At 37.3% G+C, this 285507-nt stretch overlaps 8 protein-coding genes and 2 pseudogenes across 15 annotated transcripts; 8 read left to right on the top strand and 2 right to left on the bottom strand.

Annotated features, from left to right (window-relative positions):
- LOC113040967 (tenascin-R-like) overlaps window positions 1-36373 on the top strand; it is a 47449-nt pseudogene extending 11076 nt beyond the window's left edge.
- Window positions 36374-55607: 19234 nt separating this feature from the next.
- On the bottom strand, window positions 55608-76848 carry LOC113119151 (tenascin-N-like). The gene is made up of 14 exons (XM_026288395.1): window positions 76743-76848; window positions 71837-72226; window positions 70755-71129; window positions 68698-68961; window positions 67667-67849; window positions 67470-67559; window positions 61764-62027; window positions 58852-58982; window positions 58054-58192; window positions 57746-57897; window positions 57466-57562; window positions 57184-57348; window positions 56939-57102; window positions 55608-56149 (listed from the first exon to the last, which is right to left on the bottom strand). Exons 2-14 carry the CDS (start codon window positions 72219-72221, stop codon window positions 56024-56026), a joined length of 2535 nt encoding a protein of 844 aa, XP_026144180.1. The 5' UTR covers window positions 72222-72226; window positions 76743-76848; the 3' UTR covers window positions 55608-56023.
- Window positions 76849-90084: 13236 nt separating this feature from the next.
- On the top strand, window positions 90085-92071 carry LOC113119143 (calcyclin-binding protein-like). Its single transcript, XM_026288381.1, has 6 exons — window positions 90085-90257; window positions 90518-90731; window positions 90822-90918; window positions 91148-91247; window positions 91339-91433; window positions 91583-92071. The coding sequence occupies exons 1-6, from the start codon at window positions 90240-90242 to the stop codon at window positions 91740-91742; spliced, it is 684 nt and encodes a 227-aa protein (XP_026144166.1). The 5' UTR covers window positions 90085-90239; the 3' UTR covers window positions 91743-92071.
- Window positions 92072-93555: 1484 nt separating this feature from the next.
- On the top strand, window positions 93556-100063 carry LOC113119136 (serine/threonine-protein kinase PLK3-like). The gene is made up of 15 exons (XM_026288369.1): window positions 93556-93859; window positions 95123-95230; window positions 95319-95435; window positions 95524-95653; window positions 95753-95840; window positions 95922-96017; window positions 96120-96318; window positions 96463-96589; window positions 96803-96915; window positions 97326-97443; window positions 97831-97914; window positions 98011-98173; window positions 98351-98480; window positions 98704-98817; window positions 98914-100063. The coding sequence occupies exons 1-15, from the start codon at window positions 93659-93661 to the stop codon at window positions 99109-99111; spliced, it is 1986 nt and encodes a 661-aa protein (XP_026144154.1). The 5' UTR covers window positions 93556-93658; the 3' UTR covers window positions 99112-100063.
- A 404-nt stretch (window positions 100064-100467) lies between these two features.
- On the bottom strand, window positions 100468-101970 carry LOC113040959 (tctex1 domain-containing protein 4-like). Its single transcript, XM_026199190.1, has 2 exons — window positions 101898-101970; window positions 100468-101405 (listed from the first exon to the last, which is right to left on the bottom strand). Exons 1-2 carry the CDS (start codon window positions 101968-101970, stop codon window positions 100714-100716), a joined length of 765 nt encoding a protein of 254 aa, XP_026054975.1. The 3' UTR covers window positions 100468-100713.
- A 33917-nt stretch (window positions 101971-135887) lies between these two features.
- On the top strand, window positions 135888-138093 carry ankrd45 (ankyrin repeat domain 45). 2 transcript variants are annotated; one of them, XM_026275257.1, is made up of 5 exons: window positions 135888-136129; window positions 136574-136741; window positions 136828-136922; window positions 137031-137169; window positions 137477-138093. In XM_026275257.1, the coding sequence occupies exons 1-5, from the start codon at window positions 135892-135894 to the stop codon at window positions 137506-137508; spliced, it is 672 nt and encodes a 223-aa protein (XP_026131042.1). In that variant the 5' UTR covers window positions 135888-135891; the 3' UTR covers window positions 137509-138093. The 2 variants fall into 2 exon arrangements, with proteins under 2 accessions (XP_026131042.1, XP_026131048.1); XM_026275263.1 differs by having other exon boundaries at window positions 137031-137181.
- Window positions 138094-138245: 152 nt separating this feature from the next.
- LOC113119104 (ras GTPase-activating protein nGAP-like) lies at window positions 138246-210783 on the top strand. Of its 6 annotated transcripts, XM_026288335.1 has the most exons (19): window positions 156779-157903; window positions 177734-177861; window positions 178703-178829; window positions 191865-191974; window positions 194502-194614; window positions 199952-200105; window positions 200330-200428; window positions 200524-201078; window positions 201158-201302; window positions 201383-201527; window positions 202339-202575; window positions 202836-203037; window positions 204197-204396; window positions 205232-206192; window positions 206278-206409; window positions 206492-206694; window positions 206945-207032; window positions 207249-207279; window positions 209432-210783. In XM_026288335.1, exons 1-19 carry the CDS (start codon window positions 157369-157371, stop codon window positions 209461-209463), a joined length of 4197 nt encoding a protein of 1398 aa, XP_026144120.1. In that variant the 5' UTR covers window positions 156779-157368; the 3' UTR covers window positions 209464-210783. The 6 variants fall into 6 exon arrangements, with proteins under 6 accessions (XP_026144129.1, XP_026144120.1, XP_026144111.1 ...); XM_026288344.1 differs by lacking the exons at window positions 156779-157903; window positions 207249-207279 and adding an exon at window positions 138246-139125; XM_026288326.1 differs by lacking the exon at window positions 207249-207279 and having other exon boundaries at window positions 156782-157903; window positions 204218-204396.
- A 637-nt stretch (window positions 210784-211420) lies between these two features.
- Window positions 211421-220976, top strand: LOC113119096 (ATP-dependent RNA helicase A-like). 2 transcript variants are annotated; one of them, XM_026288294.1, is made up of 28 exons: window positions 211421-211558; window positions 211972-212092; window positions 212236-212376; window positions 212484-212589; window positions 212832-212965; window positions 213072-213220; window positions 214091-214137; window positions 214239-214375; window positions 214462-214551; window positions 214636-214797; window positions 214893-214970; window positions 215565-215756; window positions 215851-215992; window positions 216076-216158; window positions 216262-216418; window positions 216577-216674; window positions 216896-217109; window positions 217225-217319; window positions 217402-217475; window positions 217739-217891; window positions 217970-218130; window positions 218211-218322; window positions 218718-218879; window positions 218993-219120; window positions 219232-219461; window positions 219999-220114; window positions 220251-220451; window positions 220573-220976. In XM_026288294.1, exons 2-28 carry the CDS (start codon window positions 211982-211984, stop codon window positions 220856-220858), a joined length of 3759 nt encoding a protein of 1252 aa, XP_026144079.1. In that variant the 5' UTR covers window positions 211421-211558; window positions 211972-211981; the 3' UTR covers window positions 220859-220976. The 2 variants fall into 2 exon arrangements, with proteins under 2 accessions (XP_026144079.1, XP_026144089.1); XM_026288304.1 differs by lacking the exons at window positions 211421-211558; window positions 211972-212092; window positions 212236-212376; ... (1 more) ...; window positions 212832-212965; window positions 213072-213220 and adding an exon at window positions 213259-213990.
- A 3256-nt stretch (window positions 220977-224232) lies between these two features.
- On the top strand, window positions 224233-274376 carry LOC113119088 (laminin subunit gamma-1-like). The gene is made up of 28 exons (XM_026288282.1): window positions 224233-224602; window positions 256426-256730; window positions 259989-260119; window positions 261547-261713; window positions 263097-263285; window positions 263485-263602; window positions 263785-263883; window positions 265215-265351; window positions 265487-265609; window positions 265705-265894; window positions 266342-266454; window positions 266618-266839; window positions 267251-267439; window positions 267525-267770; window positions 268273-268426; window positions 268524-268666; window positions 268781-268959; window positions 269053-269209; window positions 269460-269665; window positions 269790-269869; window positions 269962-270099; window positions 270233-270377; window positions 270468-270617; window positions 271142-271256; window positions 271380-271579; window positions 271689-271847; window positions 271932-272031; window positions 272325-274376. Exons 1-28 carry the CDS (start codon window positions 224233-224235, stop codon window positions 272579-272581), a joined length of 4782 nt encoding a protein of 1593 aa, XP_026144067.1. The 3' UTR covers window positions 272582-274376.
- Window positions 274377-277669: 3293 nt separating this feature from the next.
- Window positions 277670-284159, top strand: LOC113040952 (laminin subunit gamma-2-like; annotated as a pseudogene).
- Window positions 284160-285507: the final 1348 nt, after the last annotated feature.

The raw sequence follows: 285507 nt of genomic DNA, 5'->3' as shown, positions 1-285507 counted from the left end.
AGAAGGGGTGTGTAAGGATGGTTTCTGCGCTGTCAAGAGGGATATACAGGAGATGACTGCGCTTCAGGTCAGTGTATGGTTGAATAACAATATAAAAACACCCCTTGTGTATTCTTATTTCCAGCCCTTCTTGTTGCCAGAAAATGTGTAGACATAACTTATGGGTTTCAGACATTTATTTCCTGCATTTAGTATTTCTAGGACTGTCAAATGCACTTAATATTGTTAATCTAATTAAATTACATGATGTGCTGATTAATTAATCTAATTAATCACACATCATTTTTGGCTCAGAAGGGGGCATCAAAAGTGTTAAATGTGTTCATTTTAAATGGGTTAAATGTGTAAATTCCCTGCCATATTTTTTTTTTACTATTTATATTTTACCCAAAATTATTCACACAAAATTAATGTTATATTGACAGTTATTTTATTACTTGATATCATTTCAATATATCTACCTGCCTGAACTACTACTTAAACTTGCTTTGTACCTTTAAATATATTGAAAATAGAACTAAAGAAACAATGCAACATAAAGCCCATACATGTACACAACTGATAAGAAAAGATGCAATTAATATAAACAAAATATGATCAAATGTAATGTTTGACACATAGACATTTTAAGGCAACTGTTTTTTCCTATTTTCCATAATTTTAACAATATGTTTTTTTTTTCCTGAAAGGAAACAGTACATCTGTTGTCTTGTTAAATATTGAATAGATTTCAAATAGATGTCATTTAAATGGTCATTTATATTTGCTGCAAAATTATTATCATGTGTTGTTCTGTTAAATCTGTGTGTGTGTGTGTGTGTGTGTTTACAGTATATATAGTACATTGCATTTAATTAAAGACAACATGTACAGTAGAAGTTTGTAATTGTTTTAATTATAATATATATTACACTTTGCTATATAGACTTAGTGGAAGCAGTACAAATATGGTTCCTCAAAAAAAAAATGAGTTTGTGGATAATTCACATATTCTGCCTTATATATAAGTGAATTTTTAATTTCTGACAAGCTTGGTGTTCTTTAAGCATTTATAATCCACCAAAGAGGAAACTGAGCTCTAACAAAAGCTTGTTTATGAACCTCATTTTCAGAGGATACATTCTCTTTCAAAGTGTTTAAGTCAATTGAAGTTAAACAAGCTAGTGATATTCAACTGGTATAGTTTCTTTTTCCAATATCAGTGTTTTCTGGGAAGATAAGTAACTGTTTCCCCAGTTGCAGGCACACACAACAGATGCTCAACCCCACAGTAGGCCCCCAACTCCTCCAGCTGTAAAAAATTGTGAAAACTCACAGTGTAACACACTCATTTGTCAAAAGTCACATTCACAGGGAAAGATGTGTCATCTTAACCAGGCCAAAGCAATTTCTCCATCACGCTTACCCAGGTTCACGGCTAGCTCGTGGAAAAGACTGGCGAAACCCCACATCGTTCGAAGACAGCTGTCATCTCATGAGAGGGAGAGGGAAGGGCAAATCATATTACCAGCCCAGTTCTCTGCCTCTCATTTTCTGCAAGACTGAATGGAGGCAAAAATTGCTTATTTCATTGCAATTAGGAGAAAATAGTGGGGTGTTGTCTGTGAGAGGTGTTGGAATACTGCGAGTGGCTGCTCAGTTATTACTCTCCACACAGCTTCAGAAGATTTTCTGCTCTCTTAGGTCTTCATATTATCAAGGGAATAAATTAGGATATTGCTTTCCTCTCAGTTGCTCTATCCATTTTCTTGTTTCATTAGGCCGATGAAATCATAAGCAAAAAGTATTTTGAAAAACAGGTAGCGATGGTGGGGGAAGAAGTAATGAAGGAAATAAGATGAGATGAAAAGTTTCTGAAATTTCAAATAGTTTAAATGAAGTGATATTTAAAATGTAATTGCAAACCCTAACATAGCACTACACCTACTTTTAACAAGTCTTTCGGCTATGATTTAACAAAAATAGTCATGACATTATTCTCTACACACTTCTCTACACAAAACGTAGTTATAGGTCATTCTGAAAGACTGTTAGCTGACATTTGTTGCTTCAGTACGTGTCAGTACATAATCTAGACAAGCAAGGCTGCCAATACTAATGCATTTATACAAAGCTGAGATAGAATCCAGTTTGAATGGATTGAGAATATCTGTTGAAATCCATGGTGAATGACATTTAAAAAAATCAACTCACAACTCGCAATATATATATTATATATATATATATATATATATATATATTATATATATTTATTATTTTATATTATTTTGGATTGGAAAATCAGTAATGTTGTGCTAATGCTTTTAAATGTATATGTAGAATTATATAAAGTTGTGTGTGTGTGACTTTAAATATATATATAATTTAAATAGAAATCATTTCCTGATTATACTTAATATGCCAGAAATATATATACTGATTATGCATAATACATTTATTGTTATAGAAAGACATTTCAAATAATTTATGTCAGTTTTCACGTTTGTAAGTGATGAGAGTTTCTTGTGAAAAGTGGAAACTGATAAGCATCCAGTTGGAAAGGCCTTTGCTCCCTTTTTTAAGACTGTAATCTAAATCTGTGCTCCACTTCTAGATTCCTCTCCTTGAAAAATAAAAGCTTAGCAACTAGATATGTATGAAAAGCACAGATGCTGGAGTTATAAATTTTGCTAAGTATGCACCCTGGACTTTTTTTCTCTGTTTTGAGGGGTCTGTTGTAGAGGGGGACAGAAGGAATGCCAGTCTGTCCTGTTCGTGTGGAAGTAGCTGAATTGCTTTCTCAAGTCCTTAGTAATTCCCTATGGGCCACTTATAGCTACTCCTATGAGCCCAGTCTCAGGAGGAACTCTAGTGTGTTCTGGAGACCCTGGTTGTTTCTCATAGTCTCTTGGGTAGCTCAAATGGGATTCTCCATCTCTTTTTCAAGCTCACTACATTCAGAAACATCAATGTTGGATGATTCTATCTATTCATCTTTTTTTGAAAAGTATATGAGGAGAAGTAGTAAAACACTTTGCAGTGTGATTTGCCTGAGATCACATCAGATAACTTGTATTTCCCGTCTCCTCAGAATGATTGCTTTTTGATCAGAATGATTCATTTTCATGTGATATCCTCATTCTTTTTATACACAGTGTCACCTCCTATGAATCTGCAAGTTCGGGGAGTGTCCGAGAACAGCATTGATCTGGAGTGGGAGGGGCCTGTGATCCTGACAGACTTTCTCATCACTTACGCACCCACAACCCCTGGTGGAGTCCAACTGGAGATCCGAGTCCCAGGAAATGTTACCAACACCACCATCAAAGGATTGGAGCCGGGTCTGGAGTACACATCAATGTGTACGCGGTGATCGACAACATCATCAGTGCCCCACTGAACACCTTAGTCTCCACCTGTGAGTGCTCTTCTCTCCTGAGAGCTCTTTTATTCCAAGAACATCTGTGTTTTGGTCAGATAAGGCTATTTTTTTCTTTTGAAATGTCTGAGGTGTTTTGCATAGAGCTTGTATCTGACATTTTCATTGTAAGTGCATTGTTGTTACCCAAGCATGACCCAGGTTTAATAGACCTGGGATGAGAGATTACACACTCTTCACAGTCACATTTGCACACACACACACTACCTCATGTTGTTTTCTTCAGAGAAACAACTGGCTGTCTTTGCCAACAGGATATGATTAGACACCCACCACCTGGTAAGTAGCAGTGCCAGATTGGCAAAATGCTAGAGGGCCCTTTCGAATGCAGTCACTGCCTGTCAGCCTTGAGCAAATGCCTCAGCCTAGAATAGAACACATCATAACAAACATTCCATTATTTGTGAAATGCAGTTGGGCATTCTACAGACAGTCATACAGCACCACAGTCTGGCCTTCTGTTTTCTTACATTTTTGCAGTCATTCACCGATAATAAAGATAATTGGGAACTTAATGAATTTGAAAAGAAAATTGCTATTTGCATGTGGCATCTGGCAGGCATCGAGATCTTGCTTAGACTTCTGAGATATTCAACTAGTGAAGCCATAATTTCTGTAATCTAACAAAGATTAGACTTTTTGAAACATTATTGCCCCATTTTCTGCATTTTGAAGCTCATTTGGTTGCAGTAGCCAAAATCCTGTGCAGTTAGTAAACAAGAAAACATATTGCAAGGAAGGAATTAATAGATAGAGAAAGTAAGGAAGGAAAGAAAGAGAACAATAAAATTACAGTAAAAAACAATAGGGCTGGGAGGTATGGCGGTATATATCGTTACCATAGTATAAGTGTCTATCGTCAAAGATTTTGCCATAGCATTGTACTACATTAAAATGTATATACACCTAAGAGATATAAAAAATGCATGTATGAATGAAAAATTTAAGAGTGTGAAGTGCTAGATGTTAGATTTAAAGAACTCAATGCAATGACACAATGCGCAAACACAAAAAGCGCCTCTCTTAGACAGCATGCCAATCGCAAAGTCAGATTTTTTTTCTGTCTTATAGTGCTTGAATTGTCAGATATATGCATAATTATATCAAAATATCTGTCATGTGGAGTACTTATGTAAACACAGTTGGCTTTGTGTTCTATACATACAGTTGGGTAAAAACCAGTTTGAGTATATTGGATATGTGCAGACGGTCTTAAAGGGACAGCAACCTAATTTATATGCTACTGTCTGTGGCATTAATGTTAATCAAACAACAAAAGACAAAGAGAAACTCGTTCACTGCTCTTGACTGAATCACTTTTGGATCTTTCATAAGAATCAATTCGTATTAGATTCAAATACTGAAGACTATGCTGTGTTTTAATTTCTGTAATATTACTACATATAATCTATAGCTGAACATTTTAAAGTTTGTTTAATACATTTTTTTGCTCTACTGTGTTTTTAATTTTTAAAATAGTCTGACTACTGACAGAGATTGTTTAGTAATACTTATTGTATGACAGTACATTATCACTTTCTTACAAACCTTTAAAAGTCATCATATACATGGAAGAAGCAGAACACTCCCAGCAGAAATAGTGTTTTATTTAGTTTCCAGGATATCATTTTCGAACCCTCTTGAGGCTCTTACAATCATTGACACTGAAAGGGCTGGAGGTTCACTTGTGTGTATTTTGAAATAACTGTAATGCTATTTCCCGACTTCTATTCTTTGGGTTTCCCGACTGCCTCCTTTATACAATAAATGTAAACTATTAAAGAAGCATTGCATGTTTAAAATATCTGGGAAAAAATAAAATAATCCTGAATATGTCTGCAAAGTGAACCTCTCTGAATCCACTGCTCTCCTTTTATGGAGCTAAAAGCAGAGAGTAAAGATCCACCTTAGCTGAGAAAAATGTTGATTTATTGAACACACACAAGACGGAGGCCAATAATGCATCAATCTGTACCTTTTAGATCTCACGAATCCAGACGGTTTACTCTTCAAATCCATCATGGAGACGTCCGTGGAGGTTCAGTGGCAACCCTTAGACTACTTGTTTGATGGTTGGGAAATAAGCTTCATTCCCAAGGTAAGGCTTTCCTTAAAAAGGTCACGCTTCATTTGGTTCTGCCCCTGCCCGTAGCTTCTGGCATAACAACACTAAGGTTCTGGAATCTTGTAGCATTTTTACCACCTTGTAGTTCGACAACAGTAAACAAGAAAACTGCAATGTAAGGCTTTGACAGACATCTGTAAACAGCTGATAAATTAATGCTTTTTGAAGCCAAAGATGATTCAGTTTCTGACAGATGCCTCTCAGCATGATAAAATGTCAATCTGTTCTTGTTCGAAAGAGAATTATTTTGTATCATGGCAGAAACACAATACATCCAGGCAAAGATTTTCTCATTAATCCCCTTTCAAATTTTCCACCTGGAGAAAGGACAAGCCATTTTTAGCATGTGAAATCTGCACCCTCACAGACAGAAGAAAAACTTACAGCTCCTGCATGCCAACAAAATGTGGGGCTTGTGCTTGGTGCCTCAATATGAAATAGCTGTGGGAGACATCGCCGTATGCAAAACAGCATGTCTCCTGTGCAACATACCTGTCATTTCACATCGAGGTGAAACATCTCTCCCCATGTACAGTATAACAAATATGCATTAGAGCTCCTTGAGGCATTGTTTACTTCGTTGGGTTGTAGCATTACTATTAAGACCCAGTCACTGAATCTGTAAACACAGATCCCTCCAACAAAAGACATATCAGAGGTATGCTTGTGTGTAATGGAAACCGGTAAAGTGGGGATTATGATTTACTTAAATGGTTCACACAAAGGATTTCCATTAGCCAGGGGATGATTTAGCAAATCTATTTGTAGACAGTTTTGTTAGCTCAGTCGGGTAATAGCCACACGTTTTTAGGACTCTTGAAGAGTGCAGTATTCAGTCCTGTGTTGAGAAGTCTGCATCTCATGCCACTGTCTTAACTTTCAACAAAATCTATAGCTTATGCCCTGGCAAAGTGAGTTCATGAGTTTCATAGATCCCTCATTTTGTTAGACTAAAAGAAGAAAATACCTTGGAAACAAAGTCAAAAGCCTCTTTCAAGGGAATAGGAAGTTGAATACAAAGAAGCTGATGGTTGAGGGCAGGGGGATCATGGTGCACTTCAATCTTCCATCGGTGAGAGGGTCTGCTAAGAGTACTGTGCATGAGAGCCGACTCTGGTAAGCCTCTAGGGAAATCATATTAGAAGTGGAAGTCATATCCTCGGTGGATTAAATCCTACAAAGCATAAGAGCCTGATTTTCCACAGTATCGTAATGGATGTGAGGGCAGGGACAAGTATGGGTGCGAGTCAATGGGACAAAAAACAAAGGGAAATAGGCTTTTTAGAACAGTCACATCTTCTGAAAGCCTCACGCTCTTTGATATTGCTTGATTTCACAAGCGTTCCAGGGGAAGTTAGCTGATGTCTTGTGGGGCGCGATGTATCAAACTCACAAAGTGCTCTGCTAAGCGAGTTGGGAGAGAAAAACATGGCTCGATTCGATACATCAAACATCTGGCGGAATGCATCTACACTGAAATTCCAGCAGCTTCTTTGTTTACACAGCCGACTGCCTCCTGAAAACAATCTCTGTCGTTTCGAGCAGTGTACTGCATGCCTGCCTGCACTCTTCTGCCAGAATTGTGAAATGTGATATATTTTTGTGTGTGTTTTTAATCTTGTGCACGTCAAAGGACAATGATGGAGGGATGACAGCTCAACTACCCAGTACCATCACGTTGTTCCACCAAACAGGGCTGCGGCCTGGGGAAGAATACACTGTCAACCTTGTAGCCTTGAAAGACCAAGGAAGGAGCCAGCCTGTTACTGCAACCATTATCACATGTATGCCTCTCACTCATTCTCATTGCGTTTATGCAATTATACTTTCATTCAGCCTTTTACAGTGAAGTAAAGCAATACCTTTAGTGTATGTGTGTTCCCTGGGAATCAAATCCATGACCTTGGCATTGTTAGCCCCATGCTCTACCAGCCAATCTATAGTTACACCCACGCCTTGCAGTTTCATTCTCCGATAACTCAATGTTGTTTTTTCTTGAACTTGCTGTATATATCTTTGATTTTTAATGACCTACATAAAGTTGTTTGTGCTTCCCACTACGTGCATTTTCTCATTACCCTTACAATGTCAGTATATTGCACCTTTAGTCAATAAGTTCTGTGCAAGATTCTATAGTGCAACTTAAGCTTTTTGTCCAGTAATTGTTTCTGAGGAACTTTCAGACCATTTGCATAGCTCTATGATAATAAAAAACGAATGCATTCTTATAGTAATTCATTATTTTGAAATTAGGTCTGTCATCCTTCAGGAAATGTACCTCCATGTTCCATCATAATGTAAAAAGTAATACTAGACACCTTTTGTCCACTTTACTGATACATTACTTATCATTTTTATTTTGCCTGTTTGCAAATACTTTTATATTATATTATATTATATTATATTATATTATATTATATTATATTATATTATATTATATTATATTATATTATAACAATTAACTAATTAATCACACATTTTTATTACATTAATTGGGATTATTGACGATTAATCCCTTGAACATGAAAATTTTTAAATATGCTTTTATACTGTAATAATTTCACATTCAATCTTCAAATTAATGTAAAAATAACTTAAAGACAGTATATATTATATTATATTATATTATATTATATTATATTATATTATATTATATTATATTATATTATATTATATTATATTATATTATATTATGCCTTATTTAGTATCAGCCATGACTGAATTAACTTTGCTCAAGTTTTGTGATAGTGTGTAGATGCTCTTAGTGTGGAATGGCAGAACAGGATGTTTCATCATTGATGGAGACATAAAAGTTTGCAAAGCAAACAAATGCTCCTTGGGCGGAGTGCAGGGTGATCTAGTTTACCGTTGCTTTCTGTGTGCTATGAAGATGAAAGCACGAACAATGTGAAGTGTTTTTCCCTTCAGGATACTCAGCCAGCTGAGTCACTAGTGTCTCTTTTGTAGATGAAGTGATTTTCTCCACCCATCTGCCATGTCCTGTTGTTTTTTCCCCTGTCCTTGGTGCTGAAATCAGTAGTGCAGCAGTGAGGCTGAACAGAGGGCTCACCTTCAAACTATACTACGAGCACAGTCATTTTGCTGTTAGTCTGCTGACAGTGTGTTGTCAGAATGAAACACAATTGCAAATGTGTCTGACAAGAAATGCAGGAAAAAAAACATACAGCCAGTGATATAGTGCACTCTCTTAGGAAGGTATGTAAACAGATCTTTCAAATGACGTGTGAGAGGGGCCGGGCTGGGCTGGGAAGGCATAAACTTCAAGGAGGTTTCACATTGTTTCAGCTAATGGAAAATGTCACTATGATGAATGGGTGAGTCTGCCAGCAATTATGCACTTAATGTAAACTTCACCCAAGAATTCTTCTTCTGTCACTTACAGACAGGAGGGTTAGATTCAATTGAAATTTTCCTGGACAATTGAAATTGCATGTCTACTGTGAAAATGCCATTAATTTGTATGGGCCTCACTGTCGAGCATAATTAAAGAGGGATTAATTATGCATGCGAGTCCATTAATATTTCACGCGTCCACTGTGGATACCTTATTGGATAAAGAAAGACAAATTTGATGTCACTTAATTATTTATGTGTGCAAAGATTTATCTATCCCCGGAGAAAGCCTGGGAAGACGAGTTTTCGCTAAGCATGCGCTCGGTACCTCATGAGTTTGGTTCATTGTAATAATGCTTAAGCAACTAAAATACAACATTTTTGGGGATATGAAAAAATAAACAGTAGTCTACTGCCTGGTCTCTGGTGTGTTCAGACTTCAAAATGAGACTGTGCTTGTGTGCTTAGAATAAAACCAAGAAATCACCCTTGTGGATTGAATAGGCTGTGTAGAGAATTGCAAGTAAATATTCCCTTGAATCTGAGGTGACATAATTTCCTCATACTTGGGGTTCCTCCTAAACCCTTGCGTTTGAATAAGGGGGTCACATTATGTAGTTGTAATATTCTTTAGGGAGTAAAAATGGCATCATATGCAGTATATTTTGTAGGCTTATCTTTCTGAAAGGTAAAGGTACAACTCAGAGTAGTCTCACTTGGTCCAATTAGTAGCGTTTTGCATATCACAGCAGATTGAGATCGAGGTATGAGATGAGCAGAAATGTTGAGGTCAAAAGTTCCAGAGATGTTCATCTTCCTTCACAATACCTGTTTCTGAGGCAGATGGTCATGTTGCCCTATATAAAGAAGCAGGTTAATTATTCACACAGCCAGTTAGCGTCTTATTAAAAGAGCCTGTTGGAGGCTCAGCATGGCCACTTGATTCAGTCACTTGAGTGTGGGTTTGCAATGGGACTGCCTGCTGTTAATATCTGGTGAATATTACTGACACTTTCTCATTTACTGTACTTGAAAGCAGGGATAACTTATAGGTGAAGTGTGTAGTTTTCATTATTACCATATATTTTACAGTTTCATATGACTTCAGGTAAACACTGTGAGTCTCAGTTTTCAAACATGGTTTGGTTTAAGCGGTACAACTTCTGGCTTAACCACTGGTATTTGTCCCAAGATTCAGTGTTTGGCAGCTTAGTATGATCTAGTTTGCTGTAATACCAACATCTTGCTCACTTGACAGCCATTCCATGTATTCAGAGATTTTTTTTTTTTCCCAAGAAACATATACATTATCAAAATTTCAATAGGTATTTTCTATATTATTAAATCCTATATTAAGGGTTTTAAACCTTTACAGAGCCAATGACCTTCACCCTTTTTCAGTATAATTGTATAATGACTGTACTCATATTAAGATTATATCATAATGATATATATATATATATATATATATATATATATATATATATATATATATATATATATATATATATATATATATATGTATACATTCTTTTTATTTTTTTATTTTTTCATTATTATTATTATTATTATTGTTTTTGTTGTTGTTGTTGTTGTTGTTTTGGATGTCAGAGTTTAAAAGAAAATTCGATACGTTTTTTTATGTACAAAGGATCCTCAGACTTATGGATGAAAACCCTTCTAGCATATTGAGAAGCTGACTTATCTTACATCGGTTATGTTGTCTTACGTTGTTAATTTGTTTGTTTTTTCCATCAGTGATTGATGGGCCAACACAACTTGTTGTACGAGATGTCTTAGACACGGTTGCCTTTGTGGAGTGGAGCCCACCCAAGGCTAAAGTGGACCAGATTTTATTGCGGTATGGGCTGGTAGGGGTGGATGGACCAAAGACCACCTTTCGCCTGCAGCCTACTCTGTGCCAGTACTCCCTCCAAGTCCTGAGGCCTGGATCCACGTATGAAGTATCAGTCAGTGGAGTACGGAATGGCACTGAGAGTGAAGCCATTTCCACAGAGTTTACAACAGGTGAAGGAAAGCAGTTCTGACTGTGTAAATTATTTTTTACCATTCACTTTTGGTTTTAGTTTTCACATTCTTTATTTTAGCTATACTAACATCTTTCATTCAAGTAGAGTAGGTCTGCTTCATTTATATTAACATTTATGTTTGATTATATTGATAATCCATCTTTCTATGATCCATTTAAGTAACTAGTGTATTATCGATTGTGTCTTTTTTCTTCTTCTTTTTCTTTTTCTTTTTCTTCTTCTTATTCTTCTTCTCCTTCTCCTTCTCCTTCTCCTTCTCCTTCTCCTTCTCCTTCTCCGTCTTCTTCTTTTTTAGAAATCGATGCACCAAAGAACCTGAGAGTGCTGTCAAAAACTTCCACTAGCCTGGAGCTGGAATGGGACAATAGTGAGGCAGATGTAGAAGGCTACAGGGTGGTTTACAGCACACTGGCTGGTGATCAGTATGACAAAGTCATTGTCCCACTCAACGATGGCGCCACCACCAAAACTACTCTCACTGGTAAACTCAAAACCAACTTTCTCCTTTATTTCATTGTACTGTAATATTCTATACAATTTCTAAACAATTTATTTTGGTATCTGACATAAATTTCAAAAATTATTATATTATAAGGTTATTATATTATAGGATATAGAACTAATACTTATATATATAAAGGATTGAGGTCTTCATTTATTTTTATTGCTTTGAGTTGAGGTCTGTACGTGTTAAGTACATTATAAAGGCATTTATTTTCTCCCAATCAAGAGTTGTGATCTGTATGTGTGATCTTTTTGGTATTCTTAGGAATTTGTACATAAAGTTTGGATATGCACTGATACAGACAGTTTTGACTTTATGGCCAACTTTAAGACCCTGAATCCTTAGTATAGGTTTACTGTCTATAACGACTCAAATTTGCTGACATACATACATTTTTCTTTCTATAACAGCTTTCATGCAAGTAAGCAACATTTCTTATAATAAATATTGAAAATAAATTCTTTGTTAGACAGTGCAAGTCCCATCAAGATGTTTGACTCAGTCTTTCATTATGTTTCATCTCATTATGAACTAATTGTGAGAACCCAAACCTCTATATTTACCAAAAATGCATACTTGATTACAGCAAAATATATTTCTTATACGTGCCTAATCTGTTGCTCATTGTTTAAATCACAGTCTATATTTTACTATTTTACTTTCTCTGCTTTTTAGATTTACTGCCTGGCACAGAGTATGGCATAGGAATTTCAGCAGTTCTAGGTGCCAACCAAAGCACCCCAGCTACGATGAATGCCAGAACGGGTAAGGGATAAGATTATAAGCCTGCTGTTGCCAGATCACAGTGAAATAAATGTATTTTCAGTTGCATGGAGTTTGTATTCCTGCTGCCGACATGTGCAAATCAGTTTTTTCCAGTAGTACTGATATATGATGTTTGTGATGGAATAAAAATATGCTGAAGGTTTACTGAACCATACACCTTAACATTCCCATTTCAAACCTTGAAACATCCGCAGTATACTCTGATCTTTAGGTCTGGATGTCCCCTTGGATTTGACTGTCACAGCCTCAACAGACAACACCATTACCCTGTTGTGGGGCACAGTGCAGGGGCCTATTGATCACTACAGGGTGACCTACACTTCCTCCACTGGAGTGACAACTGAGCTGACGGTGCCCAAGGATGTCACCACCACCACACTGACAGGTCTAGAGCCTGGCACTGAGTACACCATTACAGTTGCAGCACAGAGAGGCAGGCAGAAGAGCACTGCAGCCACTATTGATGCCTTCACAGGTAATTTGATCTTTTGGGAAATCAAGTACAAGAATCACTGTTGAGTATCCAAAGCATTGCCTCATCTCCGCCTAGTGATATGTCATGTCAAGTTTGGCCAGAAATATCATTAATCTCTCGGATAATTGCATGAGGATACAGAATGAATTGGATGTAAGACTTTTAGTGCATGCGCAAAGAAGATACAATGGTTCCTGTAGCTTCTTTTCTTTTCCACCAGGTTCATTTTTAGCCACTTTTAATCATTTTTCATCAAAATTCAGCCATCCTTTTAATCTGTCCTTTATTTCAGCGGTTCCCAACATTCCCACATCAGTACAGTGAATGCATTTAATCCTTATGAATTTTGCCTAAATCGCTCAGTTGCTTTTGCATGACACATTAGCACATTTAAATCTCTATTATAGCATTACCCACTTTACAGCATTCATTTGTTATGCTTTCTAAATACTAGTGATAAGATCATGTAATTGATTGATATCCCTAGAAAAATATGCAATTAAAATGATCAAATAAAAATGTTTTATAGGGATGTGAATCAGTTGCATATAATGACATAATATGCAATGTTTTCTGTGAACATAAAGACAATTCAGAAGACATTATTGGTTCAAATGAGTAAATTATTGTACAAACAAATAAGAAATGGCCATATCATTGAACTTTAAGTCTTTAACCATAATCCATTGTGTTATTGATTTTGCCAATCTGAGGTTAACTTCTAGTACTGTTCATATAGGATAATTTAATATTACCATTATTTTATATGTAGATTTGCAAAATAACGTCTTCAGCACCACATTTTTATGATGACATGTGAAGTGCAAAAATAAGTTATGCGACCTTTGCTTTCTATTTTATTGTCTTTCTGGTTTTTATTCTGCACTCTGTCCAGCTGTTTTTGAATCTAACTGTACATCTTGTGACAATCGCTCTGTCTGCTCTCAGTAGTGTGGTAAGGCGAGGCATGTTGGTGCTAGTGACGGTTCTGAAAATGGTACTTCTTGCTCCATTAGTAAAAAAAAAATGAAAATTAAAAAAAACATCTTTTGATGATCCTGGATCAATATTATTGTCTATAAATATAGATTTAAACCAATCCCTACCCCTAAACCTAACCCTATCCATAATTTATTCCTAAAATCTGTGGGAAATGATAGCTGATTAACAAGGCTGTAGAAGCATCTAACCTTGATTTTAAGCCAAAAACAGATATTCCTGAAAAGTTATATCTCAGTTCTGATTGGTTGATTGGAATGTTGCTCCAGGATCAACAAGGATGTTGATCCAAGAACATGTTGTACTTTTTGAAATCATGCTCACCATTTTATATATATATATATATATACACACACATGCATACAGTATATATATGATGCATTAAATTAATGTATCAAATGAACAGTTCAAATTTTATTGAATTTAAATGAACACCTCTTCCACAAACTTTCTAGAACCCCCCTGCAGTTACGAGCCTTGAGGATGCCTGACTCTTCAGCTTTATCTTCCTTAAGCATTTCTTGTTTGTTGTTATCACTATCTTGCTTTGGCATGGCACATTAAAACATTTCTATCTACAGTATCAAGATTTTATTATATTTCATCATCATTTTCCACTTTTCTGTATTTATTTTCTATAATTTGCTTGATATTTACTGACTGGCTGCATCTCTTCTGCAATCTTCATCCAATCATCTCATTATATTTCATTTTCATAATCATCTTTCTTCCTTTCTGTGGAGGTGTACCAATCAACAAAGAGATCTTAAATCACAGAGCCAACATTTCATAATATAGTTGTTGTCATTCAATTTCAGGGTTCCGCCCTATCACACAGCTCTTCTTCTCTGATGTCACTTCCGATTCATTGACTGTGGCATGGAGTGCACCGGCTCCGCCTGCTGACGCATTCATCTTGAACTACAATGCTCAGGACTCCAGAGATGATTCTGAGATTGCTCTAGACGGGTCCAAAACCGGTCTCACCCTCACTGGTCTCCTGCCCTCCAGGCGGTATACTGTTACCTTGGTTACCATGCATGGCAATGTGACCTCAAAGCCAGTTATTGGCTCAGTCACAACAGGTATGAATACTAATGAATATGATGTTCAAAGATATTATGTCTGAGGTTGTTAAGTGTGCTTAATTAATGTTTGAAAACCTCATTTTCTTGATTCATTTCATTTTTGCTTTTTAAAAAACATTTCACATGGAGAAACTAAATTACTGCTATATCCATGACATGCTGTCAAATAGCATCATATTAATACCTGCTTGGTTTGTAATGCGCAGGATGTGCATTTTCTGAAATTGCTCACACAACTATCAAGACTTTGATATTTATAAAGAGACATCTGTGATGGTGGCCTATATATTCTCCATTCGCCCATTCTCCATTTCTGAATCCAGTTGTTGAGTTCATCTCTTTCAAAATATTGTTGAACCACAGCCTTATGACAAAGTAACTTTTCTCCAAGCAATAAAAGAGACCTTCAGAGATACTGAACTACATTTGTGCCATTCATGGATTTAGCAATCACACGGTTCTTTCCCTAAGTCCACCATTTGAGAAAACATATATTGTTTGATGTGAATAAAATTTGATGGCTTAAAAGAAATGAGAGGCTTAATGAATATGCACTTTTCCTAGGATACACTTTAAAGGACTAATTTATTTAAAAAATGAAAATCGTTTACTCAACTTCAAGTTGCTCTAAACCTGTATAAAAGTAAGATATTTTGAACAGTTTTGGTAGCCAAACACGGTGGCCATTGACTTCCATGGTATGGATAAAATACTGTGGAGGTCAATGGCTACCATTAACAGAAGTGGAGGGTGATTAAATGATGACAGAATTTTCATTTTTGGGTGAAACATTCCTTAAAGGTTTTTGCATTTGTGACAGTCATTTAACAGTCCCTTGTGAGTGTGCTCAAACCAGGATCTCATCTATACCTGTTGGATTTTCTCATTATGATTCCTGCACACAGCTGCACAGCAGATTTTTCACTCTTTTGTGTCTTAATTAATTCGACAATATGTAATCCTCCCCTAATTACCTCTCTCTGAATGAGGAGGTGTCAAGAATTATTCAGCTGTTCAGTGAGTGAACTGATATTTGCAGTTGCCAAAGCAGATATTGTCTTGGAGCTATTTCTAAACAAAGAAATTAACTCTGCTGCAGGCCACCTGAACAGCAGCTTGATTAGTAAAAATTAAAAAAAATAATAAAAAAAATTACTTTGCTTCTTCTTCTTATTATTATTATCATTACATGATTTGTGCATAAAGTAGTACTTTCACCTGTTGTCATCTAATGTTTTATAAAGCTTTTTAGCTTAGAAATATGTTTAGTACATTTTCGATGTGTTCTTGCTTTAGATAGAAAGCATATTGTCGCACATTAACACTCTTTTACATTACCATAAGTGAAAAAAGGTCACCATATGCTCAGCAATGAGAAACAGAATAAATGCAGATGGAAAGGGCTGAAAAAGAAGTTGTTCTTAGTGCCCTTTATACAAAGTCTGAAAATATATTTATTGGCTGCTCTGCTGAGTGGAAAATAAATTAAGATTTGCATACATGAATAATCACAACTCATTTACTGAGGAATATTTTACCCTGAAAGCATTTAAATGAGGTTGACAACCTGTTTATGAATTGCCACCCATAGTTTATGAATTGAATGCATTAGTCGAATGAATATGGGGAGGTCTGAATGGCTTTTCGCTCGTTTTAAGGACTGGCCACGTCAATAATGGCAAGAGTAAATCAGTTTATTTCCCTCTCAGTTGTCAGAACGCTCCAGAACCACTGTTAGTCTGTTTAACTGTTTTCAAAGGCAGTGTAACCTTAGAGCTATTGAGACAGATAAACAAATCATGAGAGAGTCCCTGCTGGACAGCGACTGACAGTAACAATGCAAATGTCCTTGTCAATAATGTCTTGTGTCCAGCATACTTATACTCCTTCTCTCCGGGGCCTGTTGAGAAAACACAAATATGAAATAACCGTGCAAGGGAGACTATAATAATAATAATAATAATCAATTGTATAGTTTAATATGTCAATATAATATTTGACTAAATATTGCAATATATTTGGGTGGCCTTATGGATGCAGACATTGGGATCTCATGACTAACTGAATACTAAAAACGTTGAGGTCAGCTAGCTCCTTTTATTGGATATTTTTACTTCAGGAATAAGTTAATCATGTCCAACTGTGAAAAGTGCAATTCTACAATCAGTGCAAAATTATTAACTACAGTCCTTCACTACCGTTCTAAAGTTGGTATTAACGTTTATAAAATAAGTCTCTGTGGCTTACCAAAGCTACAATTGTTAGATCAAAAATACAGTAATATTGTGAAATTGAAATAACAGTTTCCAATGTATGGATTGTGAGAATGTATTGCTGTGATGGAAATGCTACATTTTCAGCTGCCATTAGTCTTCCGTGTCACATGATCCTTTTAATTTGGTGCTCAAGAAACAAACTGTGTTGCTTAATATTTGGTGGAAACTGGGATACTTTGTTTTTCATAATACAGGAATGGACCCTCCCCGAGATATGACTGTGCTGTACGTCACAGAGGAATCTGTAACTATTTCATGGATTCAACCATACGCACCCTTTGATTACTACAAAATGTCTTACCAATCACCAAAAGGTACTTTCTCTGCCTTATATTTAAATCATGTCTAATTTGCACAAATAAAAAATTATGAAAAACAAATCAACATTACTATTTGTCTTATGTCATGTAATTGTCTCACAGGTAGGGTGGATAATGTGGTGATTGACAACGATGTCACCAACTACACCTTAAGTAGCCTCCATCCAGCGGCGGAGTATGAAATCAAGCTGAACGCAGTGAGAGGAAGCCAAGAGAGCAAGGTCATCACCACTACTGTCTTCACAGGTATGCCTGTTCTCTGTCATTTTCTAGGAGACATACTAATCATATACTAATGTACATTCTACAGACTGGTATTCTGATTTACCATAGGAAATGTATTTCAGTATTTCATGAAAGATGTGCTCTCATAGCCTCGTTCGTCGCAGAACTTTGGTTTGATAGAAATATGGATGACAGTCTGAGGAATGATGCACATCATTTACCATGTGATGAGTACCATCTCTCACCCTGAACGTTCCGCACGTCCTCTGGGAGGCTGCCAGCCATCTCTCCGAAGTGAAATGATATTTTACTAATGGAATCCGTGATCAGCAGAGATGCTCACCTGACATCTTATTTGAACAGCACCACATGGCGGCTTCAGGAGGCTAGTACAATGGATTGCGTCTCATTCACTAATTGTGGACACTTATATGCACAGACAACGTGCTCACAGAAAATGTCCATCAGATGCACAAAATGTTGTGCATAGAGTCTCTACCCTGTTGATTAATGCTGCTTATTATTCTAACAAGCTTTATTCTAAGTGTCCGTTTTAATGTATTTTAGTGTCAAAAAAAACATATCCATATACATATCCTTGCGTCTTAATAGACCAATTTTACAGAACAGTCTTTGTTCCAGGCTGTGCATTATTATCTGGAGCCTAGGAAGTGAACTAATTAGTCATATCTTTTGATGTAGTACAATAAAACAAACAGATGCTGGCCTTTGCTTAAACACTGCTGACTCACTTAATAACTAGGTAGGAAAAGTTTGCCTATACATCGAAACAGAGCTACACTCCCCATCGAAGCTCCCCAAGAGCCTTTTGTTCAAAGCTAATAAAAATATGACAGGTAAACAGTCTTGCCAATGCTTTAACAATGCAAAGTGACAAGTGGCTCTTTTAAAATGCATCTTTTGGAAACAGCTCATTAATACATTGTGGCTTATTTCAGCTGTAATGTAAAGGGTGACAGTAGGGTTGATGAAACATGATGGATCTGGTTCAACACCGTGTTCTGGTTCACAGCTCTGCCTAATGACCTGCTGAGGATCATCAAGTTCACATTCAGAGATCAGCTTTTCTGGAAGGTTGTGAGAGGGCCTAGAATTTCTTGGAACAAAGTGAATGGTGCCTAATTTCAGGGTCAGCTCTCTACAGCTGTAGAAGAGATATGGCTATTGCCAGAGAGGCTGGGAGAACAAAAATGCGCGTGGAACAGAATGGGAAGATGGTAATGTGCGATTACAGTCCACTGACCTCATCTAAGAGGACATATGCTATAGTGCAGAGGAGAGTGAGATTTGTCCTGTCTGAAATAAGGGAAGCCATCTGTGAAAGTCACAGCATGGATGGAGGATTATGGGGAACAACATTTTTTATTACACACTTGCATAGAAATGCTGTTGAGAATGAGCTCTGCCCACATTTGACTGTCTAATTTCCCCCTCGATGTCGGCTAATTAAGGAAATTGTGATCTTCACCAGCCAGATCATCACAACAAATTAGTTCCAAGCTGCTGAAGTGCTCTATTTTTAAATTGCCGGTGAATATCGTTTGCACAGGGAGAAAAAAAGGTGAAGATGAGACTGTTGCCAATTACCTTGGCTGGGCTTATCTCAGAGTGTCTTTCTGTAACTTGTCTGTAATCCTCTGTTCCACACAGCTATGGACATGCCTATGGACCTCACTGCGTTGAATGTTACACCTCAGGGGGCTCTGTTACGTTGGAACCCCCCTGTTTCCAGTGTTGATAACTATGTGGTCACCCTCACCCGTAACCAAGGTAGGTGGAGACCTGATGAAGGGAAACAACTCTGTCAATCTTTTTATCAGCATAATTTCTCTTTAACAAATGCAGTAGCCAGAAATACCAAATGAAATGTAACTTCTTTTTTATTCTTATTATAAATGGCAATTATAGAATACAGTTAACCATATTATCATGCATAGTTTGGATAGCAAAATGAATTGGCTTATCAGCTTTTAAAAATGGTGAAGAGAATGCTTTTTATTTGTTCTTTGACATGGAAGATACACATCCAGTCAAACTTTTGCAGTGAATGCATCTGTAACTTGGTAGATGCTAGCCAAATTATGTAGATGCCAACATTGACCTCACATATCAGTCACAAATCTGTGCAAGGTAGAAATAAATACATACACAAATAAAAATACAACCCAGAATAGTTTCTACAGTGAGGAAAAACATGCATTTGTGTATTTGTCTGAGAGCATCCAAAAGGTACATCTAAAGGTACACACAAAGAACAGGACCATATGCATAGTTTTGTCGTCTGCCGCTTTAAACAACAATGGATTTGTTTTTCATCCACTGAAAAAAAAAAAAAAAAGTTTTATCATTGTAGTGTGGATATCCCCAATTTCACATAATTAGAATGATTATTTAAACTTTATGGTTACAGTTATAATTGCCACTTCATAACTCGCATTACTTGTAATATGTTACCCCCCAACACGTTGCTACCTACAGTATGTGTAATGTTTGTTATTATTTACATTTCAATTTAGGTAAAATGAAATTTTCATTTTTAATGCATTTTTTTCTCCTAAATGCAGTTCTTCACTTGCTTTTGCACTAATGGATGTTATCTTTCCAGTTATGGCAGACACCTTCTTAGTGGAGGGTAACAAGCAGGAGTACCAGCTGAGTCAGCTCATCCCCAGCACCACCTATTCAGTGGCTCTTTATGCCACTAAAGGTCCTCTCACCAGTGGCACCGTCATCGCCAACTTTGTCACACGTAGGTGCTCCATCTCTGTTCCCTGTGTTCTAATTACAGGTTGGGCTCGAGGAGGTCAAGACCCCCTTGTTCCAGTTACTGTATACTCTCCTTGTTATCTTAAAACAGGCCCAATGGCCTTTACCCTAGTTGCTGAGGAAGGTAAGAGTTCAGGTAAAGTAGTACAGGAGGATCCAAGAATAGACTGAAAAGAAAAACATACATTTTTTAAAAAATCGAACCCCAAATGGTAACAAAGCTGAAAGTGCTATGCATAAACTAGCAGAAATAACTAGTTTACTACTAGTTTAGTAGCCAAACCTGTTAAAGGTACAGATTAACCATAGTACTAATATAGTGGGATATTAATTTACTGTACATCACTGATCCAGAAGCTTAAACATAATTTGAATACTGGGAAGGAGTGATGTTTTTATAACTGTGTTTTTATAACTATCAAATTAGAGTATTTTCCACTTCAGTGCCGTGTTCCCTGCTGCTGATTGGCTTACATTTTAGGTGTTAAACTAACTTGCTTCACCCTCACAATGTCTCCAGGTCATGGAGCTTTGAAATAATGAGCTGATGTGTTGAATCAGACACCCAAAATGTGCTGAAGTGAACAGGATTGAGAAACACTGGTTCAGTGGCAAATTTGCTTATTTCATCTCAGTATTAGCTACAGTACAGTTTACAGTTGTAGTTTTAAAACTGGTGTGGTGAAATTTAACTTATGGTTATGCATTACCTGCAGCCATGAAGACATTCTGTAAAACAGCACTCATGCTTAAATATCCAATAGACAGACAGCAGCAAGATAAAGCACTTGTACTATCTATTCCATTATAATTGTACTATCATCCTCTTCTAGTTTAGCAGAGGTGAGATTCACATGTGAAGCAGAAACAAGGCCATGGCTTTATTTTTGTAGTTTGTGAAACAAAATCCTGAAGTCAGCAAATGCTTCGATTTCCGTGGGAGAACAGAGAAGAGATCAGCATCACTACCCATCTTTCCTCACCGTGAGGCTGTCCGCAGAGAGAGGCGAACTATCTTTCCCACACAGAAGACTGAACTAGAACAGGCTGCGGTTTCATTTCAAGCTGCTTTATTCTGCATTGAAACTTTCAAGTCATCTATTAAAGGGGGGGCAGAGCGGCAGACCGCTTTCAGATGCATTAGACCCCGACTTTAATCAAATGGCCCTCCCAGAATACTTCATTAGTTTGGATTGTTTAGAGGAAATTAATTTGCACATAGAAGTGTCACAGGCCATTGGCTTTGCCACCTCAGTGCCAGCTCAGTGACGTGCAGAATCTTGACACATAATCGCTTGATGAGGTTTGTTGTGTTCATTTGCCTTCAAACTTTTTTTTTTCCAGCTTCTTAATGACAGTTTCATTTGGAAACAGTTCTGCTCTTATAACAGTGGGTTTAGATCCTTTCATGCTCTGATAAAAAAATAAAATATTCATCGCCTGCAATGCCTGAAAAAACTTTCCTGAATTTTTTTACAGAATTGTTAAGATTGTTAAGATTCTGCCAACTCCCACTCTGAGGGAGTTGAAGTGTCATAGATGCATCATTTTGGCATTTATGAGTAGGCTTATGGAAGCTTAAGGGAGTAATTAAGAGTACAACGACTTACAAATTTCATGCCGATTTCAGGATTAGTGCTGTCTGTCATTTTGATTTAGATTACAGTTCTAACTTCATCGTCAAAGAGATTAGGTGAGGACAGGAATATAAATGTGTTTCTCAGATAAGTATGAGCATCTCTCCATTTCTCCACAGTTGTATTTCATTCTCGATAGGTGCATTTGGTTAGTTTGGCTGCTTAGTCAGTTTTAAGTAATGAGAAATCAAGGGCAGAATGTTTATCTGAGTATATAAAACATTTTAAACATTATATATATGTATATATATAGTTCATCAGTTCATCTCTAAGACATTTCATACTTTCAGTTCCAGAGAATGAGAAGTAGGATCTGACAAGGAGATCTGTATTTCTGTAGATCTTTTTAACACACTGAAGAAATAAAACAATAATACATCTTGTTTTTTTTTTTTTGTTTTTTTGCAAATAGACAGCTGATGGAAAAGAAGCATCAGCATTTGTAGAATGAAAGGAAAGTCTTTTGAGTGTTGAGGTTGTGTGCATGCTGACACTCTGCTGGAGGGAGAGTGGCGTGCTGACTGATAAGAGATCACGTTGAGAGACAGGACGCCAGTGAACACACACTAATTGTCTTCTCTCTGAAGTGATTCTGTCACTGTGTTTGAAACATACACTACACGCAACCTTGTGATTTATTCAGTCCTCAGGCTAGCGACCAGTTAACATGGCTCCAGTGGGTGTGCTGACACAGCTCCAAACATACACACTATACACAGGCACTAGCATCAGATAAAGAAAAAAATACAGCTGAAAGTCAGGTGGGGGATGGTCAGTTTAAGTATGCTCTGTTAGTGTAGCTTTTCGGTGTAAACCAAGCTGGTCTCAAATACCTGTAGATTATCAATAGCTATAATCTGTTAGCATTCCCATTTATCTCGGATGCATTTGCTGGTTATACGACAGTGAAAGCTGTCACACACACACACACACACACACACACACAAAACATAAATAAAATATACAAGTAAATAATATTATCTGACAAGAAAACCTTTACTGTAAATCATGTTAATGGGGTTTTGAATCTATGTATCCAGTAGACTTATTTACAGTCATTTAAGAAAGTTAAAGTGTAGTGTAATGTTGCTTGAAAACCTGGTAATGGGACTTTAGTCTCTTTAATCTTTGTTTAAACAGCCATGGATGCGCCCCAGAACCTGACAGCTAGTGAGGTTAACCATCGAAGTGCCCTCATATCCTGGCAGCCGCCCATCGCAGACATCGATAACTACATGCTGACCTACAAAGCAGCGGATGGCAGTCGAAAGGCAAGCATGAAATGGATTTTACCTTGAGCAGTGAATACAGCTGGAAGTGTTTTAAATAAGTCTACATGCTTGCTGTGTAAACATAGTTATTGTTGGTTTTGATATTTTTAAACTTGTTAAAATTGTTGCATTATGCTCAGTGCAATTCAGAATTAAACTGTACTTGACGTACAGCCTGATTTTATAATAACTTCACGATCTAAAAAACCACTACCCACAGAGATCAACCATCTAAGGGAGCTGTTAGAGCTTCCTATCGGAATAGCTCAATTTAATTAAATTCTTTGATTCATTCCAGACACAATATGCCTATTAAAGACTTCCCTGAAATAATTTATCTGAAATGATACAGTAGATACAGTATCTATTTCAAATAATTGCATTACTTGTAATGCATGATCGCTGTCTTATAATCTGTTTTGGACATCGTTTTTTAACCAGCCTGACGGGAAAATGCAATGATGAAAATGTTGGAAATACAAAAGGGTATGGATCATAATCTTTAGATTTATGTTGTCATACACAGAGACACACGATCACTGCAACACAGACCGCTCTGACCTAGTAGCCCACTGTTAGTGTTTGTATCTTTCCAGTGGGTGTCAGTGGTGCACAGATGATATAAACCCCGCTGATGCATCTTAGACATGAAAGCTTTCTCTTTCCAATAGAACCAGGTTGGCATCTAATGCTGAGCGTTTTGCTAATAACATGCAATTTGGGAATTTTTCAGAAACTTAGAATGATGAAAATAATAATACAGTTTCTGCATCCACTATGTGTTGCTTCATCCCCGATTTCAGATTCAGGATTGTAAAAGAATCAAGATGAGGACATAAAAAATGGATCCCACTCTGCTACAGACAGCAGCTTCCTTATTACCATTACCTGCTCAATATCCTCTGCATACAGAGAAACCTTGATGCGACTTCATTAAAACACTACTGTCCTGCATAATTCTCATTAGAAATTGCTTAAAATGGGTGACTTTTCCTGGAAAAGGATGAATATGGAATCAAATGTTTCATATTTCATACACCTCAAGGCTGGGTCATGTGTGCCATTGTCCGTTCAGGTCCCTGGTGAATCCTCAAAAGTAAAAATTCTGAAAAGCACAAAAATGTATGGCAGATTAGTTCGATAAAAGTAAAAAAAAAAAAAAAAAAAAAGGAAAGTGAACTGTCATGAGCTGAAGACCAAAATAGAAATGGCATCTCTCCCCAGCAGCACCAGGGCCTGATAAGTCTCTATCTCCCACATCATTTTTTAACTTTAGAGCTGCCAATCATAGTGTAGGAAAACACAGGGAGGAACGGCAGCATTCTTTAAAAAGCACCCAACAGTAAGCAGCTTGGGATTACAACAATTTGTCAGACACTTCCTAAAGTGATTGTGATCTGTGTTCTGTTTGTTTTTTGAGGAACATCTTTCCTACCCACAATGCAAACAACAGCTGTTCTTTTCTTACTATCTCTTGGTATGTTTTCCACAAACCCGCTCTGCCGCTGGCTGAGCAGTTCTTTGTTTAGTTTTGGTCTACGGTGTTTGAATAGAGGTAATGTACTAATGCCTCTGCGTGCCTGCGGATCAGTAGACTGTGTTTGATTTGTGTTTTAGGAGCTGATCTTAGATGCCGAAGACACATGGATCCGTCTCGAGGGGCTGGCGGAGACCACTGAATATACTGTGAGACTGCAAGCCGCTAGAGGATTAGAGACCAGCGCCATTGTTTCTACATCTTTCACAACAGGTGCAAATCTTCCACATCTCCTGTAGACTTCAGATCGGGTTTACTCACCTCATTAGGTACAAATTCACACTATCGCCCTGTCAACGTTTTCAAGTACGAATCAATAGCGACACCTTCAAGGCATCTGTGTGCATCCCTCATTTATAACCTTGTATTTCTGTGATTTTACAAGCACCCAACTTCCCAAGATAGCGTTTCATAACATCAACAGATTCACACTCCATTGACGTGGCAGCGATGCAAATCACCACTCATTAACCTCCCAGTGGCCCCTCGCTTTCTTTTGCTTTGGTTGTTTTGGATGTTTCTCAACCCTTTTCCTCCTCAGGAAACCGATTGTTTCCCACGCCGCAGAACTGTGCGCAACACCTCCTTAACGGAGAGACACTGAGTGGAATTTACACCATATACATCAACAGAGACTTCAGCCAAGGTGTGCAGGTTTACTGCGACATGATCACCGACGGAGGCGGCTGGATAGTGAGTGAGAGAACTGACTGTCACATCTGAGTCTGTATGTATTGTACTGTACATCTGGCACAATATATGAGTTAAACAAAATCCCACAATGCCACATTATAGAACTGACTGACCCTTGTTGAAAAGACCAGTGTTCAATTTCAGTGCTGGCATGACCAATGCTGTTTACAAGCTAGATGATCAGCATGTTTTTTTTCTGGGGATTCAGTTTAACCAGCTACTTAAGGTAGCTGAGGACTTGGTGTCAACACAGAGGGGCATCTGCATATATCAAAATTCTACTTTTTGCTAGATCTGTCTGGCAGGTGAATTGAGAACATTTACAGGCTATAAAAAAGTTGTACCGTCCAAAAAACTGTAAATAATTGTATTGATCAAATCAATTATTCATTATATATATAATGAATAATTATATATATATAAATAAATGAAACATATATTTATGTATATATATATATATATATATATATATATAGTAACTGATTGTTATTAATTTAATGATTAATTGGCTTGTTTTATTTTTTATTATAATTATTTAGATACATTTATTTATTTATTTATTATTTATCTATTTACTATTTTTTTTATCATTTTTTTTAACATAAACAAGGTAATATTTTTATTGCCACAAACAAGATAAGCCAATCTTAACCACTCATTGAAAGCACATGGAGGTCTAGAAAATAAATAAATAAATGTTTCCACTGAAGAAAACTAAATTGAGTTTCTTTAGTAGGCATAAAAAAGAATCACCCCCTAATAATAAACAAATATTGTTGCTTTTTAGCCTGAATAAACAGGGACACAGTTTTTTTTTTTTATCAAGCTGTATTTACTGAGTGCAACTTATAACATCCAAGTGAAAGAAATAACACCAACATGTCAGAATATATATATGTATATATGTGTGTATATATATATATATATATATATATATATATATATATATATATATATATATATATATATATATACACACACACACACACACACACACACACACATATATACATATGTGTGTATATATATATATATATATATATATATATATATATATATATATATATATATATATATATATATATATATATACAAATAAAAACACAGAATCACTGAGTTTGACAAAGGATCACCCCCGTAGTGTCAGTATTTTGTTGAACCACCTTTTGCTTTAATTACAGTCTTTAGTCTGTTGGGATCTGTCTGTTTCAACAAACTTTGCACATCTAGACATCTAACCATATTTGTCCATTCTTATTTGCAGAAATGCTCAAGTTCAGTTAAATTTGATGGTGAGGGTTTGTGGACTGCAGTCTTCAAATGATTCCACAGGTTTTCAATGTGCTTTAAGTCTTGGCTCTGACTAGGCCATGCAAGGACATTCACCCTTTTCTCCTCTAACCACTGTGTGCTCAAACTTGGATGTTATAAGTTGCACTGAAAAAATACAGCTGGATAAAAACAAAAACTGTTTCCATCTTCATTTCAGGCTGCAAACAAAATTAGATTATTGGGGGGGTTGGGTTATTTTCTATACCCACTGTACATTAATTACATCAGCAAAAGTCAGACTATTGATTTTACAATTCAAATTAAAACATGTAATAATATCTTTTCTAATAAAGTTACCAACCAAATGGCAAAAAGCTATTATTGCCTTTGGCACCTTACAAGTGTACATTTTGGACCCTGCCTGCATCCCACACCAGCGACCAGTATTTGAAACACAATGTATTGTGGCGATTGCCCATTCTGGTCTTTTCAAGAGGCTCTTTACTGGTCATGACTGTCAACACATCCAGTACCATTGCAAGGGCTGTGCCAAGTGTGACCTCGCAATTTATGTAGTTTATGTCTCATTTTTATTACTGTTTTTACACCATTTTGTCCTTCGAAAGACTAAAATAGTCATAGCTGACAGTTTAAGACTCTGGTTATAGAATAAGTAATAAAAATAAGTAAAGCTGTTTTTGGTTAGGTTGACAAAAAGTTTGAAAAGATAAACTTTTAAGCTGTCTGCTTCAGTGGTCCAGCAGAGCATGTCAATGTCAAAATGATTGAAATGGGCAATCAAATCAAAGAAGACTAACTGTCACTGTCAGGTAAGATGTAAGTAGTACTGTATAAAAAAAAAAATAAAAAAAAACATCTTACGATAAAAATGTTCAGCGACCAACAGTAATGAAATATCTAGTAATGCAAACTACTAAACTTTTTATGAAATTTCACCGTTTGGAACTTAGAATACGCAATCATGATTCATGTAAATCATAAATAATTTTGTGACAAGAGATGTGTTGCGTTTTCAACTATAAGACATGCAGTACTAAAAAGAGCGAATGTACACATTTTCAAATAAAATAGTATTTTCAAATAGTGTAAATTTATTACTGCTTCATATATAACTACAAACATAGAATTTATTTTAGCATTCTTATTTACTTATTCCCTTAAATCACTTTTAAACATTTAAATATTTAATTGCTTTTATTATTATTATTATTATTATTATTATTATTATTATTATTATTATTATTATTATTATTATTATTATTATTATTAACTTTATTATGTAGGAGACCTTACAATGTGTTAAAGTTGCATTCATTACTGAAGCACCCCCCCCCCCCCCCCCACACACACACACACACACACACGCACACACAATTGCAGAGGGCCTCACATTCACCTTGCTACAGCCATGGACACAGCTGCCTCTTTTGCAGATGTCATCATCCCAAAGTTAAATTGCACTGTTGGGATATATTGCCATTCATGTGCTCCATATTGCCCTAAATGCATTATATTTAATTGACACAGAGTGCAGCAGCTGTACATCTGCTAATTGTGTTTAAGGTGTTCCAGCGACGTCAGAACGGTTTAACTGATTTCTCCAGGAAGTGGAGTGACTACAAGATCGGCTTTGGCAACCTGGAGGATGAATTCTGGCTCGGTGAGAAGACGTGAAAAATACACTTGAATTATAGACAGAGCAGTTAGAGCTGTCTGGGGAAAAAAGCTGCTACATGTTATAAAATATAGTCATTAAAAGCCCCATTAATCTCTTCAGGCTGATCTAAATTTGGTCAGCACTTTCTCACAAATGTCTGAGTTTTGTTTAAGCTTAAGTCATGAAATTGATGTGTGACCTTGACTAGCAATGATAAGGTTTCTTTATTTAAATATTAGATAGGCATTTTGGGAAGCCGCCTATATTTTTATCATAGTACTTAACCCTTCCTTGCTTCAGGGACACTGTATAACTCACCTATTTACTTTGAATTATATGAATCACACTTTCAAATGAGAGACAGTGTGGTGCTGCTCTGAATAAAGATGAAAATAACACAAGTTCCTCTAGCGCTATGAGAGGCTGCATCAAATCACCATCCTTTGAAATTTTCCATGTGCCCTCCCTCATGTGGTATCTTGTGTTTGCATGGTCTCTGTGCTTCCAGGACCCCTCAGTCTGTCATGGTGCCTGAGCTTTCAGATTCTATTTAAATGATCCGGTAATTATTTTCATCAAAATCCAATTTGATGGAAAACAAAAGAGACCCTTTTCCTTTTTATCCCTGATGCATAAATCTTAATAGAAAGCTATAATTATATTCATTAAAAATCTGGGAAAAAATAGCATTTGTGCTCTTCGTGGATTTCAAAGCATTACCACAATTACAGATAAAAAGTAAACACTACAAATTAAGCCTCTGCAGACATTTATACATGGATAATATATATGAATCAAGCATAGCTTACTGTAGGAAGCATACAATCAGGAATTTTGCGAGAGGAGTTTGTTCCCCAGGCAGTTTCTCACCAGATTTTAGTTTGTGAACTTGAACATGAATTTGCCATGTTGATTGATATGAGAGGTGAGATTGGAAGTGATCTGAGCCAGGCTGCTTCTGGCAGCGATAAATCATTGACATGGACTCTTTGCCTGTAAACCATCACTGAATTTGTGCTAATGTGACTGGATCAACAACAGTTTACACCAGATCTGCTTTCTGCCATTAGGTTTGTTGGCAGAAAATTCAATTGTACTGTATAAGCAAACCATAAAACAGAAATTAAGAAAAATATAGGAAAAATATTATGCATTTAATTAATAACACAAATCATTGGTAATCGCCAAGCCATGCATTTGATTTCTTATCAAATTAAAAGTAAAAGATATGAAAGAACTAAAGCCTGTCAGTAAGACTAAATAAATAAATAAAGTGCTATTCCATTTGACATTTCTGTCCCCTTCACTTCTAGAATATGCCCCTGCAAATAGGTTGAATTTTGACACACTGGTACCCAGTTAAACTTACCACAGCAGAGGCTTTTTTTATAAAGCTGATCTGATTTATGAAACATGCTTGCTCCTTAAGGCTAATCTACTTAAGGAGTTAAAGTTTCTTTAAGCTTACACAACTATTATTGCCAGCACGCTGTGTTTAAGTCGGCAACATTATTATTGTCTAAAGCTATCTAGTGTATTGTAATATTCTTGTTACTTAACACACACTATGTACATTTCACTGCTAAAGGTTTTTATTCAAATGCTTAAACGCCATCCGAGTAAGGGCAACATGCTTGTTGCTTAAACTTCTGGTACTGACCATATGCTTGTTGCTTGATATTTTCAGTTACTGCATTAAAGGGGCATGCTGCTCTTCTCAGACGCTTATTAAAGAAGAGCATCCCCTTCTGTTGTTACTCTCCTCTTATTAGAGGCAAGCTGCTCCAGCCTCTGCTGTTTTGGAAGGACATGCTTCTCCTTTCAGATTTGCCATCACTTTGTAGTTTGGGGGTGTTCTTAGAACAGAACCATACCGCCAATCCGAACTGTATGCAATGTGTCAATCATTTTGACTATAGTGGTCCTGATATAACTATATTTAGTGTAGAAGGAGCTCATTTGAAACATTTCAGCTCATGAACAGAAAGTAAATACTGTCTGCAGCAATTCTGCATGGGTTCACTTGAAGAGCATCTTCATATAACTTCAACAATGAGATCACTTTATGACTAATGTTGGAGGAGAAGTTGTGGTAAATAATCACTAGTATGCCTTCTTACCGTGATAAAAAAATAAAAAATTAGAAGGGCTGTGTGGTCAGTAGCTCCTGTAGCTTCTGCTGTAGCTCTGTAATACCACAGTGTGATTTTAAAAAACCAGAGCTGAAAATACACAGATGAGTGCTTCTGTTATATATTTAGTTTTACCCCAGTGTGACACTCTGCTTGTGTTTGGTAGAAACATGATCTAACTGCAGCTGGTTTATGGTCGTTTATGGTATCACAACTTATGTTTTGTAATGTGAAGCTGTTTTTGTAATCGTGCTAGACATTTCATTCATTTAAAAAAAAAAAATCTTACATGACCTACATCCCCCACAAACACTGTCTGTTCAATCAATCACACAACCTGGCAGACACTAAATTTGTTGCCCTACTCCATTCAAACATTCAAAGTAGAGAGTAAGTCTGCTTTCCCATGGTGCTTCTCACTTCTGCATGGTTCTTAGGCTTTCTTTATCATCCCTCACTTGGTCATGACATTCAGTTTCTCCTGAATGGTGTATTTAGGTAATGGGGCTGGAGTTCAACCATGCAGATAGTATGATACTATGGAGATATAGTGTTATGGAAGAAGACACAAAGTCATTCTGAAAAGTAATAGACTCCACTAGTCTGTTCTAGGAGATTTCAACGCAGCCTTCCTGAACTGATAAAAATAAAAGCTATTTTGTTTTCAACACATTTGAAAATTAGAGTGTTCTTCCTCAGAGGACACAGAACTAATGTTATGTATGTTTTCAGTTTCTGCTTGGAAATAAAGCTATAGTAACAAGCGTACGGCCAGTTCTACACTAACCAGTGTGATAAAATTGTTTAAAATAGTTCATTTTACTCCCCAATGCACTGAAAAAATATAGATAAAAAATTTCCTACTCATTATTTTTATCTGTTTTATAGTAATACTGTATATATATATATATATATATATATATATATATATATATATATATATATATATATATATATATAAACAAACACTGATTTTGTTAGGTTAATGCTTAAAACAGTCCTAGTAGGATAATAAAAATGTGCAGTGTGCTGTTAAAGTGCAGTAAAATGGTAATAAAAGTGATATGATTCTATAATAATTTAGCTACCATGTCGTGTGATGCCTGGCTGATTTTAATCAAGTAAAAACACCGTCTCTTGCTGAGATTGTACTGATTGGGTCACTAAAAAAATAGTGTGCATGCTGCGATTTAATGAGTGTTTTTTTTTTTTTTTTTTTTTTTTTTTTTTTTTTTACTAATCTCATTACAACAATGGCCACATTTAAAGATGCTCTTTTGCCATGTCTGGTAATTCAGATCTCTTCCCCTCACCGTTACAGTTCATCACCTTTCTGATTCCAAGGTTCATTCTGTGGCATTAAGTCCTGAAGTGAGTTTAAGGGCTTAGTTACAGTTCAGAGTTACGGCACATCCTTGTAGATACTCACGAAATGGATGAAGTTCTATTATCAGGAGTCATCTACGCTATTAAAAAGTGATTGTGTCTTTAGCCAGACAGGACATTTCTCCACTGCACAGTCAGAAAATGTGATTATCTTCAATAAACAGATTGTTTATCTACAGTCTTTTGCTCCTTATCTGCACAACATATAAGAGTCCGAAAAAAGTGAGATGGACCACCAAACAGGAGCCAACACTTTTATATGAAATTACGGGCTCTTATCAGTGTGGACCATATTTGAAGACAACATTTTCACATGTTAAGGGGCTAGAACACAGGGGTGAGATGGATGTTTTAATTTATTCCCCCATTTTTTTCCATGCAGGCTTGGACAGCATTATGAAGATTGCAGCTCAAGGTCGTTACGAGCTCCGCATTGACATGAAAGATGGCCAGGAGTCTGTATATGCCAACTATGACAGGTTTTCCATCGGAGATTCCAAGAGCCTCTACAAACTGAGGATAGGAGAGTATAATGGCACTGCAGGTGTGGAAATAACTTGTTTTTGTTTAATTTAACCATTTAAAACACCCCAGAGATGATCTCTTCAGGTTGTTTTTGGATATTTAAGCCTATTAGTTGTAATTATGTTCATGTTTTGCTTCAGGTGACTCTCTAAGCTACCACCAGAGTAGACCTTTCTCTACTAAGGACAAGGACAATGATATCGCCGTCACCAACTGTGCAATGTCCTACAAGGGAGCCTGGTGGTACAAAAACTGTCATCGAGCCAACCTTAACGGCAAATACGGCGAGTCGAGACATAGTCAGGTAAGCCAGGTAGTCTTAAGCACTGGATTGAAATGTTTGGTATATCCACATAATTAGCCTTACAGTTCAGTCACATTTATTGATGTTCTGCCAATTCTGGCAAGCAAAATCCAATAGGAATCTTAGAGACTGTGAATATCAAGTGAGGGTGAAGGATTTCCCATGCAGATCGCGCAACAAGTTCAAGATGGTCGTGCAGATTCACCATGTTGACCCACACAAAGCTGCTTGGTTTGAAAGTGGCTTCTGTGTGAGCTTTGCTTCAAAGATTGCTACACTATTGATGATAGTGTTCCTGTGGCTCAAGTGGTAGAGCATTGCATTAGCAGTGCAAGGTTGTGGGTTTGATTGCCAGGGAACATGTTAGATACAAAATGTTAGCCTGAATGCACCGTAAGTCTCTTTTGATAAAAGTGTCTGCTAAATGCATAAATTTAATTTATTGATAGACAACTGACCTTGTTTGTTCCTGAAATTTTGCTAATGTGACCTTACCACCTTAATACACTGGTTGTTTCCACCGTCTATATAGTATAAAGAATTGCAAGGAGACACAAACTGCCTACACATGAAAAATCATATAGGAACTCATTACCTTGATAACAATTTTAATTAAGTGATTTTAGCTTACAGAACATCTAAAGGGCCTTCTGCTTTGTGACTCAATGTTTGTGGTTTTGTTTGCAAGGGCAGGTGTTGAAAAGACAGGAAATTTGCAAAAGCATTTCGAAGTTTACTGAGAACTAATGCCAATGGTATAAATATTGTACATCCGTCCTTGCTCAATGGCATAGTGTCATGTCCTGTTTTCTCACTGTCTTCTTTCATTTCTGTTGGTGTAGCTTATTATAACCGATAAGCTTTTCTGGCAAAACTGAAATTGACAAAATGGTTTCATTGTACCATTCCATAACAAGACTTTAACTTAATTTAATAAAAAGTCCATAAAATTAACCAATGGATTTAATAAGGTTGCACAATACTGAAAAACTGTTTCTTCAGTTTAGAAATTAAATGTTTTAGATATTGGTTTGCTTGATTTCATCTCACTCAATTTTAAATAAAATCTTTAGTAACACTAATAATTTAATAACATTGTTAAATCTCTAAATAAATATAGCGTTTAAAACAAGTTATTTTAATTTTTTCAGTGTTGTATTTTTATTTTAATATCACCAATTAAGCGCAAATAAAATAAAAAGCAAATAATCGTAAACATTTGTATGCTTCTTAAGTTGTATGAACCTAAAAGGGTTTACATTTAAGATGCTAATACATTTTAATACTGATATGTGGCCCACCTATCTCAAGGACTAGAACCTATGCCAATTTTGGCACTAAATATTAGACTATGCAACCCCAGAAATAGACTGGGGACCCACAAGTACAAAAAGTACCCAAAACACATACATTGTGGCTGAGACAGGTTTTAAACAATAATGGAAGGTTTCACACAATTTATTCAAAACCAGCATACAATAAAATACAGGACTGGTCTCTTTAATATACAAACATTAAACCACATCACTCATATGACATTATACACATGCACACTTTACCAAATCATAACTAGGGGATTCATTTTGCCTATCAAATACAAAGTACCCACATGTGCCACAACAGCGCCAAGTCTCCTTTTATATCCATAGAGCATACCATAATATCTGTCCCTCCAAAAAATGGTAGCTCACATCACCACACATTTAACAATGTAGGCTCTCTGTGGTAGAACCGGAAAATCTTTCTATACCTACAAGTACAAATGCTAATGGGATCATCGTTAAACTGTTAAACATAGTTAGACTGTTTGTGGATTGACATTATGTTTTTGACTTCGGCAGGGTATAAACTGGTACCACTGGAAAGGCCATGAGTTTTCCATCCCTTTTGTGGAGATGAAGATGAGACCTTTCAACTACCGCAGCATCAGTGGCAAGCGGAGGAGGTCCACCCATTAATCTACCGTCCTACTAGCTGTTTCTATTTTTAGACAGGGCAAGGAGGACAGAAGGAGCGATGTAACTTATTTAAATCTTTGAATGACAAAATCTCTTTGACGAATGTCTGATGTAAATTGTTAACCTTGAGGTTCGGTGACTTTCTTATGTGTAATGCTTTTTGTTAAGGTCTGGGAGATTAAAGACTAGGTAGGCTTTGGTATTTTTAGCACATGTGCAGTATGAGGCATGTGGAAAGAACCTCATCATTGTGAAGAAAAGAGATCAGTTCTCCCTTTGAGATTAATGATTTTAGAAGAAAATGAATGCCCGTTAAAATGAGATGCTTATATTTTTATAAATGATGAGAAATACCTTTAAAAAAAAAAAAAAGTAACTGAATGATTTTTGGTCAGTTTTGATTCATGTTCATGTGTCCCATTACAGTGTTATATTTTTCATTTACTGCACCCTGAAGCCAACAATATTTGTTTTAGTGTTTGTATTTTCATCTCCTATTTAAACTTGCATTAACAGTCGGCCATTGTACTGTTGCAGCATTGCATCAAATGCAGGGTTTTCTGGAAAAGATGAGACAAAAACACAAAATGTTGTGTTTATTATTTTTGAAACCTCGGAAACCAAAGATTTTTTCAGTATCTGGGGTCAAAACAGATTGATAAAAAAAAAAAAAGGAATAATCACACGATTTTCAGTCGGACAATGTGCCCCGTATTTGCTGATTAGTAATACTTTTAAATCATCCCACATCAGTATTTTAAGGTATAAAGTGTAATGAGAGCCCTGATATTTAAGTACATACGGAAAAATTTTACATAAATGTCTCATACTCCATGTTTTTTAGTGTTTTTGTTCCTATAGACTTGAAAGAATAATGGTGTCCATCTGTTTCTTGGTAAATCCTCTATATTAATAGCAATTCATAGGTGAGTGCAGGAGAATTGCAGTCTATGTTTTACACTGCAGAGGTGCAAGCAGATTGAAGACCATTTAAAGGGTTCTTTTCATAGACCTTCTGTTCCTTTCATCTATAGTCATTCTAAAATGAAGCTGGACCGACACCTCCCGAAAAACAGTCAGACTTGAGCTTTCAAAACTTGATGTACACACAGTAGGACACATAAGCAGTGCAACTCTGTGCAACTTAGAATTTTCTTCTTTTACCTTTTTTGCACCTGACAAGAATATATTATTTTGTTCTGTAGTTTAACATGGCTTCAGTGTATTTTGTTCAGTGATTGAAAGGTTTGGAAAGGAATACAACCCTGTCATATTTTTCTAAACCTTCCTCATGCAATGTAACTCTTACCTCAGCAAGATAATTCTTTCTCTTATAACATTTTACTTTCTCATTGTCTAATTAACTCCTGGCAACACTGAAGATGTTGTTGAAATATGTTGTTTTCTGTGTATTTGTTAAAAGTACTGAAACAGTAAAATATTACATGTTAGTTTATTTTCAACAATTTAATACATAATACAGATACTCTGAAATTCAATTAAAACACTTTAAAGATCTGCATTTCAGCTTAAGGCAAAACTAAGCAAACCTGTTTGCTGTTTTTAGGAAAACTTTGAAGAACGTCAACGGTTACGTATGTAACCCTGGTTCCCCGAAGGAACGAGATGCTGCATCGAGGATGCTTTGGGGAATTCCTACAGCGTGACATCTCTGAATAACGTCATAGGCAGATGATGTCAGAAACCAGGAAGCATAAAAGCACAAGTGGCAAAGCCAGCATCCAGCCTCAAAGGATGAAGCAAGCGCCAGCCAGAGATGCCTGGAAGTGTGGCACTGCGACGCAGCGTCTCGATCCTTCAAGGAACCAGGGTTACATATGTAAACTTAGGCGTGATGGTGCTGCGTCAAGGACGCTATGGGGAACGAGAATGCCCAAGCCGCCAGCCTTTCAAATCTATCTATCAATCGGGGAAAAATGTAAAGTTTAAAGCCTCGGCCACGTCTGTACCATGGTGTCCAGCCCCAGTGGAGTTGGATGAGTCAGAGGAAGCCAGAGGGGACAGTCCGATGTCTCTGGAGTCCCAAACAGATCCACCCGAGTCTGGCCAACCTCTCCAACTTTGCTTCATCACCTCAGTGTGAAGCCGCCATTCCCCGGGCTTCAGTCCCTGCCCTTAACAGGATGTCTGCTCCCATATTAAGATGCCCAGGAATGTGGACTGCTCTCAGTGAGAGGAGTTCACCCTGGGACCACACAAGGATCTGGTACGCTAGTTTGTAAAAATGGCGTGAGCACAGAACTCCTTGCCGGAGATCGCTGCACCCTGGAACACCGGCAGCGTTGGCAGAACCATCTCCTAAGGCACTGAGGAGAGACAGGCACTGTGTAATGCGGTGTACACCGCTCTTCCCCAGAGGGAGTTGGTCCTTAAAAAGGTCCTAGGCCTTAGGCGTCAAGACGTCATGGCGAAGGCTATCCAGCGAAAATGACGGTCTGCCGAACCGCTTTCCACTAGAAGCCTTTAGCCTGAGAGCGCCACTCTGACTCTAGCATCTGCGGAGTACAAAAGTGACACCCTTGGCCCGAGGGGCTGGAACACAGTTGGGACTGCTCCGCCCAGCAGCCCCTGACTGCCTCAACCTCCTCAGAGGAATAGAGCTGAACACGTGTTCTCACACAAGAAATTACATCTAACTTCACATAGTCAGATAAATGTTATTTTATTCCACAGAATTAAATGTAGTCAACAACGAGACGAGTCAGAATGGTCTGGTGTAGAAAAACTCACATCAAAACTAAATAATGTAATTCACGTGTTCATTCGTGCCTCAGTAGCAGCGCGACTGCAACAGCAAGATCGCATACACGGAAACACCCCTCGGAACGTGTCCGGCTAGAGTGGAGCGCTTTACAGCGAGAAAAGCACAGTCAGCCCCCCGAGAGCCGACTGTGTGAGCTCCACTCCTCACTAATGCTGCTTATTATAATATTAGGCATAATATGCTTGTGTAACTGGTGCTTGTGCAACTGATGCTTGTGCAACTGGTGAGCTCATCGATGCCTTCCACATCAATCTCTTTAGAGAAAGACAGGCAGCATGTCGCACTATCTCACCTGGGAGAAAGTACTGCAAACGCGGGCTTCCAAACCCCCGAGAGCGGGCGCCGGATCTGGTGGTTAAGGAAGAAGATACATTCCTTCCAGCGGATCCGAAAGCGAAACCCGCAAGCACAACCACCACACCACATCGGCGAGAAACTGCGAGAAACGCCAATGAAGGCTCCCTCCTCAAAGAGGAGTCTTGATTGAAGCTTTGACAATGGAGTTTTATCAGTGGACAAATGACACTAAATGAGACTCACAAACAGATATCAACTGATACACACACAGACGATTGCTGAAAACAGAAGGCTGGCTGCCGGCTTCGCCGCTCATGTTTTTATGCTTCCTGGTCTCTGATGTCACCCGTCTATGACGTCTCGACCATCCATTGGACTGATTACACACGTTATTCAGAGACGTCACGCTGGAGGCATTCCCCAAAGCGTCCTCGACGAAGCTCGAGTTGCTGAAGAGGAATCCTTTTGGATGTCAGTAACATTAAATGTTATGTTTACCAAAGAAAATATCAGCAAGTGTTCCCAAATACCAAAATCATGGCAAAGTCTTAAATAGATTAAATCAAATTAAAACTTCATTATATCATACATTATATAAATATTCAAATGTATTATATCTGTATGCTGTGCCCTATTGTGTAAGGCCGTAGATAAATATTCTGCAGTTCTCTGGTGTTCTGCTTCTCTTACAACACTGGTTTCGCAAATCTCCTAATGAGCCTTTTCTGAGAGACGGAACTATGATGTCTTCAAAGAGTTTCTACCCTTTTCCTTTGGTTCTATGTTTTTCTTTTCTTTTTTCTTCTTTTTTTTCTTTTTTTGAGGGGTGAAGATTAGAGAGTTTGGCAACAGCTGGGATGGGAACTAGAAACCAAGTAAAATCTTAATCAGCTCAAGCTAATTGCATTTAACACTGAAAAAATACTTACATTTTGCTTGCACCAGAAGGCACGATTTTCTCCAGTTACTGTTCTGTAGAGAACATGGATGGAAATATGTGTTCCTCCTTGTGTTTTCTAACCGTTTCCGTCAGAAAACTAATTGTTTCTAGGTTCACAAAAAAAGCAGCCCTTCTGTAGTTATTTCTGAAAGAGGAATAGAGACTTCAGTGTTGTGTTGACTGATTGAGACAGCTTCTCAACAGAGAGACAGCAGTTTCCTTCATTATTCATTGACTCAGCATATGGTGGGGCTACTTCAAGTCCCTTTCATTCTTCATGCCTCCCATCCATCAAACCACTTATGGCTCAACATTCACCATAGGAAAACACGTTACACGCAACACTTGGAGCTCTAACTCTGTGGTATGCAGGAAACTAGGTCATTTTACCACTCTCATATACATTTATTTAATTTCATTATGATATTGTAAAAATCCCATACTTTTTGTACCTTAGAGGATCTTGTAGGGCAGTATAAATGCTTTACTGCTCGTCCTTTACCTCTATGGCTCTTGGGAAATGTGTTTAGCATGAACACTAATGAAGCAGGTGTGTGCAAAAAAAAACATCTTTGAGACATTTGTACCGAACTCACTAACCACATTGTCAGATAACCTTGGATATTATTGTAACAGGTCAAATTAGCTCTAGTTTAACTTATAATGTGCTGTATAGTTCCTTTTTTAATACATTTTCTACACATTAATAAAATATTCAAAATAAAAATTTGAATGTGAAGTGATTTATTTATTTAAGCACCATTGCAGGTTTTGTCGCTGAATAAAAGCTTGATGATTGAACAGTTTTGTTAACATACATCCCTGTAATATTGATTATATGACAGTTAGTTATGCCCCTCAAATGTTATCATTCCACTTGTCTGTGTTTGGGCTCCAGACAAACTGTTTTACCCTGTGTTACTTTTTGAAGGGCTCATCCCTGTGCCCTAATCCCTTCAAAGGGTTTACCCACTGGAGTGAGAGTTTCGAATGGATGAAGGGTGTAGGGGTCAAAAACTCTTTCTTTTTCGTTTTTTTTTTTTTTTTTTTGCAACACACTTTTGCATCACTTAGCCTAATATGACGCCTTCATTGCACATTGTGTATGCTGGTTGACCCCCAATCATCTTAAACATTAAATATAATCTATATTTGTGTACGTAATTTAAAAAAACATAACATAACAAGACACTTATCGCAAGAGACATGAGACATCAAGACAAGATTTTTTTTTACATTTTTAAAGAATTCCTCAATGATGAAAAATATAGGGTCTTTTAGTTAACTGAAAAACACAAAATGAAAAAAATGTACGTGCATCTTGAAACCAACTTGTTCTTTATGAAATTAAACTTCTATTTTAATTCAATTGTATGCAGCAATAAACAACGTAAACTAGAGCTGCACGATTCTGGATAAATTAGCAATCATGTTATATATATATATATATATATATATATATATATATATGTGTATATATATATATATATATATATATATATATATATATATATATATATATATATATATATAAATTGGAGATCACGATTTTCTCACGATTCTGAGGAGAAAAAGAGTAGAAAACTAGACAAATTTACTAGTGGTTCTGACAAAATGTTCATTGCTTAATTCTTTTTAAAGAAATATATTAATTTAATATATAGGGAAGCCAGAATGCGTATCCATCAACAGAAACATACATTAGCCAAACTGTTTTATGTGGTGTTGTTTTTAACAAACCATATTACAGATGTCATTTTTAACTTGAACCATGGTGCAAGTGCATGCCGAACCGTGTGTGGAGAAAAAGTCTCATATATCTATATGTGTGAGTGTGTGTGTAGGTTATACGGTCCTCCCAATGATCAAGACATGGTTATGGCCATGGGATTGTATATACTGTTTATTTGTTATTTTTGCATCATACATTTCACAGCCTTAGACACACTCTTGCTAGGTTTTAATTTATAATCTAAAAATACATAAGGAATCTTCTTTGTACGTGATTCTGTTCACCATTACAGCTGTAATAACCCTTTTTATCTATGGCGGGAACATAGCAGTCTTGAACTGACTTGCTAGGGCCTGAATTAAAATTACATTAATGCTTGCCTTTTCAATGCTTTCTAGGCAGTTTGAGGTAGAGAGTAGAGTACACCGCAGGTATTTACACACTTAAAGTAGTCTGATAATGCACTTTATAGCCCCATCACCAACCGAAGGGCTTGAACCCCCTGGCCTCAGAACCTCTTCACTCTATTATCAGAGCTCTAGGTCCATGTATGCACCGTGCCCAGGGTGAGTCTGATGTATGTAGGCAGAATACACCACCCCCTTCACAAGTCACTGAACACTGCAAACTAATCACTCCTGACACCAGAATAAGAGTCTTGAGCGGCTGCCTGTAGGAGGACTCAATAAGGGCAGCAAACACACGGTGGTTAAATCAGAAACCAAATTCAAATCTCTGAAACAGCTTCAACAGAACCAGTGGAGGTACATTCTGTGGCACATGCACATGTTGTGGAGTAACACTGGCAACTGACGTACATCTGAAGGTAAGGTACATCCATGCTGTTGCAGGTGATTCCTGTACAGAAGAATGAACAGTTTGCTAAAAGAAGTGGTGTGTCTTTATTTGTATGCTCTTTTCCTGATCTCGACAGGTCAGTGGAACTGAGAAATGAAACAAATGCATTATATGCTTTTAAAGAATTAACCTGTAAAGATTTTATTTATTTATTTTAATTTTTTTATTACCATGTTGGTTGATTAATATATTATTATTATTATACTAGCTGTCTTTTTCTCAGAATAAGATTATTTATATCCTTGCTGACTTCACGGCACATTTAGGCTGCAATATAAATGGCAAATGGCAAACTAACTGGAATAATAAGCATTCTCCATCTTATTTTGATTGTTTTCTTGTAGAAAAGTGTCATAGCAGAGACACATGTAGTCATTCAAGCAAAAATATAATACGTTTATATAATACGTTTATTGTTGACAAGATATTCCTTGGATTTCTAGGGCACGCTTCAGCTTGATGTATGAAATATAGCTTTCCAGATAAGGAACTTTTAGTACAAAAGCAGGCTTTTCTGACTCCCTCAGCCGTGTTGGAATTTATACTCTCAGGCAAAATCAATTGTATTGAGCATGTTCAAGCTTTTATCAAGATGTCACAAAATATGGTGCAAAAATCACAGAAATGCCCTTTAGGGCTGGAAACCCAATAAGTATAGGCCAGAGACTTTTTATGAGAGGCATTATTTTGCAACTGTTTTGTCTTTTTTGTCACAATATGGTCCAGGCTGAACCCAATTGTGTTAAATCATTCTATTTCAAGCTTTCTGTTGTCAGCTGGAAAACATTCAATACTTTTGATATTGTAATATAAAAGATTGGAAACAGAACTTAAAAAAAATACGGATCATCTTAAAAACCCTTCAAATGTTTCTTCCTAAAAAAAAAATGAAGGTTGGTCAATTTCGTTCTTTTTCTCAAAAGCAGAAGTAAACGTACACATTTAGCCATGATTTCTGCAATCGTCGCTTTCTTTCTCACACTACTTGCTTGTGTATTTTGAAAAATTTAGGCTGATATTCTGAACAATGTCAATAATACTGACATAGAGTCATATGTTTTGACTACCTTACAACGTGATGTACTTGTGTTAACAAGACTCCTGCCATGAACTGAATAAAAATCTGAGATGCATTAGATAATGGTAGAGAGATGAAAACTGAAACTGATGAAACCAAAACTAAAAAAAAACTGTCATCATTTATTCAACCTCAAGTCATCCCAAACTGTTCGCACTTCCTCTTTCTCCTGAACACAAAAGAACATATCTTAAAGAATTCTGAAAACCCGAGTGTTTTGGTTCCCAATGACTTCTTTTGAAGTTTTGGTCCATAAAATGGTAACCGAAACTGTTAAATTCTCTCATGAAGTAGTATAGTTTATTAGCCTAACTATATTAGCTGTTGAAATTATGGTGAGGTGCGGCCTGTATTCTAATTTTAATCTATTTTAGAAATCTATTTGTAAAAGCACACATTTCTACACATTACTTTACACCTGATACTATAGACTGTATACTGAAGTATACTGATCTATATCTAGTGTGACAGTGGGAGGAATGGGTGGGGTGAGTGTGAAAACAGGAAGCTCAGTTTCAAGATTCAACACAAATTCATGTTACTGTAACCTTGCTTGTTTTCTAAAATGGAGAGTTCCCTGTTTTGAGAAATCTGTCCCTCCAAAAGTCTAGTAATGGACAAATCCTACAAAATTTTTTTTACCTCATGTCTGGTTTGAAATGAAACCGTATACAACAAAAAAAAAAAAAAGGAAAAAGTTTAAATTACTCTGTGAATTACCCTTTTTTTTTTCAGTCATAGAGGTACTGGAAATTAGGAGGGAGTAGGTCCATTTATGGCAGAGAACAAAGCATTCAGTGTTCCCTCCTCTTGTTTTCATAGCACTTTGCTGATACATTTTAATATAATGACTCATGAGCTACAGTTGTGACTGCTTACGGACAGCCTGGGCTATATTTGGATTCAGAGGCAGACTGCTTTATTTTTCATTAAAGGGGCTACACATAAACCCAACACCCTTATGTTTCCAAAGCACACTCTGTGACTTTGGGATGTGCAGATTGCTGCTACTGAAGGAACCAATCAGAGGACAGAACGTCAGAGAGAAAGATGATGGAAGAAGCTGGTAGAGAGAGATAATTTTTTAGTCTGCCTTCTTTGGATTAGCAGTCTTGCCGCAGCAAAGATCTTTAAAGTTGGGTGTGAATAACCACAGAAGCAGTGAGTCTTAAACTCAAGCTTGTGAGACATCAAGAATCATGAGTCCAGGTTTACATCATCATGTAGAAAATAACCCCAGTCTAAGTTTTACATTCAAAACATGAATTTTCAAAAAATTCCTCTCTCTCTCTCTCTAACCCTAAATTCAACCAAGCAGCCAGGACAATCAAAATTTTTAAAGTTGTGAAATCTTCCTGTTTCGCTTGGTTGGCTAAAAGTTCAAATAAAGAATGTGCCCAAAATAAATGTTCAGTTCCGTATTTCTTATTTTTTCCATGCTTGATAAGCACACACAGTCTTGTGCACAGTCTTCAGGGGCCTCATGCACTTGTTGTTTTTGAGGGGGCACAAGTGAATAGGGGAGAGGGGGGTCTCATGAAATATCTTGATTCTCAAATAAGTGTAGTAAATGCATTTTGCACCTTTATTGATTAAGTTAGTTGATCCATCCCAGCCGACAGGAATTATTAAATGTAAGCAACACATTTAATAATTCATTTTTAATAATCATAATTTTTAGAAATGCACTCGTCAAGCATTAATGTTGAGCTAGAATGAAGAAAATGTACTGCTATTAAATTCTGTCATCATTTCCTCACTCCCATGTCCTTCCAAACCTGTATGACTTTCTTCTGTGGAACACAAAGATGATATTTTGTAGAATGCTAGCTGACCATTTTGTTACCAAATCTTTATCCTTAATTTCTAGTGTATGGACACTTAAAATTTAAATCACTGAAGCTGCTTACACTGAGAAATGTATATCTTACTTACATCTTAAATATATTTAATTCTATTTCAAATAAATGCTGTACTTTTGGACTTTGTATTTGCAAAAAAAAAAATGTATCGTGGTTTAAACAACAATATCATACAGCACAATGTTTTCAACAATAATAATAATAAATGTTTCCAAATTGCAGTATTAGAATGATTTTTTAAGGATCATGTAACACTGAAGACTGGATTAATGGCTGCTTAAACTCAGCTTTGTGAGACAGTTTTTTTTATGATAATAGTAGACACAATTTAATATGTTGTGAGTCAAATATTGTTATAATAAAATACTTCACATTATAAATTAGTTTTTGACTAAATAAATACAGCTTTGGTGAGCTTAAGTGACTACTTATTGAAACATTACAAGTGTTGAAAGTCATAAATCAAATATACAACAAGATTGCCCTCTTATTTTTGTCCTCATTCATTGTGAAAGATTTATTTAAATTGTATTGCACTTCAATCTAAATGCATACCAGTTTCTTAAAATACAAGAAAGCATTTAAGACAGCCCTCACTCTTGTTTCTTCAGGGAACTTTGAGACTGATTTGATTACATGCTAAAAACTGTTTAGCAGTAAATAAGTGAGCACTATTTAAACACAATGACACATTTTCCCCTCCCTTCATTCTGTGACATCACAGAGAAGTTGAGTTAAAGTAACCACAAGAATGCAGTGTGTCATTCAAAAGAGCTGCGAACAGACAGAGGGCTGTTTCTTATGTTGTACGGCCCAGGAAGATGAGAAACAGTGACTCAACTCCTCCTCTCACACACAGGCTCCAGGTACAGCTGAGGATTTATGTGCCATCCATTCATAGCAGCAGATTGTGTTGCTGAAACGAGGGTTATGTGATGCCCACAGAGATGTCTGGACTGACCCCTCATCAGAGCTGGTAAGATTGAATGCTTCTGGGCTAGAAATGATGGATTGCTGGCCTGATACACATCTGTTTGTCATATGTGGCATAGCTGAGAAAAGCTAACTCAATTCAGGCCATATGCCCCTTTAACTTTTGAGCTCCCTCTGCGTCATGATTGACATTCTGTGTTATAGAGAAGCTTGTGGACAGGCTGAGAAATAGGTTTTTCTAATTTTGATATATAGCATACGTGCATTTTGCGATATGACTTGCTTATCTGCTGTCTGGTTGTTATTCCTTAAATAACTGTTGACCTTTTTCCAGATTATTCTTGGCAAAGGTGTGGTAAAACTGTTTGGTCTGTATTAAGGCCTGGGATTGTGGGATTGTGTGTAAATGAAGGGCAGGTGGAGACTTATACAGACTTTATTCAACTTTATTATACAGACTTAAGTTAAGTCTGGTTTTCTAATATTTCTGTAACAAGTCTAGAAGCCAGCAAGTGCTTATTTTAAGACAGACTCTTTAGCTTTTAATACAGAGCTTCCAAATGATAAAAACTAAGCAAATGTGAGCAAAGCGCTTTCTGTTCGTCCGCTTTCTCTCAGACACTTTTTGAAACCTTAGGGCTTGTGCTGAATTTAGACAGTGTCCTCTCTTATGTGAGGTTAATCATGTCCCTGTATTTGTCTTTTTTAAATGTGCTAAATTTGCTTGTGAGTCACAGAAAAAAATGACTTGTCTATTTAGTTTAATCTAATAATCTCTTCACAAAATTCTGAGGAATTTGGCAAGATTTTCACAACAGCATGTCTTTGCATGTAACTATTGTTGTCAGTGAAATTCGGAGCTCCATCCTGGCTTTGTGTAAAGCTGAGAAAGTCTTCCTGTTTGACATTCCTCAGCCAATCTGAGAATAATTTAAAGTGATTGTTCTTCTTTAGAAGGGTCGTGCTGAAGAGGTGAAGGATAAGAGTGAGAAGGTAGAGCTGAATGCTTTCGAAGTCTTACGCAAGACTACAGCTGAAACATCAAAATGGGAAACATGATATGATGATGCCTTTTAGTGCTCAGCTACGTCGAGAGTCTTCCAGTCGTCTGTTTTTGAGAAGAGAGTTGCCTTTTCTCACATAGCCGTTTCCTGTTGTGAAACTGTCTGCAGGAAGCAGAGCTAACACATTGCCCACATGAACCGCGCATAGCCAAAACAAGATGCTGAAAGGCCTCAGAAAATTTTGCAACAAAATTTTGGGAAACGGGAGTATTTTTTTTCATAAATGATTATCAGATTAGAGCAACAAAAAAAAAAGAAAAAAAGAACATCCAAAATACACATTAAAGTGTTCATTTGATCTCACTTTATTTGTTTGTGTCTGTAGATCTCAGTCATACATCATACAGTACCATGCAGTTTTCTCAAAATTAGTTTTTATTCCTCTCTCTCTCTCTCTCTCTCTCTCTTGCCAGAAATCTCCACAGACACCAAAATTTCCAGTTTTATTCCTGTCCATATTCTGAAGGTTTTTACAGTGGTGTTTGCTCATATATCATTTGACTGATTTACACAACATTTTATTCCTAAAAACATGGCAATTTTCTCTTCTGGTTGTGGACAGTACTTTCTGATTTATAAAGTAATAAAAAGAGATATCCAAAAGCACCTCTATAGAAACATTCTATATCTCAACATAATGAAACAAGAACTTTGAACCTGCATTTATCCAGTGTTCATATTTCTGTAAATGTGTGTAATTATATAATTACTCACTGGATTATTTAAATATAACATTTTGTAAAAACCTGTAACACAGAATATCTAAATGTATTGTGATTAACCTGCTGAGGAAGTATAGTGATATCTAGAAGTTAGTAGTTTTACCCTATTCACCAGAGGTGTCTTGCCTTGCAAATAATTTAATCTGAAAATGGTCATTATATGGATGTGTGTAGTAAATAAACAAAATATAAACAAATCAATTCAGGGTGAAAAGGTGAAAATGTAATGAATCCATACCAGGGTCATTCCTACAGTTTAGTGGATTTAGGGCTGAGTTGGATTGTTTAGGGGGAAGAAATGCAACAACAACAACAACAACAATATATATATATATATATATATATATATATATATATAGCCTGGGGGAGAAAAATACTGGTCAAACTCAGCCTAGTAGAGCATAATCCTGACCAAATATTTCACAGGTTAATTTTTTCACCCTGTTACATGATGTTTAAAGCAAAAGAAGACCATTGCTGGCTATGAAAAACAACATGATTGCAGATGAATGACATTTAGAAAGAATTTCAATAGATTAATACAATGTATTAATACTTTATGCTATACAGTAAGTCTTCTGAAGAAAATCTAAAAAGAGAAAAAGGTCTGACTAATGAAAAAATGTGTGACTAATACTTTAAGTTCCAAAGAAATTATGTCACTTCTAAGAATTCACAAAATTTAGGGCATATGGTTAAGCTTTTAAAGGGCAAGTTTCACTAATGTAACAGGATGTGGGGAAAATATGTATCAAAATAAATTGAATCTTAATGTCAAAGAGTGAAATACTTAAAATTGCTAATTTATGAATATATATTTTATAATCCTTTATTATTTAAAAATGAAGTTGAGAAAACATTACTGGGGACATTTGGCAAGTGTTTCAAAAAGTTTTGTTTTTATTATAGGTATTAATCATTATGGACCCACTTTATATTAAGTGGCCTTAACTACTATGTACTTACATTTTAATTAATAATTTAGTACAATGTACTTATTGTGTACATACATGTTTTTACATTGTACTTATATAAAAAAATGACATGTAATTACATCTGTATTTAATTTCTGTAATTACATTTATAATTACACTGTTGACCCATACTTTACACCTTAACCCACCCTTAAACTTACCCATAACTCCAACCCTCTCCCTAACCTTACCCCTATCCCACCTCAATAGCAGCAAAAGTGTTTTACAATACAATATGAACACAGTAAGTACATTGTACTTATTTTTTTATGTAAGTACATAGTAGTTAAGGCCACCTAATATAAAGTGGAACCATCATTATAAATTTGTGTTGATGTATTGCATCTATGTATGAAAAATAATTTGGCATAGAAGTTCATACACATTTTATGTAAAATATGCAGTATTATTTCATGGTAACATAAAATCCGATGTGTAGGAATGTGTACAGTCCAAACCTTGGGACGAGAAACAACTTAAACTAAGTTCACATGTAATAATTAATATTCATTTTTTTTAATCTTACAGTACAAATTTGCTTCATTATTACATTGATTACAATATGTTGCTGTGGGATTTATTCTAACAGTCAGTTTTCTGTCATAGTGGTTTTGCAGAGCATATCTTTTTGTCACCATAATTGTGGTATGTGGATTTACGTCAGAGTATATTCATTGTTTCCTAATCCTTTGAAATAATGTGTTATCTCTCATGGTTTTGGTCATGTTTTGTCCTTTTAACTGTATTATGTTGAAACAACACAACAAAACAAGTGAACATAACAGCGTCACTGAAAGAATTAACTCACTGTTAGACATTTCAAAGGGTTTTTACAGTAACTTACTGGCAACAAGTTACAGTAATTAATATTTACAGTAGCAAACTGTATTTGATTTACAGTAGCAAACTGTACCATTTACAGTTAATTACTATAAAATCCAATTTATCAGTACACTACTGTAATTAATTTACTTTAATATAGATTTCATTTGATTTAATTTTTATATAGAATTAATTTTACTTTCATCCCACATACTGTATGTACTACTGGGGAAGTCATGGCCTAGTGGTTAGAGAGTTTGACTTCTAATCCTAGGGTTGTGGGTTCGAATTTTGGGCTGGCAATACCACAACTGAGGTGCCCGTGAGCAAGGCACTGAACCCCCAACTGCTCCCTGGGTGTCACAGCATAAATGGTTGGCCACTGCTCTGGGTGTGTGTTCACTGCTGTGTGTGTGTGTGTGCACTTTAAATGCAGAGCATGAATTCTGAGTATGGGTCACCATACGTGACTGAATGTCAGCTTCACTTCAATCAATTAAAACTGACACAGTAATTGCAAAAATTAAAATATTAAATATATAACACTTAAAAATACAGTCTTCCAATTCTAGAACAGTTTATGCTCACCATTTCTCCTGTCTTAGGACCTTTGCAATGTATTTTGTTGTATTATTCTCTGGATTTATCCTCACAATGAATCTTTAGGCAACAGAAACATAATGGGAAAAGAAATACAAAACCATCTGCAAAACCTTGCCGCTCCAAAACGTGGCCACCACCTTTGCTCTCCATTCACTTTGTTAGTGACAGAAAAGTGTTCCCTGAAAAACAAGAAGTAGAAATGCCACACTTTTTAAAGGCAAACCCCGTATGGAATACACAAACCTTTCAAAACCATATTTGATCTCTTACATTAATTAGTCTATAGAGTGGTTGGCATGCTCATGTCTTTCTCCATGATTCACTGCAGTTGCCTATATATATATATATATATATACAAAAATAGATATAAAAATGTATGAATAAATACAAATATTATATATATAAGTTAAACTTAAATTCCATTAAAAACTAAAACTAATTCTAAAGCTAAGGCATACAGCCATACAACTAGTTTAACCTTGATAACATATGGTTATATTTTCTAGGCTACGGGCCAACATTAACTGACACCAGAGCAAAATTTCACATTAGTTAACAATGTTAATATAAAATAAGAGTAAAAAAAAAAAAAAAAGATTATTAATAAATCGTTATGTTAATTCAATATGACAAAGTCATTTGAAAGGACAGCGCAATTTCCCTTGGTAAAGTTACCTCAGTGTTAACTGGTCATTTGTTAACTGGTGTCCAAAAATCTGACAAAACACACACAGAGACATAAATTACATACTTAGAAATTGCTTGTTGGTCTTATTCTCTCATAAAGTGCATGGATACACAGCGCAGATGTTCTCTTCCACTCTTCCACTCTCACGGGTTCATCCCCGGGCACAGCACAACAAAAGACAACATAGAATCCACTATTATCCGCGATACTATCTACAATCGATGCGGACAGTAAAGTGCTGCCCCGGTATAGTTCTGATGTACAGATGTACTCCAAGCACTGTTTCTGACACAAAGGTCAAACCTATTTGCTATTCATTGCAAGCGATGTAACACGTACAGAAGGCTATAATCCATCCCAAGCTGTTGCGGAGTCATAGACAGGACAAATCCTGTCAATCCAAATGTAAGAAGTGAGGAAAATAAAACAACTTCAATGGAATGTAGCCACAGAGGTCTTTACGGCAAATACAGTAGTATACAGCAAAAAATAGAGTAAGTCACTGTATGTCACAGAAAATACCCATGATGCAAAGTGTATTACAGTTACTTACTCTAAATGGAATTTGCAGTATTGTACTGGGGGATATACAGTAAATAACTGTAGAAATTACAGAAATGTCTAACAGTGTCCGAAGTCTGATTTTACCATCTACAATATGGACCTCATATAACAATTTTTTGTTGATGTCTATTTACATAGATCATATTTGACATTAAAAATAATCTGGCTTGCAACATTGAAGGGATTCAGAATACATGAGAGGCATGGAGTCACTTGAGGATCCACAGCTGACTTAACTTCTGCTCTCTCTTTTGCTTTCACTATCTTTTTTTGATATTTCTTTATTTCTCTCTCTCTCCCCCAGAAATGCCCTCATTCCATCACATCTGTGAGAGTCAAGGCAGAAGAGACTAAAATAGAGTCGGAGTCTCCAGAGGGACCGATGCTGAGAGGAATCCACCCAGTATAAACACAACCCACGATCTCTGCAATCCTCACAGCAACGCTTTGTTCTTAGACCCCAAAGGCAAGGGCTTTTATGAGATGAGCGGTGTAAATTTGGGATTAAAGCAATAACTGTGTGCATCAAGGATCTTCAAATTGTCTATCTGTTATCTATTTCAATTGGCTTGTGTGATATTTCTCAGGATGGGACTTGTTATGACACAAGAACATTTAACAGGCCTAAACTGAATTGAAACTCTCAAACGGTGTTGAAATTAGATCAAATGGACAATTTCTTGATCTCCAGATAGAAATCCATGCTAATTACTGGTTTAATCAGATCTACGGCGGCTTTACTTCTCAGATCACATTGGATTTGATCTCTATAGGAACCCCAAAGGGATTTGAAGAACTCACGCTCAACCATGAAGGAGGAAATCCTGCAGTTTTTCAACGATATATGGAACCTCGTTTCAGCCAAGCAAAACGAGAGCATCTACAACACTGTGTGCCTGGTGGTGCTTCTGACTCTACCGCTAGTTATCATCTTCACTTCTCTGCTGATTTGCTGTCATTGTTGCTGCTGTCGTAATGCCGACAGATCCCCGTGTTGTTGTTGTAAAGGTGAAACCTCAGTCCCTGATGTGAAATCCGAAAAGAGGAAAAAGAAAAATGGCAACCAGAATGAAGAAGACTTGTGGATATCTGTCAAAACAGATCCCATTAGTAATGAAAGACTTGCACTGACTATGGTTTAAAAGGGAATGATCGATGAACATAAACAATTGTATATTTATTTATCTTCATGGTACATGTAAAGGTACAAATGTGTTACAGAAGTGTTTACTAAAATGTACCTGAATGTAAAAAAATTCTAAAGAGAATTTCAAAATAATTTTTGTATAGAAGCAAAGTTTAGGAGTGAATGAGTATGCAAGAAGATGCTGTATGATGTGTGTGTGGTCCTGAAAAGCTTTACAATAATAGAAATTCTTATCTTTAAATGTTTTAAATGCCGAAAAGCATTCTGTCCAAATGGCCACTTAGTTTGCATTTACACTCCGATCTTGATACCCAATGTCTAATTGTTGACTAAATCAATTTCTTTATTTTATTTGTTTTTTTTTTTTGTTTTTTTTTGATGACCCATATCTGATATATAGAGAGATTTGGCATGAAACTCTGATGATGCAATCCAATAGGTCTAACTCAGTCTGACATAGTGACATCATCACATGGCAGAGATCTGCTACGAGGTGATTAATGTATGCAATGGGGTTATTTCATGTATGTTATATTTGCAGCAACAATTTTTCTTATATGATCACGGCAGCATGTTGTGGATGTATTGGCAGTATCAAGTCTAGGTACTTGCTCTGCCGCAGCAGCAGCAGTGTAGCAGATCCATTCTCCCAAGACCAAATACATTAAAATGGTTATGTACATTACCATGCCAAATCCCTCTGAGAGTTGTCATGACAGAACTGCATTTACATTATACACTTAGAGCATTAACTTAACATAGACACACTGACCTGCAAAAACTATGGCATGATTTGCAATGGAGGCAGATTAAATGATAAAGCAAGCTTTTGCTTGACATAAAACCTCAGCATGACTCCACTGGCTTGAGCCGTCTTCCACCATTTAATTGATCTGATCTATCCATTTACTTAGCAGACACAAATAAACGTATCCGATTCATATCAGATCAGAATTGTGTCACTTGAACTATGTAGTGTAAATTTGGCCTAGGAACAGCAGAGGAACTTTTCAGTGTTAGCAGTACTCTGCTTATCTTTATCTGTGCGGTCTAGACAGTATTAGTGGTGGGGATTTTTCAGTGACAACAATCTCTATGAGTGAATCTTTGATTTATTAATTTAGCTGATTTGTTCAGCTACAAAGAATAATTCAGGAGTGAAACTAGTTACCATCAATATGAGCGAGTCATTGAATCATTTACGTAACCGATTTATCCAAAATTAATTCTGGAATGAAACATACCACTGCTAAGTGACCCAACCGTTGATTCTGTTTTGACTACATTTGGAATTTGTTAGTTGCCAGAGTGAAAATACAGCAATGGAAACAATGGCAATGGCAATATTCTGTATAAAATGTTACTCAATATGAATTTCTTGTTTATTAAACTACTGTATAAAATAAATATCACACTCGCAACCATGTTGTTGGTTCAGAATATCAGTGCCATTGTGATTTCCTATTCGGAACAACAACGCTTGTGTGATATCGCTTGTTCAACATTTCTAATAGGATCAGATGTCAGAAATATGTCAGATTTTTACACATTTTACCTAAAATTCAAACGCTTCTAAAAGTTGCACTTAAAGCAGATCTTGAGTAAAATCATTTTCCAAAGATGCTGTAATACAAAGAGGTCAAAATCTTCTAGTGACACACTCAGCGGGTCACAATCACTTGTCCTTCACTTGAAGGATGAGAAGCATTTAAAATGAGCTGCTTTAAATGGCTTCAGAAATAGATGGTTTCCTTACAAAACAATTTCTCTATAAATATAACCTGCCTTTCTTTCTGTGATGATTTGCCTGAGAAAACCATTATTTAAATGGGGGGGGCGGGGGGCTGCATGTTGGATCTGTGATACATATGGATGGATATTTAGAGACAAGTCAACAACAGCTCCATGACACTGGTCTCATAATCTTCCTTCACAATGCAGTGAAAAAATGATCATGCCGAGTTCAAAACTCAGACTGAAAGATACACCATTATCATCAGAGTTGTGTGAAATTGAGATTGCTGATAAACAATCTTCTTGCACTTTTCAGATGCAGGGATGTTTGCAGTGCCATAATTAGATGTTTATGTAGTACTTCAGGGAATTCTGATTATGTGTGTCAGAAATGTCATGCATTAACAGTCATCATGCTTATTTTTTTACTTAACTGCTGTGTTTGACTACCATGCATTTCGGGTAAAGCAACCACTGAATTATTATGTAATTATGTAATCAGTGAGGCTGGATCATACTTGTCCTTCATTGATTTGGGTTTCTGGTACAGCTGGACCAAAGGAGAACATTTTTCATTTGTTTGAACAAAGAAGCCGTCAAGTTCTGTTTCCTGCGCTCTCCTTCAACAAACATGACAGCAAAGCTTTGATCAGTCCAGTTCTGCATGAAAATGAGTTTCAGTTTGAATGAATATGCCAAAACTGCATTTTTTTTTACTCAATATGTTACAATGCAGGTTGATGCATGCACAAAATCTTCAGCCTTGTCTTTTTTTTTTTTTTTTTTTTTGTAAAATTAAATAAAAATATATTATATTTTTCGGGCTGTATTTTGTATTTTTAGACCTGTCAAAGTTCAAATGGTCAGAAATAACTTTAATAAAATAATTTAACACAATTTAAGTTTAATCAGCATACAAAATCATTAACATAAAAAACACTACTGGCTAAAAGTATGGTTCATTGGAATATTGTAATGAGTTCCAAAAGATCATGTGACACTGAAGACAGGAGTAAAGTTTCTAGTATGCCTAGCAAGAGCTTGATAAGCTGGTTCAGGTGTGTTTAATTGGGGTTGGAGATAAATTCTTCAGGACACCGGTCCTCCAGGACCAAGTTTGGATGCCCTGCTATAGACCTACAATATGGTACAAGTGAGGTGTGATAGATCGTCTGTATATTTATATGGAAAAAAGCACTTAATGAACATTTTACACCCACGGACTGCTGTTGCTACAGTTTTCCATCACATGGGTCAGGAGGCAGAGCAGAGGGCTGAAAGGGAAATTCTCCCCTGGTTATACACACCCACAGTCCAGATCCCTCCACCCAAACAGACCTTGTTTTGTCTCATGCTCCATCTCACGCTAATGCAGAAGGAGAAGGCGGGGAGAGGAAATATAACAAACCCCATCCAAAACAGTGATTCAGCCATAGAGATGGCGTGCAGGCTGAACACAGCACTTTTGGTACCAGAATCCATGGGGCTTCTGAACAAAACGTGCTTTTAGCAACAAAATAAATAAATAAACATAACATTTCTTTAGCCTACTATTTGCCCAGAAGATGTGCCAGTTTGGCAGATGTCTGGAGACCTAAAGATGAGTCAATACAGTCCTGCTCCTACTGAGGCTGCTGATATGCCTCCTTCTGATGTCACTTCCTCTATAAGAACAGTTATTTTCCCAAACCTGCCCAATACAGTGACAATGACATTAAACTGCTTCAATATAGAGTGTAATTTTCCTAATTTCCCATCATTTTTTATTTTTTTTTTGCAGTAGAGCCAATCAAATCCAATGTGTGAGTAAAATATTTCAAACGCTTTTTTTATTTGAACAGACTTTACTTCTGTGAGAATGTGACACTTGATTTGGTGTCTGAGTCAGGAATTATTATAATACATCTACATTACACATCCAGATGGAAAACATTATATCTTAATATCTGTTATGAAACATCTTTTTATATATAATATTTGAATTAAATCATAGTTGTCAGGGGTAAAATCAAAAATATTAATTCAAAACTTTAGAAAATGATCATACAGTAAAAGTACTTTGGTCCAAAAATCTGTAATAAAATATATATATATAAAAAAACAGGTTCTATGAAGATTATAAAATTTATGAAATACACCCTTTGAGTTCGGAATGGCACTGTGATGTCAGTCATGCTACAAATGTTGTTTTGCTTTTGGATTTCTTTCATATACAATGTGCATATATAGTAAATCAAAAGAAGTATAGCATATTCTATTCGAAATCTGACTTTTGTATAATGTTACAAAAGACAGTTACACAAGCGTACAATCTTCAGAATAGAGTGGCTTTCCTCATATGAAGAACTATTACAACTTGGTCTGATCAGATTCTGAAACATTTAGGATTTTATTATAACATTTTTTGTCAAGTGATTATTAATACACAGCTACTCTCCTTTTCAATGACCTTTTCTGTCTGCCCGCTGCTCCCACTGGCCGGATCTTAATTTCTGCAAAGTCGAGAGACTGGAGGTGACCTTTCCATGGCTCCCAGTTTACTCCCTGAAAGACACAATCAGGAAAGTATTACGTTTATTTTACTAACATTCAGCTACTCGTTATTTTATCATTATATTTTTCATCATAATTTTTCATTATATTATCGGGCAGCATCATTGATGAAAGAGATTTAATCTAATATAGAGTTTTTTTTTTTTTTTTGAAAGAAGTCTTTTGTGCTGACCAAGGCTGCATTTATTTGGTCAGAACTAATAGTAAAACAATAATATTCTGAAATATTATTTCAAATTAAAATAACTGTTCTCATTTTCAATATATTTTAAAATGTTAAAATTCCTGTTTCGGCAATTATTGTGTCACATGATCTTTCAGAAATCATTCTTATATGATCTTTTGGTGCTTACGGAAAATTTCTTATTATAATTGATGTAGAAAAAAAAAACATTGAACGATTTTGTTTATATATATATATATATATATATACTTTGTTGCCTAAAATGTTGTTTTCCCTATTCCAGGAAAAACATATCTGTTAGCCTCAAAGAAATAAAGGCTGTAATAGGAATATAAATCTCCAACCAACTTGAAAGAATCATCTTAATTGTGAACTTAAGAGCTTTGATAGATCCAGAACACTGCTTTTGAATTACTGAAGCTATTTCTTTTAAGAGTTTTCGCTTCAAATCGTCCCTTCAGTGTTGTAATTTGAGAGCTCCCCCTGCTGGTTATAACATCTCATTACTGTATTTCCTTTGGCAATCTGTAGAATAAACCACACTAAAAAAGACACCCTATTTCACTCTGATTAACAACAAAATCCTCATAACTCACCATACTGTGTCTGTTGTCCCCAAATCTGCCGTTCAGATTGGCCAGGTGGCAGTTCTGGTACCACCAGGCCCCTTGGTGAGTCCGAGCACAGTTGCCAAGCGCGATGTCATTGTCTGAATCCTCCGTTGAGAAAGACGCTCCCTGGTGGTAGGTCATGGCATCACCTGTGCACAATGTGTTATTAATACCATCACTTTGCTTCAAATAACTTTGTTGGCATAATCAGATTACATAATTCCACTTACCAGCATTTCCTTTGTAGCTGCCGATGGTAAGATTAAACTTCTGTTTGGATGGTGCTACTCTGAAGTTATCGTAGACAGCATACGTCCGCTCTGATCCCAAGCCCAGATCGAAACGCACTTCATATTGTGTAGGAGTATTAGTCAGCTCATGGATCTTCTCCAAACCTGGCCAACAAAAGCATCAGAGGAGTTCAAATCAATATCTAGTTCAATGTGAAGCAAAGACATGAGTAAGTGAAAGGTTTCAATAAGCATATAATGTGGAAACTTTATTAGATATACCGAGCCAAAATTCATCTGTCAGTTCTCCAAAGCCTTTCGTATACTCTCTCCAGCGCCTCTTGAAATCTAATTTGCCGGTGTTTCGTCTCTGGAACACCTGTGATTGATACATAGGATAAATTGTTAGATACAAGAGCAATGTATACTGTGGCTACAACATGAATTAATTTAATAATATAAAAACCGGAAGAATATTTAACTAATAAAATCCTGCATTTCATGAATTCACCTCAGTATTAAATATTCCACAATAAAAAAATCATCATAACGGCATACTCACAATCCAGCCGCCGCCGTCAGTTGTCATGTCACAATACACCTGCATGGTTCTGCTACGGTTGCTGTTGACGTAGATTGTGTAGACGCCGCTCTCCATGTTTCCATTTCTCATAATCTGAGTGCAGTCCATTGGGAACGGGTAGGCCAGACGCACTAGAAATAACAGCAATACAATACATGTATGAGGTTTCTTATTTCAATGAACTTTTATATATTTAATATTTGGTGAAAATAAACTTTGGTGATCTGTTGATAAACGAGTAGTCTCATAAGGATGTGAATGAAGCAATATGCTACTGCATAAATTACCTGTGCTAAAGCGTGTCTCCACTACCCTACTCTTCTTCGTGCCCTTGTAGGCAATAAGGGTGACAATGTACTTTTTCCCCATTGTGAGGTCAGAGAGAGCAAATCTGTTCTCCCGCGCAGTCAAAGTTTTTTCCACAGTCTAAAACAATAAAGCAGAATTCAGTGAAACAAACAACAACTCAGTTTAGACATTTGACAAACGTCAGTCAGATATTAACAAACATAAGACATTTATGAATTATACAATAAATTAATTACAATAAAGTTCTTAGTATATTGGATATTATATCTAACAATTAAAAATAATTAAAAATAAATTATTCAGCAAGGATACATTAAATTGAGACTAAAGGCATTTATAATGTTACAAAACAAAAACGCTATTCTTTCAAATTTTCCTTTTATCAAAGAATCCTGAAAAATGTATCATGATTTGTTTCATAAGAATAAGGAACAATTTTTGTTGAGCACCAGATCAGCATATTAGAAAGATTTCTGAAGGATCACGTGACTCTGAAGACTGGAGTAATGGCTGCTGAAAATATTTTACAATTTAGTTTGTGTCGGTTCATAATACATTAATGTTAATTTACTGTATACAAAACGGAAATGTTTAAATGTTTTAGTAAACAAACAATAAAAATTAACCAACATTAATAAATGCCATAAAAGTTTATTGTTAGTTCATGCTAGCTATTGCATGATCTGATAATAACATATAATACCTTGTAAATTGTTGTAAGCGGATACAGAATTGAATTGAAGAGGTTTCAAAATCTGTTAGCATGTAGAGCAAACCTGCATGCTGCCATCTTCAGCCCTGTAGGTCAGGATGTAGCCATCAATATTAGCCTGAGGAGCTTTCCATGTTAAAGTGGAGGTTTGAGTCTGGACATCAATGGCTTTGAGATTCTTTGGTGCATCAATCGCTGTGGATCAAAAAAAAAAAAAGTTCAGTGGAATAAGGTTGACATCATTCAATATGTTGCTGAACTGTGTCTGGAAATTATCAGGAGATTACAACTTAATCTTAATGAGCTCTTAACAGATGAAAATTGTCTTTGAGTGTTAGCTGTTAAAAGTGTATAATTGGAATTTTCTGTGCAGAGTTAATTCAGTTATCAATACTGCTGAGACGAGACCTTAGCTAAGACCTTCGTCATGCTTCATCTGACATATTTAGGCAGTAGAAGAAAGCACGGCACAGAGCCATGATGCCTGCTTGAATCAGATAACCTGTTTCAGCCTCAATTGTGGCTGTCCTGCTTGAGCGAGAGCCTTTCACAGTCCAGATGTAGACTGTGTAGAGAACTCTAGGCTTCAGAGTAGTGAACTTGTAGGACATATTTTAAACTGCTAATAACTATAGGACTTAAGTTAGTGAACCTGTAGAGGGCGATGTTGATTTCTTCTCATATGCCCAGAACCATCAACAAAACAATAACCACTTAGGTTAGTAGGAGAATGTATTTCTAAATGAGCAGTTGACACATTCAATTAAAGGTGAAGCATGTCATTTCTTTACAAACTAATCTAAATATGCAATTGACATTGTTGTGTTTACCTTTAGTAGCTCATTTGAAGGCATCTTGAGTAAAACAGCTCTATATTTCACAAAGCAAAAGTCCTGAGATATGAAGCGATGCAACATGTTTTACAGATTACGTAATCTTTACACAATTAATAAATCAATGGTAGACAACCATGGTATATGAGAAAGCATTTTAACTTTTTTTTAAATGACACGCTTCACTTTTAATGCGCATCTCTGCATTAAAGCCATGCACAGTTGGACCTAAGGATTCATGATTTAAATCTTATTTCTGCAAACAGATAAACTGTTCAAAACAGAGAACTCTGTGTTAGTTTGCATGAGCCGACAGGGAAGACACAATTCAAAAACCTCTTTCTGCTTCTGTCGAGCTCTTTTTGCTAGCACGAGACACACATAGACAACGTAGAGAACTCCAGGCTTCAGAGCAGTGAATTTGTAGGAGGTGCTGTTAGCTCCTACTCGAACCTAATGACCGGAGCCATCTATAGAGCTGTAGCTCAGCATGTAGCCATCAATTTCAGCCTGCACCTTGTCCAACGTCACCAACGCGGAGTCCTCGGTCACCTCCTTGGTCATGAGGTTAGTAGGAGCGTCTATATCTAGAAAGCCATTTGTACAACAGGTTATAGCACAACATTGCTGCATTACAGCCATGCAGGTATAGAAAGTGCAGCAGAGATATAAGAATATGCATGTCTATGTAAAGGAATGTATCACTGAACCATGAAGGTAGACAGTTTATCCTTTTAATACTGATACAACTAGCTATAAATCCATAATACAGATATTATGTCCTATTAATTTCCATCACAGTTTGACCTACTGTAATATAGGATCAATAAAGTTTTATCTTCTGATGATGTTTGCTTCTTTACAAAGTTGAGCGAAAATTAATGACTTTAATTAATTCAAATTTGGAAATGCTCTGTGCTTATGAAAAGTGCAATTTTCTCAAATTAGAGTTCAGCTTGATTAATGCAGCCAGCAGGTTCTGTTATAATGTTGCAATTCATCACTCCACCAAGGGGACAAAACAGCACAACATGCTGCGTAAGAGTATTCTTTAAAAAATATATATTTTATGAATCCTTCTTGGAATTTATTACCTAAATGTGTTACCTGGGATGACATTTATTTGAAGTTTATTCGATTGACAATTTCCATTTAAATTGAAGATTTACACATTAAATGATGCAGTAACAAAATGCTAACACAAAAAAAAAAAAAACATTAACATGTCTGAGGCTAAGCAGCTACAGTGCCAAACATTATGAAACACTGTCATAAGTTTAGGCACCAGCTACTGTAATCAACATGATTTGATTTTCTACAAAATAAAAAGGCTTATCTAAACTTTTGGCTCCCTGATTCCAGTAAACAAAGCTTTAAATATTCCTAGGTAGATATTCCAGCCATTCATGCAGTTTGTTAAAGGCTGTATCAGTAATAAAATGCAAACAGAAATACCCAATCCTGCTCACACTATAGTGCACAGATTTCTTCTGATGCTCTTTAGACGCTATGATAAATGATATGGTAACCCAACAGAAGATGCGCATGGGTACATCTGTTATATATCCAAGTGCTTCTGTTAGGGTTGCGTTTCCTGGCTCTGACTGTCTGTTGGTAATGCACTTAGACCATCTGCTTTCGTGTCTACAGCAGCACCCACTGGAGAAATACCTGTCTTGTTCTCTTAAACTTGAAATGTTATGCAGGAGTCTTCTTATTACAGGTTTGGCGGTTTAAAAGAGCTGAAAAATTATCAGTTCTACATTTGTTAATCTTATGGAGAATGGAAAATACTAGAACATTATGGCTCCATAATACACTGTTGACAACTGGTAGGTTGCATGTGCTTGCAACGCCAAGGTCTTGGTCTGATTCTCAGATAACACAAAACACGTACAATGTGTCTGCCAAATGCAAAAATGTAGACAAAATCTCTGTCAAAAGAAATAGAATCAGGCACGGAAATGACTGCTTAGATGCACAAGGAAACAATGAACACATGAGAATGCCAGTCTTCCATTCACTGAGAAGCTCAAGAGATCAAAGAATAGTGGCAAGATCCCTTGAGGGAACGCTTGAGATGAGAAAATAAAAACAGTGAGGGTAAAGCCCCACAACCTCACCCAGAAGGTGAACAGCTTACCCGTCTCGGCTTTGGTCATGCTCTTCTGGCTGGAACGAGAACCCTTATACGCCCAGAGGAAAACTGTGTACAGGACTCCTGGTTTCAGAGAGGTCAGCTGGTAAGAAGTAGCATCTGCACCCACTTTAATTTCTCGACCGGTGCCCTCTGCAGAGCTGTATATCAGTATGTAACCATCGATCTCAGCATGAACACCATCCCACATCACAGTTGCAGAGTTCTCCGTCACCCCCCTGGTTGCCAGATTGGTTGGGGCATCAATGTCTGTTGGATAAGATAATGCAAGACATTCAGATAAAAAATAAAAACATGCAACACTGGCAGAAATAAAATTCAAAATGTTCTAAATCAACGTTTTTGCCCTTTTTTAAAACAATTTAAATGAGATATTTTTAATAACATCCATAAACAGTAAATAAATGTACTATTAATTTACAAATGTATATGATAAAAAGATTTCAGAGATTTCAAATATCTTACATTTATATTAGTATCTTTTTGTTGCATAAACATAATTGTTTTATAAAATATTTTAAATACAATTTAATATTTTCAACTATTGAACAAATATTGTTTGAATAAATAAAATATTAGATATTTAATTGATTCAAAAATATATATTTACTTTTTATTTACAAAAAAAAAAAACTTAATAAGAAAAAATGATCTAAGTCTAATGACATTTGGTGAGATGAATGCTTAAAACGTTTACACAATCCACAATATTTAACTATTTATTAGAAAAAAATATTATTTACACACAATTGCATATGATACAAAGACATCAGAGATTTCAGAGAATTTATATTTTTGTCTTTTAATGCTATATGCATTTGTGAGCAGTTCCACTGGAACTAAGAAAGTGCCCATGCAATGCAATAGAGGAAGTCAGTAGAAAAGGAAAAGCAATCATCATTTAAGCCACTGTTGTGTGACTGCAGCAAGGTTAGCTGAATGTCACCATGCTATCGGCATCATGGAAACTGATTCACGATGTCTTCCAAGATTGCTTGAATACACAGCTCTCACTTTATGCTCTCTGATTGCTTATCATTTCTGACTCGTCTAAATTTGAAACACGTACTGTAATACAAAGCAACAGTTCAAACTGGAAAGCAGACAACGCCAATTCGAAATGCATTTATGAGACACTCAAAACTTAATGATTCTGCAATTACCTAGTCAATATCTCAGCACACAAACAACCAAGTTATAATAATATGATATGTGCCAAGCAGCTCTTATCTGTGTTATTGCTTATACAAATAAAATGTCCTTTTTCAAACAGCGCGGGGCCAGAGAGATCGAGAAAAACTGCCAAATGTATCTCTATCCCTGCCTCTGACCATTAAAGTATGGTCAGATTAGAAAATATTTCTCCCAACTTTCTCAGGACTCATTTCAAGCTTTCAAGCCAAAGTACAGCAGGGGAGATATGAGCTGGAAGCACTTTTCTATCATGGAAAACTGTTTATCCATCATGAGAATCAGGGCAGAATTATTGCACAATCTGCTTCATGAGATGTGCATTTTAGATTCACTATGAAGAAACAGAAAAATGTTGCACAGAAAATGAATCCATGAATACAATCAATTGTGAGTGCACTCATGTCATCTGCAGTGCAATTAGCACCACATAAGTTTTAATACTAGAAAAGAAGCTAACTCAAGACATTCAGATTTAAAAACCACAACAACACTGGTATATTGTACATTTTCTAAATCAGTATTTCTTTTCAGTAACACTTTAGTATATGGTCCAATTTACACTAATAACTAGTTGCTTATTAGCATGTCTATTATTAACATATTGGCTGTTTATTAGTGCTTATAAAGTACATATAATGCATGACATCCATAATCCTACCCAATACCCTAAACTTAACAACTACCTTATAAACTATTAATAAGCAGCAAATAAGGAGTTAATTGAGGCAAAAGTCATCGTTAATGGTTAGTTAATAGTGAGAATTGGACCCTAAAAATAATTAATTTGCCTTTTTCCAAGGAAAAAATATTTCAACAATTTTATAATAAACAATATAATTTGTTGTTTTTCCACATCAGATTAAATAAAATACAATGATAATTTAGAGAGAATATATATATATATATATATATATATATATATATATATATATATATATATATCAGTTTTTTTACAGTACAAATTCAAATATTAAATATAGTTTAATATTTAAACTTTTTAAATAAATAGTTCAAATAATTGATATTTAAATATTTATAGAACATGATAAGTGTACATTTATTTATACAAAATTACATTAAATTGCAAACTGTGAGAAATACATTTTCAGGATAGAGTTTGTGGTGAAAAAGACATGAGGTACAACCTCTTCGCAGGTGCATTTAACAGTTATTATGTGGAGGTATTATGTATTAGAATAAACAAAATATAACTTCAATAAATAGATCAATTGTTTAACTATATACTGTAGGTAAACTATGCAAACTGGTTTTGGTACTCAAAATGGACTTTTAGTATGGACTTTTTTCTGAAGTTAATATAAAGAAAGAAAAAAAACAAAAACTCAAGAAAAAAAACAAACACCAAACCATTTTTTTAGTTATTATTATTATTTTGAAAGCCCTTCTTTAAAAAAAAAAATAATTGTAAGGTAGTGCTGATCAAGATGTGAGGTCTTGCTTACCCACTTTAGGACATTAAATTATTTGAAGATGTCCAATCCAATGATTCTTTCCACAGAACAAACGATGCCTTAAACTCCCCTGTGGTGGCAGAACTACACCTGATTGTAGGAAGTGATGAAGGGCACATTTAGGGTAGAACAAAAGTACCAATGTCTGCAGCAGAATGAATGTCTTAGTAGAAACGTTCCCTACTGAGCCATTTTGTTCTTTTTATAGAGGCAGTCTTTTTAGTTAATTTAAAGTTGTGTTTTTATGGTTCCCAAGAACTTGAAAAGCTCAACAGTGCTGTTCAAGTCATTGATGCTAAAAGTAACCAGGTTGGGGGGCATTTGATCACTTCAGGTCAGTTTGAATGCTATAGTTATTCAGTCGTAAAATGAAATTCTACGTTAAAGAATATGGTTACCCTAGATTGCACCGGATAACAAGAAGATGTGTTGCACATGTGCAAAATATGCCATGGCTGTGAGGAAGCATTGAAAAACAATTTCCTGTTCCTACGGATTGGTCAGACGAAGTGTAGGAGTAACTGGTGAGGTAATCTATAAGTTGCTGAGTGGATAATACTGTACTGGAAACCTCTCTAATGGCTTCTGTTGTTGTCAGGAACAGACTCAAAGGATGCACTACTACCCTTAAATATAAAGGCAGTACTTTTGAAATTGAGAATCTTGCTGAGAATCTCGCTGAGGGTGACATCAGTGGGGTCCAAAACAACACTGGGACCCAATGAAAAAATAATAATAAATAAAAATTGCAAAATATGTTTGTGTTCATACAAGTTTGGAATTAATTTTCATTTTGGGCTATCCCTTTAAGGAAGGCTTGGGGTTCTAAGAACAGAAGGATCTTGATTAAAACAACATCTTTTTTAAAGAGTAGACAGCTTAAACACAAATACTTACTTATATATTTGCCTATACAGTTCGGTTACAATCACGTTTGATTTACCATTTTGTTTTATTTTTGTACTGTTGATTGTTTTCTCCTTGAGACATCACCACACTTGTCTCCTCAGACAAAGCAGCCCTACACACGTCTGATTAGCTGACTATGAGACTTGGCAAACTCTAATTTATCCAACTCAAGCACCTTTGGCTGAGAGCTCAATTCCCATAGGTAAATAGCCTGACAAAGTAAACTATATTTATGCTTACAGCAATAATTCAAAGCCGCAGATGTGGAATACAAAATCTAGCAGTTCCCTGCACTATATTTGATAAATTAAAACCACCCTCTGCACATAACTGTGGTTATGTATGTTAAGTTTTCTTTGCAACCGTAATTTATATAATTCTAAAGGGATGATCTTATTATTGAGCCAAACGCAGTGACGCATAAATGTTAAACAGGGAATATTACAGCTGTTAACCAGACATAAATATTAGTCCAAGCATTTAGACTATGAAATTTAAGGCTTCATGTTTTCTCTTGGTTCATTTCTCTTGGTTCATGTCAAATAAATTTTGATAAATAAGTCGCACCTGACTATAGGAAATTTAAGGCTAAAACATGACATATGCCTTTTAATGATTTGAGGGCTATTGATAATTTTCGCTTTAATAAGGGGGATATTATATGGGCACTCCTTCAAAATTATTCAGCAACATTTCCAAAAGCCACAGACATGCACGAATCACGTATTTAAAATACTTATTTTTATTAGACATCATTGGGCACTTTTTAGGGAGATTTACAGACCACTATTTATTTGATTCCACATTATTTGACAGGTTTAGTTAGTATAAAGATCTTGTTGTTGGCAGACTATCATTTCTAAAGCACTGGAGCACTACCTTTAAATATCTGCAGCTCCAACCACTAAGATACCTACAATAAAACAGAAACCAATGCCTCTAGGGTTCTTCCTGAAGATTTGTTGGTTTTGGACATGTGTACTTTTTCAGAGCAAGTAATGTTAGAACTGCCTCATTTAAATAGCCCTGGGTAAAATAATAAAACGGATTTGTTTTTTTGTTTTGCTTTTTTTTTCAGTCCAGGAAGCAATTTAATTGATTTATGGTCACAAGGAAAATATCTGTCTTATGCACTGGGCTGAAAAGATTTTAACTACCATTGGACACTGAACCCTTTCAGAAGAAAATATTTTCTGAGCGTAAAGCATGAAAGCATGAAAGGACTCCCTCCATTAAAAGATTGTTGTGGCAAAGAATTTATCTCTAGCATCAACATCAGAACAATAATCTAATTTCTGCATCTATTTGTCTCTGTTATGTTTTGCTTTCTTAAAGCTGCAGTCGGTAACTTTTGACGTTCTAGCGGTTAATAAACAGAACTGCTTGCGTGTTGCGGAAGGACATTGTAGCCGGAGCTACTTCTCTCTGTTTATGTCTATGAAGAATCACAAAGGTACTGGGTTACTCCGCCACGGTACCCCGAAGCAATCTAAAATAGTCAGAATATAAACACTTATTATAGGTGCACCCTAGTGATTCAGGACAGGCTAAAAAAACACGGTTTGGATAATGGTTTCATGGTGTACTCGCTTATTATATACATTTTGTATACTTTGAACAGAAAAAAAAAGTTACGGACCGCAGCTCTGATTGGTTGTTTTCTTACCGGGAGCGGTGTATTTCTTCAAATGGCAATAGGACCACTGGGAGGAGCCAGAGGAGCTTGATTTTTTTACAGATTATTTGTCTTACATTCTACTGTCAGGACATAATGACAGGCTTTACAAATATGTAAAAAATAGATTTTTACAAAAGTTATCAACTGCAGCTTTAATGTATTTCTGCAGATTTTGATGTTGTCATTTCTAGGTCAGGTTTCTCCTACATTGTGAGCACCAATATCCCTGCAAGATTAATAAGGCATTAAATCACCTACAGTGTGGCACAATGAAGTGGCTTAATAAACATATTAAATATTCATATTGTAAAGTAAAAAATAATGACCTAAAGGAAATCTAAAAATGTGAAAACATCCCAACTATGAAAGAAAAACTAAAGTGGTGTCTGGAAATTTTACTTTACACTTTATGCATTGCTATCGAGGTAGATTACTGACCTGTGACCCCTGTGGCATACGATGGCTTGCCTTCCATTTCCCCTATGATTGCTTGTACGCCTATCTGATATTCGGTTCCTGGGTTGAGGCCTGAAAAACACACATTCATGTTGTTCTTACTACACAGCTACTGAAGTCAATACACTCTGAAGCTTAGGGACCTGTGACTGCAGATGGATGCATAACACCGGACTGACCTACAATGGTATGCTTGGTTCTGGCCTCTTGGCTCATTGCCACGTTCTCCTGTCCTCCCTGACCATCAAGGCTAGCATGGGTCAATTTGAAGTAGTCCACAGCAATCGCAGGATTCTTCCAGTCCACCTGGATAGAGTCCTCTGTCTGGCCCAGCACCTTGATTCCTTCAACACCAGAGACCTCTGAAGAGAAAACCAGATAGGGGCAATATCTCTTATGGACAGTAAATGGAGAAAAAGCGTAATGGTGCGCTAAGTTGTTTTTACCTGTTTCAATGTGCAATATGACAACTGTGTATAATCAGGCATATATCAGAAGTGTCTTTAGACTTTAGTGTCACATGAACCTTCAGAAATCAATATGCTGATTGATATTCATTTGTATGTGTGGGTGTGTGTGTGTGTGTTATTTTTTCTTAATTCTACAGTGATTCTGTGTGAACAGATTTATTTGATACATATTAATGCAAATCCTTTGCCATTTCTTTCATCTTTTTTATTTGATGTCTCCGGTACTCTTCTTACAAGCATCTGCCCTTAACATTCTGCCACCGGATGACAGAAATGAGTTGCAGACAAGGGCCAACCTACACTTTCATGTGAGAAGGAAATACTTTCAGACATTCAAACTCTCTGTTAACTGGTGACAGACAGTGTCCAATGCTGGCCATTCATCTTTGTCGTTACATCCAGATGATCAGCACTTTCTCATGGGAGTCTAATGTGCTGTGGGGAGTGTATGACTGACCACATCAAAATGTTGTAGTGCTCATCCCATTGTTGCACAACTGTAAGTATTCATTTCCTTGAAAATGTGTTTTTGGCTTTTCGCTGAACTCTACCAGCTGGCTTTAAAATGAACACAAATACCACTATGACAAAGCCATTTTACTGAACTGAAATGAACTTTCATTGTTTACAAAGTATTTAGACAACAACATAATATCTATTTTAAGCTTTAAATAAAAACCGAACCCTCAATACTTCATGACTGCCAGTATATTTGTAGTATTTTAGGCAATTGGTCTTACCAGTCGTAGCCACTATCTCATCAGATTGACTTTTAATGCCTCTGATGACAGCATACACCTGCACTATGTACGTGACTCCGGCTCTGAGGCCCGTGATTAGGTAGGAGTTTTTCGTGTTTTCCACCCGGACATCTTTAATGGCTCCCTCGTCTCCCTTTGGATAGTAGGACAGGATGTAGTACTCGGCCCCTCTCACAGACTCCCACTCCACCAGCAGAGATTCATCTGTGACTTTGATCAGACGGAGACCTTTTGGTCCTAGAACTGAAATATGAAGAGATGTTGTCAACGAGCATTCTTTCACATCAGATTATTTACTAGTTTTCTATGCATTTGGGTCCTGTTTATTAATTAATAATTTGTTCAACCAACCAACATTGACAAACAGACCAAAATATAAGTCGATATTCATTGACAATATTCATTATTGAATACAGGGCCCCAGTAGCAAACCAGGAGCTCCAGAGTCAGACAGTCAGCAGAAGTTTCCATTAACACATTATCCACCAACTTAAAACTAAAAATAAAGGAGACGGAGGGTTTAAGGAAACTGCAAGAGAAAATACATTTCTTACACTTTTTGAACAAAACTGTAGTCACTTTTTATGCAGTGACTAAGCCTGTGGTGCAAGCAGTAGGTACAGTAAATTAATCTTTAACATCTGCACTTTGTTGATCTACCATTAAGACATCCACCAAAACCCACTTGACTCTTTGTGGTCAGAACAAAGTTGCCACACTGATCTTTTGATGATCGACCACATTCATGATTAACATAGAATTGTTTCATTGTGTTTTCTCTGTTTTTCATACAGGTCTCATCGGTGTGAGTTTGTAATCACTTTCACATAATCCAGTAGGTCTAGGCTTGCAACATACATTATACACTACTGTTCAAAAGTCGGTAAGATTTCTGTTGTTGTTGTTGTTTTGAAATAAATTTATGAAGGATCATGTAACACTGAAAACTGCAGTAATGGCTGATAAAAAATGAGCTGTCCCATCACTGGAATAAATAGCAAAAGTAGATAAATACCTCCTAATATAATAAACCTATATTTTTATATTATTATTTATTTTATTTTATTTTTTTGCTTCTGGTGTTCAAGGTATAATTTTTAAAGCATCATCCTAGAATCCTTGTGAGATTTTACAGGTCAGAAATCCCCATATATGCAAGAATGAGTGTGGTTCAATAAAAATGGCAGTTCCCTATAGCGTTAGATATGGAAAATCTTTCAGACAAGTTATGGACAGCTGAAACCCTCGAGTAATATTCCAGAGCCAATTAGTGTCAAGATCATGAGACTGTAACAGACAAATTGATCTGTTTGACTAGTTTGCAGTGCTTGCTCTTACATCCCTACTATTATCATTCTTGGAGTAAATAACGTGCCCTAACTCCATTCAAAACCATTTCCGAAATTTTTGCACCAATGATGTGTCACACTCTAAGGCTCTGGCCATGGCTTATATATTTTTTGAAGCTCAGCTCATCTATCCATGCATTCCAACTCTGAGGCACTCACTTCTATCTAAAGGTCTGAGGGCAAAACGTGTGGAAAATGCCCTTGTGCTAATGAGGCCTATCTTTAACTGTTTTCTTCCAGCAGGAGACTGAAAAACGAGCATTTATATGAGCAAATGTGCCACCTCAAAGTGTTTAATTAGTTGTTATATAGTTGATCTTTGGAAAAGCAGAGGAGTAGCAGTACGTTTACTTTGTAAATATTGAAATAATGAACTAGAAAAAAGGTTCCACTTTGTTTTCTTGTTTGTTTTTTGTTTGTTTTAATTTAAAATTAAATATTATTGGAGTATGTTTTAAAAGATGTTTATGTATTTATTTATTTATTTATGTTGTTGTTGATCTACTTCAAAAATTCTTGTTTAATTCAGTGTTACTTGCTGTTTTTTTTTTTTTTTTGTAAAATATACTAGCAGTTTCAGAGTGAAAAATTACAATTATTAAAAGATTATTTTTAGTGAATCAAGCACAATTAGGACATTTATATTCTCGTCAGAATTTCCTGTAAACCAGTTTAGTAAAATCTTACCCATGGAGCAGTCAATTCCAAAGAATCCCTCATCGCAGATGCACTGTCCATCCACGCAGCGTCCATTTCCTATGCAGTCATTCGGACAGGTGACGATACTGCAGTCTTCTCCTGAGAATCCACTAAAGCACACGCATTTGCCATCCACACATTGGCCTTTGTCTTTGCAGTTGTTAGGGCATGTGGGCTGGCTGCAGTCATGGCCGGTGTAGCCTTCATAGCAGACGCAGCGTCCGTCAACACAGCGGCCGTTATCGTTGCATTCGTCGGGGCAGGATGAGATAGAGCAGTCTGGAGCCTCCCAGCCTGGGTTACACTTACAACTGCAAGAGTCCTGCTGGTATGTGCCATGCCCACTGCAGCTAGTGTCCACACCTACAGTAGCAAAACAGAACAGTCTTAACATATTTCACCTGCATGAGATTTTGGAGGTTGGGGAACTCAGATATATGGACCAGGGCGAAGAATCACAGATGTCAATGTCTCTTTATAAGCCCTTTAACTAAGTTGTTGTTGTTGTTGTTTTTTTTTAAGTTGCAAACACTGTTTTTTCTTGTTCAAATTCACACTTATTAGGGTTATATAGATATTTTTTTATTTCAGTTCAATGGTATTCCTTTCTAAAATTCTAAATTCAAATTTGAATTTTAGCTCCTGCTTGATACTTTCATTCAAATTCAGTTTAAATTTACAAATTGAACTAGAATTATAAAAAAGCATAATATTTTAACTGTTTTAAACAAAAGTGGCACATTCACAGTATATTACAGATGCATGTTCTTATAAAGGCTCTGGGTCTAAGTGCAATATAAGTCAAATGTGATAAGGGATGCATAAGACAAAAAGCAATACTAAGTCACTGCATTTTGTACTTCATTATGCACTAAAATATTTAACTATGCGCAAATGTAAAAAAAAAATTAAAACTGTATTATTTTACTGAAAATTTTAGCATGAATCGATTCAACTAGGTTATATTTGAGGCATATTCTGATATATATATATGGTTAACAGCACCAAATTAGTAACTTGATTTTGAGTTTTTAAAAATCAGGGAAAAATCTCCAGGTTTGTATTATTACCTGACCCTCCTCTGCAGCAGCCCTGAGCGCATTGGCTCTTTAGGTAGGTGACTTCCTCCTCCAGGCCATTTACACGGTACAGCAGGGCTTTGAAGTCTTCGGAATCTGCACATCCACAACCAGCCGACTGCAGACGTATGTTGTGTTTGAAAACAACGTCATTCTCTCCATCCACTGTGACTAACTGTCCTTCTGAGGCCTGGTCCTGGGAAAGCTGAACCACCTGAGAACCCTGCTTGCAACCAGAGTCAATGCTGTAGACATGGCTGAAGGTGACTTCTTTCTCAGCAGGACCCAGCTTTTCAGAGAGCACAAGATGGGACACTGCAAAGAACATCCCTTGAAGGAATAGGCCTCTCTTCAGCCCGTTGAATCTTACAATCATGGTTTCTGAAAGAAAGCAGAAAGACATGAATCCTGGGGGAATCTTATGATGATTGCGTGGTTAAATTTACAAGCATTTCTTTCTTAAAATATCAAACTTTCCCTATGGTTTGCGGTCCCACCTTCCAATAAGGAGTTTGATTTGCAAGCTGCACACACAAAAATCATTGTGCAAGACATCGCATTATTTTTAATGGAGCGCAATCTGTTTTACAAGGCCAGTTTTATAGATCTCTAATCCTACAGTAGGAACTGGGCAGACCTTATGTTTCAAGCACATCTCATCCAAACCATAATTGCACATCCACAACCACAAGGGCTTCTGGGAGCAGAGAACCCTTCTAACTAAATGATGTAATCCCCATGATAATAATGTCATTCAAAGGTTTGAATGCATCTTTATTTAAAAGTAGAAGTTTTATAAAAGAGAAAGTGCATGCTTAGAAAGAGCCACCAGGGGTTTGTTTGCTTTAAAACTGAATTAAAATAACTTGTTTTTCCTGAGCACCAGTGGAAAATAGGCCCCAGCATCCTAAGTTAATGTAATTCATTAGCAGTAAGCGTCTGACCGGATGTCGGATGATGTAGTTAATCCAGTAAAGTTAATCATAATTGGTAAATTAATACTGTAAATATGTATAACTTACTTGATAAATGATAGATTATTCTAAAATTAAAAATTCTTAAAAAATATATAAATGTATAATTTTTGTATAAATTGTTATAAAATAATATAAATAAAATGTTAAATAATATTTTATTATTTTAAAAAACTGTTTAAATGTCAATCTACAATAAATGCATTCCTCTATAAATAAATATAAAAAAATACAAAACAAACAAACAAAAAACATAAATCTAGCATCCAATCTAGTCCAATATAAGGACCACAAATTATTACAGCATTCTTATATAAACTTATTATAAACATTTAACATGTTTATTATTATTTATGAAATAACAAATACTGAATTTTATCAAATAATATAATTACAATATAACATAATATGTCAGGTATTTAAATAACTGTTTAAATTTCTATTTTATTATTCTATACATTATTCTGTAGATAACTATACATCCAGTATAAATATCTAGAATAGGATCTTGGGCATACCTCTATTAATATAAATAATATATAATAATTAGCCAATCTAGCATTAGATTGTCGTAGATAGACAGCACATAGAACTTGTGATTTAAAAATCCTGAATGCATGCAGAAGATTAGACACACATTCTGTATCTATCTGTATAAGTGATGTAAAGGTGAGGGCCCTTGTGAGCCCACAGGACCTAAAATGACAGTCATCTTCCCTGCCTTTAAAGCCAAATAGTTTCATTGACATTGCATAACCAATGAAAACAAGACATTAATGTCTCAAAGCCACTTTACCTTTATGGAATTGATGTCTTTATCAATCATAAACTTAGATTATAAGCCACGACACTGTGATATTGTGATACTGACAACCAGACAATTACAGTAAATGGCTTAACATTTCAAAGTATGCTTGCACCACAGTACTCAGATTGAATTTGTCTTTTTTTTCATCATTTATTCATTCCATGCTTTGTTCTGAACATTAAGGACATCTCTGTAAATGTGGCGCTTAAATATAAACATGGAACAACACACATCAAAGTCCAGAAGCAGATGTGGAATGGCAGAAATGCTGAAATGAGAAGACAGAGAACTCCCTCAGGACTGAGGTAGAAATGTGAACAGAAGCACAGAAAAATCTGGAGCTCATGCCACACAGATCCAGAAAACACTGCTGGCGGCTGTTGTTTTTGACAGATTCTCTTTTGCAGATGTGGAGAGCTATTCCATTGCATTAGTCTAAGAAGACTGAAAGCTGACGGCCATTCTGTGTTCAGAAATTTCCAGATAATAACATTAAATAAACCAATAAAACAAGATGAATCATCCACTAAATCCAAAATGTCCCATCCAGCCAATGCAACCCAGATTCATATGTATATACGTGCTATAATCAACCTCAATACTTACAACAAGAACTACAGCAAAGGCACAAACAAAATGCCCACACAGATCAAAACAATAATCCAATAACAATAACCACATAACAAATCAGCAACACAGTTCTTATGAAATGGTATATTCAAGTCACTTAAGAAGTTTGTGACTATTTAGGGAAATAATGTTGGTCTAACATGTGTTTTTAGATTTAAAGTGATTCACATGTGACTCAAAAGGGACTGTGTACTGGAACAAAATATTTCCTTCTCCATTATCTCTTCTAATTGATACATCTAAATAAGGATATTCAACTCACTGGGTAACATTTAAATAATTAACCACTGAACTCAAACAGGCAGGAGAGTCTCTCCTAATTAGATTGGATGATGCAGTATTAAGGCACAGAGCAGTGAGGTCCATCACGTCCTGCCATAGCCCACATCACAAGCCCAGACACCAAACACATGCTACTGCAAGCTGCAAGGCCTTTGAAGGTCTTGTTTATTGCTTTTTGTCAGAGGCTTTTATTTCATGTGCACCATTTCTTTTTTGTGGTTTTATTTGTCTTGGAAAGCACACTGGAAAAGCCTGCCAACTCTCTTCTTCCACTGCTACTGAGGGGATGTTTGAGCCTGCCTCATGCACATACAAAAACACACAAAAAAAGATGCTATGTTTCTACCATTGAACAGACAATACAAACTGCCATGCAACAACCATAAAATACTTATTGCCCACATTTTGCATGTGACTGGCCAATGTATGACATCAAAATTGCTGATCACAGTCCAAAAATTGCTCATGAATAATGTTTCACTCTTAACTGTTTTTTACTCATCCAGTGGACTGCACTGTAAATTTACACACACACACACACACGTATATGGATGGATGGATGGATAGATAGATATTATTTTATTTTATAGGTAGGAAGGTATCAAATGAAAATTAACAAATACATTCTAAAATAAATAAAAATATCTGGAATAATAATTTGTTTAAAAAAAAAAGTATTAGGCTAATTAAAACTATAATGAAAAAAATCTCATTATTCCACCCATGAACTTAACTGATAAAAAATAATAAAAGAATAAACTTTTTTATTTATTTTAGCAAAATTAGTGTTTTTAATAATAGTTAATATTAATATTAACATTAATAAGAGTTAATTTTACCTGTTTTCATCTTAAATATTGCTAATAATACAATTAGGAAAATATCTTTAATAATAATAATTATTATTATTAAAAGGTTTTGCTTTTGTTTTCCTAATCATCTTGAATTTTACACGTTTTTGCCAATTTACACCCAGTGATGTTTGAAAATGTATCTTCCATTGAACATTTTAGCAAACCATGCTCAATATAGTCTCTGCAACAAGATGTTTAACAGTCTGGTTCAAGACAGAAAAGATGCAGGCTGCTAAGTGGCCGTTGACTGTTTTCTGTTCAAAATTTCAACGCTGTGATTGGGACTCATTTATGCCTTTTAGGAACTGAAAGGGCAAGGACCTATAATTCACATTTTGAGTTGGAAATAAACTTTGTGAGGTATGAGGGCAGGAAAACAGGCAGCCAGACTGTGCCATGCCATGCCCTCTCCTATATAAGACAAAGACGGTCTGTTTCTCTGAATCTAAAGCAGAGCTCCAGTTGCACCATTGCTAAAAAGATTTAGGGCTTACCAGTGCAGAGAAGAGAAGAGGAGGAGAGGTGAGGAGTGCAGACTGCAAGCCATAAACAGCAGCACTAGTGATTTCTCCCTTTTGCTCTTCTGATGAGAGCTGAAAGCAATTAAGCTTAAGTCTAGATACAGACTCATTTCCTCTCCTCAGTACGTACCACTGGGGAATGAAACCACAGCAGACTTACAAGGATCTGTCAGATTCCCAAAAGTGACTCTGTTCGCTTGTATTGTGTAATGTGCAAGGAGCAAATAGTAAACCTTCAGCGGGCTGCGTGCAACATCTGCTGTTCATCTGATCTGGGCTTCTGATAATACCTGAAGATTATTGTCTTAAATGACAAAACACTATGGATGGTTTCAGTGTATTTATCCTGAAGAAGTATACATTTAGCAATAACTCTTAGTCTGAGCATGAACATTAGACCATAACATAAATATAAAAAGAAAAGAAAAAAAATTCAAAGCTCAAAAGTTAAGATTGCACTGTATTCATGCAATATTTCTATGTGATCTGACCCTAAGAAAATATATTACTTTAATTTGATTCAGACATGTTAAATTATACCTTGTAGAAAAATAAAACTAGATGTTATCACATAACATAACAAGTACTTTTTTATATAACCTGTCAAAACATGTTTACAGTTGTGAATATCCATAATATTAATATTCATTAGCAAGAATTTGCAAATTAGAAAAGAAAAGCAATTCATTTTTTTTTTTACAAATTGTAAATCACTGCATTAACATCATTATATAATTTAATATCAATTAAAAATAACTTTTTTACAGCTGTAAAAAAGTGAGAAGCTCATGCACATGCAACAATGAAGCTGTACTGTAGATGCCTTACCCGAGAATATTGCCTGCCACAGTATTATTCCTGCTCACTGACGGACGCTTATTAGTGCAAGCACCTGTTTACAAGCTCAGACCGGCCATTCAGCAATGTCTCGACTCCTCCAACTCTCTGCCTTCAAACTGTTTAAATGTCCTCATTGCAGCCACGATCCAATGGCCTGCCTGGGTGTGGCTACCTCCAAAACTTCACCATAGAGGACCGAACTGATGGAGGTAATGAGACTCTTCTCTGTTGTACATTGTCCGGAACTTATTACAATACATATATGAAACACAAACTTAACAGGAGTGGACCATAAATACCAGTAGCTCTCGCAGGTAGATTTGCTAACACTTTAGAATAGGTAACACTTGTTAACTATTAACTACGACATTTCTCTCAATAAATTCTTCATTTGCTGCTTATTAATAGTTAGTTAGGTGGTTGTTAGGTTTAGGTAGGGTAAGATTAGGGATGTAGAATAAGGTCAAGTAGAATAAGGCATTAATTAGCACTAATACATGGCTAATATTCTAGTAATATGCATGCTGATAAGCAACTAATAAGTGTTACCTATTCTAAAGTGTTACCATAGATTTTAATAAACACATTTTTTATGTCAAGGATTTTCTTACAGTAGCTGCACTAATCAATCTGTTTTCCAGGAACTGTGGTATACAGCTAATGAAGGGCATGTAGAGCAAAAAATCTACTTGAATGCAGCACCACATGGTTACAAGAGCAATATTTTATGTTTTCTTACCTGAGATTTTCCTCTTGATTCCAAAACTGGAATTACTTTACAAATGGAAACTAATTCCTAATCTAATTTACACCTTTTGGTTTTGTGCCGTCTGTGAAACATGTGCAATGCAACATCCAGAATCAGAAATCAAAACTTAAACAAATGTTTCTTCAAAGTAATAAACTTGAGCATAACTAGCAAAAACTTAGTTAAACATGCATCTTGGTTTTTTCCCTGCTGCACTCAAAAGAATTAAAACAATACACATACACTGTAATTTTTATTTATTTGTATTTATTCTATTTATTTATTCAGTATTGGAATTAAAACTGTGGGAGCCCATTTTAAAATAAAACAATTTCAGTCTTTCTTCTTCAAAAATGTCACATTTAATTATTGCTGATTCTTTATAATGAATAGTGAAATTTGCTAGGAGTTTCTACTTAAAAACGTAAAAAAAAATAAATAAATAAATGAAAAAATTCGGTGTAACAATAAACCAGCTAGCAGCTTTTTTATTATTATTATTAATTTGTTTTGAGAGCTCCAAACATATTTTTCTGTCAGCCTATAATCAAGATTTTAAGTGGAATGGACTAGCAATTGTTAGAAGTCATCACTGAGGTTATTTGGCTATAATTTCCCAGGCATCTGCTGTTCTCTGGGTGTTGCGTTACAGAAAGGTGAAACTGGAGAGCAGACCAGGTGTAATGTTTTTTAAAGAGAAGCAGGGGTCCAGCTTTATAAATAATGTGCTTTTATGTTCTTGCTCAGACAGATAGCAACAGCAGTAGTTCCCTCTTGGAACACTTTTAAAGAATGTCGTCATTGAAGAAAAAAAAAATCACAATTACAGACTTGTGTCCTACAGCAACTATGACAAACTCGATGTTTAATTTGTTAACGGCTAAAAGTAGAGTCTAAGAACTATAAAAAAAAAAAAATCTTTGGCACACCTGATTGTCTCCGTAAATATTTGGCTACTTTCACATGTGGTGGGAATGTGTAAGGCATAAAGGAGAACAGGGAGAAATTGTTCTGTAGTCAGGAAATGTCCAGCTGCATGCTGACTAAAGTCAGTTTACAGTACCGTGGTTCTCTGAATAAGTGATTGTGTGCATGTCTATGTCTCTAATTACGGCTGAAAACACAGTAAACACTGTTACTACCTGTTTTAATTACATGCAGTTCTGCTTTTTGGGAAATGATTTGCAGACTGCTACTGCACTGCTATGGTTTAAATACTGGAGAAATAGGCAGACTTAAGGTAAGGTCACACTTAAGTCTGTACAAAATGTATTATCTTTCAACATTTTACATAAATTGAATTTTTTATAAAAATTCATTGTTTGCTTGTTTTTGAAAAAGTTCAAAAGTTCACATTTGTTTGATCAAAAAGCAGTGTAACATCAGTAATATTTTAAAATATTATTACATTGTAAAAAGAATATTTTCTATTTTAATATATTGTAAAATGCAATGTATTCCTATGACAGTAAGTCTAAATATTCTGAAATATTTCTATCTCTCCTGAAACCCATACTAAATCATACTATTTTCTTTTTCCCCCCTTTGTAATAATGTAAATCAGATCAGTTGAATGCATCATTGCTAAATACAATTATTCATTCTTTTAAAAAAGAAATAACTTGGAAGTTTATTTGACAGTATGCTTACTCATGTGTGACAATACAAAAATATTTTTTCAAGTGGCTATATTTATTTACCACTTGTATACCAATGAACTATGCATTAGAATGATATATATGGTTGAAGTCAAAATCTTGCTACCGCATGTTTAACATTTTCCAGAGAGCTCTAAATCACTTACCCTTTGAGCGATAGGCTACACGTGTTTGAGGTCCTTCCTGACACATCCTCAAATATATCAAAACCAGTTTCCTTTGGAATTATTGAATTATTTTCCCGTTTTTCAACACTAGTATGATATGATGAGATGAGATGATACCCACAAAGCAAATGCAGCTTTCATCTGTCACTCATTTTTCACCAGTGGCCCTCTCTCTCCGTTTATTTGAGAAGAGGATCTGTGTACGCTGATTAATGTGTTTGGCCACCAGTGTTGAGTACAAGAACTCAGCAGAAATGTGGCATGCCGTGAAGCAGATTTATGGCTTTCACCATGCTTTTTATGAGACAGAGGCTTAGCAAGAGTTTGTGCATTGAAGAAATATGGATATTTCAATAAAGACTATGTGAGAGGTCCACAGAATAATAAATAGAGGGGAAAAGGGGGAATGAAAACTTTTGAATGCTGTGATGGAGGTCTATGATTATTACAATTACTATAATAACCTGTAGCTATAAAATTGTTTTTAAACTATAACTGCAGGTTATTGCTAAGCAACTGTAATCAATTTATAAGCAGACTACACAAACTCAGAGGTGTAAAACTCATCTCTCTTCTGAAAGTTCAACTTATTACAGCATGTTTGTTTTAAAGTCTACTACAGAAGCACAGAGACTTGAGACCACAAAGACAAAGCTGCAAGGAAATCTATCAAAGAAAATTAAATCTCTGTACTTAAACATATTTAGATGGAATGCTTCTGGGTTTTATTAGGGTGGTTTTGAAGGTCAACCCCGACATAAGTGAACTTTAAAGAAATTTAAATCAAAGCCATAAGTTCTCAACTCTCCAAATAAAGCTTCTACCAGCTCACACTGGTGTGAGACACAGATCCAATATTCTATATCACACCGTCAACGGTACGCTTGGGTTGTGTTATACATTCATCTATCTGCCTGTCTCCGGATCATAATAAACCGTAAAGAATGGAGGCATTTGATAGCACTGGTAGCAAGCTAAGAGGAACCCAATGGCATTTGCTGCAATTCTATCGAGATTGGGGGCAGCCCTCCCCAAAATCTATAGACTGAATTTTAGTTAAATGAATAAAACAGGTCAGAAGCACATGCTGACGTGCACATCAGCATATGCTCTCTGCAGACCATTCTAAATTACCCGACTCAATAAAAGAAGATTTCATAGAGTTTACAGACTCTGCTCAACTGTATTGTGTTTGGTTACTCTGCTCCACTGAGTGGAAAAGGGTTTTGGATACCCTGAGAGCACACTTCCTGTTAACCTTGGTGGTCCCTTTGTATTAATTCAAAGATGTTTGTGCAAAAAAACTCTAAAGAGGCCTTATGTCCCATTTGTCATGTTATATTTCATATAGGAACTGACTCGTCATAAACGTCCTTGTGCTGTCTTTGATTGGATTAACAGTTAGGTTTGGAAAGCAGGATCGCTCTGATTGTGATGGTTGGCCATGCGAGGTTCATTCCCTCTGATGTCTCTATTTCTTAATCTAATGTCAAAACCAGACACGCAGTGAGGACTAAACATTAATCAAATACTTGTCGTGCCTCTGTGCTGAAATTAAAGGTTGATAAAAATGACACTGCTAGGAGTCGTTCTAGGAACCCTTGTTTGTTTACTGAAATTGACAATCAACTTAAATGAGACTTCAGGATAGATGTTCTCTCTTTTTCTATAGATCAGCTTCAGCATCTGTTGTACAGCAGGACTGTGGTGTAAAATTCAGATAAAGACATGCACTGACCCATGGAGAGACAGAGGAGGAACAGGGACTACCGACAAAATATAGACTCGTTTGGCAAGGACATCGGTCCCCAGCTATTTGATTGACACCAACCTGAGGGAACAATACAGAACATTCCATAATTCAGGAAGGCCTTGACTTCATGTCCAAAAAGAAACTCATAAATGGAAGTCTGCCTGAAATTATAAGTGCAATGGAAATGAGATGCTGCACTGAATTTATCTAGTCAAAAATTCTAGAAGCTTCTTTAAAAATAGAAACAAAAAGTAATGTTAGTGGTTTCCCCGCTTTCTAACCAAGATTTTACATAGGCCTAATAAACAGTGGAGCAGTTCTGATGCAAATCACCTGTTACCATATGGTAGAGAACTCAGAGCATGCATCTCCACACATGTGGAACATTTGAATTTCTTCCAAGTTAAATTTGTGGGATCTTTTTTGAAAAATGCCTTCATGTGCGGTTGCATAAAATACATTTTATATTTACAAAGATGCTATATAATCTACAAAACCTAATATATATAAAACTTTTTAAAATATAAAATGTATAGTGTTTTTATGTCAATGTCCATCATAAATCTGCTGACGAACACGTGCTGCATTGTCATGGGAACATCCCAGCTGAAGATAATGAGGAAATTATGTAATTCCCAAAGACTACTTAATGGCACGCACATGCCCTACTCACTCCAAAGTCCCCACTCCAAGGGGATAAGGATGAACACTTCCATTAGTAATTTGCCCTGGGTACTGTTCGGTACCGATATTAAAACTGGCACATCCCTACAAATCATATTAATTATTTAATAAATAAATCAAAATACCAACATCTCAATTGATGTGACATATGTGACATACAGCCAAGTAAATTATAGTGACCCATACTCGGAATTCATGCTCTGCATTTCAGTCCCGTCCAAAGTGCACACACACAGCAGTAAACACACACCATGAACACACACCCTGAGCAGTGGGCAGCCATTTATGCTGCGGCGCCCAGGGAGCAGTTGGGGGTCCGGTGACTTGCTCAAGGGCACCTCAGTCGTAGTATTGAAGGTAGAGAGAGCGCTGTATATTCATTCCCCTCACAACAATTCCTGTCGGCTCGAGACTCAAACTTGCACTTTTGGATTATGAGTCCGGATTTCCAACCATTAGGCTATGACTTCTCAAAATGATGAAACATTTTTATTCCTATGACTGATTTATAGCATGTTTATTATGGATCAGTGTTTCTGCAGTGTATAAAAATTGTCATGCCTCATTCCAGCTCAACATCATGTGTATCATATAGGACTTGTGTATCTTCCCAATAAATATGACTTTGCTCTGTCATTCCTTTGCTTGGAACTACATGAAGGGCATAAGAGAACTGACCAAAAGAACAGAGAAAGTCACAGTTAGATGCTGAACAACCATGTTAAGCACAAGGAGACTAAATCATTTTGTAAACATTGCTCTATTTCACTTTCTCTGAGCTCAAATTAGAGGTACCCAAAATTACTAGATTGCAAGCTTCTTTTCTGCAATGTGTTCATACTGAATTTGCAAGGCCTATGGTGACATCAGAATGAACAGCCCACACAAGTAGCTCATGAAATTGAAATAGGATATTGTAAAAGTTCTTCATGATTTTGTTTAAATGAACCAGTGGCAATGCAAAAAAAAAAAAAAGGGGAATATGCACTTTTGCCTGCATGTGCAACTCTTTATTAATCTCTTCTCTATGAAGTTAAATGGAGAGCAATTCACACAAAAATTATTCGCACAGGTTAAAAACATTAAACAGGAAACTTTTTGCTTGAAAAAGGTCACATTCAAACTCATTTGGTTTCTCATTTGGAATCAGCCTGGAATGCCTGCATATGAATTCAGTAGAAGTGAAGCTCTACTTAAGCTCTACTTAAGCTCTACTTACTCTACTTAAGCTCTACTATACCAATATGTTTAATTTTTGATTTGTTAAAGAACAAAGCACAGACCGAATCTGCTTTGATTTTAGAAAGCATTGATCTAATTTAAAAGCAACTAGTGGGCTTTGAGTGGCATGTGAACAGCAGGAAATTCACTAAATATTTCTGAAGCTTATGCTTCAGAAACCTTCAGAAGATCAAAGTTGCAGATGTTAGATTCAGCTTTAGAAGAGCAACACATGTATGTCACAGTATGACATTCTGCTTTATACTGGTAAGTTTTAAATAATAAGAACTGTGTTGTGAACTTTTTAGATCAACAGCATTAATGCCCAGACATTTCACAGGAATGTCCTAAATGGAATTAGTTGCACAATATTTTATATATGAGGAACTATAAGTGCATTTTTTTATGTTAAAATGATTTAATTATGATTAATTTAGTGATCAGCAGGACCTGGGCTGAAGAATGAGGTTAGGGCAAGCTAGAAGAGGGAGTTGTTGTGCACCTGTGGCCTTCATCACCCACCCATCTAAAACCTAAACTACCTCCACTCTAGTGAACAGGGCTTATTCAGTGGCTGACCAGGCTGGCTTGACACTTCACATGATGGCGGTGCTACAGCCGTTACTTCCTTGTTCCCATGAAAGATGACTGGCTCAGGCCCATTCTCAATCTCATGCATCTGAACTGCTTGCTTATGAAATGGCCGTTCAAAAATCTGACTTTGAGGCAGATACATATGCAAATATGCCCCATGCAGGGACTGTTTTATTTATTTTTTTATTTATTTTTTAATCAGTGGATCTGAAAGACACTTACTTTCACATCCAGATCATCCCCTCACCAAAGATTGATCTTGAAATTGGCGTTCGTGATGGTGGCTTAACAATATACAGTCCTGCAATTCAGACTGTCTCTGGTCCCGTGCAGGCCCGTCGTCAAGGGGGGGCATTGGGGGGCAGTGCCCCCCCAAATGACTTTTTGTGCCCCCCTAAACGTAACGCACTGAACAATTAACCAAACTTGCATTACTGTGCATTCACACCGCCAGCGTCGAGAGCGTCAAAGTGGCCGGAAGTCATTCATTTTCAATGTAAACCAGCGTCGAGCAGCGGCGCAGTGTTGCCAACTTCTTTCAATGGAAAGTAGCTAAACCCTGCCTGAAAAGTCGCTAAATGTCGCTAGATGACGTCATATGCTAATTAGCATATTCATGACGTAAGTGCGTCATATTATCTTGCCCTTTCTATGCTCACGTACTGCGTTTTAAGGCAGCCAAAATTCTCAATAAAAGTTTTTTATTATTATATTTTAATGTTTCTGTTGTCCGACAACGGAATTAATATTATAATGACTGAAACGCGGTCCATTAAGAATACATAACCAGCTCTCAAAGATGTTAATCTCTGCACTAAAATCTTATTCACGACATTGTCTAATGAAATCACATACACATAAGATTAAGATAATGATTGTACTGTGATTTCGGCAAAAAATTTTATGTAAAATAGAGTTAGAAGCAACAGAATATATTTTTTTAACTGAAAGTGCTGCTTCTCTCTGCTCGCTGAACATAGCAGAAGCAGATGCAGAGAGAGAGAGGCGTGTGCTCACGCTGGGAGAGAGAGAGAGCGAGAGAGCTCGTGCGGCAGTACCGGAGAGTCTCAGAGACTAAATAAGGTCTGTCAAAAAAGTCGCCAGATTTGTCGCTAGTCGCTTTTTTGGAAAAAAGTCGCTATGGGGGTCTGAAAAGTCGCTAAATCTAGCGACAAAGTCGCTAAGTTGGCAACACTGCAGCGGCGCGGCGCGACTTGGCCTTTGCGAGCGTCGAGCAGAGTTTAAATCAAGGCAACTTTATGGTAATGAGCTATGACGCGGATGGGCAGCAACCAATCGGAACTTAGAAGTCAACCGCTTGAGAGGATTCCAGAGGACGCAGCTCCGATCACATTAGTTCCCAAGCAAAATAGAGGACAGGTTGATTACTGCTGTTTCGCGTTTGCACTAATCTATGATGTGTCCCTGTTTGCGTACAGGGACATAAAAAAATAATTAAAAGTGATACGTGGGCCAAGGTGTCTGAGATCGTTCATTTTAAGTAAAGGATCTTAATATTTCGTCCACAACAACATTTAATGAGATCAACTTATAACGTCAACCTCCTTGTGGTTAGTCTGCATAAGATCAACAAGCCTGTTTGCTTTGCGGCCACTTTTAATACAAAATAAGCATTCGGTCTACGTCAGAGCATCTGAGCGCTCACGAATCTTTTTGAGCGTCGTGAACAGAACAGCAAGGGCGTTTTTTGACGCTCCCGACGCCGCTGGTGTGAACGCGCAGTTAGACGTTTGATATTGAATGTTACTTGAATGAATTAATGATAATGAATTAGATCATTGCATTAATAACGTTGTTTCAGCAGAACTTAGATCACATGAACAGTAATCACTACAACGGTAACACTAGAAAAGCATAACACATTACCTTCAGAAATGATTCAGACGATTCATTATTCAACGCATTATTACACAGAACATAATTTTAAATATAATTATATTCATAAATGACTGTTAAAACATCCCAAAACAGCACCCAAACCTTGCAAAGACCTACCTCATTAATTATTCAAATACAACAGCCAATGGCAAGTCTCCAACAGCAGACCTTTCAATATGTTATTTTTGTGTTAGTAGTTTTATTAATTCAAATTACAATATGCAGTTTGTGTGTAAGTATATGTATATGTATATATAAATCATGCAATTCATTTAGTTAAGCATACAGTATTGTATTGTTTATACGCAATTCCTTTGCGCAGCTGAGCTGCGCGTTGCATGCGATCTCAGAATAAATTTTTGGCAGTTTTGGAAATGTTAAGAGACAATAAACAGAGACGTTGAGATCAAACGGTGAAGTATTTTATTTGAATAATTGAACAAAACAAGACTATTGTGGTCTATTTTAGTTATAGCCTAATAAGGGTTTATGTTATGGTCTGTCTCAGATCATTAAAAAAAAGTGTGCCCCCCTATGAAAATTAAATGCCCCCCCATTTGTTTTTTTCTGGCGACGGCCCTGGTCCCGTGCACATTTACGGAGTGCATGGACATGGCTCTTTCCCCTCTGAGACAGATTGGAATAAGCATCATGAATTGCCTCAACGATTGGCTGGTTTTAGCCAGATCGGAACAGGAAACCATTGCTCACAGGTTACTGCTGCTCAGAAACCAGAAACAGCTTGAGGTTGAGAATCAATTCAGCCAAAAGCTCTCGGTCTCCCAGCCAGTAAGTAGTCTTTTATTGATTCGGCCCAGATGCGGGCATGGATTACATTGGAACGCTCTCTGATAATTCAGAGTCTAGCAGCATCATTCAGACTCGGAACTTCACGTCCCCTCAGGGCTTTCCAGAGGACGCACTGTCTCATGTCATCCACTTCCTCTGTGACTCGTCTGGGCATGCTTCACATGCAGCCACTCCATCATTGGCTCAAAGCCCATGTCCCAACCAACACTTGAAGCTTGGGATGTTTTCATCTTAGGATAACCCACCGCTGCATCAGAGCTGTGTCCCCTTGGAAAACCCCTCACCTGTTTCAGTTAAGTGTCCCGTTGGGACTGACCTCCAGAAGGAGGGTGGTCATGACAGATGCCTCCAACTCTGGTTGAGGAGCTCTGTACAAGGGCGGACTGGGGTTCGTATGCTGGACAAACCTGGAGCCATGCTTAAACATCAAATGCCTCAAGATGATGGCGGTTTTTCTAGCCCTAAAAACCTTCCTGCCTGCCTTAAGGGGGCACTACATCCTGGTTCCCTTGGACAATATGACGATGGTAGCATTTCAAATCAATCATAAATCATGCTCCCTTCACAGGTTGGTCCGAAGCTTCATTTTAAGGGGACACAGTGCAATCTCCTTTTAATGAGAGCCAAAGGCAGGGTAGCTCCAGGAGAATGGAGTAAATCTTTTCTGATTGGTCTGCAACACGGAATGAGGACCCGTCCTCTTGTGACATTTTTATATGTGGTCAACTTTCTACATCATTTCCACCAAGTTGTCAAAAGCTCTTCCTAAGGTTGTCTACTTGTACAGCGGTGGTTTTTAAAGTATTGTCACACACAAAAAAATAATAATAATACGGGAAACCACTGGTAGAGCTTTACAGCAACTTTATTTGCCTGCAGGCTTAAGTGGGTTAAAATTACTTATGTTTAATTTCTATTCCTATTAATTTATACAAATTAACATAATAACAATTTATAGAAGCATAATGTGGTGTCTAATCCTCTCTATATTTTTTTAAATCATTTTCTAACTGTTTTTAAATGTTTTAATTATTTTAAAAGTTTTAAAATTGCTTGTTTTATTTTTGTTATTTTTTTCTTCATGATTATTTTACTTTCTTTTATGTAAAGCAATTTGAATTACCATTGTGTACGAAATGTGCTATATAAATAAACTTGCCTGGCCTTGCCTGCCTTGCCTATATCTGTTTTACACTTTAATTTACATGATGGATCTTCTTTGTAAAGTTGTGCAATTTGACATATGCTAGTATTTTATCTCAGAACGCGTCACCTTGTATCTTTTAACAAAGGAGGATTGCTTGGAAAATACTACAGGAACTTACTAGAACTGTATTTTTATTTATTTTTTATTTATTTTTTATGAATGCCTTGGGGTTGAACTCCAACCAATGTCATGCAGAGAAGCACCTAACGAGCTGGTTTGTTGGTTGTTATTTTGTTGTTGTCTGATTTTTTTCCTCTTTTCAGTTGCATTGTTTTATTGAGGGGATTTATTTGTTTGTTGGTTGTTATTTTGTTGTTGTCTGATTTTTTCCTCTTTTCAGTTGCATTGTTTTAATGAGGGGATTTATTTATTATGTGGTAATGACAGAATGGTAGATAAGTATACAAAATGGCATTGTAAATGCTGGCTTAAAAAGAAGAAAAATGTCAACATACACATAATGAGCAAACTTACCTCTTGCCTCAAGCTGTGAGGGAGGAATTTTAAAACAGAAGGTTCAGTCTGTCCCCTGTTATTCTTATTTGTAGGCCTATCATATGCTCAACAGATCTGCTGTCTAAACATGCCCAGATTTCATATTTATACAGCCAGTCAGCATTATAATCAGACAATTGTCTTGAAGAGAGCTTATTTCTCTTGTCTTGAACTGCTACAAACACAGTGCAAGTGTAGGGGGCAGGTCATCTCACAATGTGTCTCCAAGGATTGTTCATGTGTCCAGTGCTTTTTCAAGTCTGAAAGTGTCATTTGTGAAGCCAGAATGAAAAAAAAAATGAAACAACTGAGGCTAAATGCTGTTGCTGAATTAAAATGATTAAAATGCCAATCTCTAAAATATTTATTGGGTAGAAACTGTGAGTAAAAAATATAGAATATTGTTGTAAGCAATGGGAGGCTTTGTAGTCACAAAGGTAATTATCTACTGCTTTAAATGCATACACCCATGAGCTGACAGGTGACAGGTATTTATGGCTTTAACTATACAGATCATACAGATTTTGTCAAAGTGTACGACATTTAAAGCACCTTTGTGAGTTTAATCCTTTGACATCTAATGACCAAACTTTCAATATATTCAGGGATTCTGGTGTTGTTGATTACTTAGTAGTGGCATTCTGCCCCTATCTGGCCATGTACTGCAATTACACACAAACTATTTAATGTGGATTACTTTCTTCATATTTTCTGATTTGTTTACTGATTATTGTGCATTACGAATCTGTTTTGTACACAACTAATTTCATGGCTGGTGATAACAGATCAGAGCTACAATCCTCTGTGGACTTTTCAAAAGTGAAATGCAGTCTATGATTCGCCGTGACAACCATCCAAAGGCAGCCAGTTGTCGGCAATATTGTTGTCAATATTGTCAGCTATATCCTACAACAGCAAAGTACAACTTTTGCAAATTGTTTAGGGTAACAGATCTGCTAATGCATTTTAAAATAAATGAAAAGGAAAGGTGTATGCCTAAAGAAATAGAAGTGGATCAATATCTGAAACAAAACTATTTTAACAGTATTCATATATATATATATATAGATATATATATATAGATATATATATATATATATATATATATATATATATATATATATATATATATATATATATACACACACACACACACACGGTCAAAAAATCTAGAGTCTGGGTATACAGCAGCAGCCATATATATATTCTTTATTTTAAATATAGCACTGTTAAGAGATTATCTAACGATATATCTGTAATCACAACATAATTTATGGAAACTCTGCAATAAATTTGCAGTGGTGTGGGGGGGGGGTTAATCCTGTAAGTGTAGTAGTTTTTTCAGATTCATATTCAGTATTAAACAGTTTAAATAGTGGTCAGCATCTGGACAGGATATACTTTATGAAATTTTCATTTCAAATTTTCATGCTAAACACTTATTTAGCATTCCACAAAAAGTGGGGATTGAAAGAAAGATATATGGGAACAGAAGATAAGATACGGTTATAACCCGGATCCAATCAGGACACTCTAACCTTAATTGTTCATTGCATATAATAAGAAAAAGTGAGTGAGATAGCTGCAATTACTGTGAAATAACAGAATCAGTCAAACATGCGCTATTTCATTGTGAGGCATTTAATAAAGAAAGCAACTTGTTGAAAAACTAAGAGACATGGAGATCAATGACATTTGAGACAATAAAAAATGTGTAATGTGCTATATTTGTGATTTTTTGTATTGTTTTTTTTTTTTTTTTTTTTGGGTTTTAACTTTATTTGTACATTGGCAAATGAGCACTCCTTACATCAAGCAAGCTTGAACTAGAATTTTTTACTTGTTAACAAGTAAATGTTTTGAGTATATTTTCTGGTTGCTGTTATACATCTTGAACGTTATGAGTAAAAAAATAAATAATTTAGTATATATTTTTGTATTTTATTAGGTTAAGAATACATTTTCCCTATATGTAATGTAATAGGTTTGCATCAGTGTAATTCTTTTTTTCATGATTATGAATTTTTGGTCTTTGTAAGAATTATTTAGAAGCTTAATTGTGTTCATCAAAGGCCACTAAAAGGAGGACTTTTATTTTGACATTAACGAGGAAGCAAGAATCCTTCTAGAAACAACGCTCAATGTATATCAGCGCACACGCAGCGCTGCATCAGACTGAAATTAAAGTTCATTTTCATCACTTCAGTTAGAAACAGAAGGTCGTTTTCTAAGGTTTCTTCAGGACAGCGATGGACATCAGTGAGATGGTATAATGGACTGTGCGTTATGTGTGTGTGTTTTATTCATTTTAGTTCGTTCTTATTGTACCATTAAAGCCTCGTGCACTGGTATAAAGAAGCTTATGAACGTGAATGAAACTCGTGTTTTATAGGACAATATACACATTGGGTGAATTAAGTATCACTTGTCTGTGAGATGACATCTGTTTTCTGATCTCATCCTCTGCTGTAATGAACACGTAAACAAGCTTCTGTACTTGATCTCAGACTTGACTTTGTGTGATTAGATCGCCGGTCTCGAGAGTGATCTTAAAGAGATCACGAGTGTGCTGGAGAAATGTGAACGCCAGCGCGTGCGGGATGTGTTAACGCAAGAGCAGAAGAAGATCGAGAAAGAGCTGGAACAGAAACGACAGCAGAAACTGCAGCAAGCCAAGAAAGACTCTGGAGACAAAACGGACACAACACTCAAAGGATACACAGTTAAGATTAATAATTATGGTGCGTTGGTACCTAATAATAATAGGCATAGGCTATGACACAATGATATGCATGGTCTAATACACCTGTCATTGTTTGTCTCTCTCTTAGGATGGGACCAGTCTGACAAATTCGTCAAAATCTACATCACACTTAAAGGTGTACATACTATTCCAGCTGAAAATGTTGAGGCCAACTTCACAGAGAGGTGTGATCTCACACTGAATATTGCCTTATTTTAGTTTATAATTTTTACTCCGGTAAAATGGTGGAATATTTCTTATTTTTTATGCTTTCAATATTTGGTTAGGGAGAAATTTGTTATTGTGTGTGTGTGTGTGTGTGTATCATTTCCTTATGCATATGAAGGTCCTTTCAACCAAAATAAATGGGCACCATAATGGTGTTCTTAATGTCCTGCTTTTCTGTTTTCACAGAGGTTTCAATGTTCTAGTCAAAGACCTGGATGGGAAGAACCATCAAATGACAGTCAACAACCTTTTATATCCCATTATTGTAGCAGGGAGTAGTAAAAAGGTTTGTAATTTTCTTTGTTATTGTATATTTTTTTGGAAATTTGATTTGTAAAACTGTATAGATAAAGAGGCTGCACTTCATTTGATTACAGATCAAAACAGACATGGTCCTTATTATGTGCAAGAAGAAGGCAACAAAAAAGTGGGACTGCTTGACACAAGTAGAAAAACAGTCTAAGGAGAAAGAGTGAGTAAAATGCACACACTTTAATTCTCTATTGGTTTTACATTTTAAAATATGTATATTAAAGCAACATTTAAATTGAATGGTGCAGATTTATGCATAAAAAAATGAAAGTGATAAAAGCTAATAGAATTTTAACCTGTCTGCTTTAGCAAACCCAACTTGGATGCGAATGCTGATCCAAGCGAGGGACTGATGAGCGTCCTGAAGAAGATCTACACGGATGGAGATGACGAGATGAAACGCACTATCAACAAGGCCTGGGTTGAGTCTCAGGAGAAGAAGGCCAAAGCAGATGACTTTGACTTCTAAGCCATCTTACTGATCTGCTTTTACAGTGAAGCATTCAAATTCAGCTGCTGCATACATGCCATTCCAATTCAATCAATTGTTTTATATATTTTTTACTTTTTTCTGTTGCATGGAGCTGTTATTGAAAGTTTTGTTTCATAAAATGTTTCGCTTCCCACTGTAATTGTGACTGCGTTGATCATTTTCAGTTGTTCCTTATGTATTCAGGTAAACAAATGTTCATTTGTTCAAATCTTCAAAGGTGGATTTTAGATCAATATTATTATTGCACTTAAGACCAATGTACCTGAACTCTGGTCAATTTAAATAAAAGAAGAAAATTTCATTAATTGCTTTGGGCGGTCTTAAAATTAAATATTGCTGTCATGCAATGTTGTTATCATCATCATCAAGGAGAGAAAACAGAGAACTAAATAAACTCTGTATGTAAAAGAAAACAGTGTTTGTTAATTAAAAATGTAGATAATATAACTATTTTTTTTTTTATGTACAATGTATAATCCCTGTAGTTTACCTATAAATCCACAAGGAGGTGCATGAAAACAGGATATGCATGTGTTTTTTTTTTTTTTTTTTTTTGGTAAAATTATGGGAACAAATGGCTTACTGAAGTCAATATTCTTGCAATTAGAACTATATGTTTAACAAAAAAAGAAAAGTTTATTGCTTCTGGTAATCAAAAAATAATAATATTGCTGTCATGCACTTCTATTCTTGCTACTGCAATTTATAAATTCTCATTTATTTTATTGAATTTTTTTTATTATTCATTAAAATATAGTGTATTTGTCAAACCACAAGGAGCTTTTTATATTTATTGTGGTAAAATCATGGAAATAACTTAAAGTTTATTGTAAAATCATTCTAGTGCTTAGGACCATAGACCTTTAGTGTTAAATAAAAGAAAATTGACTGCTTTACACTGGATGTTGAGATACAGATACTGGCCCACGAGTATTTCACAAAGGTTAACATACTAATTAACCTGAGTAATTATTCATCTGTTTGTTTATTTATTTATTTATTAAGTGTCTAAAAAGACCCATGTTCATAAATCTGCTGTGATGCGATATTAAATGTATGAATGGAACTAATCTAAACTAGACAGTGAATTAGTGTTTGTTGGTTATAATTTCGGTCACAGAATCATTTTCTAATCTAGAAAACATAATTGCAAAAAAAAAAAAAAAACTCCCCGTAATTTATGTATTGAGCCACAGGGGGGCTCATGAAACCATAAGTTTCTCAGTTCAGTTCTATACAGCTGCATATTCCACAGTGACGTAATTTGGCTACATCCACATTATGCCTAATTCAACTCTGAATGATACATAACAATACAGTATGATAAAATGTAAGATGTGATAAAGTGTAACACATGGTGGGCATCTGTATATTTAGTTTTTATGCCGTATGACAAAATCATGAATTAATCTCTGCAAAGAATTGGACGGTTTCACAGTTAACCAATATGAAATAATGCAAAGCACATTTGATAATGCTAAACAAATGTTTACACTAAAAAAATTTAATGGCATGTCGTCTAGTGCACAAACTCTAAACAGAAGGAAGAAAAAAAGAAACACTGTCATTAAAGCAGCCAGTACAAGTCATTTGGAGGTCCATAATCACGTCAACTATGATTGGATGATCTTATTAGGTTTTCATTCACTTTTTCTGCAACACTTTCTCTGTGATCTTTGATTAAATCTCCAGCAGCCAATGACGTTGTTTCGTTTTCCAGACGTCCCCGTCTATCGCCCCGCCCATGCCCATGACGTCACCGAGAGCTTATATACTGCAGGTCTCCGATGTCGAGCATGTTTGACTCACAGGACTATAAAACTTCTCAAGGTACTGGGACTAGGACTACACACAAGGAATTATTTTCTAGGTCGAAGGGTCTATATAAATGAATGGACCCCGCTTGTTTTACCTCAGCGCAGCGTCTTCCCTGTAAAACTATGAATCCGGATTTGTTCAAACCGTCTCAAGCCCCTCAACCGCCCGCGAAGCCGAACCGGAGTAAATCAGAGCACGTTAAGACGGAGCTCGCGCAGGTGGTGGTGGACGCAAAGACGGGAAGATCGTACTGTAAAGGAAAGCTTCTGGGAAAGGTACCAATCTGTTTTTCAGTGTTTGGAATAAATCGGAGCTGGTCATTTTAATTAATTATGCGATTTGTCACTGTCTCTTTTATCGCGTTTCCTGATGCGCTCAAACGAGGACTGTGGTCAATGTATCGGTCTCGTTCTGGTCTCGCGCGTGCTAGTGCGGGTTCGGCTGGTTTTGGGAGGTGGTGCACCATAACCACTGGACTGCAGTCTGCTCTGTCTGTGTTTCTAGAACCGGTCTGCTGGTTTTCCCTCACTGCATCGTTTGTTGCTTTTTAAAATATTGTCCATTATCTATTGGATGGATTTTTAATACGATTCCAGATTTGATTTGATTCGATGTCAGGAAAAGACAAATTAAATGAATTAATCCGGGCGTATATGAAAATGTGCTGCATTGATCATAATCAGTTAAACCAATGGCCACTCTGCCGGTGTTGTTCACTTGTTTACAAAACAAGATTCTTCTTTTAATTAATTGATTGATTATTAGAAGTCTCTTTAATCCAAGATATTAAAGTGCTGCATCATTGAGCGATGCTGTAGGAGGGGTTGGTCGATTGGGAAAAGAATACGTCATTCCTTTGTACATGTGTTGGGACCAAAGTCAGAAATAAACTAAGGATTGGTGCAAAAATGTCCTAAATATTTGAAATCGTAGACCAAGAAGATTCTTTTTAAAGAGAGAGAGAGCGAAATTTCGAAGTTAAAAAAAAATAATCAGAATTTGCTTAACTAATCTGTTAATTAATAAGGATCAACCAATAGGCAATTTTTTCCAGATATGATGCATCGTATGTGACGGATATCAGGTCGACCAATGTCAGGTCAACCGATAAATGGTACAATCTCCAGCAATGTTTCCAAAAAAAATAAAAATTGTATAATTAATAGCCATTTTGTTTCAGAGCTAGCAGTTGCAAATTGGATTATGCACCTTTTTTATTGTGCAAAGGATAGAAATTAACTGAAAACCAATTCTAGATTGCAAATACAAGTCTGGATGTATTGATGGACTCTGAACTAGACCGCATTCTTGACATTAGTGATGCTGAAAACGTACAAATCTAATTTTCAACTCTGGTAATCTCCAGATAAGTTGTCTTCGTAAGCAATTAGTTAGTTTTTTAGACAATAATTTTTGAGACCGTTGTTGAGGCACCTGCAGCCGAACACTTTAGCTAATCATAACCCTAAGTTTAAACACCAGCGTTTTTCTTGTTGAAACCTTCTGAGTGACTTGATATATAATGTCTTTCATTTTAGGGTGGTTTTGCACGATGTTATGAGATGACGGATCTTGCCAACAACAAGATGTATGCTGTGAAAGTAATCCCTCAGAGCAGAGTCTCAAAGCCACACCAGAGAGAGAAGGTAAATGGACAATAGCCAAATACACATGTGAGAATCGTCACATTTCTAGCTGCCTCTCCAATGTTTATTCGTTGTTTTTGTCCTGCAGATCATCAATGAAATCGAGCTTCACAAAAACCTGCAACACAAGCATGTGGTGAAGTTTTCTCATCATTTTGAGGACCAAGACAACATTTACATTTTCCTTGAACTCTGCAGCAGAAAGGTGAGTTGCTTTGCCAAAAACTGACCTCTCATAATCTGATTTAGTTAATACGAGGCATTTACTTTAAACCTGCGCTCCATATTTACAGTCTCTGGCACACATTTGGAAAGCAAGACATACGCTGACAGATCCAGAAGTGCGTTACTACCTCAAACAGATCATATCTGCACTCAAATACCTCCACAACAAAGGCATCCTCCACAGAGACCTCAAACTAGGTACTTGTTTTGTTCTGTTTTTTTAGCCTCCTGTTTGAATTTTAGCATGACATCCATCGAATTCAGTCGGTTTGATAATGCTCCAATTTCTTTTTGCAGGGAATTTTTTTGTGAATGAAAACATGGACTTGAGATTAGGAGATTTTGGGCTGGCAGCAAAACTGGAGACAGTCGAGCAAAGGAAGAAGTGAGTTTATGTGCCTTCTTCCTCATTACCTTTTAATAAATCAACACTTTATCGGTGTGCTAATGTAAAATATCCTTACAGGACCATCTGCGGGACTCCAAACTACCTGGCACCAGAGGTCTTAAACCGACAAGGCCATGGGACAGAGTCCGATGTTTGGTCTCTGGGTTGTGTAATGTAAGCCTTATCAAGTCTATTCTACACTACTATACAGTATTGATGTTGATTTATGATGCATCTGTTGTGGCAGCCCTGATGACGAGTTCCTTGTCTATTCAGGTACACACTCTTATGTGGGAATCCACCTTTTGAAACCTTAGACTTGAAAGAGACCTACAAGTGTATTAAGGAAGTGAAATACAGCCTTCCTCAGTCCCTCACTCCATCCGCACAGAAGTTGATCTCCGCAGTCCTTCAGAAAGACCCCTCTGACCGCCTTACACTGGATCAGATACTGGCCCATGAGTATTTCACAAAGGTTAGCATACTAATAAGCCGGAGTAATCATTCATCTGTGTCCAAATACATTTAAACCTTTGGAAATTATAAGGAACAGTGTTTTTGTGTTTAAGTGTTTACTTTGTTTTAATTCCGCAATCCATCTACTATTTAACTCCCTCAGGGCTTCACCCCAGAAAAACTCCCTCCCAGCAGCTGTGTGATGGTGCCTGAGCTTAATCCTCCCAGCCCCGCCAAGAAATTCTTCACCAAGATGGCTAAAAGCCTCTTTGGTAAAAAGAAGCAAAAAGGTGCGTGCCTACTTCAAATACCAAATGTGATTTTTTTTTTTTTTTTTTTTTTTTTTTTAATATATATATATATATATATATATATATATATATATATATATATATATATATATATATATATATATATAGAGTTACTTGACATAACACCATTGGTTTGGATTCAAACCTTAGTTTCTGACATTAGTTTGTTATTGACTTGAAATGTCATTGCAGCTGTTGAAAAGACACCTGGTGAGGAGAAAGATGACATTTCTAAACTGGTTTCCGGCATGGTGAAGCACTCCATCGGTCGGCAAATGAGCTACAAGACAATGGGAGGGAATGAGGTAATTCATCTTACATTTTTGTGCATTGGTGTGTATTTAATAGCTACGCTGTAAACTTTCGCTCCCTGGATCACTCATGACTGTGACAGAAAGCCGCATCAGTATGCATGCTGTTTTTCAGCACCGCTAAAGTGTGGGGTGTTTTGAAAGCTGCTGTAGATGAATAAAAGAGTGCAATCGTCCAGCTATTGTGCATAATGTCTCTGATTTACTCTGTACTGACCAAACCCAAAATTGCTAATCAAACCCACACAGTTGCTAAATTATTCGCATGACACATGGGTCTTTTAAGCTTGAGACACAAGATTGGAAAATAGTTGTCCACTGTGCATGATGATAACTGCTTAAAACTGGGTATAAGGCAGTACTTACGATTGTAAAATAAAATATGACTTTCTCTTGATACTCAGGCAACCTCTCCCACGGTTCAACTGGCAAGCTCTGGTCCTCTGGACACCCCGGCCGAGGAGGAGTCCAGAAAGTCTGCCTCTCGTTCCTTTAAAGGCACTGTCGCCAGCAGCACTGATGGTAAGGGACCGTAGAAGCAGATTCGCTCAGACATACAGCAGCAAATAGTTTCGTATGCGTGGAAGCCTATTTTAGGCTCAACCCCCAAGCTTTCAAAGGCCGCTATTAAGAACAAGTTTGTCCAAAAACATCCTGGCCTAATCTATTTAAATTTTTTTGCTCAGTTTTTGCTTCGTTTAGCAGCAAGGTGACTTGTCAGTTCTACCCCTTCATAGATTTGTCTGCCTTTTTATATTTACACTATTTATCAAAAGTTAAAGGTTGTGGTTTTCTACAAAAACATAAAGCAGAACAACGGTTGTCTATAATTTAAAATATAACCAAGACACCACTAATATTATTTTTATTACTATTATTAATCCCTTTCAATTTGTTCTCCCCCCTCAGCTAGTGACGATATCCCTACCCCTGCTGCTGTAGCCGAATCTGCCATGAAGGTTCTCAACAGCTGCTTGTCTTCCATGCCAACAGGTTTGTTCCCGCACTCTTGTCACACTGAGGTGCTTAGGCGATGGCCATTTTCAAGCCATTGACCATGTACTCAAATATTATCCTTTCCTCTTCTAGCTTCAAGAAACCCCCCCTGCCTTTCTAAAACCAAGCCTTTCATATGGGTAACCAAGTGGGTCGACTACTCCAACAAATACGGCTTCGGCTACCAGCTCTCCAATCAAAACGTTGGCGTACTCTTCAACGAAGGCACTCATCTGAGCCTGTGTGACCAGCGGAGGTATGTCCGCTTACTTTCTGTGCTCCCATTCTCCGAGTCTCCAGTCTGGCATTCGGACTGAGCTCTGATTGACCCACACAGAGTGCTTTACCCTTTACAAATTCTCTGCTTTCAACCAAATTGTTTTTAAGTAGCTTTACCTTTTTATTTGAAGCTCTTCTCTTTATTCTTCCGCAGGACTGTACATTTCTGTCTGACAAACAACAAGCACTTTAGTTTTCCGGCCGATGCTCTACCAGAAAAGCTCCAGAATCAAAAACACATAGTGGATTTGATGGCTAACTACATGGAGCAGAACCTGATGGAAGTAAGTCCAAAAAGTATTATTATTTACATTCTGAGATGCACTATTAAGTATCTTATTTAAATTACATTTTATTTTCGTTAAACTATTATTGAGGTTCAGCAATAACCTTTTTCAAATGGAATTTGATTTCAAATAAATTCAATAATATATTTTGGAAATATGTACATGTCCAAATATTTTGAAGATTTAGTTTATTTTAAAAAACACTTTTTCCTTTTTGTAGGGTGGAGATGTCAACTGTGAGGACCAGCCATCTCCAAGCTCTTCTCCATTGCTTCTGCAGTGGATCAAGACTGATCACGCCTTGGTCATGCTCTTTGACAACCGAACCATACAGGTGAGTCTCCGATCATGCAGGAACACATGAAACATTGATCATTTGGATTGATTGCCCAATTCACAACGTTCCCTCTCTGTCCGCTTTCTTACACAGGTAAATTTTTACACCGACCACACAAAAATCATCCTGTGCAAGACCTCGGACTCTTCGTACCTGCTGACGCACATCAGTAAGGAGCGCGTCTCTTCTTCCTACCCTCTGAACGTGCTTTCTGAAAGGGGCTGCTCTTCGGAGCTCCGGCAGCGGCTTCATTACGTGGTACAGCTTCTCCAGCACTACACCAATGCATAATGCCGAAGAACTTCGATTGTGATTTGCTGCTTACCGCTTCCATTTGAGAAGCGAAAAAGGACTACGACGAAGGAAAAAAAATCAGGGGAAGCTTTCACGATGCCACAAAGATCTCCTGTCCTTGGTCATTGGCTGGCCTCTTTGAACTATGGTGCACTGTTTTGTTTGGTTTTCTTTTGCGGCTGAGCCTACACCGACCGTATCACACTACCAGCTTGACTCACAGTGTGCACAACCAAAATTCAAGCTTGTTCTTTTTATTTCTTTTTTTTTTTTTAACTGGACTGAAATGCAGATGGCGTAAAACTCACAGGGTTCTTAAGCGTCTAGCTTGCGCGGTCCCAAACACTGCGCAAGATGGGCTTGGCTTTTTTATGCTCTATCACCTGGGTTTTTTTTTTTTTTTTTTAACATTTTATTTCACTAAATGGTACACAAAGAGCTGCGGACACCAAATGGTTATTCTTTTAATGAGATTAGTTTTAAAGATGGCTGAGGTGGAACTGTAATTCATGGAGGAGCAGTTAGGAGTGGGAGAGACTAAAGTGCCTTTCTGATGGATTCCTCTGTGCAATAATGGCCCTGGATCCCAAGCTTGAGTCACAAAGGGAATTAAAGGGGCTTCATAAAGTCTTCATATTCGGTTTTCCATGCGAGTTAGGTAGGAGTGGGGGAAGAAACACTACAAATACACACCTGATATAAGCTTTTTGCTGTTAAAAGTTATATCTTTAATGTCTGTACTTGAGGAGAGAAAAAAAAGACTATGTATTCAGTGTGCCTCCAGCTTTGTTTACTTGACATGCTCCATCATAAGTTATCCTAATGTCCTCAAAACTGTGACCATGGCTGTAAGTGTTAAATAAGTGTTCAGAATAGCGACATTGTGAAAGCCATTACCCTCAGACAAATCCTAACAAGTATTATTAATTAATTGTGGCACGTGTTCTATTTATATTTTTATTTATAGTTTTTTATTTATTGATGTAACATAATTGTATGGTGTCAACACTGGGAAATGTTCAGTATGATCACTTTTTATGTATTGGGGGGGGGGGGAATAAAGTTGATTGAACATATAAATTTTCTGTCTCTTGAGTTTATTCTCTTTTCAGATGTATTACTTTTACTCCGCAAGAAATTAAATTGGGCATAAGAAAACTTACTGACACACACACACACATACTATATATATATATATATATATATATATATATATATATATATATATTTAAAAGGCAGAAAATAAAACATGTTATTGCTTATGTCTTATCTTCTTGTATACAATTTTCTTTATATACAATTAGTGTATATAAAATTAAAATTTAGATAATACATGATTCTGAAGTAATGTTTGCTAGAAAATCAGCTTTGCCATTATAGCATTAATTATTATTATTTTTAAATGTATTAAAATGGAAAAACTTGGATATACAATGAGAAAATCAATTCAGAAAAAAACAAAATTGTACTGACCCTTTCTGTCTATTAAAAAAAAATCTTTCTTTACAATTTGTTATTTTGCTATACTACTGTTTATATATATATATATATATGTGTGTGTGTGTGATGTGGTATATAATATGTTTGTTGATTTAGCCTTCATTCAAAGTACATACCGTGTACTAAAGCCACAGCAAACAATGAGTGATTTTGGAAAACAACAGATGTGTAGTTGTCAGTACTGAGGTTCATCAGGCTACGGCTGGCCACCCTTATACCTTGTTTACCGCTCTGTCCGACCACCACCTGGCACACAAGTTTATATCGTGGTGGACTGACATCTTTTAGCTCACTGAGAACTAGATCTGCTAACATCAGACAAAGCTGGCTACAACTATCAGGACTGTAACACACACCTTCCAAATAACTATCCAAAGTAGCCTGTAAGATCTGCTTGGTCCTGGTAGCACTGAAATGGCACCCTGGTTCTGGTCCCGTTCTATAGGTGTTCTCCACATAAACCTCCTGGATGGGTTGTTGGAGGTACAGTCCAGAGAAGCTCACTCTTCCTCCCTGGTGCCAGCCTGCGAATGAGAACCGCTTGCCCATGGAGACGTGAGAATTGCTGACGTTGGCACTCAAGAACGACAACTCAGAAGAAGGAACCGTCATGCCCCTGAGGAAAAGGGGTCTGTGGTGGGGCTGATCTTTGGAGCTTCGGCGAATGGAGATAGAGCCCAGACGTCGCTTTGGAGGCCCTGAAGCACCTGGTTCTGTGGCCATGGAGCGATTGAACTGAGCTAAAGTCTCCTGAGACAGTGGTAGAGGCTGATTGGCCATGATGAAGAAATCTGTGAGGACACAGTCCACATTGTATTGATTAATATAGCCTTGTTCAAAACGTGATTTTAATTATTTCTTCACTGTACATTTCACAATGTATATATCAAATTATATATAGACATTCACCTTATTTATAGAAAAAAAAGAGAATTTTCAAGGAATACTTCACCCAAAAAATTAAATTTGCTGGAAATGTTCTAAGCCTCAGGTCATCTAAAAAAATACAGTAGATTTATTTCTTCTTCTTCTTCTGATTAATTGTGGGACTTGATGTTTCTTATCAGCGGTTTGAGCCCTCATTCTGACTCAGATTAAAGAAGAAACATACTACACTACAGTACATCTGGATAGGCTCATTTTCAGCAAATTTGGAATGCAGTCCAACAAACATTTAGACTAGTTTTTTGTTTGTTTTCAATGGGTGATTCTAGGTGGTTACAGCTTTGCAAGTATAGATATTCATCATTACCAACAATAAAACTCTGTGTTGTGTGTCAGACCTGGTACAATAAATGTTTTGGGGCTGAAGATCAGTGCTAAAACGTCTTTGCTCCCAGCCTGAGCAACTATCATTGCACCAAGCCTAACATTTTAATGCCAATATTATTGTGCATTGTGCCAAAAAAAAAACAATATTTCTTTGTTAAAAAAAAAAAAAAAAATCTAAATAAAAATTCTAAGAATTTTGCAAGGGACAAAGACAAATTCTGCTTCTTCTCTGAAAATGTATAAGGCATTTTAATTGAAAGTTATATTCCACATCACTCATCACAATTTAACAGTGATGAAAAAGGATACATTTATTAACTTTTTCTTCAGTGAAAAACACTTTTTTTTCACACTAAAGTAAACAGTAAGACTCAATTATTCTAGTATTCTATTCATTATATCTGTAGTAAGTCATTCAGGCACAAATTACATAATTTCCAATATGTGGAATTCCCAACATTGTATTTGGTGAAAAAGATGTGAAATTACAGGATGGTCAACTCTGTAAAATAGATCATGTGGGTTCAGTGGTTAAATTAGTACACAAACAGGTTTGAGACAAAGGGCCTTTCCCAGTAACACAAACTGAAATTTTACTATTGTTTCCTCAATGACACAGGTTTCTGAATTAGATAGTTTCCTTGACCCAAAGACATTTATATTGATTTTATTTAAAAGTTAATTGAGATTTATTAGTTATAGGCTACTGCAAAAGAATCTGGCCCTCATAAATCCACGGTTATGGAGTGTGGTACTCAGTGTTACTTATAAAGGGTGTCTGACCATCAGGGGAAAACAACCAGCAACATTGTCCCAGGCCTTGGGACTAGAGGGAGCCTACTAAATCAATGCTTCTGAGTGTATGGGGGGTCCAGTATTATAATTTTGTCCCTGTCCAGTGAATTTAGCTCTGTGTCTCACAAAATCATTTCAAAAGGTGACGGCATTAGTGGGCCATAAAAAGGTCAGGTCAGAGTAAGGGATTGTGAGAGTGACATGACAAATCCAATATAAAAAAACAATAGTGTGTCAGTTTAAAACAAAATAAAAGACAGTATACAAAACAAAACCTTATGGACAAATGAAAATTAACACTCGTTTTAAAAAGGGTCTAAAATAAAGAAGCAGATCTAACCTCTTAAGGCCCAAGAAAAACAGTTTAAGGGAAAAAGTTCGTTTTTTTCCATATCTTTACATTAGAGCATTAAAAAATAAAAATAAAAAAAAGATATTTCATTCATAAGTTAAGACATGAATGAACATGTATAAGAAAAAACAACAGATCTTTTTTAAATCAACAATACATTTTTAGTTTTTATGATTTTTTCAAATGTAAGACCAAGGTTTTTGACACATTACAAGAGATGGAGCCAAGGTGATTGACAATTTTATAGGTCAGAACTGATGGGCCATATATAATTATTTCAGTTTTGTCATTGTTTAGCTATGAAATAATCATGTCCATCTAGCATTTTTTGTTATGCAGACAATCAAACAAACTGGACACAGAACAACTGTTATATTTAACAGGAAGATAAAGCTGAGGGTCATAAGCATAGAAATGAAAAGATAAGTTGTCTCTGAATAATATGATATAATTCTAAAGAAGGGGACCCAAAATAGAATCCTGTGGAATACCGTAAGAGCACTTATCTTGTGCTCTTATCGTGAGCACAAGAAAAGAAGCATTCCCCTACATTAACAGAAATGGAAATCTCCTTGAGGAAAGAGGCAAACCAGTCCAGCACAGACCCTAAAACCCAGTTACATGATTGAATCTTTGTAAAAGGATTTTATGATCTGCTGTGTCAAAAAGCTGCACTTAAATTAAGCAGGATCAAAATACAGCAAGAACCAGAGTCGAGAATGAGTAAAATGTCATTGGTAACCTTTCACCAACACAGATTCAGTACTATATCATTGCCTGAAACCAGACAGAAAAAAAAAACAACAACCATCAAAATGCTTAAGTAAGATTAAATTTGAGAGTAGACAACTTTTTCCAAGACCTTTGAAATGGGTCTATAATTATTCATGACATGCTGATCAAGATGATGCTTTTTCAACTTTTTACTATAGCATGTTTAAAAGTGGCTGGCACCACCCCATTGACTCAAAACTGGAAAAGCCTCTTTAAAAATATGTGAGGGCATAACATCACAAGGGCAGGAAGACTGAAAAAAGACCTGTAAGATGTTAGCTGATAATTGATCAATGCATTTTATTAATCTGATTTGCTGAGGTTTTGATTCTTATATTTTTTTATCAATAGGATATGAATTTCAATTTGAGTGGTTTATTGGGCCAGACTCACAAGAATGGTTTTCGAGCCACAGACCTAGATTCAGTCCAGACCTAGATTAAGTAACTGTAACCTTTAAAAACGGATTTTAACCTGGGCACCTGGTTTCATCTATTTCTTGGAAGCCAACCAGAAGAGCTTCTTTAAGAGAATAAGGTTCTTTTCATTGTACGAAACTTTTCTCAACACCGTCAGGGAAGTTCCCACCTGTTTGTGCAGTGAGTTGCTGTTAAATTACTCAGATTTAGTCAACAATATTCCACAGCTCAAGTTCAGTTCACCACTCTTCTGCCTCTCCCCAGTCTTTGCTTCCACAACACTCTTGAGAGATATTAATCTTTGTGCCAAAACCTTTACCATAGTTTACGACTCTACGCACATGTAGAATAGAAACAACAAGGAAATAGTACAGGTATGGGTAGGATAGAGAGCCTTTCACCACTGAGTTACTAGAAAAGAACAGCAAGCGATCGTGTATCCTCATTCAGATAAAATGGTTAAACTTTATTTTACAGTACGTGCACTTACATGTACTTACACAGTGTACTTAAAGTGTACCTACCTAAGAAAATACTGTCATATAACGTTACTACTTGGGGTAGGGTTAGGTTTATGGGTAGGTTCAGGGTAAGTACCTAGTTTTTGTAATTACTATAATAAGTACATAGTGTGTACATGAGTAACAGGACTGTAAATTAAAGTGCTATTGATAAAATCATTTAATGAGCACATCCTTACCGTCAACCTCCACACCATTAGCAGCAAAAATATACAAGCTAAAATGCCCCCTGAGTCAAAAGCTTTACATATGCTTCAAAAATCTTCCTATATATATATACTAGATAGAGATGGATAGACAGACAGAGACAGATAACAGATAGATAGATTTAAACTTTAAAAATAGCTGTCAAATACGTTTTGAATAGGTTAGAATAACAGCTCTGCATCATTGGGATCTCTAAAACTCAAAACACAAAAGCAGTAAAGTCAATCAAAATAAGCCAAGAGTGTTAACATGACTTTCAAAACCATCTTTAAAAATCACCAACATTTTTGTTTAGTATGTAGAACTTGGGATCGACATGACAATGGGTTACCCCAAATTTCCTTACCTGTTTAGAAGCTCAATTAAATCTGAATACTGTTGTATTCCAGTGAGGGTCTCTCTTCTCAACTAATGCTGTCAGTAAGTGGTCCACGCTCACTGTTGCGAGTGCTTCTCTAAGTAAAGAGCAGCCCCGTAAATTATTATCAAAATGGGCTACATGGGAAAACACACTAAATAATGCCCCACAAGCCAGGCAATCATTCACACAGAGCATTGAACAACCTGGATATCTGCCACCAACTTACTTGTAGTCATGGAAAGCCTTTTATTTTAGTCTTCCACAGCAGCCTGATTAGCTTATCAACAATTATGGCCGATCTCCAGTGCAGTCATGGTTATTCAAATTTATTTGACCAGTAGCATCATTTTTTTGTTTAGCAAATGTTTTGCTGTATGGTCATTTTTGTATTTCCAACAGTGCTGTAGAGCTTCATTGCACAGGGCCTTAGTGTATCACGCTGATCTCTTGAATTTGAGAGAGAAAAGGTTCTGATCTCTGGTTGCCAGTGGGCGGTATCAGGCAGAGCCATCTGTTTCCACTGCAATCAAGAGGAAAAGGAGGGCTGAAGTCACTTCCAAACAAAAGCAGCTCATGAAACGCACCTCTGCGCAGAATCTCTGACTCACTAAACCAATCTTAGCAAAGTCAGGAGGCTGTTTGACCAAAAACAACTCTATAAGCCATGTGAGAGTTATCTCAAAGAAAATCACTGACAAATAATTTACATCTAATGGAAAGTGTTGTTGTTCATAATCATGATAACCTTTCCACCCCAAACTCTTCTCTTCTCCATATTGATTTTAGCCATGCAAAACACAAGGATATTTGTGAGGAAGTTGGAAATAAATGACAGGTGCTCAAAGGTCAACAAGTTCCAGCATGTCTGGACATGTCTGCAGAAGTATCAATACACTAGAGGAGTTTAAAAAGTGCTGATAAGCCAAAAACACAAACAGTGGAGGCAGTTGAAAAGGCAAGACCTTTGAGAGGGGAAAACCAATTGTGTTTTCATACAGACAAAGAACTCAAAGAAATTTTTCCATAAATCAACTGGAAGATTGTTGCCGTACAGAAACGAAACTTTTACTTTTCAGAAGAAGAAAAAGTAATGTTTGCCATAAAATGCTTGCCAGGGATTGACAGTGTTTTGGGAGGTTAGGTGTTGCTATGTAGTCGTTTTGGCTGGTTGTTAGGTTGGAGTGCCAATCTAAAACTATTAAAAAGTATTTTTTTTGTTAATAAAAAAAAAAAACCTTTAAATAAAATAAAATGCAAATATTAGATTAAAAACTTAAAAGTTTTCCTTTTGCAACTAATTGAAATAAAATAGGTTTAGGTTGAAGTCAAACTGAAATAAAAAAAATATACATATTTGAAAACATGACAAAATTATTAAAATAAAAACTATTTTAAAAAAATTATATAAAATAAACGTTTTATATATATATATATATATATATATATATATATATATAAATACTAAAATAGTATGCTGTATGAATATAAAAAAAGTGCCTCTACGTCTCTTAACATCATTTAAATATGAGATTTTTGACCATTTTATGTGTCATATCCACTGGAGAAGATGTTGCATAGAAGTTTAATATTTAGGATTAGGGGTCAACATGTGATTTTGATGCACACAGAGTTAGTGGCACACACTGATACAACAAGCACCAAGGTTAACTTTTTATCTGTATTCAGTGGGCCGGAGGGCTCTAGTGTTACACAATTTAAATACTACACACTTCAGGTCTAATGATGTCACCCAACTGAAACATTTTTGAAACACAAAATATCTCATTAAAATAAAAATCATCATGTACATTTGGAATGACATGAACAACAGAATTTTCATTCTCAAATCAACAATCCCAAAAAGAAAAAGCCACAGTAGAGATCTACTGAAGTATTGATCATTTCTGATAGAGGTAACACCCATCTACAAGTCAAAACATTTTTATGGGGGAGATTTTTAAGTGGATAGATGTGTCAATTCAAAACAGCTTAACAGATTCTGATCTCCACTATGAAATATAAGATGGTACTGCCTTTTAATGATATTTAATCCATAGTTTAAAAAAAGAGGCATGTTCAGACTCTAACTGATATTTTGAACTGTTATCATTTCAAAGCATTCTGTTTCTCTGCATTATTCATTGAGACCTACACTGATGCATATTTCATTGACTTTAATCATGGTGTCAGATTAACATCTTTTCTGAATCACAAATAAATGTACGATGTTTCATAAACAGAACATGTGGGTGTGCTTAGTGAGGCACGCAGATGACATGATGAAGAGACAGGGTTTAGTCTGTTTCTTTTTTTTAAGAAATCAATACTTTTATTTAAGCATTAAATTGATCAACAGTGACAGTCAAGACCTTGACAATATTAAAAATAAATCTATTTCAAATAGTTGCGCCTTTGAACTTTCTATTTATCAAAGAATCCAGAAAAATACTATTTTCAACATTGATATTTAATGAGAAATGTTTCTTGAGCACCAACGCAGACCCATACTAGAACGATTCCTTAAGGATCATGTGGCACTGACTGGAGTAATAATGATGAAAATTCAGCTTTGCCATCACAAGAATATAAAAATAAATAAATAAAATATATTAAATTCAAAAAGCTATTTGAAACTGTAATATATATATATTTATTTTTTTATTTTTTTTATTTTTTTTATCTACTAAATGCAACCCTGGTGAGCATAAGAGACATTTTTTCTAGCTCTTTGCTAACTTGTAAACCACGGCAAAAGAAAAGAAATGAAACGCCTGCGTTTTAACCTAAACATACGACTTTGTCTCATAAATATCCCACAGCTCTTATAACCTGACATTGCAGTGGTTTGATGTTTTGAGTAAGCCTGCGTGAGTAAACAGTAAAACGGTAAAAAGTTGGGGTGCGTTTCTCACTCTGACTGAGCAATTGCGCTGTCACCCACTCGCCAGTATTTTCCAGAGGCAGTCGAACCAGTGAATCACATTCAGGAAACCACAACAAAATGGAGTTGCACTTCTTTTTGAAGCTTCCTCAATTTCCTTACAGATTCACAGAACCCTGCCCCCTCCTTGGCCAGGTTCAGCTGAGCTGAGAGTCACTGCTGAGTATCACAAACTGTTACACTGCTGGCCAGGTCATTTCACCTATATATGCTTCAATGTAAATAAACGGAGTCTCTTATACAAACACATTAATTAATTGCTCATCCCTTACTTGTAGACTTTGGTTACGTCAAAAAAAAAAAAATTCCTCTGTTGTTTCAAAAATTTGTGCTTCTGTTTTTGTCCAAACAATGAAATCGATGGGGTCCAGTGTTATTTTGACAATTGTTTTTGCATTAACTATCCTTTTAACTATGATTTGCTTCTTACTGTTGAAGGTTGTGTCAGGGGCGGGTCATTCTCTTACTAGAGAGCATTCGATTGGACCAGATCTGTGTAGTGCAGGATGAGTCATCAATATATTTGGTCTGTTTTCTTATTAGATAAAAAAGTGGCAGTATCTCATTAAGATTCATTTTGTCAGAATTTCTGAGCATATAGATAAGTGTTTTTTTTTTTTTTTTTTTTTTTTTTTAAGATTATGTTAATATAACTAATTTACATTAGGCCTGAACCACTGGTATAGATGACTTTAGCGCAAACAGATATGACTTAAATCCCACAAAACTCCATTTAGGATTTCTTGGAGTCTTTAAGGCAAACCTCATGGTAATCTACACAAAGTGGTCCTACTGAAAGAGCGATTGCTGATTTTAATTGCTGGTTTTAATTTGTAACTTCCTCTGTCCCACCACATGGCAACACTCTGAAGACCAAACAAGGCCTTGTCCGCTGGCTTGTTCAGTGTTTCCTGACAAAAGCAGGGATTGTATGGTGGGTGGCGGGTGATGGGAGACTGTTGTGGACTTCTTCTAGACACCGGCACAGGCCCAAGGAATGGTCAGATAAGCAGAGTTTTGTGTGTAGAAGACTTTTCAGGGAAGGCCCTCTAGTTTGCCTAAAAGAAAATGAGGGTGTATTAGTTTGTGAAAGGGGTCTGCCATTAAACCAGAAACATTTACAGCAAAGTGTGAACTAATTCATGTGAAACTGGTTAGGGGTGAAATGGCAACTTCCTTTTCAGTCTGGTTGTTCTTTATTGCACATGTGATGAAACTCACACTGTGGTAAATCAGATGGCTCTTTGACTTTTAACACTTTTTACGCAGTTTTTCTCAATACGATCACCTTAAAATTTGTCTGACTGCAAATCTCTGCTTCGACTTCGACAAGATCCGATGTGTCAGCAGCCGGCCCATTTGACAAAAAACATTAACTAATAGGATCAATATTGTAGGCATGATGTCTCTACAGCAGCCAAGGATGTGGACATCTCTTATTACTTGTTGTTTGTTGCTGCCCAAGTTTTGTAACCTGTAAACTTTGTAAAATAAGCAAAATGTTTATTGTAAAAGGCACAGCTTAAGGAAATGTATATTTCAAATTGAAAATATATTCCATTTACACCTTCAAATGCCTAAATGTATTAAAAAAAATTACCTTGACTTTTTTTTTCTGGTAAATGCAAAATGTACTTGGAGAGTATAAATATATTTAGATGGGGAAAGTATTTTATGGTGATCTATATTGGTGTATGACCCTATCTGTTTATTTAATAATTTTTCCTTGACTCAACATTCAGCTCAGTTGCTGTACTGAGGGAAAACTGATTTCTCATATGCTGATAGCTGACACAGCCCATTAATATTCACATGTAACATGACACATGGTTTGCTGATCTTTGCTTAAACTGTGAATTATTAACAACTTGTTGTCAGTATGACCCGCTCTCCCTGCTCATTCACCATCTGGACTGGAAATGTATCATTGTGATGCAAGTGGAAATATAACTTGAATTAACATGTAGTAGTTTTTTATTAATGTTTTTGCCTTGTCCATGTACTATTAAAAATATCCAACTAAAGTACAAACCTGTCCTTTAACTTAAAACTTTTATATTCTCATTCTCTCTTTCTTTGAACATTCTCTTTTTACAGGAACAAATATTACGCCAGACCAATAAGACGTTCCAAAGTAGCAGATAGGGGGAATTCCCACAACATTCCCTCCTGATTATTATGGCAGCCTGGATCCCAGATGCACCTAACAGCAGCACTAAAGCCAAAGGCTTGAAGTCAAAGTATAAAAACATCCGTGGATTTATGGATCTCCTACATGTTTAGACAAAGTGATTTACTTCTGTTACTTACTTAAAGTTAAAGTAGATTTTTTTTTTATGTCTGTAAAACACATATCTTTTTAGGTGACCCAAAGCCAGAATAATCATATAGAATTTTTGTAAATAATAACAAACATTTTTCTAATCAGAAGAAAAATTGTTGGACAAAAACAGTTAAATAAGTAAAACCAAAAAGTAGTTATTTCTGTAAAACTAGCATAAAAAAAACAACAACAAAATTAAAATCAATTCAGAGAAGCCATATATATGATGTATACATATAAATATAGTATATTTTATCCTAACAGACTAGACTCAACCTTCTGACCTCTTTGGCAACTCACAAACAAATCATAATCTGTTTAATAATGCAATATCTTATTCAAGTCTAAGATATCAATTTGAACTCAAAACTCAGAAGAAATTCAACCCCTTCGAGAGGTTCCATCTCAAAATCATCTCACCTCCTCATGCTTAAGGCCGTTGGCTCAGTTCAAAATGAGACATGTTACTGTTATTAGCTATACACTGTCAGTCAATGCTGAGTTGTTCAGTTTCACTGAACAGAAATATGTGGGTGTTTATGCTTGATCCGTTGACAGGGTTTTTCAGAGGTGACATTCAGAACAGTGGGAGGTTACAGTTTTGAAGATGTGCAGCACTGACGACAATGTAATCGAGGGAGACGAGAGTATCACGCGCTTCTCACTGGAGCTGAAACAGTAAGACATGGAGGTGAAACTGTGGGTGGTGCAAAAGTGTTTTACTCAGTCAGAGGAAAACCCAAAAGGGGCCTTTCCTAACAACAACAAAATAATAATAATAATAATTATTATTATTATTATTATAATTATAGAAAAAAGGTGATGAAGAAGAATGTGAATGTATAGAATGTGAAGACTATAGTAAACTTAAAGATAAAAACTCATGTGATATATATATATATATATATATATATATATATATATATATATATATATATATATGTGTGTGTGTGTGTGTGTGTGTGTGTGTGTGTGTGTGTGTGTGTGTGTGTGTGTGTGTGTGTGTGTGTGTGTGTGTGTGTGTGTGTGTGTGTGTGCGCGCGCTCTTGTTTTTGCGACATATCAGGACACAACTCTGTATAATGACATGGGTATGACACAGGTATTACAAGGAGATGGTGACTCATGAGGACATAACCCATGTCCCCATTTTTCAAAACACTTATAAGTTTTTTTGAGAAAGTAAAAATGCACACAGTTTCCTGTGAGGGTTAGGGTTAGGTGTAGGGTTGGTGTAGGGCCATAGAATATACAGTTTGTACAGTATAATAACCATTACGGTTATGGGATGTCCCCACTTTTCACAAAAACATGTGTGTGTGTATGTATAATAAATTACCTTGCTTAATACTTTATTATAAGGTAAATAAATAAATAAATAAATAAGAAGTATTTCAGAAGCGTGGAATGCAATACAATTCTCTTGCCGTTCCCGGCTGGGACAGCCCCGTGCCTATCTCTTCAAAAACTCCCCTGTTCTTCACAGTCATAAACCATACATCTCTCAGCTATCTGCTGCCCGTTTTTTTAGAGTAGAGAAAGTATGATTTAAAACAACAACAACAACAACAAAAGAGAACAAGAAATCTGCTGGGGAATTTATTGTACTTTCTGCTGTCCCAGACTGCTCATGAATAAAGCATGATAATGCCGGGATGTTTTCTGTGGTTAGTGATGCTACTTTTTAAAACACCACTGCTTTTGTGTTAGAGAATGCTGTCATAACCCAAACTAAATTAAACACAGTGTGCTAAAAACATGTTTCATGGGTTTTGCGTGTGTGTATTTCCACCTCATTAATTCCACTCCCACATTATGCAGAGGTATAAATGTCTGTATGGGTTTGTTTGCGTGTGTTTGAATGAGAGTGCGTAAGTTTATCAAGCTGATAAGAATCACAAATCTAACCCTAGGGGTTATTTATATTACAAATATATGCCCACAGTAAACTAATACTGAAACAACCCCTCAGTCCCACATAGTGGAAATGTCCATCTACTGACTGCTCTGTCACCACAGTTGCCGAGGGGTGTTACTACACCCTGACTTGAGCTGTGTGTGTGTGGTCTGTCTCCTGATCTTATAAAATATCAGATTTTTTTATAGAATCAGGTGGTAGCATTATGCTAAGCTAACAACAAAGCACCAAAAAACTCAAAAATACATATCAAATACTGGGCAAAATGTTTTCAAAAAAATGTTTTTGTGAATAAAATATATTCATATTTTTGTGACTCATTAAGTACCTTTTTATTTGATCACAAAGCATGTCACAATGCATTCTGGGATTGCCTGATTCACAGTGAACATATTATAATATACTAAAGTATATTATAGTCATTGTTTCTCTTTACTTCTCTGCCATTTATGATGAATTATTTCAACAAGCATGACACAATGCATTCTGGAACGGCCTAATTAATAAAGTATACTATGTGACGCTGCGATGCTGCTTTCGAATTTGGCCAAAATGCAGTATCTTTTAAGAAAGCCTCATTTTAAGGCCTGAAGTTGTGTTCATTTGCTGTCTAGACCCAGTAGGTTGAGTTAATGTCAGTGTGTGAGTGTGAGACTGTCTATGCCTACACAGTAACTCTTGGGGTGTTGGTTCATTTCGGTAGGAGGCAGGTGGTAGTGCTGATGTCCATGTGTGTGACCTTTTTGAGTCGATTACCGCACCGTGAAGAGGCTCTGAGGTCGAGAGCTACTAAGGGCTGACTGAACAACAAGGAAGCTCTTATTGTGATTTTAGGTTATTTCCAAAGTTCTCAGGCGATGTGTGGTGAGAAAAATGACTTCAGGGGATTAGCTTTGAAATCCAAGAGCTCTTTAAACCAGCCAACAGATAAAATTAGTTTTTATGGGAATGACAAGCAAAACTCCCTGATGTCTGTATGTTGTAAAAACATAAAAATTGGCGGCTTGCCTTGAGAGGGAATGTTTTATGGGAGGAAAGATTCAGCAAGAATTCATCTTATCTGTGTTATTACTTTTTATATATTTTGACTGATACGTCTGGACTCTCTCTGCGTTTAGCATCATGACTTATTGTTCAAGTCTGTAAAAGACAAACTGCACCTTTAGAAATATAAATAACTGTCTTTTGTCAAATCTACAAAGAATGGTGTGCCTTCTTGTCTGGTACATTAAATGCAGGGTATGTGCTGTGATATGTGAGCTGAGATTTTATTCATTCAGGGATTTCATGAGTGCTCTGCTGATGACAAGGACTCAGATGAGTCCAAACTCCCTCAAGAGAGTATCTCCAAGCCAGCCAATCCCAGCCGAAAATGCTGCTGTCTAAAACAAGCTGCGTTTCTGTGGAAAGGACACGGTTCCTTTTTAGGTTTCCACTCTGATAAAAGATGATCCTATCTGTTAAAAATACATATTCAATACACTGCCTGAGACACATGAGATGTAATAATTCATGCCTCAGTCTATGTGCACACCAAATCTGTGTTTGAAGTTATCATGAGCTACAAAAGGGTACAAGACTGTGGCAATGATACTTCATGGATTGCAGATTATTTTAATTGCATAGATCCCAAAACTTGGCAAATGTTCTTGTAGAAAAAAACCTATTTTATATATATATATATATATATATATATATATATATATATATATATATATGAGATTTTTAAATTATTCCATTCCATTTTTACTCACAATTTGTACAGTGTACAACTTTTTTTAAATCGTGCTTGCATATACATATATACAAACATACACATACAAATCATTATATATATATATATATATATATATATATATATATATATATATATATATATATATATATATATATATATATTCATCTTTTTATATGATTTGTATGTGTATGTTTGTATGTATGTATGTATGTGTATATATATATTGTAATTTATTTATAATAAAATTGCCCAGTACTTTATATCATTTTATTAATTTCCTTGACTTTTCCACTTCTAGAAATCATACTTTCAATGTCAACAGGCTCAGGTGTGTTTGGTTAGGGTTGGAGGTAAACTCTGCAGTGCACTGGCCCTCCAGGGCAAGATTTGAATAGCCCTGTGTTAGATCATCTGAACATCTAAAACAGGGCTGTCCAAACTTGTTCCTGAAGGACCACTGTTTGGCAGAGTTTAGCTCCAGCCTTAATTAAACACACCTGAACTAGCTAATTAAGATCTTCAGACTCACTTGAAACTTCCTAACAAGTGTGTTGAAGCTGGCTGAAGCTAAACTCTACAGGCCACTGGCCCTCCTCCAAGAGCAGGATCGGACACCTCTAATTTAAAATGTGTCCCTGGACCACAAAACCAGTCTTAAGTGTCAGTTTTTCGAATTTGGGATTTATATATCATATGAAAGCTGAATAAATAAGATCTCAATTGATATGTGGTTTATTAGGATCAGACAATATTTGGCCAAGATACAACTATTTGAAAATCTGTAATCTGAGGGTGCAACAAAATCTAAATACAGAGAAAATCGCCTTTGAATTTGTTCAAATTAATTCTGTTTTAATATTTATGGAACATGATCTTTACTTAATATCCTAATGATTTTTGGCATATAAGAAAAAATTATAATTTTGACCCATACAATGTTTTTTTGGCTATTGATTACAAATATACACCAGCGACTTAACACTTTCTTTGTGGTCCAGAGTCACAAATATGCAATTTTTAAAAGAATACAAAGATGAAGTGCTGCATCTGTTGAAATTCTGAAGTGTGCACCAAGTGTATACTTATACAGCCATCACACACAGGTCAAAGGACTACGCTACCATGGAAGATTTTTGGAGTATGTTTTACAACAAAATACTATTTCAGTTTTCTACTTCAAAATTGCACGTTTAATTTAGTTTGTCACTTGCCTTTTTTTTTTTTTTTTGGGAAAGTTACTAGCCATTTGAAGAAAAAAAAAGAAATCTGTCTATGATTAGGAATGTGTTCCTACATAAAAAGTCAAGATGGTCTTCATCAGATTCAGTTCATAATATGCAAGCATGAGAATTTGGCCAAGATCGATCACCCTGCTGATCTGGCATGTGCACTTGAAAAATGGAGCATTTGCCCCCCACCATGTACTCTTACTTTGTGTTTACTTGCCAAAGCACCACAGAGCTGCTCTATCTATTAATCGGAGAACATTACAGTAGTGATTAATCAGGGTAGAGTCTGCAAAAGCAGACAGAGGGGCTTCCCTGTGAGAAAGATAGAAAGAAAGAGAGTAAGATGTTCTCATTGTATTTCCAGTCACACATTGTCTCCTCAGGCAGCTGCCCCAACCCTCCTCTTTTCTCTTTTTTCTCTGTCTTGTCTTTCTCTCCCCCTCACATCTGTTTCCTGGGGTGATGTTCATGTTGCTACTTACTTTCCAGAACACATTTGATTCCATCCAGGGGAAAAGCCAATGTGCTGGAATGTCCAGGCACCAGGTGCATCAGCACTCTCTGTTATTCACATCTGAGAGGCTTTGTGATCTCTCTGCCAAAAAGAGACAGTTTAATTAGCGTGTGCACTGAACAGTGGTTTCTACTGAATAAAAAAGACTTTATGTAACCATTAAACACTGCTTTATCATAGAAGGATGGTTTGACATGCTCTGATAACTAAACTTTTACTTGTTCTAAGCTCTGTTTAGGGACTGTTTACCATTCTTACCATTCAAGCAATGTTAACAGGGTGTGAAAATGCACTAAAAATTCTTTATGTAATTAGAGATTACTTATGATCAATCTATCTACGCAGTTAGATGGGTACCATGTTTGGAACTGTGCTTGTTGCCATGGGAAACTTCCAAACTTATCATCACAACAAGGATATGATGAGTCATCCAGAAGCAGATCCATATTTACACTCAGTCACCGTGGTGGGTCACACCCCCCACCCCCACCCTGCTTTCTTTCCATATATGTTTATGAGCCGGATGTAAGATCTTCGCAGCAAAGCAAAAGCAGAACTATGAGTCATGTGGTATGTAACTAACTTTGGTATGATTAATGAATAGATTCAGTATTATACTGATCTAATTCTTTAAAAATATTAAATAATTTTATTAGATTAAAGTATAGATTATAGCTTAAAATTATAGTTAAATATTCATGGGTCCTAGCTCATATTATTGAATATTTACACTACCATTCAAAAGTTTGGCTGTAAGATTTTTTCTATTTTTTTTTAATATTATGCTCACCAGGACTGCATTCATTTGATTAAAATGAAAAAAAAAAAAAGTAATATTGTGAAATATTATTCACATTTTTAAATAATTGTTTAGTCTTCAATTTCTTTCAGGATTCTTTGATGAATAGAAATTTCAAACGAACAACATTATTATATTATTATATAAGTATTTTTTATACAATTTTAAAAGAAAAAAGAAACATTAATATTGCCTTGCATATATCATTTACATAATTTAAATCTAAATAATATTATAAATTATTATATAGAAAATGTTATTATTAATTTAAATGTGTTTTGATGTAATTACTAATTCATTCTAAATTATTGAACATATGCCCTGGTGATCCCAATGCCACCAGTAGACCCGAAAGAGGAGAACAAAAGAGAAAATCTCTTGAATAATGTATCTGAAAGAAAATACAGTGCAATTATGTCTTAAATCACTGGTCTCTTTGAGCAGACTGTAATACTGATTTGCTGTCAGACACACAGGGTGATTTCCCATGCTGTGTGAAAGAGGATTGTAAACAGTAGGGTGAGAGGGCTGACACCATGGGTGTCTGAGAATGTTTTCCTAAGCCCAGTCTCTTCTAGCTTTACAGCACAGAAGTGTGAGATGCTGCACAGTTAATAGCACCCTACGAGTGATATACTGCTCCATGCAAGCTTCTCAGACAGACAGCAGACACCTTTCTAAACACTGCATTCCTCTTATAGAGGCTCATAAAGGCCGTCAGCAGGAGAGAAGACTTTATAATCTTGATTGGTTTTAATATAGATTCCACATGGAATGTCAAAACAGCTCCGACCCTCCCAACTACACATCAAAGCAAAGAAGAGAGTTCCTGAACCTTAAGATGTCTAGTGGTAGATATTCTAAACTTTGAACCTTGAGTTTAAATGGTAAGGGTGATCATTTAGAATTCAGGGTAATCATTGCATTCATTCCTCAGTAGCAGATGTTCACTTGAAGATTGCAGAGTAGCGCAATAGTAATTTCTCATAGACTTCACATGCACTGAACAAGTTATTCAGAGAGTTACAAATATACAGTGAGAAGTGTTTTATGAGAAATTTATGAGAGTTTTTGAGAGATGATGCATTGACATTTGGGAGAAAAATTATGACAGCCTTGAATATGAATGGCCAGGGACATCATGGACATCTACATGTGACCTTCAGTCACACAATGTAGAATGAGCTCACTGTAGTCTGAGCCAGAAACGAATGCATGTCTATGAGCCTCCCAGCATCACCACCCAAAACCACGCATGTGACATGTAGACCCTCATGGCCTTCTTGATGACAGCACATGGCAGTTTTATCATCTTGGATCTGATCTCATGTCTGTTAATCGTTCTTATTATTTGTTTTTCTAAAACAGCAATGAGATTAAATGAATAGAAGGCTTTTATTTCATTGGAAAATTCACCCTATAACCTTATTTTCTTCTGTGGAACATGTGGAACAAAAATAAAAACATTTAAAAACTCTTAAAACTAAAGGTTCCAAAAAGAGGTTTTCACAGTGATGCCTTAGAAGAAACATTAAGGGTTCCCCAAAGAACCTTTCAATAAACAGATCTTTAAAAAGCATTGTTTCTTTAGTGTGAAAAGCATTTTGATGATCTAAAGAACACTTTGTGCAATGTAGAGGTTCCATGGATGTTAAATGTTCTTCATGGAACCATCAATGCCAATAAAGAACATTTATTTTTAAGAGTGAAGAATGTCGGTAACCAAACAGATTTACCACTGGTTACCATTGACTTATGTTGTGTGTGTGTGTACACTCACGTAAAGGATTATTAGGTACACCATACTAATACAGTGTTTGACCCCCTTTCGCCTTCAGAACTGCCTTAATTCTACGTGGCATTGATTCAACAAGGTTCTTTAGAAATTCTTTAGAAATGTTGGCCCATATTTGGCCGAGATTTGTGGGATGCACATCCAGGGCACGAAGCTCCCTTTCCACCACATGCCAAAGATGCATGAGATCTGGTGACTGTGGGGGGCATTTTAGTACAGTGAACTCACTGTCATGTTCAAGAAACCAATTTGAAAAGATTCAAGCTTTGTGACATGGTGCATTATCCTGCTGGAAGTAGCCATCGGAGGATGGGTACGTGGAGGTCATAAAGGGATGGACATGGTCAGAAACAATGCTCAGGTAGGCCGTGGCATTTAAATGATGCCCAATTGGCACTAAGGGACCTAAAGTGAACCAAGAACACCAAGAAAACATCCCCCACACCATAACACCACCACCAGCAGCCTGCACAGCGGTAACAAGGCACGATGGATCCACATTCTCATTCTGTTTACGCCAAATTCTGACTCTACCATCTGAATGTCTCAACAGAAATCGAGACTAGACCAGACATCAGACATCAAACCAGACAACATTTTTCCAGTTTTCAACTGCCCAATTTTGGGCAGTTGAATCTTTTTCCTATTTGTAGTGGAGATGAGTGGTACCCGGTGGGGTCTTCTGCTGTTGTAGCCCATCCACCTCAAGGTTGTGCGTGCTGTGGCTTCACAAATGCTTTGCTGCATACCTCGGTTGTAACGAGTGGTTTTTTCAGTCAAAGTTGCTCTTCTATCAGGTTTAATCAGTCGGCCCATTCTCCTCTGACAGCATCAACACGCCATTTTCGTCCAGAGGACTGCCGCATACTGGATGTTTTTCCCTTTTGACACTATTCCTTGTAAACCTTAGAAAAGGTTGTGCGTGAAAATCTCAGTAACTGAGCAGATTGTGAAATACTCAGACCGGCCCGTCTGGCACAAACAACCATGTCATGCTCAAAATTGCATATATACTGTATATATATATATATATATATATATATATATATATATATATATATATATATATATATATATATATATATATATATATATATATATATACAGTATATATAACTCAAAATATCTACATGTTCCACAGAATGATGACAGAATTTTCATTTTTAGATGAATCTCCAGTCATTCTAGAAGAGATTTCAAAGAGGTCTCAAGCGGTGCTCAGATTTGCCAAGTTACCAAAGCTTGATAAATGCTATCTACATCAATTTTACAGCTGACCATATGTAAACAATTTCCTAATTTCTGTTTTTATTCCTAAAAAGAAAGGCTGGAGACCGTTAATAGCAAATAATGAGCAATAAAATGTTCCTCTGGGTTTCTACATGTTGTTAATAACCAACATGTTGGTTCTGAACCATAACATTTACCATGAACATCAGTTGAGATAAAACAAAGAATTAACTTTAAGGAGCAGATCTAAAATTCGACAACTCCATTTCCCAGAAACCAAACTCACCAAAATGAGCTTTTAATTAGGTGAAAGCATCTGATTAGGTCAGAACAGCTAGAAGAAAGTTCACATGGGCCTCATAAGCACTGAGGCAGGAAGGCATGTAGCGCGAGCTTCATTAAATTAAGTGAGTAAAGCTATGCAGCCCAAATGATGAATCATGCCTGCCAGCAATGTGCACCTCTCCAGAGCACAACTAAGCGAGAGAAAGCCACATAATTATGTAAGTGAGCAGAAAATAATCCAGGGAATAAAAAACAAAGCTTGAATAAGTCATTAGCTATTTGATTGCCTTGTTTCTCCCTACTGAAAGAGTATTTCTCCAGCAAAGAGATATACACAGACATCATGGCAAGAAAATGTGTAGCACACATTTATAATTCAGGAGATCAACATTTCAATGGGTCTCTGGCTTCCTGTCCTGGTGATCTGGGAAAATCAATAGAGTTTTCCATAAAACAAGATGACAGCAATAAAATATTTACAGGTGAAGGATGGGTCCATTGCCAATGTACCATCACAGAGTTTATTTTATATGGTGGCCAGTTAAAAATGTGAAGATGCATAAAATACCCTTGAGATTTCACTGAGGTTTTCATTTCACACCTTTTGCTGATAGGAATTGATGACAGGAATTCACGCTATGTCTGATGGAATATATTAACACGGCTTAGTACATACAGCATTTAAACTAATGATGACATTAAAAATAACAACTAAAAAGAAACTGAACTAAAATACATTTTTAGATTTTACAATAACTAAACAAATTAAAAAAGGATGCCAACAATTTTTGTTTCCGTTTTTGGTGCATTGTATAAAATCTTCAACCACCCACCTGCATTAAACATGAACATGACATTAAACAGGAATAACACTGAAAAAGTCAACGCAACATACATATTTTAAATGAAACCATTCAGCACATTAACTTTGACAACCCTAAAAAAAGCTAAACTACACAAACTAAAATCAATCAATCAATAAGAATAGAACTTTACATAACAAAAATGACAGAGAGAATACAAAAACTAAATAAAAAATACAATGAAATTATAAGAGAGAAAGACAAATACTAAGTAGAAAATACAATTACCCTTCAATCATAAAAGTTTATTTAAAAAATGCACACATTAATGAAGGACTGTAGTTTTTCTGCCGCCTATAAGGAATGCTTAAACAGATCTTTTATTATACATTAGTTTTTGTCTGACAATATATCATAATATATATTATATGTCAGATACGTTTACCATCACAAGCATCCATGATCAGACACAGACGCTAATATACAGCTTGGGGTTTCAGGAATGCCTAGAGATTAGTTTCTTTCACGATCATGGAATATTTTCTCAGGGGAAAGCAAATACCTGCATAGTGTTCGTTTCTGAACTATAATCAGCTTTTGGGCACTAGAAAAGGATTAATTTCTATAAACTGACAAAACCACTGACTGTTACTTTGCATAGGTATTTGTGAGTGTTAAAGTCTTTTGCCAAGGTAGTTTTGCATTATGCAGAATTTCTTTTTCTTTTTTTCCCGATGTCTGTAACATTGGAAAATCATTTCCAATTTATCAAAATCTACATATATATATAGTAACGGTAGGAGCCAATGACAGACACAGTGGGTGTGGCATCAGGCCTTGGAGAGACTTTTATTAACAGAAAATAAAATAAAACACAACAACACAGGGGATAAACGTGGCCAAAGGGGGAGGGTGTCCAAAATAAACAGGGGATCTGGGCACAAAATAAATATATATATATATGTAGGCATATTAGTTACACATCTGATCTTCCTAATAAACTGGAGCTACAAAGCTTTACATCAATGTTCCCGACAGAAGATCAATGCTTGGAGTCATTTCCCAGTTTGCTGTGTGGCAATCTGTAAAGTAAGTAATTAGGTTACACATCGCATCCTTCAATGGACTTCCTATTGCCTGCCTTCTCGTTTGCCTCCGTCCTCTCTCAAACATAGCTTAAATTACATCCATTCAGTTTCAGCGGATTGCTCTGAGCTGTATTTTTCTATCCATTCACTCACACTGTAAAAAATTTCTTGTTGTTTTTACAAAAACTTTTTGGCAGCTGTGGTTGCCAGAATAATTTTGTAAAAATACAGAAAACTGTAAACACATTTACGTCAAAAACTGTTAATTTTACAATATAAAGCTGTAATTTACAAACAAGAAAATGTGAATATAAACCAGTAAATTCAACAACACACAAAATTAAATCTGTTTTGTACCTTGAAAATACTGACAACCACCATAATAATAAAGATGGTACTGTATAAGAGAAAGCCACATGAAGTATCAAAGCTCATCACAAGTAGCTTCACCACAAGCAGAAGTATATATTAACATATAGAAGGTGCACATTTATGGAAACACAAAACACCATCATGGTAACACACGTGATACTTAAATAATGCAAAAAACTTTCATTAAGCAACAGAAGATGTAACATAAAGCTCAAATGTACATAACTGATAACAAGAACTATTTAAAAACATGATTATTTAAACAAAATACTTTCAAACGTGGAGTGTCACGCAGGGAATTCTGGGAATATCAGTTTACAGTTTTAGACTGTAAATTATACATTGATTTGTTCTTTTTTTACTTCTAAAAGCTGTATAATTAACAGAATTTTACTGTAAATTTATATTAAATGCTTTGTTAGATCTTTTACAGTTTTTCCCTGTATATAGTACGGGAACTTACTGTTAACCTATTATCAGTTTTTTTCCGTAGCGTTTTTACAAAATTTTACAGTTAAAATTACACTTATTTTTTACAGTGCATATAATGCATGTGAAAACAGCAGGGTTTGAACAACAGTTCAAAGCTGAACTACTCAGAGTGCTTGTGCAGAATTATGCAGAGTCCTTGAGCGTTTCCGTGCAAGGGTAATTGATTGCTTTGATATGCTGCTGGAGAGTACAGCTGTAGCACTGAAGTCTGAGACCGATTGCAATTTGTGTGCTGGCGCTGTAAATGAGGCCAATGTGATCCAGTGCATCTGCATCAGCACACACACCATGACAAGCTTTATGGTTGACAGCAGTGAACTGCTATTTGTTTAAGGCCATGTGTGAATTTTAGATTGTGTTTCAAAACCTTGTTTGAGCGAAGTAATCTTTTAGAAAGGATTGTCACCTCAAAACCAGATTACAAAAGAATTTGCAGAGTAGTTTTGCCAGCTTCAAAAAGGATGCTGAAGTACCATGAAAGAATGACAAAAGTAATACAAAAGAATCAAAGTAATCCATAAAACTCAAAAATAATTTGATAACCTTGACACGTACAGATTACACTTTACTGGTGATACTGATATTTTCTGGATACTGTTAATCACAGTCGGGGAGTTCAACTAAATCAACTGGTTTATTGAACTGATCTGATTCAAAAGACTGATTTGTTTACTAAACAGACATTACTTGACTAATGTCAAGACCTTTAGTGAATGTTAACAAATCAAAATTCAGTTCGTCTCACACAGAGCTTTTGCATTTGCCTCTGTCGTTTTGGAGTTCAACAGTGCTTGCATTATATTGGTTTCTAAAGTAAGAAGAAAGTCATAGAGGTTTGGAACGACATGAGAGTGAATAAACACTGACAGAATTTTTCTTTGTGGGTGAACTATCCCTTTAACATCAAATATGCATTGAGGTCAGTGTGATTGTTGCAGGTTTTTGCTGAATTCCTCTTTTCACTTGGCAAATGAGGAAACTATGCTAAAATAACCTTTAAAATATCCAGCAGCAGGTGCAGAAATCAATCGTAGGAATCAACACCAAGCACCCTCATCAGAGCAATTAGCATTGCTTCACAAGGAGAGGACCTGAGGAGAGGGAGAGGAGAGATGTGCACATGGAAAATTCGAGAAGCAGAGAGAGAGTGAGCGAGAGAGAGAGAGAGAGAGAGAGAGAGAGAAAGCACATACAGTATAATTGCAGAGCTCAGACTATGACTGGCAGACACGTTCCTAAAGGAGCTCCATGAAAATGCTGCAGCCCACACACAGATGGAGAGGGGCAAACTCACACTCAGACAGTGCTGTGACACAGCACAATGATGTCATCACACTGTAGACGTGCGCTCCATTCATAATCACATCAGACAAATGTCCCATTACACAATACATGCATTCACCCACAGTCAGTGTACCATTAATTGTCAAGTAAGTGCTTATTACGTACTAATTCTAGAGTCATATTTTTTTTATGTAAGCGTTGATGATGGTAATGATGATGATGATGTGACATACACAGTGGGCAATATGATTCATGAGCGATTTGACTTTTATAATCAGTTCTTTTTAGTGAATCAAAAACAGACAGCATGGCAAGAGGTATATAATTCCCAAGAAAAGCTGCGTCTTTTTAGTGAATCGAAAACATATAGGGTGAACAGAAGTCTGATTCCAGTGTAAAAGACTCTTATGAATGGTGAATCACAAACACTTATGAATCAGTTCTTAATTTTTGACATTGTGATTTGTTGTTCCAAAAGCTTGTGATGATCAGCACTTCAATTATTTCATACAACAGTAATTAGAGATACACATCATGAAAATGTGGTATTTTATAAAAACAATGGCATGAAATATGTTAATATACCACATCTTTTGTTCATTGTTGTTTTACATTTGTTTTGGGTTTGAAATGATCCCAGCATTTGGCAATAGAATTGCATTAATGTTTTCCAAATATTTCTTCATTTGGGAAAAGATAGAATGAGAACTAAAAGAGTCAAGGGCAGATGTGTGTTGTTAGTATTCATTTGACCCCCTACAAGACCCGTTTTACATATCAGTATGATCTGTGTTTATGTGCTATAGAGCTGCATGAAAAGCAGATCTGGGTCCAGCAGTCTGCAGACTCATCTTGGGCTTTGTGACGTAGTAGTCTGGCTTTTGTGTGGTCTTGACAGGTGGGGTAGACACCCTCTGTCCGGAGGATCGGAGTAGCAAGAGGGGTTCATCCCCCATCTGCTCCTGTGAAAGTGGGGCATGTGACCCTGGTAGCAGCCCCCACCGTCGCAGCCTCTGGCGATAGAGAGAAAGAGGCCCAACGGTATTACGTACACAATAGGGGAGTCTGCACGTCTGTCACTCTGGGCATATAACACAGACCAGAGGCCCCAAACAGCCCTTTTAGCTCTTCACTTAATGAAATGGAGTGTGTATGTGTCTGTACACCTGTCACTGCATTGCCTTGGTTACTCCTTAAAGGAATGCTATTTCATGGTGTCTTTCTGTCTTTATGTGTTCATGCAAGCATTTGTAATATTGCCAGAGAGATCAGCACATTCTAAAAGCACAACTGCAGTGAACACCTGATACAGCCCGACCAGTAACAAATCCTTTGTGCATTCATTAGAAGCTGAACCCGATTATACACATTTAACAAGATGGCAGAGCACTGAGGTCTGTTTCTGAGTTGTGATTTTGAGAGAGAACATGAAATATGCACTTAAAACTTTTCTCATAATGTCAAATCATGGCTAGAGTTTACCAAGACACCACTTAAAATGAAAAAAGGTGTTTATTTTTTTACATAAGATAATAAGGAATAAAATACAGCACAAAAGAAACCTAAAGGTCAAATCAAAGTTTATTTATCCAGTGATCAAAATGCAACTGTTATTTAAAATTAATATGAAATAGATCAACAATTAAACATTATGCAATGTTATGTAAAGCTATTTGGTTCCAATATATATATATATATACACACACACACACAAACCAGATAATGTAAAGTTGGATACTATATATTGTGTGTGTGTGTGTGTGTGTGTGTGTGTGTGTGTGTGTGTGTGTGTGTGTGTGTGTGTGTGTGTGTGTGTGTGTGTGTGTGTGTGTGCGTGCATGTTTTTGTGACATATCAGGACACAGCTCTGTATAATGACATGGGTATGACACAGGTATTACAAGGAGAGGGTGACTTATGAGGACATACTGTAACCCATGTCCCCATTTTTCAAAACGCTTCTAAATCATACAGAATGAGTTTTTTTTGAGAAAGTAAAAATGCATGAAGTTTCCTGTGAGGGTTAGGGTTAGGTGTAGGGTTGGTGTAGGGCCATGGAATATACAGTTTGTACAGTATAAAAACCATTACGCCTATGGGACGTCCCCACTTTTCACAAAAACAAACGTGTGTGTGTGTGTGTGTTAAAATCGCAATGAATATACATAATTACATGTATATTTGAAAAAATAATTAGCATTTTTATTAGATGTATATTTTATGATTTCTCTTAGAAAATTAATTTACATTCATAAACAAGGCACCTCATGTCAAAAAGGTTGCCAATTTCTGTAGAGCTTAATTTTCCACTTAAGCACCTCAATATATCTTTTTCTCTTCCTCTGTGTTCCATTTCCCTCCCACACCTGTAAAACGATCGGCCACAACCTAGTTTAAAACGATTATGTCAGCATAGCAGAGAATTCAAGTTTAGCCTGCAGGAAGTTGTGGTTTGACCTGTGCTATTTTTTCACGTTTGGCCCAAATTAGTTCAGTTGAGCACTTGGCATTGTATTTTTTTGTTTTGTTTGTTTGTTTGTTTGTTTTACACAGTGGTTGATTTGAAGGGGCAAAATTATTGGCTCTTCTTTATCTTTAGTCACTGATTTATTGGAAATGCCGCTGGGTGTCCCTTAAAACTGATAAATCAAAAGTGGATTTCAATATCTGTGGCCATGTCAGATTCTGTCACTGAAGTTTTCAATTTTAGCTCATACTTAAATACTTTGTGTAGATGCATTCTGTAAACACCCCCTCACATTCACAGGAAGGATATCCTTTACTGGCAGAGCAGCAGTAACAGTGACAGTGCTCACTTTGTGTACAGACATTTGCTGCAGCGAAGAGGAAAAACTTATTAGAGTTTCTCTTGAAAAAGCCTAGTAAGTTAGCACAACATCCCCTTCACCCACCTCAAACAAACACTCATATATGCCCCATTCATACTCATACCTGAATCCCACATGCAACATGATTTATGAGGACAGCAGCTGAAGAGACAGACTTCCCCCACGTCAGATCAAAAGCAAAGTAAAACTCTGGTTGGGACAGTTTTAATCTACTTTGACAGTGGGTCTGCAGCAAGTCTGACAGTCAGGCCATCAGTGTGTGCAATGTAGGGATCTGAAGTCTAAAAGAGTTGACCTTTAACATTTCACCTCCAAACCCTGGCAGCTGTCTGTGAAGTCAGTTCAGAGTTCCGCCATCTGTCATTGACCTCCCATAGGTGCAGGGGGGACGGATGTCTCTTTATTTCATTAGGCCGAAAGAGAAGAATTGCATTCTCTTTGTTAGTGCACTTGTCTGTCATATAGTGTTATATAACATGTATTATATAGTATTATTTACAATACAATAGACAGACAGACAGACAGACAGTCAGACAGACAGACAGCTGTTCACACACACAATAGAAGAATTTTCAGGCCAATTCTGAAGTGAAAATTTAAACTTGAAATACGGCCAAGGCATTAGTCACAAGATCCAGATCATGCCTCAGATTATTATTCCAATTTCCTCACGCCAGACCTACTTCTAAACTTACATTACATAAACTGATTTGTGCACTAAACAAAGCTGAAAATAGAAGGGGGTTAAACTCAATTATTTAGAGGCGTACTACACAAAGACTCAATTGTGAAGAATTTCTCTGAGCTCCATCAATCCCTAATACTAATTGTGGTCTAAGGAAGCTTTGTGTGAACTTTCACTGGAGGTAACAAAATACGGTTATCTTTCTCTAAGAGCCAGGAGACGTCATTTCTACCTGATGCACCAGTGGTATAAGAGTCAAAGAACACGAGATGTCAATCCAGTAGATAAATACATTCATTCACTTATCAGCAGGCATTAATACGGATGAGAATTTGAGTGTCGTAAACACACTATAAACAATGACAGTCTCACAAATTTGTTAGTGATTAGTCATTTCCGAGATCACGCATGAAAGATACATGTTACTGTGCCCAAGGCTGTTTGCGATCTATCTGGTTGACAGCTGGAAGAGACATTTTAAAGTGTGGAGAAGTCTCTTGTTCATATAGCCATGAGATGAGAAGGGAAGGGAAGGGAAAGAGCTCAGGGAGATGTGGGCGTCAAGGGGAACACTTGCCGTGACGCACAAGCGGCTGCTGTCACAGGCAGGATCCGCTCGGCTCTACAAAGGCAAGGTGTGAGAGGAAACCCCATTCTGGGAACATTGTCTAGCTTGTGTGGGTGGTACGGTGCTTACTGTTGTCTTTGAAACAAAGAAGATCTGACTACTATCAAGTTCACGGCTTGGTCAAACATGCAGTGTGCACACAAGCATAAATACATATGCATGCATTATAAATAGCAGCTTTATCTTTACTGTACCTGAAAGGAGTGTCTGTTTGCTGTATCCATGTGCACTTTACTGTATTTGTGTGAGTAATAATCGGCACTCGTTTATGTCTGCGAGACACAGACTTTGACAAGGTGTGGTAAACGTTATTTGGCTTGAGCGTTTACAAGGTTCCGGGGCTCCACTGACATTGATAAGACAACAAACATTTGAACAGATAAAATATGCATTTAAAAAGATACTGTAGCTACACATTTACTTTCATCAGGTCCGCGATCATTAGAGTCTTGATTCACCTTACACAAATAGAGAAAACATAGTTCAGTAAGTTTTGGATGCAATTAAGAAACATTCATTTTTTTTTAATTTTCTGACATTTTTAAAGGTTTTCTTTTTTTACTTGATTACCAATGGATCATCTATCTATCTATCTATCTATCTATCTATCTATCTATCTATCTATCTATCTATCTATCTATCTATCTATCTATCTATCTATCTATCTATCTATCAAAAACTGAAATATAGTGTTTCAATCCCCATTTAGCATAAATGTGAACTATTCCTTTAAACTCTTTTGTGACTTATCATTCCATCTTGCCAAAAGTGTTGTGATATTGCAAGATGCATAATTGCGCAGACAGCAGTGACAGTGATGATCTATGACACTGATTGTTCTGATTAGGACAATGTTCTCGTGTGCTTTTGCCACTTTGTTATGGTTACAGCACAATGTTGCCATCTACTATTATTTTACTCATATACTTATCTGGAGCTAAGCTTTTATTATTTTTCCTTCCGGTTGCTGAGCACAACTAAACCAAGGCAACATGTCATTCAGTAAGTTACTTTTAAATGTGTTGGCCAATTCATACATGTTTGTTAGGGTGATTCTTCTGTAACCATAACAAAATGTGAATATTTCAGTCTAAGAAACTTCTTCATTTGAATTTTTCACAATTTCAGACTTATTGCACCACTATGATGTACATCAAAATGTGTTGATTTCATTCTCTCGGCCTTAAAACCACACATGACCCTCCTCCTTGTGGTGTCTCAGATATCTGCGACTGCCGTTGAAAACATGCACTAGAAAGGTGTGAGCGTGAAACAAACTGAAAACAAGTCTGACCTAACTGCGTCAAGTTGCTGTTTTGTTTATGTAAGCATAACTGTGACATTTCTCAAGAGATTTATGCCACATTTATGTAATCCTATTTTTTTTCTGAGCACTGGGGCAGGTACCTCTGTGTAGAGCAAGTCAACAAAACAAGCAGACCACAGCTGACATATTTTGAGATTTCAGACTGGAACACTCTGCTTTGTTAGTAATACATTATATTAATTAAAATGAATTAATATCTACATATCAAGTGTTCATGCCACATTTTCAACAAAATTTCACCACATTTTAACACGTTTAAGAACCATCTACCAAACTGAGATATTGTAGAAAAACTCCAAAAAGAGAGAATATACTGTAGGACCACCACGATCATGACAAGCACAAGTTTAAATGGCTTGCTGCCTGCCTCCCAGGGAGCAGAGCTGCTACTGCCCATCAAGCTACATAAAAAAACAGCTGTATGTCCTCAACTCAGCGGGACAGAAACACATTAGGAACTCCAACCTGAAAGCTAGAGCAACTCCCAAACTCCCAAATGGAGAAGAAGACTTTCTTCAGTATCTGAGAATATACTGAGCTTGTTATCGTACCTTAGAGGCAAAGGTTCAGTATTGAACTTTTACGCTTATTGTTCCAGATCATCAATCCTCATGCCAAAATACCAGGCACAGACTTGCTTCCCCTTGAACCAACATATATCACGCAGGAACTCTCCACTGCACTACAGCTCCAACAACAGTTTTTCAGTAATATAATTACTTACATTTAGAGCTCTACACTATAGAACTATACGTTTAAATAAGCAACAAAAATATGTATGTTTAATAGATTTGATTCAATTCTGTTCTATTTAATAAAAATCAGCATAATTCTTTACAATGGATTTATGGGACATGATAAAAAATGTTATTTGAGAATCAAAGCACTATGCTTTTTGTTAGTATCTGAAAAGATCATAAAATTAGGTTTAAACAAACAGAAAAGGGATGGGATTTGATCATTTTAGAACTTGCAGAAGGCCCAATTTGACAGAGCCCTGTGAAGTTTTGCAGACTTAGATTATGTACGGAAGCAGCCATCAGCATGCATGCACAAACAGGAAGTGCCTGCTGTTATGTTTAAGGATGTCCAACTAGAGAGTAACAGATTACTGATGAAAACCCAGATTTATATCTGGTAAATTTTGATTGGTTTCTTAATGACCACATTATGTGTATTAAGTGTGAAAAAATATAGTCAAAACTTTCTTTATGAAAGCCTTACTTTTTTATTTCTCCTTTTATATATATTAGAAATTATATTGTCCTTGACAGGAATGTTCTTTGAATCATCTCTTGGCCAAAAAGTGTTTTCCACCTGACCCAGGATGACTTTCACTCTAAAGTGAAAGAAAGATGCAGATGCATAGAGAGAAAATACAAAGGAAACAGATTAGCATAACCACAAAAGCCCTCTTGCACAGACACCAGCTCACACATAACAAGCTGCTCAGTAAACAACATTCTCTAGTTCTTAATATTTACCACAATGTGAGGCAGAAATCACCATTCCATAACCAGCATGCACGAGGGCAAGAAGTGCAATATGCAAACTGCACCAGAAATTACTGTACAGCCTTGTGATTACATATGTTTCTTTCTGTAGAACTGTAGCAATTCTGCAGAAGTGTTAAAACTTGGTGACAAAGGCAAGTTTGTTGGGTACTTTTCTTTGCAGGGTATTATTACAATGCACGTCAAGTGCAGCGGAACTTAGCCGTACACAATAGAACAGAGAATCATGCAGAACTAACACTGCTGATGGCAATCAATGCCACTCAATTGTCCTAAGTTCTGCTTTTTTTGCAAATACCCAAAGCTGTTCCTACATTCACTCATTGGATCATCATCGAAAGCTGATTGCAAAGGGGTTATGCATAACCTTAAAGGACAAAACACTGTTCAAGGTCAATGCTACAATTCATGACATTTGACGTGTTTCCTGATTGAAATGTTGATGCAGTCTGATAAGTCAAGACAGGCTAATTATGATGTCAATGTAAAGGTTACAGATTCAAATCCAGATTAGAATGTACCCTGAATGTACCCTTGTTGGTGCCATAAACACCACCTTAAACATGAGCCTGTGAAAAAAATAAATGTAGCCTATCTTACTGTATGTAATCACTTAATGCAATATCTGGTCAAGAAAAATCATAATGCTGCTGCTTAAATATCACTTTAGCAACTCTATGTTTCTGAATAAGGAGCTCAGATCATCTGCAATAGCATAATATTCATAATGAGACTGCAGCTGTACCTCAGACTCACTGGAAAAAAAGTGTTAATGTATGTCAACCATGCTAGACGAACGCACAATCCATTTATAGATGCATCCTGTGGAAACGCATCTCAACATAGACACCTGTGTTTGTGACACACAATGTTTGTTTACAGCCTCTTTGCAATCAGAACACTCTGGATACTGTTGTTTCCTTGCGTTGGATTGTTTCTATGCAGCATGGCCTTTTTCTAATATATCAGCTTCCTGTTGACTTGTGTGGTTTAACACACACACTGCAAAGTGAGATCATCATCATTAAGGACCGAAATAGCCCAACTGTTTTTCCAACCACTTTCTTTTCCACCGAGCAGGTCACATGGTTTGACCTTGTGAGGGGCGCAGACAGAAGTCATAACTGGTGACAACTGCTTCCACAATTTTCAACTCCTTCCACAACTGCTAATTCTAACTATTCAAGACTGATTTTATGTGATGGTTTTGTGTACCATAATATTTAGTGTGAAATATTAAATATTCTAAGTATTTCTTAGCATCAAGGAAATCTGACCTTTTGCACAAAGAACATCAATGAAAAAAAAATATTACAGAATTTAAAAATATTTCTTTATACCATAAGTTTACTTGATCAAAAAACTACAAAAATCTAGAAATCTTTTGTTCATTGCCAATTTAAATAAGACCTAGATTTTCAGTGTAGACTCTTGGAGCACCTGCTGTTTGGTTACAGGAATACACATTATAGAAATTAAGACAATGCAATTCATTTAGTAAAACATCAAAAGAGGCAGACTGTGAACAACTGTAACTAAAGTCAATGCATCACCAAAACCAGAGTGATAAAAGATACTTAGGTATGTACCCAGAGAATTTCCTACCCTTTTGAAAGGCATCAAGAGGGGGATGACTCTGAGTTATGAATATGACAAATCAAAATGTCATGTGATACATTAAAAGACTATATTTTTAATGTACAAATCCTCCTTTTAGAAATTGTGATTTGTTTAGATTTGCTTAGAAATGGAATACACAGTGTAATTAATGGGTAAAATACAGTTCAAAAGTTTATTTGCTTGTTTGTTTTTATAAAATAATACATTATAATACTTTACCTTTGCATGTGTAATGGAGATCCAGCATCCTCGTTCTAGAGATACATTAAATCATTAATTAAAATTAAATTACATCCTTCTAGAATACTAAAAATAAGTGTAGTGATTTCCACAAGAAATAAATACAGAATGCTCCTGTTAGACTTGATTAAATGTAGTATATGTTTAAATCACACCTAATACTCACTCCTAAACAGCACACTGAGTACTACAATGACCTCTGTCATGTCAATGATATTCCAAACATCACAACAATCCAAAAAGCAAGTTATATGGTTAAGCGTAAATGTCAAACTGGTTGCATCGTGGCCTATAAATGATAAAAAGCTTTAAAGAATGTGAATACACAACATACAAAGTGGTTAAACCTGTATTCCTTTAACAGGTGTGGCTGAAGTTTCAGGACGAGAGGAAATCCAATACCATGAGTCAGCAGAAACAAACATAAAGACTGAAACGGTCACATTATAGGCCTTGGGGTTTAAGGAAACATCTGTTTTCCTTTGGATCCCTTGCAGTGGAAGACGTCAGACTATAATCCAGTGCAGAGGGGTCAGTGTAAAGCAGCGGACATCACTGGATTCTCAGGACCCCAAAGCCTTTTACTAATTTCCTGAGTCCAGTCCTCTAACAGGGTTATTTTTAGTGCGCCGTGATTCACTTGTAAGGGCAGTTTAGAGAATCCAGGCCAAGCCGAAGCCCGATTACTAATTTCATGGCAGAAACGGAAAACCGACATGCATGTACAAGGAATATGCCGTCAAAAGGAGATTATTGTAGCTTAACAGGGCAGAAGTTCAGCACATTATTTAGGACGAAGCAAAATGAACGTTTTTCAGCCCTGATCAAAGGTCTTTCATTCAGTCGCTGTTAACAGCTTTAGGCTAAATGACATTCTTGGGCAGATTGGCAGAAATAGAGCTCACTGACTCTAATAAGGTGATGTAATGGACTTACACAGCAATACAAGACCATGTTGATTCTCAATGCACTATGATAAGTCTTGGGACCAGGCTGGTCAATGTAAACTTGTATGTTTCACTTACAAAAGCAGTCCTGGATAAAGGATAGCTGATGTAATCAGCTGCAGCGTACATAAATGCAAAGACCTAATGCATTTTAGTTACAAGTGTTTGCTATATCATGGCACCTATATATCAGCCCCAGGCACATAAGCAGTCCTTGGACAAGCACAGATGTTGTTTTGGCGTTCCAGAGAACTGAAGCATGACTGCAATGGCTCTGAGGACAGATGCTAACAGCCCACTCTAAATGGTAAAAACAGCCAGATGCATATTCGTCTCACATCAGCTCAGGACTTAGAGTTGTGAAAGTGGTCTACTGAACTATTCGTTGGTTCTAATAACTATCAAAAACTAAAATCAGTCATAGACAATCAATAAAATGATACAATTTAAATATAAAATGAAATAATGTAGTATTAAATAAATAATAAAAAAATTTACAAATCTTAATGAAATAATTTCACTTGATCCCACCGTGGCACACAAGATTTCTGTGTAATTGGAACGTACTGTAATATTAACGTCAGTCCATGTTTCTCTGTCAGGCGTAGCTGACGTCTCTGTTTGATACTGCCATTCCCCTTCCCTGGTTTGCCTGCTCCAAATTTTTCCTATAATTACAGACCCAGATCATAAAAGGTTTCCTCCTTTGGCTTAAAATAGAACAACTATTTGTCATGTCATTCATTGAACACACACATGCTACAAACGCTTCAATGACAGATCAGGAGTTATGGGCAGGTCAGGAGTGAACACTTGAGTCAGAACCTCTGACACAAATCCATTCATTCCACATTCTTTACACACCATCATTACACACACTCTCTCTGTAATGTGATCGTTTCATGCCTTGAGCAACACAACTGTCCGTCTGGTATGACATGATGCCACTTATATCCAGAAGGGAATGATGCTTCCTTTGTATAATAGAGTAAATTCTACCAAACAATAATTCCCTGCCATTTCATCTAATGATGCTAAAGATGAAGGCAAATATTGGGTTGAGGTGACCCAGAATTTTGAGATTTTCAGGTGAGGCTAATATTAAAACTAGTCATGATATTTTAACAGTTGATTGAGGAAGTTTTTTTTTTTTTTTTTTTGGAATGTACAATGACATTATGTGACGACAAAAGTTATTTGTACTCACAAGTTTCCCTGTCAGCTGACTTTCCATTCTTTATCATCATGGGAGAAATTACCTTTAGGGACATCTAATGACGTTTCCCTTTTTAAATGAAATATATCAAATAAATTTACCACAAGAAATGTCCAGTTCCTAGTTTTTTCCCCTCGTCCTCTCACTGAAAAACATATTTGCATATAAACTAAATAAAGTGGATAGTACATTTACCCAGATACTGTACTAATATATCATCGATTAGAGTTTACTTTTCATTTCGTAGAATCAAAATACATGACTTCAAATGCATATTTTATCTTGATTAGTATCTTTCTTTTCAGTGTCAGTCCATTTAGTTGTCAGATGACAGGCCTAATGTAATTTACATGGAGAAGTCGTAGCCATTCAGTGGCTTTCCTTTCATTTTTAAAAAATAGTATAATTTAAAAAAAAATGGTAAAATATGGTATTTTATAATGATCCAACATTAGTTAGCTTGTTATAAATAAATAATATTCGTGTCTAATATTGCAGCTGAATAATAAAATAGTTTTGGGTTTCTAATTTGATAATTATATTTATTTATTTTCACACTTATTTATTTCCACAGCTATAAATAAAGGTTACGTGTTTCTACTTTATTTAACTGTTCAGCTCAGAGCATCGGCTCTTCTTATTTCAGCAACAGCGACATCTTGTGGCCAATAACAGTAATGACATTAAAACAGTCCGGTTGCCATAGAGACAGCGAAACACACCATCACTCTTCAGCACGATGCGGTCAACTGAGGAGAAAACTGTACTTTTATGTGCTTTAGATGATGATTTAGAGGGACTTACGAGTCTTTTGGAAAGCAAGAGCGCCCACGATACTCAGCAATCAGAGAATATTTTGTGGGAAAAAGATGAGGCTGGTAGAAATGCGCTGTTTGCTGCGTGTACACTCGGACGGAGCCGAATAGTGCGCGAGCTCGTGCGGAACGGCGCTGACGTCAATAATCTCACGGCGCGCGGTAATAACCCAGCAACATTACTTGTAATTAAAATACCTAAAGCTTGTCCACTTTAACACCTACAGTAAAAGCTGTTGTAGATGTGTAGTTAATTTAGCCTAACAAGACACCAAATTACTGCTAAAACTAAAGCCTGAAGCGGTTTACTGGCCTGAGCTGGATCCTTGCTGGTCAAATCAACCGGAAGACAATAAGCCTAACATATTTAATATAAATAAGTGTGCTAGATTTAAAGTAATATTGTTTATTGAAAACTTTGGCATTTCCCTTTTAATTATATACCATTTGTTTCTATTTTAAAATTGTCTTTTTTAATTATTTTTCAAATTTCATTAAGATATTTCTAAGCTTGAAAAGTGTACGTACAGTAACAGTATTTACAAGTTGTTGCACTGCAAAACAGTCTGATGATAAATAATGGTTGATGGTTCATTGGTGCTGTAGGCTACTCAGCATTGCATTATTCTGCCATGTGGGGTCAGCTGGACACTTTAAAAACTTTGGTTGAGCTCAAGGCTGATTTCCAAGCGATCAGTTTCCGGGGAGAGAAGGCTGTTGATGTGGCCCGGCGTTATCACAAACTGGACTGTGCAGAGTATCTGGCATGGGCTGGTAGGAAAGAGATACATTTCAACACATTATGCTAGAGTCCAATCTTGTTATGATTAAGGCCAATAATTTTTTTTTTTTCCTAACAGAGGCCAAACAAAGTTTGCAAGCATTAGTAGAAGATATCAGAAACATTATAGCTGATCCAGAGAAAGTTCAAGGGAAGCTCAATAAAGAGGACAAGGTAATTAATTATTAGTAATATATCCTTAATGAAATTGTTTCAGATAGCCTTACCTTTTTAGTAAATGCAAAAGTACAAGTTTCCTAATCAATGTTTGTGTGTTGCTAGACCGTGTGTATGAACACCTGTTTGGCAAAATCTGACTGGATACACAACACCAAAAATGCAACAATTCAAGACTTCATCGAACAGAAGAAGCACCTCGAAGACATACTGGCACCTGTTCTGCTCAAGCTTAACACACAATGTGAGAACTGATGTAAATCTACAAAGAACATCTTGGTATTTTACGGCATTGAGTATCAGTCAGTGAAAGTGAAAAGTGATCAGTGCATTATTAATGTACAATTTTTTCATTTAAAGGGATAGTTCACCTGAAAATGAAAATTACACCTCAAGGATGTCTTGAGGGTGAGTAAATCACGGAGTAATTTTCATTTTTGGGTGAACTATCCCTTTACCCTAGCACATTCCTGCCAAACAAATGTTTGATATATTTATGTTTTATTTTTTTATTATCTAAATGAAGTTTTTTGTTTCTTATTTATTCACAGCTGAAGCCACAGTAAAGACAAGAAAGCCTTAGAACTTCATTGCACGGATGCATTATGTCGTTCAAATGACAAAAAATTGGTTACATTAACTCAATACATCTTCTGCATTTAGACTTTTCAAATATTAATAATTAGACCCTAAAATAAATATTGTATGATTCCTGACACAGAATTGCAACACTATTTTATCTGAAAAAAGAAAGCTTTTAACTGCTGTTTAATGAATGTTTACTTTAGAACATGTATTGCACAATTTTCAATTATTAACTGATAAAGAGAATCAAGGTCAGATAAACAAGAAAAAAATTACTGTGTCAGACAATTTTTTTTTAGCAGAGCTGTTGGCTGATGTTCTTGTGGTGCGCTTTATAAACACTAGATGGAGACAGAGGCCGCATTTCGTGGTTAGCAAAATTATTTCTCAGTATCGCAAATATTGTCTTAAGTCAGTCTAATGTCTACAAAACGTGTTATTCAAGAACAAAATACAACGCCTATTAATGTCAAATCAACTTAAATACATTATGACATTACTGCACGAGGTTAACCAGCAGATGTCTCAAAGACTCGATAATCATTTAATATCTGTCTTACAATATCGATCGATGCTATCTCAATTCGTCCTTATTTAAAATGTAACAAATAAATAATATTTCTAAAAAAAAATAATGAATTTTAATTGATGTCTGAAGCGGTTTAAAACATAAATTCGTGTTGATCGAGTCACTCGGTCATCGTCTAGTTTTCCCTGAATCCCAGCGCACAGGCTGGCAATGACATGTGATTGAGCTGGAAAAGCGGTTTGGATTTGGAAGTGTGAAAAGGGCTGTCTGTCCTCACCACAGGACCGGGAAGAAGGGAGGGAGTCCCAAACAACGACTCACGCGTAAAGTGGACGACAGAACAATAAACCGGTACTTGCTGTTAATTTGGTGATTACTGACGCAAACACAATGCAGTAAACTCCTGCCGTCGATCCAGGAAAACCGACGCCTGGATTCATTCATGGACACACTCAAGAAACAGCGGTCCATCCGGATATAACTTCAAGAACTGCTGCTTGTTGCTTCTGTTTTTACTTTTGGCTGCTGATTCTGTCTTAAGAAAAGGGTGATCTAAACTTTGCACTTTCGTATGTTTTAGGTTTTATAAGTGTTTACACTATAAAAGCTTCTCTTTTTATTTATCCGTATTTCCTTATTTTATTGTGTTTTTGCCGACTGCGTGGCTACAGTGCTCTGTAATGTAAACATAGACTAGAATCGTGCGTACATAATTGATATATTCCAACTGTGAAACGAAGACAAATATGGGAAACTCCAAACGTTTAGTTTGAACATTGTCGTACTACTGTCGCTAGTTTATTCGGGTTTATTTAAACTATTTTTATCTATATGGACGGATATTAAACCAACACAAACAAGCGGAAACATTGTGACTGAGGATCTCCTGCCACGCGCGTTGAAATCCACCGGGACTGGAGTCTTTACCTGGACGTTACCGTGGAGGTGTATCGAGCATGGAAACGGATTCAGTAACCGCTGGCGACGTGGGCTCGATTCAGGGAGGCAGGATTTCTTTAGACCCAGTGGTCGATGGGATTTTGATGGACTCGTTTTGCCAGCAGCAGGGATGGGTGCGGGTCTACGGTAAGTGATATTCAGTGGCCGCGCTGGCTTCAGATGTGTTCACCTTAACGCCTCGGTGATATAAATCACAGAGAGGTGCTTTACATTTAATTCTGAGCTTAAATACATTAAATAACCAAATGATTTAGGGTTTTATTTAATATCACCCTTTAATACCGAAGGGAATTCAGATTCGCATGTTTACCGAAGAATTGTCGACAGGACTCTTTATGGCAAGCCGTTTTAACCTTTAGGCGGTTTCTTATTTGGGGTTATTTCTAGCATTTCAATTCAGGCTCTGTGATACCTTTTTTTTTTTATATATATATATTGTTTATGGATATATTTATAGAACTTGTCTTTACCAGCAGCACAGAGTCAAACCGCACACATAATAAAGTGCTTCATCGGTGACAAACCATAGAAGATTAGAGTGGGTAGTAGGTAAATGTCTACATCAGCCAGCACTCCATTTGTTTAATTATAAAATAAGTATTCTATAAAATTCGATCAAAACAGTGCTAAACTGATTCTAAAGTGCTGGGAGAAAACAACATGCTGATATATTATCAGGAAAATTTATTTTCAAGTTAATATATAGATTTATAATTTGTATCTTTTTGGTGGGGCACAGAGGTAATTTACTGTTTCTTGTGCCCCAGTAAAAAGGATCTAAACAAAGTGTTCATAATGTGCTAGTACTTATTTCAGGAGTGACTAGTATTTAAGTTAGTCAACAGCACTTGAATGTTATATAATATATATATATATATATATATATATATATATATATATATATATATATATATATATATATATATATAATAGTACTTTTCAACGCAACTCAAATGTATACTAATTGTTGCTAGTTCCCTTTTCCAGTTTATCTAGAAATTATTTTAGTACTTAGTTTCTTTTGAATAATCAAATCATGACTAGTATATATTCAAGTTTTTGAGTAACGGTTAGCATATACTACCTGGAGTTTAACAGTTGATATATGAACCACAGATCTATGGAATAGTTACTTGGTCAACAGATCACAGTCATTGTTGGCTTATCTACTAGTAATTAAAAATTATTATGATTAGTATTAAAATAGCTGCTTAAGTTAGTTGTGTGGACTAAATATTAATTGTGGCTTGCCATAGTACCACAGCTCTAATAGAAAAATGTTGGTCCTTTTTCCTTCCTGTTTGTGACTTAAACTATCAGTTTTCAACTTGAAAAGACACTAGGTTAAATTGTATATCTTCATACATTATGTAGTTTGTGTGTGATGGTACAATGAATTTTGTGCCTTTAGTGTGATTGTTTTAACTGTAGTGCAATTTGTAAAGAAACAATTGGATGAATATATGATAGATTCCAATGTGTGTATTACGATTTGTGGTTAAGGGAAGGGCTGTGTGGAAAATCCTGGTTACACATAATAGGTTTGAATGTTGATATGGTTGTGGATGTTTATGTCTCCTAGAGCAGTTGTAATAGGAGACAGGTGCAATAGGGGATAGACAAAGGTTTTATATTGTTGACAAACAATAAAAAATCTGTTCTTGCGTTGGTTTAAATTTGAGTTTTAATAAGGGTTTGTAAATACACATGCACTATTTTAATTCTGAATTACAAGACATAGTAGTACGCCATGGTTACTGATTGTTTTTCCAGATTTATGGTTAAAGAAGGCTTCTTTAAGGCTGTGTGCACCCTATAGACCAGTTGCCAGGGGCTGTTGTCACGGCAGCCTGTTGTCTTCTTATTTAAGGATGTAAGTCGAAACCAGGGACTTCACATGAAAGACAGGACATCCAGGTCTGTCCACCCACTGTCACTGACTCTCATTTTCCATCCCCACTAATTCTGAGCTGAACCAACTAAAATCAAATTCAAAAAATTCTAATATAGATAACCATAAAAGTTTCCCCTAAAATTAAAAAGTGTCATAATTTACGATCCCCCTTATTTCATTCCAAACCCATGATGTTTTCTTCTGTGGAGCATGTGAAAAAAATTATTAATGGGGACTAAAGTTTCAAGCTTCAAAAAACGGACAAAAAAAACAATATAAATGTAAGAAGATTATTACCAAGTTTTCTGAAATCATATGATGGATAATCTTGACATGCTCCATAGCTCTCTTTAACAAGTAGCAATTCCTGATTTGTTCGAACATCATTCTTTTGAGACGATCTCGAAATAGTAATCAAATTCACAAAATAAGTCCAGATGTTGAATCAGACTGATTCATTGAGTGAACTCACTGGATATAATGAATAAAGAACAATCAATGAATATTCAACGTTTTTTTGATTGAACAAGGCTTGGTATATAGTTGTACGGACAACCTTTATGATGCTTTTTATAGTGTTTGGGAATCAGTGACCATCACTGTCTTCCGAATAACTCCTTTTGTGTTCCAGGGAACAAATAAAGTCATTCGGTTTCGGGAATGACATGAGGATGGGTAAACTATGACGCAATTCTCATTTTGGGTGAAATATCCCTTTGTTTTGAAATACAGCGCAGTTTAATCTTATTTTCCAGGCCTGCACTGGGAAAAAGTTCAAATCCAGATGATGTGTTGTAATCTGTGAAGAATTCATGTTTTCTCTGTTCATGTGCTGTCCAACACCCTATGACATAATTTTCTATTCTTTGGTATTTGTCTTTAACTTGTTCCCACTGGTGTAACAGTGAGACAGAAATTAGTCATTACTGACAGTCAGAGAGCAGTCAGACCTCTCACATTAAAGCTGGCCTCATGGATGTCATATCACCCATAATTAAATGACCCACTACATGCTCGTGTCAAACATCACTTCCTCAGACAGACTGGTAATGAATCACCGGTTTTAAAATAATCAGCGGAGCAGGGTCTTTAGTTTTTGGTGGTGTTCATTAAGTGACTTGTTATTTCTAGGAAGTCTTTTTTTTCTGTTTTATAAGTCTGCGGGAAATTAATAACATAACTATTCTGTTATAGTTGATGTGCCTCCCACAGGCTTATTCAAGGGCCATTTGTGTTCTGTGTAAATGATGTTTGTGTGCTTCAAATGTAAGTTTGAATTGCATTAGGCAGCCTTTTCTGTGCACTTTGGATTTGTTGTTGCCTGGAGTTCTCTAAGATAAATTTTGGAGATGTATAATGCACTTCCTCCAGTCGTTTACACAAAGCTCGGGATTGGCGGGTGTGTAGGTAGCCCTGTCAGATTTGGCATCTGTTTGGGCCTGCTGGTTCAAAAAGTTCTCCTACATCCACAAAGCTTCTTACATCATGCCCCTCATATTGAAATGGAAAGGTACGGAACGGTTCTGCCATGGTGGATGAAAGTGAATGCTGTTGGATGTTTGTGAAGTTGCTGCTTAGATGTGTTTAATCTTGTAGAGGACGCTGGGAGAGGGTGGGGAGGGGTGGGAGTGAATGGTGGGATTGTGTTAGCGGTGGACGGCTCAGGATGTGCTCCCCTATGCGCCACCTCCCCTCCACCCAATGTGAGCCGTTCGTTCGTTCATTGTAGCTGTCAGCAGACAGGGCCGGGACTATGATGTAAGCAGACCGTTCCGAGAATGACCTCAGTGGACTGGATTCCAAAATTCCAGTGCATTCATCGTGGCATTCCAGAGCCAAAATAGCTCAATAAGGATGCTGGCCGGCTTCTCTACCACTCACTTCCCTTATGAATCTGTTAAGAATAATGTTTTCCATGCCAACTTGTCTATTCATGGACTTGTTTTGGCCATGGCTGTTCTTTTCAGCAGCGGTTACAAAACATTTCCGTTTGGACTTTCAATCAGAGAGCAGAGCTGCTAAGTTTTAGCAAGTTAATTTGGTTATTCAATATTTGAAAAATAAAAACACTAATCAATTCAACCATGTGTTGTTGCTATGCTAGCCGTAAATGTGGGTTATAAATAAATGTACTGGGTGGCGCTGTGGAGCATGTTAACAAGTTGATTATATTCAATATTAAATATCACCGAATGTCCTTGTCTGCCTGGTGAAGTTTGGAAATACTTTTTTATAAAAAATGATTTTACAAAATGGAATTACTTTTGAACAAATACATCAGAGAAGCTGAGTTTTCATAATATCACCACCTCAATGAGAAATAACATGAAATCCAGACACCACTGAGGAATGTCAGCTGTCCATCACTGCATTCACGACTGCAGATAAGCGCAGATGTACTCCGAGTGAGCCGAGAAGAGAGCTTATCTGACAGTGAATGCACATTCTGTACTGTTAATGGCACAGTCGGCTTCATTTTTTACATTTGCTCTGCTTGAGCTTAAATGCTTTTGTTTTTAAATAATATACCCTATTTGTTGTTGACGTTGTGTATAATGCCTAATCATTGGAATTCGTGGCCCAGTGGTTAAAGAGTTTACCTCTTAATCCTAGGGTTGTGGGTTCGAATCTCGGGCTGGCAATACCACGACTGAGTTGCCCTTGAGCAAGGCACTGAACCCCAAATGCTCCCTGGGTGCCGCTGCATTAATGGCTGCTCATTGCTCCGGGTGTGTGTTCACTGCTGTGTGTGTGCACTTTGGGTTAAATGCAGAGCACGAATTCTGAGTATGGGGTCACTATACTTGGCTGAATGAATGTCACTTCACATAAGCTTGTTCAGCAATGGTGACAAAAACTTCATTATTAAAAAAGTGACGTCTTTCTCCTTAAACATCATTTAAATAAACAAATATTCATTTTTTTATGAGAGTTATGTCTAATATTGTTGTCTTGAGTTTCTACATCCAAGGACTAAAATTCAATGACAAAATCAGATTCAATTAGGTTTAAATGACTAAATGTGTCCTTGACTTGCCTCTCCATTAATCCCTGATTTTCAGTCTATTAAGCACCTTATAGATAAGGATTAGGCCCTGTTTAATGTGGATTCTCACTTTTGTCATTTACATAGACTCTCATTTTTAAGCTTATTAAAGGTTGAAAATGAGGAGACTATCTTATAGCACTTCTTCTAGAAACCAACTGGGATGATGACAGTTTTCCAGTGATTTCTGTCACAAAGAGTGATGAATTGAGTGGAACACATGCTGCCCAGTCGAGTTCTTCATCAAGCTCGACGCAGTGCCCAGTGCCCTTCACACCAGTGTGTTAGTGAGTTGCCTGCAGTGCTGAACGTTCAATTTGAAAAGCCCCTTATTTGGAGAGTCCTGAATTTAGTTCACTGTAGTCACAAGAGTTTCACATGCTCGGCTCTGATGCACCAGGCCGCCTGCTTTGCTTCCTTTCACAAGGCTGGCTCAAAGGTGCCTTTGTCTCCTTAAATATTAGTTCTGGGCAGGTCATCTGAATAAATGAATGAATACTTTTTTAGGATTGATGCTTTAGTTTGTGTATGTTTTGAGCCTCTTGGAGGGGTCTGGTGTTTTCCAGGAGACGAAGGCAGGTATCTGTCAGTTCTCCACCCTTTCCTTTCACTCATGGAGACTGGAAGACAATGCCCTGGGATTCCAGGCGTTACCTGAAAACACAGGAAGCCCCCTTTCCTGTTTTCAGGCCCGTGCCTGATCATTCTTGGATGAATATTTTGCTCCTCCTCTTGCAATATATCATGGTGGTGAAGAACTTTTTAATTCCATGTATTTTTTTGTATTGCTACATGACTTTCTGGATTACTTGTGTGTCAGTCACAGCATTCAGTGTTCAAATAGGGTTCTATAACGACTGCTAGTTGTGGTAGTTTAATATTTTTTTTGTATCGCTTTGTGGTCTCTTCTCACAAAATAAGGTCATTTCAGATCAATATTTCATTTTAATTTATTTACTTGGTAAGTTGTCATGAATTAAGCAGGATAATGTACAGTAAGGTGGTCATAATCTCAAAATGAACCCCTTCAGGATGATACAAAATTAGCTTTTTATTATTTTTATTTTCAGTTAAAATAAGCTAATTTTTATGTATGCAACTGAACTTTGCTTTCATTTTTCTCTTTATAAATGACTTGGGAATGTCTTTTTCAATACCCAGATTCCCTTTGCAGCTTGCGTTCTCAAGGCTGGACATTAATTCCACATGCAAGAGATCTCATGAAAGAATTCCTGCCACTCTGGGCTATTGATTAGAGCGTGTCAGCAGACCGGTGGCATGTGCTTCCTGCCTGCTCTTTTAACGTCTGATATAGGAGTGTTACTTCCCCCATAGGACTCATGGATTGTCAGAATTGATTGGCTTAATTGGTTTGATTGTAATAACACCCTTAAGGTTAAACAACATCCTCTTGTTAACCAGCTCATGACTCTGCATAAGAAATGCACAGAGGATTTGGTGCCTTTGATTTTCTATGGTTGCAGTGAGACTCATCTGTGCCCATAAGAAGCCAAATCCAATTATAACATTCCTCAAATTGTATTTATCCAGTGTAGCTGTGTATTCGGTGATAATTCATTAGAAGTTGCTTAAGGTTGGGCTGTATCCTCTGAGCAGCACATTCTAATAATTAAATGCTGTCTTGCCCTGAGTTAATGTAACTCATGTGATTTATCACAGCCCTTTGATCGATGTAATCCATTACGGGTGAGCAGGTCGACTGAAAAATGCATCAATAAAGCATCCACTCATCTGGAATCATCTGGGTCAAGCTGTCAAGAGGGAAGTGTATCTTCTCTGGCCTGTATGGTACACCTGCCATTGATAAAGATACGCATGGTTGGCAGATACAAGGAAGAAAATGAGCAAGGTATCCAAAGGAAAACGATAAGGGATGGAGGAACATGAGAAAGACAAGGCAGACGGATCCAAGATAAACCTTCAGGTTCTTGTTTTTTTTGTTTTTTTACATTCAGCACTGCTGTAGTTGATGACTGCTCATATTTGGTTGCCGTTTGCTTGCTTGTAAAAGCCTGAATGATAATTTTCCACCTGTCTGCTCTGATTCACCATGAACACTCAGAGCAAAAATGCCTGAATAAAAAGGATAATAAAAGCCATGCTGCAGTCGGACTTCCACAATCTCATGTTACTGGTAGAGACTCATGTGACGCCAAGGTTATTCGATATGCTCTCACAGGAACCAGAGCCCTCAGCATTTAGTTTTCACCAACAACAGCACTTTAATGTTAGTTTGTTCTTTACTGTTTGGATTTGTCGGTACACTTAAGATAACTGCATTTAATTAGCAAAGCCTTATTGTGCATAAACATTGAGCTTGTAGCAATTTCAACATCTTTGTTGCAATAAATTTGGAGCATGTATTGTCGAGCTCCGGTGTACTAGGAGTTCATTGAATGGTTTGCTCAGTCCATTTAGCACATATAACGCAATGTCTGTCATACACAATGCTTCACTTTAGCTGGCTTGTTTGAGGAAAGCATTAGGGACTGAATGACATCATGATACATAACAAGGCCCCTCCCTTTAGCAGAGCTAGCGTTTGATTGGTTGACACCAGCTGTGTGTGTTCGTTTGCACTCTCTTGTATGTCTTCCTTTGGAAGATTGGCGGTTGGTAGGTGTAGTTGCTGTTTTGTAGTGGGCTTGATAACAGCAGTGGCATTATACCAAGCAATCCTTTTGTCCTTGGTTGAATATTTCCTACTGATTATCATTGCTGAAAAAAAAATCCTACTACTGCAATGCAGTAGTGAAAAATATCTCCTTTTTTTCACATTACAGCAACAGGTAGAAAGGAAATCAGATTTGGATCACAGCATCCTAACGCAGTAAACAGCTGTCTGTCAAACAAAAGAATAAGAGAAAATCTCTCACTGCTCTTTACTCTAAGTATACAAAATTCAGGTGGAGCTCATGCAGTGTTTTAGTTTTTAGTAATTTGATTATTCGGTTTCTATATTGTTTCTTACTTGAATGCTACTGTAAAATGTATCTAATGTAGGCCTGCCTGAAAATTAAAGCACTGTTTATTTCATTTGTATATTTTGTTGTATTGTATTAGTCATATTGTTTGTTGTTCTTTATTTTTAATAAGAAAGATAAATTAAAATAACAAAAATAAGTAATTGTCCACCTCTAGTTTCAGGTATATTAGTTTACTTGTTGGATGTTCCTGATGTTAAGATTAAGGTTAATATATATTACTAAGTTGAGGAAAGAGTTTTTAAATAGTGGCTTTATTATAATAATGATTTTTGTGTATATTGATGTTAAAATAAACATTTCAGATTTGTGAAATTGCTTTTTATGTAACGCTAAAACACTGCTGGTTAGGGCTGGGGACAACGCGTCGAGGTCATCGATGACGTCAACGCAAAAAATACGTTGACGCAAAATATGCGCATTGATTCGTCGACCTGTTTTTATTTCTCTAAAAAACGTTTGCAAAACGTTTACCTTATGTGCGCTAAATATACGTGATGGCCGGATCAACATTCTGTACAACGTTATATAACCAATCCAGGGGTTTTTCTGCATTGATCTTTTTTTTGGCGGCTGTCAAAGCCTTATTTGTACAGGGCGTGTACGAGAGAGAGCCCTGGCTGCGCGCGCACTCACAGTCTTCAAACAACACGAGCGCTTCTTGCTTTCTCTCTCCCTTGTGCATAATAATCAAAATCATTAATCACGATAGAAAAAGGGCGAAACACCAAAGTTTCAGGCGTGCTCGCGCACAGTCTTCAAACTACACAAGCGCTGTCTTGCGCTCTCTCTCTCTCTCTCCCTCGTGCATATTAACCAAAATCATTAGACACGATAGATAAAGGGCTGAACGCCAAAGTTTCACGTGGAGCATTCAGAGATTTTTTTTTTTTTCTCCATGACAGGCTGCTGGCTCCCACTGTTAATATATATATATATATATATATATATATAATTTTTTTTTTTTTTTTTTTTTTTTTTTTGGAAAAGCACTCTGTATTAGCTTTAAACCCTCAAGTTTACATTGGTTACCATATTCTTTCAATTGCTCTAAACAAGTATTTTGGGTGACCTTTTTTATTGAATGCTAGACATCAAGTTGTTGTTATTTTTATCTGAAAGAAGAACTTTTTTCAGTAAGCTAGGCCCTATGTGTTCAGTAAGCTTGTTTCATTAAAAAGTAAGCATGTGTTCAGTAAGCTTGTTTTCATGTGTTTTCAAGGCTTCAAGGTTTTATTGAATGCTATCTCTATACAAGTGCAAAGTAATGCATTCTTAGTCAGTCTTTTATTTTGTAATTTTAAGAGCAATAAACATATATTGCAATGTTAAGGAATTCATGTTTTTTTTTCATTCAGATATGTAAATAAACATGTATAAATTGTTAGTAGTCAATTAATGGGGAGATAATCGAAAATGAAAAATTAATCGTTAGATTAATCGATGCATCGAAAAAAATTATCATTAGATTAATCGTTTAAAAAATAATAGTTTATCCAAGCCCTACTGCTGGTCATTTTCTAAAGTTGTTTTGTTGGTTTCTTTCCAAGAAAGAATGTGAAACATATGTATTATGTAATTTTCAATTCAACAATTCAAATGTTTGGGGTTGTTTAAAGTTTCTGTTTTTGAAAGAAGTTGTACTATAGGCTAGGCCTACTTGTTGGTGTATAAGCCTTATTAAAATAACATTTTTGTTTTTATTCAGCCCATGTTATGTTAATTTTGCCTATTTTTTGGCAGTTCAGTTCATAGTTAATATTCATTATTTTTTTGGTTGATTTTGGCCCTTTGTTGAGGTTGCCAATTTTATTCAGAGTTAAATCTGGGTCAGAAATCAAAACCAGCTGAAAAACACTGTTCCTTCACTTTAATAGTGAGCCATTACAGACATTATCTCTAATGTGGGTGCCAGCAAATTCTGTCTGATATGACGTGATATTGTGCGTTTTCATGCACTTTGCAGGTTTGCAGACCCTAAGGATATTGGGCAACTCTGGTAGCCCCGTTTGATTCGTTGATCGAGAATGCCTAAATGGGGTCAGGCGATGCAGGGTTCTCTGAGTCTGAATGACCGAAGTCTGCTGTGGGAGCATCCAGAGTCTTACCATGCTAATGTACAGCAACAGTACCACAACTGAAAAAGCTATGCGGTTAGGCTACTTTATAAAAGATTTCAGATGCCTATCTCAGTCTGAGATAAGTCCCATTGATGTGACGCATCAATAAATAGACGTCTGCATCATTAAGACATTGAAGGTATGTGTACAGGGCGTGTTTGTTTGCCGTTCACTTTGCTTTCAACATTTATCTATTTGTGTACATCTTTTAAAATTCATTGTCAGTCTTGTTTGTGAATGTGTGAATCACCGTGAAATGTCTTTCCAAGTTTTGTGGGCTATCTCATCTATTTTGCACAAGACCTTTAGTCTTGTGTTTCCACTCAGTCTGTTACTCTTATCAGGGCTTTGCAATGAACGGCTTTAGAAAATGGTTCAGCTGGACTGGACGCATACAGTGAGGCAGGTGAAGTCGAGCTCTTTTTTTTTTTGACATCCTTTTCCCATCTTAAAGAGTCCTTTGAGGCACAAACAATAGGACGGCAGTTATGCTCTAAAAGGGCTGCATCATGTGTCCTCTTAGCTCTCATATGTGAAGGGCTATTCCTTGTAAGATCGAAAGTGCTGCAGTGATGATGGGTTTATGCAGGACAACCAAGAAGTTCATTTTTTTTCCCATTGATTTTTATTTGGGGGTGGGGGATTATCACTGAAAATAACATAACAATAATCTTATGTTTATCATGATCATCTTAATAAATTAACACCAGTTGTGAATTTTGACGCCTTAAGGTCATTGCGCACTGAGTCTGAAAATTTCATCTGAAATTTCTGCATGTTAAAAAATAAATGCGTCCTTGTGTTTTATCAATCATGTTTACACACTGCCTTCGAAATATTCATTTGTCATTAAAAATTTGTATCTTTTTTTTTTTTCTTATCTGTAGCAAGCATCTTAAGTGTTTTGACCGTTCAGAGCCACCGTACAAGCAAACGTCAAAATCCAGCATGCGGATTGCCAAGTTCATCCATTTCATCTCGCAGCACAAAGCACCGAAAAAAATTGTTGCACGCTGAGTTCATAAAAATTGGGGGTCTTTTTAATATGTGGCTCTAGTATCGTTAGCAAAACATCAAACTGAGCCACAGACATCCTGAAGTAAACGTTTACGCATCAGAGACTGTGTGTAAGGTTTTTGTGTGTGACAGATTTTTTTGATTTCTAATACTTTCGAATAAAAAGAAAATTTAGGACTCCGTGTGCAGAGACCTTAAATGTCACGCGTAAAAAGCTAAACATACATCTAAAGAAACTACACCACAGTCATGTGACTTTAACGTCACCACCATTAAGCTTCCAACAACTCAAATAAAAATATTTTACTTTTACTAATAGTTTGCAAGAGTATGATTATAAACACAGGCTGAGAATGTAAAAGCAGACTAGTTGAATAGATGAGTTTACATTGGTAATGTCCCTGACACTTGTTAGTAACTGCCCTTTTCATGACAAGGAAAAGCTTTTAAAAAATTACAAGGTATTTTTCATTTTATGTCAGAATAAAATGAAAGAATTGATTGTTAACCACAGACCTTATTTAACCAAATCTCATTCAAAAAAAATTGTTGGAAGGATACCGGCGGCGAAACAGGATTGTTTACATGTGTTGTTAAGAGGAGGTTCTCACAATTCTGCACTGTTTTACCATGCCTGGAAGTAGTGTTGTCAAAAGACCCGGTACTTCGGTACCAAGTAGTTACTAAAAAAATTAAAATGTGACGGTACCAGGTTTCTTTAAGTACCTGTAGTACTGAGGTCCCGTTCAAACCCGGTTCTTGACGCATACAGCTCTATGATTACCGCGAAGCAGAAGACGCGGACAGAATCTCAAATCGCATGTTCTGCATGTCTCTGTGTGAATTAATGAATGGCAGAGACGTGCGGGTTTGTTTACTACATAGCAACCCTCTACATTGCGAGTACATCACTCGCATATGCGACTAAATCTTCCTTCTGGCGACTAAATGATGTCTAATATTAGCCAATGGCTAATAAATTCTCAGATTTTACTCGCCATTTTGTGAGTTGGAAGATAAGTATAAGTTTAGCTCAGATATATGTTCACTCGCCGGACACTCTCTGACTGAGCGCTTTAAAGTTTCACTCTCAGTCAGGTGATCTGTGTGATTCAGTTCATCTCAATGGATGCACAGCGCACCTGTGTTTACCACTAGTGTGAAGGCGCACAGATCGCTTTCGCTTTCTCTCACACACACGCAGAGACTGAGAGAGAGAGAATTTTGACGCACTACATTTAAACTATCCTTGGATGTATTTTCCTGTCAAAATAGTGGCATATCGATGGAAATCTTCAGCTTTTAAGAATAGCTGGGTTTTCCTTTAACATTAGTGTGTTGAGTTAATGCGCAATCTCATTGGCTGGCGCTCACCTATTATCGTTCGTTTTGATTTCAGCAAATCAGTTTGAGCGAATGCACAATACCTGATTAATATTCATGAATCCAGCAGCTAATTAATCCTTAGTAATCTTTAGTGTGTTTTTATAGTTCTTCTTATTAGAATTCGTATCAGTATTATCTTATCAGTATTTTTTTTCTCACCAGTATTTTTTTTTTTACAGAATCACTGAATGACAAAAAAAAAAGCACCACCACCATTCCAGTTAAAATGTTCAGTTAAATTGACTAATATGCATTTAAACATGGTTATCAGGTTTACTTCTAATTACTAAAGTTCTAATTATATATCAGTCTGGCGAGTAAACTAAAATATTTAATGGCCAATGGCAATTCAATTGCAGAGGTGTCCGTAGAGAGCTGTGTCCGTAGAATGTGTTCAAATTTCATTAATTAAAAGACAAATAAAATTTGGGTGAAACTTGTTAACTGTTTTTCATAATTGTATTACTTGTAAAAAAAAAAAACTTTAATCACAATTGTAAATAAGTATAAAGAATGGCATTGGTTTTATTTTTAGTGATAAAAAGTGTGTTTTTTATTTTTTATTAGCATATTGTGTTTTGCTTTGGCTACCGAAATTGGTACCGAGAACCGTGGATTTTCACTGGTATCGGTACCGAATACTGAAATTTTGGTACCGTGACAACACTACCTGGAACTTACTGCTGCGTTAAAAACTACTGCAGTACCTCACACGATACATATGGAAAACATAAGAACAATGGAATACAGTTTTTTTTAGGTTACACCAAGCGCAAAACAGCGGTATTTGGAGAAGCTCTCAAGCGGCACAGAGACCTGGGCCATTTACCTCCATGCACACATATTGACATTGGGAATTATATTGTTTTTGGTTTAAGTTACTACACAATGCAGGAGTTTAAAAGCCACAAGTCTTTGGAAAGTTACGAGGCTTTCTGCTGTGGCTGGTTCCATCTACAGCAGGTGATGAAAACAGTGTTGTACTGGCCAAAGTAAGTTTATTCACATGCGTTTTAGTGTATTGTAATTACATTGCATATAGAATGCGCTTCTTGACCAAAATGACAAAGTAATTAACTGCGACTGTTTCGTAAACACTAGATTGTAACAAGATGTTCAATGTATACGAACGTTTCCAACATGTTTTGATGTAGGCTAAAGCTGTATATGTTTAGTTATAATTTGATTTTAACCCAGTGACACATACTGTACCAGGTTTTTTTTGTTGGGGACTGCAAAGTGGACAAACCAGTTCTGGGTTAGCTAGGGTAGTTAAATGTGTGATCGCGAGATGTAAATGTCCGGGTTAGATTAAAGCCATTAACAGTGTGAATGCAAAGTGACTTACATCGTAAACGATATAATTCCCAATGTCCATATGTGTGCACTGAGGTAAATTGTTCAGGTCTCTGTGCTGCTGCAGGGAGCTCGTATGGGTCGATATTTCGGATTCCTGAGAGCTTCTCCAAACACCGCTGTTTTGCGCTTGGTGTGAGCTTGTTCCTGTAAGGTCCCCTTTCTTTTGCCTTATGTTTTTGCATTGCTTTACTTCCTTTTCTTTCGCGTATTCGTAGATCCGTCTCGATCTGTTCCGCCGACAAAATAAATGCGCAAAAATGAAAGCGCTCTGAAATGTTTAGTCGCGCCTCTGTGAAGTTCTGAAGACATTGACCCTGGCAACCGATAGCGTATCCTGCCATCAGGGCCGACCGGCTCAGACCCCTCCCAAATCAACCCAAATCGGAACGTGACTCCTCACTCTCAATAGACAAAAACACTAAGATGTTTCAAAAACACCTCAATTTTGACGCACAGAAGAAATTCAGGCAAGTTTGGAGATACTCGATGAGGAGTAATTGATGACAGGTTTTGTTATTGGGTAAACTAAGCCTTTTACATGTCCTCTGCTCTGTAATCACATGAGGGTCATTTTTTATGATTTGCTTCATTTGTTTGGGGTTCCAGGTCGAAGCAGATATTTCTTAGATTCCTCACTTTTAACATTGTTTGAAAGCAACCTAATGTTCATGCTGTTGTAGATGCCTAACCTCCTGTGGGCCTGCTGTACGGAGGAGATGGAAAGAATTGTTTTCAGCCTCCACATTGGAGCGATGTCTGGTTAAGGCAGGATTTCCCCTACTTAAGAGCCAAAGCAAGAGCACTAACCTATGTGTGGGTTAAAAATACACTCTTCTGTGTTTCTAGGGGGTCTGTCCTGGCTGAGAGAAAAATATGCATGGTAGAATTCATCTGTGTGTTTACTATACTGTTGAGATTTTGTCAGGAGCTCAGGCTGGGCATTCCATCGGATATTCACAATGTAATTATGCAACAGTTTGAAGCATCATGGATTTCATTATTATTGTAAAGTGCTTTTTCATGCAGTTTTTTTTTTTTTTTTTTTGTAGTAGTAGTAACTAAAATTACCTCTTAGATCATGCTTTTGTTTTCATGACTCTAGGCCTTCATAATATGATTCATGATTTTTGTTATCATTACCATCAGTAACTGCTGATGTAACTTTCATGTGCTTTGGTTGTACAAGGTTTTTATTTTATTTTTTTAATTCCCTTTTGTCCCCTCTGCTCTCTTGTGATACTCTTCTGACAGATTTGTAGGGCCTAATGCTATTTTTTGGAGAGAGGTGTGTGTGCATGCCCAGTCCCTCCTGGTTTCATCCTGCACTAAATAGTAGAGCTAAAAAATCACTCCAAAGTGGAGGTAGGTGTAGAAGGGCGCCTTGTGTCATTACTTTCTGTGGTGTGTAGACAACGTGTCCTCCTTTGCTGCAGAGGTTGGGGGAATTTTGAATTCTTTTTTGAATATTTTTTTTAAGGTGATGGCTTATCACAGATTTTAAAGAGAGAGAGGAGAGGACAACAAGCTTTGAGTAATCTCAACAAATGTTAGTAGCCCTGCATTAGCACTTCTTTTAAGCAGTCATAATGGCCTACATGGCGAACCTTATGTGCTTTGTAGAATAATTACAGAAACACTGAAAGGAAACATGACCTTTGCTCTTTTTCAGATCAGATTGTGGCATTGATAATGAGGTTTATCTGAATCTCACGCTGGTAGTGGTGGAGAGGGATACTGGTGTTTAATGATTGCTTTCATGCGCTGCCTCCAGGCACAGAGCCTGTTTGATGGCTGTAACAGGGTGCTAATTGCTGCTGTCCATACTGGACTGTCGCAGAGCGTCAAAAGGCAGGAAATTGCTTCACCAATTTCAAAACATGCCATAATAATAGAAGCTCATGGATGTCGGATGTAGTGTGAACGTTACTTTATCTGTTGTGTCCAAACTTTAAACTATACATGTGAGACGCGCTGAATGAAAGCACCTTCACTCTCTGACAGCAGATGGCATTCAGCTCTAGAAAATGCAGCCGTTACCCTGAAAACCCCATACCTAAAGCAGCTGCTAATTTCTAAAACATATTTAATTAGCAATTCAGATTTGTGGATTTGCTATGGTGTTCATCACAGCACCAAACACTTAAATATTTAGACTTAATAGGCTATTTCTTTTCAAACTTTTTTTTACATTTTAAACATGCTTTAGATATTGTTTTAATATGATATAATATGTGATTTAGTGTTTTGATTCTTTATTGTTCATTCACTCTTTACATTAAGGCTTCATTAGTTAACATTAATTAATTCATTAGTTAACATAAACTGCCAATGAAAAATTCTTCGGAAAATTCATTAATCTTAGGTATTCCGGTATTTAATAACACATTGTTAAAATTGCAACTGAAAGTTGCAGCTGTTATTTCAGGGTGTCCGCGCTGTAGTAAAAGGTAGTAAAAAGAATTTACTAAAATCAATTTTATGCTTAATATCTGTGTCTCAATGTTTTAACTTCATCTAGCCTAGTTTAAAAATATAAAAATATTTAAAAATATATACTAGGCTATATATTCATCTAGCCTAGTTTAAAAATATGTACAAGACCCTGAGTGAGTCGAAGTTCATAGCAATGACATAGAAGTAAACTGTTTAGAGTTCAACAAAATTTTCCGCCTTTTTGCCTCAGTTGATTCATGTGTTTTTAAGCCTTACCGCTTGTCGATTTAAACCATTAAAGCATCCAAACACAAGACTTGTAAAAGCTTAACAGATTAGTTGGTTACTTGCGCGCTGTGTTCGGTGTGTGTGTGTATATATATATATATATATATATATATATATATATATATATATATATATATATATATATATATATATATATATATATATATATATATATATAGCCAAGTGGGCTCAGTTTCTTAACATATACATTTATCGGAAGCTTTTATCCAAAGCGACTTCCAGCGAAATGTACTGCCCAAACTCAAAATCTGTCATATGACAGAGTCCTGCTGACCCACTACATGTTTCTTTTTAACGTCACCAAAGGACATACAGTTTTTACAGTGGCTTTCTTATTTAAATGTATGAGAATGAAAACATGATAATGTTTCTGATTCACTTTAAAAACCTTGTCGCTTTGAAAACCATTTTGGTTATCAGCATTGAAAGGATCTGACTCGAAAGGAATTTTCTTCTTTAACTTTCTCATTGGTTCATTGGTTGCTCTTGAGTTCATTTGGCTTTTGCACAGATGTGGGTTTACTGATGTGGCACCGACATGCTATTGACCGCAAATGTTAAAAAAGGATATGATTATCAAACTATTCGTGTAATCAAGATCAAACTGACATCCATTGTAACCGTGTCTCCTTTTGTACAATACTTTTGATCTTCATATATCACGGCTGTGATTCATCATGAACATATACAAGATTGCTGAGCTGTGGTGTCAGGACTGTTTCCCATTGACCACGTCCCATTCCTCCTGGTGCTTAAACCTCTGTCCTACAAAACTAAAAAGACAACAATTAAATGAGCAATAGCACAAACAAAAACCATAACAAGTTACAAATTAAATTAACAGTACTTTAAGTTTTTTAGGTATAGGTCTAACAGTAATAGGCCTATTTCAGTACAGAATTACTACAGAAACTGAATAATCTTTTCAGCTGTAAAATAACACCGAATAGTCTTCACTGTATAAATAAACTGTAATGATACAGACAACAGCAGGTTTATTTAGATTGAGAGCAGTGATAAAAATCTCTATGCTGTTATACTCCATATCACTTCTAATATTATACCAGTCAGAACTACCGGTAACTGTTTTGTTATCCAGAATATGAAACTTCCATATTTGTTCTGTTTTTCCCCTCTATTGCATAACATTTTGCAGGGAAATCCCTTGAGGTTACACTTCAGTTTCTCTCTAATTCAATGGAACATTTCTATTTTTTTCGCATTTTACATTTGCTATTATTTTTAAAGTGCTTATTTTTATCACTAACATGAATTTATACTTGGAGCTCTACAGAAGCCGAATGAGGTACATTTCCTGCACTTGACACTGACGTACCAGATTCTCTGAAGTCAGGGCATTTTTTTTCTTCTTCTGATTTTACTTTCATGAAACGGTCTGTGTTGTGCTAACCACAGAGTGGGGCCACTAAATGGGCAGCACATGCTCTGATTGGATAGTGAGGCAAAGTGTTTCTACGCACACATATATCTGACACTTATTTCCTCCCAGAAAGCCAAGCAGCAACCAGGAAGTGGCGGCTCACCAGTGGATGTCTTGCTCGCTCACTGAGAGACATTTGCTCGGCATGTTTCTACACGGAGATCTCAGGGATGGTGGTATCCGCTATGTCAGGCATCAAATTTAGAATATTATGTTCGGATAACTCTGTTAGATTGAGCCTAGCTCATCGAGATGAGACTTTGATGCAATTGGTTGCATTTGAAACGGACTAAATTAGATTTTTGGCTTCCTGCTTCTGGATATTGTTAAGCTTTTTAGCTTTTCTCCCCTCATCAACCATGAGTTTACCATGGAAGGCCGCACCGGAGGAGCAAACAGGGTCAAACAGGAATCCATCACGCTGTTCGTCTGGCAGGGAGAGCACTCGTCCCTGGCGTCTCCTCAGCAGGCCTTGGCTAAAGCACCGTTCAGTTTCAGTTCCCGAGGAGCCATTGGACACGCATGACAGAAGGAACCTGGCTGGATGGAACATGCACACACAGAGCTTGACATGGTCCAGGAGCAGCAGCAGTGCGCATCCTTCCAATCCTCCTATCTCCAGGGTCCACAGTCTCCCGGACCCTCAGAGGGTCACCAGCCGCGGTGTCCTCCTGGAGCATGCTAATCTTCAGAGGGACTGGTTATCTCGTAGCTCAGCCCCTTTTTTAAGATCTACGTCTGAACCGGGGAGTGAAATGCGTAACGAGACTCCACCGCTTAGACGGGGACTGAGCTCTCAAACGTTTTCAGGGATTCTGCTGTCCATGTCAAGACGAATTGGCCAAATTTTAAATACCTCTCATGAGCTGGCTGTTGGAGATCTTTCAGAAGACGGTAGGAAGCTTGATTTATGGTGCTCTCTCATTTGATGGTTTAGGCTATCTGAAGTGGATGGATAACAAAAATGTCTCCTTTTATGTTCCTTAGAAGAAAGTAAGTCATAGAAGTTTGGAGTGACATGAGAGGTAGGACTAAATTTAGACTGAACTGTGGCACAGACGTTTTTCTGAAAAGTGCTTCTTTAGACAGGTAGTTTAATGCTGCTCAGAGATTTGTCTTAAATGCAGTTACAACTGTTTAATTTGATTCCTAGGTGCTGATGTGGGTCTGAGCAGGCTTCATTTAGTCTGGTTTTGATGCAGCATTGCTGCTTTACAATGAATTTTGAGAAGGCACAGAGCAGCTGTGTAAAAGTGCCTTAGGGTGAGGAAATGATGATAGAATTTTGGTTATCCCTTTATGGGCCGCCTCCACACTAATTTGTTTAAAATTTGGTTCAGTTGTTGGGTAGGTTAAGCACTGACTTTGTCAGATTGACCTGCCATCCCATGTACTATAATAATATAATATATATCATAAAGCATTTTTTTTTTGATTAGGAGAAAAATTAGTGAGTGCACCTTGAAAAAGAACAAACTGCAAGCATTGTTATTTCCAACCTTTTCATTGACTCCATTAGCATTTGCAGGTAAAATGGAAATTCATTGAACACTGTGTCTCACTATCCGAGTAAACACCTTTTCCTCTTTTAGATTCACTTCCCCCTTTCCAACCTGACACTGAACACTTCCCATGACCATTTTCAAAAATGTTAATTAGCTAGCATGGAAAGTCATATGCATATATTTGATAGAGCGGTAAACTGAGAAAAAGTGTTCCCTTTGGGCTTGCAGCTTCTCACTTGCTTTAATAAAGCAATTATTGCTTTCGGCTCCTAAGTCCAACTTTTTTCCTCCATTCCTTTAGAAATGTAGCAGGCAGCTAACTCACCTCTTTTTGTATGCTAATACATGTTCCTGGCACGGTACAAAGACCGTGGGCTCGTCACCTTTTAGCCTTATTACCCTTTGAAAAGCTGGGGCAAAGGTGGTGTACAGAAGTCATGAGAAAGCACCCCGTGGAATGGATTTTTTAAAGGAGAGAAAGGCAGAACTGTACCTTCAATATAGCTGATTTCTGTGATAAATCAGAATGTAAAAAGTACTATTTAGATCTTTCCGACACATTAGTAAGCACAGTTTCCTCATTTAGGTCATCTCGTCATGGGCTGGTTGCTCCAGGAATGCCCCAGCCTGACAGAAACACAGTGGGTGGGGAGAACAGTGAGCCTTAGACCTGCAGCTGAAAATGGGGCGCTGCTGAATTTGCAGTCCCAGTGTCATGCCAGAGATAACTTTGTTCTGTCCTGCAGATATTCCCTCAAGAGTTGGCACAAAAACCTTTGCCATTCCTCCTTAACAGCGAGAGTGAGCAGGAACAGTAAAGACATTTAATCCATTAGAAAGGAAATGTTGCCAGTGAAGAATCAATTGGCTTGAAAATAAACAGAGACTGGCAATATATATTTGTCACCTTTTTTTTTTTTTCCACTGAGTCTCCTGAACTATGCCAGAATCATACTACTAATAATAATGGCCTTGATGGTGACGATATTTGTTGTTGTTGTTAAGCTTTCTTAAGGCATACTTATGTCAAATTAAATGTTGTTAAAACCATATAAATTTAGGTTTGGAGCACACACACAGGAGGTGAGTTTATGCAGAGTGGGGGATATAAGGAAAGACATGCAAATGTTCCAGGCATGCTGACGGCAGCCTATTTAAATATGAAACTATGTCTCTCAGGGGAGGATTGTAGTACTTGTGACTTCAACAAAAGAGCATGCGCTCGGTGCTCTGTATATTGCACGGTCCCATCTGTAACAATGGAGGAAAGGAATACAAGCATTGTGAATTATTTAACATGGTCAGGTGTCGGACTGTGAGAAATGCATGACCTCCTCATGCGACAATAATGTTTGACGAGTAAAAAATCACGTAGCTTGGACAAATGTGCTAATTGCACAGAAATTTAAAGAAGTGAAATTGATTTGCCTCCCCAAACATTGCAATAATTGCAGAGTCAGTCCTCATAAATGTCAAATTAAACATTGACTGAATTACACAATCATGCAATTGATTCCAATACAAATGAATGCAAACGTAATTACATTCAGTTTATTGGGTCTATTGTCCTGCCAGTGGCTGTAACTAACCTCTTTACAGTATGCATGTGTTTAGAGGGGCTCAGCTGGACGGAGGGCATGTTTTGAGGGCATAGCATCTCCAGCTTTTTTTAAAAGGAAGATGTTTGAGCATGCAGATTAAAGGGCAAAGGGACGATGGTGTGTCGTCTCGGAGCTGCTTGGCTAGAGTGGCACAATATTAAAAGGCTTGTGATGCTGATGTTGTGAATAATGAATGACACGAAGCACTCTCCTGTCACTGCGATGGCACAAATCCAAGTCATTTCTTCTGTTCAAAAGCATTTTGTGCAATTTTACTTTAGGGAAATTACCCTAAAGTGCACCTTTTATATTTCTAAACAAAATTAATGCTCATTTAAAGAGAAGGTGAATCCATTTAACAGCAGCTGTTTTTAGGTGAGTTTGACTCTCGTATGGCTTAGATTTCTAATCATATGAATGCTTACATTTTTGGTAAATTTTAATAAAGTAAATTTAAGGTGAGTGGTCAGTGTAAAGTATCTTTCTAAAGTATTTTTCTATCACGTTTTAAATGCAACGTATTAAAAGATTGACATTTATGAAATATTTCACCCAAAAATGAACATTTGTTGAAAATCTATTCACTCTCAGGTCAGCCAAGATGTAAATGAGTTTGCTTCTTTAACAAATTTGGATACATTTAGCATTAGCTACATAATGTATCCATTGCTGTAATAGGGTGGCATCAAAACAAGTCCAAACAACTGATAAATTATTATTGTGATTATTGTACTGTACTTATTTACACATTTATTGTGAAGATTTTTATCAGCTGTTTCAACTCTGATAACAAGAGGATTTATAGCAAAGGATGGATGTAATGCCAAGTATGAAGAAGACTTCTTAAACCTAAAATGATTTTTGTAAATCCAGGTGTCAAATGCTGTGTTGCCACCTGACTAGTGACTGTTATTTGTGTGAAGACTTTCTGACTGCATATAAGAGGAAGGCTATTTTAGAAAGGAAGATTTATATTGAAAAATGGAATTAGGGAGAAACAGTGAATTCTAAATAAAATATTGCTTTTATGTGAATAATATGTATCACATACCAATCAATAAAAAAGTAACTGTCTGATTATGAGTATTTTAAATTGTAACTTATTCTAATTACATGTACGTAATTTTTGGAATCTGCCGATGTTTCATGCATCCCTGCTTTTAAAGGCTGACACTGAGCAGTGTCTAAGTCCTAAAATGTTTATATTTCTCTGTGGTGGTGTGTCTGGCCTTGTATGTTCTGAGTAGGGCTATAGCTATCGAATATTTTAGTAATCGAGTATTCTACCAAAAATGCCATCGATTAATCGAGTTATCGGATAAAATATGTTTTTGCTTAATTAAAGTGCAATATTAATTATGCAAGAGAAAATAAGACTCATGGGTCTCTTAAAATGAACTAAGTTTCCTTTTTTGTATTTAATATTTTAATATTTAATATTTTAAATTTTTAAATGCATAAATGCAAAAATAAACATTTAATTATTACCCATTGTTTGTCTGTCTGTACTTGTACTTTGTGCAATGACAATAAAGTTGACAGATGAATTGCATTTAAGTGCCATTCAGTTGGGGTTTTAAATAAAGCATTTTTTGAGATGCACATTAAACACATAAAACATTAATTTAATTGATCTTTTAATTATTGAAAATCGAGCAAACATAACTTTTTGGTAAACAAAGGGGATTTACTATTAAAAATAAAACATGGAAGAAATGTGTTATTTAAACCTTTAAAAAAATAATGTTTGATTATTATTATTTATTTTTTTTAGTAGTAGGCTATGTACATTCTGCTGAACAATAGTAATACATACCTGGCAAATACTTGTCTTTAAACTAAACCGGACTTTTATTTTGACAGTTTGAGGTACCTTTGCATTTCTGTGTATGTGATGTGACGCTAGTTTTACTCAAATAAAACGGTCTAATGCTCATGAAGTGACTGTCAGAGCTGTTCTGGAGATGTTGTTCATGTGTTCACGTCCTTATTTAGTGAGACCGCAGACGCTGAAATCACCACGAGCATCACACGCGCTTAGTGTGTGTGATAAAGGAAGTCACGCTTCTGCTTCATTCATTAACAGAGACACGCAGAACATGCAGGATTCATATTTAAATAGACTGTTCCGGCTTAATATTTAAAGATATTATAGTCCATACTGTGATTTGATGTAAGTGCAATGATCTATTTTTGATTAATTAATTCAAAATTTAGCAAATTCCGTGCCATTCCATGTTAAACTGTAAATTCCGTTTTTATGATTGGATTCCGCGATTCCCTCCGCGTTTTCTGCATCGCGGAAATCATAGGGCCCTAGTTGTGGTATGCCAGCTCTGTCTTGTAATGGACACATCCCACGACGTTCTCTTTACGTTTGCCCATGCCCTCAAATCAAAACACTGTTGACTCCTTGCAATATGCCATTTCGGACGCAGCGCTTGTTTCTCCTTCCGCTTTGTGGATGACGTAAACACGTGTCAAATTAAAAAAATCATTGCAAAAGAACCTGACGTAAGATTTAAAATACATTAAAAGAGGCTTCGAGGCAGAGGAATCATTTCAGCTCTAGTTCTGAGGTCATCATGGGTAAGAGGACAGCGCTCCCCCACCTCGCCCTGCAGTCAACAGCTGTTCATCCCAGGCCGGACCAGTCCCTGTAAGATTACTGATTAACCCGTCTCAGCACATCACATCCTGTTTAACCAACTGTGTCAAAACAAAGTCACATCTTCCCCTTAGCATCCCCACTTTGTTCCTCCAGCTGGAAGCTCCACAAACACATCCACACAGAGCTCCAATCATAGCCCAATCTGTTAATTGCAGTCATTTCCTCTCTCTCTGTGGACCCAACTCCACCAAACTCCCCAGACACCAATTAAAGCTGCTAATTTGCAGGATTTATGAATTGCTGTCCCAGAGTGAGATGGCTATGGATGCATCTGTAGTGGGCTTACGCTGAATCTCTTATTATGATCTGCAAGAATTTGAGTCCTGCACTTTGCCCTGCTTTTAAATCACGAGAAAGTACCATGGAATTGCTGCTTTTGGACACATACAGCTCCAATGTAATGGCATTTGTTTTTGGACTTATGCCTTGTGAATGCACAATAAAATGTGTATATTGTCTGTTTTACACTGACTTCATATGTGGCTCATCCAGTCAGAGTTATAGGTTTATATTTTTGATTTATATTTATATAAGTCTATGTATTCTGTTTATTAAAGTAAATGATTCACTGGATTTAACAAACTATCCATTGTTTAATACCTACAAGAACAACAGAGTGCAGTAAGCAGTCAAACTACTTGCGCTACAAACCAGTGTTTATGAAAAAAATATAAAACCATTTTCAATATCAAACAGCATGAGCTGTTTAAAAAAATAAAAAAGCTGTTTATACAGCTAAAAATAACTAGAGATGATGACAGGTTGCAAATGACTACACCCAATTTTACATCAAGAACGTGTATACTAAGTATTATATCTTAAGAAAAAATAGGTATAGTTTTTATTTTTTGTCATTAGTTATGTGTATTTTTATGTTTACATTTTTTTTATTTGTGTGTGTGTGTGCAAGATTTTTGTCACACCACTCACTGCTGTATACAGTAATGTATAGGCGGAGGAGTAGTGCTGGTCAGAAACTTAACATGTTAATTTTTTTTCGTTGCTGTCATTAGTCTGTGGTCACAGTGGTAAAACATTTGCTCTCTCACGGTTTCATATGAGCTATTTATATAACATGAGAGTAGCCGTCATGAGTATACGGACCGTTTCTGCACCACACCTCCTCGCTCTTTTCTCTCTCTCACTTTCCCTGTGCTGACTCTAATGTTCTTCCACATGAATTGACAACCTCCTGTGGCCACGCCCCTCCCTCTGTGGTCTGCCATTGTGATTAGACGGGCTGTTTATGTTTAAGGGTTGTTGTGGAGACCAGGTGGTTGGGCACTGTCTAGGTTGGCCCATGAGAGGGCAGGAGGGTGACGCTCCACAGCCTCCGCGGCTGAGTGACACAAAGCATCTTCTGTTCTCCTCTGCAATATGTTTGTGTGTCAGGTTGTGCACACACCTGGCAGGCACTGTGGGAATTTGGCATTAGGACATATATGAAACGAATGTAAGTCCAACATAACGAAAAAACTAATGTGGGTGAAAGATCACTGTATAATCAGCCAATTCATTAATGTAAACTGTGCAATAGACTGGATGTTTGAGTGTCTGCTTAACAGTGATGTAATCTGATTCTTTAAAAGTGCACTGCATGTAGTGTTGGGAATCAATAGCCCTCTTATACAGAACCAGTTCCATTAAACAAAACAAGGACAGTAGATTTTCTATTGAGCAGCATTAGAATAAGAAATTGTTTTTTTCTGAGCTTGCAGTATGTCTTCGCTAGAAAAAAAAATCACTGCTGAGTCAAAGGCAGTAAAAAGAGACAGATCTTTCTATTGCGGTGTTCTCGCTAGTTTCACACAACCATCAAACATAATGGGACCAGTGTTTGGCAATTAGTGAACAAATGACTCAGAGTGGTTCTTTTTAATGAATCCACTTTAAACTTAGGGTTGATAGAACATTAGAATCAACCGAAGAACTCACTCACACAGTCAATCACAGTGAGTAGCGTTTGATTTACTAAATTTGAGTGAAACCGTGCATAGTTTAAGATACACTATAGTGTTCAGAAAGGTGTGTGTGTGTGTGTGTGTGTGTGTGTGTGTGTGTGTGTGTGTGTGTGTGTGTGTGTATATATATATATATATATATATATATATATATATATATATATATATATAATATTTGATAGAAGCAAGGCTGCATTTATTTGATCACATGTAATTTAAAAAAAACTTTTGAACAGCGGTGTGTGTAAATAAACAATGCTTTAATATTTATTATTGTGTTTTTTTATTTTTTTTTATTTAATTTAGAATTGTATATAATTAGAGCAGAATATGTTTACGTGTAAAAAGACGCTAGATCAGGGGTTGGCAACCTATGTCATGATGGGATAGAGGGATAGAGGGATAATCACTGGCACGTAAACTGCATACAGATGTACATTTTGAGGTAATAACTTCTCATAGTCTCATAGGAGCTATAAATACTATTTAAGTGTGAGAATTAACATGCGCTAGTCTACGGATGCGAATGATGCACATACTAGGCGCTTCAGATCAATCCTCAGGGGTCTCACAGCGCTTGTCAATGTCAAAATGACTGAGATGGCCAATCAAATCAAAGTAGGCGGGGTTTACCATTTACAGAAGCAGAGCGTGAAGCGTCAGTTTAACGTTAAAGAGAGTGAGGTAAGATGAAGTGACATCTTTTAATTACAGTCAACTTTTAATAATCCATTTTATGATAGAAATGTTAAATGACCGACTGCTGTGTCTAGTGATGAAAATTTTTCAAAAATATGGCCATTTTGAGAGCGGTGTAAATTGTCTGTATCTGTCTCCCTTTACATACAATGAAGCGACTTTGCCCCCTTGTTGTTGGCACAGTGGTTAACCAGAAAAATTAAAAATGGCACGTCATGCCGAAAAGGTTGCCGACCCCTGCGCTAGACCATCAACGTCCGTATTTTAGTTCTGCAGCAACTGATGCTTCCCTGTTCCCTCGCTTCATTGTTCTTCTGCTTTCCTCATATATGTACCACTATGATCCACTTTTATCGTGTGGTTTGTCATGAGAAAAAATAAGAGAAGTAAGGTTGTCCCATTTGTGTTCAAACAATCAAAGTGTTTGTGAATCACTCAATAGGACGAACCATGTAAGCGACCTAAAACGTTGGGGAGTGTGTGCATATATAATGTAACTGACACTACCTATTTAGCTTAATTGATACCTAGTGTTGAATTAACATCTATTATTAATCATACATAAAAATACACAAACTGCAACATTTGGTAACACTTTATAATAACTGCACACTATTAATCATTAATTAAGCATAAGTAAACAGATAATTCATAACATATAAAGCATTAATAGACAGTAATAAGCAGTTTATAAATACAGATATAAATGCTTTATTCTTGATTTAAAAGCATATCTATAATGTTTAATAATTGTATTTTCATGCTTCATTCATGATCAATTTATAATTTCTCAATGAAGTATAGCATTATTTACAAACCAGTTATTTAGGAGTTGCCAGTGATTCATAAGATCACAAGAAATTTAGTAAATTCAGGTAGTTATAAAGCATTTAGTAGTGAGGACTAGTTATGCCTTGTAAAGCATTTATAAAGGATATTTAAAGGCTCAGTTATCTTCTAAACAAAAAACGGAAACAAACACAACACAGTGATACAGAACATAGAAATATTAACAGCCTTTAAATCTCATTTGTAAAAGCTTTACAAGGCATAAATAGTCCTCACTTTAGATGAGCTCACAAAAATAGTTAACTAACAACTACACATTTTTTATAACTACCTGAATTAACCCTGAACTACAGTAGAAATACATGTTAATAAACAATTTACACACTATAAACACTATAAGTAACTATTACTATATGTCTGAATAAAAAGATGTATGAATGCACATTTAAATAGTTTATTAATCATTTACTTACAATTTCTAAGTGATCTTATGAACCACTGACAACTCCTTAATAACTGGTGTTTAAATAATGCTATACTTAATTTAGAAATGATAAATTGATCATTAATAAAGTATGAAAAAACAATTATTAAATACATTATAGATATGTTCTTAAATCAGGTATAAAGCATTTAGATCTTCATTTATAAACTGCTTATAAATGTCTATTAATGCTTTATAAATGATGAATTAACTGTTTCCGAATGCTTAACTAATGATTAATAGCATGCAGTTATTATAAAGTGTTACCCAACATTTAAATGAGTAGTTTACTCTAAAATGATATCAGACCTAAATCAGTCAATCTCAGTTCCCCATATTTAATTATAGAGCTACAGTGTATTTTTCAATAAAAAAAAATGACTAAGTTTGGTCTATATGTCATACATATATATGTACTAACCTAATGGTTGACTTAAGATGAATTGGAATATAGTAGTAAGACATATTGGCCAGTTTTATTGTGTTTTTTTTTACATTTTGGAGCTTAAAGGGTTAGTTCTCTCACAGGACTTTAGTGTGTGTGTGAAAGTCACATACTCTAGGGCTGCACGATGTGTCATTTAAGCATCGATATCGTGATGTACAATCCACGATAGTCACATCGCAGGATGTGCGATGTAGGCTGTCGTAGTTGATCCGTTATTCATTAACTGTACGGGGCAGCTGCTCCCCGGCCCTTGACGAATGTGATTTGCCAATTAATTGCACAGCTTAACAATCATAGAGTGAAAGTTTATCATTTGCATTTTTAAGTCCTGTCAGTTTAACAAGTTGCATATAAGAACGAGTAGAGAGAGTGCGAGAGAGCCCCGGCCACGTGCTCACCTTCACCGTCTTCAAACAACACGAGCACTGTCTTGCTCTCTCTACCCCTCGTGCATATTAATCAAAATCAATTGACACGATGGTGTCAAAAAAAAAAAAAAACTATCCAGTGATTTGAAATGTTTTCTGTGTTGTCAAGTCTTGTGCGATATCCTAAACTGCAGAGATAATTACACAACGTGTGCCGTACACGTCTGATTCACGAACTAATGATTCCTTTGAACCAATTCAATTTAATGAATGGTTTAAACAACTGACCTGTCCACCACTGAACTCACGAGACGTCTGAATTGGTGTATAAAAAAATCTGTAACACTTTACAATAATGTTCTATTTATTAAACTATTTAATTACATTATTTAACAATTACTATTACTAAACTGCACTTCTACAACATTGTTAATTTCAACATTTAGGCTATAGCCTTCTTTGTTGAAATCAAAAGTTGTACAGTATTTGTTAACATAGTTAATGCACTGTGAAGTAACATTAACAAACAATGAACACCTGTGTTTTTATAAACTAAGATAAACAAAGATTAATAAATGTAGTAACAAAAGTATTGCTTTTGGTAAGTTCATGTTAGTTAATATGTTAAAAATTCAAACTATCCTAAAGTTACAAACAAATAATTTGCTCTAATTTAAATAATACTCTGATGTTTAAATCATTTAAAATGAGAATGTAAGTGTGTTCACCCCATTTTTGTTTGTAAGAAAAAATTTGATTAGATTTCATATCGCAATATATATCGCAGAAAAATTTAATATCGCAAATATGTCATTTTTTTCTCAATATCGTGCAGCCCTAACATACACCTAGAATGCTTTGAGGGTTAGTAAAACACAGGCTAATTTTCATTTTTGGGTGAACTAACCCTTTAATGGCACATATTCCCATTTAATTCAATTCAGTTCAAGTTTATTTGTATAGCGCTTTTTACAAAATAAATCGTTACAAAGCAACTTTACAGAAAATTATGTTTCTACAATATTTAGTAGTAGCTAGTAGTTTGTGCACATTTTACAGGATTTTAGAAAAAATAAAAATAATAATAATACAAGACGTAGTCAGCTAGACGATGAACTATCAATATTATTAATTAAGTTATTATATGATTCAGTGACACATTTAGCAATAATTGTTAGTTCTGTTTGTTGATTCAAGGTTAGCATCATCTGGGGTCCTCTGAGGGTCAGCATCATCTCTTCTCAGGTGTTCTGGATCCAGACTGGAGCTTGTTTAAATCCTAGTTACCACGGGATGTAAATCCCGTGGCGAAACATAGAAACAAAATACAAACATCATTAGCATAGCTGCTGATCCAACAAAGTAAAATTAGTTTAACCCAAGTTAATGAATAAAAATGCACCTTTGAACAGATGCAACTACACTCACAATTAAAAAGATACATTATTCGAATGCTTGGCGAAAGAGATGTGTTTTTAATCTAGATTTAAACAGAGAGAGTTTATTCATATGGCATTGAACGATACTTCAGAAATGTACTTTTAATGTTCCACAGAAGAATGAAAGTCATGGGTTTTGTCGCAACATTAGGGTAAATAAATTGTGTTTTAGGAGAACTGTTTTTATTATTATACAATTAAAAGTAAGTAACTGAAAGAAATTGCAATGTGATTTTGTTTGGTTGTGGAGAGTTTAATTTCTTGACAAAGTGGGATCCTTTAAAAGCAGGAGGCAGATGAGTTTTCTCCGTCTTGGCAGTGATTAGCTGTCCCAGGCATTCCCTTGTCTGAAACCTCATCCCAGACAGGTGGTCTCTTCTTTAGCTGAGGTCATTCCAGGCAGGGCTGAAGGGGTTAGGATTACCCCTTCATCAGACACATGCAAGTGTCTGTGATCATAGAGATGTACTTTAGGCCTGTCCCAGTCAGTGTCACACACATGCTCTCATGCACAGATTTTTGATCTGCTTGTGACATATCTGCATGAACCATGGTGTAGCACACGTGCAGACGAAACACTGACCTGACTCATCTGTTTTACCTTTTCATACACTCATAGTTGACACATATTTTATTACTTCAGATGTCTTACAAACGTGATGATATCACATCTTCATCCTGTATCACACATGGAGCTTAAACTAACACATGCACACTCACTTCCTGCTTGTCTGTCTGAACCTTCCCTGACCTCTTGGGTTAAGCGCTATTGGTGGGCTCCGGTTCCATTACGGGGTCACAAACTGGCAGCTTTTGGGATCAGCTGGCAGCCCCCCTGCAGTAATTGTTTCACAAACAATATGGGAGCACGTAGGACCATGTCTAGGACATCCGCACGGTTACAGTCTATTATAAGCTTTCAAGAGTCTAGGTATCTCTCTACCCACCCAGCTTACTGCGGTTAAAAGAATTGGCCTCACAGCCTAATATGTATCTTCTAAATTATCAGATCAATTATCAGGGTATGATGTTCATGGTTATTTTATTTGTTCAATATTTTTTCTTCACTGTAGGGATGGATCAAAATAGTTGACTAGTTACAGCTAAACAACTTTAGCTGTTGTTTGTTTTACATCATTATCAGTAGCATTTAAAAACAAATACTACTGATTGGTTAATAATTACACATGCATAAATGTATTTATTTATTTATTTATATATATATATATATATATATATATATATATATATATATATATATATATATATATATATATATATGTGTATATGTGTATATATATATGTATATATGTATGTATATATGTATATGCATATGTGTATATGTATGTATTTATGTTGTTCTTATACAGCCATTGTCAAATGTTTTGAGAATGGCACAAATATTAATTTTTACAAAGTCTGTTGCTTCAGTTTTTATGATTGCAATTTGCATATACTCCAGAATATTATGAAGAGTGATCAGATGAATTGCAATTAATTGCAAAGTCCTTCTTCGCCCATGAGAATTAACTTAATCCCAAAAACATTTCCACTGTATTACAGCCCTGCCACATAAGGACCAGCTGACATCATGTCAGTGATTCTCTCATTAACACAGGTGAGAGTGTTGAGGAGGACAAGGCTAGAGATGACTCGGTCATGCTGATTGAGTTAGAATAACAGACTGGAAGCTTTAAAAGGAGGGTGTGCTTGAAATCATTGTTCTTCCTCTGTTAACTATGGTTACCTGCCAGGAAACGTGCAGTTATCATTGCTTTGCAGAAAAAAGGAATCCAGACCAGTACAGAGTTTGCTCAGGAATGGCAGCAGGCAGGTGGGAGTGCATGTGCATCCACAGTAGGCAGACTTTTGGAGGATGGCCTGGTGTCAAGAAGGGCAACAAAAAACCCACTTATCTCCTGAAAAAAATCGGGCACAGATCTCCAAAAGGTACAGGAAACTCCCCAGACCTTGATACTATTGAGAACTTGTGGTCAGACCTCAAGAGGCGGGTGGACAAACAAAAACCCACAAATTTGGAAACTCCAAGCATTGTTTATGCAAGTATGGGCTGCCATCAGTCAGGATGTGGCCCAGAAGTTGATTGACAGCATGTTAGGGTGAACCGCAGAGGTCTTGAAAAAGAAGGGTCAACACTGCAAATAGTCTTTGCATAAACGTATTGTAATTGTCGATCAAAGCCTTTTACAGTTATGAAATTCTAGTAATTAAAGCCTCAACATCAGACAAAAAAGATCCAAAAACATTGTAGCAGACTCAAGTTCTTCCTGACATGTTCATTGTAAAAATGTATATTAGTGTCATTCTCAAATTTTTGTTCATGGCTCTACAACACATTTTTTGCCTTTCAGCTAGGATTATATTTGATATAATCCCTACACAAACAAAAAAGACTAATAATAATAATACAGATTAATATGCATATAAATTATATAACAACTTCTATTTATAAATGGCCTTAAAATAACATTATCTGTGTCTGTCATTCGTGTTTCCCCACAGAGGTTACTTGATCTAGCCTTCGGTTCTGTGGTTGCATTTCCCTTCCAGAGAAATGAGTGTTTGTTCTCTCTGGTGCATTTTTTACGTCTTTCTTATGAAATACTACGGCAATACATTTATTTAGAGAGCTATATGCTGCTTTTTTGACGGGTTTTTCATCCGTTTGTCTCTTGAGATTTTAACTGACCCTTCTGTCATTGCAGGGTTTCATTTAATATCTGTTTTCACACAGCTGCCGCCCCCCTCACAGAGCATGTTGGGTAACATCCTTTGCATGTACTCTGTCATTGCTGATGCTGCGCTTTAATCTAGAGGAGATTTGGAGTGAAAGATGAGTTCAGTTGAGGACAACATTTTTGTTAAAATTAGTTTTTTGCAGAGGTTATGTAACAGGACTTTTTGAAGGACTTTGTCAGGACAGATGTGATTTTCATGCTAGATTTCAGATGACATATTCACACTTAACTAAATGTTCCCTTGCCTGAACACCTCAGGGAGCGGGCTTTATATGCCGCTGCTATATTTAGTTTAAGATCACATTAATTATGTTCCTGAGGAAGTTAAATGTTTTGCCTTCTCACTCAGTGAAATTGTGACTCTGTAGTTTGTGTTGCATTATTTGGCATAATTAATATATGTGTGTGTGTGTGTGTGTGTGTGATGCCTTTAATGGAACCTACATTTAGGGTTGCAATAATCATGGAAAACCTGCAAATATAAGTGGATTTTCAAAAAAATATAAATACACAGGCCTTGAAAATTTATACAAAAACTAATATAGTGTTAAAGGTCGTGGAAATCTATTTCATTTATGCTGTACATGGAGCTTCTGGAACCTGAATCCTCACTTACTTGCAATTGAAGTCTCTTTTGCTTCTTTTTGTATAACAATAAATATATATTTCTGTAAAATCTATGTTAATTCCAATAATCCGTACCCAAAATGCAAATGTAACAAACTCTATTAAATTACTGTAAAAAATATTTATAAACATGCATTGCTTTAAGACAGTTGGCAACCTTGTATGTTGCATTATACCCAGAGAGCAAGTTTAACCTAGGTTTTCTACAGTTTTTAAATGGTTCTGCATAACATTCGTGCAAATTGAGTCAAATAAATGAACCTGCAATGTATAGCCTTCCATATGCAATCAAGACTAGTTCAGTGAGATGTAAATGAGAATTCTCAGCTCTGAAAACACTATTGAGTTCTTTCCAATGGCATGAATAAAGGCCTTTGAGAGGCTGTTCCATCTGCTGGTTTTGAGAGATCTCTGATCCTCAATGTTCACTGGCCTTTTACTCTCCCAAGAGAGAAGCTGTGATTTGCACATAGCTGGTATGAACAGGCGCAGGTGATGCCCTCATCCGCCCCGAAATCAGAGGCAGGGAATCTGTACGGGATGCAATTAAAATTCCTTAAATCTTCTTTGCTGCTGCGTTGACAAAATAGACAACTATTTTTGAAATTCAGATGCTAGTGGCACACGCTTTACACATTTGTAATTTGAAATTTTGGTGTTATTGAACGGTTATTTTCGTATCTCTCGTGCCTGGAGAGTCTCAATATGCATAGATAATTATGGAAGATATTGTGTTCGATCAGGAGTTGTCAACTGCTTTCCCAACAGCTTCACACATTTCTTAATGGGATATGAGATCCCTGGAGAAGTCACCTAATCTCACGCATCCATATGTTTATATGCTGCCACTGTGCTGCCGAGCACGAGCTGTCGTCTCAAACAGACAGGCTTTAGATTGGACCGACTCCCACCCCTCCCACACATTTCACCTCCATCTTTCTGCAGCCGCCTTGAGTGGAGCGCCTTCAGTCTCACTCGTTTCCCTTCCAGCACTTATCCAAACACCCATTAAAGCATGTCTGTTTACACAGTTGCATGCTTGTTTGCAGAGCAGTAAATAGAAGAACTGTTTGTGTCGCTGTCAGTGTTGAGCTCGATCTCTCCTAACCTTTTTTGTTCACACCTAGGGCTGGGAGATTTGATTTTGACCAATTATGATTAATGAACAATTGACACAATATATCCATGATGATAACTCTTAGGTGATATAACATAAAGCAACACTGTGAAGGGCTCATGGGCCATTTAAGGGATAATTCACCCAATAAATTATATTTCTGTCACCATTCAAACAGCCTCATGTCGTTCATGTTCATTTGACTTTTTCCATGGCAAATAAAAGATTTTTAGCTGCAGGTTAGTGTATAGAGCCAAATGAATCCTAACAGCTTAATCTTAATTCTGATTTCATATTTAATAGCAGAAACAACATTTTAAATGAGTTGGTAAGTTTGAGTTTAAGTGCTTTATTTGTCTGATTTTATTAATCATATAAATATAAGAAATACATTTTCATACATTAACATGTTATTGTAAAAATCCACTTACAGTATTGTTCAAAATAATAGCAGTACAATGTGACTAACCAGAATAATCAAGGTTTTTAGTGTATTTTTTATTGTTACGTGGCAAACAAGTTACCAGTAGGTTCAGTAGATTGTCAGAAAACAAACAAGACCCAGCATTCATGATATGCACGCTTTTAAGGCTGTGCAATTGGGCAATTAGTTGAAAGGGGTGTGTTCAAAAAAATAGCAGTGTCTACCTTTGACTGTACAAACTCAAAACTATTTTGTACAAACATTTTTTTTTTTTCTGGGATTTAGCAATCCTGTGAATCACTAAACTAATATTTAGTTGTATGACCACAGTTTTTTAAAACTGCTTGACATCTGTGTGGCATGGAGTCAACCAACTTGTGGCACCTCTCAGCTGTTATTCCACTCCATGATTCTTTAACAACATTCCACAATTCATTCACATTTTTTGGTTTTGCTTCAGAAACAGCATTTTTGATATCACCCCACAAGTTCTCAATTGGATTAAGGTCTGGAGATTGGGCTGGCCACTCCATAACATTAATTTTGTTGGTTTGGAACCAAGACTTTGCCCGTTTACTAGTGTGTTTTGGGTCATTGTCTTGTTGAAACAACCATTTCAAGGGCATGTCCTCTTCAGCATAGGGCAACATGACCTCTTCAAGTATTTTAACATATGCAAACTGATCCATGATCCCTGGTATGCGATAAATAGGCCCAACACCATAGTAGGAGAAACATGCCCATATCATGATGCTTGCACCTCCATGCTTCACTGTCTTCACTGTGTACTGTGGCTTGAATTCAGAGTTTGGGGGTCGTCTCACAAACTGCCTGTGGCCCTTGGACCCAAAAAGAACAATTTTACTCTCATCAGTCCACAAAATGTTCCTCCATTTCTCTTTAGGCCAGTTGATGTGTTCTTTGGCAAATTGTAACCTCTTCTGCACATGCCTTTTTTTTAACAGAGGGACTTTGCGGGGGATTCTTGAAAATAGATTAGCTTCACACAGACGTCTTCTAACTGTCACAGTACTTACAGGTAACTCCAGACTGTCTTTGATCATCCTGGAGGTGATCATTGGCTGAGCCTTTGCCATTCTGGTTATTCTTCTATCCATTTTGATGGTTGTCTTCCGTTTTCTTCCACGTCTCTCTGGTTTTGCTCTCCATTTTAAGGCATTGGAGATCATTTTAGCTGAACAGCCTATCATTTTTTGCACCTCTTTATAGGTTTTCCCCTCTCAATCAACTTTTTAATCAAAGTACGCTGTTCTTCTGAACAATGTCTTGAACGACCCATTTTCCTCAGCTTTCAAATGCATGTTCAACAAGTGTTGGCTTCATCCTTAAATAGGGGCCACCTGATTCACACCTGTTTCTTCACAAAATTGATGACCTCAGTGATTGAATGCCACACTGCTATTTTTTTGAACACACCCCTTTCAACTAATTGCCCAATTGCACAGCCTTAAGAGCGTGCATATCATGAATGCTGGGTCTCATTTGTTTTCTGAGAATCTACTGAACCTACTGGTAACTTGTTTGCCACGTAGCAATAAAAAAATATACGAAAAACCTTGATTATTCTGGTTAGTCACATTGTACTGCTATTATTTTGAACAATACTGTATATTCAGAAGTTTGAAGTTGGTGATTTTAAGAAGACTCGTATGCTTTCCAAAAAAACAGTAAATCCAGTAATATTGTGAAATCAATTGTATTGTAATCAATTGTAACCATTTTCTATTTTAATAGATTTCAATATATTTCTGTGATGGCAAAGCTGAATTTTCAGCATTATTACTCCAGTCACATGATCCTTCAGAAATCATTCTAATATGCTGATTTTGTGCTCAGACATTTCTTATCAATGTTTGAAAATAATTTAATATTTTTGTGGAAACCATGATGCACCTTTTCAGGATAAAGTAGAATAGAAATGTAAAAAAGTATTTTTTAATAACTGTCTTTTGCTGACACTTCTGCTCAAACTTGCATCCTTGCTGAATAAAATAAAAAGAAATAAAAATTGAATCAGTGCAAGTAGAACACTTTTTTTAAACCTTTTTACAATAAACATTTTAGATTTACTATAACAACTTGCTCTATGTGACTGAAATGATTACTATGATTGAAAAAATAATAATACATACATTTTTGTGAAATATCAAGTTATGAAAATTTCTTTTATCCTTCTTTTAAGCTTTATTCCCCCCAAGTTCCAGTTTTGATTCATTTATTTTTTCTCAATAAGTCTCTATTTTGGTCCATTCACTCTGTTATTGAATCAGTTCTCTGTCCGTTTAAACTCCTGATCTCAGGTTGATTATAGAGCGAATGTTTTTTCTTCATATCCATCATAGCATTGCTTTAAGCTAATAGCTTATGTGGAAAATAGTCATGGGCAAGATGACTGCATTCACTAAACTGAGGGGGATGCAGCAGTTACACCCGTCCTCTTGAGACACATTGCGTCACTTTCTTCTGCATCTGTGTGGTGTCCATTTAGCCCTGCGGCCTGGGAAAAACTGAAGTGAGGCCACTATTGGCCCAGTCGCCTGATCCAGAGTGACATAAGGGCATGGCTGACCTCTGACCTTGAGTCCTGACCTGTTCTTTCTGTGTCTCGTTCTGGTCAACCGTACACCAAAACTGTCAGCCAGAACTGATTGATGAAGCTTAGCGAAGGTCTAAATGATCAATTAATAGACAAGGAGGACCGCAAGTAATGTTCTCTGACAAGTGCTTGCACTCGTTGGTATGTGATGTGACCGTTCCCAAAATGCACTCAAGTGTCGCTCTGAAAGTGACCCAGCATGCATCTAATCACTCAGTTCTTGCTTTCAAAAAGCAGATTTTTCTCTTAACAGGGTTTGTTTGGTTGCTCTGAGAGAGATGCAAAGAATTATGAGCTTCCCGGTGTCATTTTCCCCCACAGCTGAGATTGAATCCTGTAAAAGAGGTTGATTGCCCGAGTGCATGAGCAACATTATAAACTAGTATAACACTGCTCTCTACAGGCAGCAGTGTGCAGAACACCATACAGTCCAAGTACAGCTCTTCAAAGGTGAAATCAAAGCTAACATTAATGCACTTTCTTGGTCTTATTGTGCATGGTTAGGCATGTTATTTTTCAAAGAAAGACTTTTGTAATCTCAAAAAAGTCTTTGTAATCTTTTAATCACAATGTAAAAAAATTGCTCCGCTTCTGAAACAACTTTCCTTTCAATCCCTTTATCTTTTTCAGCCCTTCCCGATACCCGCCGAAGTCCATTTTTTCACAACATAAGTCAGACAGTGAAAGTGGGTGGTCAGTAATTTTATACAGTGTATATACTTTTATCCCGTTGGCTGACACATTTGTGAATGGGATTTGCAGCATGTGTGTGTTATTCAGTCAGAAGTGTAGAAGGCAGCTTTCTGCCACCGAGATACATCTGAGACCGCGCTAGCTGGCGGTGGAGGAGACTGTTGTTATTTTTATAAATCCATTTGATGTAGCTCGTGCTGCAGAATTTGCTCACAGCAGCGTTTAATGAGTTCAGTGTGACTCATTTTCTTATGAGCAGCATCATTGTCCAGAGTCTATTTTTGTGAGGTGAACTGATTAAATAAAGAAGAGAAGAGAGTCTGTGCCTCTCTGAGGACCCTTGACTATTTCTGCAAGATGTGAGGGAATATGTAGTGGCATATTTTGGGAGTTCCGATAAAAGCGCTGCTCAGTCGTGAAGTTTGTAGAGAATGTTTGCTGACATGAAGAGAGGCTGTTTTTGTGGTGGTCCTTTTCTGTGGCCACCCGTACTGAGGTGTCTTTTCTGTCCCCTGTGCACAGATGTGAAGGGGCCGCCCAGTCACCACTTCTCCTGCGGCCAGTCGCCGTTCACAGAGCCCTGCGTCTGGGAGAGGAAGTACTGCATCCTGACCGATAGCCAGCTCATCCTGCTTAACAAGGAGGAAGAGGTAAGAGCGCTCCTTCCCTGTGCTTCATCCCCTCATTCTTCTGTCTTCCTCTCTCTCAGAATGAGGAGCGAAGGACAGTTAAATGAAGACGTGCAGATGATGTTTGTGCTTTCTTGTACATTTCCCCTCGTGAGGGGTAAATACATCGTTTGCTGATGTACTTTACTGACCTGAGCTCTATTTGGATGGAATTAGTTTTCCAGACGTTTAGGTTACAGTTATGAAGTCTGTTATAAAATCCGAAAGCAAATTTACCTGACCTCTTTAAAGGGATAGTTAACTCAAAAATAAAATTCTGCCATCATTTACTAACCATCAGTTTGTTCCAAACCTGTATGAGTTTCTTTCTTCTGTGGAACAATATTTTTGTAAAATCAGTTGATGGTCCCCATTGACTTCCATAGTATGGAGCCAGGGGGACTATGGAAGTCAAAGGGATCCAGAAACTGATTGGCTACATACTTCAAAATAGCTTCTTTTGTGTTTAACAGAAGAAATGAATTCATGCAGGTTTGGAACAACTCGACTGTGAATAAATAATTACAGAATTCTCATTTTTGGGTAAAATGTCTCTTTTAGGAAAACTATTCCCATCTGATTAGGTCTTGATAGTTAAAGACCCTCGTTTTGAATGATTTGTTCTCTTCTTTAATGACTGCATTACTCTCGTTGTGCAGACCAACCAATTTAATCTTTAAAGGGAATAATCAATTCTATTAATTTACTGAAATAGTTTCTAAATGACCGATTGCTTTCAGATACATTTAAAAGGTTAGTTAATTAATAGCATTGTGTACTGTGACCTCCACCCACTGACCTTTGAGCTCTGACTTGTTCCCAGATGCCATCTGAAGTCATTGAAAGCCCCACAGCATCCTCATCAAAGGTTCGCAGCCTGAGAAGGACAGTCAGTGTGCCCTCTGAAGGACAGTTCCCAGAGGATCCACCAGAGGGAACCTCCATGTCAGGTAAGATTTAAGTGGCGCTTCTGTTATGAAAGCAAAACTATTATTTATGCCCCGGTTCAAAAGGTGTGGAAATGCTGATTCAGACAGTAGCAGGAGCTTTTTTGCTCTGTCTATAGGGTTTCAAAAATGGCACTCTTTTTGCATTTACTGTAGCTTTAAGATGTTGATAAGCAGGCACGCTCACACTGCAGGCAGAGCATGAGGTGAATCATGAACAAAATCATGTCAGTAGGTGCATTTGTAACATCAGAGCCATAACTTCTGAATCCACTTCTATAAGCACAGAGGATCAGGATAAAAAAGCAGTGGATTTAACCACAACACTGCAGACTGGGCTAAGAGAAACACCAGATCGGGGGCGAAAATATGCATGCTAAAAACTGCAGAATATTTCACAAAACAAAGATCTGTTGTACAACAGTATCAAATGCATACTTGTTATGTGCGTATATACACACGGCCCTCATTATTTCAATATGATATACCATTGCATTAGTCAGTAAATGTGTTGTTACAAACTTCTATGAATGACTGACTTCTGTGAAACACAAAATAAGATATTCTGAAGAATGTTTTGTCTGCTTGTTTCATATAATGAAAGTCAGTGGGGTCCAAAACAACACTGGACCCTACTGACTTTCATTATATGAATGAAAAAAAAACACTTTCTTCAAAATGTCTTATTTGTGTGCAACAGAATAAAGTCAAACAAGTTTTCAATGCCAAGAAGATAAGTAAACGATGACAAAATGTTAATTTTTGGGTAAACTGTTCCTTAAAACCAAACTCAGACTCAGATGCTCCAGAATTTTGAAGAAAAGTTGAAGAAAGTTGTTCTAAAAGCAGGTTAATAATCTTTTCTCATAATGATTCATTATGTCTGAGTAACTTGGGTACGTTTGGTCTCGCAACCTCTGTGGGCCGGGCAAGCTTGTGCGAGGAGGAGTATAGAGGAATGTCATCTTGTAGAACAAAACTCACTGTTGTTACTGTGTTAGTTCTCTCTCTCTCTCTCTCTTTGGACAGTGTTTCATTCCCGCTCAGGCCTAGGGGGCAATAACTGAAGCTGCCCTCTGACTGGTCTCACATTCAGTACCAGTCTGTGTGGGGGGGGTGGACACTGACCCAGCGGGCCGGTTGCTAAAGGCAGCGGTCAGAGAAATGCTCAAATCTCTGTGACTAAGAGAGTCATTCATTCTCAAGACCCTCCTAAGCTGCACCGCCACGGATTCAGAGCGAGAGAAGAGGGTTATTTATATGTTAATGTTCGCTCTGTTTGACAGTGAGACACTCCACAGCAAGGGTGGATTTCCGTGGCCATTCAGAACATGTTGAGTCTCTAGAGGCTGTTAGATTCACAGCCACAAAAATGTAGAGAGATAATAATGTGATTTTCGGTTTGTATGGTTTTGATCAGTGAATCATATATATTTTTTCTTTTGTTGCCATGAGGAGAGATATACAGGTGTATCTTATTGAAGCTCCAGCTCTGGATTTCTCACAGTTGTCAAGACAATGAGGTTCTGACTTCTCCCACATAGCAAGCAGAGCTATTTATGCACTTGTAACTAATTGTGGATGTTGCTTCCACATTTGTAGTATTGTTACAATGAGAAAATCTGTTTTAAAAGGATAGTGAGCTCAACAATAAAAAATAAAAAAACTCTGTCATCATTTACGTACCCACCTGTCATTCCAAACCTCAACTTTCTTCTACTAAACACAAAAGAAGATAATTTTTATGAGTGTTTCCGATATTTTTGTCCATACAATGAAAGGGGTACAAAACAATGTGAAACCTCTGTCATTGTAAAAAAAAAAAACAAAGTCCATTGTGTCTCACATGAATTGTAAGTCATACACATTTGGAACTAAATGAGTTTGAGTAAATGATGGCAATTTTCATTTTTAAGGTAACTATCCCTATACAATGCAATATTTGAAAACGACATCCAAACATTCACTTTAACTTTTTTGTTAGTAGTAATGAAGCATTTAATTGAGACTAAAATAGAATAATGGAGATCTGTTTTGGTAGATGAAATGCATCTCTTTCTATTGTTGCACTTAAGAAAATGTCCAACTGATTTTGCTATTTCTACATGTTGAGGCGAGGAAGATGACTCAGCGTTACAGAATCTACTAATACTGGTCCCAAAGTCTGTGTTTTTCCCCCTGAAGTCCTTGTGCAACATGGTTAAGTTTTATTGGAACAAATAAAATGATGAGAATAGTTCAGTGAGCAGTGTCATGGGGCATGCTGTCCTTAGGAATTATTTTATTACGTGGTGGACAAGGCAGATACAAAAAAAAACCTCCTGGCGTATTTAAGGCAAGAAAAACTGCTACTAGTGTGTTGATAGCAGAATATTGTTGTTTTGCTTGTTGGAAGAAGGAACAGAGTGGATGGATGGCAATTTTAGGAGTATCATTATCAGCTCTTTCCTGCAATTTTCTCAGTGCATCATAAATGCACGACATTCTACTTGTTTGCTTTGACCATTTGAATGGAGCAGTGTAAAAAAATATTTTGAGTTTCAGAATTTTAGATCAAAATCAGTGTTATATTTGCATAACACACTGCAATTGGTCTGAATTGTGATTGTCATCTTGAGACCCTCATCTGATGTTGCATTTTGGATTTTGCTCCTTAAATTTGTTTTTAGAAATCCATTAAATCCTGACCCTTATGCATTTGCTGTTTTGGGTGAATTTTAGAGAAGTGAAAACCTGCAAAATTGCAGTGCTGGGCTTTTAGGGTTACAAAATTTCACAATGTTGTTGTCTATAAAAGGAATATACAGTATGATTTGGCTGTTTTAAAGTTTTCCCAGCCAGTACGAAGGCTGAAATTCTGATAAGTACATCTAAGAGCTTTCCTCTTTCAGTGTCTAAAGTGTCAGGATCCTGTAATATTCCCACACCTCATAGACTCCCCTGTAAAGTAACTCTAAATATATAGTTATACGCCTGACATGCAATTGCTTTGACCACTATAAAAGCTTTTTCAGTGAGCTAGAAGACTGAAACTTTAGTCCATTCATCTCGGAGCAACCATCTTGCACTCCATAAAGTTTAGTCTGGCTGTGATTTACTGAATCAGCTTAGTTGTGTGCATAGCATTAAAAATTGTTTACTGTTAAGTATGCATTTCTGCAACATTTGATTTCTTCAGCTTGTCTCGTATTTTACACATTTTATGCAATGTTGCAATATTCCTATCACTAAGAATTGGGGGGAAACCACAGATCAAATACCTAAGGATTGCAACATTTGGTCTAAAACAGTCAAAAAGTGTTGTCCATTGGCAGTGACCACATTGTGTGACTTTGGCATGGTGGGAGATTGAGATTGCAAATATTTCCTTGCCAGACTTGTTGCTATGATACATTTCACAATTTGAGCTGCTGTTATATGTAGCTTCAACCCATATTAAGTGGGAAAATAAGCATTTTTTTCATTGATTTATACAGCTGGTCAATGCTAATTGCCAGCATATTCACTTGCATCCAAATTCCATTTACACTGAAAGCTTAAATCATATGTTTCTTTAAAAGGATTTTGCTGCATTGCATCATTCAGAAAATGTTACAGTATTTCACTGATTTCTAATGACATTCTATTATTTTAAGTTATAGATAAACTAAAGTAAGAAATGGCATTCAACACAATGCTTTTGCTGCTAGAAAAATACGCTAAGTTGTACATCCAGTTGCTTCACTTCCTCTATTCATTCCACTTTATTGTTCTGCCGCAGTGAGGGTTTCCTGTTCTTTCTCACGCATGTAACAGGTGAAATGTTTTACTTCAGTGTTACACAATAAGTGAAATATAATAGTGCAGCAATATTTTTTGTATTTCTGTTCTGTATATTATAAGGATCAGTGCTAGATTGACTCATTGGCACCTTTGCATTAAAGTCATAGTTTTTATTTGTATTTTATTTTATTTTCTGGTCACCCTTATATACAAAGCCTGTTTGACTTTTTCTTCGGGGGAAAACAATATAATTGCCAGTAAATGTCTTAACTCATTTTGTGTGAAACCCAGGGATTTATCTTGTCAAGGTGCTTGATTTATTGGATAAATGCATTTCCTAGTAATGTTTTAGGATGGACCGTGTGCAATCGTCTGTAGATTAAAGGATCCTCTGAGAGGACAGTCATTGTGCTCTTTTCAATAGACTAAGCGGAATGGGTTTGACTGAGACTGACTGGATCGGGCTCATGTTTTACCGCATTCCTGTTTCGACTGCGTGAAGGGGGTGTGAGAGACTTCACTCACTAAACACCGGCTCGGCTCAAATCAGCTGCTCTCTGGGATTGTTTCGTTTTGTTGTCGCGAAGGGATGTGACTGATTGCGGATTCGGTATTAACGATGGAATTTATAGGTATGTTTCTCGCATCGCTTCATATTCAACGGTTGTGGAGCACGGCAGTAAGTTGTGGGAGTTTGAATTGATGTTACGTTACGTAACGTTAGCCTAACTGAGACTTGGGTCTACAACTAATACTGTTATAGTGTTGTTATTTCACATACTAATGCAGACATATGATGCTGAAGTGTGCATTCAACAGTTGTATGAAGTTGAAACTGGTTTACGGTTCTGTTTAAGATTCGGAATCGATAATCGGTTGTTTTTAATTTCATGACCTGAACGTTTCCTAAACTCGTGTTTCCCGCTGTTTCAGACTAAACGCCGGATTAAAATACTTTGAATCCTGTGTTTGAAATTTACAGCGTGACTTGTATAGTTCGATTCCCTCCACAATGACTCTGTGATTCACTATTATAAATAACCGACTCCTAAAGCTCAACCCGTAGTAGTCCGATTCCCGAGAAAATGACTCGTTTGAGTTGGTTCATTCTAGTGAACCAAAACATGAATCACTCATTGAATCATTCGGACAGGTTAAATAAATCTTACTGGCATACTAACGCGTGTAATTATTTATATCGTCGTATTTTACACCAAAAATTGACTTGGTATAGAAAATAGACTTGTATAGCAAAACTGTTTTGGGTGTGTGTGTTTGTGTGTGTGTGTGTGTGTGTGTGTGTGTGTAAAAGTAACTATCCTGTAGTTAAAACAATGTGTTTGTTATGTTTTATTTTTTATTTGTTTGGAATGGCTAGACTACAGAGAACATGAATAAGCTATGATCATACAGAGTTTGACACCAGTTTCTCAATTTGTGAATAGACCTTCCAATAGTTTTGCATTCCAAAAAGAAAACGCATGAGTGCCCTTTGCATGAGTTTTCAATTACTAATATCACTCAAACTTCCTTGGGATTTGAGAGTCCTAAAGCATATTGAAATGATTTGTCATGGTAAAGATTTGGATTAACTCCTGCTTGGAGTCATTCAGTCTTTGTTGCTCATTGCCCTGCCCCCATTTGACAGGATTTTTAATCACTGAGGCCTGAAACTTGCTATGTGTCTCTGGATACCTTGAATAGCATCATCTGAACATGACAGTCATTGCATACACTCGCTCTCTTTGTGCATGTAGGTGTAAGTGGAAAGGAAGTGTGTAGTGTAAGTACATTGTATGACCACCTCTTATGAACCTCAGCACACTTTTGATACCTGATGTTAAACTTGAAATACCTGTCTGTGGGTTTCCGTCATTTTTGACCAAACCTGTTTGACCTTTTAGGTTCTGAGGCATCATAAAACTAAAACAGTGCAAGGTCAGTGAGTTGCACCACACCTGTCTGCTCAGTGTAAGAATGGAAAAGACATCTTGCGAGTCTACAGTTTCACAGCTTAGTGTCGTGACATCACTACATTCCAGACATTTGGAATCACACAGAAACGGATAGATGGAAAAGTAAATAGTGACAGAAGTCTTGTCATCAGGAAAGGAAGAGAATAGATGCACTATTGTGCTTCTGTTTGCACTTTGTTTCATTAAATAACACATTCTCAAGAGCAGTGGTATTTAAGAAGGCGCACCAACCTGAACTAAAAGGGGAAGATAAGGCAAGAGAGAAATTGCTGTCTTAGTCAGCAAACACTTCTGGAAGTGTTCTGTAGCGCCATCAAGCTGTTATTGTGGTTTAGCACCACAAATAGAAGTTAGAAGTATGGTAAACCCAGAAATAAAAATGAACATAACCCCTCATAAGTTGCCCTTGAGTATCTGAATGAAAATAAAAAGACACTGGGATAACAGGCCCATGAATAAGTGTTTCTGAGTAAATCCTGTCCGATCATATAGTGTGCGTTTCCACTAAATGACTAAAACCCCACTGCGTTTTGCTTTGGCTTTCATGCAGGATATTCCCGTAGCTTGCCGTCTCTAAGTGTTATGATGCAGAGAAATGCTGCAGTTGCATGTGGTAGAAGCGTGGAGCTTTATAGAGCTTCACTGTTTCCCCTGCCATTCCGCTAAATATGAATAATTAATACCCGGCCTGCACATTTCATATCAAGTATTATCATCTTTACTGTGATGGTGTGGAAAGGCCTGACAAGTAGGCTTTTCATGTATTCCATATTCTTCAGGCATGTAGTACTGATAAAGTTGTCGGTTTGTGTAAGGTCTTGTTCTAGTGGTCATGCTGAGATAATGACGAGTAAAGCTTGGTAAGGCTCCATACACAACACCTTGACATCATTTTAAGATTTCAGTTTTATTTTGATTATTAACCTAATATATCTTGTGTATTTTAGACCTTTTTAGCATTTTTATGTATTAAGCCTAAACATTTGGTTTTCTCTATAAGTCGGTTGTCACCTTTTCAACTTTACATTGGATAAATAAGGTTTTGTTGTAATTGCAAGAAAGATTTGTTATAGTCTTGGTAACAATACAATTTAAATTCACGTCTCGCACAATTGAATGCCTTCTCAATGGAACACATACGCTCCCTTCCATAGATATGTATACGTAGATGCCTCATTAGCGACTATTTCCATGGGCCGCTATACTTAAGCCATCCCCTATATTCAAAGGGTCAACTTGACGTCATTCGTCATAACATCAAATGCTCTGCGAACTAGGGCTGGGCGATATATCTAACGATATGATCATGCGCATCTAGTCAGTAAATCTGGTTCCGTGATTACCGCTAAATCACCATCACCTGCTTTCAAATGGAGCAGCATTTAATTAGGGCTGAACTGATTAGTCGCATTATCGACAAAGTCGACAATAAAAAATTTGGACAAATCTTTTTGTTGTCGAGTAGACGTTAATGTCAAATGACCTAATGTAAGAGCCTGGAATAACGCATTTTGGCCAGTGTGGCGCTGTAGCGCGAGACTGTAAATCAGCTCTCCTGATGCAATTCAAGAGAAGAAGACGCCAAACAGCGTTCAGAATGAAGACAGCCAAACCTGAGGCTGCTGAGCGGCATTTGGATGAATATTTAAATATATACTATGCACTTTCCTCTCTATATCAAAATAAACATCAAAAACTGACAGCGGTGAGAAGGCAGCAGTTTAAAATGCATCTGATTACAGAAATGTGGATGTTTGCACGAGCTCTGTAGTTCAGTCCTCCAGTAAAGTACAGTCACGTCATGTTTATTTATTTAATACTTTAGTTACTAGCCTTATCAAGCAGCTTTACAGTATTGTTAAACATGAAAAACCAGAGTCAGTTTCGCTTTCAGTTAGAATTACAACTTGATTTTCTGTTATAAAGGAGCTCTCCAGTGTGGAGTTAGCTAATGATAAAAATCTTTTTTTTATTAGTGGGGAAAACATTTATTTAAATGACATTTAATTAAATGTATAGATTGGTTTGCAGAGATCAAAGCTTTGTTTTGATTATCATAACCCTATAAGATATTTTAAGAGAGATTATGTTGTGAATATTAGTTTATCAAAATAATGTTATGTTAATGTTATCACTTAACCTTTATATTGTTTCTTTAAAAAAATATATTTTAGGTAATTAAATGGTGAATAAGAGAGTTTCTCTGCAATCTCATAGTGAGTGTCAAATATATTTATTTGTATAAATTAGTATAACTGTAATTACATAATATGACTTTTAAAAGCTGAAGTGATTCCCTTAATTTATTTGTTAGAATATGTTTATCTCAATATTTTAAATAATTGCAAAAGCTGAATAATCAATAAATGTCTACTGACAAATCAGCAAAATAATCGATGACTAGTCGATTAATCGTTGTAATAATCATTAGATAGATAGATTATCAAAATAATCGTTTGTTGCAGCCCTACATTTAATAGACAGAGCCGTAGATCACTAACAAGCTACGCAATATCGCGTTCATTCTCGCCTTACGCAATAACTAGTAACTTTATTTTATGAAAATAATGACATTTAATTAAATTTCATATCTACATTTCTATACTTTTTTTTTTTTTTTTTTTATATATAACTGGAGACCTGTGAATGTTGGTAATCAAGTTTCACCCTTATGATTTTCAGTGGTTGATGTGGACAATAAAACAAAAATCTCATAAAGACTTAAAGTGAAGGAGGGACCCAGCCATCCTTACCTGAGTTTTGGCACAGGCAAGCACTCTAGTTTCCCAGCGAATTGTCTCCCCTACAATGCATCCATATATCAATACATTTAATAACAGTCTTTTCATCCATGCAGAGAATGATGGGTAATTTAAGTGCAGTTATGCTTAATGTTGCAGGCAGTTTGGCTCTAGATAAAGCATTGTGGCAAAATATTTTTTCAACTTTTTTTTTAAAGCAAATCCATATTGAATCATTTACAACTTCCGAATGGCATTTTACCACAGATTGATTGCTCATCTCGGAAGGCAATAAAAGCAGTGTTGTTGCACTAACTAGGGACCACCCTTTCTCGCCCATCCTCCACCCTCCTATCCACCAACAGCAGAGCACCCTCATCACTTCTAATTACAGCCCGGGTTCCTGTTTCAGGTCTTGCGGTGTTGATTTTAACCCCTCTGTTTTCTCCAGCACCGTATTGATCCGAGGAGGGGTTGGGCCAAATCAATGCAGTAAGTGGATTTTCAGGGGGAGTCACAGCCTGGAGGGTAGGAGAAAAGCAGAGACGCTACGCTTTGCTGGCCTCACTGAGGGGCTGACAGGGAGACCTGTCGACTCTGATGCCAGGGGACAGAGGACAGTCAGGGACAGTCTGACCTTGGGCTGCATATAGTACGGGGATGGATGGGCCTGAGAGCTACAGAGGGAGGGAGAGATGAGAATAATTCTAGGTGTGATGTAATAGCTGTGATTTAAGGGAACTAAATGAAAGTGTAGTCACTGAGAGTAGCTGGTTTTTACACACTACCTGTATCCTGTGTGTTTGTTTTTTGTTTTTGAGCTAGCTCAGTGTACAAAGATTCAGGTTCTGAGGTATTTGCATTGGTAAACAGTGCATTTTTTGTTCTAACATTTATCAATTGGTGAATTTTAAAATAATTTTTGTTTTGATTTTTATTAAAAGTGAATTAATACAAAATTTATTTTGAGGTCTGTCAAACTGACAGTGTTAACAGAATATTTTTATTACATGTTTAAGACAATTTTTAACTTTGATTGATTGATTGATTTACATTTGTGCAAACGTGAGGTCTGTTCAGTAAAATTTTTTTATAGAAGCTATTTTTTTTTAATCAAGGATGCAATAAATTGTATTTTTATGCAAATAAATGTGGGCTTGGTGATCGTCAAAAATGTGACTGTTTACTATTTTTTTCACATTTGCAGTTCCAATAGGTGACAAACGAAGAGAGCATTACAAGGTCATTTATTCACTATTACATTTTTTGCAGTATGACACATTTAAAACACAAATTTTTACTTTTTGCAACATATCAGTGCATTTCTTCCTATTTATTTATATAGTTTTTTGCAAGCTATGCAATTCCTGTGGGGAACAGAAATTAACTTAACTTTATGTTGTAGCTTTGGCCTAGGAGTCACACACTCCAGCAACTTGAGCTGACTAATGTGGGCGATCTAGGTTTGAGTCTGGCTTGCGTCATTTTCTGATCCCAGTGTTTCAGCTCTAACATGCTTTGACCTTACAGCAGCTAATGTAATCTGATACACGCTTGTGTTTCCTCTCTGTTCCTTTACTTCTCCATTCTTTAACGTCCTCCATAACACACCTCATAAAAATGACATGCATTCACGCGCGCAGCACAAGCCTCCAGAGCCGTGTCCCACATGAAGTACGAAAGCAAAAGTCTTGAGGCGAAGAGCGGCTCTTCGTTTTTCCTAATGTGCAAGGCTGCAGCAGGCAGGCGGAACCAGATGCGCTGAGGAGGGTGGGAACGAGCAAACAAGGAGAGAGAGAGAGAGAGAGGGATGGGAAGTGCTTGCAGTTCTGCTGAGAGGAACAGAGGAGTGAGGTTACAGCGATTGATTGAGTAAATGCGGTAAAAATCTCTTCCGCTGGCATGCCAATAAGAGAAAGGAAGAGGCTGATAAAGTGAGGATTAGGATTGTTATCCAGAGATAGGGGTAGAGAGAAGAAGATGGACTGAGACAGGAGAGAGGGGTTTAGCAGAGGACGTTTCAGCATTTGAGGGAGAGCTCTGGAGTGCTGGTACAGAGAGAGAGAGAGGAAGACGGTACGATGTGGCAGCGAGCCACGGCAGGACAATGAAGAGGCTGCAGTTTATCAATGCGGCGGAATCTCTCTCAAGAGTGATGGATAATTAAAGGGAAAGCGCTCAAGCTCATTGGACGAGGGCGATGGTCACTCTTCAGCCAATCCAATGGTGACCAGCTCCATTTATTCAGCAGGTGATGGGCAACAGCTGTGATAGAGGTATCGCTCGCTCTCTCTCAACCTTTTTCTCGGCTACATTTCATTAGATTGACTTAATAGATGAAGTTATCGTCTTGCTCTCAGATTTGGAGGGTCATTAAAAAATCAATAATGATTGAAGCGGAGTTGAATATGCTGTTACAAGTCATTTCCTGTTTGATAAGTTGTCCGTGCATTTTCAGGGGCGAAGTGAGGGGGTGTTTTGCTGCCTTTGGTTTTTATTTACACACATTTATGCATTTGGCTTTTATGTAAAGTGTGTTCAAGCTGTATGTTTAATCACAACATGCATTCCCTGGGAAGTGATCCGATCCCATGATCTCTGTTGCTACAGTAGCATCAAGATTTCATATAAGTACCGCTTTGCTTGGTCATAGGGATCACTGCGATTCGTCAAGTTCAGCACTGCAGAGCCCTCGCGCTGGCAGCAACTTCATGGAGAGTGTGAGTGATGTGTGTAAGAGTTTGATCCAAAGAGATCGATTATACAATAAGAAAATGTAAAGTTGCTGTCCTTGTAAAACAGAGTTTTGATCTGATCTGTATGTATAAGATATTAAATCAGTAGTTTACCTAAAAATAAAAAATCTTGCAGCATTTACTCCCCTTCGTGTCATTCCAAACTTGAACAACTTTCTTGTATTTGTGAAACAAAGTTTGAAAGGGTTGTGGTGATGTTTTGGAACCCATTGTGATTCATTGACAAAAAAAAAAAAATTCTTTAAAATATCATCTTTTGCAGTGTACAGAAGCAAGTCAGTCACACAGGTTTGGAATTTGGGGTGAACTAAGGCTTAAGCTTTTCATTGTGAGTGGAGGGCTTGATCTTGAGCAGCAGTGGGCAGCTCTCCAACGGATCAGGCACAGTCTCTATTGTATGGATCCACTGAGGCCTGCAAGCTGAAACCAGAAGAAGCGTCTTGGCCAAAGACCTCTGGGTCAATTTCAACAGTGTTTCTTGATTCAGTGCAGATGCTGCGAGGCTGGAGTTCTGCGGCAGTTCGTGCTCAGTGATGGACTGGGTTTTTATTTCTCAGGATGAATTAACTCATTATGAGGTGATCTAGACTTGAGTGAGGAGGACGGCCCGAGGGGTGGATCTCCGGGAGGCTGTGCGGATGTAGGATACATCTTGCTCCATCCATGACACACATCGGCTGGGGGGCTCCCTGGGCTTCCATCGGTCTGAGGAAATTAAAAATGAACTTGGCTATGAAAGGAAAATGAGTAATATTCCACTTAGCTTCTGAGAGCGGCTGTATATGAGAGCCACAGGGCATCCATCGGAAAGTCTGGTGGTGGCAGGTAGAGGGTGCGTTCACGAGTGGATGGATGAATGCTTTATTAAGAGGACTTACTGAAAGCTTTGGGTTAATTCTCTCTTTTAAACCTGTCTGACTGGCACTTTAGCCAGACGTGAGCTCTCTGTTAGCGACCTGCTGGGCATCAATATGGGAGATATAGATTTACAGAGGGCAGGTGACTTTATTAGACCCCAGACTACATGTAATATTGGTCAGGACTCAGGAGGATCAATCATGGGTGTGGGCACAATTTTTTTAAAATGTGAGAGGCAAAGGAAGACATCATAATTAGGGATGCTCATAAAATACATTTCTTGTGCATCCTCAATTTTATATATATTTTGTATAAAACACTGATAATTTTGTATTCATCTTTGATGAATAGAAAGTTTCTTTGAAGTGCCATTTAACTGAAATTGAAAGATTTTGTTACATTGTAGCAATGTATTCATTTACCATCACTTTTGATCAATTGAATGCATTATTTTTTATTTATTTGTTTCCAAAAAACTTACTGGGCCTGACTTGCAAATATATTATTAACCTTATACATAGAAACTTTATAACAATTCATACATAATATAATTTGCAGCTAATGCAGGCATAGGACCACATAATAGCATTGCAGTGGAACATACACCACTGCACTGTTGCATTCTGACTTATATAATAGGTAATGTATCAGCCATCATTTCTAAATTAGTGCTGCCACAGTAGTGCTAATAATGTTCGGCACAAATGTTGATTCCAGTTAGAAAGACTCCTGTCTGCAGTATCAGTAATTCATCAATGACCTCAAACTCCTTTCTGGAAGTTTTCCACAGTCGACTACCTCTGTGTTACAGCTTTTCAACTCAGTGTTTGAAATATCTGTAGTACTCTGATCATTAGTGTGCCTATGAAAACATTTAAAGACATCCTCCAGTCTCTCTGAAGGCTTCCTCTGATCTAATCCCTGCTCTCCTGTCTTCTCTCACAGCGGAAGCGTCTGCGGATCGCTCTCCCAGGCGGAGGAGCATATCGGGGCTCGGCAGCTCGGAGAAGAACATTCCCATGGATGGCCCCAACTCCTCACCCTTCAAAGTGCCTGTGAGTTCATTTAGCAAAGCACTCATATCAGCATTATTCCAACTCATCATCACATCTCACTGGCCTCAGTTACTTCTCACAGCCTGCGATGCCAGCACTTTATGCCCTACAGCCGTTGTTTCATGTTTAGGTCCCATATTTATTTATTTTTGTTGGCTATTTGAGCATACTTCGCTGTTTTACCTGCTGACCAGTGTAAATTGTCCAGTCATATTTTTTTGAATGTGTTGTTATTATTATTATTTTTCAGTTCATTTAATTGAACTGTCTGAATGAGCTGAATCACAGGAATGAATCAGACTCAGCAATGCTACATTTTTGTCTCAACTTGCTCGGCTGTAAAGTTTCATTCACAATTCAGTGTTTTATTAAAAACTATGTTAAGTTTTGTTATACTACATCGCTAAATTCTGGAAAAAGTGACTGAGAGGACTGAAGTGCGGTCAGAAATGTAAAGGGTGGTGCACACAAAAATGAAAATTGCCGTCATTTACTCACCCCCGGGGTTGTTCCAAACCCATACGGCTTGCAAAGTTTTTGAATGATGAATGACAGCAGTTTGGACAAACAAATGTAACCTAAAATCTAGCTTGAACCTGTTTTCAACATTAGCATTCGTTGAAAAGAATCGCTTTAAAGGGACATTTCACCCAAAAACTAAAAGTGTCATTTTTTTTTTTTTACTCCCCTCTTATTTTATAGACAAACAACACTGACACAGTTTCCTTTTTGTGTTTCAGAAGAAAGTAAGTCATATAGGCTTGAAACTGTAAATTACTCTCATTTTTGTATTTTTTTTTATATTTGTGTCGCTGCCATTAGTTAGTCCCCACTGTCAATCATCGTCTATTACATGTCACACTGCACTGATGTAGAAACAGAGCAGGGATACATGCCCCACTTTAATCACCCTCTTGAGCCCCTGATTAGTGAAGCGTCATCCTCCTCCGTTTATCTCCAGCCACTAATGGTCTTCCTTATTCCAGGCCAGTTCCTAAGTATGAGGACAGAAGTTCAGCACAATGATATATCTATATATACAGTGTAATAATACTTTGTAAGTTTGCACAATCAAATTTGTTCCTTTTTTTTTTTTTGCATGAACAACGAGCAAACACTGCCTCTGATAGCATTATAGTAACAAAGGCACATCCTGGAAACGGAGCCTCTGAGATGCATTAGAAATTGTTTAATGATATTTTTAACCAGGCATGAAGTGGGACAAGGCAGATATTTATCTCCAGCATTTCTGTGTGTCATTTTTTCCATTCCTGTTGAGGAAGCATATAATTGATATATGAATTATGTGGAGACTGCATTGAAGCCTGTCAGTCTGCAGTGTAGCCTGAATTTTAAGATACATCAACAGTAATCACAAGATTCCCAGAGGTGTGGAAACCAGATAACAGAACAAAAAATATGATTATTATTCTTAATAATTATAACATTTATTGGTAACCCTTTACAATAAGGTTCCATTTTTTTATTGTTAGCTAATGTATGATTAACTAGCATGACAAACAAGTAAAAATGCATTTATTACATTATGTTAATATTAGTTAATAAAAATACAGTTGTTCATTATTCATGTTAATTCACGGTGCATTAACTAATGTTAACAAGCACAACTTTAGTGTTTTTAACAATGCATTAGTAAATGTTGAAATTAACATGAACTAAGCTCAATAAATGCTGTGGAAGAATTTTCATGCTTAGTACATGTTAACTAAAATAGTTAACTAATGTTAACTAACGAACCTTATTGTAAAGTGGTACCCATTTATTTATTTATTTATTTATTTATTTAGGTTGTGTCTCCTACAGTTTCAATCAATCAGATTTCAGAGGTTTTACAAATGTATTTATTTAGTGAGTTATTGTGCTCCTCCTACTAACTGAAATGAGTTAATAACACACTCACACCGGATACGAATAGATATGCTTATGCTGAGAATTTTTTGTGTTCTGTTTTTACTGAAACCTCATAAGAACAGCTCATTCTGACCAAATATTACTTGCATGCATATCCACAGGTGGCTGTTTGAACTCTCTGACTTGGTTACTTATTAATATTTTGTTTTCCTTCAAGACACTGAGCAAGCACTGACTGTGCAACAAGCAGACGTTAAACTATTCAGCTGGCCTTGGCTGGCCCTTATTTCTTCGTGCGAGTGCATTTTCACTGCCAAGATAGACTGATATGTCTGCTGAAATGGTCTGTTGGATTTTACTTCAGCTGCCTGTCGTCTGATGTTCAAACCTGCTTTAGAAAGGTCAATGAAGTCTTTGTGAAGTTGCCTTCTGCTTCGTTGTGTAGGTGCCGTTTTCTGTGTCATGTTCTCAGGGTCTTTCAGCGAGTGCTGTCCATGTATAATTGATCATGACTTTAAAACTGTATGCACAGACACTCATGAACAAGTTTGAGTCATGCCGGCCACAGCCACACACTAAGCCATCATTCACCGACTGAAAAACATGAGTTTCTTAAAGGGACACATCTGACTTTTTCTACGCTTCTTCTTCACAGGGTTTTTTAAGTAAGCGACTGAAAGGATCCATCAAAAGGACGAAGAGTCAAACAAAGCTGGACCGCAACACAAGTTTTAAACTCCCGTCGCTACGACCAACAGAAAATGACAGGTACGACTTACGCTTGATTTTTTTCTCATGAATGTAATCATTCACAAACCTCACTCAATTTCCTTCAGTATTTTTTTATTTATTTTTTTGTCTCTACCCAGAATTTAAGAAACGGATGTGCATTTATCTTTCAGATGATGAGTTCAAAGCCATTTTATTTCATTTTACACTGATTTAATAGATATGTTTGAATGGATTGTTTTCTATGGACCTTTTATAGTAAAATAATAGTTATACGTTTTTCACTTTTCTTTAATTATAAGCAACTATTCACAAAAGGGTTTGGGTGCTTGTATAACAAGGCCAACAATTCTGCTTAAATTCATCCTTGTCTTATAGAGAGCAGCTGGTTGTATAATACGCTGTGCTGGGACCTGGCATAACACGAGATCCATTTTAAAAGAAATGTTAAACCTTTCAGGCAGTCTGACAGCTCTCTGGCAGAACCGTCCCTAACAAAGCTACAGCGTTAGAACTGCACTTTAAACCGCACTTAAGCTACCAGTCAAACATTTGGATTCATTTGATTTTTGACTGCACTTTTTTTTCTACTGCCATCTAGTGGAATGCGCTGGCTGTGTGACAAATGTTTTGGCTTCCTAGCAGAGGCCAGTTCGCCCATTTAGAATTGAAAAATCCTTCTCCATTGAGCAACATTCAGTTCCCATGTGTTCTAGCATAAAGAAGTCTTGTTTTATTTTATTTTCTGAGCTGTTGTTGGACCGTTCCTGCGTGCCAATAAAAATCTTTCTACTTTAATTGCCATCAGAAAGTTCCATTTGTTTTCTGATGAAATGGAATATATATCGTCTTAAACGGACTCCCCAAAAATGTATCTTTCTCCACTGATCATGTTTCGGTGAAATTCAATTGTTTTGCTTTGCTTTGCCTTTCTTTAGTTTGATCCCCCCCCCCCCCCCCACACCCCAAAACATTTTGTTTGACCCCGAAAAATCATTGGTTCATTAATCACCAGTTAACAGTTCCTATTTGTTCTAAAAAAAAAAAAAGTATTTAATTTGACTTTATCTGCCTTTAAGATAAATGGCTTTCTTCAGGTGTTATTGACTGTCCACCCAGATGATGTTGTATCACATGGACAGTGGCTCTTTGTTTTCTGTCATTTGATTTTTCAGATTTGCTCGTGATTTACTTCTTCTCTGTGCTGCAGTTGGGTGTGTAAGGAGGATTAATGATAAGCAGGGCTGTTAATAGCATTAGGGAAAGTCACTTTTGCTTTATTATCATATCATAGAGAGTGTCTCACAGGCCCGAGGGCTGAATTAGGGCTGGTTACCTATGGTGACAAACCAGAAGTTGCATTTCCACCCTTTCTGTTGGTGTTAGTTGGAACATGGTGGAGACTTTGGGCTCTGACTGTGATGTTGCTGGTGGATCTGCTCTCTCTGTATACTCTAATGGCCACAGCTGCTGCGGTTAGACTACAGATGAGGAGGAGATGCGATTCTAATCACTCTGAGTTCTCATGCTGCTCCTTGTGGATTGAGTGCATCTGTTTTGAGGAGCTCTTGCTCATAAAGTAATTCTGGGAAGGAGTGTGTGAGTGTTGTGGGGCATGTGGTTGTTTCAGTGTGGCCAAGACAGAGGAACTGCATGTGACAGTTTGATTGAGATGAATTACAGCTGAACTCTCGGCTCACATCTGTCACTACATTCACACATGCGCTTACATGCACATGTTTGGGTGCATTTAAAGGGATAGTTGACCCGAAAATTATATTGTATATTGTGGGGTGTAAATAGCGCAACATATAATCGCCATGGGGAAAATAAAATGAGAATGGATTAACTTTACACCCCTTTCCTGCTTGGAGGCGCGACGGAGACCATAACATCTGAATATTTATTTATATAGCAAGTCAACATTGAAAATAAGGGAAATTTCTTGGTTTACTCATCCAAAATACGGGAAATTTCAACATTCATCTTTTTGTTGCTATCCCCCTGCTGACATAAAAAATTTGAACTACAAAACTGCTGCATTAACTAACGTTAAGCGATTTGTGAAGCTAGGTCTAACGTGACTTTAGTTACAGATTGGCGTGAAATCGTGCTCTCACAACAACCACGCTATCTTAAAAAGCCCAACATCATGCTAAGGTTGCTTTCAAGTAAGCAAAATGATGCTTTGAATACTGCTGTTTCGCTGGAAGGACAAGGAGTAGCAACAGGACAACAACACAGAGACTTGACAGGTCCGATTGAAGAGCTAACGGGATATTTTACAGGAAAATACCCATCCATTTGTGAACTGTACATGAGACTTCAATGACTTGTAGCTTCGGAACTATTCTGAAGTGTAGGCGCTCACAAAACAAACAAGGTAGCCGAAGATATCTTTTATGCAAAAGTGCGGTAGCAAGTCTCCGTCGGTACTCCACTATTTGATGGGAATTTCATATGGATCCAAACCGTTAATAGTGCCGATTTTGTCCACATACCGGTCCCTGGCATCCATATTTAGCGTATCCCTATAAATCCCATAACCTTATCACGATTTTACCATCTTTTCTCTTTCTCCTAACTCTGCTTCTTCTCGTTCGATTTGATGTATGTTTACATTCGCGAGGCTGCCAGCAGGACCGCCACGTCCCAGAATGCAACGTGGCGGCCAAGCCCTATAGGTTCCCATTGTAATCATGCCAAGAGTTAGCTTAAGCTAACTAAACCCCTCTTCAGATAAGGCTACAGTTTCCTCTTTCTTGGCTTTGCTGAATAGCTGGCAATGGGAAAACATTTGAACTCTTAGCTGAAAAGAAAATGTTAATGACACATTAGAGGCTTTGAAGTAATCGACCTTTGCCATAGCAGAATCACCTCTCACTATGTGGTCTGAATGAAAATACTAGTCCTGTATTCATAGTGGACTTTTAGCTTTGACTATAAAGAGCTTAAATGTGGCTCTGCAGTCCCAGCGGACCGATTAGATTTCTTGGATCAAGGAGGAGAGCTGTGTCCGGGTACAGGCTGACTGTGCACTGATCTGCTTAGCTGTCCGAGTCAGCGCAGGTGAAACATATCGAGAGCTGGAAGTGTGCCCTCCGTCAGGAGTCACCCTCCTGTTTCTGCATCAGCTGTCCGATTCAGTGTACCATGCCTTTGTAAATGGAGCCGGAAAGAGATACCTTCAGGATGGAGGAGATGGATTGATGTATCTTGAACTACACATTGTCATATGCAATTACACTGGGTCTCACAAACCCCAGACAAGATTCAGAAGGTTCAGTAAGTGAGTCAGTTCAGTAAATTTGCTGACCGATTCAGCGAGTTTAATCTGGTGAAAGATCCATTAAACTGATTTGTGATTCGATAGCTTGTGAGTCTGAGCAGTGTTATTAAAAGAGCTAACTCGCAGGGTTTGTGTGTTCATGAATCGCACTACATTGGGTGTGCTGTGTTTTTTTGTTTTTTCATACAACCAGAGAAGGCATGTTGTCTTTTGTATAACTGGATTATATTCACTTCTGACTGGAAGATCACATCTCGGGGGGAAATAAGGGGTAATGTGGACAGATAATGGATGTTTTGTGATAAATGATGGGTCCTGTGTTTGGGTTCTGTTGGGATGTGAGCCAGATGAGTGGCCAGTCATTGTGGTTATCTGGTTTTTATCTAAGTCAGCAGGCATCACCACAATTTCTCATAATGAGAGTAACTGATGCCAGCATATTTTCTATTAGGCACTTCTGCCAGGATAGTACATGTTACGTGACTAACTCTCTGATCGTATGTGCTATATTATTGCATTCAACCTTATAGCAATTGAATCGCTGCATTTAATTTGAGAGTATATGTACAGAATGATGCGTCTGATGTGCGATAGACGCAACAGTCACCAGCACATGCTGCACCACCAACAGCCTGCCCCAGGTAGTGCCAGTTCAGTAAGGCATTGTTATTTATTTAGGGGGTGCTGTAGGCCTACTTGTAATAAAATGAAAAGTAAAATACACAAATAGCTTTAAGATACTTGTGATTCTGAATATATAAAGCAGTCATTTTTGTCAAAATCATGAATCTGTTTTGATTTTAAAAGTCTGAAGCTATAGCTTACATGAATTAAAATCACAAACATGACGCTTGTAAATTAAAGAATTTAATATATACAGATTTATTCATTAATATGTAAAAAAAATTCAAATGGATTATAAAAACTTTAATAAAAGATTTTTTGAATTGTTGCAGCTCTTTTGCTTAAGACCATCTGTTCATTTTAAATCCACAAAGAAAATGTTAAGGTTTCAACTCATTCGGTCTAAAAACTAAAAAACTTTTTATTAGTTTTATTAGTTCTAACAAATGTTTTTGCTCAAAACGAACCAAATTTTAAATAATCAGAAAAAAAACAGACTTTGTGTTGTTTCAAATCAAAAGGAAATTTATAACCGTTTAGCCAGAATGATTTGAAAATTATCGGCAAAATCTACCATAGTTTTTACAGTATTTTTGATCAAATAAATGCAGCCTTGTTGAGCATAAAAGACTTCTTTCAAAAACATGGTAGAACGTATGTATTCTGTGTATGATATGATATTACTGCATTTTCTCTTCTCGTCTCATTTTAAGACTGAATTCTCTGTGTGTGTGTGTGTGTGTGTGGGGGGGGGGGAAGTGTTAAAGCTGTTTATGTAGTCAACTCATCCCTCGCTCCTCAGCTCCTCATAGGGCGGTCCCCATGGTAACATTCTCACGGGGACTTGGCATTGGCCGGCCCTCTCTGTCTTGTTTGTCACATCAGCTTTCTGCATCCTTTTTAACTTCACCTGAGCTACAGTGAAGTACCTCTACACCTGCAGCAAAAAAAGGAAGTGAAAACTATTGGATAGCAGTCTTCGTTTCATTACAGGAATGCGTTAATATCCTGATATGCTCTTGGGAGACTCCTTCAAGTGGATCGTTAGTTGTTTTTCGTAGGTATAAACTCTCTTTCTGGAAGCAGTGAGATTGTGGAATTGGTTTCTTGTCAGATTTTATAATAAATATTGCTTTGTCTACGGTAAACAAGTAGAAATTGATTATTGGGTGCGTTTATCTAAAATGAAATGATTGTTTTTGTCTGAAACACTCACTCTCTTACGTTTGACTGCCTCCCTGTGGCCGTACTAAAAGGTCCTCAAAGTTCGTCGGAGATTATAATCAATCTCTCTGAGCCAAAATGATTAGTCACGGTTCTTATTCGCCTATCAAATCTCCTGTGGCTCAGGACACGGTGTTCTGAAATCTAAGAATCGGATTCATTATTATTATTATTAAATGATCTGGCTGAATCTTGAGCGGTTGAGCAAAAGCTTCTGTTGTTTCTGTGTGCTGTTGTAGGTCGCGAGGCCTTACCAAATTGAAGGAGTCCTGTTCCCATGAGTCTTTGCTGAGTCCAGGCAGTGCTGTTGAAGCTCTTGATCTGAGTATGGAGGAGGACGTCTACATCAAACCTTTACACAGCAGTATTCTTGGACAAGACTTCTGCTTTGAGGTACAAAGCATTATTGCTCTTTTGTGAGCCACTTTGGCTAAAAGCATCCGATTAATGAATAAATGTAAATGCAATCAAACTGAACCATAGGAAGAGAAAAGACCATCAGTAAACCACAGCACAAACACAGAATATTTTGGAAGGGTTATATTGAATACAGTCTTCATAACATATGGGTTAAATGAATGATTTCCTTCATGAATGAAGTCCCTCTCCTCATGTAGGTGGCATATTCGGGTGGAAGTAAGTGCTTCAGCTGCTCCTCTGCAGCTGAACGGGACAAATGGATGGAGAACCTCAAGAGAACTGTGCAGCCTAATAAGGTGACCACCAGATGCTGGTTTTTTGTTGTCGTTTCCTTTAATCAATACAAAAGCATGCATGCTTGTTCTATACTTACTGTGGGTTCAATCACCAGGACAACCGCCGACGGGCGGAAAACATCCTCCGTCTGTGGATCATCGAAGCCAAAGATCTGCCACCGAAAAAGAAGTATTTCTGTGAGCTGTGTCTGGATGACGTGCTGTACGCCCGCACCACCAGCAAAACCCGCTCTGACTGCCTTTTCTGGGGGGAGCACTTTGAGTTCGCCGGTGTGCCGGCCATTAAGAGCGTCACTGTACACATCTACCGTGATGTTGACAAGAAAAAGAAGAAGGACAAAAACAACTATGTGGGCCTGGTGAACATACCAGTGCAGGTAGTGATGGGAAGACAGTTTGTGGAGAAATGGTATCCGGTCAGCACCCCCACCACCAGCAAATCCAAAGGCGGAGGCCCCTCCATCCGCATCAAATCTCGCTTCCAGACTGTCTCCATCCTGCCAATGGAGCAGTACAAGGAGTTTGCCGAATTTGTGACCAATAACTATACCATGCTGTGCTCTGTGTTGGAGCCCGTCATCAGCGTGAAGAACAAAGAGGAGATGGCCAGCGCGCTTGTGCACATACTGCAGAGCACGGGACGAGCGAAGGTACGATGCCATTTAACTTCTCATTTACTTAAATGCACCATAAATCACTTTGTTTATGACTGAAACCTGCCTTTATTAGGACTTCCTAACAGATCTGGTGATGTCTGAGGTGGATCGCTGCGCTGACCATGACGTGCTGATCTTTAGGGAGAACACGCTAGCCACCAAAGCTATTGAAGAATACCTCAAATTGGTGGGACAGAAGTACCTACATGATGCACTAGGTAAATTAGGAAAAAAGTTTGCTCATCATGGCTTTTGTAACAAGTAGACCCTTTAATATATGTTTGTGCTTGCTTTGCAGGAGAGTTTATTAAAGCCCTTTATGAGTCAGATGAAAATTGTGAAGTAGACCCATCGAAGTGCTCCAGCGCTGAGCTTCCTGAGCACCAAAGTAACCTAAAAATGTGCTGTGAGCTGGCCCTCTGCAAGATCATCAACTCTTACTGGTAACGTTTTCAATTCCTAAAACTTGACATAATTTATGTAAAGCGTAAACTTTAACAGTAGCTAAGAAGAAACTTGAATAACAAAAAAACAAAACAAAGAAAAGAATCTATGTAGGGTTCACAGTAATTAAAATAGTGGTTTTCTTGTGAGTGATCTCCATAAAATGTTTCAAAGAATTATTCTTCAAAAATTCTGAACAATTGGAAAAGTCTTAAATTGGGTTTCCAGACTTTTTATATTCAGAGTCGTTCAAAAGCTTATGGTCAGTAAGATTTTTTTTTTAAGAAATTACTTTTATACAATGAGGATGTGCTAAATTGATCAAAAGCGATCATTACAATTTTTATAAAGTGAACAGTTATAACATGTACAAAATTTCTTTTTCAATAAAATTCTTATGAATTTTTTATTTTCAAAGAATCCTGACAAGAATATATTTATATATGATAATCATACGTTTTCAACACTGATAATAATAAGAAATACTGATTTCTAAAGGTTCACATGAAACTGTAATGGCTGCAGAAATATTAGCTTTGCCATCACAGAAATAAAATACATTTTAAAATTAAAAAAATAATAATTTACGGTAAATTGTAGTAACATTTACAGACTCTGTGAGCATAAGAAATGTCTTTCAAAACATGATGAATAATTGCCGACCCAACAGCAGTATATGTTTATGGAGTTCACGATGTTTCTACTGGTAACTACATACACAACTACATTGCTCTTCTTTGTAGTTTGTTCATATGCTCATGTTTGCAATAGCATTAGCTCCATCCTAACTTGTTGCTGTGCTCTTTTCAGTGTGTTTCCACGTGAACTGAAGGAGGTGTTTGCATCCTGGAAGCAGCAGTGTCATGCTCGAGGGAAGCAGGACATCAGTCAGCGTCTGATTAGCGCATCGCTCTTCCTGCGTTTCCTGTGCCCTGCCATCATGTCCCCTTCGCTCTTCAATCTCATGCAGGAATACCCCGACGACCGTACCTCTCGAACACTCACCCTCATTGCCAAAGTCATCCAGAATCTCGCTAACTTTGCCAAGTATGTCAGGAACACTCTTCATACAGTTCACAATGTTTATTTCATAAAATTCTAATTATTAATTAAATAGTTTCAGGATTTTGAATGTGAAAATGGAAAATTGAGTCAAAATTATGGAATCCAGGTTAACGGTTTACATGACACTAACATAATTCACATTTGATGTTATGTTTTAATATTATAATATTCTTGTGTGTGTAAATGCAGTCATTGTGAAACGCTTTCAGTACTTTAGAATTTTTTGTTCTTTGTTACATCAGATTCGGAAACAAAGAGGAGTACATGGCCTTCATGAATGACTTCCTGGAGCACGAGTGGGCTGGTATGACTCGATTTCTGCTTGAGATCTCGAATCTTGAGACTATCTCCAACAACCCGGGCTTTGAGGGCTACATCGACCTGGGCCGTGAGCTGTCGGTGTTACACTCGCTACTGTGGGAGGTGGTGTCTCAGCTGGACAAGGTACTGAAATCCTTTCAAACCATTAGACTGCAACAATACCTCTTACAATGAAATCTGCCCTAGGCTCAAGTCTGGTTTTACAGAGATTTAGAACAGCTGAGCATCAATTTGTTCAAGAGGCGTGACAGTGGTGGGGTAAAAACACACCTGCCTACCAGAGATATTATATAAACCTCTTTTTTTTCATTAAAAAGTTTTAGACATAGAAATAAACAGGACTTACACAACATAAACAAATGCAACATGAATGGTACTCACCAAAAAATTGCAAAGTGCACATTTAATTTATTAATTAAGAGAGCCCACATCTCCAAATCAGGAAGCACGTTACATACCTCAGAGGTATTGCTGCAAATGTTATGTTGAGCTGTGTGCTTCATGTCAGTAATGCTTTATCCCCACTGAACGCTGTAAGGATTTAGCTGATTTTAAATGTTATCACCAACCTGGTATTGCAGTACATTGAATGGCTACGTATGACCCCAAAAAAAAGCTTTGCACTTGTTTGCAGTGTTAATGTCATAACTCATTGTCTAGGTTAAGTTAGCCTCAAGGTTAATGGCCCTGTTTAAACTGGAACAGTCTGTTTAATGACATTGGACACAGTGCATTCACGCATCCCCACGCGTCCTTCCCCTATCTCTCACTGACCTGTTGCGTCTGGAGCATGGTTTTGTTTTGACTGCAGTTAAAACCTCCCTGCACAATATTTTTGTTTCTTGCCATGAGTTAATTCATCGCATCCTTTATTTTATCTTATCTCAGACATAACCTTCTGTTGTTGTGTGATGCATGGCCTGCATTTGACCATTTTTACCCCTTTTGTTTCTGTTAATTGTTTTTGAAATGGCTTTTGTCATTTTTGTAGAAGCATGCGTTTGTTTTTTCTTTAATTTATCCCTAATTTGACTTTTTTCTTTTGTTTTGTCCTCTGTTTACCCATGACACTATCCATTCCACCCTTTCCTGTCCGACACACTGTGTCTCCATGGTTATGCTGTTCTATCACCAATGCATTATGGTGCCTACTATCTCGACCAACCAAAAAAAACCTCCTGCCAACCCACCAATCTGCCATCTGCACCCTCATACTCTGGGGCTCCATGTGGTTGCCCTCTGTGGTCCTCAATGTGGTTACCATGGTAACGCACCAACCCAGGGTGACAATTCCTTCCTGCAGGCGACGGTGGCCAAACTGGGGCCCCTGCCACGTATTCTTGGCGATATCACCCGCTCGCTGTCCAGCCCCACCCCCATCCAGCAGCAGCTCAGGCGCTTCCAGGACCATAGCTCCGCTCATGACATCAGTGGAAGCGTGTCCTCAGGACTGCAGAGAATATTCGAAGACCCAGCAGACAGGTAGGACATCGTTGGATTTAATAAATTTCTCTATCTATGAATCTTGTGCTATATTCTATTATATTCATCTATAGCCATAGTTGGGCTTTGTGTGAGAAATAGACTGAAATTATTTGGTTGTTATTCAAATATTATAGTAGTTTCTCACTCATGAAACTTGGTGTGTTCCTGAAAGGAGAAGAACATCATTGGTTCTCACATGTACTGAGAAAGTGCCAGGTTTGAACTTGTGGAAACATGAACATTATAAATTGCTATTTCTGGTTAAAGACGCAATGTAATGAAAGTAGTGACATAAATTTTCTTCTGTATTGTGACATACAGCCGAATGAAGCTGTTTTCATGCCAACTTTGTACGTCAAAAACATAGCCTTTGCGTGGTGACCTGTGGTGATTTGCATTTATAGCTCTATATTGGCTCTATTTTATCTTTGTTCTCGTACACAGCCAAAACACAACCAAAGATCACATTTAGAACTGGTCTAACCGGTTAATAATGGATAAATTGTCCCTGTCCTACATTTTTTTAGGGATAATTCATTTCACTCAAATGTACATCACAATTCAGAAGAAAAGATCTGTCCTAACTTCCATTTTATCGCAAATTTTAAATGGCTTTAGAACAGATGGCAGGCAAGCCTACTTATATTTTAAGGCCAATTTGTATCGGACAAGGAAAGACCACAATACATTGTAAAACCAAAGTATGAATGAACATTAGATTAGCACAAGTAACTTTCCAAAAACTCTGAGACTTTGAGACATTGAATTGGACCATTTAAATAAAATGCGCATGATTCTCATATATTCATTCTTGTGTATTTTGTATCTTCAGTGAAATGAGGAGCATCAAATCTCCTCTCCAGGAGCACGTGGAGGCCTTAGTCCGAGGGAAGCATCCTTTATTGGGTCAGCATTCCTCCACTCACAGCATGAGCTTCTCTGACAACGAGGAGCGAGACAGTCCGCTCCCGAATGGACGCAGTATATCTCTAATGGACCTCCAGGACTCTTACTTGGCAAAGGGGCATCCGGGTCCCAACTCTCTCAATGAAGCCCAACCTAGAATAGGCAGAATGGGCTCTCAGGCCTCCATCAGCCCTGTCCCTCCTCCACACCTCCACCAGCCCCCCGTCCATCCGAAAGTTCCCCAACTAAGAGACCATTTGTCCCAGAGTGCCCCACAAGTGCGGCGCCCTATACACCCCTCCCTCAGCCAGCAGCGCAGCCTGCAACCGCTGTCTTTCCAAAATCCTGTTTACCACCTCAGTAACCTGCACACACAATCCACACACTCAACCCAATCCATGCACTCTGCCCAGTCCCAGCAGCCAGGCTCCAGCTCAGAGAATCTGAGCACAGGCAGCTCTCGGAGCGCCAGTCCGAGTGCGTCAGGTGGCCGGGGAGCTACACCCAGAGCACGGATGCCCTCCACCAGCAGCATGGAGGAAGAACTCACTCGCAAAAGCATCCAGTGCCAGGAGACGCCTCCTCCCTCGGCACGCTGGCACCCTCCCCTTGCCGACCAGCACTCGGGAGCCCAGGTTGTGGTGGTACCGAAGCAGAGCAGTGCAGGTACAGCGCATATCGTGAAGGTGGAGCAACAGTGTCGAGGAGTGGGGGTGGCAGCAGGAAACGCAGGGTCGCGAACCCCAAGGTCACTTCCTCACAGCACTTCCCTGCGTAGCAGCAGCAGCGTCAACACTGAACCCATGCAGCAGAGCGGCGAGAGATCCAGACAGCAGTCCATGTGTTCCAGAGACAGTCCGGTTCCAGGAGGACGAGGCACCAAACAGGTAAAGACTGAGATGAGGAAAGAGAGTTTGCTTTATCCAGACACATTTGAACCCAAATAATGCTTTCTTTGCATGTGTCCATAAGGTACAGTCCGCTGTAGAGTCAGTCACCATGTCCCCAGTGGAGCGGACCGCAGCATGGGTCCTGAATAATGGCCAGTATGAAGATGGGGAAGAGGACGGACTGAGCAAAGATGAAGGCAAACATGTAGAGAAGGTACAACAAGCGATAAAGGAGAAATTGCTGCAAATGTGCGTTAGAGCTGGGTTTTAAGAGACTCTGCTCTTCTTCTCTGAAGTACGAACAGGAAATCTCAAAGCTGAAGGAGCGTCTGCGGGCGTCTAGTCGGCGACTGGAGGAATATGAGAAGCGGCTGCTGGCACAGGAACAGCAGATGCAGAAACTGCTCTTGGAATACAAGACTCGATTGGAAGACAGCGAAGACCGTCTGCGCAGACAACAGGAGGAGAAAGACAGCCAGATGAAGAGTATTATCTGCAGGTGAGTGCATGAACCGGCAGAGTATGACCAAATTTACAGTATATACTGTATTGAGGAGTGAGAATCTTACACTTTTTGGTGACTAAACATTTAGTAAACATGAAGGGTTCTGATGTGTTTACATTTTTACCTTTTAAATTGTCTGGTTCTTGTATACAACATATAAACGAAAGCATCCAACTTAAAAACCTGCAATGTCAAAATGATTTGTAAGTGTAAAATCAGGTTTTATACCATTTGTGGCTCATAGGCTGATGGCCGTGGAGGAAGAACTGAAGAGAGACCATGCAGAGATGCAGGCGGTCATAGACGCCAAACAGAAGATAATCGACGCACAGGTAATGCAGATTACCATATTAATCCGCTTGATAAATGCAAGAGAACTTTAGTGAGAGTTTGGAGATCATCTTAGTCTACTGTCTGGTTGTGAGGTGCTGGCCTGTGTGTGCTGCACAGTCAGTGGTATGCTTTGAACTCCCTCCTAAACCTCAGATGGTATTAAAACAAACAGGCTGCTGACTGGCTCATTGTTACTGTGTCCTACTGAATTCCAGGTCGCTAATGGAACTGAGGTAATACCAGCAGGCAAGTACAAGCAGAGCAGCTAGGCTTATGTAAGCGCTCCCCGATCCAACACCCATGCCTGGCCTGAACCTTTGCAGCACTCAGTCCTCTAAGCCATTTTGTTTCTCTCCACTTCAGACGATAAAATAAAACAAGGGTTAAAGGTGAAGTGTTATTGTCAATGATAAAAGACGCTCTGTCCAAATTGAATTTGCAGAGATGACGATAACAAAAATGTATCATAAAGAAAAATGTGTAATAAGTACAGAAAACAAATGGAAGCAAAATGTAAGCTAACCACACAAAGTATAGCTTTATGTTATTAATATTGTTACATATAATGATATTTTGTATTATATGTAACATTTTGTATTCAATTTGAATGTCATTTATGTAATTCATGTTTAATTGATTATTAGATATTTAAAAGGACTGTCCACCCAAAAATGAAAACTGTCATAATTATTCACTCTCATGTTGTTGCAGACCTTTAATGCATTTTTTTTCTGAGGAAAACAAAAGAAGATAAAAAATATTTTATAATATATTTTAGAAAAATGTTGTTAACCAAATGTTTCAATTCCCATTGACTTGACCCATTGTTTTTGTCCTGTATGGTTACCAGCATTCTTCAAAATACCTTCTTTTTTGTTTTTGTTTTTTTACATTCCACAGAATTAGAAACTCGTACAATTTTGTAAAGACATGAGGGTGAGTAAATGATGACAGAATTTTCATTTTGGGGTAGTCTTTCCCTTTAATTTATAATGTTTTAATTCGTATTACATTCAGTTCCTAATTAGGAACTAAAAAGTACTTGAAACTCTTCATGACACCATTAGTGCACTGTAGAAATTGCACACTTTACCTTTAAACTAGATATTTGAATATGTTTGCATACTGAAACTTTTCAGTCGTTGCCTGTTTTTTCATTTCCCTCTTTTTTTCTTTGTTTTTTATTCTCCTCCGGGTTGTTGAACGCTCATGCTTTTTCCCACATTTCAAAGCTGTCAGAGCATCTTCCTGATGTTTAGTGTGATGCTATTGAGGAATGTGTGTTAATAGGGATCTCTCGTAGCAGATTTAGTACCTGTTATATGTAAGCTCTAGCTTTGGCTGCAATTTTGTTTTTGTTTTTCCCTCCTTATTTTTGCCAAGTCCCTTCTTGATTGCCCATGCTGCCACACTCCCAGCACTGTAGATGGTGCCTGTGCACTCCTCAAATTACTACTGACCTGTTCAGAGAATTATTTAATTGTATACTGATGGTTTATCATTTATTTATGTGGTTTTTGTTTGCGTATGTTGCTTATACAGGATTGGAGTTGTGCTATTTATTATTATTTTTTGCTGTCCTTACAAACTTGCTCTTTTGCTTGTGTATGCTTTTGAAGACAGATTATTTTAGCACATGTGATTCTTCACTTGCCTGACCTCTGTCAGACTGGCACAAATTATTTTCTTATTCTTAGTTATTTCTTAGTCTTATTCACATTAATTATTATTTGTCCTTAAAATGAACTTAATTTTGTAGTTAATTTGGTTATACTTCGTTGAAAAACATACATGATAAAAAAAATTATAATAATAATTATTGAAATAATTATTTCATCTTTCCTTTGAACTTTTTCCTTTCTTTTTTTTTTTTTTTTTGCTAACATTCAGTTTCACCATCTATGTCCCGCATTTTTCCTTTTGGGCAATATTATTTGTTAGTAATTAATCTTTTTGAAGGAATATTCATGGTTTAATGTAATTTCAAGTGATTTATATATAGAATATATACTAGAAATACTAAAAATAGAATATAAAAGGTTGGTAGCATATAATGCGAAATTAAAATTCATTAACCTGAAAAAGCAAACCTACCTTTAATAATAAAACAATAAATAATAGAAGAAATTATACTAATATGTATACAATATAATAATAAATTAACATTTATATATATGTATTATAGTATAAAACATTTTTGTACACAGACGTTTTGTATACACACATGTATTACACACAGAATGTCTGTATTATATGATATTTGTGTGTATTTTTGTGTATATACACACAAATATCATGTAATACACACACACACACACCACACATGTTCTGTTTCTGCTTCTATCTTAATATATTGGTATCTTAAATATTTGAATGCACTTCTTTCTCTCTCTTGCAGGAGAAGAGGATCAGCTCCCTGGATGCAGCTAACTCTCGGCTGATGAGTGCCCTCACTCAGGTGAAAGAGCGATACAGCATGCACAACCTCCGCAACGGCCTGTCGCCCACCAACCCCACCAAGCTCTCCATCACTGAGAACGGAGAGTTCAAGAACAGCAGCTGCTGATTGGTGCTCATGGACTTGATGAGCTGTTCCGATTGGTGCTCCAAGACAGATCACCAGCACCGATTGGTCGAGTTCAACACGGACAGAGTACCTGGACTACATGCCTAAACATACTGACTACTGTATACATGCGATTGCAATGAATGTCTGGTTATAAATGTATATAAACGTTACCTAATATTGGTTCTGTACAGAAATGCAACTGCGGAGTGTTTTGAAATTGCGTGGGAGAGTCATGCGTAGCATCGGTTCTGTTTTTTTAAATACTGATTTACGCATAAATGCAGATTTAAGATTGCAAAAAGATTTTTAATTATTGCCCAAGATATATGAAGGAGATGTACATATCTTAAAATAAAGTTTTAAAATATGAAGAAAAGCACATAGGTATCAGCCGTAGTTGTAAATGTCCTTAAGTTGCAGAATCTGACAGGCAGAGATTTTATGCACTCAGTTTTCTAACACAAATTTTCTATATATTTTTTTTTCTATTATTATTATTTTGTTCTAAGGTTATGACTGATTTTAGGTGACTAAAAGGACGCAGTTAAGCCAGCAAGAGTTCAATTGCAACAAATCTAGAACAATATATGCAATGAATTGAAATGCGTGTTCATTAATGTTACTAAAAAAAATATGACTGAAACAGTGGGTTTAATAAATTAAAATATTGAACGTAATTAACAAACTGAATTAATTTAACTGATTTTTTTTTTACATTTTGATTGGTTATTTTACTGCCACTCAACCTAACTTAACTTTCATTCTTTTTTTTTTCTTTTTTTTGGCCCTATATCTGTTTTATGTATCTGACCAGAGTGCTGTGAAACCGCCAATCTACAGTCTCACTGCCCTCTTTCTGATCCTGTTATTGTTTGTCAGCTGCTTTTATTGAAAGTCATTGTTTTTCCACTTTGTTCTCACTCTGTCCATATGAGTATCAATGCCTTTAACCTTTTGTGGCACAGAACTACCGTACTCAATGTTTGCTGTTCTCATAGCGATATATTTGATGGTCAGTCTCAAGGTTGAAAGCTGAGCATTGAATAAAGTTGGATTCTGGCCTCATTGATCCTGTTGTCTGTGTGTGACCTGAAACTGATTTATAATTTCTGCTTCCATTTATTTTGCTGTTATTGCACATTACCAAAAGAAGAGTCATTCCCATTAAAGATTATATTGTATTCATTTTTCTATTGTTTTCTATTACATTATTTAACTAGTTTTCTACAGCAAAGATGCATTGTTGGTCAGAAGTGACATTAAAGACATTTACAATGGTTCAAAATATTTATTACAAATAAAAGCTTACACCAAATCAATAACAGAATTATTTCTGATGCATGATATGGAAACGTAGCTTTGCCATCTCCGGAATAAATTATATTTTAAAATACATTAAAATAGAAATATTTTAAACTGTTTTTTTTTTTTTTTTTCAAAATATTATTGATTTACTGTTTTTTTTTTCAGCCTTGGTAAGCATAAGAGACTTGGTACAAAAGCAATCTTACTGATCCCAAACTTCTGCACTGTAGTGTATATATAAGAATTAGTTTTCGAAATGATAGTTTTCATAAATGTACCCCAAAGGGGGTAGAATGTCATTTGGCCTCGAACAGGCCTACAAAATAATAATTTACGGTTTACTTTCAAATGTGTATTAATTAAACGGCTATGAAAGTTTGTCATTGACACTATCCGGATTTAGTCAATAGTAATCCTAATTTTGACCCCAAAATCTATATGTGTTATCCATTATATTTATACTTCAGTGAGGTGAATCTGCGTCACAAGGATCGAGTTTGCATTGGATTTTCTACGCTTTCACGGCTGCGTCACTTCCTGTGTTTTCTGCTCCGCTAGCTTTCCACAGAAAGTGAAAGCTTTCCTGTAACAGAGGCTTTTCTGAACATCGTGAGCGTCTTATTTGGATTCGTGCAAAAGGCCATTTGTCGGGTATGATACAAACGTAGAGAGGACCATCTTAAGTTGTATTTAATAATTTACCAATAATGTTATAATATGGCTTGGATGTGGTTGCAGGAACCGGCTAGTTAATGTTAGCCCTTTCAGATTGCAGCAGACTAACTTACCTGCAAATATATAGCCAAGAAACCTCTGTAGATGTTCATTTATGTGTTTTAAATGTATGATTTTTCTTGTGCTGAGAGTTTACAATTCTAACTACCACAGTATCGAGTTGGATACAGTTATTTATCTCTCTGTAATTTTGCAGTCAGGTCATGGTTATGTTTATCTGTGAGGAAATGGGCAGATTGGAGTTTACACCATATTATTTTCCTATGGGCGATTGATAATCTCTTATTTTTTAATCGTTTTATAAATGTAATGCACATGTTCACATGCAGGCTGTCAACAATGGCGGACATTAAGAACTTTTTGTATGCTTGGTGTGGAAAAAAGAAGCTAACGCCGAGCTATGACATCCGAGCAGCTGGAAATAAAAACAGACAAAAATTCGTGTGTGAGGTAAGATTAAGGCTGAGGCCTCTCAAAGTGACTTGCAAATTTTATATAAAAATACTTAAAATAAAAATTTTGTATGTGTGTGTGTTTACATAAGGCGTTTTATTGTTATAGTTGTTAACTGTTTTGAACCATGTTTCTTTAAGGTGCGTGTTGAAAGTTACAGTTACATTGGCATGGGTAATTCTACCAGCAAGAAGGATGCTCAGTCCAATGCAGCCCGAGATTTTGTGAATTATCTTGTTCGGATGAAAGAAGTTAGTCCTGGCGAAGTTCCTGCTCTTGGGGTCAGTATCACATCTGTGTTTACCAGTTCTCTCACTGCTCATGTGTTGTGAGGAGGGTCTGAGCTTACATTTATCCTTTTTTTTTTCTTTTTCTTTTTTTTTCTCAGGTCAGCGTACCTGATGGAGGGAATGAGGAAGGTGGTGGATTTGGAAATCTCCCATCCTACTGTCCACTACCTCCACATCTGGCTGTGAAGAAGGAATCAGATGGAGGTATCTTATATTATACCTAGAATCATCCAGTAATTAGTTATTGTTGCTAACGAAACAACTGCTATAATGTAATATCAGTGTTTTAGATGTTGTTTAGATATCAGTGAGAAAGATCCCTTTTGGCCTCAGGTTAGCTAACCAGCCACTTGTATTGACACACTGGTGTTATTTTAAAAATTTATAAGTTTGATTTAAAAAAAAAAAAAAAAACATTTTAATGCTGTATTCTTCCTGAATCTCAGAACCTCCTGAGGGTTCTGCACCTGTCCCTGGAGTCACAGGTTTGGGCTATTCTGGTTTCGGTAACACACAATGGGAGCGAGGAGCCAACATCCAGGAGTATTATTCCAAGAGAGATGAACAGGATGCAAAAGCGGTAGGGTTATTATTATTATTATTATTTTATTTTTTTGCCTGTTTTTGACTACCATTATAGAAAGTTTCTGAGAGTTTAAGATATTTTTTTTCCCCTCATTCCCAAGACCTTAGAAGCCGAGGAAGTTGATCTAAATGCTGGCCTGCATGGGAACTGGACTCTGGACAATGCAAAAGCTCGTTTGAACCAGTTCTTTCAGAAGGAGAAGAACCAAACCGACTACAAGTACAGCCAAGTGGGGCCTGACCACAACAGGTCTGCACGTTCACATTCACTTCTATAGTAGATTATAGTTTAATTATAAGCCTCGTCGAAAATCAGGTTTTGCATCTGAATGTAATGTGTCAAAGGGTTTGTTTCTCTGCTGGACTGAAACAATGACAGAGAACTCCTTGATGTGTATATAACCTCAAGGAGATCTCGGACAACTAAAAGACTCCGATGGGATTTTACTTTTCAAAATCAACAATATTACATGGGTGAATCTTACGAAAAATTGTCAAGAGCGTGTCCAGGTCATATTTCACTCCAAACTCAAAAGAATAAATAATAGTAATGAAAATTGAATAGTATAAGAATAATATACTTACGTAATTGATACAATTAAGGTCACAATGCAATAAAATTATGCATATTTATTTACATTATTTAGGGGTGAAATGTGACCTGGACATGTTTTGTTTTGCCAGATTGACCCATATAGTATGTAATCTTAAAGGGGGACAATAGAAAGACCAGAAATCACAACCTTAAACATGTGGGGAAAACATGTGACGTGACTTAGGCCACACTAAGAGGTCACATGGTGAAGTATGTGATTGGTTGGGTTTATGAGCAAAATAATATCTGGTTGTGATTTCTGGTGTCACTCATCCATCAGGGGTCAAGGCCTCCAGTACCTAGAAAGGAATAACGGCATGTTTAGAAGTCGGGCAGAAAAACAAACCTGCTCAGGATGGGTTGTCCAGTACGGACTCTGTGCTGAAATGTCACTCTGTTGATCACGCGTGCTGTCCGGTTAAGAGGTCAGTTTGCAGAGTTTATTTGTGCTTCAATCTTGCTAAGGCACCTGTGGGCTAAATGTCATGTTGGGACATCTTGATTTTAAATCTAGCTCTGTTATAGGAGCTTTATTGCTGAGATGACAGTCTTTGTAAGACAACTGGGTAGGAGTAAGTATCTGAAAACCTTCCACATAATAAACTTTTAGGTCGAGGGCAAATAGTTTGACGTCAGAGGCCGTGTCCATGCTAAAGCTTCCCTACTTTTCCAGAGGTTACTGCTCGTGAGCATGGCTCTACGAAGAAGCTGGCCGCCCAGTCATCCGCGCTGTCTATTGTCCGTCAGCTTTACCATTTGGGGGTCATAGAAGCCTACACAGGACAGAGCAAGAAGAAAGAAGGAGAGAGTGTGAGTTTTACACCCCAGTTAATCTATCTTCTGAGACCTGTCTGCTGACGAACTCTTCTGACTTCTTGATTTGGTTGCTGGGACAGGTGGATGTATATGAAGTCAATCTCAGTGATGATGTACAGCAGCAAATACGCGGTATTGTGCAGGAACTTGGCATCCTGATCCCTTCTCCTGTAAGTGATGGACAGGAAAACGGCTTGACTTTGCATTACCAAGTAAGAATAAGTGCCAAGACATTGTTGTGTGTCCTGTCTTAGCCTCAGGACCCCAACAGTCCAGTATCTCTGGTGCAAGGGAAGATGGCTCAGTTTGAGCCCTCACAAAGGCAGAGCACAGCAGGGGTGGTGCCGTGGTCTCCACCGCAGGTCAACTGGAACCCCTGGACCAGCTCCAACATTGACGAAGGACCGCTGGCATTTGTAAGTCTGCTGTTCTATCTGAATGATAGCAAATCAAAATTGAAGTGATGTACTTAGTTCATACCACTGAAAACCTATTGTGCTTTGGTTTGCAGTGTACCCCAGAACAGATCAGCACAGACCTGCTGCAGGAGCTCAACTATCAGCTCGAACAGGACAAAAATCTGCAGACGGTGAGATTAAAAACTGCCTTGAAAAACTGATGTTTTGTGGGTTTTAGTTGATGTATACAAAAAATAGTGTGTACATTATTATATATTCTATTTTAAACCTTAGAAAGCATAGCTAGACAAACTAGGCTGAGGATATTTATATGTTAAATGTTGGCGTACTAAACATGAATGTATGCACATTTAAAATGTACAGTTTTTCTCTTCTGCTCTGGGTGTGTGTTCACTACGGTGTGTGTGCACTTGGATGGGTTAAATCCAGAACACAAATTCAGAGTGTGCGTCGCCACACGTCATGTCACTTCTGAAAAATGGACCAACAATGTAAAATGTTAACAATGGCATGTCAGATGTTCAGAAAATGCATCATAATCATGTACAAGCCTTGGAATATATATCCTAAACCTAGTGTCCTGTTTCAATAGGAGGTATGTCCGTACCAAAAACTTCACATGCTTTAAACTTTTTATGTTTTATGGAATATTCAGCAAGCCTATGTTTTAGCTTTCAGTGTAAGCATTTTGCATGAGTGAGAATTGTTGACGGACTAAATGCATTTAGTTTTGTCAAATCAACTAAGGACATGGTCTTTTACAGATTCTCATGGAGCGAAGTCAGCTGCCAGTTAAGAATTTCAAAGAGCAAATCATGTCCACCATTAACAAAAACCCAGTGGTCATTATTCGTGGAGCCACTGGCTGCGGAAAGACCACTCAGGTTCCTCAGTACATCTTGGATGAGTTCATACAGGCAGGCAGGGCATCTGAATGCAATATCATTGTTACGCAGGTGAGTCTGTTGAAATGCATATTGATTTTGTGTGCTCCGTCACCATAAGACCGCCAGTAATGTGACTTGCTATTGCTGCCTCTCATCCTCTCAGCCAAGAAGGATCAGTGCTGTGTCAGTGTCTGAACGAGTATCGTTCGAGAGAGGAGAGGAGGTGGGGAAAAGCTGTGGCTACAGTGTGCGCTTTGAGTCTGTCCTGCCCAGACCTCATGCCAGCATCCTCTTCTGCACAGTTGGTGCGTTTCACTTTATAATCTTTGACTGTGGCACACTGCACAGGGTTGGATGATGGAACTTTAAAAAAACGTCTTATTCACAGGGGTGTTGCTGAGGAAGCTGGAATCTGGTATCCGTGGAATAAGTCATGTGATTGTGGATGAAATCCATGAGAGGGACTTAAATGTAAGTCCAGTGTCTCACCACACCATATCAGCTTTAAATGGGTTAGAGAAGTGTAGACTCTCTCAACCTATACTGTCTCATCACAAGATGTTTTTCTGTCCAGACTGATTTCCTGTTGGTAGTGTTGAGGGATGTGGTCCAGGCTTACCCTGATGTGCGCATCATCCTCATGTCTGCCACCATTGACACCACCATGTTCAGGGAATACTTTTTTAACTGTCCTATCATCGAGGTGCAAGGACGTGCACATCCTGTGCAAGGTGAGGAGCACGTTTCACCAATGCAATGTGTTATAATGTTGTTTTAATTAGTTAATTTTAACATAATCACACATACGGGATGAAAAACAATGTAAAACACTGTTGAATTGGTTTCAACAACCTGAAAACTTATTGTTTGTACGTTTCTATATCTCCAGTGTATTTTCTAGAAGACTGCGTTCAGATGACTCATTTCGTACCACCACCAATGGACCGGAAGAAAAAAGATAAAGATGAAGATGGTGGAGAGGAAGATGTATGTTTTTGTTTGTTATCATGTTTTCATAAAAATATTAAGCAGCACAGCTTTTAATAAGAAATCTTTCCTATTGAGCACCGAATCAGAATGATTTCTAAAGGATATGGTTGATGAACAGCTGCATTTAACTCACTAAACTTTACTGTACAGCACTGATCAGATAATAGTTTACTTAAATTGATCCTGGAAATGCTTTATTATTTCTGCGTTTTCTGCAGGTGAACTGTAATGTCATCTGTGGATCTGAGTATACCGCTGAAACCAAGCGTGCCATGTCTCAGTTGAATGAGAAGGAAACTCCTTTCGAGCTCATTGAGGCTTTGCTGAAGTACATTGAAACACTGGAAGTACCAGGGGCCGTGCTAGTCTTCCTGCCAGGCTGGAACCTCATCTATTCCATGCAGAAATACCTGGAGATGAACCCACACTTCGGTCTGTAATGATATACTGCTCACACACAAGCAAAAATCTTTTTCCAGATAGGTTTTTATCTCCTGATCACTTAATATATCTCATAGTGATTCCTCCAATATTGTGTCCCTCAAAGGTGGTCCTCGCTACCGAATCCTGCCCCTTCACTCTCAGATCCCCAGGGAAGAACAGAGACGAGTGTTTGAGCCCACTCCTGAGGGTGTGACTAAGGTATGGAGATGTCTCACTGTGCAGTTTAGGAACTGATATAATAAAGCATTTGATTGAAGCAAACTTTGTGAATACACCACAGGTCATTTTGTCCACCAACATCGCTGAAACCAGCATCACTATCAACGATGTGGTCTTTGTCCTCGACTCCTGCAAGTAAGCAGCTTAAAGAGATAATTCACCCAAAAATTACAATTCTGTCATTTATTCACCCCATGACTTTCATTTGTGGGGAAACAAAATATCATTAAAGGTGCCTATTTATTTGTAAATACTGTAGAAGTCAATGGTAACCAAAGCTGTTTGGCTACCAACATTCTTCTTTTATGTAACGCAGAACATACAAAGTATTTTCTCTCTTCTTTATATGCCCCATTTTATGCACAAATGGTCTGAAATATCAACTATCTGTCATGCAGGCAGAAAGTGAAGTTGTTCACTTCTCACAACAACATGACAAACTATGCCACAGTGTGGGCCTCCAAGACCAACCTTGAGCAGAGGAAGGGGCGAGCTGGCAGAGTCAGACCCGGCTTCTGCTTTCACCTGTGCAGCAGAGCTCGTTTTGACAAGTATGAAATGTCATTCTTCAGTTGTACCAAGATCACACATTTTCTGGAATGTTGATGACTGCAGTGATTGTTCCATAGGCTGGAGACCCATATGACTCCTGAAATCTTCCGCACGCCCCTGCATGAAGTGGCCCTCAGCATCAAGCTACTGAGATTGGGTGCCATCGGGAATTTCTTGTCCAAAGCCATTGAGCCGCCTCCATTGGATGCCGTTATTGAAGCTGAACATACACTGAGAGGTACAGCTTCTGCTGTTATACATCTTAATACTAATGATGTTGAAGTGAACCAAATCCAACAAGCCTGTGTTGTTCCCCAGAGCTGGATGCTCTAGACTGTAATGATGAGCTGACTCCACTGGGACGCATTCTGGCCAAACTGCCCATCGAACCACGTCTGGGAAAGATGATGATCATAGGATGCATCTTTAAGTAAGTTCATTCATCCAACCTTGGCTGGTTATGAAATGGGTGAATCTCACAAATCTGTCAAGAACTTACAGGACATACTTAACCCCAAAAAGAAGTAATAAAGAAAAAAAAAATGATGGGAAAGGATAATTCTAAATGCTTATACACTAATGTTCAAAAGTTTGGAGTCCTTAAGATTAATGTTTTTGCAAGTAGTCTGTATGATCACAAAGATTGTGTTTTCATAAATGTAATGTTAAATATTATCGATGCTTTTACTGTCACTCTTGAGCAATTTAAAGTCCTTTCTGAATGTGTGTATAAATGTTTACATATGTGTATTACATAATCTTACCTTTTTATTAGCTGTTTCCCCCCATAAGTGACCTGTTGTATTATTTGTGTTTGTTGTTTAGTGTTGGAGATGCCTTGTGCACTATCTCAGCAGCAGCCTGTTTCCCTGAGCCCTTCATCAACGAGGGCAAACGCCTCGGCTTTGTTCATAGGAATTTTGCGGGCTCCCGTTTCTCAGATCACGTTGCCTTACTCTCTGTCTTCCAGGCCTGGGATGAAGTCCGGTGAGTCCAGATGCCATTGTGCTAAATCTGGAGACCTTTTAGTGTTCTTTGTTGTTGTTTTAATTCTGGTTTATTGAAGGATTCGCAATATAAATACATTTCTCATTTGCCAGGATGGGAGGTGAGGATGCAGAGATCCGGTTTTGTGAGCACAAGAGGCTGAACATGCCCACTTTGAGGATGACTTGGGAGGCCAAGGTCCAGCTGAAAGACATTCTTGTCAATGTCGGCTTCCCTGAAGGTTAAGCTGTGCTTCTTAATGCACTTCCATGTAGTGCTACAGTTTATTTCAGTCCTCAGAGGTTATTTAGAGAGATTCATAGTGGATTTTTGGCTTTTCCCTTTCTTGTAGAGTGCCTCCTGAATCAGGTGTTTAACACTGTGGGACCAGACAATAACTTGGATGTGGTGATCTCTCTGCTGACGTTTGGCTCTTACCCAAATGTGTGTTACCACAAAGAGAAAAGGAAGATCCTGACCACCGAGGGGCGAAGTGCTCTCATTCACAAATCCTCAGTCAATTGTCCATTCAGCAGCCACGATATGGTGTATCCATCTCCTTTTTTTGTCTTTGGGGAAAAGGTTGGTTTGGAAGTCTAGCTTTAAACTACTTTTTTTTTTTTTTGCTCCATTTATACTTAATGCAGACTTTAGTTACACCACAGCCATGAACCATTTTTTTTAACTTGCTAATCAGTTGCAGATAATATATTAGGGAGTGGAACGTTCTTATTTAAATATTAGAATCCAATCTTATATATTAGAATCCAGTCCAATCAAAAGTATATAGTCCAATTCAAATATCTGATTGGACTGTATAGTGCAAGACAGAGAGAAACTGTACATTTTTAAATGCATACACTACCAATCCAAAGTTTGGGAGAGATTTTTACTCCATTTATCTTTAGCATTGACCCATTCCAAAATACAAAACATTGATTTCTATTTGTAATTCATTCCTGTGATATTTGGTAAGTTTAAATGCGTACTTGGTGAATAAAAATGTTAATTAAAAAAAAAGACTCCTGACTTTGAATGGTGATGTATATCATCTCCTAAAAGTTATTTTTGTCAGCTTTTAGGAAAATGCAAGTATGATTTTGTCTTTTGTGATTATAGATCCGAACTCGAGCCATTTCTGCCAAAGGAATGACTCTTGTCAGTCCTCTTCAGCTTATTCTGTTCGGCTCGAAGAAGATCACCTCCAATGGAGAAGTTGTTGAGCTTGATGACTGGTATGTGTTTCATTAAGATGAACCATAAACAACAAAAATAAGTGCTCTGGAATCCTGGGAGCAAGCCAAATATTTGCATGGAAGCCAACAAGAGTAGTTTTCCAGTGATAATGCAGAATATTCCTCCCTTCTGCAGGATCAAATTGAAGATTCCCCATGATGTAGCCGGTGGTGTGGCGGCCCTGAGGGCACTGATGGAAGCCCTGGTGGTGGAGGTGACCAAAGACCCAGAATACATCCTAAATTTGGATCCCAACAATGAGCGCTTGCTGAACGTCATTCGGCTTGTGTCTAGACCCTTGTCAGCGGGCATCAACCTTATGGCCTCCAACCCACGGTGAGATCATTGAACCCATGCATTTAATTGGCTTATTTAGGATGAAGCTTGCTTACAGAACTCTTTTGAAATTGAGATGTTAATTGTATTGTTTTAACAAATCGTTTTATTTTTTTTATAGCTTTGGAGATGGTCCTCGTCCACCAAAGATGGCACGTACTGACTTTGGAGGGGGCGGAGAGTTCAGGGGTCGTGGAGGAGGCGGATCCTGGTCTGGTGGAGGATATAGAGGCGGAGGAGGCGGCTTCAGAGGGTCTGGAGGGTATCGTGGAGGCGGGGGTGGATACAGGGGGTCTGGTGGATACAGGGGATCTAATGGAGGTGGAGGATACAGAGGAGGTGGAGGAGGAGGATATGGAGGGAGGGGAAACAGAGGTGGCTGGGGAGGAAACAGAGGTGGTTATTAAAGCTGAATATCTGAACAAGAATATCTTTGAGAAGGTAGAAAATTATGTTTTGAGTTTTGTTTCTTTGGGTTAATCAGTCCTTTCCAGGTTTTTTTTTTTTTTTTGGTTTTTTTTGTATGTGTATAAAAAAGTTGAACCATGACTGCCATATTGTCATCTAATAACAGTTATTAAAATAACTATCTGTGACCAATGATGTTTACTCATTTTTTTTTTATAGATGTCAAATACATTTTAAGTGATGTATTATAATGAAGTAATTTTTATTAATATTTTGAATCATTTCTTTATTATATTTAAAATCTGGGTCTTCTTGATCTCTCTAATGCCCTGTAAGAATTAAGTTCACTGACAATCAAACCATAAAGTTACTGGTGGGAATTAAAATCTCAGTTTCCAGATGTGTGGTTGTGCAGCAATGTGTAACCCCAGCCAAGTTTTTTTTCTATTTGAATGGAGCAACATTTTGTTCCCTAAACCAAACAACTCAGTTTTGAAATATGCATTTTAAGAAAATAATGTGAAATAAACAGAAACCTGTTTGTATGTAATAATATTGGATTGCTGACTGATAAATACATGAATATTCTACTTTAATATTTACATTTTTTCAGTTTTTCAGAATCAGTGTCTTTCCAAAGATGCAAAATACAAAGTGACATTTTTGCAGCCGGAAAAGCATGGCTATGAAACGGTGTACCACACAAGAGTTTTGGAACACTGAGTGAAAAGTATAAAGCAAGTTTATTCTCTTTTTTTTTTCCTCTCTCTCTCTCTTTTTTTCTCAATGTGCATTCTGTTTCGGAACATGCAATTCATTGATATAGTGATATTTGAGCAACTGTATATTATTTTTGGCTATCAAATATCAAGGTTTAAGCCTTTAGATTTACATTTAGTTTTATGTAATTATAGTGTTTGGTGCGTAAAATTAAAATGCTGGCAAAATATTTTATGTATATGAGATACACATTGTTTAAATAAACTATTCCTATAAATGATTTAAATGACTGCCACATATCTAACGTTTATAGTGTTTGTTCATAATGTTTATTTGGCTTACGGCAAAGGCGTTTGATAATAATAACCGATAGAGGGCGCTTTAAATCCGAAGTAAAGTATTCATAATTCAATAAAACCACCAATTCTGTACACTCTTACTTATAACTCCTTGACTTGTTGTTACTTTAAAATTTTTCTACAAATTACTCCATATCTGATTTACTCAAAAAAGCTAATTCTGCACTACAGCAAGATCCCAGAGGATCCTTGGAATATGTCTGAGGAGAATGTAGTCGTAGCCTCTGGGTCAAATGAGAGAATGCATGTCTCTTATATCCTGGATAGACTAAATCTCCTTCGGGAACAATTGCTGATGAATGTGTTGAAAGTTTGAAGGTAGCAGTGAGGCAATCCACATCCAGGGCATGCCTGAGCTTGATGCAGCAGTATGGGGGGTAGGAACTAGTATTTGACAAAGTGTTGAGACTCATTTCTCATTTTGACAGGAATAAATCTAGCCCTCGTTTCCCCCGTCCTGAATATAGTAAGACGTGGCGACTGATTTATAGAAGTCTAGTACACAGCTGACTGCTGATTGCAAGGTCAAAGGTTATATAATGCTGCTAGACATCAAAAATCTTAGCTCAAAAATATCTAAGCATATTTTTGCTTTTATGAAGGAAATGTAAACAAATGTATTTCCAACTGAGTTAATTCTATTTTATAGAGAAATTAAACCAGTTAATCTCCACTGATTGTCTTGATAACCAAAGTTTTGTTCTTTGATGACTATTTGATTAAATCTTAATAGTATTATCTAAGGAATGTGTCTGAAGACTGGATCTGAAGATGGTCTTTCTGCTCACTGCCAGTCTGAAACACTCGCTAGGCTCATGGAGATTATCAGATACGATATCTGCTGTAGGTCTTATCAATGCCACACATACCTTTTTAGATAATTCAGTACACAAGCTCTCACTTTCCAATCAATCCATGGAGCAAACTTTATTTGGGAATATCAAATGCGAAAAAAAAGGACAGTTCAGTGTGATATGAATTGAGAAAAAAAATAAAATACATTGGCAAAATAGCCTATTCTATTTGTTAATGTATTTATTTCTTTTACTATGACTAACTGTAACTTGTTATTTAATTTTATTACTGTTTAGTTAGTTATTTCTGTAAAGCCTTTGGGTTTGCTTATAGTGATTAGGTTCTGTGCTTATTTGCATTAAAATAGTTTGCATATTATTATTTTGAATAAAGTAAATTTTGAGGTAATATATAATAAAAATGGAATAAAAAAATAAGCTAGTTGTTAGCTATGTGAAACCTTTGAATATGCTAGCTGCATAAAAAAAATTGTTTTGAGGTAAGATATGACAGAAAATCTCATATAATACACACCTGAAAACACGAGTCTGAAGGATTTATCTTAAAATGGATGTGGGAGGAACTTTAACATGAATATCTACACATCTTAGAAACAATGCTGGTAAAATAATAATAAACGGACCACAAAATGTAACTCTCAGCTATTTAAAGTTGTCGGATACACCCTTGCCTGGTAGAGTAAGTATATATAACCTTGCTCTTTGACCCCACTGCTCACAGCAAGCAACGGCTATCATCTCTTAGTTATTCATAGCACGGGGGGATTCATCCAGAAAGTGAGTCTCTTTGAAAATACCTCAAGATGACTGTGAAGGTGGAAAACACAGAAAAGTGTTTAAATGGAGACAGCTTTAATTAGCCTGCTGAACTGCCTGCCTACATATGGACAGCTTATTTCGGGGATTTTCTGATGACAAATCAACAATCAAGCCTTGGTTTAACACACATATTTATTTACGGATAATTAGTGGTCGCTACGTTGAGAATCTATGAGGTATGAAATTCTGCCCCCACCCACCACTGGAGTTGACTGGGAAACTGACCAATCGGAAAGGTGCAAAGCTCATGCAGCTTACGCCACGCCCACTCATGCCTCCCATTTGGATTTGCCTTGTTTAGCGGGTCGGCGGTCCATCAAAGCATCCTTCAGGCGGAAGTAGACGTAGGGATTTTTTGGATGTACTTTGACTTGCGCACTAGCAGCCAGGGTGTAGTCGCAAATAGCTCCATTTCTCCAAAAGTTTTTTTTTTCACATGGCGGTGGTTAAAAAACACTAATAAAGTGAAGGTCTGCAAGAGAGAAGTCGCGAGGAGATTAAGCCACAACTATCGCTTTTTGGAGTTGAAGCGATTACCACCATTTTCCGCATGAATTTATTTATTAAACCACAAACTCGGTAGCTTGCGAGTTACCGCAAACTTTTTAAGGGATCAGGACAGTGACGGTAGCTACTTAAGGCGCTTGAAAAAAGGATACAATGTCGCTTTTTAGCTGTTTGTTATTATGGACTTTGTGGGCAGCGTGCAGTCATGGAGCGATGGATGAATGTACAGGCGAGTACGATCGGCCTCAGCGCTGCATGCCAGAGTTTGTTAACGCCGCTTTCAATGTAACCGTAGTGGCCACCAACACTTGCGGCTCGCCGCCTGAAGAATACTGTTTACAGACCGGGGTAACGGGAGTCACTAAATCATGCCACATTTGCGATGCCGGAGACCCCAGAAACTACCACGGCGCTGGATTTCTCACCGATTACAACACCCAGTCGGATACCACCTGGTGGCAAAGTCAGACTATGTTAGCGGGCATCCAGTACCCGAACTCCATCAACCTCACCCTTCACCTGGGTAGGCAGCTCTCGCTTGTATTCTCGTCAAATTGTGTTTCAGAGTCACGAAAATGTTGTTTTCCTGCGCTGTAAGGAAAAGTTGTTCTGGTGTTATGACAAGTCGATTTAGTATGTGTTATTTAAAGTCATCTCTGTTTCATTAGTAGCTATTCGTATGTATTCGTTGCGTACTATAATTTATTCCTTTGCTTATTGTCACTATTGATAGTGATACATAACTACTTAATTTTTACTATTAACATACTGCATTTTTTATTGAAATCTAAAGAGATCGGTGTTTCAGATATTAGCTATTCACTTCTGACTAGTATGTGTTCTAATAGCTGTAGACACCAATTCCACTCTTACTTGTTATTACTATTCACTGGTAATAAGCATGCTTGTTACTATTGACTATTTATTTCTTAGTTACTTACTAGATAGTTGCTAGTATCTGTTCCATTTGTTAGATTTATTAATTTATTAGATTAATGTGTTATTAATCTCACAAGGAAGTAGTAATAAACTATTAAATAGCCATTCTGACTAGTAGTATATCAAGTAAAAAAACGTAACACTTTATAATAATATCTTATTAGTTAACATAAGCTTACATGAACAGCAGTTCTACATAATTCATTAAATGTTAATTTAAAATGTAGTTATTTTGTAAAAATCTAACTCTAAATGCTTATTATTAGATTATTTAATGCATTATCTTTGATGCATTAATGTTAACAAATTAGGCTTTATGGTAAACTAAGCAAAGGCAGTTGTAGAGAGAAATCTACAGTGCTTGGTGCCTTTCTGCTAGCATCTCATAAATAAATAACTACTGGGCTATAGTTACTTCTAAGCTCATAATGATCTGTCCACTTTTCGATCTGCTAAGATGTGAAAAAATCTGGCAATTGTAGTTTTCTGCATTATACTAATAATAGTGATCACTCAGTTCTGCTGGTGAAATGCCTTGTGAAATAATGCTATTTCATAGCTTTGGGCAATAATAAATCTTCATGTTCCAATTGTCATGGTTCAACTTTTTGTTGTATTGTATTGTTATCATATACTGGAGTTCATTTAGCAAGAACCATTACCTCATAAATACATCTCAAGCTTTACTGTTCTGTAGTTCTTGTGGCCGTCATGTAGAAACCTTACCTAAGAAGATCATACAAGATAGTGTTTTAGACAATGATGTAGACCCTCTGTTAGGTCTGGCATGGAGTTGAAGCTTTGCACATTACGCAAATCATTGAATTTCTTCCAGCATAAGCAGAATGATTGGGTTGCAGGAGGAGGTTCTTCTGCCTGTGGGAAAAGAGCAGTATCATAACCCACTGGGTCCCAACCCTGGTCCTGGAGGCAACCCAACAGTCCACATTGTTCATGTCTCCTTAATCAAACGTCAAAGGTCATCAGCTCATCAGTAGAGACTTCAAGACCTGAAATTGATGTGTCAGAGAAAAGGAGACATGGAAAATGTGCAGTGTTGGGGTGCCTCCAGGACCAGGGTTGGGAACCACTGATGTAACCAATTAGTAGAGTCCCAGCAAGCCATGACCTCTGTAGTTTTTCATTCCCAAGTAGACGCAGCTATATAAGTAGGCAAATATGTAAGTAATAAGCATGTCTAATGAGCTGTAATCAGGGTGTCAATAAGACTTTTTGATAATGGAAGAGGAAGTGATTTGGCTTTCAATGTTCCTATCATACACTTGGTTTATTAGTAGCCATTTGTTAGCACATGGTCTACGACGGGCCATTTCAGTCAGATGCCTTTCTTCTTATTCACTTTAGTTCTTCTTGTTGATTTAGGCATTTTGCATTTGAATCGTATCATTAAAACTGTGAAACTTACGGCCATATGATATTTGGTGCTTTTTGTCTTGATTAAGTGCCTAAGCAAGGCAATGAAATTAACATAACTGTCGAGCCACAATTGTATTTTTTATTTATTTGATAAATAAATTAATACTTTTAATAAATGTGCTTCTGGCATAGTCTTCAAACTAAAGAAAATATTTATAAATAAATGTAAAAATTTCCAGCGAAGAAAGATTGCAGGTTAAGCTTTAAAACTCCGCAAAACTCATTACATGCTTGTCGGGAAATTACAATGTGCGGTGAGATGAGCGGAGGAACTAAATCTAAACGAAACCCCGAAAAACAAGGACATTTTATATTTATCAAGTTTTTAATATGCATCATTTCTGACATTTTTTTCAAACAATGTTTTAATGCAGTACTCCAAATTTTGCTTAAAAATACATATTTTTGCATTCCTTTTTAAGCATCGTATTGAAAACAGAAGCCAAAATATAACATGATTCAGATTTGTTTTATTCTTCTGTCATTTTTTTTGTTAGTTAGTTTTCAAAGCCACTCCATAGGTGGGAACCTACAAGTAGTCTGGATCCCAGCCATAAGCTTTTATTTTATGTGCTCTGCCTTTGATGGCTTTCATGTTTATTCTGCATTTGTTGGGATGGTCGAGGCACAAGCAGGCATGTCTTAACTTGACAATGCTGAGTCCTGGGAGAACGTGAGTGTTTGGGCCTGGCCTAGCAGATTCAGGGGGCGAGGAGAGATGAGGAGGGTAGATTTACTATTGAACATTTCTGTATGTCTGTATTAACCAGTTCTGGCTGGCCTGTCATGCTCCAAAGAATGCCATAAAACTGAGAAATGGGAATCATCATCCAGACACCGGCTAATGAAGACTTATGCATGGGAACTTGTACAGGCAAATAGACATAATGTGGTGGTTTAACAATGGTCAGGTTAATGCAAGATTGCCGATGCTGTCTGTTTTAAATTGGACTACTTGTTAGACACAGCCCAGAGGAATTCCAGATATAAATTTAGCTATGCTGTATCATACCCAAGAGTTGCCTGTTTATATTTCTGAAGTTAGGACATTGTTTTTCCAGAATTGTCTTAGGCATTGATACAATACTTGGGGCCTATGACAAAGACTAGGGAGCTATTATCTCACAAGTCTCACAAATACTAGCATACATTACAGCAAGGGTTCCCAGTCTTTTTAGGCTACTCAACACTTGGACACAGATTATTTACTTGTTCACTCAATAGGTAAGAATTGATATGTATGACTTTAATAGCTTTTCATCATCTTATAAGACCCCTACAGTTCCCTCACAAACCTCCACTTTGGCAAACCCTGCCTCAAATGAACCATTCCTAGTTTTTTTGAAAATGACTGTTTTCAATTTGTGACCTCAGTATTGGCTCTAAATGATTCAAACAGCTAACTCACAAGTAAGTTAAAGTTTTTTTTTTTTTTTGTGAACTTTTTTTGATTGACTCATTAAAACTGCACAATAAAGGCTCTGTAGGCATTTAAGTAGATTGACAGATTGTCTTTCAACAATGTGACTGTCATCAACGCATTGGTTTTTATATAGATTTTGTTAAATTATAGCTTTAAAATGTTTTTTTCATAGGTGTATATTTTTTCAGCAATGATAGAGGAAAGCAGAAAAAAAAACTTTTAATCCTACAAGTCTATTACTTCCAACTTCTTAAATTGGCCCAGTGCATATCAGATTTTATTTATGTATTTATTTTTCTGTGGAGGGTGAGCATTTCTTTTCATCTGATAAACTGCAGCAGTGAGTGATTCATTAACTTGAGAATGGCCCTCATCGTGCAATGTTTCCTCCCTCACTGATAGAAAGAAGAAATCTGCATTGGTGCAAACTGTGCCTTTCATTTTACTCTGTATTATATTGTTGTCGATTCCCGTGTCATCTTCAATTTCATACTTAAATGCTAAACTATTTAATATTGGATTAGATTAGATTCAACTTTATTGTCATTGCACATGTAAGGTACAAGGAAACGAAATGCAGTTAGCATCTAAACAGAAGTGCAATGAGCAGTAAGTACAGGATATGCATTATAATGAGAGAGCTCATTTTTCTCTTGTTTGTAATCATATGCTGTCCTCGTGTGTTTATCAGGAGCTCTCCTTGTTTTCATTTCTGTGTTCGGGGAAAAGGTCTGGTCGAACATCTGCCTCATAATTGTTTAAATCTGGGAAGATTCTGGTGAGCCCTATCCAGGATACAATGTGGCCTTTTTAATGCTGTTTTCCTTTAAGATTTGTACAGACAATTGTTTATGTGTCGGAAAGAAGCTTGTTTTATTTGGAGATAATGGGCATTTACAGTAAGACGGTTGACCTTGGTTTACTTGACGAGCCAAAAACGTAGAAGAAATTGCTCTCTGTTCTTGTTTTCCTTGTTTTCGGTTTCCTGTCTCATCCTCTCTCTCTCTCTCTCTCTCGGTTTCTTAAAAGAGAGGAGACGATGAGTAGTAGCAGTGTGGGAAAAAACTGAACCGCCGAATGTCTCTCTTTGGCTCCGGGGTCCTCGTCTCTCATCCCTCATAGGGGGATCCAAACTTCATCAAAGAACTTGTCATTTCTGAAGGGGGACCAGATGGTGCAAATTATACCCACCTGAGTGTAGGGGGTTGGAAAGAAGAGCTTGCTATCTGGTTCGAACCTATTGTTATTCTCTGGAAGGTATGATCTCAGTGTGGGAAACTTGTGTTTATGAAACCTTTGTAGTTGAGCTGTTCATGTAAATTACTCCAGTTGTCATCGGCCCTGTTGCTGCTTTTCTCCCTTGAGACGAAAATTGGCAGTTAGGGTTAGAATTTGTTTGGAACAGCGCCACTAGTAAACGTAATCCAAGCTAATTTGTTGTTTCCACTCATTTGCAATGCCACCAGAAAGCAATTGGACTCTTTAGTGGCTCTAATTGTACAGCCAGGGGCAAGATTTGAGCTTCGGGCCACCCAGGGTGGACAAAAGTGCAGAATCTCCCTCATTTCCTGGTGATAAAGCCATTGTGAGCCACTAGTCCTTTCCAGATTGTGCAAACATGTAATGAAAGAGCCCACACCGGGTCTGTGGTGCCAGCGATGGGAGCCGTGAGACGGGGAGTTGTGGTTATGGTGTCATTTAAGAGCGCGTTGTCCCATGGGCCCGTTTGACCGTGAAATAGTGGAATGAGCCCTCGGGCCCACTGTTTGCTGCTCTTGCTAACACTGATTAGTGTTCGTAACAAATGACAAGACCCCGTTAAATGTTAAGCTCTAGAGATTTAACGCTAGTTTGGCATAAATAATCCTGTCTGCGTGATAGGTGATGACTTCGGTCTTTCAATACCTTGAGATTTAGTGCACTCATTGCTCTCAGCTCCACCTGTAAGCAGCATTCATCTTTGGATTTGGCTTTTCTCGAATGTCTTTGATTGTCACTAAGGTACAATACCTTATTAAAGGCTTCACAGGCTTCCAATCTGATGACAGCATATGTTTACAGAACACTTTGATTCCCTTCTGCCAGCGCTATATTGTCAAATTTAATCAGTCCGTGTTATTCCTCGTTGTTTTGCTCCTTCATTTGATCTGAAGTCTAGACTTGTATTGGAATTTTATTCTGTGAATGTGATGGCTCAACCTCGTGCAATTGCGTGAGTGGAATTACACTGTGTTGTGGTAATTCTCCAATCCTGTCATTCACAGAATGGTATCAGAAGCAGGTAAATACTCCCATGAACACTAGATGTGCAGCCGATGGCCTTTGGGCTGATGCCAACATTGCAAGCAGTTGCAGAGTTGCAAAAAAAAAAAAAATTATCAGTGCTCTGATACGATCTGGGATGTAGGTCAACCAGTCCATCTAGCATGTAGCCTGACACACGTGGTAAATGTGCTTTTATAAAAATTAGGCTTTAAAATAAGCCTTATATTTTAGGTATTTTTAAAATACTATTTTACACACACACACACACACACAGTTTTATATGCAGGTAAAGATATATACACACACAATTTTGCCATTTTCAACTTTACATTTTCCACAAAAGGTCATAAAACAGCTTTTTTAGTATACTGGCACCTCAACGTAAAACATGCTTTTCAAAACATATCCAGTGTTGCTCTGTTAATTTCCAACAAAGAGTTCTCTGAAGTTTCAAAGCGCTGCGAAGCAAAGTGTGAATCCGATATCTCTGCTTCCTTGCAGATTGTCAGTTGTCAAATACAGCTGTTTTCACACATAAACACAGCTTCACAAGCCAGATGGGAACGAGAGTGTTGTCCCAACACAATGGGAAAAACTCAATGTATTTCTTATTCTTCATTAATTCTTCCAGCTCATCATGCTTACTCGGATCGGATGGTTAAGAGTTGGCAACGCACGCTACACAGCTGGTTCATACTTGATGAAAATACCCTCCCTCAGGCATCAGTGATAGCACATGCTTTTACAGTGAAGCATGATTTGAAAGTAGAGTAAAATATGAGGTTTAGAATCGGAAAGTGAATGACCTTGCTTCCTTGTTTAGAGACGAACCTTTTCCAAAGCATGCTACAATAATGTATCATCATAAACAGTGTTCAGGAAAAGTTGATTTGTTGCACTTTGTGAGTGTGTTGACATGCATTACAATGTGAGATTTACCAATCCTGATTACTCCAGTTTTGACATCAGAATGTAAACATGAACACCATTACAGATGAAGTGAAAGTGGAGTAGATCGCTAAAAACCAGGTGTGCAAGTTTAAGCAAAACCCAATCAACAAACTTCTTTCTTTCTTTCTATCTATTAAATTAGCTGATACCTGATAATCTGTAGCTTTGCCTAATATATATTTTTGACTTGGGCATGTTGATACAATTGATAAAATTTTGCTTTCAGGAATGCATAATTCATGCAAAGTTAATTCCCAAGCCAATCTTCAGTACTACAGTTAATGCATTCACACAGAGCTGATGTTAAAATAGGCTAAAGGTTCAATATAATGTTAATATGCTAGGAAATTCACAGTATTTTCAAGTGACACTCTCCATTGGTAAATCTCTCTTCCATTAGCATGTTGTTTGGGGAATATCATGTTCTTGAAACAACACCATAATGCTTTTTTCCTCTTGTGGCTGAGCAAATAGTTGTTTTAGTTGGTTGCACCTTGGGTCCGTGGTTTCCTGTGTTATGTTTTTCTGAACTGCCTTGAAAACGAACTCAACCCCTTAGTGATAGAATGTTAAACAACTGATCTTCTGACTGTTTATTGCGTAAGAGAAAAAGAAGCCCATTTGGCAAACCGTGACCTGGTTTATTAAATATTCAACTTTTTTCTCAAGTTCTATACTCTCAGAGATGGTTGTCGTTTTATTTTTTTCCAGAGATAGAAATGAATCAAAAAATGTAATGTTGCTTACCACCTTTTTGTCCTTCAATGGAGGCTGGGTTTTGAGACTATTTCATGACCCTGGAGTTCTTCGCATGAGTCAGACTTCAGATTTTACTTCACACATTCCTTTTAGATTATTTGTCAAGCCAACCTTGTATAAAACTCATTCATCAAAAGGTGTTTTTTGTTTAGCAACACTTATCTGTCAAAGTAACAGTTTTATGCATCCAGAAATAGGTTATGACAGAAAACAAGTCACGTCATGGAGTCAGAAAGGTGGAGTCTTGGTGTCTCTCCTGGTTTAAGGAAAGGCCTCTGATTCCAACCCATGAATCAGTAAACTTAATTAACTTTTGTTTACACAGCTCTATCTGTTAAGAGCTGCTTTTATTAGTAAAGGTGACCCCTTGTCTTGTATGTTCTGAATATTCGATTTAAGTACAACTTATTTTTAACAGATCTCTGACCTTGCGATCTTGTAAAATGTCTCGTGCGCACACACTCCATTGACCACAGGTCAGTTTGGTTTCCGGCTCCCAGAAAAAACGTCGAGCCACGTTTGTAATCGGAGTCTCAGCAGTCACTTCCTTTTGTCTCCTCTGTCCAAACACGATCTCCTCCTGAGGAATAACAAAGCAAATTCTGCACTTTGTTGTGACATTCCTCCTGCCTTTGTGTTAGATAATTGGCCAGAATGTGGGAATAAGGGCTACCAACTCTAGGGGGATGAATAATGGTCTATACATTATCTTTGCAAGATGTCTTCTGTATTTTTCTATAAACCATCTGTTTAATTTTCATTTCATAATATTTTCTGAGAAAGTATTACTGTTGCTATGTGATATGGACTTGATTTTATTTAATAAAGTTAATTTCAGGGTAAATATAGTAAATGCATTTTTTTTTGTAGATCACATATTATTTTACTATATTTATACTTCATATATTTTTTATTTAATGAAATTCTTTGAAATATTTCTTTAAACTTTTAACAAAGCTTTTTTGTTTACATGCTCAGTAAGAGTTGATTTAAGTGTGTTCGCACATTCTTTCCAGTTTGTTGGTGTCTGTCTGAAAAAGTTTATTGTGCAGATTCTTGAAAGCCGATTTACTTAATTTTCCCTTTGACTATGACAGCCTGAATATCAAAGATTAGTTTCGTCTTAAAACAACCTCTGAACTCTGTCTCTCTCCCATTTGGTTGTAGTTTCTTCCATAATCATAAAGCTAAACCGACTCGTCTACAAGTAAGAATGAAGGGAAAGCCACCAAGGAGCTTATTAAAGTAAAAAGGTATAGCAGCTTAAGGAATAATTTGAGTGGTTGCACTCTCCTTAAAATGTTTGAATGAAGCGCTATCCCACCGTAGAAGCTTCAGCCGTGGGGTCCTATCTTTAGATCTGAGGCATAGGCCAGTGCTCCCCCTCTATCTCTAGCCCACCCTCTTCAAGTTCTACTTCACAAAACCCCTTTGTCTTCTTTTCTTTACGTGGGGGAAGGGTTATTCAGTAACTGGATTAGTCTTTTTGTTTGGTTATTCCTACTTGTCTGTTCATACATCCCCCACCTTTCAGTCTGCTTGTTTTTTCTCTCTCATTTCGCTCCATCCCCTTTTTCTTCCCTTCCTGGCTTTCTTTTTTAAATTGAATGTTCTTAATTAGAACTTACTCTCAACTTCATTGCCCTGTCTTAAGCCCCTTTCACACTGCACGTCGGACCCGCAATATTCCCGTAACATTGCCTGGTCGCCTTCTGTGTGAAAGCAACCACGTCCCGGAATTGATTACCGAATCGAACCCGGGTCGGGGACATAGTAACATTGCGGTAATCGATCCGGAACGAGCGCTGTGTGAACAAAAGCCAGATCTAATTCGGTATCGAAGTGATGACGCGCGTTATCGCGCGACTCTTTTACCGGCTGTTTTGAAGGAAGATCAACATTCGCGACGAAAACATATGTGCAAACTGTAATGAAGCAGAGATCAGTTAGTTCCTCACTTTCCGCGCTGACGCAGAGATCGTTTGCTTGCTTCAGTTAAAGTATAACGTGCCAAGCTTTGTCGACTCGTACATTACACGTCACGCGCTGATGTCACGTGTCGTTACGGGATCTTCAGGGGTTGTGTGTGAAAGCACGCACATATACCGGGTCATCACTGGCAGTGTGAAAGTGCCAAATCTAGCGACCAGGGAACAATTACAGGAACACTTTACCCCTGTATTTGCCGGAATGGCAGTGTGAAAGGGGCTTTAGAGAAGTCTTCATCTGGATGAGATGTTAAACACCAAATTTACACTCCAGAAGCTTAACCACGGCCTGTGTTTGTAGTCCATTCATCACTGTTTACTTTGAAGTTGAAACTTAACATTCCTGCCATTGGGAGTAAATTGAAGGGTCCGGAGGAGCTTGAAGGGGGAGCAGGAGTGCTCCGTTTCAGCAAATTAGAGCACTGTTTCTTCAGCATCAATGGATTGCACCAGAGCGTTGTATCCATCTTTCGCTGTTGTCCCCGAGGTAGGAGTACCCGTCTAGTGCCAAAAACAACTGGCCGGTGACTCCAGTTTTACTCAATTCTCACTGCATGGTAATTTTAGATAATAAATGATCAAATTGTTAAATTATAAGAATGTTAATCAAATGTAATTGACAAAAATAAAAAAGTAAGCATCACAACTATTTTTTTTTTAGAGATTTTGTGAATTTTTCAAATATTCCTCTAATTATGTTAACCAAACAAAATGTGAGAAACACAATCAGGTTTTTTTATTTTTCTTTATTTTTTTATTTTTTGGACTGGCACCATAGTCTGTGCTGTTAAGGGTTGGGAATAAATAGACATTTTCCGGTTCCTGTTCTGCCTAACGGTTCCGGTTCCATTAAAATAATTTAACAACTATTAAATAGTGGTAAGGAAAAATGCACAATACTCAACTACTCAATACACAATACTGTTTATTACTTACTGTCAACTTAATTTAAAGGTTGCCAATGTCAAAATTCAACATATATTACAGTATACGGATCTTCATGAGTAGGGTTGGGTATTGTTAGAAATTTTCCAATTCTGGTTCCATTTAAAAGATCTGTATTTAAAAAATATATATATATATTTTTATTTTTACTATTTTACCTTCATTGAATGTAGTGTTGTTGGAAGGTAGTAATGCTAGTCCATCAATCAGCATATGCTTTGAAGTTGATGTTTTTTTACACTATAAATTACATTTTGCTTTTCAAGAAGGAATAAGCTGGTTGGCCAAATAGTCCCTTGAGGGGGAAGACACTTGTTCATTTCCCTAAACTAATGAAATATAAACTGTTTATACATAACCATGTATAAACACACTCCAAAAAGCCCCTATTTTACAAATAATAAGTAGAGATGCACCGGTTGACCGGACATGAATCGGAACCGGATGGTTTTTGCACGAAAATACACGATTGGCAATCGGCCGGTTTTTGGTCTTTTTTTGGCCGATTTTTCCAGAAGTGCGCCCGCGTGCACAGACTACATTGTAATAATTCGCTATCATGTTATTTGTTGGAAAGAATTTCGAAATCTGTGCGCAGGACACGGGCAGCCGATCAGCACTGGAAGTGCAGAGTTACATGTCTGAGGCACAGATAGCAGGAAGCGAACTGCAGTTGGTGTACTGGTGCACAAATAAGAGCCCTTTTCCTGCGCTCACAGAAGTTGTGAGTGCTTACTCTACCTGCCCGCGCGCGCCCTGCACAAGTGGAGACAGTAAAGGGATCTTCAGATCAACTTCTCACGTGTTGGATGAGAAACAAAATGGACTAAACTGTGACAAAACTTAAATGTTTTAAGTAGAACTTGCATATACATTTGAAAAGCCAGAAGTAAACATCAGTTCTGTATAGGATTACTATTTTTATTTTACCTTAAAATTACATTGACTTAATTTGATTTTAAAAATCACCTGCTGTAGCACACTGAAAAAAAGTGTTTCATTCATCCAATTAAAACAATTTTCAAAGTAATAAATCACATCTATATTTTTTTTAACTTGAGTCAATAGTTATTTATTTTTCATTGGCTTAATGTAAATATAGGTGTGAATCATTACCCTAATTTATTATTATTATTTTTTTAATTGGATGAATGAAAAACTTTGTTTTATACACACCAATATTATTTTATTTTAACATTTTGGAATAATTTCTATAGCATACTTTTATTTAGTCTCACTGGTAAAGACTTTTTTCTTTTTCTTTTTTTTTTTTTATTTAAAACCAAATTTAAAAACTAAAACGCATACTGAATGGTGATTAAGGAACATCTTATTGAATGTGTGTTGATTGTGTTGTTTGGATTGTAGAACTATGCAGTTATTGCCTTTATTTTCACATGGTTACAGTTAATCTTTTCATTTAAGGCCAGTTCTATGTAGTTTCAGCCCAATTCAAAAACAACAGCTAAATGCTGATGTCTGTACTGTCTGTTTGTATTGAATGTAGACTACTTAATGTGCAGTTACTGTCCTTAATTTCAGATGGATACAATTATTGTTTTTCAATAGCCAAAAGCCAGTTTGGCCTATTAAATACCAAATAAACATCTTGTTTATGCATACTTTCCTTCTTTCTTGTTTGTTGCTTAAAGAAAAAGAAAATCGGAAATTGGTATCGTAATCGGCCAGTTTGTTTATAAAAAATTGGTATCGGAATCGGCCATGAAAAACCATGATCGGAGCATCCCTAATAATAAGGCAGTCAGGAGTTGGTGTGGTGAGCATCTTCTACATTTTTCCACCTGTACACTAAATAATCTAACCGTCATGCTTGCATAACAGTAGCAGTTTATTTATTTAGTAGTCCAAATTGAAGTCAGTATGTATATTAATGAACATATGGGACAAATATAATGTAATTGGCGACAGGTGCGGTGCGCTGGCGGTACATGCACAGTCAGACAAAACGGTTATCAGAGGCATGAGTGCGCATACAGTCGTTGAAAACGATGTGTTTGGCAGGTAAAGACGTGATGTGGAGTGCACGTCAATGGAAACAATGTTCTCAGTAATTAAAGAGGCAGCATGGCATTTCTGGGATTTTGTTTGTGACATCCTTTACCGGAAACGCCGGAGCAAAGCTGCTCACAGTGCTTGGTCACATGTCGCACCAGAACCGTGCGGAACTAAAACTTAGGAATAGCTCACGGTTCTGGTTCTTTTTTAAAAAACAGAACCGGTTCTGAATACGATTCCCAACCCTAGTGCTCTTTGTCAAAAATATATAAATCATTAATAAATTTAAATAAAACTAAAATTTTATACTTTTTTTTTTATCAAATGTCTTTCTTTTTGATTATTATTTTATAGATTAAAAATGCAGTTTCATAACATTGAGAAATATTTATGGCTGGATTATTGGCAAGAAAATTTATTTTGGACCCTTACAGAAGGTTTGATTAAATTTACTTTCTTTTGTATGATGTTTTATGCATGTTTTTAAAGGTGTTCCTGAACATTTGCTGGTGCTGTACCTCTTGTGCATTTATTGGTCTTTTCTGTTGTGAAATGAACTAGGTTTACTACTTCCAGTTATGTATTACATGCAGTTAGGGATGTGTCCACTCAGCAATGTCTCTGACCATAATGTAACCCATGAGATTTCATTTAGTTGTTGCTTCTTGATCTGATAGATGGTCTACATGCTTAAACACGCCATACTACAGGATATGGCGCCCTCAGGACACTTTTGACTTGTACCTCTATGCCCATACTCCCTGTTTCACTGGCCCGTCATTGACTTTTGACCTCTTTTAATTCCAAAACACCCTCCTTTTTTCACCCGTGAGATCACAGAGCAGGATTGGCAATGTGTGGTATGGATTTAATTGCTTTTGCAGAAAAGACCCTGCTTGTTTGTAAATGAAAAAAGAGGAAATTAATCCAAAGCCAGGTTTTCCATATGCTCCCATAGGTCATTTTGATACTGTTGATATCAGCGATCACTCGTCATGTGGAAATGAAGTTCAGCTCTCTCTAGCCCTTCTTTCTCATAATTACATGGATCGGTTCAAGACGGATTTAAGGGCTTTGTACAGCATGCCGCCTTGACCTTATAAAATGCTGACTTTCTGCAGAAACAAATATTTAAACACAAGCCTGTGTAATACTAGAGCTGAAATGCTGCTTTTATGTCATAATATACTGTCATGTCTATAGTGAATTGCACTGTTAAAATGGCAATGGATTCCTTTGAGCTTCTTTAATGATATTTAACTCTTGATAATTAATCTTCCAGTATTTGCTCATTTGATAATATTGCCATTAAAATGTGAATCCATTTGTTCTATAACTGTTTATTTCCAGGTTTTCTCTGATTTACACTGGGACTGTACAGTTTGAACCCTGTATGTGTTGTGCACATATCAACATTATATTAGCTAATATTTTGTAGTAATTTAAGTAAAAACAGTAATATAGTGAATTATTATTATTATTATTATTATTATTATTACAAATTAATATGCCTGCTGACGTAAAAATATAATTTAGAGATTTAAGTAGCCATTACTCCAGTCTTCAGTGTCACATGATGCTTCAGAAATCATTCTAACATGCTGATTTGGTGCTAAAAAAAATATATTTTTTTATTGTTATAAATGTTGAAGAGTGTTGTGCAGATTGATTTATTTTTATTTTTTTGGAAGCCAGGATACCATGTTTTTCTTTTTAATATAAAAACTAAAAGAACAGAACTTATTTAAAATGTAAATCTTTGTAATATTATACATTTTAGGATATATCCAGCTAAACAAAATGTTAATTTCTTCTTCAAAAAAAGTCTCACTGGTCTCAAACTTTTGAACGGTACTGGCCTTTTTTTTCTTCCCTTAAAGGGGGGGTGAAATGCTCGTTTTCACTCAATATCCTGTTAATCTTGAGTACCTATAGAGTAGTACTGCATCCTTCATAACTAAGTATTTAGTTTTATTATATTCATAAGAGAAAGATAGTCTGTACCGATTTTTCCCGGAAAAACATGACCGCCTGGAGGCGTGGCGTGTGGGCGGAGCTAAAGAATCACGAGCGCGAATAGGCTTTTGCGTTGAGAGGATGTGGAAACTGTGACATTACCGTGAGGGAAAAACCATCATCCAAAACAAACCATGGCTTACAGTCAGATTCAGCCGTTTATTTATGATCCAGAATCAGATCCCGAGGCTGAAACTGAACGAGAGCAGCAGCAGCAACGACTCGCTCCGAGCGGGGCTCGAACCCGGGTCTCCGGCATGGGAAGGGACGCACTAACAAGGAGGCAGAGATATTTTAAGCAGTTTTACTCACCGCCTGCGGTTCCAACATATGATCGTGACCCTTTTTCGTTGAGATTGCATCATCCTTAAGAAATAAACGATACGCAAATCCGTCGTCAAACTGGGCCTTGTTTGTAAAACAAGCATCTTCGAAATGCAGGGAACAAACAAACACACTGGCACAACTCCGTTGATGCTCTGTAAAAATAAACTCCATCCACTGGTCCCTTAATGCTGTTTTTTTTTTTTTGGTAATCTGTGCAGGGTTGTCTTGCCCTGGCAACAAAAAACAATCTCCTTTTGTGACATTTCGTGACGCTCTCGCTCTGATCAGTGAATGCCTGCTGTGCTCTCAGTGCTCTGCTATACGGGAGCACGCGCTCTTCCGGCAGACGTGCCCTTAGGAACTCAGTATGCATGAAATAGCATTTCACCCCCCCTTTAAAGACAGAAATGGTGCTCTTCAGTGACGTGTTTTGATGTGAGAAACAGTTGGCCTTTGGTTCCTATCAGCTTGTTCTCAGATAAGCACAGATGAGGCTAGGCCTGTCACGATAACAAATTTTGCTGGACGATACATTGTCCAAGAAATTATCGCGATAAACGATAATTTTGTCATTTGAAGACCAGTTTCAACTAAAATAATGATAATGGCATAAAAACGCAGGTACACCTTTTCAAAGATCAATAAACTTTTTTATTTTATTTTATGGCAGATTCCGAGCAAGAAATCCCAACATCTCAACTTTGTGTGGCTTAAAATGAATTAATTTTGTATGTTTGTATGTTATATTATGTTTATATGCCAGTTAGGGATGCTAATATTGACCGTTTACCGTTAACCAAAAGTAAACATTTTGACCGATGAAGGGTCCATTCACATATCGCATCTTTTGAGCTCTCAAGCTCGTTATTTCAACGCGGTATGCATCAGGAGCGCAACTGCTCAAGTGCTTTGGAAAGGATGAGAAAACTGTGTGTGTGTGTGTATGTGTGTGTTAACTCACTGGACGCATTGACACACGCAACCACAGGCCTACAGACATATTCAGCTGAGCAAGCCAAATGAAGCGAGCGAAAAGTAGGCCCATTTCGACAGAAAGGGCAACGAAGTTACTTGCAAAATATGCTACGCGGTATTAAAATAAAGCAGTAGTGCAAGTACAATGCAATATCACTTGCAACGCAAACATACACAAGCAAATGAAAGGTGCTACCCAAAGCTGGTCACTCAAGCGAGACGTTATCTCTTTATTCCCGGGACATCTGTGCCATTGGAGAAGGTGTTTTCTGTCGCGGCCCTCATAACATGTAACATTTTTATTTTATTTTTTATACAAATGTAAAAAAAAAAAGAAATTATCGCAGCCGAAAAAATATCGAGGTTATTTTTGTTATCGAGCAATTAATGATTTATTGACTATCGCGACAGGCCTAGATGAGGCACTGGTGTTAAGGATCTTGTAGCTATCAGATGATAGCGTTAGAAATTAACATTCAGGGTCTGCTGCAGCTCCTCTCTTCTGTCTGTCGGATGTCTGGTCATCTGATTACCCCGTTTCAGTTTGGAAGTTTTTTTTTTTCTTGTCCACTGAAAATATGCAGAGTAAGAACAATATATTACAGTGTTGACTGTCTCCTAGATGTCACCAAATGTTATCTTGGTTCAACTGTATCTTTCTGCTCCTGGCGATACAGGAGTTCTCTTACAGAAAACGGACACAGAGGGATGTCAGTTACAATTCAAGACATTGCAAAGTAGAAAAGAATGTGTCATGCTTTGAGACAAAGTATGATCAGTCATGTTATCATCTCCTTGCCTTTTATCATTTTTTTATCCTGAGACCTGGATACTTTCCCTGTGCTTTCCTGAAGTCTTGTTGTAGCTGTAGCAGCTGTCTTGTAGCCATCTACATTGTTCGTTTTCAGCGCCAAATTTAGGCCCGGCAGACTGAACTAACTTGACTGACTTCCATTCTTTTTTTGTCCTCAGAGCTTGCTATTGTAGCATGTGCTTGATTTTCTGCCTGGCACAAAACAGCATTTTCAAGTTTGTGCTCATTAGCATGCCTAGCATACTCTCCTGAGCCTTCACAAGACAGTATGAGGAGGAGGAAGAGGGTGACCACACAGAGAAAAATCACATCGCAGAAAAGACAGCGCAACACTCAGTATGGTGACTTTAACAAAGGACTTCTCGCCTTTAGTTAAACTGGCCTCATTTGTAAATGCATAACTTGCATTGTGTGCATGTTTATATTATGTATATATAATTTATAATTAGGGTTATATATTTGAATATTTTAGTGTGACGAACTCGTTGATTATTGTCTTTACAATAAATTAGCTACAGCTTCGTAAAGTAAAAAAAAAAAAACGTTTTCACATGGTGGTAAATTCTTCAGTAAACTTTTGTTCAGCCAGCATCTTTTATAGTCTTATTGTAGAATAGAACGAAACAGGATTGTGTAAAGTACTGCCAACTGTCATATGATTGGCTAAAACCTGAAATCTTTCTTAACTCTTGTCGAACACATGCTGGTTCAGACTAAACACTGCGATTATCCCCTCAAGAAAATCTGTGATGAAAATCTTTGAAAATCAAAACCCTACAGCCAGCAGCTACAGCTGTGATGAGAGCAACGAATGAATGACTTGAGGTGATTTTGTCTATTAAAGTAAAGAGATAGACAGATGTCTCCTTCCTCTTATCAATCTCAGAAAGGACCCTTTGAAAAGAGCAATTATCCCCTTTGGATCTGCGCTGTATCTTTTTTGCTCCTGTAATGGCTGTTATCGCGCTGGCTCTTTGCGCTGTGTTTTATTAAGGGAAAAGCTGAGGGTGACAGACATGAAGTTGCCAGCTGATTGTTGAATCTAATTGGAAGAGAACAGAGTGATGGTGTTATGGTTTTAAATATCCCACTTGCCAGCTTTAATATAATTGAGCCTCTCAATGTTGATAATCTTAATGCATAAAGGGATAGTTTGCTTAAAAATGAAAATCCCGTCTTCTTTTATTCTTCTCAATATTCATGACAAACCTATGTATGACTTTCATGGTATGGACAAAAAACATTTGAAACCGAATGAGGCATGAGGAAATGATGGCCGCATCATCATTTTTGGGTGAACAAACTACTTTTCCTTGAGTAAGCAATAGTACAGTGTCTTGCACATTGCCATAATTGGGAAAGAAGTCATCAGTTTATGATCTCATCATCCATAGCCCCTCACCTGATAAAACCACAAATCCAGCCACAGCTGAACCCGGGGCTGTTGGGAATGGGATCAAGTGAGTGGTTTGACCCGAAAGAGGCTCCTGTCCTCTGGAGGCATCGCTGAAGGAAGTTCTCCAGACAGACTTTTTGTGGGGGGCTCTTCCTCTCTGTCTGAATTTATTTTATTTTTTTTCACAGGAAATTATTAAATGCCTCAGGAAGACCTTTCTCCTAATTATAGATACAGTCTGTGTGTTTATGCGTCTGTGAATGTGACAAGATGGAAAGCGATGCATTGCGCAGGCTTGCAGACGCTTGCAGTGTAATTTCACCTTGTTTTGTGTAAAGAACCATCCTCTTATAGTAGATGGGAAAGGAGAGGGCAAAATGGAGAGAAGCCATAAACGGATAATTATGGCTTTACACTTTCAGTCTCCTTTACACAGGAGACTGAAAAACTAAAGTGAAATCTTCTTGGTAGTGTCACCAGTGAAGACCTTTACTGCAGCTGCTCTCGATAAGTTCCATTCAGCAGACACACATTTGACGTGTATGACCTCGGGCTTTAATGTAAGCAGGTAACTCTGTTAGCTGTGGTTACGCAAACAGGATGTTTGTCCTTTGCCGCAGGATATGTGTTTACTTTCTTGCGGTTTTCTCAAAAACATGGGAATTTATTGGTCACAAAGTGCGAGAACCCACAAAATAAGAACATTTTAGCATACTAACTGGACTGATATATCAAAAAGCCCATCTCTATGCTCAATGGGCAAAATAGTGACTAGTTGTCTAAATATTTGAATATTTCAGAGATGGCTGATTGACCCCGAAGAGGTTTTAACCCTGAGAAGTCAGAGGTTTAAATAAAGGGTGTAGTAAATAATATCAGGGTTTGTTATTTTTTTGACCCTCCACTTATGGGGCGGTCACACTGCACTTTTCTCTTCCATTCATACGCATGCGAATGCGTCAGACTGGAAACGCAAGCTCATGCGAAGAATTTCGCATTTCGGTGCGTTCCAAAGTTCAAGTTTGGTGAACTCTGACCTGCGAATTCGCATCGCGTGAAGATGTGGGACCAGTAGAAGATCGATACGTCACTGCGTGACCTCTCTGTACAGAAATTAAAAAATGAAGGAAGCAATATATAACTAGCTGTAGCCGGCGTCCTATTTTATATAATACATATTTAAAAGATTATAAAAATAAAATAAAAAAGAAGCTGCATAGTTCGTAGTGTCAGTGGAAACAGGAATAGATGGTACATTTGAATGAGGACGTTTTATATTTTTTTTATTGCTTAGGGCGTATATATTTATACAGAGAGAGATACAGAGATTGCAATAATAAGACGCTTTCGACGCCGTCGCAAAAGACACAGTACAAGCACATATTAATCCATGTTGTGATACCTGTGGAGAGACCGTTTTATCTGGCTCCCGCCCATTCGCATCGGCGTCAGAAATAATTTCGCACGTTTAAAGTCTAATGTGACCGCCCCTTTAGAATGTAATCTCAATCTCTTTTTGAGAAAGCACTTAAAATATCATGTACCCCGGCACAGGGGAGGAGGAGGTGGAGGGCCAAATGAGGAGCTTGGCAGCACTTCAGTAACTGTTTATGCAGCTGTTGCATGTCCTGCATCCATGTTTAAACATGCATCTGTTAAACAGTGCCTGCTTTTTCCTTGCATGATCTCAAATAGGTTCAAACATCCTCCTCCCGTTTCCCAAGTTCAACTCCTCTAGAAATGTTCGAGATTTTTGTTGGTTTGGAACGATGCCGTCGCATGCCTTAAAGGCCTGAAGTTAATGAACAGTGAAGTGAAGTGTTGAGCCAAGGCACCCTGTGGAATAGATTTTGTCAATGTAAAGTTATGAGTGTTGCGGAGTTTATCATTAACTCTTCTGTATACATGTGCAGACCTGAAAGAATGAGAAGAGGTGTGTCCTCATTTTGCCCAAGTTAAGCTGAATCAAGTGCATTGGTGGCATAATGTTGATTACCACAAATCAATTTTATCTTGTTTGTATCTTTTTATTATTATAAGATTGAATTTTATTCTTTGTTTATTATTTTTGAGCAAAAATCCAGGTTTTAGTGAGTCACTTTTTTCATTTTTGAAGGATTTAAAGCCAGAATTGAACTTCACAACTTTATAAAAACTCTTTATCTGGTAAAACTTGTCTATTACTTAAGCTGCAAGGTTTTTCTTTACAACTACTTTTTCTTTTACAACTTTACACAGAAAATCGTAGTAAATGATTCGTTTTGACAAATAAAATCAACATAAAAATGGTTCTACCATTGATTGTAAGTGTCTCACTGTAACCTAGCAAACCCTATTAATCTTGTAGTAATCATCAACATTGTCACAAACTCTTGCTAGTTAAGCTTAACTTGTTTGAGATGAAGTGTTTTAAACGATTGCAATTCTGTTTGACTGATCACCATATTTGCAGGTGACCTTTTAATTGCATTTCATAAGTTCACAAACTGACTGTCGTACACACTTTTACTATTTTTAACGTTAGACTGAACAAGACCAGACTAGTTAGTGCTTAGCTTCTCTGGCTTTCTAGAACTCAACAAGTTACCACCATGCGTGGAGTTACAGCACAATAAAAGCCTGTTGTTATGACTAGTCAACCACAAAAATTTGTCTATGAATGCTGTGTGATGTGGTTCGTAGGAGGCTGTGATGTGTGGCCTAGTGTCCCTGAGCGTCTGCACTGCGGTGTGGTTTGAAACGCATCAATGTCTTGAAGCTTTACCTTAAAGCTTCCACTTGAACCAGTAATGACAGCATTTGGTTTCATAAAATAATATTCAAAGGAAACCACATCTTTAAGACTTGATTTTACTTAATACTATGCAGTGATTCATGGTTAAATTTAATGAAACTGATCCTTGTCAGTGAAGTCGAACATTTTCTAAAGATTCGTTTTGCCAGTCTGATTATGTAATATAAATAGATGCAGTGAAGAGGGATCATTTTAAACTGTTGTTATTGTTGTGTGATGAATATGTTCTTTAGATTTGTCAATAATCATTTACCTTGGTCTATTTTACTCTATAATTGCATATAGTTTTCGTTGATGCGGCTTGGTATGGTTCACTTTTGGGGGTTTTTCCACTGGATACAATACCTGGTACTGTTTCTAGTACCACCTCGGTTGAGGTTCCAAGTGAACCTTACCATTACCAGAACATGAAATGTAAACTCTGCTGATCACAGATTGGCCAGAAATAATCTTTACTACCTGCGTCACTGAACTTTTGACACAAACACAACAGAAGCGGTCCTTTCCATCTCCCACACAGCCGCGTCCACACAGCTTTCAAAAGTATACTCAACCGCAGATGAGCGAGCCCTCTTAATGACGAAAATAACATCATGCCGACGGTGCACGGATGGCCGGAAAATACTTTGGCCATTACGCGATCTGCAACCGCAATTTGCCAGTTCGGAAATCAGAATTTCTAGACAATTGTTTACCTTCATTGCCATGAAATAAGGCTTGAAAGCAGTAAAAGTAAAAATGTTGAACATTGTTTATTTGCCCTGTTGGTTGATTTGTGAGAAGGGTGTAACAAATGATAAGTTTGCAAATGTTATATTGACATTTAAAAAAAAAAATCTATTTAATGTACATTGTACTGTACATGTACTGTACATTTAAATAGCCAACATAATTATTACTAATAAAGAGTTCTTTACACCTTGGTGAAATCTGTTTAAAGAAGTGAGTAAACAGTACAGTTTGTGCTGTCCAGGCTGGTGGTGTGTGTTGTGGGAGTGTGGACGCTAACAGATGTTCGACATTTCTCCCAGCAGGCCAATGGGCAGATGGTGAAAAGTTATGTACAGGAAAAAAAAAAAACGGCCATGCCCACGTTTAAAAAGTCAAAGCTGTCATTGTTCATCCCACCACTGAAGAATGCAGTGTGTTCATGAGAGGAAGTCTAATTGGACCAGTAGCATTGGGCTGAGGCTTTCCCTCCAGACAGACCCCCACTCATGTACTCCCAGCACTAGCTAATCATTCTAGTTCCGCCTCTAGGGTCTCCCTCTCTCTTTTTCTATCTTTCTTGGGCACCTCAGGCTATGTTTGAGACGTTTGGAAGCGTTTGGTGCTGAAGGAATGCTGAGAGAGATCCAAGCTTACAGTTACCTCACCCTAAAGAACCACCTTTCTCCTGGAACAGATAGAAGTAGAAATAGTCTCTTTTTTTATATATATATATATAAACTGGATATGACTTTATTTTGTTTTGTTTTCAACAATCTGGGTAAAAATTTAATATGATTATTGGAAATGTTATTTTAGATGAATGTTGTTCAATGGTCATCTATTGAGGAATGGGTCTCCTAAATGACAGAGGACTCTTGTGACCTGACCAACGCCTTCCTTCAGCCCCACCTAAAGAGGCAGGCCTGAACATACAGGGTGTAGCTCAAAACCAATTTCTGTCCTCGTGGGCAACGCCAAAAACAGAGCAAATGGTTTTTCGCACCATAAATCTCTCACTAAAATGTCCACCAACATGACATTTCAGTATGGCTTCTAATCAGTTTAGCCATAATTATAAACATTCACAACGCAGTAAACTCACAACAGTAAAACTTTCAGAGTTGTTTAGGTAACGTAGACACTTATTCAGTTTTACTCCGTCTTGTAAACAGCTTCGTGAATTACTGTCGTCCCCTGCGAGCCAGTCAGCCTGGGGCCCGAGACGAGATTCCATTTGCTGCTTTGTTGAATGAATGCATCTTTCTTTTGTTTTAACAGAGCTGTAGCTCAATTGTTGTTGGTCTTTATCACCTCAAACATCTCTTAATAGAGCTTCAGGGTAAGCTGAAAGGTGTGAATTCATAGCATGGCCTTTGGCAAAGTGCTCCACCTCTTTTTTTTTTTCTTTTTTTTAATTTTTTTTACACCCAGGAATGTCAATCCTGAATGGAATCCCTGATTGCAAAGATTTGGGTCTCACCTTTTGAAACTTATGAATGGGCAAGACTCCCACCACACAATGAGACCTGCACATTAGTGTTATTTGGTGTTTGTTTTCAGAGGATTTAATTGGGGTCATGTGACAGTTGCATACCAACAAGTCGGACCATGTTAATGTGATGTGATTTTCAGAGTCGGGTTTCTTGGCAGTTGAGACCAATCAGTGGCCTCTCCATTTCAAAAGACACTTTAGTGATTTCCCCATAAAACTTGGATTTACCTTTGGCACACAAATTAAATACGTTCGATACTTAAGGGCTAAATCTTTTGCCCTCCACCTTGCCAAGCAAGCACGCACAAGTCCTTTGAGAACAAGCCCCTCTTCTTCATTAGACAGGCATTCCTAACAAAGGTATTGTTTTAGTTTTTGTGTTTTCTTTACACTTGCTCTAATCACAGACTGCCCACCATGTTTAAGGATCAACTACTAAGCAGCCATTAGGGCCTTTAATGTACAGTACTAAAGTACTGGTACAATTTTGTGCAAACTATTTCCTAGTACCATTTAAAGGGTCGCATTCGCACGAACCGTGTGTACTAGGCCGTGACGTAAGCCGGTGAACAGCGATGTCATTTGTGCGCGGCATTCAACAACGTTAACAAAAAAGAACAACGTTAACAACAGGAGGATGGAGGGCGCTGTGATCGGATCTGTGTTTTTGGTATGTCTCGCGGGTTTCACAATAATGGACATGGAATGTCAATGTATACGGAAAGTGATTGAAAGAACGGAAAGGAGGATTAAGAATCTCCAACGACAACTTGCAGTGCTACATTTGCTACAAGTGCCAGCACGTCCGTCTATTTATCGCTGTTCATCATACTTGCGAAATTAGTTGACACAATGTATACAGTAAGTTACACAGCGTTTTAAATCATGACGGGTGAGGGTGTTTTCGAATGCGTCTGTCCAATCAATGTCTACTTGCGTCACGATTAGTATCAGTTGTGCTGGTTAGACCCTGCTCCGGAGTAGGAGCTAATTTGGTTCTCGAAAAAGGCAGTCCGGTACTAAAATCGCACCTAGTTCCTTCGGTGTTTAATCTTTAGTCTGAATTTAGTCTTTATCTTAGGGCCAATGTGTTCCCATCTCAAGGCTCTGTCTTTCCTCCCTGTCCTGTCACTGTCTCTCCTCACGCTTGGTTTAAAGTGGATTTATGGTGGTCTCTTTAGACAGCTGCTGCCTTTCTTTGCACATTTTTCAGTGTTGGGCTCATCCTGAAATGTTATGATATATAGCGCCACAAGCACAATGCACATTTGTCTGCGAGGCTGGTTTAAAATTCAAAACTTGGGTCTAAAACAAAGAATTTGATTCAGTTTGGACTTTAGAAGGATGTTTAGATGGACAGAAATGTAGAACAATGTTTATTTATGCCAAGGAGAGGGAGTTGCAGTGTTGTAGCAGCTGAGAACACTATGAGAATTAAACTGTAATTTTAAACTTTTAATGTTTGGAAATATTTTAAATGATAAGATAAGATTTGTTTGGTAAGATATTTTTTTTGTTTGTTTTTAAAAGAAGAATCTTATAATCGCCAGGGTTGCGTTTATTTGATCAACAGTAAAAACAGTAATATTGTAAAATATTTTTAGAAAAGTAGTTTTAATACATACATTTAATACATAAAGTAATTTATTCCTGTCTTGTCAAAGCTGAATTTCCAGCAGCCGTTACTTCAGTCTTTAGTTTCATACAGTCCTTCAGAAATTCAGAAATTCTCATGCTGTTTCGCTGCTGAATGTTTTTTTTTTTTTCGTAAAAATCATAATGTATTTTTTTTTTGGATTCTTAGACTAGACTTTCTTTTAACAGTGTAAAAGTCTTTAATGCCATTTCTTTAATGCCAAATAATTAAATGCCAATTAAATGTGTCCTTGCTGAATAAAAGTAGAAATTTCCTGAAAAAAGCTTACTGAGTAGAATGAAATGGTGGGTTAGCAAGGCCTGTGTTTTTATGGTTTGCACACAAGCCTCAGCATGTTGCCTGAGCCCTTCTCTCATCTTTCATAATGACCAGTTAAGCCACAGTGAACCACACAGTGATGTTTCATGAACTTCCTCACCTCCTTCAGAGGACGGGCCTTAAATTTAATGCCATACATTTATATCTTCCCTTTTCCCTCTTTTACAATGCCAGTAAAGTCTTTTGCACCCAGACTAATGACCTTTTGATGACAGATGCAGGTGATGAGAATTGCATTTTGAGTTCTGAACTAGGGATGTCAACGATTAATCGATGATCGATTAATTGTCGATAAGAGATGCAATCGATTAAGGCTATCGATGGTCGGTTAACCGATTCAATGTTGGGCTGCGTGCGGCTCATGCGCACTCAACACGTGCGAGCGGCTGTGAGTGACGGTGACGATATATAAAAGCATCATCATTCATTCACAATGTACAAATTAAGCTTTTAATGTGATTTAAACTTTAAAGTACATTAAAATAGAAACAACATAAAAGTTCTTCAACATTAAATGCAATAGAAATGTAGTTACTAATCATTTCATCAGATAACTGTTTTATATCGTGCGCTTTGCAGGGCTGCGGGACACAGTGACAGGACAGGTAGTCTATTCATTCCTACAACTTGTTAATTCATTCCTACGAATTATTAATGTGGCAATTGTCCATGTTTCATTAATTTTGTTCCCTAAATAACCCATGATTTAAGTGAAATAAGGGAACAAATTAATAAATCGAACGAATTCTTAATTCATGAAATCTTTAATTTCCCTTCCCATGTTTACCACAGTAAGAGATGTGAAAACAGTTATTAAAAGCGAAAGATAATAAAATAAACCTTTTTTTTTTTTTTTAAATAGGCTATGCGAAATATATCCGACTTAAATAGGCTAATTAAGATTAACGGATTTAAAACAGAAGTGTGGGCAGACCATAAGTTCACCAAAAAAAAAAAAAAAGGATGACAACGCATTCTGTTTGTTTGCTTTATTTTACAAGAGCACAAATCTTCTGTTTTTATTGTGAGTGTGCACAAATGAAAGTAAACACTTTTGCGGAAAATATATATATTTTTTAATGTCTCAGCTGTTTCGATCGCCCCGGAGCCTGCTGCACACGTATATTCTAGCGATTCAAACTTACATCGCAGTCTGTTCACTATCAAAATAAAATGTCAACTAAACATTAAAAGGTTACACTGGTCAGTTTAAATAGACCGTAGTATACCGGTCCTCTCTGCTGTTATGCCAAGGACGTTTTTGCTCATATGAAGAGGATCATCTTTTCCGTCTATATGCGAATGCGTGTTAACTACAAGCCTAGTTTACATTATAAATAATAGTTTAACATTCAAATACATTGCGAATATGGAAACATTTCGATTTGTGCCGAATGAGACATGAGCAATAACCTCCAAATAAATCTAGCCAAAGCCGCGCTCGCTCATCCTCGTGTGCACGCATGCACTGTCACGATCTAATGCGCTGTATGCCGGAAATCTGACATTTTCTAGGACAGAATCCAGCAGGATCAAATTAATGTGAGCAACTGTGTTTTGGTGCAGCAGCGCCGATGTAGTTCACTGAATGTGCAGCGCAGTCACACGCGCTCCACATTTCGGATAATTTTATACAATAATGTCAGTTGAAAACATCGCAATTGTGCTTTAAAATACAACAACGAGCACCACAAAACCATTTAAAGAGGCGCGTTCAGCGTTCTCCGTGCAGGATTGGAAACTGTCAACAAAGTAAAATGACCTCAAAAGTATGGCGCGCTCTCTTCATTTTATCAAATGATCATAATCGCATCTATTCATTTTATAATCCTGCTACTAGCATTTTATTCAGACTAAAACCTCTTTAATTCAAGTGAGAAAGCGTTTTGTGTGTGTGTGTGTGTGGCTTTTGCACATCCTGTCATACCGCTGACTGCGTGCCTGCAATAGACGCATTTTGCAGTATTATGGTTAACGATTAATCGATTAATTGATCATTAATTTAAACGACGATCGATCATGGAAATAATCGAAATTTGACATCCCTATTCTGAACCATACAGTATTTTTTTAATAACACCTCTTATCACAAAAACATCATGAGAAATGCTTTATTATATAATGTGGCTTAATGCATTTTTCTATTCATCCTTGCACCTCATTATGTACTTTTTTATGGCAGCAGTTTTTGCTCAACCAAGGTGAATCTCTCATGTGTGCCTTGCATTGTTTGATTTAGTGACAAGTTTCATCAAATATTTCTCTTCCCCCCGTGGTCTTGGATGTTATCTTCTGTGTTTTATCTCTTTCTCTTAGTCTTTCTATCATGTCCCCTTGATCATTAACAGATGTTCCTTCTCTCTCTTTCAATCTCTCTTTCGGTCTGTTTGAGGCGTCACTAAATGCGGAAACACATTCCAGTCACTTCAACCAATTACCTACCCCCTTCCCTCTTCGACTCCTCCTGTCCTTGTCACACAGTCTCAGTTCTGGTTATAGGTATGAGACGGAGAGAAATTGCATCCTAATGAGTCTGTTTACAGCAAAGGCTCAGTACCCAAGGCTGATAACCAGAGATATGGTGACCTTGAACAAAGCACACAAACAAACCCAGACCGCCCGAAGGGTGTTGTCCCTATGATAAGTGTTCTAACTCATCCCAGTGTCACAAGTTTTCTGTTCGGGGAGCCCCACAGCTTTTATCATCAATACCCTGATTGTTCTGGAAGAAGTGGTGGAATTTCTCTGACTCTTCTGCTCAGGGTGGTCTTGAATTTGAAGGTCTTGGTACACCCATCCACCTCTGTCATGCATTCATTCGTTCAACGCTCTTCATGGACTTCTCACAACTTCTTCGTGAGTGAAATAATGTGGCAGCTTTTTTGTTGTATTATTTACATGCACTTAAATTAAGAATATACTGTGGGATACAAAAAAATAATAATTCTGAAATTTCTTGGAAGAACGTAGGCTTAAAAAAAAGTTACTATAAAAATTGTTAAATAAAAACTATTGTAAATAAAAAAATTAATATATATATATTATAAAATGGAATTAAATGTACTGTATTACAATAAAAAAAGTTGGATTAATGTCGACTTCATATCTGCATTCAGTGGCAGCAGTAATGAATATGTGATTAGGCACTGAGGAATTTCCCATTAATGTGAAGGTAAAAGAGCCCTTCAATTTGCCTCCATATAAGCCTAATTAAGTTGCGTTTGTGAAAAGCCTTTTTAACTGCTGGAGTAGACCTCGACTTCACAACAACCAGCGAAAGTGACTTTTTTCCCATGAGGATTACCAAATAAAACCAGCAATCACACAATAATCAACGACTAGCTGTGCGTTATATGATTTGAATGCACAACGTTGAGGCGAAGAACCACCCGACGCGCAGTTAATTATCCTGCTTATGCCATGGACCTTTCCAGCATTCACATATTAAAGATGTTAATAATATTTGCGCTGTAATATTTGACTTCAACAATAAAATGACTGTTATTATCATCAGTTGCAACTTGTTAGATGAGATAGAATGTTTATAGGAAGCAAGTTATAATATAGACAATGATTACACTAACCTGGAACTACCTGTGCAGTTAAACAAATTTAATCAACACCTTCCACCCAATCAGAATCGAGTATTCAGACAGACCATGGCATAATACTAAATAATACTATTTACTACACAAATCTCTTACATTCTAAAATATAGTCAGATTTAATTTGTTTCAAATGCTCTAATATCTTCTCCATCCTAATATGTCTACCTTCTGGTCATTTCAATTTTTCTCAGCTTCAGGGGTCACCTGTGGTTACTTCCCTCACAGGTGCAGTCAATTATGGTTTAGGTCTGAGTAATGTCTGCTCTGTTGACCCAAAGGAAATTATTAATCATCCAAATGATGTGCAATATTTTGGGGATCACAAGAACATCAGGTTTTGTTTTAACCTGGCATATGAAAATATTAAATATACATAAAAATTGCATATGTCTTATTAGGATGTTTTTTTTTCTTCGCTCTGATAAAAGTGCATTGTATCACCTTTGCTGAAGTGATATAACTGTAAATGTAATGTATTTTACTACTATTATCCATCTGCCTCAATGTTTGGAGATGTTTGAAACAGTCCTCCACATTAATTCCAGTATGTAGACTGAAATCACAGCCTCTCAGTCTCCAGTGGCTTGGTGACAAAGATGAGATGTCATCAAGTGTAAGTTCAAAGAGTGTCCAGCGCAGAGTCCCCCGCAGGGCCTGACCCTTTCCTCTTCATGTGTGCCCTGGCTTCAGTCATGCTTTTGAGCTCCAGCACTGCTCCAGTGAGCACTATGAGTCAGTGCTCAAGTGCTCTTTGTCTGTCCTCCTGAAACGCATTGGCTATGTGAAGGAGCTTTTTTGTTTTGCTCTCAGCCAGCTTCTGGCTCATTTCTTCACTGGTTTGCCAAAAGATTTGGTTCATCTTGTTTTGCAAGGTTGCTGGGGAGACTTCAGAGGTGAGGCATCAATGATGGCACTGTTTGCCGTGTCGTCAGCAAAGTACATGTACGTATAACTCATGTGAATGTTTTAAGCCAAGGCATTGCATTGTTTGGGTGTTAGGTTTTGTAAGTCATCCTGCTGTTGTCAGATTCATGGCATAGCAGTGCCATATGTGGATGCGTTGGGTTGAGGACTTGAATGAGAAATGGTCCTATTTTGGCCCAATGTTCTTGCAATCGTTCCCAGTCTTTGTTTCATTGCACCTGACCTGCAGTCAATTACGATATGATCAAGAGACAAATTAAGGTAAAATCATGGCTTGAAAACATCTGGATAATGGTTATGAGTAAGAGTTAGCAGCTGTCCACCGAGAGAGGAGTAGAATTTGAAAGGCCCATGAGAAATATGGACATGTATTGGATAAAACTCATGCTGGAAAATACCTTTGACTCGCTTTCCAGTGTTCATGCATGGGAATAATGTCTTATTTCATGAGTGTGACCATCATCATTTTCACTCTTGCAAGAGCCAGTGCAGTGATTCTGTAAAAGCCAGTCGCTCTTAAAATGATGGTTCAACAAAGCATTAGAAATCTTTCATTTACTCACCCTCATGCTGTTCCAAATCCAGTCTCATTTTACATGAACATTGAAGAATTTTATCCAAAGTATGTTGTGGATATTCCATAAAAGATTCATACTTGTGGAAAGTGGGTATCCAATGTCCCCTTTAATACTTTTTAGGATCATGACAACTAGCTATTTGTTGGTGAATGAAACTTTGAAGTCTTTGATTCACCTTTGAGTCATTGTCAACTTTTGTTAAGCACTACGTGCGGCATTGTCAACTTGTTCACTGCCAGAAAAGCAGAAAGCTCACACCCTATTGTAAAAATCTCTCTCACTTCTGTTGAACTTTGACCTTGACAGCATGATGTGTGCAGGAGGCTCCTAAAAGTCAGCAAGTTCATTTTCATGTTAACAGCCATAATACCCTCAGAGACTGCTGCAAGGTATGAATCTCTTTGTCATTGCTTTGCATCAGTCCCTGCTTTAGCTGCACTTTGTGTATTTGTGTAATATGTGTATTTATTTAACACACATTGTCCCTAGTTTTTGCGGATTTGTTTGGAGAGCAAATTCTTTGCTAAAAACCAAACTTGGCCCTTCTAAAAGATAGGGTCATTTTCTTCACACTAAAAGAATGATGTCTTTCCATGCCACTTCCATTTGGCCCCCCGGTTGCAGTTTCTCCCAAACACACCACGTAGCTTGCTCAGACATGCAAAAATATGTTTTTACAAGCTCCATATAATTACTGGAGAACCTCGCAAAGCTTCTGAAATCCAGACTAGCACAAAAAAACGAAGCTTCTTGTAAAAAAAAAAAAAAAAAAAAAGGTGTGAGATTATGCTCGTCTTTTTACAAGACAATGTTTTATTGCATGTCGTGCTTTAAATAGTGAAAAGAAGGACTTCAGGGTGATTGATGATGAAATGATTACAATTGTGGCGGAGAGATAAAAAGAGAGTTTAAAAGAAGAGATTAAACCGAGAGATTTAAAAACATAAACTAGTTTAAAACAAGTGCCAGGTTCTCAAAAGTAGTAGTAGTTTTTTTTTCTTTACATTTTGAATACATTATTATTTTAAAAAATATATTAATGTTTTTAACAGATTTGTTTTGTTGTTGTTGAAATATTTAAATTAATTCATAAATACCATCTGACATTTTTACAACCTGAATTTATCAAAAAAAAAATATATATAATATATAAGCAATTAAAAACCTACTCTTCAAAGAAGTGGTGCATTCAAGTCATTGTCAATTATACATTTCGTTATACTTTGAATAAATAATGCACCAACAATATTATGTCACAATCATTTGAAAATTGGGAATTCCCCCTCATATTTCTAAGGTGGTTACAGCCCTGATTATTTCAGCAGCTAGCAAGAAGAAATGAGCAGAACAATGGAAATTTGAGGGCACGGATTTGCTGATCTTATCAGACAGGAAGGAACTCTTAGGCATTTTCAGTGGAACGAGGTTATGCTTGCATGGCGTTATGCCAGCTGCGTATAATATCAGGCTTGTCTGCTTAACCTTGATCCCTTTTTCTGTGCAATCTTTCAGAGATGTGTGTATGTTTGGCACCTGCAGTGCTGACTTAGTGTCTTATCCAGTCCTTGAATCCAGCTCTATCTGCTAGTGGGCCGTACCGAAGCACAGATTGTTTAGAAAAGAGAGCGTATGGTATCCAATCATCTTCCACTTTATCTGAACTCTGTTCTACCTTTAGTTTTCAGACGCTACTAACAGTCTATCTGTGTGATATCTGCTTTGCATTCTCTGTACTGTACGTTATAGAGCACATCTCCCTAATCTCACTCCTGTGTTTACCTAAATATATGCTGCATATCCTCACGGTACCTGATTCTATGTTTATCTGTAACTTCCCCATGCAATGCGTGCCAACTCCGCAAACCAACTATTTAAAATCGGTTGCATTTCCCATTTAATTATTAGCAATGATCCGTCCATCGCTGTTTTAGTGCTTAAATCTTGGTGTTAAATCTTTTCAATGTGTTAAACCGCAGTAGTCAGTGCCTTATGTTGCCTTCTCTCTTTTTCTAGGCAAGGCTTTCGACATCACCTATGTGCGTCTGAAGTTTCACACCAGTCGTCCTGAGAGCTTTGCCATCTACAAGCGCACTAGTGAAGACGGGCCCTGGATTCCCTACCAGTACTACAGCGGCTCCTGCGAGAAGACCTACAGCAAGATCAACCGCGGCTTCATCCGCACCGGTGAGGACGAGCAGCAGGCTCTGTGCACGGATGAGTTCAGTGACATCTCACCGCTCAGCGGAGGAAACGTGGCCTTCTCCACACTCGAGGGCCGACCCAGCGCTTATAATTTCGACAACAGCCCTGTGCTGCAGGTAAACAAGTCTCCTGTTTTTTATTTTTTTATCTTTTACTCACCCTCCCTTGATTGCTCGTACTCATGAAGTCAAAAGCTTTCACATCAGTCACAGTCTCAGAAATAAGGAATCGAACACTCTGTTTCCAGATGTGTGGTTGTGTTGTAATGTGTGACTGCAGCCAAGTTACTTTTCCAAGATTTTACTTTCCAGATTGAGTAACATTCCACTGCCTCAAACAAACAGCTCGTCATTTAGAAGTGTTTGCATGTGAGAGATATTAGTATTTGGAACATATTACAATACAACTTCACATTTTCATTTACTGTATTTTGGAAAACGTTGCACTGTAGTGATAGTAGTTAATAGTAATACAAGTGATAAAATTGATATAGTAATAGTAAAATATTTGTAGGATTGGCACATTTGTAAAATCGTAAATAGTAATACGTTTTTAAGAAATCTCTTCTGCACACCAAGGCTGCATTAGTCTGAAAAAAAAAGAGAAGAAAAAAAAACAGGAATATTGTGAAATATTGTTAATACTTTATTATATGTTACCGTTTCAGTATATTTTAAAATTTATTCTTGTATAGCTATTTACTCTTCAGTTCCACGTGATCAATTGATCAATTCAGTGCATCCTTAAAAAGTTTTTTAATTTGAATTTAAAGTCAAAATCTTGCTGAGCCCAAACTTTTTATTGGTGCTATACTTTTATTTGTATTATTTGTTTATTTTTTATTTATTGTTGAGCGCCATTATTTTTTTGCTTCATAGAAGAATGAATTTTATTTGTTAAATTGGTTTTACAACATGTTTCTGACCGTTACACACCACAGGGTTACTGTTATGCAAAAAAACTTTGTTTCATTTCACCAGAACTTGATATATTTCCCGAGACCACAATCACAGCCAAAAAAAAAAAAACATTTTTCAGACTAATTAGCTGAATAAGAGACAGACGCTCATCCCAATGTGAGCTGAGTCAGTCCTTCCGTGTGCTGACTGTGGAATTTGTTGTCAGGCAGAGAAAGCGCTCTGCATGCCAAACCTAAACAAGATGCTGCCGTGGTTACAGGGAGGCGAAAAGAGGTTAAGTGTGAGATATGAGCAGGAGTGGGTGGACAGCAGATAATGTAGGACAGGCAGGCAGGCTGGGGTTTGTTTGTGTGACCCGTGCTGCGCTGTCCAGGTGCCACATCGTCTCCCGCTCGCTCAGCACAGCCAAAAATTGCAACATATTACTAGGTGACACCCCCACAATTTCCCACCACATTCTGATTGTGCTCGGCTGTGCACAGACACAGCTGGAAAAGAGTGCATGTGCAAGTGATGGACAACGTGCAGCGTGAACACAAGAGCTGGAACACTGGGGTCTGATTTGTTGTCTTGAATCACTTTTTTTCACCATGTGCTTTTATGTGGTGAAAATTCGAGCCGGTCCCCATGGTTTCTAATTTACCAAAGAGAATTTAATATAGATAGTGGTTTATATTCATGCAGGATGGCGCCTGCAGTCAGTGTTTCTAGTTATGTTGCGTCCTTTTAGTTATTTTGGGAGCTCTTTAGTGCATCATTGGTACTTGATTAGTATTCACGTTTATATATTTATATTCTGTACCACCAAACAAGTGCTTCACGTGTCTTCTAATTTTGAGAAAATTAAGCAGTATTATTAAAGTAAACATTTGTTTATATTTATATATTTTTTTGTATAATGTTGTTTTTCATATGTAACGTTACCTTTACCAAATGTACAATTTTAGCTCTGTTGCCAGATACTTCCATATCAGACATCTCATATGCCATAAAGCTATTCATACCGAAGCCCCAAACTCTTTTTATAGGAATGGATCTGTTTCTGTGGGTTTAACTTTTAAATGGCTGTCATACGCTGTTCTAGAAGCGTGTGTTGAAAGAAGACGGACTAGGTTTGTTTGTGGACTTTTGAATATGATCCGCAACAAACTGGCTTCACTCATCAGCTTTCATTAATATCATTAGTTGATCATGAGCCGTTAGTTTTATATGTACTCTTTTGTTGTTGTTGTTGTTGTTTCCAAGCAGTGCTAATGGTTAAATCTGGTTGTATCTCATTTCTTGGGGGTTGAAAAGGGTTAAAGTGAAAGCGAACTCAAATGTGAAAATCCTGTCATCATCGTTTTGGTCAAAACACATGATGTAAGTTTTCCGTGAAACACAATCGGAGTCCTGTTTGCTCTTTTCCAGGCACTGAAAGCGGATGGTGACTACAACCGTCAAGCTCAAAAAATGACCTTATACTACTGAGTAGTACAAACAGTTTTGGCAGATTTATTTATGTATCTCCTCCAAATATGAAGTTCAAGAAAATAATCAGATGACAGAGCTTGTGTTTTAAGTGTGTAGTGCTGTCATGTATTTTTAAAATTGGGTATTATAAAAAATATATATTTATTTTAATAGTATATTAGAAACACTAAAAATATGGAGCATTTGACTGTAAGTTACTTTAAGTATACTGCCCATTCCTAAACTATACTATAGCTTTGATCATTAGTGATAATCCTCATATTTCTTTGGGATAAATCTGTGTTTATGTTGCATGTTTCTCTAGGGGAAGAGAAGTGTGAAATCGTTGGCTGTCTTCCCAAACAGGAACATGCTCTGAATCACGGCCGTCAGCTGTGGATAAGGTGTCAGAATGACTTGAGGACGTTTCCTCCTCAGTTCCAGCAGATGTTTGGTGGACTGAAAATGTTCACTGTTGTTACAGGGTTGCCTGGCTCCACTTTAACCGCTGTGTTATTGTCAACCCTGCTTGTAAAATAACAACATTTATAGTGAAACTAGAGGAAATGCGTGCAAAGCTTTTAGGAAAAGGACTAAAGTCTTGGTCTGAGTCATGTTTTCGTTGGTTCCTGAGATTGCTTCCATTGGCACTCCCTGAATGTGGCCACAAACAGGCAAAGTTCAACTGCAAGTACGAGTGCGGCATCATTCTAAATGACATTTACATGCTGAACGTCACACTGGCGTTTTTCTTTTCCCATGAAACCTTTCTGCAGACATTATAGTGCCTCAAACAGCAGGTTTTGTTTAGATTAGAGGCCGGAGGATGTGTTCGCTTTTGACGTCTGAACACAGAACAGATGGGAAGAATTCTTCCCTGCTAAAACCTCTCTAATAACTACTGCAAAGTCATCTACGACTAGTCTTTCTCTAGCTACATTCTTGCTTTTACGGTCTCGTTTTTTTAAAAGCCTAATTTGTAATTCTGTTTCTCTCTATCAGGACTGGGTGACTGCCACGGACATCAGAGTGACCCTGAACAGATTAAACACTTTCGGAGATGAAGTTTTCAACGATCCCAAAGTTCTCAAATCCTACTACTACGCCATCTCTGACTTCGCTGTTGGAGGACGGTACGTTTTCACCCCGTTGCTTCACTCTCCAGCGTTAATATGTCAGTATATAGTTTAATGAAGCATTGACATATCTTCCTTGTATTCAGACCATGGATATCAGCAGCTCCATCTGGAATGCTGGACATGTGACGCGAAATATGATTTTTTTTTTTTTCAGTGTGCAAACAGAAAAAACAAGAACCTCCGCTTTAAAAGATTAGATCGTTGCAGTGTGAGCTTTCACGCTTTGAGTGAAATAGGTTGATTTGGGACGCACTGCTTCATTTCAAAATCTTTCTGCATGGGAAAACTCACTCTCTGTGAGAGCAAGCCTCTAGTTAATAGATAATAGCACAAGAATTTCTTGTTTTAAACCAGTTTGTTCAATTCTATATGCAAAAAAAAGGACCAAAACGATGAATTCCTATGCAATTTATCTTAACTTAAGGTACAAAAATTTAAGAACTACCTCTTTGCTTCCTGTCTGTGGAATCTTTAAACCCTGACAGTGAGCTTTAGAGATGAAGGCCGTATGAGGGATCAGAGCGCTGTCGAGCAAGCGTGAAACATCTCTAGGTGCAGCATTGCATGTCTTTTCACCTTAAACTGTTTGAAATGTGGAGCAGATTTCCATTACACAGCCCACATTCCCTACATTCCTGCCTGGGAGTGCTGGATTATAGAGCGCAGTGGAACTGGAATGGGGCGGGCAGAGAGTCTGGAAAGGGAACTGAACAAGGCTGAGGCTGAAGGGAATCATTCAAACCTGCGGCCTTATAGCCCGTGGGCTTCTGTCCAGCTTCAACATCAGTGCTCACGGACAGCCGTATGTTCCTCAAGTGATCGGATCAACAGAAGCATCCTGGGAGTTTTACTTTATCCGTGATAAATATACAGTATATTAGTATTAGGGAAAATGCACGTCAGATGAGTGCACATCCTCCAAGTTATGATTCCTCACGTCACCTTTTCCATGAGGCTTTGCCAAGGATCACCTGAGACAATGTGCAAGAGGTGGCTTTAACTGCACAAGCCCTCTCTTGTCCCGAGTCCTCTGTCAAGGTGTCTTTGTTGGTGAATATGTTTGTTGCGTTCGTTCGTGTGCTCGCATTTAACCCGTCCAAGTGCACACACACAGTAGTGAACACACACACCCACCGTGAACTTTATTACTGCATATTCTCACCCGCTGTATCTAAGGATGGGCAGAATAAAGAAACCCACATCAGCTACTCAATCTCAAAACAAAGGTGCAGTGACGTTTCAGTGATAGGCTCAGCAAACATCATCAGAGCTCTGTGTTTGAACAGCTTTGCGGCACGTTTGTGTCTGCTTGGTTTGTTTTACAATGGCAGGATGTGTAGTCATACAGCAAGCGTGCCCTATCATTGTGTGCTGGCCCTTTTGCACCTGACCGGTCTGTTACCTTCTCCCTCACCACCCAGGTGCAAGTGTAACGGCCACGCCAGCGAGTGTGTGAAGAACGAGCGCAGCAAGCTGGTGTGTAACTGCAAACACAACACAGAGGGGCCAAACTGCAACGTGTGCAAGCCCTTCTACAATGACCGTCCCTGGAGGAGAGCCACCGGTGATAACGCCAACGAGTGTCTGCGTAAGTGTGGTCTTACGTGTTTAGTCAACTCTTCCTCGAAAAAAGACTCATTTTGCTTTCACTGGTTTTCTACATATAATAGAAAAATTCAAATTCAAATTCCAAACCATTTATAAATAAAAATGACCCTTTTTATACTGCCAAGCTTCAAGAAAATCATGACCTTCTATCTTGTAACTTGTAACAGATTTGTGCACTGTATTCCAAATATGTGCGTGTATTTACACTTTTGTTTAAAAAGTCAATTTACAATTTTTTTAATAAATTATTAGATTTATTTAGCTAGTATGCTTTAAATTAATAAAAAACCAACAGTGAAGACATTTATAGTGTTAGAAAATAAAATAAATGCTGTTATTTTCAACTTCCCCTTAGATTTCATTCATACTCTGAACACTATTGAAGATATTTTAAATGAAATCTTAAACCGTTAAAATGATATTCACTGCTAGTTTTCTACCAGAGCTCTCGAATCTCATTTACACGTGTTAGATGACGTTTTGTTTGTAGACGTGTCATACATCGTTGTTGTCATTAACACACCATTAGTCCTCAGAAGTCATGTGACTGATTCAGCTAATTTAAAAAAATAAAAGATTCTGAGACTATGTTCCTCAAAGTTTATGTATACATTTCAAACGAAGGCAATAATCACATGCTTTTAAGATATATTTGTCCTTTTGGGAGCTAGCATGGAAATCAATTTATTTTACAATTGCGGGAAACAAAATCTTAAGTCCTGACTAAGGTCATTTGTGCCACCTTTTGTATTTCAGAAAAAAAAAAAACTCAAATTAAATTTAGTAGCACATAGTTTAAAAGACATATGGGGTAGAAAATATAAGTAAACTATTTGGGGGTTAACTATCGATGTCCTCTCAGCATTCAGTGGAATAAGTAGAAAGATTCCAAATCGCAGCTGTTTGACCTCCGTCATGAGTACATGGAGAACTGCAGTCTTTCCAAACAATAACCTCCTCCATAATGAGTCACTTGTTTTCTTAAACAAATGTTATATTATAGAAGAAGGGGCTTTTGGGGACCTCCCTCCCCTTCTTTGGATGCATACATGCAGGCAGTTCCTGGAAATGCATGACTAATGTGCACATCTGATGCACAGCAGCCCGAGAGCTAGAGTTCTCACACCCACACAGCTCCTGCTCGTCCATCATCTTATTTCCATTTCTCTCTCATGAATGTGTCCACGAATTGCTCAAGCAGAAATCTTACTCGAAGTCCTGATGACTGCCGAACCACATCTGCGTAATTCAGTTCCAGATTGTTCAAGCATTTATTTCGTGTACAGGTGTGATCGTCACATTAATGCCACCCCAGGGAATTGTTACGTCTAAGTTCTGACTGGAGGATGTGTCTCTGTTTCAGCTTGTGACTGTAATGGAAAGAGTGGCGAATGTTATTTCGATTCGGAGTTGTACCGTGCCACTGGTCACGGAGGGCACTGCCGCAACTGTGCCGACAATACGGATGGGCCGAACTGTGAGCGATGCCGGGACAACTACTACAGAGACTCCTCCGGCCAGCGCTGTCTCTCCTGCAGCTGCAACCCAGTTGGTGCGTAACAGACCAGCCCAATTTTTTGTTTTTTTGTTCACAATCAAGGAGAAAAATTTATCTGAACAGTATGAGAAAAATGATTTGACGTGAGGGAATCAATAGGGTTTAATTTGAACATTTTGTTTCGGTGTAAATTTTAACGTTCCCCTGGAGCTTGAGTTCCTAGCCCTTTGTTTTACCGGTTCTTCCCCTACAGGTTCCCTCAGTACCCAGTGTGACATCACCGGCAGATGTAGCTGTAAGGCAGGAGTGACGGGCGATAAGTGTGACAGATGCCAGCCTGGTTATCACACATTGACTGCGGCAGGCTGCAGGTAAAGCTGGCATGGCTTAAACCGCCAGCCTGAAACACGTTCTCACACTTTGACTTTTTAAGAACCCCAGAAACTGTCTTTCTTTTCGAGAAGGTTATATTTGATTTGCAGACCCTTTAATCTGTGTTGTTAAAGTTGATTATTTCTCCTTGACCTTCTTGCTCCCTCTTTCCCCTCTACAGTCGCTGCTCTTGTAATCGAGCCGGAAGCACGCAGGTGTGTGATGTCCAAACCGGACGCTGCCAATGTAAGGAAAACGTGGATGGATTCAACTGTGACAGGTCAGACTCCACACACAATGGCAACACCCCTGCTGTTAGTGTTGTACATACTTGACTTGTTCACAAATGTTGCAATTACTAAGATTGTTTAAATATGTTCTCAAATTAGAAACGAGTCATCCACAGAATTATCTTGAGCATCACTGTCCCAAAAGTCCAATAAAGATCATCCACTTTTCAGCTCCTGCTCAGTTATTAGGATGTATGTCAAAGCTTTTATAAACACTTTTAAAAAGGGGCGTCTGCCGTTTAGACAGTTTTTCTAATAGAAAGTCCCTATGCGGGTGACACACAGAGGCTCTGAAGCCATGTGTGTGTCTGAGGAACCGAATTAGGACTCTCAGTGTCAGATGGAAGAGAAAATAGCTCAGGGATGGCCAGGTTTCCCAGCCAGACCATGTAGGGCCTCCGGACTTGCAGTCACCAAAGTTGAACTACCCTGGTGTTCTGCCTGTTGACTGGTGATGGGCTGTCTCTACATGTTTCATTATGTGTTTGGAATTTACCGATTCATTTTTCTCAAATAAAATACACAAAACGTTTTGAAAGGAGTCTTTTAACACTCACCAAGGCTGTATTTATTTGATACTACAGTAAAATACTATTACAAATTCAAATAAAATATTGTAAAACATTTTTATAATGTATTTTGAAATATAATTGATTCTTGTGATGGCAAAGCTGAATTTTCAGCAGTATTCAGAAATCATTCCAGTATGCTGGTTAAGTGCTCAAATATTTATTTTAGTTATCAGTTTTGTCCTCCGAAATACTTTAGTAGAAACCATGGTATATATATTTGTCAGGATTATTTGATGAATGGAATGGAATGTTCCAGAGAACAGATTTGATTTGAAATCAAAATCTTTTGTTTTATTATACATGTCTTTACGGTTACTTTGCAATTTAATGTGCTCTTGCTAAATAAAAGTAATTTGTTCAAATATAAAACAATGTTTTATACACAGATGTATGAATGGTGCTTGTGAAAAATGTTACATAAAATCTAAATTATGGTTAAAATCTCAATTATAAGTGTCATTGTAATTACTATGACAATAATTAAAATAAATATCATTATAATAATTAAAATAATATTTAATAATAAAATAAATTATTATTTTGAAAATATTTGAGTAGTTCTCAGCCACATACGTGTTTATGGTGGTTTTGAAATATGTAAAGAGAGAAAGAAATAAAACTGCAGTAATAATTGTATTTACATGGGACAAGAAGTAATTAAAATGATTAAAATGTCCCTGAACTTTACAAATCCATTTATCAGCCATCCTGTCTCATTACTAATGAACTCTTTTGCCTCTTTCTCTCAGGTGTAAACTGGGCTACTTTAACCTGGACCCCCAGAATCCTCAGGGATGTACTCCATGCTTCTGCTTCCAGCATTCCACTGTGTGTGAAAGTGCTGATGGCTACAGCATACACAAAGTTACCTCCACCTTCGACAGGGGTAAGTATCCAAACATTAGGGTCAACATCCTGTTTATACTGATTCCTAAAGTTATACTAGTGCCAATGTAAAATCAGCCGCAGTTTCAAAGGATTGTGATAAGGAGAAAGAATAATATTCGTTATGTGTGTATAGATGAAGAGGGCTGGAGGGGACAGAAGAGAGACGGCTCTAGCGTTCCTGTGCAGTGGTCACCCACCACTCGAGAGATCTCCCTCATCTCAGAAGACTACATCCCCATCTACTTTGTGGCTCCAGGTATAATAGGAGACATGGTTTCCTCTGTATGATAAAGAGACAGAAGATTGCATGAATAAGACTGTTCTAATCATCTTTCGTTTTTGTTACTGTAGAGAAGTTTCTTGGTGATCAGCTGCTGAGCTATGGTCAGAACCTCACGCTGAACTTCAGGATTCAGCGACATGATGCACGACTCTCAGCGGAGGACGTTGTGCTGGAGGGGGCCGGCCATCGGGTTGCTGTGCCACTTATTGCCCAGGGCAATTCCTACCCAGGAGAGGAGACACAAACCTTTGTGTTTAGGTGAGGTCTTTTTTAGTAAAACTAGGGCTGGTCAAATTAATAAAAACAAAAGCTATCAAGATTTACATATTCAAGTACATAAGAATACAACAAAAACACTTATATTGTGAAATAGTATTACAATTTAAAATAACTGTTTTCCATTTATTATTATATTTCGATGTATTATTCCTGTTATGGCAAAGCTACATTTTCTGCATTATTCAGTAATATTTTATAAAAATAAAAAAAATAATTATACTATGAATATTAACTGCATGCTGTAAATTGCAAGTCAAATTCATCATAATACTGTGACATATATTGCATGCATTGTTCCATAAAAATAAAATATATATAGAATTCATAGTCATCTCATTCATCTTTTTGCAGATTAGTTGATTTATACATATGGTTAGCTTATCTGATGTACTCCTAATGTTAAAAATCATCTCTTTTCTTGTTTAGACTCCATGACACTACTGACTATCCTTGGAGACCCACCATAAAACACGCCGACTTCCAGAAACTTCTGCACAATCTGACTTCGGTTATGATTCGTGGAACCTACAGTGCAAGGAGTACGTCTACTAATTCACTAATTCACAAAGCTGTGTTTTTAGACATTCTTTTAAGACAAAATAGGAAGGACAAAATGACAATAACCTTGGGTTCTCTGTTGCAAGACTCTTAAGGTCATTTTAACGGATACTTGAACTAACTTTATTAATGTTTCTGCTGTAGGTGCAGGTTATTTAGACAACGTGTCCCTTGTGACTGCCCGCCGTGGCCCTGGAACTCCTGCTCGTTGGGTTGAGAGGTGTACGTGTCCTAAGGGTTACGTGGGACAGCACTGTGAGCAGTGCGATCTGGGATATAGGAGGAGCCAACCTGAGCTGGGCCGCTTTAGCAGTTGTGAATCCTGCAACTGCCATGGACACAGTGACAGTTGCGACCCTGTTACAGGTTCGTCATCACAACTGACTTATTTGTATTTCTTTGCCATAGTTTTGATATTTAATTTACTTCTCTGCTCCCAGGAGACTGGATCTTGATTTCATTACGGAAAGTCATGTGCTCTAAATGCATGCAATATGAAAACCACTGAAATCAAATTTATTTTAGATAATATCTGTACTTTGTTTTTTACCCATAAAAGACTTTTGAGCAATACGAAAATTACATTTTAAGATTCAAGCCAAAACAGAGTTGTGCAAATACATATTTCTGGATTTTTCTAAATATGCAATGGTTACTCAAAATTCCCTCTGTACATGCTAAACTGCAGTAATGCTACTTCTTCCTTTGTGTTTATAAAATGTTGCCATCTTGTGGTGATATGTGGTATTACATGGTCTCTTTGTCTCAAACTTGCAGGATTGTGTAACTGCCAGCACAGCACCACCGGCAAGAGCTGCGAGAGGTGTAAGGACGGGTTCTACGGTGACTCCACGGTCGGCTCTCCTTCAGACTGTGAACCCTGTCCCTGCCCCGCAGGTGCCACGTGTGCCGTGGTGCCCAGGACCAAAGAGGTGGTCTGTACAAACTGCCCAAATGGAACCACAGGTACAGGCTCTGAGCATTCAATCTGTTTGGAGATTCAATATAGTAAATAATATAACACATGATCTCCACCTTTAACTGTCTCCAGGTAAGAGGTGTGAATTATGTGATGATGGCTTCTTCGGGGACCCTCTTGGTTCAAATGGACGAGTCAGGGCGTGCCGTGCCTGCAGCTGCAACAACAACATCGACCCCAATGCTGTAGGCAACTGTAACCGAGAGACGGGCGAATGCCTCAAGTGCATCTACAACACAGCCGGAGTCTTCTGTGACCGTTGCAAAGAGGGTTTCTACGGCAATGCCCGTGCCGCAAATGTATCAGACAAATGCAAATGTGAGTGTTTATTTCTTATCTTTATAGGGGTTTATTTCATGATATGTATATATATATATATATATATATATATATATATATATATATATATATATATATATATATATATATATATATATATATATATACATACATACATACATACATACACTACCATTCAAAAAACAATAGTACATTTATTTAGCAAGTATGCATTAGCTTCATTAAAAGTGGCAATGAAGACAATTTATTCCATGTTACAAATGATTTTGAAATAAATTCTGTTCTGCTAAACTAGTCAAAGAGTTTTTGAACACTGATAATAATTAGAAAAGCACCAAATCAACATATTAGAATGGTTTCTGAAGGATCATGTGACACTGAAGTCTAGAGTAATAGCTTTGCCATCTTAAAATAGAAACATAATTTTAAATATAATAATGTTTCCCAGTTTTACTGTATTAAAAAAAAAAAAAAAAAAAAAACATTTATTTTCTAAACCTTTCTTTTTCCACCTCTGCAGCGTGTTCGTGCTCTCCGTACGGGACAGTGGACAGCAAGACGACCTGCTCTCAGGTGATGGGTCAGTGTCAGTGTCTTCCCCATGTCATTGACAGAGACTGCAGTGCATGTGAGCCTGGTTTCTTCAACCTTCAGAGCGGCAAGGGATGTGAACGGTATTTGGTTTATTTCTCTCTCTCTCATTTTCTTAATGATATAGGATCGACAGAACTGCAAGTTTTTTAAAACTAATCTTTCAATTTGTTTCCCCAGATGCAACTGTGACCCTATCGGCTCCACAAACGGTCAGTGTGATATCGTTAGAGGCCAATGCGAGTGTCAGCCAGGGGTCACAGGTCAACACTGTGAGCGCTGTGAGGTCAACTTCTTTGGATTCAGTTCGTCGGGTTGCAAACGTACGGTGTCCTGCTCTTTTGCCTTTCTACAGCAGTTCTGCTAAATGCACAATTGCTTTAGAATTGATCTTGTATCTTAGATCTGTTCCATTTACCATTGGTTTGGTTTTGCAGCTTGCGACTGTGACCCAGAAGGCTCAGAGTCTGCTCAGTGCAAGGAAAACGGGCGTTGTCAGTGTCGCCCAGGCTTCGTGGGAGCTCGCTGCGACATGTGTGAGGAGAACTACTTCTACAACCGCTCCACACCAGGTTGTCAGCAGTGTCCCAGCTGTTACAGCCTGGTCAGAGACAAGGTTAGAGATCATCTTATGAACACGGGACTTTACGTTTCATAACAGAACAGATAACTCCTTATACCTCAGATTTTTCTTTTCTTCTCTTTACAGGTGAACCAGCAGAGACAGAAGCTCCATGAGCTACAGAATTTGATTGATAATCTGGACAATACTGAGAATACAGTGAGTGACAAGGCCTTCGAGGAAAGACTGAAGGAGGCAGAGAAAACAATAATGGACTTACTGCAAGAGGCTCAGGCTAGCAAAGGTATCGTCTGACAGTGTAACAAGTTTCGAAATATTTCTTATAGTTTTAAATGCCCCCCAAAAAACAAATGAGATTTTAAAAAATGTAATAGGTCATCATATTGATTAACTATATAAAATAAGAACAACTAATATATATATATATTTTAAAGGCAAATAAAACAATTACTTATATTTTTACTTGATAATAGAGCAGATATATTTCACTTTACATGATTATAATTTTGTTATCTTTAACTATTATAATGCAGAAGTGGATAAAGCCCTTTTGGACCGTCTAAACAACATCAACAAGACCCTGAACAACCAGTGGAACCGACTGCAGAACATCAAGATCACCGTGGACAGCACAGGAACGCAGGCAGATAGAGCACGGAAGCGAGTCCACGACGCAGAGGACCTGATCAACACCGCTAGAGAGGAGCTGAACAAAGCCAAGGAGGCCATCAGTAAAGTGGTGAGATTTCTACCGCACCGCCAAGAGAGAAAACAGTAATATCCCACAAATACCTTCAGCTAATGGCAGCGGAGGCCATTGAAATGTCTCTTTTTTTTTCCATCCTTATCATCTGTTCCTGTAGGATATTAAAATCCCCACAACCTCTGGAGATCCAAACAATATGACACTTCTGGCAGAAGAAGCCCGCGTACTGTCCGAAAAGTGAGTTACAGTATTTCACGCTGTGTTAATAATGATTTTTCATACCACCTACTACAGTTTTATTCAGTATTTTTCTATGGCTCTTTGCACAGACATAAAGCAGATGCTGATCAGATCGAGAAGATCGCAAAGGACGCCAATGACACTTCCACGAAGGCCTATAATATGCTGAAGAAGGCGCTCGATGGCGAGAACAAGACGAGCAACGACATTGATGAACTCAACAGGAAGTATGTCTTGGACGTCACGTTAAATGCGACTTTCATGTCTTGTCAATATTCTTGTATCAAATAGGAAAGTATCAAAGATTTTAAATGCAGTTGGTCGTGCTTTACAACTAAATTGCTGTTCGTATGTGCGCAGATACGTCGAAGCAAAGGATCTAGCCAAGAACCTGGAGAAACAGGCTGCTAAAATACAAGCTGAAGCAGAAGAGGCAGGAGACAAAGCTTTGAAGATCTACGCCAACCTGACCAGCTTGCCCCGAATCGACACCAAAACATTAGAGGTGCTGACTTCTTGATGTTTTATCATTCTTACTGAATTTGCACAATCAGCGTGGATGCATCTATAATCCGGTCTCTTGAATTTATCTCAGAATGAGGCCAATAAGATAAAGAAGGAGGCATCAGACCTGGACAAACTAATAGACAAGACTGAGAAGGAGTACAATGACCTGAGAGAGGACCTGAGGGGCAAAGAGACGGAGGTCCGCAAACTACTGGAAAAAGGAAAAACTGAGCAACAGGTACGAATGCTTTTTGACTTTTAATGTACTTGTTTTGTTTGGAATTAGTTTAAAGATTTTGAAGAAATGGTGAGAATATTTAGTTGCTGTTCAGTTTAGCAGTTCTTTCACACGTTTGATATGTAATAGTCAAACACATGCAATGAGGCACAGGAGTTTCTTAAATGATGCTGATAAGAGACAAGCGAAAGTCCATAGTCTCATCTTAATCTGATTGAGTTCAATGTTAAGAGCTGAACCCAATTCTTAAGAAATCTGCTCGCAGTGTGAGTTATTTTTGCAGTGTTTGATGAAGGTTGGCATTTCAGGAAGAGCATTTACATGATTACTTTTAGACTAAAATATATATCGCGTATTTGTTCCCCCGCTGTATTGCTATTCATTCTCATAAGTAATTATGTTCATGATGAAAGTCCAAAACTTCACCTTCTGAATGGTAGCCAGACAAGGCATTGAAGAGAGCGGTGTAAGAACTCAACCATTCTTGTGTTTTCCATCTCTCGTTCCGCTTCGGACTTCTTCAGACAGCTGATCAGTTGCTGGCTCGTGCAGACGCAGCAAAGGCCTTGGCTGAGGAGGCAGCGAAAAAAGGCACCGCTACCTTCCGAGAGGCCCAGGACATTCTGAACAACCTCAGAGGTGAGAGCTCTTGAGAGAGAGAGAGAGAGAGAGAGAGAGAGAGAGGAGGAATAAATAAAGATCTAAACATCAAAGTAAATACGTGTTTAAAAATGTATTTATTAATATTTGTCTTTCTTTCAGATTTTGACAAGAGAGTCAATGACAACAAAACTGCTGCTGAGGATGCCATGAGGCGAATCCCAGAAATCAATGCGACAATCAATGAAGCCAATGAGAAGACCCGACGGGCCGAGGCGGCTTTAGGCAACGCAGCTGCAGATGCTAAAGAAGCTAAAACGAAGGCAGAGGAAGCTGAGAAAATAGCTAATGATGTGCAGAAGGTACATGTTGAGTTTCAAATGAAGAATATCAAAAACATACAAAAGTTGTGGGATGTCTGTGAACTTATCAGACTGTGCCTTTATTTGATTTGCCCTTTTTTTTTATCAGGGTTCAGCAAAGACAAAGACGGATGCAGAAAAAGCTTTTGAAGACACCATGAAACTGGATGGAGAGGTGAACAGCATGATGGACCAGCTCACAGCTGCTGAGAAAGAGCTAGAGAAGAAGAAAGCTGAAGCAGATGCTGACATGATGATGGCAGCCATGGTGGGTTATGGCCTGGACTAAATGTGTTCTATTTGTTTTAAAATCGTTTTATAGACATTGAATTAACTTTGCTCTCCTTCACAGGCATCTAATAACGCTAAAGAAGCTGAGGACAATGCCAAAAATGCCAAAAATGCTGTCAAGACAGTGCTGGGCACAATCAATGAATTATTAAAGCAGCTCAGTAAGACACACAATTAATTAATTACATTTTTTTGTGGCAGACTTATAATTGAAAAATAATTAAAATCATGATAGATGTCATCTACTTTCCTTGATGCCTGTTTAAAGATGTGTGTTATGCATTAAATTGCTTAAATTGAAATAAAAATAAAAAATATGCATTTTTAGCTTATACTACTGTTGGGATTGATGATCATTTTATTTTCAATGTTATACTGCGCAAGAAGAATGCACTTCTGTGAAATGTGTGGCGACTTAAACACCTTAATATAACACCACCTCATCCTCTTCCAGACAACATCGATAAGGTGGATCTGAGCAAGCTGAATCAGATCGAAAACGCTCTGAAAGATGCCAAGGACAAGATGGCAGGAAGTGACCTGGACAAGAAGCTGAAGGAGCTGAACGACATCGCTAAGAGCCAGGAGGACATGATCAGCGACTACGACCGTCAGATCCAAGACATTCGAAAGGACATCATGAACCTCAACGACATCAAAAACACTCTGCCAGAGGGCTGCTTCAACACTCCGTCTCTGGAGCGGCCTTAACCTCTTCACGCCACACCGCTACGTCTGCCTTACACTCCCTGTGTTCTTCAGCATCCCTCGCCACCAAAACAGCCCTTGTTTTGTTTCAGATTCTTTTACTTGCATTTTATTTCCTTTTATTAGGTTACTGTTTGTTTGTATTTCTGTACGTTTCTTCAAAATCATGTTTTACAAACAGAAGACAAAAGCAGCTTTTAATCTTTTGATATGCAGAAATGCTATGTGAAGAGGAATGGCCGTGTGTGTGCGTGTGTGTGTGTGTGTTTGTCTGTATTTGTGTGTGCATGAGCTGTTAGGGGCCTCGAGTTGAACCCTCATGACTGCACCACTTCCGGCTCTTCCTCTCAAATCTCTTGTCTTTAAAACCGAATCAAAATTCCGACCTAATCAGAAGTCAAGACGTTTGTTTGAGGACGTTTGCTACTTAATCATTGGTAACGCTATTTGCTCAAAGCTAACAGTGAAGGAATCTTAATTTGTTCGCACTGCACATCTTCTTCGCCCCTCGTGCTAGATTTGGTAATGCGAGTGAGTCGAACACGTAAACACAGTATTTCAGTTCATGTGTATATAAATAGTTCAGTACTAAAAGTCCCTGCATGGCTCCGCTGACTTCATACATTTCATGGTTGCGACACATTTCAGTTGTGTATTTGTTTAGATTTTTTTCAGACGCTGCTGCTTTATTAAAGGTGTCCTGCGAACCACATTAACATGAGCAAAACTCAACACTATGCAACTTTGTACACTGGCGTAGCAAGACTTTTATCTGATACACTGGTGCTAAGAATTATTTCAAATGTTATATTTTTGTGTGAATGTTTTTTTTTTTCTTCTTCTTCTTTTTTATTATAATATAGAGTTGAGGAACTGTTATTTGTGTAAATATGCTTAAATGATTCAGGAACGGCTGATTTTTGAATCCAAGACCCAACCAGCCACCACGAGAAAAAATTAAATAATCAGCCAAAACTTCTGCATAATATATATAATTATATATATATATATATAATATGTTCTGTGGTATAATACGCTTGCCTGTATACATGGCTCAGTGTTGCATCATAGCTATATCATGTATTTTATTTGTGGCTAATTTTCAGCGGATGGTGGTGCGTAATGTCTTGACCCTTTAATTTGCACACCCCCAAAACATCCATATATGTCTCAAAATGTCATATTTATCAGAATGATTTGCTTTACTTGAGATGGTAAGCTTAATCACATGTTGCTAGCTAACCATCTCTTTAGTGCCTAAACACTTGGACGTAATCTTCTAAAAATGTGGACGTTGCATCTTAAGTTAAAGAGATCTTTTGAAATCCAAATAATGGTTTAGAACACTTCACTGTTTGTTTCTCTCAGTTACCGCATCCATATTTTCTTTAGTTACAGTCTCACTGGTTTGCTACATTGAGCGGTTCCTCAGCCAGCATTGCGAGAGATTCAACTATGGAAAGTGCCACTGTAAAGCATTAGATTAGATCTAGACCTCTCCTCTCTACCACTGTGGACATAAGTGCAACACGTACACGTTTATGTATAAAACAGTATTTTTAATTTATAAAGTATCAAGTATTTGTGATCTGTAGTTAGAGTATGTGTTTGCTGCACAGTCTTGATGTGGTCCTTTGGTTCTAGAGAGCGTCATGGTTTTTAAAGACTCCCTTCCCTCTGTTTTAATCAAGGCATTGACAAACACTCACCCAAAGGACCTGACACACCTCTGCTTGTTACCTATTTGACTGTAAATTCAATCATAACATTTGAATAATAAACAGTGGTTATTACAGGACTCCCTGATGTGTGATTCTGCGTTGTATTTCTACTTTTTTAGAGTGTGTGTGATTCAGTGACTCAGAACAGCGGGTTTAAAACTTTTTGCAGTTAAGAATCACCAAATATTATGATCATGCAAGGAAACTCTTTTCTAAAATATAAATGTTAAACTGTATGAAACTAACTTTTTTCATTTATGGATTTGGCAGTCACTTACATTAGTTACACATTTGATCTATTCTCGCTTTCCCTGGGATATATATATATATATATATATATATATATTAGTTATTTTCTATTATTAAAAGCTAGGGCTGCCAAAGAAATAAAATAATTAACATGATTCACATGATTTTTGAAAGTTTTTGGAAAGCAGATGGGAATAGTAATAAAAACACATACAAATAAAGTGTTAAATTCAAAAGTTTGCCATTTGTAAAAAAAAATATATATATATATATATATATATATATATATTTTAATAAGCAATGATGGTTTCATGGTATCCACAAAAGATTAAGTATCTGTTCTCAATTTCTTGACAAAAATAAGTTTATTTATTTTTTTGGAGCACCAAATCATACTGGAATCATTTCTGAAGGATCATGTGACACTGAAGTCTTGAGTAATAGCAGTCACAGGAACAAATTACATTTTGAAATATATTAAAATATAAATATTTTATATTTCACATTTTTACAGAATTTTTTATCAAAATAATGCTGCTGTGTTGGCAGTAAGAGACTTCCTTCAAATACAAATACAATCTTACTAATCACAAACTTTTGACAGATGCATGCATATAGTTGACATGAATGACCCTAAAAAAAATTTAATTGTAAAATATTTTTTGTCTCAGATTGTCCATGCAACCTTCTACAGCACCCTCTTGTGGTCTTGTATGGCTCCCTGGACCCTGTTTGAAATCCTCTGCCGAAGATTATTTACAGTAGATTAATTAAATGCATAATTGCACCAATTATTTGCAAATAAGTCAAAATTATTTTTCAGATCATAAGTCTTTAGTGTACAGCATATTTAAACATGTTCATATAATAGCAGTGGAGTTCAACAGTAATGTGTAGGCCTATCTGTGTCTTTATTGATGTGCAGGAAATGACACAGACTCATCACCGAATTAGTAGGTTTTCAGTGTTATTCGCTCATCTGATACAAAATCAGCACTATTACCAATATCATTCCTAACTACATTTGGTAAGACTTTGCTATGAATCAGCGGCCATCATCATATGCGGTTGCACTTTATTAAATGTGTTTTTCTCCTCCACAAGCCTGGAAGTACAAAATGTGAACTAGACACATAATGAAAAGCATTGTGCCAGTTTTGGCCATAACAGAGTTTCCAAAAGTCATTTACATCTTTAACATAAGGCTCTCTCTTTTAAGATGCTGGCAGTCATGACTGTAAAAAACTGAAATAAAGAGGGGTTTTCTCTAAATCTATCAGACTGATGACTAGATTGAAAGGAACAATCCTTTGCAAAGTCAAGTTCTTGATTCAGTCAACCAAATGAGTTCATTAGAACTTTTATAGTCACACAACTGGATTTAAATCTTTATTATAAAAAATGACTGCTTGAATGAAGTTTGTTCTTTATTCTATATATCTGTAGCCTAGTTTTATCATTTAAAACAAACCTCTTTTGTGAAATGTTTTGTTTAGAATGACAGTGCTGAATGTTAAATAATATAAAGTGATATTTTACAAAGATGCCACATTATATATTAATTCAGTGACATTGTTACATTTTTAAATGTGACATAAATGTATATGCTCTCCGATACAGTACAATCAGTACAAAATCTATGGAGGACATCAAATTTGCAGTGTTTTCTTGATGTAGCCTATAACTGAAAGGCAGGTTATTATTTGTATTTGTATTGTCCTCAGTGATCTATGAGAGAGCTTATGAGACTCCTCTCTCTGTGTTTCTTATCCTGTCCGGTTAAAGTGTGTGTGAGGGTGTGGTGCTGGCAGCGTCCTGCGAGAGGTAGACAGGGTGTGCTTCACACAGCCCTATGCTGTTCTCTGTGGCCGGAGCATGTTTACCTGCAGAGTTTAGGTGGGGCACACTGCGTCTGTGTGAGGAACAAGGTGTGGACAATAAAGATGTGTGGCTCTGGATGTTTGGGTGTGTTTTGGTAATGCGTAGCTGAGACAACTCTGACTCAGCCCAGCGTCTTTCCTTTCCTCTCAGAGAGTTCGTGACAGGGCGTAGCCAGTTGCACACAGTAGAAAATTCATTGCCCTCAGGCCGTGGATTTTTTTATGACTCCAGTATATTTGACTGTCTCTTCCTGTGCGGTTCAGTTTGTGCCGGTATTTTAATGACAGCTGTGGCTTTGATATCTAAGCAATGGTCAAAGATCTAATGTTTTTTTTCTTTACAACTAATTTTCAATATAGGGCCTACTGTATATAACTAAAAAGATGCCAAATTGGATATAATTGAATGCCACATTAAGTCAGTGTTTGTGTAAACAGTTCAACACAACCGTGATTCATTGTCAATACAAGTATTATACAATTTGTAAACCACAAACACTAAGTACTAAATAAGATAAATAAGATGTACTGAAAGTTTTTGTGGCCTAACATACAATGTTATATTATTGTGGATATTTTATTCTTGTTTAATATGCCTGTAGATGATTGTGCGTTATTGCAAACTGCAATCTCAGACTGTTTGCGATTGCTCCATTTCTATGGCTGCGGTTTGGTGGATTGGTCTTCAGTTGGGTGTGATTCTCTCATTCTCTTGCCATGAGATCAACTCCTAATAAGTAATGTCCTAACAACAATAATAATAATTTAAATAATAGATATTTTAAGATTTCTAAAGAGGACAAAGTTTTGGCATAAGCAATTTGGAACCAACTTTAGGCTACTTAACTTTTGGCTGCCAAATTAAAGTCTATTCTTGTATTGTTTTTGTTTTTTGTTGTTTTACATTTGTTATTTTTAATATTTTGTTCACTCTCTCTATATATATATTTAAACGTTTTTAGTAGGCCTACTTTATACTTGACATTTTAATGGCATATCATTTTCTTAAAATGTGTTTATCTTCTTTTGCCTGTTTCATATTTAGTGTATAATTTTATTGATAACACTACTATGGATCTTATGTCTATTAGGCCTGCACACAGTCTCAAGCATCAATATCCTAGTTTTAATATCATATCCAAATAAGCTGAAGCAGTGATGAACAATGGGTTTATTGTTCTGGTGCTGAAGTTATAGGCTTTTAATCAAACACGTCTTTATGTGAGGAATGGCATGAGACATTTCTTATCAGGCGCATATGCCCTGTGAATCACTCATGAGTAAATGAACAGTTAAGACAGGGAGCTTGACGTGCCCGCGCTTGTCAGATGGGAAGTTTTTAAGTGCGCGTGCAGGGATCAGCTGGCAGAAGCGTCAGGTGTCCGTCTCATCGCACCCAGGACTAACGGACCGCAAGTATCCTTAATATCCACAGACATTATAAAAGAGAGAACCTTGCATTAAATCTTGTTTCTTGGATGCGGAAAATGAAGATCAGTTGGATCTTTCTTTGCGCGGTTTGCATCTGGTCTTCAGTTCACGGAACAGTCAGATGTAAGTAAAGTTTGACTGCCTGTTAATTCATTTTTAGACATTCAGAGATTGCAGACAGCTGGTACAAGTTTTATTCTGTTTTTTTTTTTTTCATATCTGATTCAGTCCAAGCAAGCTATTTTAAGGTGTGAAAGTGAGACAGCTAGTACAATAAGTTTGTGTATTTAACATTTCTTCATATTTTTCTCTGTTTTAAATTGAACAGTGTATACCATGGTATGGTATTGAGTGGCTAATCCATTTGGCATCATATTTTAAAACAACATTAGTGACAAAAAAGTGTCCCACTTTATCTGTATTTACAATAGATTATAATTACAGAGTACAGTGAATTGCAGTGTAACAAAATATAACATCATATAACAATCAGATCATAATAGTCTAATGATAACCAAAATAATACACCCGCCCAAATTATTAAGTAATTCAAATTCCTTAATTATTATATATGATATGTTTATGACTTAATTCAAACTGAAAGATGGATTTTTTTAAAATGTATTTTTGTTGTAGTAATTTGTTGGAGGAAAATTTAATTCGAGCCCAATTCTTTGTAAAAATATGATACAGTTGCCCCGCGTCCTGCTGCTTTTTCTGTGTTAGGATTCCTTATCAAGTAAAAAGACGCTCGTATTTTTTTCCCCATTCTTCAATGATATCATATATAGCCATTTTATTAGAAACACCATTGAGGCAGTGTTAACAAGCATTTTCAATTCCAGAGTAATAGGCTACATCATAAAGTAGTGTTGTGATGTACAACTAGATGAGTAAAGCTTGAGAACCAACTCTGATGTTGGCTTGAGAAAGCCTAGCCTGAAAGTTTGAAGTTTAAAAAGTTTAGATAGATAGATTAGACTGATGTTGTTAACATGTTTTTTACATGATTAACATGTTTTAAGCAGTTAGCCTGTTGTTAGCATGTTGCTATCATGCATCTAGCATGATTAGAACGTTGTTAACATGTTTATAGCATGATTAGCATGTTGCTATCATGTTTAATCATGGCTGCATCAGAAAACTTAGGCAGGTGACTTGCTGCCTCCCTGGCAGTGTTTTTGCACGAAGGCACCCCATGAAACTGATTTTGGACAGGCTTCTGAGGCTGAGTAATGGTTTAATGATCTATAGCAAAATATAGAGAGCTTTGGGGTAGGATAACTAGTGGATTTTTAATTACTGCAATATTAATTTATTCATGGAAATTACATAAAAAGTGGAAAACGTTGATCAAAAACATACATTTACACACAAACTGACCACCGACCGCAACTTCAGATGCCATCTTTATTTTTTGGCTTAACTGTCACAGAATGGAACGCACAGGATTGTGAGATAACCAAATCAGCAATGGATTCATCTCTACTGCCTTCAAAAATCGGCCAGATGAAGGCATCTCAGGAGACAGCAACTGAAGCTAACATTGAATTCAGATGTGCCTTGATGCCTTCCTACCTTGGAATGCGTCCTCCGAAGACAGCATTTTTTCAGTTTTCGGATGCAGATCAGTTAGAAAGGTATAACACACTGAGTCAGAACGGCCTGAAGGTCTGACCTGAGTTTAGTGGTTGTAGCTTTAAAGCTCTAGGAGGAGTTAGTGCTCAAACTTTAGCTCAGAAGATGAATGCACTATAAGTCGCTTTGGATAAAAGCGTTTGCTAAATGAATAAACATAAACTTTAATATTAAAATATAAAATAAAAACTTTTTGAAAAAAAAAAAAAAAACTTTTCGAAACTGGAAACACAACAGTCCATGCAAAAAAAAAAATAATAATAATTAAAAAATGTAAAAAAATTGTCCTGGGGCCCTGTAAGGATGACTGTTGTCTAACAGCTGGGTAGTTTTGTCTCTCATTGAGAGGCTGTTGTTGCTGCCTGCCTGTGTTGCTCACCTGTGAGGGACCCTGATGTTGCCCGGTTAGGAGGAATGGAATGTCTGTGTTCTGAGTGGATAAGGTTTGGTTCATGCTGACTTATATTACCTCATTATACCTTTTCGATAAATTGCCTACAAGAGTGAGCTTGTCCTACTCACAAAGCCTGTCTATTATCTAACATACATAATCGTCTGTGTGTTCAGCACACTGTGGGCCTGGTTGAACATGGACTTGGTTGTTTTATTGCAGGTAATCCTACATGATCTAATGTGTTTACACAGCTGAGGGCATTTCTTCTTCCCATTGAAAAGATGTCCACCTATGGATGTCTTTCAGATACTTGTTGATCCCCAGACATGTGCGGTTTTCTTATTGTATTCTGCAGTAGCTTATTATTTGTAGGTTTCAGTAATTGTCCATATAATATCTTGGAGAGTGAGTGAGTATAGCTTAGGGTGGGGTGTGGTTTTCTGCATTTGTGGAAAATAGGTAAGGTATAAAACTTTTATAGGGATATTTCTTTCCCTTGCTCGCAGCAATAATACTAAAAACTTGACTGGCGCCAGTTAACTTTGACAATTTACAGTGATACTATATTTTTGAAGACTGTAAAGTGTCTACTTATTCAGCAGATTCCTTAACCACAAAACATCTTAATGGGTGCCTGCTTTGAACAGAAAAAAAAGTTGGCACTAAGTAACGTATCTTGGCATGTTGTCTTGCAGCCTCCTCCGCCTGTTCATGTCATGGTAAGGCACAATTCTGCAGAGCAGATCATCTGGGATTCTACTGTATAAACTGCCAGGGAAACACCGAAGGGCGGCACTGTGAAAACTGTAAGGAAGGATATTTCCACCAGAGGGCAGGAGACAACTGTGTGCCCTGCACCTGCAACACGGCAGGTGAGCTGCTACTACAAGATGTCTTTCTTTCTTTACTAAACATTGCATTGACTTTCCTTTCATGTTCCAAGTCATACACAAAAATAATTATCTTTTTTGGGGGGGGCATTCCTTTGCACATGATAATTTTAACGCTGAAATAAGTAAATCCAATTCACCAACTATTCAATAGATGATGATATAGAGCTACTGCAAAAATGGAAGTTGACAAAATTCTAAGGATTCTCACTTGTTTCTCTGACACATAAGGTCTAGAAGCACAGTGGGAGATTTTACAGACATTTTTACAAACTTGTCTTGCCTTGTCTAAAAATGTCTCAGCTCCAATATATTAGATGGAAAATATCAAATCAAGCAGCATTTGCTAACAAATGATGCCAGATGACTTTTCTCAGAACTGAGAAACTTAAAAAAAAAAACGTTTTAATTTATTTTAACCAATTGGTCCCAAGGTCATTTTTCGTGGTATGAAATCAGTTTCTTCACACTGTTGTCTTAGCAGAATAACTATCAGTATAGTTCACCATATAACATAATGAACATGTTCCTCAAAGTTTGACGACAAGAATGCGTCCAAGACTTTTGACCTTCATTTTAAACAGTATACTTCTTTTCATATTTAAAAATCTAGGAAATTGAATTTCACTGAATAAAAAAAAATTATAATTGAAATATTTTGATTGAAAGGTATACTAAGGCTAAATATCTTTAATGTAAATTATACTTGTTTTTTTATATAATAAAAATACAGTTTTAATAGTTTATATTTAATAATATAGTATATAGTATATTTAATAGTTTCCAAATATTTTTGTTTCCTCTCTATATATGCATTAAAGTTATATGCGTAAAGTTGTACAAAATGTGTATACTTTGTTCTGTACAGGTTCTCAAGGACCAGTCTGCAACAATGAGGGGCGGTGTACTTGTAAACAAGGAGTTTATGGAGACAAGTGTGACCGCTGTCATGATGGCTCTCCAGTCACTGCCCGTGGATGTGAGCCTTTGAGGTGAGAACAGTGAGCCTTGCATCTCTGACCGCCATCTAACTACAGTATAACTGTAGAATTACTTGGTTCAATCAAAGTTCTTCTCATGCAGGCTACACTGCCGGTCACGTAACAGTGGCCGTCTCACGTATAACACAGAGGAGTGCCTGCCCTGCTTTTGCAATGGCCACTCAAGTGTGTGCTCCTCAGCTGGGGGATATTCCATTCACAACATCACTTCGACTTTTGAAAACGGTGAGCTTGATGTGTAATCTCTGATTTTAGTAAACCTCATTCGGTTTTAGTTGCTGGTTTAATTCAATTTTTTATCTCGTCTCACAGGACCTGAGGGCTGGCGAGCCGCAACGGTTCAAGGTGTGAAACCGTCACAAGTGCAGTTCAGGTGGTCTCCTACTCACAAAGACATTGAGGTTATCTCTAAGGAGGTCCTTCCTGTTTATCTGTTTGCTCCAGGTACGTGGATTACATTTTTTATTACTTAATATCAGTAATATACCATCAGTGATGTATTGCCATTTCCTTGACTGCTCTGCATCAATGTTTAATGCAGCACCTTACCTGGGGAATCAGGCGTTGAGCTATGGTCAGACGCTCAACTTCTCTCTGCGTCTGGACAGAGGTGTCCGTCGTCCTTCCATCTCTGACGTTATCTTAGAAGGAGCCGGTTCTAAGGTGTCTGCTTCACTAGGAGACTTGAGAACTGTGGTGAACTGTGGCAAGAAAATCACCTACACATTCAAGTGAGTCGGCGTCATTGGTAATAACCAGATCTTTGTGTTTTCTGAAAGAAGTGCGAGTGGTGCTTACCTTGCCCTGGTATCCTGCCTCTGTTTAAGTCTATAGATTTTTTAGGGATGCATGATATATGTGTACCATATCAGCAATTTTAGAGATCTTTGAATTAGTCCTGTTTAAAGGTCTATGATTGAGGCTGAGAATAAGTCTTTTAATGCATATTATTCTTCATAGACTGGACGAACAGCCTGGCAGCAAATGGAAACCACAGCTTCTCATCCACAGATTTCAAACACTCCTGAGCAACCTTACAGCCATTAAAATCAGAGGAAACATTTGGTGAAAATGGTACGTCTTTAATCTCTCCACAGCGATAATGTATATCACTGAGCTGAATATATTGTGGAAAGCATATATATGGATGAAAGATTGTATATCTGCTTTCACAACAGGACGTGGTTATCTGGATGATGTCTTTTCTGGTGTCAGCTAAACCGGGTCCCGGCACCCCTGCCGTCTGGGTAGAAACAGTGCAGATGCCCTGCCTGGTTATGATGGACTGTTTTGTGAACGCTGTGCCACTGGATACCGGAGACGTTTCCCTGGCCAAGGCCCCCAGAGCCCCTGTGATCCCTGCTCCTGTCAGGGGGGAACCTGTGATCCAGAACAGGTTTGTTTTTTCGGTGTTTACATGAATGTCGGTATTTCGGTTACGAAAAAGAAGCCTGAGCTGAGGAAGGTGGATTTGTTTGTGTTCACAGGAGGCTGTTACTCAGCTGATGAGATACCAAATCTGCAGATGGTGCCCTAGAGGTTATTATGTCAACCGCCACAGTCACAGCTCCTGCCAGAAGTGTCCTTGTCCCGAGGGCGAGGCTTGCTATATTATTCCAGGAAGCCAGGAGGTGATGTGTGTTCGCTGTTCCCAGGGGACTACAGGTGAGGAACACGAAGGAACGTGGATGTAGACGTTCACCCAAAATTGAAAAGTCTGTTGTTATGTACAGAAACTTGTTTCATTTCCTAGCTGTCGCTTTTCAATATAATAAAGTAGTTGGGTCTGTCTAGCTGTACGTTGTCAAAAGCACTATATAAGTTGAATTAGAAAAGCCACGCATTAAAGAACTTTAGCTTAAATTGAACTCTAAATTAACTGTTTACTAATGACACATTTTTTGAAAGGCTCTCGTTGCGAAATCTGTGATGACGGCTTCTATGGAGACCCTCTGGGAGAGAATGGCCCTCCCAGACAGTGCCAGCCTTGCCAATGTTATGGCCACGTGGACCAGAACGCTGTCGGCAACTGTGACCGGCGAACAGGGGAGTGTGGAAGTGCCTGAGTCACAGCACAGGCCCCAAGTGTGAGAACTGTGAAGATGGATACTACCACAGTTACCCCACAGAGCCATGTCAAGGTATGGAAAATACTCGTAACTGTCAAAAGCCACAAAAACATTGTACTAGTGAAGTAATCCTTAACAGTGACAGGTCACCTACCGTTTTGCTTTGTTCTCCCTGTAGCTTGTAACTGCAACCGACAGGTTCTGTGTCAAATTCATGCAATGATAAAGGACAGTGCAAGTGTAAGGAAGGTTATGATGGACTCAAGTGTGACAAATCAACATGTCCTTCCTGCTTCAACCCAGTTTAAGAACAAGGTAAGAGAATGAACTGAAAACAAAATAAAGAAATACAAACTAAAAAAAAAAAAATATATATATATATACAGTATATATATATAGTAAAAACTGTAATATTTTGAAATATTAACCATGAGAAAATAACGATCAGGTTAACATCATCATGTCAAAATAAGCACTTTACTCTCTACGCTGTGTGAAAGAAAAAATGAGTGAGTCCTGCTGGATTTGAGGATTGTTTATTATCTGGAGAGTGATGTAACCGTCTGATCTTGAACACTGTCTGTGTGGGTGGAATTTAATGTGCTGTTTGCCAGGAACCAGCATGCACAAAATCCCACTGCTGTTAACTCTAGTGCATTACAAAAGCCTGCTCACTCAAGGGAAAAATGATTGGATTTACTAGAGTCATTTACTGTAGCGTTGGATCCAGTCCATGCACACCTGTTTGAAGTAGAGTTATATGAATAAATGGTGATGATGGTAAATAAATGATGAACATTGTGGGCTTTTTCCTTTTAGATAGAGGTTTACACAAGACAGCTGCAAGACATGGAGGATTTATTTAAGGAATTGGAGGTGATGATGCTCCAGTCAACGATGCTCAGATGGAACGGGCTATTAGTGCCGCAGAGGTCATGGTGCAACCTGCAATCAGAGCAATGAAGCTCACAAGTATGAAAATCCTTTATTTGTCTTGTTTAATTTATTGTTTTTAGTTCATTTATTGTCCGTTTTAACACTGGCTTTTATACCAAATAGATACAGAGAAACAGCTTCAAGATAAACTGGTGAGCATTAGCCGATCCCAGCTGAGAGAGGACAGAAAAATGGAGGCTTTGTTGACCACAGTGGATGGGATCAGAAACAAGGATCAGCAGTACAGAACAGAAGTTTCAGAAATCCTCGAACTCATCAGTGAGATCAGGTTAAAACTGCAACAGGCCAAACGGACATCCAACAGGCCGTGAGTATTTCATCGTTTTTATGGGTGTTTGAATGTGATCTACAGATTAACTGTCACAATAGAGCGTTAATAAAAATTCTCAGCATCTCCCTTATTCCCTGTATGTCTATTTCAGGAGTTTCCCTCAGGTGATGCGCTGCCAGGCGCTGACACCCTGTCTGATTTGGTTCAGAGAAGCTGCTGATCTTGCTGAGCAGTAAGTTGTGTGTTATTCTCAAATGCCACAAACAGCAAAAACAACACATGTTGAGATCCATAACTGCATGTGCATTAATAAGCAGTTGCTTATTCAGAAGAAGCTCTAATAGTTTTCCTTCAGTTTTCACATGTTTGGGGCTCTGACTTTTTTGCTTCCCAACCAGCTTATAGGGAATATCGGTATGAAGACATTT

The sequence above is a fragment of the Carassius auratus genome, chromosome 2, assembly GCF_003368295.1.
Source record: "Carassius auratus strain Wakin chromosome 2, ASM336829v1, whole genome shotgun sequence".
NCBI lineage: Eukaryota > Metazoa > Chordata > Actinopteri > Cypriniformes > Cyprinidae > Carassius > Carassius auratus.
The sequence above is the reverse complement of the archived record's forward strand: the minus strand, read 5'-3'. Positions and strand labels throughout refer to the sequence as shown.

What these genes read in the sequence shown, in the direction of transcription:
- LOC113119151 (XM_026288395.1), bottom strand. Translation starts at nt 72,221, where the DNA reads ATGATTGTAAGATTCAACGGGCTGAAGAGAGGCCTATTCCTTCAAGGG. An exon ending in TGGAATTGACTGCTCCATGG is followed by an intron (nt 68,962 to 70,754) that starts GTAAGATTTTAC and finishes TTCATATTTCAG; the next exon opens with TTCTAGGACCAAAAGGTCTC. An exon ending in TGAGATAGTGGCTACGACTG is followed by an intron (nt 67,850 to 68,697) that starts GTAAGACCAATT and finishes TTTTCTCTTCAG; the next exon opens with AGGTCTCTGGTGTTGAAGGA.
- LOC113119143 (XM_026288381.1), top strand. An exon ending in AGTTAAGATTAATAATTATG is followed by an intron (nt 90,732 to 90,821) that starts GTGCGTTGGTAC and finishes TCTCTCTCTTAG; the next exon opens with GATGGGACCAGTCTGACAAA. An exon ending in TAGCAGGGAGTAGTAAAAAG is followed by an intron (nt 91,248 to 91,338) that starts GTTTGTAATTTT and finishes ATTTGATTACAG; the next exon opens with ATCAAAACAGACATGGTCCT.
- LOC113119136 (XM_026288369.1), top strand. Translation starts at nt 93,659, where the DNA reads ATGGACCCCGCTTGTTTTACCTCAGCGCAGCGTCTTCCCTGTAAAACT. An exon ending in TTGAACTCTGCAGCAGAAAG is followed by an intron (nt 95,436 to 95,523) that starts GTGAGTTGCTTT and finishes CCATATTTACAG; the next exon opens with TCTCTGGCACACATTTGGAA. An exon ending in TGTCGCCAGCAGCACTGATG is followed by an intron (nt 97,444 to 97,830) that starts GTAAGGGACCGT and finishes CTCCCCCCTCAG; the next exon opens with CTAGTGACGATATCCCTACC.
- LOC113040959 (XM_026199190.1), bottom strand. Translation starts at nt 101,970, where the DNA reads ATGATAGTTGCTCAGGCTGGGAGCAAAGACGTTTTAGCACTGATCTTC. An exon ending in CAAAACATTTATTGTACCAG is followed by an intron (nt 101,406 to 101,897) that starts GTCTGACACACA and finishes GTGTCCTCACAG; the next exon opens with ATTTCTTCATCATGGCCAAT.
- ankrd45 (XM_026275257.1), top strand. Translation starts at nt 135,892, where the DNA reads ATGCGGTCAACTGAGGAGAAAACTGTACTTTTATGTGCTTTAGATGAT. An exon ending in CAATAATCTCACGGCGCGCG is followed by an intron (nt 136,130 to 136,573) that starts GTAATAACCCAG and finishes TTGGTGCTGTAG; the next exon opens with GCTACTCAGCATTGCATTAT. An exon ending in AGCTCAATAAAGAGGACAAG is followed by an intron (nt 136,923 to 137,030) that starts GTAATTAATTAT and finishes GTGTGTTGCTAG; the next exon opens with ACCGTGTGTATGAACACCTG.
- LOC113119104 (XM_026288318.1), top strand. Translation starts at nt 157,369, where the DNA reads ATGAGTTTACCATGGAAGGCCGCACCGGAGGAGCAAACAGGGTCAAAC. An exon ending in GACAAGACTTCTGCTTTGAG is followed by an intron (nt 200,106 to 200,329) that starts GTACAAAGCATT and finishes CTCCTCATGTAG; the next exon opens with GTGGCATATTCGGGTGGAAG. An exon ending in AGAGCACGGGACGAGCGAAG is followed by an intron (nt 201,079 to 201,157) that starts GTACGATGCCAT and finishes TGCCTTTATTAG; the next exon opens with GACTTCCTAACAGATCTGGT.
- LOC113119096 (XM_026288294.1), top strand. Translation starts at nt 211,982, where the DNA reads ATGGCGGACATTAAGAACTTTTTGTATGCTTGGTGTGGAAAAAAGAAG. An exon ending in GCGAAGTTCCTGCTCTTGGG is followed by an intron (nt 212,377 to 212,483) that starts GTCAGTATCACA and finishes TTTTTTTCTCAG; the next exon opens with GTCAGCGTACCTGATGGAGG. An exon ending in TCCATGAGAGGGACTTAAAT is followed by an intron (nt 216,159 to 216,261) that starts GTAAGTCCAGTG and finishes TTTTCTGTCCAG; the next exon opens with ACTGATTTCCTGTTGGTAGT.
- LOC113119088 (XM_026288282.1), top strand. Translation starts at nt 224,233, where the DNA reads ATGTCGCTTTTTAGCTGTTTGTTATTATGGACTTTGTGGGCAGCGTGC. An exon ending in CAACCTCACCCTTCACCTGG is followed by an intron (nt 224,603 to 256,425) that starts GTAGGCAGCTCT and finishes CTCTTTTTCTAG; the next exon opens with GCAAGGCTTTCGACATCACC. An exon ending in ACAGCCTGGTCAGAGACAAG is followed by an intron (nt 268,960 to 269,052) that starts GTTAGAGATCAT and finishes TTCTCTTTACAG; the next exon opens with GTGAACCAGCAGAGACAGAA.